Source organism: Leopardus geoffroyi, chromosome B3 (assembly GCF_018350155.1).
Source record: "Leopardus geoffroyi isolate Oge1 chromosome B3, O.geoffroyi_Oge1_pat1.0, whole genome shotgun sequence".
Classification (NCBI taxonomy): domain Eukaryota; kingdom Metazoa; phylum Chordata; class Mammalia; order Carnivora; family Felidae; genus Leopardus; species Leopardus geoffroyi.
The window spans coordinates 116,502,532-116,780,000 of NC_059337.1; the positions used below are offsets into that span (position 1 = coordinate 116,502,532).

At 40.8% G+C, this 277,469-nt stretch overlaps 2 protein-coding genes and 1 long non-coding RNA gene across 12 annotated transcripts in view; all 3 read left to right on the plus strand.

Annotated features, from left to right (window-relative positions):
• Positions 1-30,574: 30,574 nt before the first annotated feature.
• On the plus strand, positions 30,575-34,158 carry LOC123582314. The gene is made up of 2 exons (XR_006704310.1): positions 30,575-30,952; positions 33,796-34,158. It is a non-coding gene; the product is annotated as an uncharacterized LOC123582314 (long non-coding RNA).
• Positions 34,159-36,276: 2,118 nt separating this feature from the next.
• Positions 36,277-202,771, plus strand: PCNX1 (pecanex 1). 8 transcript variants are annotated; one of them, XM_045451397.1, is made up of 37 exons: positions 36,277-36,912; positions 74,628-74,836; positions 85,279-85,384; positions 91,098-91,143; positions 92,411-92,500; positions 100,092-101,801; positions 112,076-112,208; positions 117,750-117,934; positions 130,954-131,044; positions 132,788-132,845; positions 134,969-135,186; positions 141,741-141,894; positions 144,482-144,514; positions 147,630-147,801; positions 148,718-148,828; positions 151,942-152,033; positions 158,888-158,997; positions 159,395-159,500; positions 162,376-162,468; positions 163,114-163,264; positions 168,724-168,865; positions 169,573-169,750; positions 172,346-172,454; positions 173,351-173,480; positions 176,200-176,258; positions 177,845-178,060; positions 184,612-184,865; positions 186,578-186,808; positions 187,447-187,547; positions 188,324-188,474; positions 193,548-193,778; positions 194,580-194,854; positions 196,516-196,721; positions 199,157-199,599; positions 200,006-200,146; positions 200,357-200,393; positions 200,542-202,771. In XM_045451397.1, exons 1-37 carry the CDS (start codon positions 36,760-36,762, stop codon positions 200,826-200,828), a joined length of 7,212 nt encoding a protein of 2,403 aa, XP_045307353.1. In that variant the 5' UTR covers positions 36,277-36,759; the 3' UTR covers positions 200,829-202,771. The 8 variants fall into 8 exon arrangements, with proteins under 8 accessions (XP_045307353.1, XP_045307355.1, XP_045307354.1 ...); XM_045451399.1 differs by having other exon boundaries at positions 36,376-36,912; positions 134,984-135,186; XM_045451398.1 differs by having other exon boundaries at positions 36,376-36,912; positions 112,079-112,208.
• Positions 202,772-252,631: 49,860 nt separating this feature from the next.
• Positions 252,632-277,469, plus strand: part of SIPA1L1 (signal induced proliferation associated 1 like 1) — a 482,475-nt gene continuing 457,637 nt past the window's right edge. For 2 of the 3 annotated variants that reach the window (XM_045451407.1, XM_045451426.1), the window contains exons 1-4: positions 252,658-252,764; positions 253,362-253,862; positions 257,576-257,795; positions 267,437-267,711. The gene's annotated coding sequence lies outside the window, so the exon portion shown is untranslated. Of the gene's footprint in view, positions 252,765-253,357; positions 253,863-257,575; positions 257,796-267,436; positions 267,712-277,469 lie in introns of all 3 variants that reach the window. The other variant, XM_045451411.1, reaches the window with a different exon arrangement.

The window sequence follows — 277,469 nt, forward strand, 5'->3', positions numbered from 1 at the left end:
GAAGCTGGGACATAGCTGCAGATCACCTCAAGTACCCCTAGTTCTTTAGGATCAGCTGCCAGAGATGCGGTATCAGACTCCCGCCTGGGACACGATATCCAATGGGACAAGCTACGATAGTCTCAAGACAAAGCATCAGTTCTCACTCATTCTGAGTGCCTCAGGAGGGAAAGCCAGAGAACCTGCCATGGCTGCCTATGTGACCACAATTGAAAAGGTACATCTTGCACAGCCCTGTGCCATCCTTGTCTCCACCTGTGAATGCACATAACCAACATTTATTGACCTTTCACCCTGTGTCAAGTATTGTTCAAAGCAAGTTACATGCATCTTCCGCGTAATCCTTGTAAGGATTACCTGTAGGTAATATTGGTAGGACTGGGGCTTGAACCTGGAGACTTGAGCTCTGCACCCCACACTCTTCATCAGAGAGAAAATAGTTGTCAGAGTATAAGGGATAGAGGAAGAGGTTGTCTCTTCTCGCACTGGTACACTAGGCCAGAGCTTTAACCTCTGGCTGTTGTCACGGTCTTGCCACACCTCTAAGGGCCCAGCCTCCTGAAGTTTCATCTGTGTGTTTCACACGTACTCACAGTTATTGTTTCCAAAGTTCAGAGTGCCAGGTGACTGGTTCAGGAAAGGTTTCCAGGCTTACACACATTCTGCCCACCACCAGCCTTTCCAACATTACAATCTCAGTGCTGGTGTTGAGCCCAAATTACCATTCCAGATTCCCCTCACTATTGACTTAAGTTGCCCTTTGGGAAGCATTGGTATCCCTTCTTGCCCATTGACCTTAGCTGGAACCATCTGAGGAATCATAAGTGTTGACTAATACTACACCCCAAAGAAATGTAGTCTTTCATTCAAGTAGGGTCTCTGGCCTCTAATGCATATTTCTCCAACTTTTCCCCAATAGTCATCCACATACAAGGGATTAGACCAAGCCCTAGCTGGGAAGCTCACTGTTTGCTTCCTTCCTCGAGGACAATGGGTCACCACTGACTTCGTCTTAGGAAGCCAAAAAGGCAACTCAGACTATTCTTGCAAAACAGGGTCTGCCCCAAGGTCCTTTGTTGTACCCATCCTAGACCTGGATTTCAGCAGGTGCCTCTTTTATTTTTGTTTTTTATTTATTTTGAGAAAAAAGGAGCAAGTAGGGGAGGGGCAGAGAGGGGGAGAGAATCCTAAGCAGGCTCTGTGCTGAGGGCTCAAACTCACAACCGTGAGATCATGACCTGATCCAAGATCAAGAGTCAGATGCTTAACTAACTGAGCCACCCAGGTGCCCTTTAGCAGGTGCCTCTTTTATTTTTATTTGTTTACTTTTTTTTAGTGTTTATTTATTTTTGAGAGAGAAAGAAAGACAGAGCATGAGTGGGGAAGAGGCACAGAGAGACGGAGACAGAATATGAAGCAGGCTCCAGGCTCTGAGCGGTCAGCACAGAGTCTGACACAGGGCTCGAGCCCACGAACCGTGAGATCATGACCTGAGTGTAATGAAGTCAGATGCTTAACCGACTGAGCCACCCAAGTGCCCCAGCAGGTGCCTCTTTTAAAAGGCAGCTTCCCTCTATAATGAAATAATAAAGTTTTTACCTTCCTTGGGCCTTTCTACCCAAGCACTGGCAGTTTAATAGTGTTTTCATTCAACATATATTGAACACCCATTACATGAAGGGCACTGTGCTAAGATTAAGAAGTAGAAATAAGATACAGTCTGTCCTAAATGAGAAGGATAAAAGGCAACATCCATCCCAGGTCTCCTGCCGCAAAGATGACAAAGAAGGACATGGCATGGGGAGACGGGGAGCGGGGATAGACGAGAAGGAAGAGGTAGTAATCAGCAGTCTGAAACTGTCTGCTAGTAAAAACAAACAAACAAACAAACAAACAAACAAACCAGAACAGCCTAACATCAAGACTATTTAAGGACAGACTCAACCGAGAAGTCGTATTAGCCAAAGCTATCAAAATAGACCCCACTTTCTAAATATGTAGCTAAACTTTTTACTCTCTAACAACTACATATAGAAATGTCCTGCAAGAATAATTTTTCTCAACCCTCTGTAATACATAATGATGTTCCTGTTTGAAGAGCAAAACAATTGAGGTGTAGATGGTAGGTGACTTGTCCGCTGTTATGACACAAGACAGGAAAAACACGACACAGTCGTTCTTAGGGGCTTGAGAACTGCCTTAGATTTCACACGGGGCTGGCCCTTAGGTGAGCATTGCAGGCATCTTATTACTGCATAGCAAGCCACCCGAAAACGTAACCACTTACAACAGCCATCTATTTGCTCATGATTCTGCAGCGGGGGCCAGGCTGACCCAGTCTCACCTGGGGTCACTCACGAGCTTGCAATCTTCTGGTAGGTTGACTGAAGCAGGATGATCTAAGATGACCTCACTTATGGGACTGGAGCCTTGATGCAAGCTGTCAGCTGCTCCTGTCCAGCTGATGTCATTCAGTAGTCTAATGCAAGCTTACATGGCTGCAGGGGTGTGCCAGGAGGGCCACCAGGGAGCTGCAAGACCTCTTAGGCCTACGTTCTGGAACTTGTGCAATGTCACTTTTGCCATATCCCATCAGTTAAAGCAGGTCACAAGACCAACCCAAAGTCAAGGAGCAGGGAAAAGACTCCACCTCCTGATGGCAGGAGCTGCAAAGTATTGTGACCGTGCTTTTCACAACGAGAGACGGCTGGGCTTCATTTTTACCAGTCCACACACACATTCTGGCTCTTATTGTCACTTATAGGACCTGGCCAGCATCTACCAGCCCCTGCTGCCTATGGGGGGATAGTAGCAAGAAACATTCACATTGGAGCTTGGGAGCTTGGGGACTTAGCTGTAGCCCTTGGATGATACCCAAGCTCCTGAGATATTATCACAAATACACGCTGAAATGATCAATGAAATTGCAGACTATCAATCATCATGTAGACGTACTCGTGGTAGTTGCTGCCTATGCATCAATACGCAGGTGCACAGATCAGACATCATACATTCCTGGGCATGTGATTTCTCAGGTGATATCCTCGCATCCCCAGGCATGGCCCATCATTTCTCCAAAGACCAGTTAATACTCAGTGATGAGTAAAACCATATTAAATGTATTTAGTAATTTTTTTTTTCAGATTTCAAAATATGCTTTAGAAGAAAATACTTTGCTCCCCTTGATCGTTGTTTGTCTTTATAAACAGACCTCTTACTATTTGGTGGAGCACAAGAAAATCCTGGCTCAGACAAGGCGGCCAGAGAGTGAAAGGAGAGCCAGAAATAGCTCTGTACAGGATATGTAAGAGGGGTCAGCATTGCTACAAATGAATTGAATCTGCCCAAGTGAGGGCTTATGAAATGTAAATTGTTTTGCAGCTTCGATGAGGTATGACCGAAATGGTTAGCCGCACAGATTTCAAGCAAACAAGATGATACTGAAACCATTATCTATGAACTCATCAGTACAATCAGGGTAATGAACATACAACTCCCTAAATGCTCTTGTGCCACTTTGTAATCCCTCCCTCCTGTTCCTCTCGCCTTTCCTCCTCCCCAGATCATCACTAATCTGCTTTCTGTTACTTTGATAACTTTGCATTTCTAAGGTTTTATACAAATAGGATCACCTTGTATATATCCTCTCTTTTGGTCTGGCTTCTCTCACTCTGCATGATGATCTTAAATTTTATCTGTAGTGTTGAGGACATCAATAGTTTATTCCTTTGAGGGCACCGGGGTGGCTCAGTCGGTTGAGTGTCGGACTTAGGCTCGGGTCACGATCTTGCAGTTTGCGAGTTCGAGCCCCACATCAGGCTTGCCTGCTGTCAGCGCACAGCCTGCTTTGGATCCCCTGTCCCCCTCTCTCTGCCCCTGCCCCACTTGTGTGCTCTCTCTCTCTCTCTCTCAAAAATAAATAAACATTTTTTTAAAAGTTTTTTTCTTTGAATTGCTGAATAGTATACCATTGTATGGATATACCATCACTACTTTATCCATTCTTCTGTTGATAGATATTTGGGTTGTGTTATGTACTCACATGTATCTCCCCCTTCTCCCAATTAATATGTTGAGGTCCTAACCCCCAGTGTGACTGTATTTGGAAATAGATCCTTCAGGAAGTAATCAAGGTAAAATGAAGTCATAAGGGTGGGGCCCTGATTGGATGGGATTAGTGTCCTTAGAAGAAGAAATACCAGCTTGCTCGCTTTCGCTCTCTCTCTCTCTCTCTCTCTCCAAGCGCCCTCAGAAGAAAAGCCATATGAGGACAAAGTGGCCATCCATAAGCTAGGAAGAGAGCCCTCGCCAGAACCCAAACTCTATCGGAACCTTGATCTTGGACTTTCCAGCCTCCAGAACTGTGAGAAAATGAATTTCTGTTGTTAAAGCCGTGCAGTCTGTGGTATTTTGTTGTGGCGGGTGGATTAGACTAATATAGGTGGTTTACAGTTTGGGGCAATTGTAAATGAAGCTGCTGTGAATGTTTGTGTATGTCAGTGTGTGGACATCTGCCTTCATTTCTCTTGGGTAAATGCCCAGAAGGGGAACGTCTGGGTCACATGGTATGTGTACCTTTACTCTTTTAAGAAACTGTCAGCACGGTTTTCCACAGTGACCATACCATTTTGCATACCCACCAGAGGCGTATGGGACTTCCGATTGCTTTGTTCTTGCCAATACTTAGTGTGTTTAATTGTTTTAATTTTTAAAAATCTAACTTTTTTGACGGCGATTTAATTTGCCATTCTGGAGAATGTGTGGTGTTATCTCACTGCACGTTTAATTGGCAGCCCCCTCATGGCCAATGATGTAGCTCATCTTTTCGTGTACTTACTTGCCATTCTTGTATCTTCTTTAGTGAAGTATCTGTTCAAATCTTTCACCCTCTTAATCATTGATTGAGAGCTAATGAAACACACACTTGAATAAGCATAAGCATAGAACATCAGATTGTGGATCTTACCGACTATCCAGGTTGGCAGTCTGGGAAAGGAGACCAGAACATCCTAGAAGAGCACATGGCATTGAAACTTGGCAGAGGCTGGTGAGAGCTGAGGATCCATTCTGCCAGCTTCCCAGTTGTTTCTAAGTTTGGCCTTGTGACCTTCCTAACGGTTTTCTCACCATTCGCCCCCGGGGCTTCTGAGAACCCCAATTTCATGAAATTTCTGTGGGAGTCTCTTGTCACAGGAGTGCACCATCTGTGACTTTTGCCTCAAGAAGTTTGCCAAGATTGTAGGCAGAGACAGAGACACCCACAGAAGTACCTAGATAAGATCTGGTCTGGAGTTGAGAACAAAGTAGTGTCTAAAACACATTCCAGGGGCGCCTGGGTGGCGCAGTCGGTTAAGCGTCCGACTTCAGCCAGGTCACGATCTTGTGGTCCATGAGTTCGAGCCCCGCATCAGGCTCTGGGCTGATGGCTCAGAGCCTGGAGCCTGTTTCCGATTCTGTGTCTCCCTCTCTCTCTGCTCCTCCCCCGTTCATGCTCTGTCTCTCTCTGTCCCAAAAATAAATAAAAACGTTGAAAAAAAAAATTTTAAAACACATTCCACTAGAGTGAAGTCCTTGGGAAGGAGGAATGAGGAGAAAGGACCACGGGATGATAGGAACGAGAACAGACGATAATAGTTGGAGCCGTGATCAAGGACACCGTGTTCCGTCATGGCCAACTCCATGCCTGGAAAAGATAAGCGGGGGAGAATCCGGGGAAGAGCAGAGAACATGATTAAAGAATGAAGACTCTGATTTATGAGGCCGACTTCATAGAGCTCACTGAAGCTAGTTCATTTAACGAAATGTAACTGAAGCTAATTTTCCATCAGAGCCTGAAAGGCAATGGAAATGCTCATATAAAAGATTAGGAAAATTGCAAATGTAGGAGTCAGATTGTCTAGCAAACCCATTAAGTAAAATGAAAATAACTTCTGCATTAAGCAGACCAGTTCGTGAACTAAACTTGTCTTCTCTGTGTCCTGACAAGTCCCTCGTTCACATTCTCCCGTTCTCTTCCATCTTTCTCTTTATTCCCTCCCTCTTTGTTTTTTTCTGGGGAAATGTCATAACTGTATACAAAACCCCAGCTCCGCAAGTGCTTTTTTTTTTTTTTTTTTAAGTTTATTTATTTATTTTGAAAGAGAGAGAGAGCATGAGCAGTGTAGGGGCAGAGAGAGAGGAAGAGAGAGAATTGTAAGCAGTCTCCACACTGTCAGTGCAGAGCCAGATGTGGGGGCTCAATCCTATAAACCATGAGACCATGACCTCAGCTGAGATTAAGAGTCAGACACTTAACTGACTGAGCCACCCAGGCGCCCCTGCAAGTGCTTATTTCTTCACCTTTAGGGGAATCCTCCTGGTTGGCTCCTGTCCCTGGGTCCATCTATTCATGGACATATCTGTATTCTTTCGGCTTCATCCAGCTGACCTAGGTTGAGGTTTACCCCCATCCCTTCTCTTATATCTCAATTGCTCTTTGCATCAGTCCTTTCTTCAAGCCAGGAGCTCAAATGACCCTTAATTCCATCATCCTGTTAAAAAGAAATAACAGACCCCAGGGTGCCTGGGTAGCTCAGTTGGTTAAGTATAAGACTTTGGCTCAGGTCACTATCTCACCATTCCTGAGTTTGAGCCGATCATTGGCCTCTGTGCTGACAGCTCAAAGCCTGGAGCCTGTTTCAGATTCTATGTCTCCCCCTACTCACTGCCCCTCCCCAGCTTGCGCTCTGTCTCTCTCTCTCAAAAATAAATAAATAAATAAATAAATAAATAAATAAATAAAATTTAAAGAAAGAAACAACAGGCCCCAAATGGAGTCAAAAACCCCACCAAGACTTAATAACTAACCTAACTACAATTTCAGTAATTCCCAGGAATGGAATTTTAACCCAATAAGTCTGAAATTTCCTGATTAGCACTAGTGAGGTCACCTGCATGTTAAGACCCTCTCTTGTTCCCCCAAGGAAAGGTGACCTTGCCTGAAACAATCCTTTCTTTCTTTTTGCTAATAACCTTGTCTTGCCCCATTTCTGCCTATAAAATATTTCCACTTTTTTCCCCCAAGTCTTTATCTAAATTCCAGTTAGTTAACATACCATGTAATATTAGTTTCAGGTGTAGAATTTAGTGATTCAACATTTCCACACAGCACCCAGTGTTCATCAAAGCAAGTGCCCTCCTTAGTACCCATCACCCATGTAACACATCCCCCCGCCCTGCCCCGAATCTTTCCACTTAGTACAGCTACTGGGAGCTCCCTCCTATTTGCTAGATGAGATGCTGTCCGATTCATTAGCTGTTGAATAAAGCCAATTACATGTTTAAATTTACTCAGTTGTATTTTTGTTCTTCAACAGTTCTAACACAGTTGCTTGTAGGATTTTGCTGTGTTGGCATCCAGAGAGCAAAAAAGCAAAAGGATTGATGCCCCCTTGTTAGATGGACACTTGGAGACTGGCAGCTGAGAGCACTAAGAACCAGAGAGGTGTGGAGAGATTAGTGGAGCCTCCCATCCCCCACCTTCTAGGAAGGGCAGCACCGGGGCAGGAAGTAGGCGCCCAGGAGAAGCTGAAGGGGAATGGTGAAGAGGTCCTTCCTATTCTGTGCCTCTCACCATTCACAACTTCACATGGCTCGGGAGCTCCAACAGCTTCCCCAGAGCTTTATATTCTTATAAGAGAAGCCACCAGATGTAGGTGACATTGTCCTTGACCTTCTCCAAAAGTTCCCCCGTAGTTAACCTCCTTTCATATATAAGGTGTAATTTGTTCTCTTAAAAAATTGTTTTAATGTTTATTTGTTTTTAAGAGAGAGAGAGAGAGTGTGTGTGTGTTGGGGGGGGGGGGGGCGGTCAGAGAGAGAGGGAGACACAGAACCTGAAGCAGGCCCCAGGCTCTGAGCTGTCAGCCCAGAGCTCAACATGGGGCTTGAACTCACAGACTGTGAGATCATGACCTGAGCCGAAGTTGGACGCTTAACTGACTGAGCCACCCAGGTGCCCCTATGGTGTCATTGGATGTGCAATGCACTAACAATCTCTTCAAGCTTATGTAGCTTTTTAAATGATGAGTCATTGAACATTGAGTGAAATCCATTGACACTGAGAGTCACAGAATAAATGTTTCCACTCCATGTTAATAATGCCAAAGTCTTGTTTCAACTGTTAAAGTCTAAGAGCATCTATATTAGAAGATAAGGATGTCATTTCACCATTGTCTTGAGCCAGTAGTGGAAGCCTGATGTAATTTATTCAAATCAACCAGTTATAGCAATGGGTAGAGAAGGATGTGGGCATTTAGAGCTCTGTCCCTGACTGGCTGTGTGACTCCTAAGCCATTTTACTTTGTCAGCTTCAGTTACTTCGTTGAAGAAATTAAAGGATTGTGCCAGAAGATTTCATCAAACCTAACCTGTATTGATTCCCCTGGGCCGCCATCACTAAGCATCATAAAAGTAGGTGGCTAAAACACAGTTCTGGAGGTTAGAAGCCTGAAATCAGGTGTTGACAGGGTTGGGGCTGTGAGGGAGAATCTCTTCTGGATCCTGGTAGCTACAGGCATTCTTTGGCTTGTTCATGGCTATCTTCTCCCTGTATCTTCATTTTGTCTTCCCTTTATATCTGTGTCTCTGTCCAAATTTGCCCTTTTCATGAGGACATGAGGCACATTGGACTCCCTCATCTTAACTTGATCATCTGCCAAGATCCTATTTCCAATAAGATCATAACCATAGATACTTAGGGTTAGGTCTTCCATATATTTTTAGGGTGACACATTCAATCCATAGCACTAGCTATGTAAAAAATCAATAAGGGGGAATATATGTGAACCCAAAAGTATACTGAAATATCTACCAAGAGAAGCTGGAATGAATGCTGGGTGGGTCTCCACAGCTGTCCTCCTAGCCTGATCTTTGCCTAACTTCAAAGGTTTTCACAGGCTCCTTCCATAGAGATTACAGGATCTATAGCAGGGATGGTATCCAGGAGGAAAATACAGTTTCAGAGGCTTCCTCAAACGTACCAGAAATGGCTACATATGAGTGCAAGGTGTATATGGATTTATTTGCCCTATGTATCTTTAGGGCCAATAATACTCAAGCATATAAATCTAGCCTTTAACACTTGATGAGAAGCCAGTATGAGTCTCTTATGTAAATATCATTTGAAAATTTGCCACTGGACTGTTTTGTTTCATTTGTTCATCAACTAGATCCACCTGCCTATATATAAACCCCATCTTTATCTTGCCTATGGGGTAAAAATGGAAGTCTCATCGGCTCACTCCAGCCCTCAAATTCTGAGAAATAAATGGTGACCCTTTCACCAGCCACACATTCAGGCCAGAGCCTAGAGAATGGTTTGTACACTGACCAAAGGTCAGTTATTTTATTGTTATTTTTTCTTTTGCCTCTGTCTTCTTTGCTCCCATCACACGTCATACGTGGATTTCTCTTTCCTTACCCTTGCCACACACTCTCTGTCGAAAGATGCAAAATCTTTGTTGAGTAGCAACCTCTGTAACAATGAGAAAATTCCTCCCCAGATGACTTGGGACAGATTGGAGCCAAACCATTTCCTTCAGTCCCCGAGCACATTGTTTCCCTCCAGTGACTTCTGCAATCCAGAAACAGCTGCAAATTCCAGTAAAACAACATTCTGATCCAATCCCTCAAGCTATCCTTACCCTTTTGTTTTTCTCTCTGGAGGGAGGAAAGAGAAAAATCCTTGAAAAGCTGCCATGGTGCATTATTTCCAAGCATCTGTTAATGGAGGTATGAGCCAGGCAGCTTTTTTATTGGAGGAAAGGAGAGAGCAAAAATGTGAGAAAGAAAGAGTTTTTAAATGATGGAGGAAAATCTGAGTAAATGAAATAAGCTTGCACAATGGGGAAAAAAAAAAAACTGAGTAAACAGTGATTTATGCAACGCAATTGAAATGTGCTCATTCAAGGTTGTCTGGGTGGCTCAGTTAGTTGAGCATCTGACTCTTGATTTTGGCTCAGGTCATGATCCCAGGCGCATGGGATTGAGCCCCATGTTGGACTCTATGCTGAGCAGCAAGGAGCCTGCTTAAGATTCTCTCTCCCTTTGCCCCCTCCCCTGCTTGTGCTCTCCCTCAAAAGGAAGGAAGGAAGGAAGGAAGGAAGGAAGGAAGGAAGGAAGGAAGGAAGGAAGGAAAGAAGTATTCTCATTCAGAAAGCTTAGACTCTTTCATTTTGGGTGAGCCAGGAAGCCAGTTTAGTTCAATATTTAACTTGGGCCATTCTTACTTGAAACTAACCTAATAAGAGAACAACAGGATATATAAAAATGGTACATAAAAGTGTATAAAGAGTACATTACTTCATCAAATAATTTATAGTAATACCCCTGTAAGTAGCAACCTCTGTAAAACACTTAAATGGTATGCCAATTTATAAAATTATCTTTCATTTGCCCTTTCAGATTTGCTCTTTACCCTTTTCCACTCCTTGCTGTGCCTGAGAGACGTGTCTTTATGAATAAAATCAATTCCTGCCCTCTAGCTTGTGGTTGGGGTTGGCTAATGGGAAGCATTACCAGGATCCTGAAGAGTAGAAAGAATGAGGTTGAGATATTTATTACTGTGGCCCCCTCCCTGGTGGATTCCCACGGATTGGCTGCTACTCTCTACTGGAGGTCACAGCTCCTGGGAGAGGAGAGTATCCCTTCCTCCTCATGCAGCTATGCTCTGCTCCTTCCCCTTGCCCTTGGATGTGTAGGGCGTGGGTAACAGAATCCCACTGCTGCTGGTCCCAGGGTACTTCATGTTTCTTTTCTAATTCCCTAAACCTCACCCACACCTTTATAAATATATTAGTTCCTTAAGCTCTCCTTAATTGTACAGTTTGAATGTGTTTTCTGTTTTCAGGAAGTGCCCTGACTCTTACAGTGCATAATTTTTCCCTTCAGCTAGACTGTCTCTTGAATGCAGCCTTATAGGATGTTCTGTGCCTCCTTCAAAACGTCTAGCATGCTCCCGTGCCCCAAGTAAACATTGGTCATTCATGACATTGATGATCTCAGGAAAGTCCTTCACTTATCTGGCCCCTCTTTCACACTGCCAGGTCCATTTAGTGAATCATACAAGATTCTATCTGTTCACACAGAGTCTGCCCATCGTTGCTGCCAAAAGCTTGCATTTAATGGCCTTTTGCTGCGTCTGAGAAGTAGTGTGGTATAATGGAAACAGTAGGTTTTGGGGAGCCTTACTGACTCAGGTTCAATTCCCAGCTCTGCTACTTACTAGTTAAGTAACCTAGGGAAAGCTACTCAAAGTCCCCAAGAACCACTGTCATCATCTATAAATGTGAGATGCGGAATCACCACATCTCTGCCTCCTCCCCTTGCTCCTTCCCCATTTTCACCAGTGTGGCTATGTAGATTTCCTTGTCCCCAATTTGAACACAATGTCTGGTGGTAGGACGAAGCCAGGTTCCTGAGAAAGAAGGGGTAGAAAGGAAAGGAAGAGAAAATGATAGAAATTTTAGGCATATTGACAACACAGACTATACTTATGATCAGTATGTTTTGGGAAGATGTAGAGGAAACTGTGATATCTAAAGAAGCTAAGGAAAAAACATAAAAGGAGGTATAAAAAATGAACAAGGTGGAATATTCTGGTGCTGCCTGTCTGAAGCAATAGTGCTATATAGTAGCAGACTTTTCATTGAGGGCAGAATGAAGAAAAAATGCATCCGATGTAGAAAATAGGACACTGAGTAGAGAACATGTTCAAAAGAGGAACGTAGGAAGTGACCATAATTTTTCCACCCATTAAATGAGTTGGTGTATAGGTAACTGATAAGCTCCGATCAACATGGAATTTTTTTCTTTTCCAACCCTACCAAGAAAGTGAGGACCATAAAACAGAACTCTTGGAACAAGTTGATTTACTCTTACCACTTTTTTTTTTTTTAATAAATAATACCCCAGTTACTTTTATGATGTGGGGGAAGAGGTATCTAAGTACCTCTACAAGGCAGACTTGGTGTGGATTGAACAACATCTCAAGAGAAAAGGACACGCGTGTTTGCATCATATTCTGGGCTTAGAGCGTCTCCCTCATTGGCTACAGCTAAATGTGTTCTTTTGGGCAACGGGCCAAGCCTGCATGCCTGCCTGGCTGTTGTGAAGAATCATAGCGGGGCCACAGGGATTATAATACCTCCTTCAAAGGGTTGCTATGACGCAGTTCAGTGAGAACTACATAAAGAACCTAGCGCCCAGCGCACAGGAGGAACTTCATACGTGCTCTTTATTATGTTTTGTGGGACGATTTAGATAAAAGGCTTTTTTTCGTTTTCTTTTGGAAAATCACGGTGGTTGACATTCTCTTACTGGTCATGCCAACTACGGCGATGCCTCCAAAAGGTTATTTTCAACCTCCTTTACGCCTGTCTCCACGAAAAACAATAGAGAGCATCTGACAACACTGAGGACCAAATGGCACAATGGAGTTTCTTACACAAGCAAACCAAGTTGCCCGAAGTCAACTATATGTTCAATAAAAGAAAATGATACAGATGAATATGTACATATATGTCATTCCCCGCCCCCAACAATATGGCCCTTAAATTCACGCCAACTATTTCATCTGGTGCTTAACCAAAGAAAACAGCCATGGCCATCTGTTCCAACTCTGGGGAAAAACTGGCTGTGTTGAACTTACTGAGAGATGGTACAGAATGCATGGAGCACTCTAATCTATACCGCATGGCTGATTTGAGAGATTTTTGATGGCAATTTTTCCATATATGATTTTAGAACCCAAACCCCAAGCATGGGGCAGCACCACTCATTTCAAGTCATTAGCCCCTAAGTGTATATGAAAAGTGACTCCTAACGATACCCAGTATCACTCCTAGGTTAATCTGGAGACTGTTTAGGCAGTCTCGTAGCTGTGAAGACATCTGCGTGACCATGTTCCCTCCTATACGTTCCTTCTGTCAGTACTGTCATCATTGGTATTTTCAATTATTTATTTTAAAAACACTTACTGAGTACCACCTGCTAGGCCCTGTGATCAGCTCTAGGAATTCAGGAGAGAAAAAACTAAGCTTGGTCTCTGGTCTCATGGAGCTCACATTCTAGGAGAGGAATCAGACACACTGATCAATTAGTCAGTCACACAAATTCATTCAGTCGTTCATTCAACAAATATTCATTAAGAGCCAGGTATGTGCCAGGCATTATACTGGGCACTGGGGATAATATAAGTCAACAAAACAGACCCAAATCTCCTTCAGAGCATTTATGTTCTTTTTTTTTTTTTTTAATTTTTTTTAACGTTTTTTTTATTTATTTTTGAGACAGGGAGAGACAGAGCATGAAAGGGGAGGGTCAGAGAGAGGGAGACACAGAATCCGAAACAGGCTCCAGGCTCTGAGCTGTCAGCACAGAGCCCTACGTGGGGCTCAAACTCACGGACCGCGAGATCATGACCTGAGCCAAAGTCGGCCGCTTAACCGACTGAGCCACCCAGGCGCCCCGAGCATTTATGTTCTTTAGGGAAGGTAGAAGATAAATCAGATAACTATATGAACTATTTGGTGTGGTAGATACTTACTTATAAAGCCCAAGGAGAAAAAAAAATAAAGTAGGGAAGGAGGTTTTTAATGTTGGAGAGTGGTAAATTTCAGATAGAAAGGCTAGACAGCCTCCCTAAGAAGGTGACTTTTGAGTTAAGCCCTAAAAGAAGCGATGTTTCTAGCCCTATGGGTATCCAGAGGAAGAATGTTCCAGGCAGAGGAAACAGTCAGTGGAGAAACATTTGTGGCTGGTGTGGAGAGGAGATGCTAACAGTCTACAGCAGTCTAGTCTAGAGGGATGGGTGACAATTCTCCAAACGGTCTCTGGGCAGAGCTGGGGCATTGAAGGCACGGGACACAGGAGTAATCTTTTCTGTGGGCTGTCAACTGCCGTAGAGTCTATGGTTCAAACTGATTGGTCTTCTATGACCTCTACAATGATGACGGCCTGTGTTCTCCTCGTGTGCAACCATCACACTAAGCCGCCACTGTGGTAGCATGTGCTTTCAGTTGTGGTTGTGTTACTTTGTACCGAGATGATAGATCTGCACTGCTTTAATCAGACCCTTCCGAGGATCATCTTCTGAACAATGGATGTATTTACAGATGGCCGGCCAGAGTCAGGAGAGCAGTCTGCGGCCATAAAATAGATAAAGCAGGGTCTCCACATTCTGGAAGAAAAGCCACAATCTTGGTTTCATCAGAAAGTGCTCTCCCCAGGTGAGCAAACTAGGCCTAGACGAAGCAGAAATGGTCAGCTGGGAGATTCTTACGCAGACTAGAACAGTCGTCTTCTCCTGCTCGCGTATGTAGCACATGTGTTCTTTTCAACTGGTGTCGCACATTTTCATCTTTGCCTTAATTATATGCACATAGCACTCTTTAAATACCCTGATTATAATGAGGAGAAGAGACGGAAATGAAATGGTTCCATTCTACTCCTCCCCAGAAAGTGGATTCTGTAACTCTAACCAACTCTATTTCTGAACCATCTATCGCTCTGGGATATGACAGGGAAGAAGAGGATATAAAATTGTGGCACAATCAAAAGAGAACTAATGAATGAGAAAATGAAAATAGTTGATCTTTATTCCCATTTTCATGTGTATCATCCAAGGAGGTATAATCATTAGGCATGATTTACCAACGAAACACGGAAGCTTAGAGCAATGATGTAAATAGCTAGAAAGTCACAGCTCAGGCTCAAAGTCAGTGTGCCCACCCAGGAAGCCTAACTCCAGATTCTACACTCTTTTTTTTTCTTTAATGTTTATTTATTTTGTGAGACAGAGAGAGACAGAGCATGAATGGGGGAGGGTCAGAGAGAGGGAGACACAGAATCTGAAGCAGGCCCCAGGCTCCAAGCTGTCAGCACAGAGCCTGACATGGGACTCGAACTCACAGACTGTGAGATCATGACCTGAGCTGGAGTCGGACGCTTAACCGACTGAGCCACCCAGGTGTCCCAGATTCTACACTCTTAATCTCTGCTATAGTGCTTTCCTGAAATTAGCAAAGAATTAGAGGAGAAAAGGAGTGACAAGAAAAGGGAGAGTTAAATGAGAGAGGAAAAAGAAAGCAGGAAGGGGCTTCAGTAATTTCTGTGTTCCGGAAGATAAATGAGGAGAATTAATGCTGCTCTTGAGAGAAGACTACTTCCTGGGGCGCCTGAGTGGCTCAGTCGGTTAAGTGACTGACTCTTGATCACGATCTCACGGTTTGTGGCTTTGAGCCCCCCAAGTCCAGCTCTGTGCTGACAGTGTGGAGGCTGCTTGGGATTCCCTCTGTCTCCCTACCTCTCTGCCCACCCCTTCTCACTCTCTCTTTCTCAAAAAGAAATAAACATAAGCATTAGCTGTTCTTACTTCTAAAAGAACAACTTCCTCAGCCCTCATTCCACGTTTTTAAAAAGTCATTGCATTGTCTTCTTTTCTTTTTCTAACTTTGCACAGTGCTTAGAATGACACTATCCAAACAGCATGTGTTCAGTGAACCCTACTGAGTAACGATGGATTTGCACAAGAAGCACTACAGGACTCTTAGGCCAGCAGACACACTCTAAGATCTGAGGCAGTAAGATCTTTTAGATGACACATTGTCCATTGTTTACTGCTTGTCTAAAGCGATAAGGTCGCAAGAACCAACCTTTAATGGGAGTGGCACCCATAAAACTGCTGTGTGATGGGTCTTGTAGTGACTCTCCATTACGGGTCCCACCACAGCTGCAGGGTGGGGGGCCCTCAGTGGTCTGAGCCCCACCCGCATCCCCACTACCAGTGAATGGGCCCGGACTAGGCCGGCCTAGGCCCATTTGGGCCAATGAGTCACCAAATGAGGTTTCTAGGCACTTCTGAAGAACATGCTTTCTTACCCTTACCTCACCCTTCTTTACCCTTCCTTACCCTGCTAACTAGCAGAATATAAAAAGGGAGGCGATTAGCCCAATAACTACTAGAAGACTACCAAAAACCAGGGAAGTTACTTTAGGATAAAGTTTAGGGTGAGGACAGGAGAGTGGAGAAATGGAGAGAGGCTTTGAAGCCGCCAATCCTGATCCCTCCCCTCATCTCTGACTTCCTTTATTCGTTCCAATACATTTACTTACCATGGAAACTAGGGTGAAGTAGAGTTGGGTTTTCTGTTACTCGTATTTTAAATTATCCTACTGGTACAGCCTGGTAAAGATAAAAACAGTGAACGTGCATGGTCTGATGTTACCCCCAGCATGGTTCATCAGTTCGAGTTCTTCCTTTTGCATCACTGTGATGGCCCGCTCCCCTGACAGATACAGCCTTTCTCCTGTCATGACAGCCCAGTGAAAAACCCCAGCCAGAGCCCCAATCCCTGTAATCTCCCATCCATCCATCCATGCATCCATCCACCATCCAGCTGATGGGTCAATAGATTTACAGCAAGCACCCATCAAGCCATTTGGCTAGGCATCGTAAGGCTACCACAAAGAAAAAATTCAGGTGCTCACTGTTCTCAGAGACCCAATAGTCTAAAAGGGGAGAAAAATTATGTGTATACCTGCCTACGGTGAAATGTAGAAAATTATTGTGTCACCAGAGAAGTGCAAATAAAGCCCCACAGCAGATCAACAAGAGGAAGGGATTGTTTGCAGCTGAGGGGATTAGAGCCATTTTTGTGCTAAAGATGAACTTTGAGCTAGATGTTGGACAATACAGAAATGGTGCAAAGGAAAATGAGCATTCCTGGCAGAGAGGAGCAGGAGCAGAGGCCCAGCAGAAAATAACAGAGAATGCACAGGGAACAGTTGTCTGGAATGGTGTTGGTACTTGGAAGGATCATTGAGGCCAGACTGTGAAGGGATATGATTCCAGATCAAGGAGTTATTCTGGGAGCAGTTGGGTAGATGTTGAATCAGGTGTGAACTGGGTAACAGAATGTGGTTTTGAAAGAAAGAAAGAATATTCAAGCCGGAGCAGAAAGGGAGCAGAAAGCAGAACATCAGCAGAGCGGTTTCCCTGTGTTAAATGGTAAACGGAGGGGCGCCTGGGTGGCTCAGTCGGTTAAGCCTCCAACTCTTGCTTTGGGCTCAGGTCATGATCCCGTGGCAGGATCGAGCCCCTGCGTCAGGCTCTGTGCTGACGGCACGGAGCCTGCTTGGGATTCTCTCCCTCCCTCTCTGCCCCTCCCCAACTTGCGTGCATGCACTCTTTCTCTCTCAAAATAAATAAACCTTAAAAAAGGTAAACTGAGGCATATTAATTTTTTTTTTTTTTTTACAAGGGTTTATTTCAAACTGGAAACCAAACCAACGACGGTAAGGAGCACTCCACTGACAGAAGCTAGGGGAAAGGGTTTTATAGAGAGGATGAAGAAACAAAACGAGGATCTTACTTGATTGACTATAGCTTAAGCAGTCGCCTTATTTGGGAGAGTCTGATCGGCTGTTCTCAAGTTTCATTCCCTCAGATTTGAGTGCTTCGACTCTGGCTTCGACTTTGGTTTCCTTACATAGGCTGCCAAGGCATTAGAGCCACCTCGGTCTAATGGCCTCCTTATATAATTGCTTTAACACCTGGAACATCCCGGGAGCACTCTTCTGTAACCATGAGCCGGGCTGGAGGATATGGAAGACATCGCTTGTGAGGTGGGGTCTAGGGGGAGGGACAGTTATCCAGAGTCTAGGAATGTCACCCCAGTCCCTCACGGGGCAAGCCCAGCCAGCACACCTGTGAGCAGCAGGATGCGGAACCCCGTAGATCAGAACTACGTGGACAAGAAGAAATGCGTATGTGCCGTGTCTCTCCAGGGGCCGGACAGGTGAGCGTCTGAGCAGGATCGAGAAGAGGTGCATACCTGGGAAGGACAGGAGAAAGGCAATTCAGGAGCTGACTGGGCAATAGCATCAAAGCCCCAAGGATGGGGTTCAGGCAAAGGGTCAAGAGCCTGTTCAAGGAGCCGGGGCAACAGCTACGTTGTGGAGACCAAGTGAAGAGAGCACAGAGTCCAGCAGACCCAGGTTTGAATCCAAGGGCAGCTACGTATCTGCTGGGTAAACTTAGGCAAGCCATTTAACCTCTCTGAGCCTCTGTTTCCTTGACGGGAAAGAAACATACTAATGTCTTCTTCACAGAGTTGTTATAAAGAGTATGAATAATTCATGAGAAGTGCTTGGCACTGGGTGCACTCAATAAATGAGAGCTATTATTGTTATCAATACCATCCTCATTATTTATATTGAACCACAGAGATTTCTTCAGCTCAGGCTCAGAAGACAAAGCAAGGGAGAGGAGCGTTTGCCAAGAGCAGAGAAACCAGGAGGGGGAGCCGGACCTCTCGGAGCAGATCACAGATGACTTCTCTCCCGTGCTGGCCATTTGTAACTGTTGGTCTGCTCATTTGTCCTTACGCTCGGGGCTGCTGTCATTGTCACCATTTCCTACAGCAGAAATGAAAAGAACCTTAGATTTCTGTCCAACCAGCCCTGTGGCTCGTGCTCTGCTGCTGGCATAGCCATTCATCTTTTCTGTGGCGTGAGCTGTCACCGATACCCAGGGACACCACCTGCTCGGAGGTTTCGGACAACTGTCTCCATGGTTTCTGGCCAGATCTCATTAGCTAAGTGAGGTGGAGCCCAGTGGGGTTCATAGGTTAATGCTGGTAGGGGAGACCTTGGCGGCGGGGGCTAGGAGACACAGGTGGTTACAAGAGATAGTGCTTGTGATAGAAGGGTGTGACTGAGCCAGCTTGGGGCCGGAGGATGCTTACTGGGATAGAAAAGCAAGGTCACGACCTTCTGCAGCCTCCGAGGGGTCTGTGACAACATATTTCATCAGAGGAAGACGTTCACCACAGTGATCCCGCATGTTTCCAGTCGATGAGGTTTGCCCCCTTTATATTCGACTCACTACTTTCTTGGTGCCCAATCCAATGATGGCCGACATTTATTAAGCCATAACTGTGTGTCAGGAGGTACTGGGCTAATACATTTTACATACTGTCCCATTTAATTCTCACCACGACCCTATGAAGTTGGTACAATTGTTTGCTCCGTTTTATAGATAAACAGAGGCTCAGAGAGGTTAAGCAACTTGTCGAAGGCAGCACAGCCCGTAAAACTGTGGAGCCAGTTTGAGAATCCAGCTTTTGCCGATTTCAGATTTCCAGTCCTGAATTAGGATGCTAACCTGTGCCTCTCACACTTTAATATGCATATGAGTCACAGAGGATTTGTTAAAATGAAGATTTTGAGTCAGAAAATCTGGATGGGGCCTGAGATGCTGCATTTCTAACCAGCTCCCAGGCTATGTGTATGTTGTTGGTCCATGGATCACACCTTGAGTAGCAAGGGACTTGCCTGATGGATTTGGTTCACAATGGTTGGTAGGTTTCTCCCCAAAGGAGGTTGTGTTTTGGTCTTGGGTAAAAATCTTTGTTTTTAGAATTTTTTTTAATGTTCATTTATTTTTGAGAGAAAGAGAGAGAGAAAGAGAGAGAGCAAGCAGGAGAGGGGCAGAGAGAGAGGGAGAGCAGAATTCAAAGCAGGCTCCAGGCTCTGAGCTGTCAGCACAGAGCCCGATGCGCGCCTCGAACCCACAAACCACGAGATCATGACCTGAGCAGAAGTCGGCCGCTTAACTGATTGAGCCACCCAGGCGCCCCTTGGAGAAAAACCTTTTAAACCGTTTTGTATTTGTTTTCTGTTATCACAAATTATCACAGATTTAGCACCTTAAAACAACACCCACTATTGCCTCGCAGATTCCATGGGTCAGGTGTCTGGGAACAGCAGGACTTTGCTCAGATTCGCACATGGCTTCATGAAGGCGTCATCCAGGCTGTGTTCTCACCTGGAGCTCAGAGTTCTTGTTCAAGTACGTTTGGGTTGTCCTGAAATTCAGTGTCTTGCGACTAGAGGACTGAGATCCCTGTTTCCCAGCTGGCTGTCAGGCAGGGGCCGGCTCTCAGCACCCCTAGAGACTGTTGCCTTGCTAGCTTCCTGGCCCTGCCATCTTCAAAGCCAGCAATGGAGGGTCTCCCTTTTGTTGAATCCTTCTCGGACTTCAAATATCTTGGACTTTTTCTGTCTCTGACCTCTAGATCCGGATGTAGAGGGCCATGTGATGAGGTCAAGACCACCCAAACAATCTCCCTATCTTGAGGTTAACTGATTTAGGATCTTAATTACATCTACAGAATTTCTTCACAGCAGGGCCTAGGTTAGTGTTTGACCAACCAGCTAGAAGGCTTGAGCATACCAGGCACCAGACGTCTGGGCGACCATGTTAGAATTCTGCCCATAACAAAGTATATTGGTTTTCCTGCTTGAGCTGTGTCGTTGACTGATGAATGTTTGTAGAGTCATGGAAACTGAGGCTGCGTGAACGGCCTCATTTCTGCTTTCATTTCTACTTATTTGTTGTAAGCCCCTTCTTTAGCATGAACATTTACCAACAGTTGTTTCAAAATAATAATGAACTGTCATGAGGGAGATTCCAGCAAATTGAGCTCAGCCCTTTTTCTTGTTTGTTATGTAAACTGAAAGGGCAGGCTGATACATAGATCATTTGGGGTTTTTCACTGACTCATAACCAATGTCCAGGAATAAGACTTCAGATGCAGTGATGTTTACATACAAGCAGCAGCTTCTGCTTAAGGAGGAGTGCTCCATAGATGCCGTGAGCTGAAAAACATTTTTAAGAAAGAGGGTTTGTAATACCCTGACAGCAAAGATCTGACTGAGGTCCCGGGATTCCAGCTCATCCTTTGTGAGTCCTGTCCTGTTTCCCTTCGGTGGCACTGTCCTAGAGTTACGTGGCTCATAAAATGAGCCAGCGTCATTTTCCTTACTTGGGTCTGAAAAGAGAAGTCAAAGTAAGAAGTGGGAAAGAAGCTATAGAAACCTGCAGGGGGAGGGGATTCCTAGGAGTTTTATACAGGGGGGACACTGAGAGTAATGTAACACACACACCCTATGGATTCTGGGTTTGGAGAGTGTGGACAGATTCAGCTCGTTGTCAAGAGGCGGGGCTGGGCAAGGCATGATCCTGGTGATGCTGCTTCCACGGCAATTCTCCTTAGTACCTCCAAAGCTATAGCAAGATCACCATGTAGGAAATACCCCAGGTTTCTTAGCCAGCTTGCAGCATAGAGAACAGTGAGGGAACCGTTGCAGGAAATCTATTGTCCACTGGAACCTCGCAGTGAGGGGGGGTGGGTATTGTAGGGATTGTAGGGACTGTAGGGGGTGGGGATTACTTCCTCTAGAGTGTGAAAGGTTCGACTGAGGTGACTGCCTTTAACTACATTCTTGCCAACACAAAATGCTTTGCATTTTTGGTTTCATGGCATCATTTTTGAAATACGAATCATAAAAGCAGTGCATTTCTGCTGTGTCTGCTGAGACTTACTTTATCACTCTCCTATTTCAGTGTCAATAAAATGATGCTGTCATTCCAGCTGGGAGGTATTTTGATTGTTCCAGACAGAAAGCTGGCTGATCACATTGGGAAAGAGAGAGAGAGAGAAAGAGAGAGAACTTCTGTGTGTCTCCTTTCTGAGGTTGAGAAGAAAATTATCTCATTTTAGCAATGGATAAATGCATTTTGATGGTAACTGATTACCAAGTTGAGACCTCCTATAAAGTCTTCTAGCACCGTGGCGATTTACTAACGGACAAAGAGAATCCCTTGCTAAAGTCATCATTAGCAAAAATCTTATGCCACTGGCTTCTAAATAAGCATAAATGTAGAGTCGTAAAATAGAGACTGGGGATAAAATAAGAGGGTTGGAGTAAATGATCTCCTTTGATTTAAAGAAAATTCCAAGCTGGATGTTGGAAGACTCAGCAATGATGAGAAATGCCTGAAGAGAGAGAGAGTATTCATTTAGGAAGGTAGTGGAAATCTTCTCAAGTGATAAATGAACTTGTGGATATGGGTGTGTGTGTGTGTGTGTGTGTGTGTGTGTGTGTGTGTGTGTGTTTGTCTCCAACTTCAAGGTGAATATTTTTTTAAAGTCTTGGAATGGTGGCTCAGTTGATGGCAGAGTGGAAAGGACTCAGAGACCAGCCAGAAACCTTGGAGCAAGGCAGGCATTTCCAGAAGGTCTTGGCAGAAAGAGTCAGATGGAGAGACGGGCTAGCTGGTTAGTGCCAGGGAGGGTGAGAGAGGAGCCACAGGGGGGTGGGGCACAGCCCACATGGTAGAGAGGTCTGGGCAGTCTGAAACCCCAGTTAGCTGCCCTGGGTAGTGGGTAGGAGGGACTGTGCCTTAGAAAGCATGGTGGTGGGATTTGGGTTCTTGGGGGGATTGACAAAGAAGAGTACACACCCAGTCTAGAACAAATGGGATACAGCAAGGGTCCCAGAAAAGGGCCTTAATCTCCAGGCAGGTGACCAGCTACTAGAATCAGGGGAAAGTCTGGTATAGGCCCAACACAAGGCTGATCTGATGCTATTCTCTTAAGAAACCAGCTTAGGGCTCCTTAAATTCCCCAGACTAGAGACACTCGAGCGCCTCAGATGTCCCCAACTGTACTAACTGCCAAATCCTAGAATCAGGCCCATGATTTCAAGAAGTTTAAGATGTGGTTCTGTCCTCAAGGAGTTTATAATCTATTTGGGAACAAAAGGTCAGCACACATCAGACAGAAGAATATGTCTGTATGTCCATTAACTCTGTTGTGTACTAGTTGTAGGTATTATGAAAAGGGAAAAGTCAAGGACAGATTCATGGGAGAGGTGAGCTTTGGGGGATGGCTTGAATTTTTTCCAAGCAAGGAAGAACAGGTTCTGGGCATTGGGGGCTAGATGCTCATGAGGGTGGACAAAAGAAGGTAAGAACTCTCCTGAAATACCTTCCCCATCCTTCTCCAACCCAGGCAGGAATAGTTAAGCCCCTCATTCCTGTAAGGGAAGCCACTAGGGGAACAGCTAGAAAGTAGAACATAGAGAAAGGAGGTGGAGTTTGCTTGACAAGAGGAGAATGTGATCAGAATGGCTGGGGAGGGAGCTCCCAGCTTCTGTGTGTGGGACTAAGAGTCTGTTTCAGACTCCAAGCTAATTCAGCCTTGACTTGTACTAGTGCCATTCACAAGCCTATAGGGCATTTTCCTACATGCTTCCTGTCTATGCTCCCCACCCTTATCACTCTGACTCCTTATTTCCCTTCTATTAGTTTAGTGACTACAGCAGAATCAAATTTTCCTATTAACTAAAACCCTTGGGATCTTGGAGCCTTCATCCACTTTCCCCCTCGCAGATGACATAATGATACACATTGTGATCCAGAAGCTCTGGATCCCGTGGCTGACAGAGTAGGCCACCTGTTCAGCATCGTCAGGATGAGTATCACCATCAAGATGACTACTCTGTATTGAGGGGTATGAGTCAACTCAGCATCTTTGTCTATCTTTGTGACTTTTACTGTAAAAAAAAATGAGTTTTAACGTATTTCCTTAGCACTGGCAGTTGCCTTTCCCAGCCGGCTACCACTTAAGACATTCCTGATGGCTAATGTCAGATCTCAGGATACTGGCCTATGATGCTGGGAAAGGAGCTGGTGTCAGAGTCTTGGCTCTGAGCTGAGGTTTGACTCTGTGGGAGCAGCCACAAGCAGGAGCTGGGATAATCCTTTTCCTTTAGCAGCTGCTTAAGCAGACCTGACATTTGGGTTGGAAAAGGATCTCAACTCACCCCAAAGTAGAGAAATTGCTTTTTCACCATCAGAAAGTAATGAACGTGCTGCAAGACGGAGGAAGCTTTTCCTGACTGGCAGCAGGAAAAAGCTGGACGCCTACAGGGCTACTGTGCAGGGAGTGGATGGCGACTGACACTTGTTTAGCAATTTACAGCAGATTGTTTTAAACCTCATTTAATCCCCCCAGCAAGCCCGAGATAAAGGGGTCATTTTATCATGTATTCCACAGACGAGGAAACAGATGCACTTTCTTAAGCAACCGTCAGTGAGTTGCAATCCAGAAATGAACCCAGTCTCTTTGAATCCCCTTCCCACATCCTTCCCAATAAATTAGAGGTTCTATTCCACCGTGTGGCAATCAGCTGTAGAACACGTGACTTTTGATCTCAGGGTTGTGAGTTTGAGCCCCATGTCGGGTGTAGAGGTTACTTAAAAATAAAACTTAAAAAATTAGATTTAGTGGTAATAGGCCATTAGATTTAATGGAGTTAGACCATCTGGGATCTGAATCATGGCTCCACCAACGTTTATCCGTGTGATCTTGGGCAAGTTACTTAACCTCTCTGTCTCTTGTTTCCTCACTATTACAAGGGGGAACATAATAGTACCCACCTCATAGCATTGTTGTGTGCATTGAAAAAGGCAATGCAGGGGCGCCTGGGTGGCTCAGTCGGTTAGGGGTCCGAGTTCAGCTCAGGTCATGATCTCGCGGTCCGTGAGTTCGAGCCCCGCATTGGGCTCTGTGCTGACAGCTCGGAGCCTGGGGCTTGTTTCCGATTCTGTGTCTCCCTCTCTCTCTGACCCTCCCCTGTTCACGCTCTGTCTCTCTCTGTCTCAAAAATAAATAAACGTTAAAAAAAAAATTAAAAAAAAAAAAAAAAAAGAAAAAGAAAAAGGCAATGCACCGGGAGTTCTTTAGCTCAATGGCTGACACGTAGCTGTTGGGCGAATGGCAAGTATTGAAGTGTGGGATATATAAGCAGCGAAAGCATGCAATAAACACATTCCTATAGAGAGGGATGAGTGTACTAAGCTATAGGGATTCGAAGGAGACCAAGAATTTCTGCCCTTAAAAAAAACCTCCCGGTCTCCTGGGAAAGATAGAGACATAAACAAATAACTATAATGTGATGTGACAGTGCTACAGCAGAAGTCTGTCTGGATTTGCCAAAGGAATTTTACTCAGCAGTGACCATGACATTCTGTTGCTGTGGATAGATGTTAGTTTTTATTCCACCAGAGAATCACAATGCATATTTCATCCTCCTTGAAGTAGAAGGGAGTTGAGTAAGTGTCCCTGGGTATCGGGGTTTGGCCAACCCCACTGCTAAAATCCATAGCTTAAGAAACGAAGATGTGTCTCCATTCTGTCTTTCCTGCTGAGCTCCCCTGTCCTTGGGTAGCCTGGGAGGGGGTTTCATACCCCGTGTTCTGCCTCTTGATTAAGACTCTGGGGGCTCAGCAGCATCTTATAATGCACCCAGGAGCAAGCTACCTGGCCTAATTCTACAGGAGGTTAATCATGCCACGTCTACAAAGAACCTAAATTAATAAAGAGAACATTAAACGTGTCAGGTTTAAGTGACTGAAATCACTTAAGCTATACTTGGTTGTTTTCAATTGTTTATCCTGTGAGTTCATGTCCTGAGCAAGGACATTTGCAAATAGCCATCTGGATGAATATGCCACAAGCATTATTCCTTGTATGATTTCAAGACCTTTTTACCCCATTGTCTCCCCAACCTCCAACCCATATCATGGCCTAGGGTAAGTTACAGAAACCCTCTGAGTTATTGTTTTGCTAATTAGAGTCAATGAAAACTGAGATGTTTTAAAACATTTACAGAGAATATTGGCAATACTTTCAGTGTCATAAAGCAAGAAGAGACATTATCATGTAACTGCATAAAATTAAAGTCAATCAAATGGGGAAAAAAAGTTGGATTATTCCAGGATAAATTCCAAGTGCACGTAATATTTAAATGTATAAAGATGAAGCCATCTTCTCTCTTAGAAGAAACTAAAACAGAGTTTTTCACCTCGGAATAGGGGAAGGCCTTTTTAATTATGACATGAAACTCAAAACCGTGGAAGAAAAGATTGGTATGTTCAATCCCATAACATTAACGTTTGCTGCAAGGAAAAAAAAACCATAAGCAAAGTCAAAAGGCAAATGACAAATTGGATGGAAACATTTGCAGCTGTATTACAGACCAAAGACTAATTTCCCTTAACGTATGAGCTCCCGCAAATCAGAAAGCGAAAGACTAATGGTGTAATACAAACATGGGCAAAGCATGTGAACTGGCTGGAAGAGGAAGAAGTGGATCCTAGGCACACACAAGTGGCTCGGCATCACTCACGATAGAAGAAATTAGTTTAAATTAAAATCATACTGAGATGACAATTTTCATTCATCAGGTTAGCATAGATCCCTGAAATCTGATAACATGCCCTGTGGATAAGGGTGTTCTGAAACGGGCACTTTGATACTGTGCCTGTGGGGGTATAAATTGGCACAACAGTCGGTAGAGCAATTTGGCATCAGCTCCACTTTTATTTAATTTTTAAATGAAACTTTTTAAATGTTTACTTATGAGACAGAGAGGGGCGCCTGGGTGGCGCAGTCGGTTAAGCGTCCGACTTCAGCCAGGTCACGATCTCGCGGTCCGTGAGTTCGAGCCCCGCGTCGGGCTCTGGGTTGATGGCTCAGAGCCTGGAGCCTGTTTCCCTCTCTCTCTGCCCCTCCCCCGTTCATGCTCTGTCTCTCTCTGTCCCAAAAATAAATAAACGTTGAAAAAAAAATTTATTTATGAGACAGAGAGAGCATGCAAGAGTGGTGGGGGTGGGGGAGCACACAGGGAGGGGGAGACAGAGGATCCGGGGTCAGTAATAGAAAGGATGTTTCACTGTATATACTTTTTGTTTGGTGTTTGATATTTCCTACCTATTGAACTATGTGAAGGTATCACCTATTAAAACTTCAAAAATGAAATACAAAGTAATAATAGGCCAAAGTTTGCTGATGGTAATTAATTAAACACAATAATTTGATTTATAAATTAAATGATTAAATGGCCAAGTTTCTAAACCCATGTGTGATTGTCTACCTGTTCCATCCGTATCCCTTCTCCCTGATTTAAAAAAACATTTTTTTTAATGTGTGTTTATTTTTGAGAGAAAGAGAGAGAGAGACAGAGTGCGAGCAGGGGAGGTACAGGGAGAGAGGGAGACACAGAATCTGAAGCAGGCTCCAGGCTCTGAGCTGTCAGCACAGAGGCGGACAAGGGTCTTGAACCCATGAACCGTTGAGATCATGACCTGAGCCGAAGTTGGACACTTAACTGACTGAGCCACCCAGGCACCCCAGCCTTCTCCCTGATTCTTAACATAATCCAGTTTTATTTAGGCATCTACCACTCCCAACATACCCCCTGTGTCTCAGTCTACATCTGGGACTGGCTGGTCTAAGGGCAAGTCCTTTCCGATGGCCAGTAACTGGTTCAGGAACCATGGCCAAAGTCAGTGTATATCACTGCCCTGAGAACAAGGCTTGACTCAAGAATGCCAGAGGCTCCTGGGAAAGACATGCCCTTGCTCTTAGGTGAACTGCGCCTAAATTGATGGCATTTCTAGGTGGAACCAGTCACCGCCACAGCCATTTTGCCTCCATGTAGGGAGCAGCTTTAGGTGAAAGCCAACCCATTGAGGAGGTCATGTCAGGAGACTGCAGAGAAACAGATCCAGAGCCACTACATTAAACTGCCCTTGAAGCCGCCCTACCTCCTGGGCTTGCAGCGGTATGAAGCAACACTTTTCCTCATCGTTTATGTGAGTTTGAATCCAATTTTCTGTTACTTGAAGCTGTAGGCTAATACCCATGTCACAGAGGAGTATTTCCAAGAATCTATGAAACACATGGGTAAGTCAGAAGGAAAAAATACCTCCTGAAGTTTCTCAGACTTAGCAAACTGCCAAGGCACATGGCATGTGTCGACATAGAAACTTTCCCAATCAGGCTCTGAACTCCGAGTAGAATATGGTACAGAAGTAGCCAGGGGGATGAAGTGGAGAGACAGAAAAGGATTCCAACATTTTCTGTGGTTGTGACTGGGTAAGGGGCCTACTGGGTGAGTTTTAGCTCCCTTTTCTATATTTCCTCTGATAAAAAAAGTTAAAAAAAAATTTTTTTATGATGAAAAACTAAATACCAGCCAAAAAGGCCACTTGGAAGCAGATTGGTCGAGAGGCTGGGCCAGGCAAATCCCAATAAGTTAAGGTCAGGTTTTCAAAGTACAAGCCTGAGGGCTAAATAAATAAATGCTTATAAAAAGCTCTTCATAAATTAGAGATTAGAAGTTTAAGAACTCCTAGTAGCCTGAGGCTATTAGGAGTGAAGGATTTAAAATGAAACCCCAAAAGCAAATATAGATCACAGCTGGAATATTTACAGCAGACCTTACTGTTCTGCTCCCGAGACACTAATTTGCACCAATAATTTGGAGGTGATGTGTTTCTAATCGCCCCTCATATGGACTCGGTTTTCACTTTCTGGTACTTCCCACAGGCTGAGGTCACTACAGGACTCAGGGTCGGAGGCTTTAGCATCCCCTGGAAATGGGTAATAGGACATTTTTTCCCCTTCTTACTCCACTGACAACCTTTGAGGAATGCGAGGAGGACTCCATAGAGGAGACCAAGTCTAGGATAATCAGGGAGGGAGGTGACAGGAAACCAGGAAGAGAGTGCAATGACCCAGGAGCAAAAAGGTTAGATAAGACAGGGACCGAAAAGTGTCTGCTGGACTTGGCAACCAGGAAATCACTGGTGACTTGGGGCAAGAGCAGTGACCAGAGTTAAGTTCAAGGCAGGTGAGGAGCATCCTTCCAGTCTTAAGAAACGTGGCTGGGAGGCAGAGGAGAAGGAGGGTGGACGCTGGAGCAAGCAGAAGGTTTATGGAGGACAGTGCCTGTTGGTAGGCTGAAGGAAAGAATCAGTAGAATGAGAATGCTTTTTGGTGCCCCAGGAGTCAAGGTTAACAGATTGAGTATGGTTCAGAGATTGCGGGAGGGGGATCCAGAGAGCCAGGTGGAGCGAGTTCCTTAGGCAGAACGACTCCTGTTCCACTCAGAGAAGGAAAAAAAAAGAGGGAAGGGAAGATGGATGCATGTGTAGATAAATATAGAAGTAGGAGGGCCGGAAATTGAGAGATGCCAGTCTGATATCCTCTATTTTCTTTGTGCCTACGGGAGCGAGAGGGGTGTAGATGTCTTGAGAACATTGGCAAGCTTTTTTTTTTTTTTAATTTAATTTTTATTTTTTTTTAATATATGAAATTTATTGTCAAATTGGTTTCCATACAACACCCAGTGCTCCTCCCAACAGGTTTGGCAAGCTTTTAAAAGTCATTACGAGGGGTTAAACAGCTAATAACTGGGAACCAAAGAACTGTCAGGAAGAATCCAGGTGGCAGCTGAGATTAGAACCTGGGAGGTTAGCCTGTGTGCTGAAGGTAGAAGAGACAGAGCGTCCTGGGTTGTGGTGTGGTGGATGGTAAGAGTGGGAGGGAAAGGAGTGAAAAAAGCACCGGCCTTGGAATGATTGCATTGCAAACCCTTACACGAGATGAGGAACTGAGGGCAGGAGAGGTGGTGGTGGTGGTGGGAGGGGGGTCAGGAAAAAGAAAAGAAGGAAGGACTTAAAGAAAAAAAAAAAAAAGAACGGTTGGGGACAGTGGTTCTCAATACAGGTTTGCAGGATAGGGCCCTTAACATGCAGATCTCTGGGGCGCGTGTTAGAGATTTCAAGTTAGTGAGACCTAAGTGGAACCTAAGGATCTGCGTTATTTTCCAACTTATTATTTTTTAAAAATGAGTAACATGCATGTGACATGAAATTCATAAAGTACAAAAGACATGCAATGAAAAGTAAGTCTTTCTCTCACCCCTGTGGCAACTCCTGCTGCCATTGTCTCAGATGTTCCGTTAGGGACATTCAATACGTAATCCCATTATAAAATATGCTTTTTTTTCCCTTTATGCAAACAACAGCATGTTATACACACTGTCCTACACTTCTTTTTTTCACTTAACCGTATATCTTAAAGATCAACCCATATCAGTTGTTAAAAGCTCCTTCAATGTTCTATTGACTGCTTGGAATTCTATCTTTTGATAGCAAAAGATGGAAAACAATAGGTGCTCATATTAATTCTCTGCTTCAGGGATTGCCAACACTGGAGGAGTTGGCATCATCTACTGCGTAGAGATGTACTAGAATTTGGAATGTTCTTAATAGATTGTGATTTGGAGGTGCGGGATTCATGGGTTACATGTTGAAAAACACTTGTCACAGGACGTGAGAGCAAAATGAGTTTAAACAATGGAAATACTGAGAGAAAGAGAAAACTGGATGGACTAGGAGCTTTTAGTTTGCATCATGATCTCTACTGATTTAATTGGGAGATTTCATCCTGAAGATATCATTCCCTGGGACATATATACAAAATACACTATTTGTGCATAATTAGAAAATGGTGATGTATATTAACAGCTGCTGAATCCCAGTGACAATAGGCAAAGCAAAAACAAAAATAAAACCCAAAACCAAAAACAAAGCCAAAAGAACAAACAAAATTCATAAGAAATACATTCCCACGTGCTGTCGAGGTTTCCATAAAGAAAGCTATGGAAAATCTCCAAAGGACAGATCTTTTTATTACATCGTTGTTTATTTTTGCTGCTAGAAAAAGTAATTGAGGGGCGTCTGGCCGGCTCAGTCAGTAGAGTCGTGAGTTCAAGCCCCACAATGGGCATGGAGCCTACTTAAAAAAATAATAACGAAAAACTAAAAATAAATAAAAAACTATCAAAACTAAATGCAATGAGTCTGCCACATTGAATTTCCCAGAATTCTTCAATTCTGCTTGGATTTCTTGATTTGGGGCTAGGACAGACTTAGAAAGTAGATGACTCTGAATTGAAACACAGGTTGATCGCACACCCCATAATATTTCCACTACTGGCCACCACTTCCCACCGAGGAATGTTCTTGCCAGAAGAGCCAGACATCCAGCCTCCAGAGGTGACAACTCTCATTTTCTGCGTAACGACAGGCAGGTGTTCTAGATGACACTGACGGCTACCAATCAGGTGAGCTCTTCAGGGAATCACCCAGCAAGATCACTTGGTCCAACAGGTCCCGCCAGCGTTACGCTACTGTGGCTGAAACAGAAAGGTAAGCAAGACCTTTAATATGGAACAAACACATCAGACATCCGTTGAGATAGAAGAATCCTTAAATGTGAAAAGATGGGAAATAATGCATGTGCATATTGTTTCTAATTCAGGGATTACCAGCATCTGGGGAGTTTTACGATATTTTATACACTTCCCCTTTCCTTTCATTGCCCTGCCCTAAAAGTGTTGTGTGTGAGCTTAAGAATAGTGGATTGGGATTTTGAGATATATCAGAAGATCCCCTCAAGATGACACAAAACCTCCTCACCTGGAGTTGATATTTAAAAAAACCCAGTAGCGGGGCACCTGGCTGGTTCAGTTGGAAGATCATGCAACTCTTGATCTCAGGGTCGTGGGTTCGAGCACCATGTTGGGTGTAAAGGTTACTTAAATAAATGAATAAATAAAAATTTTTTAAAAAGTTAAAAAAAAAACACAGTAGATTGAGATTTCCAAGAAGGATGAGGTGCTTTATTTATTTAGCTCTGTACCCAGATATTGATTGGTGTTTTATAATTATATAATGTAGGATTTGGGAAATTCACCTCCCCTGCTTTGACATTTATTTTCCTGATATGATATAAAATGGTATGTAGCATATAACTAAAAAGAGATTCAGGGAAGGATTCTAAGGCACTTCCTTTCTCTTCCAAATTATCCTAACCTTCATTCCATAGTTTTTCTAAGCTGGTGATAATGCCTTTGAATGTTGAAGAGTTACCAGGTGAAACCTAAGACAGGTGAAATCTTTATGAAAAGCCATTGCCTTCTGTAATGCTTTATTTTTTCTTTTTAAAAAAAATTTTTTTTTAAATCTTTATTTATTTTTGACAGAGAGAGAGACAGAGTGCAAGTGGGGGAGGGTCAGAGAGAGAGGGAGACCCAGAATTAGGAGTAGGCTCCAGGCTCTGAGGTGTCAGCACAGAGCCTGATCGATGTGGGGCTCGAACTCACGAACCACGAGATCATGACCTAAGCTGAAGTCTGACGCTTAACCAACTGAGTCACTCAGGCGCCCCTGTGATGCTTTATGTTTTCAACTTACATGGATTGTCAATTGATCATAACAGCTTTCTGCTAGGCATTGTGGGACAGGCTGAGAAGTGCCTTGCCCTCAAGGAACGTACAATTTGGTTGGAGGGATACACAGTAGCACACAGTTCAGCGCTACATGAATGGAACAAAGGAGTGCTTTAGGCTATTCAAAAAACAGATGAATGGATTTGAAGTTAGTCACAGCAGACTTTAGTAGGCAGGTGGAGGAATAAGTTTTTCTAGGTAAGGCAAATGGTCTCAGTAAAAGCATAGAGGCAGGAATTAATAAACGGACGGGCGTGTAGATTAAATTAAATAAATGGATATACTGAAAGGGTTTACGATTGGGAGTAGTGGGAGCTACGTTAGAGAGGATAGTGGGATTCCGTTGTGGGGGACCCTGAAGGCCTGGCTAAGGAGTATACCTTTAGTACTGGAGGCACCAGGAGGGAATTGAAAGCTTCCGAGAAAAGGAGGGGCACAGAAAAAGTGGATTAGGGGCGTTGATTTGTTGGTGGAAGGTAGAATGATTTTGAAGAGAGATTGGAGGTGAGAGAGGCTGTTTGGTACGAGTTGATGAGGGTATCCACCAGGATCGTAGATCGACCTTGCGAAGGAAGGGTGAGGCAGGAGAGAGACGGCAGGAGACTAGACCACGGGGGAGGGTATGTGAGGTTTCAGGTTGGAGTTAGTTGGACAATACCGGTTTCGTGAAGAGAAACACATCAGAAGAAGGGCTGGTTTGGGTTGAGGGAGAAAACATGGGTACCTGCTACATTCAGGTTGCTGGCGGGACACTTGGGCAATAACGTCCCAGGTATGTAATTGTTGCTGCATAAACGGACCAGAGCTGCGGTTTGTTTGCCTCTGCTCCGAGGCGGGCTTGCGTGGGGGTTACTAGAAGGTTTTGCACACTCAGCTTTGTTCCTTTCAGGCAGGAGAGGAGCACACGCTGGCAGAGCATCCCCAGTCCTCAAGGGGCCCATGAAGTCAGGAAGTATGATTTTAATAGAATTAGCTGAAAGATGAGCAAAAGTCAGGTGGTGGTTTGGTAGTATGTCACTGCCGCTAACTTTGACATGCTAAGTGTATCATTGTTAATAGCTTTTGTGCAGGGCTCAGAGGACTAACACTTAGCAAATTAGATTCCTCAGTTTTTGTCCTGCTCTTATAACTTAGGGTATATTACCTTGGGCAAACCATTTAACCTCTCTGTGCCTTGGCTCCCTGTCTATAAAATAGAAAGCTCATTGTGGCAGCATTCATAAACATGTTGAAAGCTACAGATAAAAAGCATTGTAGGGTTCTCTGCTTCCACCCCCACTCCAAAGACTGAGTCAGTCTTTCAAAAAGGTCATCCATTTCATTGAATTCTTTCAATGGCTAACTTAGCTAATAAGCATTTTTCTAAAAGGCGTTTGCCAGTCCAGGGCTGAAAAATGTAGTCTATAACTGCCTTCCCTGCCTTCTGGGCCTGCTTATTCTGCTGGCCCCCTCTCACTCAGTGGCTGGTTGTCAGTCGATTCTCATCTCTAGGCTCCTGGATCAATCCCAGCCATATTGGAAGGGAATGAGAGTTCTGTATTAACATTCTGGGACCTCAGTACAAGGCAACCGTGATCAATGTGAAATTCAGTCTCAGTTCTAGGTATTAAGTTCCTGCTTTGTTTTTATGTCTCCCTTTGCCACATCTAGCCTTTGGATACCTGTCTTATCACCCTGAGCCCAAGTCCTTGCCCTGCAAGCTTGTCTAGTACATTATTTCAAAGACCTGAATTCTATGTGTTTTCATCAATTCCTTATAAGGAGAGGAATCCAGACCTGGAAGACAGCACTGAAGCTGGGGCTTTGCTACAAGCAACATATTTTCTTAACGCCTGCCACAATTTCCCAATTTTTGTCTGCTCCTGGATTTCCCAAGGTTGTGTTCCAGCTGCCCACTGGCTTACAACACTTGCATTCTCTGTGTTGAACCAGCGTCATGCTGGCTGCTTTCCTGGCTGCTGCCTGTGCCCTACCCTTCAGATACTGTCTTCCGGTTGCCTGCTCATCACGCCAGCTGGGTCTGCCTCCAATTCCATGATGTATCTAGGTCTGGTCTCCGCTTCTTCCAGTCTACCTCACCCTTATTACAGTTAATCCTTTTACATTAAACGAAAGCAGATATTCGCTGGTGTGGAAACTGACGTGGTGCTGGAATTTTATCCTTGTTTACATCTTTGTTTGTGTTGGAAGTGCTTGGGATCACTTCCAAAACCTGCTCAGAGAGCTTTCCTGTCTCTTTTAGGAGAAACAAATGAACAGTTGACAATACCTTATGTCTAAAACCAAGCCTCAAGACCACTAGTTTCATTGTCAAATTATATTATTTAAACTTGATTGTGCTTTCAAACATAAACATTTTTATGTTTATTTATTTTTGAGAAAGAGAGAGAGAGAGAGAGGGAGCGGGAGTGGGAGGGAGGGGTGTTGCAGAAAGAGAGAGGGAGAGAGAATCCCAAGCAGGCTCTGTGCTGTCCACATAGAGCCCAATGCAGGGCTTGAACCCACGAGCTGTGAGATCAGGACCTGAGCCAAGACCAAGAGTTGGACACTTAACTGACTGAGCCACCCAGGTGCCCCCAGACATACTAATATATTTTAAAGTATATTTTGGCCAGTGTTCATTTGTGTCTCACAATATGAAGGCATCTTATTGGAACTTGATGGCTGTGTGGTCACAAGGAAATAAACAAATCAAGGCTGGGGACAGTGTTCTACAATGGTAGTTTCAACCTCTAAGGTACATTGTAATCTTTTGGAGGGCTTGTTAAAACAGATTGTTGTGGGACGGGCCAGAGTGGCTCGGTCACTTAAGTTTCCAACCCTTGATCTCAGTTCAGGTCACGACCTCATGGTTTGAGTTCGGGCCCCACACCAGGCTCTGCCATGATGGCGCGGGGACCTGCTTAAGATTGTCTCTCCTTCTCTCTGTCCCTCTCCCACTTGTGCTCTCTCTCTGAAAATAAATAAACAGATTGCTAGGTCCCACACCCAGAGTTTCTCTGGAGCGATGCCTGAGACTTTGCATTTCTAACAAAGTTCTCAGGTGTGGTGACACAATTGGTCCTGAGAATACACTTGAGAACCATTGGTCATATGTTTAAACTGGCCACAGGTAACCAAAAGCTGCCTAGCAGTACTGATCAGTTCAAATTCTTGTCTGAATGGATGAGGTGGAGTGCTGAGAAATAAACTTCTACATTAAATTTCAGTTGCAGCAGTTAGAATGACTGCTGGTTCCGGAGGTCTTCTCAAACCACTATTACTTACGAGGACACAGTTTCTTTACACTTCAGTTTCCTTATGCATAAAATAAGGATAGCTTCTGTGCTGTCCTTCCCCTAGCGTTGTGCAGGTCAGATGAGATGGGAATGAACATATTTGAACCGTAAAGTGGTATGGCCCCCGGAGGTATTGCAATGGTTTTTCAATACCTTTCTTAAAATAGCACCAGTTTCTTTTGGCCCTCTTGCATTTCTGATTAATTCCAGCAGCTTTAATGCAGGCATATAGAGTCCTTTTATTGCTATAATAATTAAACTCAAACTTCAAACTCAAAAAAAATTTCATTCAATGAGATCAGAAATACCTTACAAACGTTCCAAAGAGGCAAGAATGATTCCTAGTCTCTACAGCAGTAAGAGAGCTGTAAGACCCACAGTTTAGATTGGCCTATTAATAAAAATGGCTACAAGTTACAGCACGTGAAAATATAAAATCACCGTGTATAGAATGATAAACCTGTCTACCCTAGACTGTTACGTCTCTTGAAATTTCTATTAATTTATCTGTCTTTGTTAGTAGTAAATCCTCACAATCCTCGCGTGGCTGTTTTTCTCACCCGAGGGCCCCCAGCTCCCTCCAAGGGCCAACACAGTTCTTGCTCAAATTGAGCGCGTTTGTGACTTTTCATTAGTCACCAGCTGTATTGAATTCTGCTTGGCCTTCAACTAAGCATCGCAGATATTAGCCTCACTGTTCCCAGGCGTTAACTAAAATAAGCATGATAAAACGTCAGCCAGGATGCTGACATGGTTCTAAAGACAAGGTTTGGGAGTATGACGGTCCCCTTTTGGGGACTGGTCAACGCACTTGGCAGGGTGGTTTGCCAAGGGCAGAAAGGAGTCTCCCAGAGCCCAGCACCACCCCAACTCCCCCCGCCCCGCCCCAGTCCCGGGCCCGGCCCGCGTCTGCGCGCGCTTCTCCCGGGCACCGCCAGGAGGCGCCCGCCGCAGCCGAGGCGCTGCGCGCACCCGCGGAGAGCCGGCCCGGGGGGCGGAGGGAGAGGAGAGGAGGGGCTGGAGGGGGCGCGGCTTGCTCCCCGTCCCTCTCGGGCGCCGGGCCTCCCTCTCCGCCGGGCCCAGGGCTGGCGGCCGGCGGGGGTCGCGGCGGCGGCGGCGGCGCTGACGGGCCGCGGGCACGGGGGCCTGGCTCCGGCTCCGGGTGTTAGGAGACAAGATGGCGGCGGCGCTGTGGAGGCTGGTCTCCTCCTCTTCTCCGCTCTCCTCCGCCCCGCCGCTCGCCGCCTCCTCGGTCTCCTCCTCCTTCTCGTTCGCTGCCTCCTCCTCCTCCTCCTGCAGCAGCCCTAGCGACCGCCGGAGCGCCGGCCCGCTCTCCCGGAGCTCCGGAGGGGGATAGACGGGGCAGCTGCGGGCTCCGGCGACCGAGGCCGAGCTGGGGCCGGGGCGGGGACGGCGGCGGCGGCGGCGGCGGCGGCGCCGGGTGGGGATGGGGTCGCAGACGCTGCAGATCCTCCGGCAGGGGGTGTGGGCCGCGCTCAGCGGGGGCTGGTACTACGACCCGCACCAGGCCACCTTCGTGAACGCGCTGCACCTCTACCTGTGGCTCTTTCTGCTCGGCCTGCCCTTCACCCTCTACATGGTGAGTGTGGTGGGGGCGGGGAGGAGGGTGGCCCCTTTCCCGCTTCCCCTGGTCGCTGGCCGGGCAGCGCTGGCGTTCCGCAGTCTGGCGGCTGCTCGCGCCTCCCGGGCTCCGGGCCGGGGTCGCGCCTTCTCCTAGCCCCGGCGCGCGCGCGCCCGCCCGCTCGCCGCCCCCTCGGGCCCACTGCCCCGCTGGCTCTAGTGCTCCCCTCCCCCACCCAGCCCCCCCTCTCTGCTCTTTAGGGTGTCCCCTACGTCGGTGATGACAGGAGGGACGGAGCGGTAGCAGCAGCCCCTACCTGCGCCCCCGTGTGCCCCACCCTTTTACGGGGAAGTAGTAGCCTCCGGGGCCCCTTCTCAGGGGTCCTGAACCTGTAGCCCCTCCAGCCCGTTGCACCCGGGGAGGAAAGCCCGACTGGGGCTCCCTGCCCTCCGCGTTTTGTGGCAGGCGCCGAGCACTGTGCTCCTAAGGGACGCCGCATTCATCCTTGGCACGCGTGCTTATTTGCGCTCCGTTCCGCGGGCGCCCGGGCACCCCTTGGGCACTCCCTTCACCCGAGGCGGTTCTCTCTCCGCGCTCCACCTCGCCTCGAATCCGCGTGCGGGGCCCTCGGCGCGGGGGAGGAGTGCGTGCCGCTCGGTGGGGAATGTAATTGCGGGGCGGCCGGGCTCTAACTCGCGACTAGGTGGTGTTTGAAAACCTGGCTCCTGACCTTCCTGCCTCCAAAAATCATTGTGCTGGTTCTTTTCTGTTCAGCTCTGTGGTCAGCGGCTGCTGTGTTTCCAGGCCAGCTTTGGGGGGAGGGAGCGGGGGAGATACGGGGAATCTGGCTGGCATTTCAGATTTGTTTGGATTGGTTCAAGGCCGTTTACTGATAGGAAAAAGGAAGTGCTGCCTGTTGCTGAATTCAGTACGATCAGCCTCTCCGAACGATCTGGGCTTGTTTTTACGCTGTCTTTTCGCTGAAAGTTGTACGCATGTTTTGTTTTGTTTTGTTTTGTTTGTTTGTGTTTTTAAACACATTAGGTTAGGGTGGGGCGTTAGGGTGACTAATGTGGAAGAGAGATGATACTTAAACTTCAGTTAATATTTTTAAGCTTCGGTTAAATTTTTAAAGTAACCGGAAGGGAGGAAAGGATGATAACTTTTTTGTTTTAGGAGCGTTCCTTTTAATGTATTTCTGTTAACTTTGTGGTTCTTTATGGAGCTATATAGTAAAGGCGCTGGGTTGGAAAATCTGGGAGTATGCCTGAGAAGTGCTGTAGTGAGAACACCCGATCCTTTCCTAAGTGAAGCTCCTTTTCACTGATTGGCAGGAAAGTGCCTGCTTGGGGGAAGACGTGCGAAATTTTACATTCCCAAGCAGATTTTAGTTTTACATCAAAATTGTTTTGAAGGGACTTATTGCTGCAGATAAAAAGGACATTTAAAAAAATGCTGATGACTTCTTCTTATTTTATTGTTTTTTTTAGGGGACTTGTTCAGTCTTGTCCCATTCTGAAAATTTGTCGTGAAGTGTTATAATTTTCAATTAATTCTGCCCTAGGGGGTTCTATTTGCACTGCTCTACCTTCCAGGAATATGACATCATTAACGAACAGGTTAATTACTTTGGGTATAAGAATCCTCAGGCTGTCACAGAGCTTTCATGGCAGATTTCTCTTACATCCAAGAGAATTGTGAACTTGAAACTGAAACTGGTACTTCCGATGTAAGGATTAGTTGCTGTGTTGCAGTGTAAGGTTTCCATGTGAGCATGTGAGCTGTGTTAGGGGCTAAGTCGCTGTGTAATCAGCAAACATTACTAAAGGAAATTAGCATAAATAGAGAGCAATACATTGAGTTTACTGTTTCATTTTGGGAGTTTATTCAGTTGAATTTAATTCACAAATATTTGAGCGTCTACTATGTCCTGGGCCATTTGCTAGATTCTGGGAAAACGGCTTCTCTCACTTTCTTGTCTTAGTTAATGGTAATTCTGTTCTTCCTCATCTTTTAAAATCTCTCCTTGATTCATCTTTCTTTTCACATCCAGTTCATCGAATTTTGTGAGTTCTGTTTTGAAAACCTAAAATCCAGCTAGTCCTCATCATCGCCCACCTGGTTCAAGCCACCATTTATGGCTCCTCTGGATAATTGCAGGATTCTAATGAGGTTCACTGCTTCTGTGTTCTCTCTTCTTGTTACAGGAGTCTGAGTGATTCTTTGAAACATAAATCAGATCATGGCACTCTTCTTCCCTCAGAGCCTGCCCTCTGTTATACTCCATCACTTCGCCTTCTTAGAATTTTCCCAGCATAACAACTATGTTCCTGCCTCAGGGCTTTTGCACTTGCTCTTCTCCCTCTCTCTCTGGATGACTCCTGAAGATAATCTGTGTGACTTGCTCCACCTGTTCAGATTTCAGTTATATGTGAGGCTTTCCCTGGTAACCAATGCAACATGGCAACCGAGTAGCTCCTACAGTATTTCTAGTCCTCCTTTTCTCCTTTATTTAATAATGTTTATTACTAATTGATATATATTAGTATCTCTTTTTTTAGTGTTATTTATATATTTTTGAGAGAGAGAGAGAACACGTATGTCAGCAGGGAAGAGGCAGAGAGAGGGAGAGAGAATCCCAAGCAGGCTCCTTGCTGTTAGCCCAGAGCCCGACATGGGGCTGGATCTCAACGATGATGAGATTGTGACCTGAGCCGAAATCAAGAGTCGGCCACTTAACCAACTGAGCCACCCAGGTGCCCCTATATTAATATTTCTTTATCTCTTTGGAGTATATGGTCTGAGGAGGGCAGAGACTATTTTGTTCACTGCTTTGTTGTCAGGACCTAGATCAGTGCAAGACACGTAATAACTGCTCAGGTGTTGAATGATTAGAAATGAACAAGACACAGCTTCTGCCTTCAAGGGACTTAAAGTCTAGCTTGGGGATAATGAACAGTTGACAAACATTAGAACTGTTGTGAAAAGGTAAGTACAGAGTGGCCCTGAGTTTTGAGTCAGGCGATTGATTCTTGTCCAGGGGCAGTCAGCAAAGAGGATTTGCCAGCATTTGAAGAAACATTACTAGTTGTATAGTATTGAGACAGATGGAAGTATATACTTGAAGCAAAATTCAACATTTCACGTAAAAATAAAATCTCTTACGGGGGCACCTGGGTGGCTCAGTCACTTAAGTGTCTGGCTTTGGCTCTGGTCATGATCTCACGGTCCATGGGTTTGAGCCTCGTGTCAGGCTCTGTGCTGACAGCTTGGAGCCTGGAGCCTGCTCCGGATTCTGTATCTCCTTCTCTCTCTGCCCCTTCCCCCATTTATGCTCAGTCTCTCTCTCAAAAATAAATAAACATGAAAAAAAAAAAAAAGAATGGAAAAACATAAAATCTCTAACAGTTATAGATTATTATGGGTATGTTCTCCCAATAATAACTATAAATGATAGTGACTTTTAAGTGTATAGGTTCTTTTTTTTTTATAAATTTTTTTAATGTTTATTTTTGACAGAGAGAGAGCATGAGTGGGGGAGGGGCAGAGAGAGAGGGAGATACAGAATCTGAAGTAGGCTCAAGGCCCCAGGTGTCAGCACAAAGCCTGACATGGGCTTGAACTCACAGACTGGGAGATCATGACCTGAGCTGAAGTCACACGCTCAACCGACTGAGCCACCCAGGCACCCCAAATGTATAGGTTCTTTATCCCAAACACTGTGTTCTCATTTAACTGATGAGGACACTTGACGTTAGTCGTGGATGACCTGTTTTGTGACCTGTTTTGTGACCTTTTGTTTAATCTAGCAATTAAAGGGCTAGATTTATACAGGGCCTTTGTAGCCATTGTATAGGTAGCTTTTTTTTTTTTTTTTTCCTTTAAATTAAAGGCCCAAAGTCTATGAAGAGGTAGTAGGTTAAGTTAGGTAGCGTCTTAGTGCTTTTTGTATAGGAGTAAAACACTTTTGCTATTAGTAGCTTTTGTGGATGCTTTGAAAGGTAAGAGTTTATAGCTTCTGCAATTATAAAACTTTTCAGTAGTGAAAATGAAGAAGTAATTTTTTCCTTCTTACTTTGATTGTCCTTTCTGTTCCTCTTAAGGCACTCACCCCGCTTTGTCTTGTTATACATTTGACCCTTGAACAACATGGGAGTTAAGGCCATCAACCCCTACTCCGTGGAAAATCCACATATATCTTTTGACTCCCCCCAAACTTGCCTGCTAATAGCCTACTGTTGACCGTAAGCCTTATTGGTTATATAAACAGTCAAGTAACGTATTTTTGTATGCTATATGTATTATATACTGTGTTATAAAGTAAGCTAGAGAAAAAATGTTAAGAAAACCATGAGAAAATATTTACAGTACTGCACTGTATTTATCAAGAAAAGTCCACATATTAGTGGACTCATGTACTTCAAACCCTTGTTCAGGGGTCAACTGTAATCATTTTTGCACATGTGACAGATGGTGAATGTTATAGTCATGAGCTTTGTGGCATTTTTGTGTGGTGGAAAGCAGATTGGAATTGGTGTTATCTTGATTTGTGAATTTTGGCTCTTCTTGATTGTGTGTCCTTTGGGAGAGACCCTACCTTTCTGGACCTTGATTTACTCGTGAGCCATTTCTTGTGTATTTTGTAAGGAAATATTTAGGAAATGAAATTATTCACTTTCAGAGTGGCCTTCAGTAAATGTCATTTGAAAGAATGGCTAATTAGAACAGTGTTTCCTCTGTAATGTTGTATGTCTGGAGGAGATGAGATAACTCTCGATTAGTCAAACCATTATTGCTCAACGTATTGTTTTCTTCTGTAAAGAGTTATATCCCTAGGTGATGAACTATAACATCAGAATCTATTTACACAGGTGCTTCTCAGACTCCAGTTGTCACCAGAATCAGTTGAACGTGTTAAAAATGTGCATGTACTCGTCATTCTGATGCATAAGATCTGGAGTGTGGCCCATTTGTTTGTATTTTATGGACATCCAGGTCAGTTTAAAGAACTTGATCGATATGCCCCTAAGTCCCATCCCCTGACCTAAATCCAGCTGCCTACTCATCATATCCTTTTGGCTGTCTTACAGGCATCTCGAAGGTATCCTGTCTAAATGGTTCTTGATTCCCTGCTAAACCTTCCCCTCACCGTCAGGACCAGACTTGTTTTCTTACTCTGTCAGCCTTGTTAATAGCACCATCGTGTGTGCAGTTGTTCATACGGTCTCCCTCCCCCTTGCCTTGTGAGCCAGTCTTACCAATTCTCTTGTCAGAAATCTCAGGCCTTCCTATCCACTTCCTAGTTCGCCTGGTGTTTTGTTTCCTTTTTTTTTTTGTCTGTACTACTACTTTAGCTTCTATTCTTTCTTTTACAACTCCTTTTCTACCAAGTAAAAGACTCTGTGTCATTCTCCCTTTCTAATATTCTTCACTGATTTTCTTTTACACCTAGAATCAAATCCGGCATTCTTACTAAGCCCTCCCTGAAACCAGTTCCACCTTTGTCTGCAGTTTGTGCCATAGTCACACTGGCCTTTCTGTTACTTCAACCTACTGAGCTTGTTCATCATCCCGGGCCTTGGCACATGCTATGACTCCTGAAGGGATACTCTTCTCTCCTGCTCTTTGCAACAAAGCCTGCTGTTGCTTGGTCATCAGGACTTGGGCTTTAATATCACCTCCTCACAGAGATCTGACCTGCTAACCATAAGCAGGTTCTCTCTCTTTTGAACATCATTCCATCCTGTAACTTTTTTTCACAGTTCTGTCCATAAACACATATATTTATCTTTGTTTACTTATTTGCTATCTCTCATTCCCCTCCGTCCCTACCTTGTAAGCTGGGGTCACGTGACTTATTTGTCATTGTACATCCCGTGTCAGTTCTCATGTTTGGCTTATATTAAACTTTGAATAAACATTTGTTGAAGGAATCTTTTATAATATATGTGAACCTTCTTTAGACTTATCAGCATAACTGGTAGAGAATTTGGAGGGATGGGAAATTACTGTGGTAGGTTGTATTATATGGTGGAGTTACAGCGTACGTGGGGGTTAGGTTCAGTGTTTGCGTGCATGACAAAAATAAGATATAGAATTATTGAAAAACTAAATGCAGAATGACTGTTGAAAAACCCTTAAATCATTCAAAGTGTAGCATATATAGTTTTTTTGTATGTGCAACTTCACATATATACACATGATATATAGTAACATATACTGTAAAATCAATAGATTATATTCAGAAACTAAAATATTCATAACATTTATGAAGGTTTTAATTTTTTTCTTCCAGGTGATTTTGTATCTTCTATAGCTGATGTTTATCATCTACAGAATGATAAGTCCTTTATTAGTAAGGATTTCTCTGAGGGCTTCATGTCATTTTCTTTAGCAAAGATTTAAAAATATTTTAGGGGCGCCTGGGTGGCTCAATCAGTTGAGTGTTGGACTTCGGCTCAGGTCATAATCTCACAGTTCATGGGTTTGAGCCCTACTCAGGTTTTGCACTGACAGTAGGGAGCCTGCTTCAGATTCTTTGTTTCCCTCTCCCTCTGCCCCTCCCCCCCTCCCCCATTTGAGGGCACATGCTCTCCTTTCTCTCTCAAAAATAAGCATTAAAAAAAATATTTTAGGGGCGCCTGGGTGGTGGCTCAGTCGGTTAAGCGGCCGACTTCGGCTCAGGTCAAGATCTCGCGGTCCGTGAGTTCGAGCCCCGCGTCAGGCTCTGTGCTGACAGCTCAGAGCCTGGAGCCTGTTTCAGATTCTGTGTCTCCCTCTCTCTGACCCTCCCCCGTTCATGCTCTGCCTCTCTCTGTCTCAAAAATAAATAAACATTAAAAAAAATTAAAAAAAAATATTTTAAAGATCAACGTAAACAAGATTTTGTTACGATGACTGAAAATGAAATTGTCGTAGTTTATAATTTATATTTCCTAAAATGTTTAATTAGGAAAGTTATTGTATTATAAGTTAACAATTAAACATTATTATAAGTTAGCAATTAAACATTATTTTTTCTGTGTCCTTTAGGAAAAGTTTGATGAATAGTTGGTGGTCTGTTTTGACCTAAATCCTGTGTGTTTTCATACCAGTATTTTCAATAGTTAGTATCAAGGTGCATGTAATTGTTTCCATAATTGGTTATGACATAGATATAGCTCTTATCTCTTTATTATGTCATTGTCCACAGATGGTTTACAAATGAAGTTCCCAAAAAGCATCCATATTTGTCAACGTGCAGAAATGCTTGTGACTTTACAGAAATGGCAATTGATTGCTAAAATGTTTTAGTGTCTTTTGTTAAAGATGGGATGTTTTCTGCCATTTGAGAAATTACTCCAAGCTGTAAAATCATTTGGTAATTGAAAAACTAGGAAGGTTTCTTCTATTTCGTTTCCTGCTTTCAAATGCATACATTTAACTAGGTAGTTTGCCTTTGCTAGCTGACTTTATTGAAAGTTAAATTTTTCCAACATTTTTTTAGTGAGAATAAAAAAGTTGGGAGAATTATACCCACCACCTGGTTTCTATAATTTTTTAAATTATATGTCTATGTATCCCTCTAGCTATTAAGACCTTGGTTTTGTTTTGTTTTATTTTATTTATTTTTTTATTTTAGAGAACACAAGTGGGAGAGAGGGGCAGAAGGGGAGAGAGAGAGAGAGAATTATTAACCTTTTTTTTTTTTTTTTTAAGGGGGATGCTTGTGAAGTAACTTGCAGACATCAGTATAGGTCACCCTGAAACATTTCTGCACGCGTACCATCTGCTAGAGTTATGATAGGCACAGATCCTAAGTGAACCGTTGGATGAGTTTGAATGTTGATAAATGCACACACCTGTGTAGTGCAACACCATCGTGTTGTTGAACATTAATGTCACTCCAGGAACTTCCTGCTTGCCCTTCCCAGTCAGCCCTCTCACCCTTATTCTCATTTTTTCCCGTGGTAGAGTAGTTTATCTAATTCTAGAACTTCATTTTAATGAAGTCATGTAGCATATTCTTTGTGTAAGTCTTTCTCACTCAGCATAATGTTTTTGAGATTTATCCATATTGTATATATCAGTAACTTGTTCTCTTTTTTTTTTTTTAAGTTTATTATTTTTGAGAGAGAGAGAGGGAGGGAGAGAGAGAATTCTAAGCAGGCTCTGCACTGACACAGCGCAGAGCCTGACAAGGGGCTTGAACACATGAACCATGAAATCATGACCTGGGCAGAGGAGATCAAGAGTAGGACCCTGGGGCGCCTGGGTGGCGCAGTCGGTTAAGCGTCCGACTTCAGCCAGGTCACGATCTCGCGGTCCGGGAGTTCGAGCCCCGCGTCGGGCTCTGGGCTGATGGCTCAGAGCCTGGAGCCTGTTTCCGATTCTGTGTCTCCCTCTCTCTCTGCCCCTCCCCCGTTCATGCTCTGTCTCTCTCTGTCCCAAAAATAAATAAACGTTGAAAAAAAAAAAAAAGAGTAGGACCCTTAACTGACTAAGCCACCCAGGTGCCCCATTAACTTGCTCCTTTTTATTGATGAACAGTATTCCTTTGTATGAATATATTAAAGTTTGTTCATCTTTATCTAGTCTTCTGTAGATAAGGACCTCTTTTGGCTTTATGTAAAAGGTATCACTCCAGCATGAGGGTAATTTTTATCGGGACTCAGAAGAAATTGGAAAACTTCATTAAATATCAAAAACGTTTTCTCTCCCCAAATAAGAACATATTTTAATTTAAAATACATTAATGATAATTGCATACCTTATTCTCTTAGTTCAGTTTTTGTAGTCTTGTACTTGTATTTGCTTAGTATTTAGATTTTCTCTGAATTCAATAGAATCTTTAATTATGTATATAGATGTTTTTGCTAAATTCAAAATTATATATAACTAAAAAGGAGAAAGTAAAAACCTCTTGTAATCCCATTCACCCAGTCAGTTGAACATTTTAGTAACCAGAGTGTATTTGGAGCTTATAAATATGTATTATGCTTTCTTTAAAAAATGGGCTCATAAAATTTGTACTGTTGTGAAGCCTTCTATTTTTGTTTGACTATAAATTGTGAATGTTTCCATGTAAGGAAAGAAAAGTAACAGTTTTAATAGCTCTGTAGTAGGTCCTAGCATAGATGTGTTACGGTGTATCTAATCGTTTTCCTGCTGTTTTACAGGTTGTATTTTTTAGCTATTTAGAAAACACTAGGGTGAATATTCTCACAGTTAAATCTTTGTGCTAGTCTTTTGTATAAATCCCTAGAAGTAGACTTGGTGAATCAAGGGATATGCATATCTGTGTTTGATAATTGTTCAGTTTATGAGTGAATCCTTACATTGAGAGAGAGCATGAATGAGAGAATGATGGATAATAACGCAAGGTTCCTGAGAAGGCAAGATAACTGTGTGGTCTAAAGAGCACAGGCAGTAAGGGATCATCCTCAGAAAGGAGGGATGTGGGGAGAAGAAGTGATGAACAGTTGGTGGTCAAAGCTGAGGGAGATCTGTTTTTATTTTGATGATAATCTTGAAGTGTGGAGTGTTTTCTGTTGGGAGTGAGGGGAAAGGTCAGGAGGGTATTCAAGGTTTAAGGAGGATTTCCAGAAGGTGAGATGCTGTCCTAAGTTTTAGAGGGTGGGGAAGTGAACTGATGAGCAAGGGATGGTAGGGTTGCCAGGCAACTTTGAGGATGCCTTTGAAGTTGAGGAACATGAGTTCCGAGTGTTGCAGAGGAATGTTCAGGAGAGAAATTTGGGGTAAAATTTATTTAGAAGTTACCGCCTTTGCATAGCTGTCACCTACAGTGGCTAACTCCAAGCCACAAGTAGACAAGATCTGGAGAGAAAGTATAATTCATTAAAAGGAAGGTGGTTCGGACAGAACTCCAAGGCCTAACAGCAGTTAAAATCAGTGAAGGAGACAAGAAGGCAAGAGGGAAATGGGAGAGAGGAACCTGTTACGCAAGCCTAAGAAAGAGAGTGTTTTGAAAAAGGAGAAAATGGTCAAAAATGCCAAATTGCCCTCTTAAAAGGATGTACTAATTTTTCATCAACAGTGTTGAGAGTACCTCCCACCTCCGCTCAGCACTTTCCCAAACAGTGTTACTGTTGTAAATTTCTTATTCGGTGGAATGTCATATAAAACCATTTCAGTAATACTCTGTTTTGATAATTGCTACAGTTTCCCTTGAAGTACTTTTTAATTCAAACTTGGTACAAATTAAGGATGCTTACTGCACTAACATATATCACATAACATCTTTTATCTGATTTTTTCCTGTATTCTCACTTTCATAGCAGGCAGCTGATAAATAAGCAGAAATGCTTCCTTGAGAAGAGATCGGTTGCTTTTTTCTGTTATTTGAGTTACATCAAATGGTTTTCCTGTGTCTCTGCATAACTGGGGAGTTCAGAGAGTTACTGTGTAGGTGGGCTATGATGCCCCGAGATACCCTGGAAGAGTAACAAGAATCGCATTGAGTAATGGAATGGGAAAGGGCAGATTACAACAAATATTTTCCTACTGCTCTTCGTTAATGTAGAGGTGCATTTTGCTAAATCACAGTAAAATTAGTAGTTACTGATTCTGGTTCCTCTGCTTGTTTCCTGAAAAAGTTGGTGAAATGCTTTCTTTGGTAGGATTGTAAAACAGGTCAGACTTTTCTTATCTTCCTTTATCGCTAGAACCCGAGGGGTTGTATCTTTTTTAACTTGCACTGTTGGTGCTAGCTAGTGGAGACTAGCTTTGTGTTATGTTATGTTGCTTTGTGTTATGATAAGAAAGAAAAAACCTAGGGAAAAGCAAGCCATTTCCGTTTGAGGTTTTTAGGGGCAAAAAAAATTTCTATTCCATAGAGCTTTGTACAAACCAAATAGAACCCTGAGTGCCAACTGCACTGAGAATAGGCAGGAAGCTTAGTCACAGATTTGAGAAGCTTGAATTATGTATCTGGGTGTTTTCCTTTTCCTACCCCTCCTCACCCCCTGTGTGTTGTCTAGACATAAACTAAACAGATTTAACCACTAAAGTTATCTTTAAAACTTTATATTTTGAAATAATTTTAGATTTACAGAAAGTTACAAAAACAGCATAGAGTTTTTGTATACCCTTTGCCCAGCTCCCTCTAATATAAAATCTTACATAACCATGGTGCATTTATTAAAACAAAGAAAGTAACATTAATACAGTACTATTAACAAACTCTAGAATTCATTTGGATTTCACTAGTTTTTCCACTAATGTTCCTAATCTGTTTCAGGATCCAATCCAGGATACTTAATTGCATTTAGTATCATCATCTTTAATACGGGTTTTTTACTGTTTTCCCTTACCATGCTGGGAGTCTATTTTTTAAGGAATTTTACAATTCATAACAACTTACCAAATTGTATAAGAACAATTAGTAGAAGATTTTATGTCTGGGATCGATACATTTGAAATGGACAAAAGAGGAGTGTATCCTAAATGATTTTTGAATCTTGCATTGAGCATTAACCTATGTTAGGCTATTTTAAAGTTAAGATGTTTCAAATATGAAAAATTATATGAAATGAAATAATCCTAAAGACGATAAAGATGTCAGATGTCATTCATGCAGAATGGATGACGGTCCATTCCTATATAATGCTGTTTTTCCTAATTTATAAATTAGAACCCATGAGATAAATTCATACCCACGTTACAAGGTATAAGTATGACTAATTCCTTATGTGTCATACAGTGTTCAGGAATTGGAAGGAGGATGCAAATATTTCCTGGAAGGCTTTATGCAAAGGATAATTCTTTATTCAAAACGTTTACAGTATGCTGGGCACTGTGGTAGGTTTTATGGTGGGGGGACCTTTATAAGTTTTGTTATTTGAGTTGGAACAGTGTTTCTCATAATCTTCCCACCAGGCAAATAAATTTTTGTTTGGGGGAAGAAACTGTTCTTTAAAAGAAAATATGTTCTTAAATGTAATGATTTGTTCAGCTACCAAGTACTTTATTATAACATATCCAACATACTAAGTCTTTCTCAGTGAATTATTATTTAAAAAATTTTTTTAATATTTATTTATTTTTGAGAGGTGGGGAGGGGCAGAGAGAAAGAGAGGGAGACACAGAATCCAAAGCAGGCTCTAGGCTCTGAGCTGTCAGCACAGAGCCTGATGTGGGGCTTGCACTCATGAACCATGAAAACATGACCTAGGCCGAAGTTGGAAGCTTAACTGACTGAGCTACCCAGGTGCCCCAGCGAATTACATTTTTAACTTCTCACAGTATCATTTATGCATATTACTGTCTCTCAATAAGTATCTGGAATGGTTAAACGAAAGGATATAAAAAGAAATAAAAACCCAAATGGGGTGCCTGGGTGACTCAGTTGGTTAAGCGTCTGACTCTTGGTTTCAGCTCAGGTCATGATCTCATGGTTCCTGAGTTCAAGCCTTGCATAGGGTTCCATGCTGGAAACCTGCTTGGGATTTTCTCTCTCCCTCTCTCTCTGTGCCACCGCCCCCCCCCCCCGCCCCACTCATGCTCTCTCTCTGAAAATAAATAAACTTAAAAAAAAAAAAAAAAGCAAATAAACCGGTTATCATTTGTACTGTTTCATTTATGCCACACCATACATCGCAGATGAAGCACTGCACATCATTTCCTCAAGCATCACAGACCTTTAAGACAGAACGCTAGTGAACTTTGCAAGGGAGTAAAGAGAGCTTTTGGGTGCATTTTAGTAAGGAAATCCCCAACTTAAAGATTTTTAAAAAGTGAGAATAAATTTAGCCGATCTAAAAATATTATGCTGTGTTATCAAAAAGTCTTACTTTTTTCCAGTCCCTGTGCCACAGGAATATTAAAAGATGCAGTATTGTGCTATGGAAGAGTAAGCCTAATTTTTTAATATGAAGGATTTTCGCATGAACAAGGAAGTTGGAAGAATAATACATGATCTCTGCTTAGATTCGAAGATATGAACCTTTTAAAAGATCATATTTGCTTCAGCTATGTACTAATGTAAGATATATATCTGCACATACATACATCAATGTACACATTCTGTCTTGCACATACACGCACACATGTATATCTGATACATCACGACACCTCACCTCTAAGTGTTTCAGGCTTCACCCTCATAATTGTAACACCTTTATCATGTTGAACATGATTAATAATTCTCTTATATCTCACACCTAGTTTATATTTAAATTTCCCTAGTTATCCCCAAAATATCATTTATAGCTAGTTTTTCCAAGCCAGGGCTCCAGTTAGGGTTTAATCATTTCTCCATCCAATTGATTTTTTAAAAAGTCTAGGCTAATTATAGAATGTTTGCGTTATGGATTTGTCTAATTGTGGTGTCATGTTTTTTTTTCCTGTCTAGTCTCTGTAGTTTCTGTAAAGTACACATTTTTTAATGTTTCTTTACTTTTGAGAGAGTGCGAACGGGGGAGGGGCAGAGAGAGAGGGCCGTACAGAGGATCTGAAGCAGGCTCCCCACTGACAGCACAAAGCCTGATGTGAGTCTCGAACTCACAAACCGCGAGGTCATGACTTGAGCTGAAGTCCGACGCTCAACAGACTGAGTGACCCAGGGTGCCCCTGTAGTTCCTGTAAATTTAAACTTTATTTTATTGTCCCAAGTTAGAGTTTCTAGAATTTAGATATTTCAGCATGATATTTAACATGAGTAGTGTTGTATTGCAAATTTCCCTTTCATTGTTGCTTTGCCTTTGATTTGGGAATCTTTCATATTTACTGACAGATTTTACTGCCATAATTTTTGTTCATATCATTATGCAGTGTCATTGTTACTCAGGCTTTCATTATGTGTCTTTTGGCTTTCTTCCTTATTAAAGACATATCTGTGTGTCTTTAAGGAGTAAGGAAAAGAAGGAAATAAGGAAAGTCAAAGTAATTGTAAAATCAGAATGCACCACATAGTTCTTCCCACTATTTTGGCATCTGGCTTTCAACTAATTATAACTTTATGTATTTTTGCTTACTAATAGGTTGTGGAGAATTAGAATTATCCATTATCAAGCTGTGTCCCCAATACTCTGTTCATTCTGAGTCACTGCTCATCTCTTCTCCTTCTCCTGGAGCAAAAGGCGTATCACAGCATGGGCTAGAGTGAGGCCAACATATCTCTGCCTTTTATTTAATTTTTATAGGAAGTTATTGAGCAGCTTTGGGAGATTATTGGAAAGTCTTTTTGTGTTTCTTAGTGGTATCCGTCGTGATGCTCCACTCAAGAATTGCTGGCCTGGAGCACAGGACACAGGCTTGGGGCAGAGCTGTCACTGCCTTTCTGCAACCCCAAACCCACCGTCTAATAATTGGGAATTAACTTGCTTGAGGTCCTGTTTTGCGTCATATGAATAAATCAGTACCCGGGGGGAGGTTCTGGACATGTGTATTTTGAAAAACAACTTCCCCTAAATGTACCAACAGAAAAGCCCATAGGTGATTCTGTTAGACACCTCAGGCTAACAGACGCTAGCTTGGGAGGTATTAGTCTCTGATTTGTGAATGTCTGAAAATACCTTATTGTTTCCTGACGAGGTTGTTGGTTTAGGTCATCTGCATTTTTCAGCAGTGAATAAATTACTGAATAATTTTGATTCGGGCTATAGTGGGAACTTTTATACTACTGATAATACCAGTAGTAAGTACTGGTATGTAAGATAGCACTTTTTACTCAGTGTGGAATATTCCTCGAGCATTTCACCCTCCAGTTAAAAAAAACACTATTAGACTTTTATCATGAAAATAATATTATCTGTAGAAACTGTATGAGTATCTACAGTCTGTAATAAAAACATGTTCTAAAGTAAAAGACCAGAATAAGAACAAACTGCTGTGGTGCACATTTGTGTATGTAAGATCTTATTTGTGGGAGTATATAGCATGAGTTTCTAGAAAAGAAATTGCTAGGTCAGAGTTTACATATTTAAAATCCACCTAGTTGTTGCCAAACTACACCTCAAAAAAGCGATACCATTTTATGTTTTCCCCTTTGTGAGAGGACGTGTTTGCCTCTGTTCTCACCAACATTGGTTATTACAAATCTTTTTCAGTGTAATAGTGTAAAATGGCATCTTGTTTTAATTTGTGTTTTCTTAATAAGTTCTTTGAGTATTTTTTCTTAAAAAATTTTTTTTAATGTTTATTTATTAAAAAAAAATTTTTTTAACGTTTATTTATTTTTGAGACAGAGAGAGACAGCATGAACGGGGGAGGGTCAGAGAGAGAGGGAGACACAGAATCTGAAACAGGCTCCAGGCTCTGAGCCATCAGCATAGAGCCCGATGCGGGGCTGGAACTCACAGACCGTGAGATCATGACCTGAGCTGAAGTCGAACGCTCAACCGACTGAGCCACCCAGACGCCCCAATGTTTATTTTTGAGAGAGACAGAGAGCATGAGAGGCAGAGGGGCAGAGAGAGGAGACACAGAATCTGAAACGGGCTCCAGGCTCTGAGCTGTCAGCACGGAGCCCAACATGGGGCGCGAACTCACGGAGTGCAGGATCATGACCTGAGCCGAAGTCAGCGGCCCTAACTGAGCCACCCAGGCGCCCCACGAGTATCTTTTCATGTGCTTGGTAGACATTTATATTTTTTAATTGCTTTTTGTATGCTTTATCTTTTTCTGAAAGTCAGTCATGTTGTTGTGCTTAGTGATTTCTGAGAGACTTTTTACGTATAAAAATTAGTTTTGTGGGGCACCTGGGTGGTTCAGTCGGTTGGGTGTCTGACTTCTGCTCAGGTCATGATCTCGTGGTTCATAGATTCAAGCCCCGCGTCGGGTTCTGTGCTGACAGTTCAGATCCTGGAGCCTGCTTCAGATTCTGTCTCCTCCTCTCTCTGCCCCTCCCCTGCTTGTGCTCTGTCTCTCTCTCAAAAATGAATAAACATTAAAAAAAATTTTTTTTTTAATTACTTTGTCATATATTAAATCTGCCTACTTTGTCTTTTAACTTTATGTTTGGGTTTTTGAACATATAAATTTAACATTTTTAGTAGTCATGTTTACTAGTTTTCTTCATGCTTATGAAGATCTTCCCTGTAAAAGGTTTGTTAAAAAAAAAAATCATGTTTTTATTTAACTTTTAAATTGGGAATAAATATGCATAGATTCTCTCTCTCTCTCTCTCTCTCTCTCTCTCTTTCTCTCTCTCTCATACACACACACACACACACACACACTTCTAAAAGCTGATGGGGTGCCTGGGTGGCCCAATTGGTTGAGCGTCCAACTCTTGATTTTGGCTCAGGTCATGATCTCGTGGTTTGTGAGTTCAAACCCCGCATTAGGCTCCATACTGGCATTGTGGAGCCTGCTTGGGGTTCTCTCTCTCCCTATCTCTCTGCCCCTCCTGCACAACCTCTTTCTCTCTCAAAATAAATAAATAAACTTAAAAAAAAAAAAGGTGGTTAAAAAATTGCCCTTTTTTACCTTCCCACCATCTTCCCAGTTTTGTACCTGCACTTCCTGTAAGAAACCACTGTGACTCACCACAACCTACAGATTCAGATTCCTCCACCACAATATTCTATATATTGTTCTTCACACTTAATACATATTAAACATACATGCATCAGTACCAAAAGGGCTTCTTCAGTTTGGGTGTTTTGTTTTGTTTTGAGATATACTTGATATATAGCATATTAGTTTCACGTATAGGACATGGTTCAATATTGGTATATAGTGAGATGATTACAAGTCTAGTTAACATCTGTCACCATGCATAGTTAGATTTGTGTGTGTGTGTGTGTGTGTGTGTGTGTGTGTGATGGAATCTTTTAAGATTTATTCTCCTAGAAACTTCCAGATATCAATACAGTATTATTAACTGTAGTCACCATACTGTATATTATGTCCCCATGACTTAATTATAAATGTTTATTTATTTATTTTGAGAGAGAGAGGGAGTGAGAGAATCCTATGCAGGCTCCACACTGGAAGCTCAGAGCCCATCACGGGGGTTGATTTCACAAACTGTGAGATCATGACCTGAGCCAAAATCAAGAGTTGGGTAACCACCGGAGCCACCCAGGCACCTCCCCCCTCCCCACTTATTTATAATTGGAAGTTTTTACCTTTTGACTCTGTTTCTTCATTTTGTCTGTCACCACCACCACCCCACTCACCTCTGGAAATCACCAGTTTTCTCTGTTTCAAGGTCAGTTGTTTTTTTTCAGTTTCCACACATAAGGGAGATCATATGGTATTTTTTTTTTCCTTCTGTCTAATTTAATTCACTTACCATATATAATGCCCTCAAGGTCCATCCATGTTGTGGCATATAGCAAGATTTCCTTCTTTTTTATAGTTCAATAATACTCGTGTGTGTGTGTGTGTGTGTGTGTGTATACACACAGTATATATCAGTTCATCAATTTCTTTATCCATTCATCCATTGATGGACACTTAGATTGTTTCCATGTCTTGGCTGTTGTAAATAATGCTGCGATGAATGAGGGGTGCCTGTATTTTTCAAAGTAGTGCTTTGTTTCCTTTGGATACCCAGAAGTAGAATTGCTACATTATATGTTCTATTTTTAATTTTTTGAGGAACCTCTGTACTGTTTTCCATAGTGGCTGTACCAGTTTACATTCCCATTAACAGTGCACAAGAGTTCCCTTTTTTCCACATCCTTGCAACACTTGTTATTGCCTGTCTTTTTGAAAATAATTTTAACAGGTATGAGGTGATATCTCCTTGTGGGTTAGATTTGCATTTCCCTGATAGTAATGTTGAGCACCTTTTCATGTACCTATTGGCTATCTTTATGTCTTTGAAAAAATGTCTTATTGAGATCCTCCACCCATTTAAAAAAAATATTTATTTTTAAGAGAGAGAAAGAGGGCCAGAGAGAGAGGGAGACAGAGAATCCAAAGCAGGCTCCAGGCTCTGTGCTGAGCCGTCAGCATAGAGCCAACGCGGGGCTTGAATCCGCAAACCGTGAGATCATGACCTGAGCTGAAGTCGGACACTTAACCAGCTGAGCCACCCAAGCGCCCCACTCCACCCATTTTTCAATTGGATTAGTTTTTTGATATTAAGTTGTAAGAGTTCTCTATATATTTTGGATATTAGCCCCTTATCGAATATAGGATTTGCAAGTATTGTCTCCCATTCGGGAGGTTGCCTTTTCATTTCATTGATGGTTTCCTTTGTTGTACAGAGTTTTTTAGTTTGATGTGGTTTCATTTGTTTATTTTTGCTTTTGTTGCTCTTGCCTTATGGTGTGAACCCCCTAAAAAACCTTGCAAGGACTAATGTCAGGGAGCTTACTTCCTGTGTTTTCTTTTAGGACTTTTATGGTTTCAGGTCTTAGATTTAAGTCTTTAATCCATTTTGAGTTTACTTTTTGTATGGTGTAAGATAGTAGCCAAGTTTGATTCTTTTGCATGTGATTGTCCAGTTTTCTGAAAACCATGTATTGAAGAAACTGTCCTTTTCCCATTATATATTTTGGCTCCTTTGTTGTGAGTTAATTGACCATGTATGTGTCAGTGTATTTCTGGGCTCCTTGTCCTACTGATCTTTGTTTCTGTTTTTATGCCAATACCATACTGTTTTAATTACTACAGCTTTGTAATGTAGTTTGGAACCAGGGAGTGTGATGCCTCCAGCTTTGTTCTTCCTTTTCATGATTGCTTTGGCTTTTTGGAGTCTTTTGTGGTCCCACGCAAATTTTAGGATTGTTGTTAGATTTCTGTGAAAATTACATTGAAATTTTGATAGAGATTGCATTGAGTCTTTAATTGCTTTAGGTAGTATGGACATTTGAACAATATTAACTATTTAAAACATGAGCATTTTATCCATTTATTTGTGGTTTGCCTCCAGTTTCTTTCATCAGTGTTTAATAGTTTTCAGCGTACAGGTCTTTTACGTCCTTGGTTAAATTTCTTCTTAGGTATTTGATTATTTTTGATGCAATTGTAAATGGGATTGTTTTCTTAATTTCTCTGATAGTTTGTTATTGGTGTATAAAAGCACGACAGATTTTTGTATATTGATTTTTAATCCTCAACTTACTGAATTCGTTTATTCATTCCAACAGTTTTTTGGTGTTTTGGCTTAAACTGTCTTTGGGGTTTTCTTTATTATTATTATTTTTTAAGTTTTTAAATTTATTCAAGTGATCTCTGCACCCCACGTGGGACTTGAATGAGATCAAGAGTCACATGCTCTTCCAGCTGAGCCAGCCAGGAGCCCCTGGGTTTTCTAAATATACTATGTCATCTGCAAATGGTGAGTTATACTTCTTCCATTCCAATTTGGATGACTTTTATTTCTTTTTCTTTCTTTTTTTTTAATTTATTTTTTAAATTTATTTTTGAGACAGAGAGCATGAGCAGGGGAGGGGCAGAGAGAGGGAGACACAGAATCCGAAGCAGGCTCCAGGCTCTGAGCTGTCAGCACAGAGCCTGACGCGGGCTCGAACTCACGGATTGTGAGATCATGACCTGAGCTGAAATTGGATGCTCAACCGACTGAGCCACCCAGGTGCCCCATTGCTCTGGCTAGGACTTGAATAAAAGTGGCAAGAGTGGGCATCCTAGCCTTGTTTCTGATCTTAGAGGAGAAGCTTTCAGCTTTTCACTGTTAAGTCTGGTACTAACTGTGGGTTTCTTACATAAGGCCTTTGTTATGTTCAGGTATGTTCCTTCTATACCCACTTTATTGAGAGTTTTATAAACGGATGTTGACTTTGGTCAGATACTCTTTCTGCCTCTATTGAGCTGATCATGTATGATTTTTATCCTTCATTTTGGTAATGGGGTCTGTCACATTGATTTGCAGGTGTTAAACCATTCTCGCATCCCTGGAATAAATCCTACTTGATCATAGTGTTGGATTCTTTTAATGTGATTGAATTTGGTTCGTTAATATCTTGTTAAGGATTTTTACCTGCATTCATCCGGGATATTGGTCTGCAGTTTTCTTGTGGTGTCCTTGTCTGGTTTTGGCAACAGGGTAATGCTGGCCTCATAAAATGAATTTGGAGCTGTTCCTTCTTTTTCTGTTGTTTGGAAGAGTTTGAGAAAGATCGTTATTAATTCTTCTTCAAATGTTTAGTAGAATTCAGTGAAGCAGTCTGGTCTTGGATTTTTGTTTGTTGGGCTCTGTTTTTTTAAATAGTTGCATAGAAGTCCATTGTGTGGTTACCTGTTTCCTGCTGATAGACATTTAATTTGTTTGCCAACTTCTAACACAAACCATACTGGGGTAAATAATTTGCATAAACATCGTCTCCGGTGTGTTCAGGTATAGTAATAAGATAAATTCCTAGAAATGAGATTGCTTGTTCGGAGGATAAATGCTTTTGTAATTCTGAAAGATCTGCCAAATTGTCCTTCCGAGGTGTTGTGTTACTCACTTTACATGTTTGGAAGCAATACATGAGAGTATCTGTGCTCACATGTTTTGCTCCTTTCATAGGTAACAAATAGTATCTTAGAGTGGTTTTGATATGCATATCTCCTGCTTTGAGTGGGATTGAGCAGCTTTTCTTAAGCTTAAGGTGTCTTTTTTTTTTTTTTTTTTTAATTTCTCTGTGAAGAATTCATGTGCTTTATCCATTTTCTCCTAGGTTGTTTCTTACTGATTTCTAAGCACTGTTATATATTAAGGAGATTAGTCCTTTGTAATATAATTGCAGACATCTAATAGTTTTATAGTTTAGCCCATTTGGAATTTATTTTGCTGTAAGCAATGTGTGAGTATCAAGTTAAAAAATTTTTTTAGACAGGCAGTTGTCCCAATCAACCTAATTTATTAAACCATCTCCTATTTTTCTTAGTAGTTTAAATGCCATATTTTTTATTATTTAAGTTCCCACTGGGGTATTTGGTTCTGTTTTATCAGTGCCTACTCTTACACGTATACTAAATTTTGTTGGTAACCCTTGTTTTATATATGTATAGATTTTTCTTTCATAGTAGTAGTCTTGTTAGTCTGTCTTACTAGTTTTTTTATAGCTATTCTTGCATCTTTATCCATTTTGTTCAGTTTCTAAGGGATGTCATTGAGTTTGTGATTGAAAGAAATTGAATTTGTGGGTTATTTCAGGGAAGGAAGTTTGACATCTTTATAATATTGAATTAAGGTGATCTCTCCCTTTATGTCCCTAAAGAGAATTATGTTTTTAAGTTTTGTTTTTTTTTTTAAATGTTAGCCTTGTATATTTTCCCTTAGGATTATTATTCTTAGATTTTAGTTTTTTTTTTTTAATTTTTTTTTTTTAACGTTTATTTATTTTTGAGACAGAGAGAGACAGAGCATGAACGGGGGAGGGTCAGAGAGAGGGAGACACAGAATCTGAAACAGGCTCCAGGCTCTGAGCCGTCAGCGCAGAGCCCGACGCGGGGCTCGAACTCACAGACCGTGAGATCATGACCCGAGCCGAAGTCGGCCGCTCAACCGACTGAGCCACCCAGGCGCCCCTAGATTTTAGTTTTTAACGTAGTGTAAATAGAACCATTTTTTTTTTCACTGTTTCTAACTGGTCATTGCTGCCATGTAAGGAAACTATTGGTTTTTATAAAAAAATAACTTACTTTAGAATAGTTGTAGATTTATAGAAAAGTTACAGAGATGGTGGTACAAGATATCCCACATAACCACTCATTTTCTCCTGTTGATTGCATTTTGGGTTACTGTGGTACATTTGTCACAACCAGTGGACCAATATTTGATATCTCATTATTAACTTAAAGTCCATACTTTATTCAGATTTGTTTAGAGTTTTTACCTAATGTCCTTTTGCTGTTCCAAGATCCCATCTAAAACAATTGATTTTGATTTATTGATTTTGCAGTCACACACTTTATGGGATTAGCTCATTTTTTTCTAATAATTTTTGTTTTAAAAGGATTTTCATATATGCAATCATGTTTATAAAAAGTAATTTGAAGTTCTTTCCAATTCTTATACTTTTTTCTCTTGTATAATTGCCTGCGTGGTACCTTACATATCTGTATTAAATAATGCTGGCAATATAGACAGCCTTCCCTGCTTCCCTACTTTAATGGTCATTCCAGTGTTTTACCATTAAGCACAATATATTTTTTGTTTGAAGTATAGATTCTTTTTTTCTTTACTGTGATACAAATATATTTCTCTATTTAAAAAAATATGTATTTTTTAAAAATTATTTTTGAGAGAGAGAGAGAGACAGCAAGCAGGCAAGGGGCAGAGAGAGAGGGTGACACAGAATCGGAAGCAGGCTCCAGGCTCTGAGTGCTCAGGACAGAGCCCGACGTGGGGCTCGAACTCACAGACCACGAGATCATGACCTGAGCTATAGTCGGCCGCCCAACCAACTGAGCCACCCAGGCGCCCCAATATTTCTCTATATTTTTTAATGACTCTGGTTGTTCACTGTCAGACTAAATATTTACCACCGGGTATTCTGAGATCTCACAAGTCTTATCTAGCTCATCTTTTCTGTAGCTCATCTTTGGTTTCTCTGAACTGTTTCTATTCAGAGGTCTTTCTGTTTGTTTGCTTAGCTTAGTTTTGCCACCACGTTGCTTCAACATGATTAAAAACATCACGTGGTTATTGTGCTATTACCTCATGCCCATGCACCATCCATTTTCAGATTTTCTCACTTAATCTTCATCATAGCCCTGCCCTGTGAAATAAAGACACTGTTATCCCATTTTGCAGTTGAGGAAACTGCTTCAGGGTCATGCGTGTCGCCCTGCCTTTTTTCCCCTTTGACCCCAGGACCACCACCACATCACTGTTCAGCGTCCTCCTCACACAGACGCACAAGATGCTTTTCAGATTAATCCCCTGAAAGCCAACCTGTGATGGATTTGAGACGAGTTTAGTGTCCCCTGATCTTTTTCAGTGCGTATTCTGAATCTGGAGCTGCCCTTCCCATCATCATCTAATTATATCCTTAATCTTGGCTGCTTTTGACCCGCATAGTGTATGACTACAATGGAAGCCCATTATAAAACACAATGTTCTCCTAGGGATTTTGTTATGGTTCTCATCTATACTTAAAGTGAGGTAATTTGTCTCACTCATCATTTTGGTGGGAGGGGTTACTTAGCCTTATTATGTGGCATCTATTATAAATGGATTTTATTAAAATTTAATGTCCTTTCACTTATTGGTCTAATGTGGGGTTCTCTCCCCGCTATGATTATATCAAATACTAGTTCCTTCTTGCCACGGCTGTTGTTACATGTGCTCCTTCATGCCGGCTACAGAGATCCGGCATTTGCAGCTGGCTTATATCCCATCCATTCCAGGTTTTTTGTGAACAAAGTCAGGAGCTGTAATTCTTAAGACTGTGTAAAGAGCGGCAAGAGAAGCAGTTGCCGCCACTTACCTGCATTTCTAGGGCTGGAAGATTTTAACCCAGCTTTGTCACGGTTACCACTTGGTTTCTAGTGGGCAGAGGCCAGGGACGGTGCTAAACAACTTTTAAAGTACAGGGCAGTACCAACAACATGGGATTATCTGGCCCCAAATGCCGGCATTGCTGGGTTAAGAAGCTTTGCTCCAGATCATGCATTCTCAGTAAGAATGAGGTTGCTTGCCCTCAAGGAGGTGAAAATAACTTACTTGATAGGGGAGGGTGGGTGGTGGTGGTGGCAAAGAAATCTTTTTATGTGTAACGTCCACTTGTACCTAGGGGACATACAGATGTAGTGTGTCTGTGGTGGTAAAATTTCATGAGGGGGAGTGTTTTGGAAACCTACATTTCCGTGTGTTTTCGTTTAGTCTCGTGCTGCTTCCCCACTCCTAACATTTCTGATACCAGGTGTGTATGGGTTTTCCCTTAACAAACAATCCTCTGAGTAACCAGCTGAATATCCTACAATTTAACTCAGTTCTGACACTACCTGGAGATAGCTTCAAATCCCACTGGTTAAGGGGCCATTTCCACAAGACTGTCTCCTTCCCCCCAGGTCAGATGCCAGTAACAAGTACAGGTTGTCACCTATGCTTCTGTCCCATTGCCTACAAATTGGAAGTTTCCATGACCCCATTCTCAGGTTCAGTTAATTTGCTAGAGTGGCTCACAGAACTCAGGAAAACAATTTATTTACTGTTCACCAGTTTATCACAGAAGGATGTGATAAAGGATACAGATGAACATCCAGCAAGAAGGGATATGTAAGGCAGATGTGTGGGAAGGGGCACAGAGCTTTCATGTCTTCTCTGGGTGCACCGTTCTCTGGCACCTCCACACGTTCACCAGCCTGGAAGCTCTCCAAACTCCATACTGTTGGGATTTCGTGCACGCTTCATCACGTAGGCGTCATCAATTATTAACTCCATTTCCAGCCCCCTCTCCTCTGGAAATCCCAAGCTTCTAATCATGGCTTGGTCTTTCTGGTAACCAGCCCCCATCCAGGAGCCCACCAACAGTTACCTCATTAGAACAAAGACACTCCTATCACCCAGGAAATTCCAAGGGACTTAGGTGTTATCACTAAGGAATTCCAAGGGTTTTTTAGGAGTTCTGTGCCAGGAACCAGGGACAGAAACCAATGTATATATTTTCTATTATTTCACAGGAGTGATTAGGAAAAAAAATGTCTGGAAAGACTCCTTAGTACGATAATAAAAAAAAAAAGTTGTGAAACACTGCTTTGGGGGGAAGACTGCCTAGTGCTAGTGGTTGGAAACGCAGATTCTTAGGGCACCTGACTGGCTCACTTGGAAGAACATGCAACTCTTGATCTCAGGGTCATGAGTTCAAGCCCCATGTTACACGTAGAGATTACTAAAATAAATAAATAAGCTTAAAAAAACCCTCAGATTCTTACAACTGGACTTAGACTGTTTTTACTGCTTGCTGCCTACAGATGACTTCATTGCCTCAGTTTTCTTATCTGTAAAATGGAGATTATAATAGTATTTTATTCAAAGGATTGTTGTGAGATAATCCATTTAAAGTACCTGGCGCTGGGTTGAACAGGAAATTAGTCATTCTTCTGAGAAACTCCAGAAGAGTAATGATATTGGGGCACCTGGGTGGCTCAGTCAGTTGAGCGTCTGACTTCAGCTCAGGTCATGATCTCACAGCTTGTGAGTTCGAGCCCCCCGTTGGGCTGTGTGCCGATGGCTTGGACCTGGAGCCTGCTTTGGATTCTGTGCCTCCCTCTCTCTCTGCCCCTAACCCACTTGCATTCTGTCTCTGTCTCTCTCAAAAATAAATAGACCTTAAAAAATTAAAAAAAAAAAAAAAAAAGATCTTGTTTATTGCAGTATTATCATTCGTTAGAAGAGTATCTGGGACTTACTAGGTATTTAGTAAATATATGTTGAATGAATGAATAAAGCTCATATTCAATGAGTTAAGTTGTGTCAGAGTTGTCTTTATGGAAACTGAGTAAATGGTGGTATTAAGTATGCTGTATTCACTTCTTAATTCATTTTTTCTGTTAGGCATATTTACCTCACCTTAAATCTAGTGTGTTGATACTTTGCTTGATTTTAGCATTTACTTTATTTATTTATTTATTTATTTATTTATTTAAAGAACTAGGCCATATCTTTTTTTTTTTTTTTTAATTTTTATGTGTTTTTACATTTGAGAGAGAGAGAGACAGAGACAGTGCATGAGCAGGGGAGGGGCAGAGAGACAGAATCCGAAGCAGGCTCCAGGCTCCGAGCTGTCAGCGCGGAGCCCGATGTGGGGCTCGAACTCAAGATCGTGACCTGAGCAGAAGTGGGACGCTACACCGACTGAGCCATCTAGGTGCCTCTAGCGTTTACTTTTAAGGGTAGAGATGGATTATGTGACATGCAGTACCATCTTTCTGCTTCAAGCCAATTCAGCGAGCTAGGCCAAAGTGATATATGGCTTCTGTTAACATTCTTGAGAGCTAATATGCTTTTAATTTATGCATCTTCCTGATTTGCATTATATTAGTATCTCAGCTTGCAGTTTGTGCCACTAAATTTTAGTGAAACAGGAAAGAACACAAATAACTTTCAATAACCTAATTTTTGGTGTGTGTTAATTTTTTATTTAAAAATATTTTTGGGGCACCTGGGTGGCTCAGTTGGTTAAGCGTCCAACTCTAGGTTTCGACTCAGGTCATGATCTCATAGTTTGTGAGTTTGAGCCCCACATCAGGCTCCACGCTGGCAGTGTGGAGCCTGCTTGGGATTCTCTCTGTCTCTTCTCCTCTGCCCCTCCCCAGCTTGCGTGCTCCCTCTGTCTGTCTCTCCATCTCTCTCTCAAAAACAAGTAAATGAACTTAAAAAAAATAAGTAAAATAAAAACATTTACTTTTTCCTTCACAGTTTGATTATTCCTTTTGCTTAATACTTTGGTTATTGACGGAGTTATTTTCATTTTTAAGCCTTATATTTGAACTATTGTATTATTTATTTTGTGCTTGTACAGTGTACTTCATCTATAAGAGTGTAGTAAATCAGTGCAAGAAGAATCCCGTTATTTTATATATATTGGCCTAAAGATAATCCTATTGAATATATCCTCAGCGAGGTAATAACCTAGCTGCTACTTTTCAAAACTGCAAAGTCATGTTGACAGACCTTGTTAATGAATTCTTACTTTCACTTATTATGAATCCTGGCAAAATTGTTTCAGTAAAATATATCAGAAACAAATGGAATAAAGAAATAGGTCAAGCGATTGGTTAAACTGATAAAAGAATGATTTATACACCACAATGTCAAGTTACCAGTTTACAAAAAGAAATACGAATCAAAATTGTTCTCAGCATGAGATATCCTGTTCTCTTTCTGGGATGGTTAGATTTACTCAGAGAAAGGTTTGCAAATCAAAACATTATTGGTGCTTTTCAAGTTACGTTCTTACGTGATGATTCTTTCAGATTTCATTTTGGGAATCTTGGTGAAGAATGGAGTTCAGTCTCTAGATAATACTATCTGGGTAATGTTGAAAGATAAATCTGTGCCAGTCTCTTTCATGTAGAGGCGTAAATATCTCTACCTTTCCATTTTTATTTGCTGTTCTGACATAGTTTAATAGCCAGTTAAAATTTCCAGACGTATCAGTTATTTTTCATTTTAGGTTGGCTGCTATTTGCTGGTTTGGGAATAGGTACCTTAATCTCATTAGAAAGCCATTTCAGGGGTGCCTAGGAAGCTTAGTCTGTTAGGTGTCCGACTCTTGATTTTGGCTCAGGTCATGATCTTAGGGTTGGTCTCCATGTTAACAGCATGGAGCCTGCTTCAGTCCCTGTGCACACTTTCTATCTCTCTCTCTCTCTCTCTCAAGAAATAAATGAATAAATAAATAAATAAAATAAAAAATAGATAAAAACCCATTTCAACACATAGGAGAGGATAAGAGGATGGATTGGTTTTGGAAAGGATTTTTGTGAATCACTAATTACTAATTCCATCTATATAGTTTAGATTATTGGATAATCATATTTGGGAGTATATATTCCCAAATAGTAAATCTAAATATGTTTATTATAATTCTGTATATATTTATACATTGTTATATATACATATATATATTTTTGTGGGGAAAAATGAAAGTATGGGAAAATTCCTATAAAATGTATATGGCTATTGTAGTCCATCATTATGCATCCTTACTTTTGTTTCTCCTTTTCATATCTGTGCCCTATTTTTTCATATGTATTTTAAGCTGCCCATCTCTAGCTCCTAGTACATATATGTTGATGATGAGTTTGTATGTACTATATTACTCTGGTCCCTTTTCATCTGGGTAGTATGCAATGCATTTTGAATGTTACCTCCTTAAGAATAGCATTCAACTGTAGCTAAAAATGTAAATACAAATATAGAGTGACAAATATAAAATACAAATATAAACAGATCTAAAAGATAGTATCTAGTATTTTTAATGATTCTATTCATATTAAAATATTTACAAATAAACCGTAAACTTCTGCAGAAATATGGGTTGGCTCAACTTCTCATTTTTCACTTGTAAGTCAGTTAGTTGCCTTTGGGGAAGGTGTATTCTGGGTTTGTTGCAGAGGTTCCCAGTTGGCCCTCTGAAGTCACTTCGACTTACTGTGTAGTTGGATTTACAGAAAATTCTATTTTTGTGTTTTTTTCTACGGGAAAGTGTGCTTGCCTCTCAGCCCTGGGAGTGCTTGTCCCTTTCCCTCTTCAGCCCTCTCTTCGGAAATGAAATACCTGCCTGGAATGCTTTATTACCTCCATCCCTGAAGGAGGCTGTGGCAAGAGGCCTGAATTCCTAGAGCCATGATTGGGATATGAAGGCCTTTTTAAAGTTCTTTGGGGCAGCCTGTATGTGAAAACTGGAAGGCTTAAAACCATTCATTTCCTCTCTGATCTGACCTCTCTCCTTACCCCTAATGGACCCTCATTTTCTGCTGAGCCCTTCCTTCTTCCTCCCTCGTTGCCAGCATTTTCTCTGTTTGCCAGAAACGAAAGGTGGTACAGATGTGGAACGGTTCTGCACGTTGTAGGAATTAGCTTATCCATTGATACTCTTTTTGTCAGTAAGCCGAAAGGGATTTTCCACCAGAGTACATACGCAGAGGCAGGTTGCCCAGCTTCAGGTCTGTCAGTAGGAAAGCTCGAACCCCGGGCCGAGTGGCTGTCTCATAGAGCTTTACAAAAAGTGGTTCTTGGTTCTTTGTCCCGTTGGTCATTTGGACCCAGCCGAAACAGCTGTGGCACGGACTGATTTGGGGGCAGACTGTGGGAAGAAGGCAGCGCTCCTTATTGTTACAACTCTTTAGTTTTCCTTCTGAAAAAGTGTGAAGAAAAGTTAGTTCAGGTGTTATTGACGGATGGAAGTTACGGTTTAGGACAGGACTAGAACCTGTGGGTTTGGGTTTTGTTTTGTTTTGTTTTTTTTCCTCTCTCCGCCTAGACTGTGAGGCGTACTGCTTTCAAATTATGCCAAACTTTTCATTTGCCAGATATTTTTTCTGTCATTTAATTTTCACTCCCGTTTCTACAGGAGATTGGCAGAGCGGACAACATTCAAGCTAGGAAAGATTTAGGTTCAGTTTTTCTCTAAATATGTCAGTGATTGTCTCTGTTGTAACTTACTAGAAGCACCAGCTACTTTGGTAGTTGGCAACATTCAAAGATCTCAGACCACACAAGCAGAGAAGCATGTATTTAAAAAGAATAATCAGAACGAATGTAATGTTTTGAATTGGGAAACAAAACTGCTACTCAACTTTTTCTTATAGCTGTATATTGAGCTACAGGTATCACAAGGCAGCAAAGAAAGGCCTCAGAGGAATGAGAGTTGTATTTATTAGTTATGAATTTATAGTGAAAAAATTTTGAGGAAAATGTCTAATACAATGTCTTCACATTTATTATTTTCACATTTAATGTGAAATACATACCAAATTAGGAAGCGGTGTAAAGATGTGACCTGTATTTGTATTTTTATTTATTTTTATTTATTTATATTTATTTATTTATTAAATGTAATTTATTGTCAAATTGGTTTCCATACATGTATTTGTATTTTTAAAGACTGACCAAAAAAAATAGTTTTTACTTTCAGTATTCTCTACAGTTAACCTACGTTTTTAGAGAGACAGATATAGTCTTCGTGTTTGTGTCTGTTTAAAATTTTTCTTAAAAAACAAAATTTTCTTCCTTTCTTTCTTTCTTTTTTTTTTTTTAGTGTTTGTTTATATTTGAAAGAGAGAACACAAGCTAGGGAGTGACAGAAAGAGAGGGAGACAGAGGATGCCAAGTAGGCTCTGTGCTAACAGTAGAGCCTGATACAGGACCTGAACTCACAAGTCCTGAGATCATGACCTGAGCTGCAGCTGGATGCTTAATCAACTGAGCCACCCAGGCACCCCTAAAAAGTTTCCTTTATTGTATTGATGGGCCCTTGGCCTCTAGTCGCTAGTGAGTTTTCTGTCACGTAACTTTGTCAAATAGTTATATAAGGCCACTGAAGGTTTTTTCTTTTTAATGTTTATTTATTTTGAGAGAGAGAGAAAACGTGAGCAGCAGAGGGGCAGAGAGAGTGAGAGAGAATTTGAAGTAGGCTCCATGTTGTCAGGTGGAGTCTGATGGTGGGGCTCAATCCCACAAACTGTGAAATCATGACCTGAGCCAAAATCAAGAGTTGGACTCAGCCACCCAGGCACCCCCAAGCTGTTGAAGTTTTAATCATTTTTCCAGTGATTTCTATGGAACTAATGGAATTTTCCCACAATTGCCCCAAACCAGTGTTTTCTGCTACAAATTAATAAATTTTCTCATTGAAGAGAAGATACCAAAAACAGGCATTATTCAGAAATGTCATGTCTTCTAAAAAAACAGGTATACTATATACTTAAAAACGTGTGACCTACTTTTTAACATTAATAATAGTTGTTTTGCTTGGAGAGCAAGGAAGATGAGTGACTTCCAGAATTTTCTTATTAAATGACACTGTTGAATGTGACTTGATTTTGGGGGCCTACATTGTGAAGAACAATTGTTTTCTAGCAGCTACTTTGTTTCACAGTTGGATGAAACTGGTGATGTTGGAGATTATAGGTTCATACTTCTCATATATGAGGGAGAAGTGCATGATGATGTTTTGTTTGGTTTGGTGGTTAAAGGAGAAAAGAGTATTTCATTCAGAACAGATATTAGCAAAATGTGGCCCATGTAGTTTTTGTATGGCTCATCAATTAAGAATTTTTTTTTTTTTACATATTTAGTGGTTGAAAAAAAACAAGAGTAATATTTCATTCTGTGTGAAAATTATATGAAATTCAAGTTTCAGTGTCTATAAATAGTTTTATGGGAAAACACCATGCTCATGTGTTCATATATTGTCTGGAGCTGCTTTCAAGCAGCAGAGTTGAGCAGCTGCGACAGATTCTGTGACCTGTAAAGTATGAAATATTTTTTGTTTGGCTTTAAACAGAAAAAGTTTGCCAACCTTGATTTAGAGGCAGTTAGATGTCATGATTTAGAGCGAGGACCCTGGAGTCAAGCGGCTCCTTGATGTCTCATTTTGAGATCTTGGGCAAATTACTTATCTCTTTGTGTCTCACTTTCTCTGCCTGTAATAGTAGAAGAATAACAGTGCTGACTTCATGAGGTGATCCTAAGGGTTAAATGAGTTAATATACATAAAGTACTTAGAAATGTGCCTGGCCCATGGTCATCACTAGCTATTAGATGTCAGTTGATATCTAAGTATAAAATGTTAGTTGTCATTAAGTGTTATGTAGCTGATAATCACTTTGTAACATGAACTGGAAAATATGCATTGAAATTCTGATTGAAAATAGCTACAAATATATTAAGGAAATACTCGTTTGTTAACCATATGCTTCCAGATCTTGATTCAGTGGTGTTCAATATAGTGAAAATCATGAATCTAACACAAAGCATAGATAGTACATGTCTTTCTTTACATTGCTGCACATAAAGTGAGCATTGTATTAAAGATTGCTTTTCTACCATGCATTGTGCTAGCCATAGGGGAGAATTACTCACTTGAGTTTTTGAAATAAAATGTAAGATAAAATGTAATGTAAGATAAGTTTACTTCATGCCTGAAAATCTAGTATGACTATTTCTGTGATTCCAAGTGGCTTTCTCAAGAGTCCCATCAGAAATATATTTGACATCTTGAATAGCTTGAACCTATCACTTGTGACTGAAATTAATCGTTTTTTTTTATGTTAAGCATCAACTATCAGAATTTAAGGGATTAAACTATGCACTTAACATAAAACTTACCACTTTAACACATTTTGAAAGTATATTTGGTAATGTAAGTATATTCACATTGTTGTGCATTGGATGTTCACAACTTTTTCATACTATGAAACAAAGTCTATACCTATTAAATAACTCCCTCTTTCTTCCTCTTGCTAGTCTTTGGTAACCGCCATTCTGGTTTCTATCTCTAGGAATCTGACTACTTTAGATACCTTATATAAGTGGAATCATCCAGTATTTTGTCTTTTTGTGACTGACTTATTTCACGTGGCTTATTGGCCTCAAGGTTCATCTGTGTTGTAGCCTGTGACAGGATTTCCTTCCTTTTTTTTTTTTTTTTTAATTTTTTTAATGCTTGTTTATTTTTGAGAGAGAGAGAGACAGAGCATGAGCAGGGAGGGGCAGAGAGAGAGAGGGAGACACAGAATCCGAAGCAGGGTCCAGACTCTGAGCTGTCAGCGCAGAGCCTAATGCGGGGCTCAAACTCACAAGCCGTGAGATCATAACCTGAGCCGAAGTTGGACTCTGAACCAACTGAGCCACCCAGGAGCCCCGGATGAATACTATTCCATTATATGCATAGACCACATTTTGTTTATCTGTTCATCCGTGGATGGACATTTGTGTTGCTTTTACCTCTTGGCTATTGTGCATATTGTTGCTGTGAACATGGGTATACAAGTATCTCTTTGAGATCCTGCTTCTAATTCTTTTGGATAAGTACTCAGAAGTAGGATTGCTAGATCAAATATGATAATTATAGTTTTAAAATTTTATTTATTTTGAGAGCGAGGGTGTGCGTGCAGGGGAGGGGCAGAGAGAGAGGGAGAGAGAATCCCAAGCAGGCTCCATGCTGTCAGCGCAGAGCCCAATGTGGGACTCAAACCCATGAACCCTGAGACCATGACCTGAGCCCAAATCAAGAGTTGGCCACTTAACCGACTGAGCCCTCCAGCTGCCCCCGTTGTAGTTTTTGGCATTTTTATCCATCCAGTTTTTAAGAGAGGTGATCTTATTAAAAGTATCTAACACAGTTCTCCGTAGGAGGCTTACCGCAACTTTTGGGTCTGTATTTGATTTGAATATCTAGAGCTATCTGACAGCCATTCATACTTTGTGCCATTATTCGGGATGTGTGATTGAGAGTTAAAATACTTTTTTACAGATAAGGAGTAAGGTAAAAAACTGCCTTGATTGGAACTTGATGTATTACTAAGTCATCCATTATTGAGATGAATATAGATCATGTCTGTGTAAAAGATGAAAGCTAATATATTCTTTTTCTAATATGAAAACTTTTTCACTATTAAAATTTTAGCTCTTCTAATTATAAAAGAAGTATCATTACCAAAAAAATCAGGAAGATATAGCAAAGCACAAGTTTATATTTGGAATATAATACATACTGTATTTGTATAATTAGTGTTGCTGCATTTGGCTGTAGTTTTCATTGTCCTGCTCCACACTGGTAACTAGTCTACAGCTTTCCATTTTCCTCTTGGTTTTCAGTTGAGGTTTTGCTCCATTTTGGGGATAAAAGTCTTCTAGGATTGCATGTACAAGAGTTCATATCAGTTTTATACTTCGGAATTGCTAGATCTTCAGTGATTTATTTTTCAATTTGTATTTCTACCAGTAGTTTACTAGAGGTCTGGTTCTCCATACTTAATTTTTGTCTATACAGATGGATGTTAAATGACATACTGTGGTTTCTTTTTTTCTTTTTTTCTTAAGCTAGCTGTAGTCCCAACATGTGGCTTGAACTCACAACCCTGAGATCAAGAGTCCCATGCTCCACTGACTGAGCAACTGGTGTCCCTAATCTGTGGCTTAAAAATTTTTTTTAATGTTAGTTTATTTTTGAGAGAGAGAGGAAGTGAGATAGAATGTGAGTGGGGGAGGGGCAGAGAGAGAGAAGGAGACACAGAATCCGAGGCAGGCTCCAGGCTCTGGGCTGTCAGCATGGAGCCCCACATGGGGGTTGAACTCATGAACCACAAGATCATGACCTGAGCTGAAGTCGGCCACTTAACTGACTGAGCCACCCAGGTGCCCCCCTATACTGTGGTTTTAAATTCTATTTTGCTTATTACTGATGGAGTTGAACATGTTTTCATGTGTTGTTTTTATCATATCTTTTTCTGTGTTAGGTCTGTCTGTTGTCCTTTATTTTCATTGGTTTGTTTGCCTCTTTGTTACTGATTTTATACATCTTTATTCTTTATATATTACATATGTACTTATACATAAATATACACATATGTATGCCTACATAATAATATATGTTTTAATATATCTTCTAATTTGTAGCTTGTCTTTTCACTCAGTTTATAGTGTCTCTCAAACAGAAGTTCTTAATTTTAATTTATCAGTCCTTTATAGTGTATACTTTGAGAATCATGCTTAAGAAATATCCTAAGGTCATAAAGATTTTCTTTTATATTCTAAAATTTTTAAAGTTTTGCTCTATATGCTAAAATCTTTAATGGGCTTGGTTGCATCAGCATTAACTTGAAGATAACATCTGTGATAAAATAGTCTAACTTAGGACGAAACATGACCTTTGAAAATATTAAAGTATTGTTTGTTATGAAACATAATTAACCTTAAGTCAATAAGTACCTGCCAGGAGTGCCTGGCTGGCTCATTCAGTAGAGCATGTGATTCTTGATCTCAGGGTGGTGAGTTCAAGCCCCATGTTGGGTGTGGAGCCTACTTTAAAAACTAAATAAATAAAGGGGCGCCTGTGTGGCTCAGTCGGTTAAGCATCCGACTTTGGTTCAGGTCACAATATAGTGGTTCTTGAGTTCAAGCCCTACGTCGGGCTCTGTGCTGACAGCTTGGAGCCTGGAGCCTGCTTCGGATTCTGTGTCTCCTTCTGTCTCGGTCCCTCCCCCACTTGTGCTCTATCAAAAATAAATGTAAAAAAAAAATTTAAAAACCTAAATAAATAAAAAATAAAATAAAAAGCAAACTTAAAATATTTAAAAAATATATGATACATTTATGATCATACTGATACTGTCCGCTGGGCTGGAGTCAGCAGAGAGCCCAGTGAAGTAATCTAAGTTAAGTAGAAGAACACGTTTACATAAAGTCACACAACAGCCCAGTGTGCGTCCATGCATTTTTATCCCTCCTGGGAAAAGTGGAACTGATAGAACAGCTGTTCTCTGTCACCTAGAAGCCTCCAGCGTAACCATTGATGGGGCTTAAACATTGAAACCACGGGGTGTAAAATAAATGGATAACTTTTGTAGTTAGAGTAGAAAATACAAGTGTTCATTATCTGATACTGGTTTCTGGTATGAAATGGTCACTTGAATTTTTATTTCACTTTGCCTTTTCACTGTTCAGTGTTTTTTAAAAAGAAATTCTGTCCTTATCCTGTACATTTAGTATGTTTCTTGGCATTCAGTCATGTGCTACTGTTAGCAGTATAATAGTAGGGAGAGAGTTTATTTCAATCTGTTTTAGCAGTCGTAATCTTTGACTCTTTGTAGAGGCAGACACGATAGACCATTCAGCATTAAGGTATCTCTTTTCTCTTTTCCCATTTGGAGGGGCCATTAACATTTCCACTGAATTTACTACTCTGAGTAACAATCGTGAACTTGTTCTCTTTCAATCCACTTAATTAATATAATCAATAATCTTTATCTTAATTTGGGCTATGATGAATAATGATGGAATTCTGACTTACTTTGCATTGACAGTTTACATTTAAAATGGAATTGGAATTGGTGTATACTTAAACATGCAGTGACACAGGCATGAGAAGTCTTGGTTAATTTTGTTACTAAGATGAGTAATCTTGGCTAAGTCTTTCAAAGTTAGTAGGTCTCAATTTTCTGTCTGAAAATGAAGGTGTTAAACTAAATGATTACCAAGAACTATAATTCTTATGTGAACATCTTGTATAGAAACCAGCATTATGCAGAACTTTTGTAAATACTGTAAGTAGTATATGTGTCTGTATGTGTTTCTGTGTTTGAAATTGTTTTGTCAGTTTAAGTATGTGTATCTTCTGCTCAGAAAAGGTTATTCGGGATTTTTTGTTTTTTGTCTTTTTACAAAAATAATTAGATTTATTAAAGTTATAAATTAAAACAGTTTCACACTCAAATTGAACCCATTTTTAACAACTATGTTTGGGAGTTTGGCTTTTTTTTTTTTTTAATACAGCTTAAGACTCCTTTAATTTAAATTGTACTTAATGGGGGCATCTGGATGGCTCAGTAGGTTAAACTCTTGATTTCAACTCAGGTCATGATCTCACTCTTGATTTTGGCTCAGGTCCAATGTTTCTCACTGTGAGATCAAATCCTCAGTCAGGCTCTGTGCTGTCAGCATGGAGCTGGCTTGGGATTTTCTCTCTCCCTGTTTCTCTCTCCCTCTGCCACTTGTACGGGCTCACTGTCTCTAAATAAACAAACAAACATTAAAAATACATTTTTCAACTTAAAATCATAAGCCTAGGGGCGTCTGGGTGGCTCAGTTGGTTAAGTGTCCGATTCTTGGTTTTGGCTCAGGTCATGATCTCGCAGTTTGTGGGATCAAGCCCTGCATCACCCTCTTGGGATTCTCTCTCTCCTTCTCTCTCTGTCCCTCGCCTGCTCTCTTTCTCTCAAAATAAACAAACAAACAAACAAACAAACTTAAAAAAATTATAAGCCTAAATCAGTCATTCAGTGACATTTAAATTGGGATCACAGGTTCAATTTTTTTAGATAGATATGCTAAAATGAAGGCTTTCTTATTCCAAGTTTTAAAAATACCAAACTTATACCTATTATGCCCATTTACAACTCAAAAGTAGTATACTGTGGGCTTGATTTACTTTTATTTTCCTTTCCCAATTACATCCCACACTTTCCTTTTCTCTCCCCACCCCAAATAACTTTTTTTTTTTTTTTAACTTTTATTACGTTTGTATTGTAAACCTACCTGGTTCACCAGGACCTTTTTTAGTTTCACCATCTCAAGCAATTCGAAGTTATCTTTCTAAGCAAGTTTGGAACCATGTTGTCAGATGACTGAGGTTAAACCTTATAAAATCTAGAGCTACAGACACCAGAGTGATTTGTGTTTCATTTAAGTGGGCATAAGTAGAACCTCGTTATATAGTCTCTGCCAGCAGTGACTCTTGAGGCCATGCCTCCCAAGTGGGGTGGCCTCCACACCTGTCACCCCTGGAGACAGATCCACACCAGTGGATCCTCAAGTCTGACAGGTCTGCAGTCTTCATGCCCAGGAAGCATTGGAGTTTTTTCAGTTAATCTGTTTTTTTTTTTTTTTGCTTGATTCTGTTCTGTATTCTTTTATTTGTCAGGCTACAGTTTTTAAGTGTATTAAAAAGAAAACTTGTTTGGATTTTGCACGTCTCCCATGTCTTATCTGTGTTTACAGTCCTAGTTCAAAGGTTTTTCTTCTAACAGTTCTAACTAGAACAGCTTTGTAGAGCCCAAAGAATGTTTATATCCTAAACAAAGTTACAGAGGGCACATAAACAGGGCTTCTATATCTGGACCACATTCCTGTCTTACTCGTGTATTATGTAATGTGATATTTAACTCTCCAATTGTATCATAAGCTTTTTGGCATGGACTTTACACTGCGCTCTCCAGTGGAAATGTAACGCAGGCCACATATGTAATTTAAAATTTTCTAGTAGCCACATTAAAAATAAGTAAAAAGGAACAGATGAAAACAAGTTTAATAATGTACTTTATTTAACCTAGTATAATCTTAACGTTATTTCAACACGTAATCAATGTAAAAATTATTGAGATATTTTACATTCTTTTTTCTCATACTGAATCATTAAAGTCCATTGCTATTTTATTCTTAGTGCCCATCTCAGTTCAGACAAACCATATTTCAAATACTCAGTAGCTGCATGTAGCTGGTGGCTATGGTTTTGGGCAGTGCTGTCTTATAGTTTTGCAACTTAGTTCTAGTAACGTAATTGTTGCTTTGTGTGTGTCATTTTAGTTACAGATTTCTCTAATTGAATAAAATATACAATATTTTTAAATGCCTATCTTTTTTCTTTCTCTTCAAGGCTCTTCCTTCTTCAATGATTATAGTAGCAGTTTATTGTCCTGTGATAGCTGCTGTTTTCATTGTTCTGAAGATGGTCAACTATCGACTCCACAGAGCACTTGATGCCGGAGAAGTTATAGACAGGAGTGCGAATGAGTTCCCAGATCAGCGAGCCAAAGCTGAGCAAGGCAACTGTTCAACCAGGAGAAAAGACAGTAATGGACCGAGGTGAGGAAAACTCCTGCCACTCCGTTTTTACACTACATGTGTACAGTGATGTGATGATTGTGTTGTGCCTCTGCTCTGATATGTGGTTTTAAGGCTGTGTTCGATCTTACCACCAGATCTTCCCGTTATATTAGAGGTATAATGACAGGTACAGATTGTCGCATTAGACCCCAGCAAAGCTAATTGGCATATCTGGGGGATTAAATATGGCCTTATTACTAATAGCATGCTATACCAGTTATAACTTTGAAATATTTTATTCACACCAAAGACCAAAACCAATGAAAAACAGTGTAAGGAAATAATAAAGCATAGCTTGTAAATCTTAGCATTTATATTGAATTTATATATATAAATTAAATGTATACATATCTTAAGCAAATTGTGACATTTTCCTTGACATTTATAATCTGCAATTTTTACTTAATCTATTGTAAAATTTTTCAATGATATATTCTCACCGTGGCAACTTAGCTGTTTCTTCCCTCCATCTTTTCGTAACTGACCTCTTAGGATTCAATTTTGTATAGCTGTCACCTTCTCCTGGGGGTTTTCTTTCTCCATCCCAGTTCAGTATTCCTCCTATGGCTCTCAGTCACATTCTCTTCAATACCTTGGCCTCATCCCCTTTCTCGTGTTGACTGAAGGATTTACTTTATCCACAGTCAAAAGTTTATTGTGACTTCATAGAAATGATAGGTACCACTAATATAGGTCTTCAAAAAACAGTGTATGAACACTTGACATATGTAATAGTCCTCAAAACAATTCTCTGAGGTAGGTGCTCTTATTACTCCTGATTTTTAGATGTAGAAACTAGGGTGTGAAAGATTAAATATTCCAAGGAATCAGATCTGAAGTCCATGTTTTAACCAATCTGTCATGTTTCCACTGAGTATAATATGAAAAGTGAGTACTCGTTTTGTAAGAAAGGCGATGCTTCTCTTTTCCAGTGCATTGAAAGCCTTTGTTTATTCCTTTAAAAAAAAATTTTTTTTAATGTTTATTTTTGAGAGACTGAGAGAGACAGAGCGCAAGCGGGGGAGGGGCAGAGAGAGAGAGGGAGACACAGAATCTGAAGCAGGCTCCACTCTCCGAGCTGTCATCACAGAGCCTGACATGGGCACGAACCCACGAACCATGAGATCATGATCTGAGCGGAAGTCAGATGCTTAACCGACTGAGCCACCCAGGTGCCCCTGTTTATCCCTTTTCAGTTACATTTTCTCTACCCCAACGTGATTATCCTGTGTGTTCATTGAGCAGATATTTTACTTCTGTAATAATTTTGTTCATAGCACCAATCACTATCTGAAATTGCCTTACTTAATCATTTGTTTGCATTTGTAAGCTTCTTGAAGGTAGGGGCCTTGTTTTTCTTATGAACTTCAGGTTCTAAATCAGAGCCTGTCACTGTACTTAGAAAATATTTGAAGTAGTGAAAGCATTTCTTTTGCAATATTTTTAAAAATTTTTTTTAAATGTTTATTTTTGAACAAGAGAGACACAGGGTGAGCAGGGGAGGGGCAGAGAGAGGGAGACACAGAATCTGAAACAGGCTCTAGGGTCTGAGCTGTCAGCACAGAGCCTGGCGTGGGTTCAAACTCACGAGCAGTGAGATCATGACCTGAGCCAAAGTCGGACGCTCAACCGACTGAGCCACCCAGACGCCCCTCCATTTTTAAGTTTTTCATTGTATGTTGTCAAATTCCAAAGATTTTACTTTATACTTACTGTGACCAGCAATTTGAGGGCTGCTTTCTCTGCATTTTTGACAACATTGAGTATTTAGTATTTAGACAAAACTGTGGTAGATACCTCATTGTTTGATTTTAAGTTTTTGGATTACTAGTTAAATGGAGGTATTTTTCCTATGTTATTATTGTCACTTATATTGTGTGACTGGTATACATTTCTATTAGTGGTTAGTTTCTTACTATTGATATGGAGAAAATATTTATGAAGGACATTCTTTACATTTTGTGTAAAATACTTTTTTCAGTTTATAGCATTTTTTTAAATTTATATGTCACAGTTTATTTTTGTGTGTTCTCTTCTGTGAATGTTTATTAGTTCTGCCTTTGATATCAAATTGTGGAACATTTTTTCTTCCTCCATATAACATAAGTGTGTACCTGTGTCTACTTTCAGCATTTTTTGTTTTTAGTTTTTTTAATGTTAATGTTTTATTTATTTATTTTAAGACAGAGAGAAACAGAGCATGAGTAGAGATGGGCCAGAGAGAGAGGGAGACACAGAATCTGAAGCAGGTTCCAGGCTCTGAGCTGTGAGCACAGAGCCCAGCGTGGGGCTCAAACTCACGAACTGTGAGATCATGACCTGAGCCAAAGTCAGATGCTCAACTGACTGAGCCACCTGGGCGCCCCCAGCATTTTTCTTTTTATAATGTTTATTTATTTTTGAGAGAGGCAGAGACAGAGTATGAGCGGGGGAGGGACAGAGAGGGAGACACAGAATCTGAAGCAGACTCCAGGCTCTGAGCTGTCAGCACAGAGCCCGACGTGGGGCTTGAACTCATGAACCGCGAGATCATGATCTGAGCTGAAGTTGGACATGTAAATTGTCTGAGCCACCCAGGTGCCCTTCCTTTCAGCATTTTTATAATTTTATTTTTCATTCTTAAATTGAAGTCAAGCTAAAAAATTCTGGTGGTTTTTTTTTGGTTTTGTTTTTTAGGTTAGTCCCAACACTATTGAGTGAATAATGCATTTTCCCCCCAGTAATTTTAAATGTTTTCCTTTTCATTAGTGTACTTATATATACTTATGTCAGATTCTGGGCTTTGTTTTCTGCCCCATTGCTCTCTTTCTGTTTTGTTTATGCCATAATGCTTTTATGACTTACTAATATGCTTAATATTTAGTGGCATGAATCCCTTTTCAGTATTTTTATTTTTTTAATTTTAATTTTAATTTAATTTATCGTTTTGAGTGGGGAGTGCAGAAAGAGAGAGAGAGAGAGAATGAGAGAATCCCAGAATCCCAAGCAGGCTCTATCTTTAGTGTTATCTTGGTTCTTATGCATATACAGCTGACCCCTGAACAACGAGGGAGTTCAGGCGCTAAACACCCTGCCTCATGTAGTCAAAAATCCATGTATAACTTTTGACGTCCCTTACACCCCCCCTATTCCCCCACCCCCCTGTGAATTTACTACTAATAGCCTACTTTCCCTGGAAGCCTTACCGAGAACATAAACAGTCAACTAAAACATATTCTGTGTATGTGCTATGTACTATAGTCTTACAATAAAGTAAGCTAGAGAAAAATTATTATTAAAGTCATAAGAAAAAATACAATTACAGTACTATAAAATGTAAAAAATCCACATATAGGTGGACCTTCACAGTTCAAACCTGTGAAGTACAGGGTTCACCGGTACTTAGTTTTCTGTGAGATGTCCCTTGTGTGCTTAGCCTCCAGAAAATTCTATTAGAATTTTGTTAAGTGTATTTAATATAGGGAGAAGTCAGCCTTTAAAATATGAAGACTCATCAGGGACATGGTGTATACGTCCAATTTTTCATTTGCCTTTTATGTCTCATATATGAATTTTTTCTTTTGGGGTGTATGTATTTTTTAAGTCTATTCTATTAGGAAGTGCGTAACCTTGTATTATGGATAAACAAACCTGCACTTAACCTGCCAGGGCTTGAATCACTGCATGATTGTATGACCTTGGGGACCGACTTAAGCTTTTTATGCCTTGGCTTTCTCATCTGAATGATGAGGCAAATAACAGTACTGTATCATAGGATTATTATAAAGAATGAATGAAAGATCATATATGTAAAACATTTAGAATCATTCCTGATACAGTTAGCTCCCGATACAGTAATTGTTAGCTCCTATTTTTTCTGGATATATGTTTTTAATTCCTTTTGTTAATGAATTATTTTTCCTTTTTTTTTTTTTAGTTTAAAAAATTTTATTGTGAAATGTATATATTTCTAAACACTTTATCAATCATATTGTTCAATATAATTTAGGGAGTAATAATTAAGTGACTACTTGATTCCCCACCACACTACTTAAGGAATAGGATATTATACAAATACCATACAGGCCTCCATGCAGTTCTTTCCTATTTCGTTCTATTCTTATTCCTTTAAGAGTGACCATTATCTTGAATTTTGTGTTAATAATTCCCTTGACTTTCTTTATCATTGTGTAGTCTTTGTAGATATTATTAAACATATATTTCATCTGCCTTGGGGTATCCTTAAGTGAATAATACTGTATGTCTTTTCTCTGCGAGGGGCTTTTTTGTGCCAAATACTGTGTTTTATAGGCTTATTCATGTGGATGCTTATAGTCGTCATTTATTCCTGCTTGCTTTTGCATACTCTAGTAAACAGGAATAGACTACAATTTGTCCATTTTACTTATCCATGTGTTCTGAAAACACATTGTTGTGTGTGTTTCTTGGTACACATGTATGTATCTAGTGAACATAAGCTGGTTTATAGGGTATTTTCATGTTCAGTTTTAGTAGATAATTCCAGCCTGTTAGCCAAAACGTTTGTACCAGTTTACACTCCCACCATTCGTATGTGAAAGTCCTACTTGTTGCGTGTCCTCATCAATATTCGATATTAGTAAGTTTTAAAACTTTGCCATTCAAGTAAGTGTGAAAGGTGTCTCATTGGGGCTTTCTGATTACTAATGAGGTTGAACATCTTATCATATATACTTGGTCCGGGTAGCTTTTCTGTTCTTTTCCATTGTCCAGTCGCATCTTGTTTCATTTTTCTTTGGAGTTGTCTTTTTCTTATTGAATAATAGGAGCTTTTGAAATATTCATGGTATACTACTTTATTGGTTACATACATTACAGACATCTTCTCCCACTTTGTGGCTTGCTGTTTTGCTTTCCTTAAGGAGTCTTAGGATTATCATATATCCTTTAAGATTTATCATTTTTTTGGTAATCAGCACTTTTGTGTCTTAAGAACTTATTTCCTACGGGAAGATCAGAAATATATTCTCTTATATTCTCCTTTAAAAGTTTACATTTCTTTTGTTTTCTCATTTGAACAAATTATTTTAATTGGTAGTGTCAGGTAGGGATTCAAGACTTATTTATGAATAACTGGTTTAATCAGTATTTGTTAAGCAGACTATCTTTTCCTTGGTGATCTGCAGTACTCTGTCATAAGTTAAATTTCCATATATGGTGGGTATGTTTCTGGCCTCTCTTTTCTGTCCTGTTGATCTGGTTCTCTATGCTGTGCCGTTACCACACTATCCCAGTTACTGTAGCTTCATAATATAACTTTTGATAATTGGTGGGGGGCAGACCTCCTACTTTGTTCTTTTTCAGGACTGACTTTTATTCTTGGCTCTTTGTTTTTGAAATAAAATGTATGGTCTGCTGGGCAAAGTCTACAAGAACTTAAGATTTTTATTCTTTTGCTGAGAATCATTATCTTTACAATAGCAAATCACCATTTATTTAATCTTCTTTAATATCTTTCAATAAAGATTTATCATTGCTCCATTAAAAGGCTTGCATAGCTTTTGTTAAATTTGCCAAATTATTTTACAGCTTTTCTATTATAAAACTCCTTTATAATTACCTTTTAGTTCCCTTTAAATATAGCAGTTTACTTTTTTTTCCCAATGTTTGTTTATTTTTGAGACAGAGCACGAGTGGGGTAAGGGCAGAGAGAGAGGGAGACACAGAATCCTGTGCTGTCAGCACAGAGTGCGATGTGGGGCTCGAACCCATGAACCGTGAGATCTTGACCTGAGCCAAAGTTAAGATGCTCAACCGACTGAGCCACTCCCTATTTAACTTTTTCATTGACTATGATTTCTAACACATTGTTAAAATGAAATAGTATTGGCTTACATCCTTGTCTTTTTCTAACCTTAAATAGTGTTTTTAAAGTTTCACCATTAAATGAGATCTTTGTTGTAGATTTTTGTTCTTGACATGTTTTCCTCACCCTCCCACTTGGGACTTTCACATTCTGTTCTGAAGAGAAGAAATGAACAGGAAAATACTTTATTTCCAGAGCCTGTCACTGTGCTTGATACAGTGTAGTTGTCAATTTGTTGCATGACTGAATGAATATAGTAGGACTACTTGAGCCTTATGGTTTTCGTTGGCTCTGGGATAGCAGTTCAAAATGCTTATTAAATCTTTATCTTAGAAAAAGAGTCAAAGTCATTAATGTTTGTATTACACTTCTAATGTTTCACATTGGATTCCAATACGATTTCAGGACTGGAATGCAAGGATATTGGAGACCATATTTTCTGTTTCTCATGGCCGTAACACTTGAAATATTGTAAATTAAGGATCCATTTAAACTGTAGGTAAATTTTAGGCTAAGGTGTTTGAAGATTTATTTTGTTTAAGGATTTTGTTTTTATTATATTTTTATGAACATCATTGTAATTTAGATTAGATTTGTAAATTTAGTACTGAAATGGTACTGTGAGGTTTTTGATTAAAGCCTGAGCAATTAATGATACTAATAACCAACAAATTAGTTTGTGAAGTCTCCTTTATAATTCAGATTAGACCCCTTCTGCTTTTCTGCCTCTCCGTGTACCTGGTATTTTTTTTTTTTAACAGATGGGGAAATTAAGGCATAAAGGTAGAGATTCCCTGAATTTGGTGTATTGCTTACTGCAGTAGACCACTTTGCCTCTGTGAGAATTGTAAACTACTATACTTTCCAGGTATGTGCTGAAATTGCCATTGCCGAAAATCTGCAAGTCTTGCTAATAAAGAAAACTCTTACTCAGCCGTTTTGTGTGTTTAGCTATATTTAGGACAGCGACAGCTGGCTAAAAGTTCTACTTCTGAATTTGTAGAGAAGAGAGGTATAGTAATTTTGCTAGAGGATTATTTTGTTACAAAAATTGCTGTCCATTTTTTCATTCATCCTTTTTGCTCCATTCAATTCCTGCTTCTCTCTCTGTTTTGGCCATTGGGCATTTGTTCTGGATCAGTGTTTGTCAACTGGGGGCGATTTTACCCTTAAGGAAACATTTGGCAATATTTGGAGACATTTTTGTTTATCACAACTGGGGAAATGCTGCTGGCATTTAGTGGGTAGAGGCCAGGGATGCTGCTAACTGTCCTACAGTGCGCAAGATGGTCCCCCACAATCAAGAACCAAGTGGCCCAAAATGTCAGTAGTGCTGAGATTAAGAAATCTTTCTTTAGACAGTGGTGTTCATTTTTGGCTTTGAACTGGAAAGAGAACTTCAGTGCTTGTTTTTTGAAAGGCAAGTATTGGTGTCTTAGAGTGGACTTCAAAGCTATACAGACAAGATGTTCAGATCTTGTCTTAATTCTCACTGGCCATGAGAACCTACATTAAGGTGTGTGGGGGAAAAAGAACAGATATAACACATTGTAGAGTACTGTGTAAATATTATTTGTATCCTCCTTTTCCACCTGAACTGCATATACCAGTGACTCAGCTTATGTCGTTTACTCCTCTGACAGGTTTTTACACCTTTTGGTTTTCAGTTTTTCATCTGTAAAACGAGGATAATTGTATTTATATTGTAGATTTTAGGAGGATATTCTGTGAGAAAATGCAAATAAAGCATGTGCCCCTGTGACTGGAATGTATTAAGTACTTAGTAAATATTTGCTTTTATTTATTTATAATAACTTTACCTTCAGATTGTAATCATTTGTACCTATCGTCAGAAGTGATATATAAAACTAGGCAATATTGTCTATCAGCTGATGAATGAGGAAACAAAATGTGTCCTGTCCAAACAATGCAGTATTATTAGGCCATAAAAATATGAAGTACTGATAGTTGCTACAACTTGGAATAACCTTGAACACATTATGCTAGGTGAAATAAGCCAGTCACAAAGACCACACGTATTATGATTCCATGTATATAAAATGTGCAAAATAGGCAACTCTAGAAAGACAGAAAACAGATTCCTAGCTATGTAAGGCTGGGGGTGGATGGGAAGGGGGGTGGGGAGGTAACAGTGAAGAGGTTTGTTAATAAGGTGGTACAAATGTTCTAAAATTAATTGTGGTGACAGTTGTATAAGTTGATGAATGTATTAGAAACTATTGATTTGCAGAGTTTAGATGGATGAATTGAATGATAATGTGAATTGTTTAGCGGTACAGTTGATGTATATAAACTGGGCAAGATGAGGGCTCTCCATCCTTTCTCTGGGGTTGAATATTTGATTCCTTAATCCTTACCTTATGATTTCCATCTGCTCTCCATCTTCTGATTTCCGTGGGATGTGACTTAGAGAATGGATTCTGGTGGAGAGAACAGTGACATTGCTGGTTAGTCCTCCCCACTCATTCAGTGTGGTGATAGCGGTCTGTAAACCACTTACGATGTTGCCCAGTTAGCGGTTTCTCCTTCTGGCCTACATGTCTTGTATGGACCGACACCAAACAGCTAACAAAGCTGAGCACGTTTCACTTTTTCCATGTCTGGACGTTTGCGTGCTGAATTGGCTGTCACCTTTGTACCTGCGTTCCAGTATGTTTTATTTCTATGCACGGATAGCAAGTTAGAAAGCTAATTTTCTTTAGTGAACATGATAGTTAGGAACCCATTAAGTAACCAGGGACAGGATGGTTATGAAACCATTAATAAAAATTTTCTAGAGTTTAAACAGCTGTAGTGATAAATACGTATTAAATGAAAGGTATACTGGCTAGTGAATTCTGTTTTGCCTGTATCTTTTGATCGCAGCTGTCAGAATACCTCATTGAAATAGGCTTATGGGGATTTATGGCACACGTTACTGAAAAGTCTACGTGTGAGGGGTGTCTTCAAATTGGCAAGGTGCAGTTTCAGTCATTTCATGACCTGACTTATCTTTACCAGGCTGGGCTCCTTCTGTTCACTTGGTTTCTTAGCGTCTCCCCTTATGGTTATAAAATGGCTGTAGCAGCCCCAGGCCTTAAATCATCTCAGCATTAACACTAGCAGGTATAGAGAAATATCCTCTCTTAACAGTAGAACCCCCCCCACCCCCGGCCTGATTCATATTAGCCTGAGTTGGGTCCTGTGCTTATTCTGGAACTAAGTTCTGTGAGCAAAAGAACGGAACGTGCTGATCGACTTTGGCCAGTGGTGCTCCCCCCCAAACCTGAGAGTATGTGGTTAACATTACCCAAAACCATATGAGAGTTTGGGATGAGGTGGCTCACCAGAAGAATTTTGGGTTGTTTTTTGGTGTTATTGTTAACCAGATGATTGAACTAGATGGTGGATGGCAGGATGGTTTATATCTACTATAATTCTAGCTAATACTAGAACTTTCATCCCTGATAATAATAACTTAAAAGTTTATCGAGTGTTTCCTCTGTATGTACCGAGTAGAATGAGTAAAAAACTTTGGGCAAAAAATAGGATTATGGTAACTTTTAGGCCTGAGTTCTAAAAGTTATGTTCCTAAGGAACCTTATTATAAAACTTTCTAAGTTTTTTGAAATTTGGTGTGATGTTTTTCCCTAATTTCGGGATCCTCTTGTCTTTAAGTACTGTATGTAGACTTCTTCAGTTCTTTGAACTTAGTACTTTTCTCTCTTGTCTAATACCTGTTTTACCACATCACATCATTGTATTTTTATTTACTTATTAGAAAAAAATTTTTTAATGTTTATTTATTTTTGAGAGACTCAGTGACAGAGTGAGAGCAGGGGAGGGGCAGAGAGAGAGGGAGACACAGAATTTGAAGCAAGCTCCAGGCTCTGGGCTATCAGCCCAGAGCCCAACACGGGGCTTGAACCCACAAACTGTGAGATCATGACCTGAGCCGAAGTCAGATGCTTAACCGACTGAGCCACCCAGGTGCCCCATCGTTTTACTTTTTAAACTTAAGCCTTCTAACTCTATACAAAACTTAAAATCTTAGTTTTCTACTTCTGTAAAACAAGTTAGTATTGCAGTTAAATGCTGTTAACTTAAAAACTACAGATAGAGGTAGTTTGACAAGGCTGACTGTTCTTTTGCGTGTTGATCAGTGTCGTGCGGCTCAGTGAGACTGTGCTCTTAGAGATTGGTAGTCTAAGATGTGATTACTTTCTGGGTTTGCCATGGCCGGTTTCTCCTTGCTCTTGGGGAGCAAAAGGCAAATCGTGTCTTTGCTAGAGTGGTTTTATGGCACATGTCATAAAATACGTGCTATATTTAGTGTCCATAATTGTCATTAAGGCTGCTTTCTAATATTGGATTGGGTGAGAGTTTTAAGGATTTTCAAGTAGTGATGTGGTTATAAAATAGTTCAGACTATAAGACTTAGGAATGAAGAATGACCTTTTTTTAAATTGCTATATTCTCTGTTAGAAATTAGTATATTTTAGTTTTATAGAAAAAGGTATAATAACTTAAAAATAATAAAAAACCGTTGCTGGCAGAATAATGACAGTTACTCTCTTTTTCTCAATGTTCCCCACAGCGATCCTGGTGGAGGGATTGAAATGTCTGAGTTCATTCGAGAGGCCACACCCCCAGTTGGTTGCAGTTCAAGAAATTCTTATGCTGGCCTAGATCCAAGTAACCAGGTGGGAACCTGCTGTTTTGTCTTTTTCCCTCCTCTCCTCCTGATGGTGGTCTCAAGCAATTCTGTCTGTAATAGTCCATTGGTGTTGGGGTTTATCTTGCTGATTAATACATTTTTGATTGTTTATTAATATCTTTTGTTAGTATTCTTATTTTTAACTGAATTTTCACATTAATCAAGTCCATGTTTGCTGAGCATGCAGCATGCTCAGCAAAACTACTCAGGCAACGGTAGTTGCCTGCAGTAGTTTTGATCACAACAGTTGTGCTGAGTGCCCTTCGGAAAATCAGGTCCTGGCTTTCACGGTCTCATTTACCTTCACTTTTTTTTTTTTTTTTTTTTTTTTTTGTATCGGAAGGGTATAGATGTCTGGGGCTATTCCTAGCTTAAACATGGCAAAAAAAAAAATAATAATAATAATTAAATTTTTAAAAATCTACACTTACTGTAGTGAGCACTGAGTAACGTATAGAATTGTTGAATCAATGTGTCATACACCTGAAAGAGATAGAATGTATGTTGATTATACTTAATAAAAAAACTTTCTCAAAATCTTGCTGTTCAAGGTGTTAGTGATAGAGTGAGATGTAGAATACAGATCTGCTTTTGCCAGTTTTAATGTCTTTCCATTCTGTAACTTTTAACTTAAAATAGTAACTCTGAAAGTATGCTCTCAAAGGGTGACTGATGCCTGCTGTGCTGTCATTGTGTGTAACCCCGGCTGGGCCTTTGCTGCTGCATTTCTCTCTTTCATCCTAAACATCTCCCACACTAATCCAAGTCCTACTTATTCCTGCCTGCCCTCTCAGCAGACGAGCCTGCTAGCTAGAGTAACACTGCATAAGCATAAGAGGGGAAACTTAGCCAGAAGCTTCGAAGTCTTGTCATAGTAGAGCTTTAAATAACTATGGGTTGTAGTAGGTTATTATTTTATGTCAGCCTTTTCATTATGGAGAAGAGGAGACCACGGATTTGTATTAGGGTCTAGATCTCACATCTTGATTTTCACTTCAGTCTTTCTTCTGTTCTCCTACTCTACTTGTGGGTTGAAATCACTCTTCCTCCTTTCTGCTCCACAGACTTAGGTTTTTGTTTTGTTTGTTTGTTTTTAACTTCCTGGCCTAACTCTAACTTTTGTTAGAGCCATCCCCTGTTTCTCAAGATTTTCAGAGACCTTGTGGTATTGCCTCTCTCTCTTGCATATGGAGCACTTACTGATGTATTTATTTACCACTTGGGATTTGGTGTGTGATCATATGTGGCAGTCTGTAAGCCTCTACAGAGCAGACTGTCTTCTTTCCTCCCCTGACTAATAGACCCGCCTTGTGCAGAGTTGACTTTCAGTGAATAGGTGCTAATTATCTTTATCTACATAGATAGTAGAACTTTAGAGGTAGAATCAGACCTGGCTCTTCATTTAAGAAAGGAACCAGTAGCAGACCTAATTATCCTGACTGCCCCACAGTATTCTGCTGTTCCACATTGTTTAACCCTACATTATCTCAGAACAGTATTAGGAAAAACACCATATTCTGTGAATCAAAATCTTGAATAGGGTCTTGTATAGAAGATTTGCCTCTATTTTAATTGTATTTCATCATTTAAACTTCCAAGTGGGTGAATTTTTGGTTGCAGTTTTAGTTGTGATTGAATGTAGTGTAGTATTGAATTCTTTCCATAACAAGCAGATGGGAAATGTCAGAGTTAAACACACACACAGAACATTATGGAAAAGGACTGTGACATTTTAATTAGGTTCATACCTTTCAAGTTTCGGTTTTTACAATACCAGTTTTAAAGAAAAATGTTGCTATCCTTGACCCTCTTTTGGTTAGCCTGGCTTTCTGTGCCTCTTTACGAAATGAAATGACTTAGCCCTTAAATATGACTGCATGTTTTCTATGCTTAACTAACTCTGGCCTTTGTTCATACTAACACGTGTTGGCAATGTAAGATTACTAGGGAGTGAGCCTGTGTTTTCCCCACAATCTTTTGGAAAGCCAAACTTTTTATCATTTTTTTCAGCAGGACAGTTGAAAGGGTACAGCCGTCTTCAGTAACTCTACCATGTTTTATGCAGGGACTCCCATCCTGAGTGTTATTAAAGCTTGTCTGCACACAAATGCATGGCATGCCTGATTTGGTTTTCCTTAAAATATTAACTCTTGAATAAAAATTGGCAAATATTGGAAGTTATTGTGCTGCATGGATTTTGGTGTTTTAGTATTATCCTAACAAAAGGAATGGCTGGCATAATTATTATTACCGCCTTTTTGTATACTGGTAGCCATATTACCAGAAGACATACTATATTTCTTGTACATATTTTATTATGTAGCATTTATTACACCTGATCTTAGTTATTTGTGTGAATGTCCTCAGTACTAGGTAGTGAACTGGAGTGTAGTGCCTCTATCTCAGTTGTTATTATCATTGTTTCCTTCTTGCCACTTCTACCTTTGTCTCCCTTCCATCTTCTACCCTCTGTTTCCCTTCCCTTTCTTTTTTCTTGTTTTTTTTTTTACTGCTCCCTACCTCCCTCTCCCTCTCTTTCCTTTTGTCACTGGTCTTCCTTCATATATTTTAGTGCCAGATACCTTTCAAGTCAGTTTACTTGAATGGAGTGGGGAGGGGGTCTTACCCTCAGAGACTTGACAGTTTCGTAGTAGATTTGCCATAAATAACCAAAGTCAGAAACATGACATGTGTTACCAAGGAAATACAAATATAAGATACAAAGTAATAATTGTCATAGGAATGGTACAGAAAAGGGGATAATGATTTTAGAGGAGAAAATAATTTGTTTCCAGCTAGAAGAAGGGGCAAAGTCTGCACGGAGGAGGTGGCCTTGCCTGATTGTTCTTTAATTGGAAGAATTTTTTTTCTCAGACACCCATAATCCTTCCTGACCTTTCCTATGGCATTTACAAAAGAGAAGAAACAACCGGACCCTTTTGGTTTGTGCAGACTACTTTTTTTCCCTTAAATTTTTCGTTTTCTAAATGTGTTCATTTTTACAAAAATAGCTAGTGAGGGAAAGCAAACAGAAGAAAATAAAAATCATCCATAATGTCATAATCAAAAACCATTTTTAAAAAAGGTGGGATTATAGTATGCATGCTGTTTGGAACTTGATTTTCTTTATTGACTATATCATGAATATTAATGTCATTAAGTGTTTTTCTACAGTGACATTTTGGGGAATGCATTCTCCTATTTGGATCTATTGTAGTTCATTTTCTCAATCCCCTGTTTCATATGTAAATAGTCCCAATTCTTATATTTTGGGGGGATAAATTTAAATAATGCAGGAAAAGATGAAGAATAAAATATAACCATCCATTCTGTCCATTAAGCCAGCAAGTAATAGAACTCACCTAGTTAAGTGACTTAAATAAGAGTTTATGTTTGTCATCCAGGTATGGAGGGGGCTGTGTGGCATTTGTTCAGCTCAGTGATGTTAGGACTTGGGCTGGCTTTTCCCTCAGGGTTGCAGAATGAGCACAGCAGCTTTAGTTATGACCCTGCTGGAAAGTAAGAAGCAGGGGACACTGTGCGCAGAGTTGTCCTCGATTGTCTCCTCAGACATGCAGAGATCTTTCCCTGAAGCCCTCCCGCAGACTCTTGCCTGTGTTCATTGACCAGGAACCAAGGCGTACCCCTAGACTGGAGACTGGGCCCCCTTCTCAGAGATCAAAAGATGGATACTCAGCATCTGAGCAAAGTGGGAATCTTGTTAAGAAAACAAAAGGGAACACTTCTGTGGTCGTGACCAAATGACTACCATAATCATATTCAAGTTTTGTTTTTTTTAATAGAAAGAGGTGATGTGAACCTTGACTTGGCTTTTTTTTTTTTTTTTTTTTGAGAGAGAGAGAGAGCGAGCGAGCGTGTGCGTGAGTGGGAGAGAGGGGCAGGGGGAAGAGAGAATCCTAAGCAGCCTCCTGACATGGGGCTGGGATCATGATCTGAGCCAAAATCAAGAGTTGGATGCTCAAGGTGACTGAGCCACCAGGTGCCCCCAAAAGTTTTTTTTAAGTTTAAATTTGTAGAAGGGTGTGCATAAAGTGGGGTTTTTGTTTATTACTTGTTTTTCTATCTAAGGAATAATGTGTTTATTATTCTAGTTGAAAATAACATATGAGGGGCGCCTGGGTGGCGCAGTCGGTTAAGCGTCCAACTTCAGCCAGGTCACGATCTTGCGGTCCGTGAGTTCGAGCCCCGCGTCAGGCTCTGGGCTGATGGCTCAGAGCCTGGAGCCTGTTTCCGATTCTGTGTCTCCCTCTCTCTCTGCCCCTCCCCCGTTCATGCTCTGTCTCTCTCTGTCCCAAAAATAAATAAACGTTGAAGAAAAAAAAAAATAAAAAAAAAGAAAAGAACATATAATTCTGTAACTTATCTAGCCGGTGTGGTAAGAATGAAACTTTGTTTTGCAGTAGAATGCTTTTACATCTTTTTCTAACTGCAGAGCTTTTTGTGGCTAATTGAAAACAAAGATAAGGAAAAATCAGACTCAAGCTTAATAAATTGTTTAAAAATGTTGCAAAACTTATTTTTTTTATTGGCCACATCAAGAATTAGTAGTTCTAACCTGTTTGTATTTGTTTTTTTTGTTTGTTTTTTTTTTTTACTTTTTCACTGACATATAACTATTATGCAGCATAGTATACACTTCTTAAGTGTACAGGACAGTGGGTTTTTACATACGTATACACCATTTAATTGCCATCCTCATGCCCTTTCAAACTCAATATTGACTTACATTTTGAGCAAATTTCTTATTTTATACGCCTAGTCAGTTGATTCATTGAAAGGAAAGATTTGGTAAAATGCGAAGTATTATATGAATACTCTTACTTTTATTCTAAAATATTAAATTTGCTTGACTATGTTCTTTTAATATCTCTTAAAAAAAGGTTATAGAAAGTTGCTAGGACTTGCGGATTTAGTAACTTTCATGTTGTTATGTTTGGTTTCCCTAATGTGTTTATGGAATTTTTGGTATTTGTTTATATGATTTTTATGGTAGTGTAATGAATGATGGCTGAGATTTTAGAGGAGTGTTCTATCATCTGGAATATAAGCATTAAAAACTCAATAGATTTTAGTTTTCTGTTTATAACTAGTGCTAAAAAGTCATTTTTCATGGATTCCTTAGTTTTTTTCTTTTTAAAGATGTTAGTAGAAGTCTACAAAGAAGTACTACTTACTTTTTGTCTAGCACTCAGGAAAGTCCATATTGATACACTAACAAGTTGACAAGACTTATGTTGCTCTTTGTAGCATATGTGAATGCTTTGTCCGGAACCTTCCTTTTATATACCCTGATAAGGGCATTTGTTTCAGGTAGACTCAACACCCAGTTTTGCTTTTGTTTATAATATGAACATGTCATGATGCAATATAAAAAATGGTAGTAATTGTATGACATAGATTGCTTGATGTTGGAGGCATCCTGGTCTGTGGGTCCATCAATTCTAAGCATGCAGAGGGATTCAATCAGTGCCCTGGCACATCTGTAATATATATGCAGAATGTGCTACAACAAATAGGTTATGTGGCTCTGATAGAACATGCCCAACGGGGATCTTTTAATATTGATAAAAGTAACTGATAGCATGTTTTAATAATATGAAAGGTTTGCTTGATAATTTGCTAGTCTATATTGATAATGATATATAGCATTTTAATTAGTTTTAATATCATATTTTCAGATTGGATCTGGTTCCTCTCGTCTTGGAACAGCAGCAACTATTAAAGGTAGACATTATCTAAGTTGAAAGTTGCCTGTGACTTTCCATTTCAATTTTGGATGTAATAAAGATAACAGTACTGTGTATTCACATGTAATGAAAAATCATTCTTGAAATTGTTTTGTAGGTACAGTTATGTATCTTGTATTAAAGGTTACTTGATTTAAATTTGGTTCTCCTTTCATCATCCAAATCTCACAAACATATTTGAACATTTGCATTACATGGCATGAATTATAAGTTTTGCTTTATAAGAAACTTCCTTGCCTTGAAGGACAATACTTTCATGGGTTTTGGTGAGGTGTGGAAAACTAAGTAATTTTATGTGAAACCTTTAAATTGGGCACAAATGAGACAGTAAAAAAGAGGGAGAGTCTTTTATATATACCTATTACATACATCTATTTCAGGTAAATTCATATTTTTTCCCTATACTTTTTTTTTTTTTTCAACGTTTATTTATTTTTGGGACAGAGAGAGACAGAGCATGAACGGGGGAGGGGCAGAGAGAGAGGGAGACACAGAATCGGAAACAGGCTCCAGGCTCTGAGCCATCAGCCCAGAGCCCGACACGGGGCTCGAACTCACAGACCGCGAGATCATGACCTGGCTGAAGTCGGACGCCCAACCGACTGCCCCACCCAGGTGCCCCTTTCCCTATACTTTTTTAGGGGACTTTTTATAATTATCTCTGGGGAGGAAATTTATATTGTTTCAAGTTGTTATGACAAACTTTACATTTCTTTTAGAAAATTGCTTTTTATTTAAAAAAAAAATTTTTTTTTTAACGTTTATTTATTTTTGAGACAGAGAGAGACAGAGCATGAACGGGGGAGGGTCAGAGAGAGGGAGACACAGAATCTGAAACAGGCTCCAGGCTCTGAGCAGTCAGCACAGAGCCCGACGTGGGGCTCGAACTCACAGACTGCGAGATCGTGACCTGAGCCGAAGTCGGACGCCCAACCGACTGAGCCACCCAGGCGCCCCGGAAATTGCTTCTTTTCAAAGGAGGTTTTATTGGCAGTGTGAAGGTTTCCTTATTACTTGCCTTATAGTGCTGTGAGAATAAAGATGTGGTTTGATAGTCTGTGATGCTTCCTGTTCAGTGATCTTCCATTATTGTAACCCATACAAACAAAAACTGCTCTAGTAGCTATCGTGTACTAGTACAGTACATAGGAAATTAGTGTAGTTGACATCCTTTCTGGTTATGCCATACCGTACAGCCTTTGCTTTTAATATAATGTGTTTACACGTTTCTCTTAATTTTGTAGGAGACACAGACACCGCTAAGACTTCTGATGATATTAGTTTAAGTCTGGGCCAGAGCTCTAGTCTTTGTAAGGAAGGAAGTGAAGAACAAGGTAAGAACATTATACTTGACACTGATACCATATATTATGGGGTCCAGGATGACTTTGTAGAATATGTTTGATTGATACTAGTATGATTCCATACTAACAGTATGGAAGCCACATAAGGGTAGAATTTTTTGTCTGTTCACTGATTTATTTATGGTACTTAGAATGGTACTCAGAACATGTAATAAGTTTATAACAAATTAATATGATATTTTGAAGAAGAATTAAAATAAAATTCTTAACTTGAATAATAGTAAGACAGTGTTGTAAGTACTTTTATTTTTTTAATTTTTGTAAAGGTTTTTTAAAAAAATCATTTATTTTTTGAGAGAACAAGTGCGCATGCATGCACTGAGGACAGGCAGAGAGAGAAGGAGAGAGAGAGAGAGAGAGAGAGAGAGAGAGATAGAATCCTAAGCAGGTTCTACACAGCGCAGAGCTCGATGAGGGCTCAAACTCACGAACTGTGAGATCATGACCTGGATGCATAATAGACCGAGATCAAGAGTTGGATGCATAACCGACTGAGCCACCCAGGCACCCCTATAAGTACTTTTTGCTTTCTGGAATTCACTGACCCGTGTTCTGCCAAGTAGACATGGAGAGAAAAATTTTCTGAGCATGTGCCCTGGAGTGAGTATGAGATGGGAGATAATCTGCTAGTCTAGTGGGTCAGAGCTTCTTGCCTGGTTTAGTAACCTACTTGTGAAACTGTTGTTTTCCATCTAGTGTGACCCCTAAATGTCAATTGCTTCAGGTCTTGCCTAACAGTATGTTCTGGTAGAGAAATAATTTGCTGTTGGACTTACAGAGAAACTATGTCTGCCTCCAACATGGTGCCTCCTGTAGCAGATTTTTAATAGAAATTTGGGGTTTAAGTGATTTCTCCCTGTCTTTGTTCAATTTCATTATAAATGAGTATTTCGGATTTAATGGAGTTTTTTTTTTTTAAGAACTGCCACATTTTTATGTTTCATTATTAATTTTCAAACATGAAAGGATGGATATGTTATCCTGTTTTCAAATGGAGATTATCCCAAGTTACATAATCAGACACAAACCTGTTTTCCTATTTCCAGCCTTTTGTTTTTATTAGCCTATGAGTGATTTTCAGAAGGCAGGCAAGCTGATAAATTTCCTGTTCTTAATTATGATGGGGCATCTGGGTGGTCAGTTGGTTAAGAGTCTGACTTTAGCTCAGGTCATGATCTTGCAGGTTGCGAGTTTGAGCCCCGTGTTGGGCTCTGTGCTGACAGCCCAGAGCCTGGAGCCTGCTTCGGATTCTGTGTCTCCCTCTCTCTCTGCCCTCCCCTGCTCCTGCTCTGTCTCTCTCTCTCTCTCAAAAATAAATAAACATTAGAAAATACATTTTAAATTATGAAATTTATGTAGCTACAAATTGATCACCAAATTATGACATTTTCCTCTTAATTTAGTGTTTTACCCTGGTCTAGTTCTTACAAGTGTGTTTTGTTCCTGTACTTGGAACATAAGTTTATCATGCTGTCACTCTGCTTTTTGGAATTGTAGTACCTCATCATTTATTTGCTTTTGTGGACTATCCCTCCCAACATACCCCTCCCCTCTAAACTTTCTAAACATACTGTATAATAAAGAAACTATCTTCTTATAAAAGGTGAAGGCGAATTGATCAGTTTGAGAATTACAGTATCCCTTTCTGTGATATGTAATCAGAACGTCTCAAAAATTAGGTAATCATCTCAGAGGGGCTAGTGCTGCTGCATTTATGGGTCATATTTCTTTGTTTTGTATCTGGGAAGTACCATGCATGAGCAAGAATTTTGTAATCTGTTGGGTTGGGAATTACATGCACACAAACCTACTCTGCAGATAACATACTGACATAGATAGTGATGTCTAACGTTCACTGAGCGCACACTATTAATATACGCTAGGAGTCAGCAGACTTCCCGTAAATGGTCAGATAGCTTCATAGGCCATATGGTCTCTCTTGCAACTACTCAACTGCCATTGTAGAGCTCAAGGAGCCATAAACAGCACATAAATGAGTGAGCATGGCTGTATTACACTAAAACCTTGTTCAAAGTAGGCAGAGGGCCAAATTGGCTCCATGGGTCTTAGTTTGTCAACTTCTGGTTTAGGTCTTCTTTTAAGCATTTCATACGCATTCACACAGTTAATCTTCACTGTAAGCGTTCGATGTTAATGGGATTCTCACATTACAGATGGACATATCATGGCTAAAAGAGAAGTTATAAAAAACCTGACCAAAGTCACACAGCTACAAAGTGGCAGTCCTAGAATTGAAATCTAGTTTTGAATCATAGTTTTGTAACGTCTATCGTGTAACATTTTAATATGACAACATTGAAAATTTGACAGATAACACACATAGATAACATTTAACAGATACTGTTCAGTGCCTATTACACGCTCTGAGCACCATTCTAAGTACCGTAAATAAATCAGTGAACAGACAAAAAAATTCTACTCTTATGTGGCTTCCATACTTACTAGTATGGAATCATATTAGTATCAATCAAATATATATGGAGTGGTGGGGGTTGGGGGGATTTAAGTGCAAAAGGAGTGGTCAAAGAAAAGCCTCGCTGAGAGCAAAGACCTGAAGGAGGTGAAGGAGTGAGCTATCAGGATATTCGGGGGGAAATGAGCTGTCTCTATGCAAGAGTAACAGCACAGGCAAAAGTCCTAAAGTAACAACACGCCTGTCAGGTTTGAGAAATAGTGGGGCTGGTGTGAAGTAAGTGAGGCTACAAACTGTATAGTCTTGTAAGATATTTTAAAGATTGTGTTTTAGGGGCACCTGGGTGGCTTAGTTGGTTGAACGTCCTATTTCGGCTCGGGGCATGATCTCACAGCTCCTGAGTTCGAGCCCCGTGTCGGGCTCTGTGCTGACAGCTCGGGGCCTGCTTCAGATTCTGTGTCTCCCTCTCTCTCTGCCCCTCCCCCACTTGCATTCTGTCTCTGTCTCTCTCAAAAATAAACATTAAAAAAAAATTGTGGTTTTAATTCCCAGTGAGATTAGGAACTGCTAAAGGGTATTGAGCAGAGGGAGTGTCATGATCTGAATTACATTTTAACAGAATCACTGTGGCTATGATTAAAAGGGGCAGAGGCTGGAGCAGAAGCTCAGCTACCAGATGATTGCAGTAATCCAAGGCATGGAGCAGGACAGTGAGAAGTAGTCTGATTGGGTGTGTAGAAGATATTAGGGACAGGATATGTTGCTGTTGATGGATTAGGATATATCCTGTAAGAGAAATAGTACTCGTGGATGACTGTAAGGTTTTTGGGTTAAGTGACAGGGAGGATGGAAAGGGAGAAGGCTGAGAAGGAACAGATTTAGGAGTAGGGAGAGCAGGAGGAGGGTAAGATGGGGAGTTCAGTTTTGGGCATATCAGGTATGAGATGCTGTTAGACCTCCAAGTGGCAACAATTAGTAGTTAATTAGGGTAGGTCTGGATTTCAGGTATGAAGTCCGGGTTGAGGTTTTAAATTCATGAGTTTTCAGTGTATAAATTAAAAAAAAAAAAAAGCGGGGGCAGGGGTGTCATGTTAACTGTGGGTTGGGTTATCATGAAGTTCATAAAGTAACTGGCAAGCCTGCATGGAGTTCAGGCTCCCGGATCCAAATTTGTTGGTCATGGCTACGATTTGGCACCACCTAGTGGCAGTTGCTTACTCTGGCTTAATTATCACTTGGGGCTCTTCCAGCTCTCTGGCTGGTTTGGGTTTACAGGACAGCAGCATTTAGTTGGTTAGCAGTTATTGATTAGTTGGCACTCATTTTATGGACGTGACTGAGAGTGAACTAGGATGAGGGGACGTGTGCTCTCATTTTTTGCTTTTAAGAAGGGCTTATCTCCAGTTTCCCTCTCCGGCTGCTCCCATTTTTTCCCTACCCAAGATCAGTACTTTACCCTATTCCCATCTGAATGTGGGCACTGGGTAAAAGATGGAGGAAGCTAGTTACAAGTATTTCTGAATTTTAGTTATCGTGGGACCAGAACACTGGATGAGATGTAGAAAAGAGGGAGTGTATATGGAAAACCGAAAAGTTCCAGGGATTGAGCTTTGAGCCAGTCCGGTGTAATAGTTGCAGGAGACCCTGTAGGAACAGCGGGTGAGGTGCAAGGAAGGCCTAGAGTGCTGTATCCCGGATTTTCAAGGAGACTGGAGTGCTCAGCTTTGTCCAACAGTGCCCATGGGTCAGGTGATACAAGGCTGAGACTTGGCCATTGGATTGTTGGTGACCTTGATAAGCACATTCATGGAGGGGGGTCAGAGTTACCTGTAGGAGAGAATTAGAGGAGGAGAACTGAAAAGAGTGAATACAGACTACTCTTGGTGAATTTGTGTAAAGGGGATCAGTGACTCAGGGTGAAAGCCAGCAGGGGAAGGTGAGGATAAAGGAGAGATTTGGATTTTCTAAGGACATGTAAGAGAAATAACAGCTTGTTTCTTATAACTGATGGAGATGATCCAGAAGAAAGGAGGAAAATGTGGTTTTTGTTTATAAAAGTGACATATGTTAATTTTAGAAAAGACAGTTAATATGAAGAAAATAATTCACATTTTTGGCACTGACCTAACTTTATTTTTTGGTGTATCACTTTTTAAAATTATTTTTGTATTGTAATATAATGCATGTACTTTAAAATTCACTCTTCTAAAGTGTACAATTCAGTGAGTTTTAGTATTTAGTAGTTAGTGTGCACTTATCACCACTGTCCAATTCTAGAACATTCTTGTCACCCCACAAAAAAAAAAACCCATACCCACGATACTCCCATTTCTTCCTTCAACCAGCCCCTGGCAACCACTGATCTATTTTCTGCCTCTATTGCCTCTTCTGGACATTCATATAAATGGAATTATATAATAGGTGGCTTTTTGTGTCTGGCTTCCTTGACTTAGCATGTTGTAGCATATATCAGGACTTTATTCCTTTTTATGGCTAAATATGGTATATTACTTTTAATATTCCTACACATATATGCAAATATACTCTTAATATTCTTTTTAACTCTTACAGATTGGAACCATACTTTTTATATAGTGCCATCATTTTCACTCAAGTATTTTCTCACTTTATTATGTCATCTTTGAAAACATTTTTAGTGCCTGTGTGATGTTTTAATAGACAGTCCAATTTATTTGACCTTTTTTATTGGACATTTTCATACTTTTTATGTTTTAAGAAGTTTTGTAACAACCTGAAATGAACAATTTTTTGCTAAAACCTTATATACATAGGTGGTTTTATCCTTTGGCAGCAATTTCTAGAAATAGATTACTGATCATGGGTGGGTATGTACACTCTCGTGAGGCTTTTGGCCACATTGCTAGATTGTTTTATAGAAGATTATGCCAGTGCATCCCCATGAGCAGTATGTGGGTGTGCCTTTCTTATCCTAAATGCCACTGGTAGCAATTATTGGTAAAAAGGTTGATTAGATGAAAAATAGTACCTCTTTGTGTTGATTTGAGCCTGTCTTAGACCATATTGCTACCAGTGAGAAAAATATCTAAGAAAGCGTATTTACTTGAAAGTCTCCTAAAACCACCTAAGATTTCCTGACAAGGTTTGATTTTTTTATGGTATATTTAGCAACATTGGAAAAAGTACACATAAAGTACTTTTAAAGTAAGTTTGCGTGTGTCTTTTTAAATGAAAAATATGTTTCTGGTTTGTTAATGTCTTGGAATTGGTTTTGATAGCATTTTTTAAGTCTTTTCTCATATTTTAGAGTTAGTGATTTTCAGTTACTTGTTAAGTTTTCGTTCTATAAAATTCATAACTTTGAAATGTGAATATCCTATTTCATAATCACTTATTATAGAGTTTTTAGAAATAACTTTACAATTTAATACTACAAAAAAGTAAATACAATGCTAACTTTTAAATTTTGATATTTAGAGATATCAGAACCCCAAATACAGTGACAGCTGTTTTGGACAAATGATAAAGAACATGAATTTTATACTTATGTTGAAGAGTTTAAAACATAAGATAAAGCCTAATAGGTCATTTATAAATCAATTTATATGGTAGATTCTAGAGGCTGTTTCTAAGTTTTTAATTTAAATCTAGTCTAGATTTAGATTTCTAAAAAAAAAATTTTTTTTAATGTTTATTTTTGAGAGAGCGAGCATGAGCGGGGGAGGGGCAAAGAGAGAGGGAGACACAGAGTCCAAAGCAGGCTCCAGGCTCTGAGCTGTCAGCACCGAGCCCGATATGGGGCTGGAACCCATGAGCTGTGAGATCATGACCCAAAGTTGGATGCTTAACCGAATGAGCCACCGAGGCACCCCTAGCTTTAGATTTTTTAAAAGTACATACACATTTCTAGTAATTCATTTTTATTTTATATTAATCTTAGGGGGGAAGGTATGCTTTTATTATTGAGATTGCCTGGGAAGAGTGTGAGTCAACTATAGAATCTACTAATTGTATTTTTTCTATGCGGTTAGAACAAATAAGATAGTTTTTCTTTTTATTGAGCTAATAGCAGATTCAGTCATCCTTGTCTGTCAAAAAGTATATAAAAAGTCAGCTATTGTACTGTTCAATTGCCAAACTGTATTTCAAGATAAATTACAGTGTAGGTGGGTAGGTGGATTTATTTATATCTGTATACATAGTACATATGGTAATTCCAGTCACTAATCACTGCCCTGAGTGTTAAAGGAATGGTCTTCCAGATATACAGGGACATGTAGTTTTTCATGAGGCATTTTGTGATTGTTGCATGAATGATGAAAGAGAAAATGCAGTATTTTGTTCTACAACTGTTGTTTTAATTTTTTTGGTCATTGTGAACAGCAAGACATCTTACATCATTATATTGCATCTTCTTTATGGATTGGTCGGCCTTTTGATTTTTTGGTTTCAAAATACTCTAGGTTTTTTTTGATTTGTAAGATAATCACATTGGTTTTTCAAAAATTTTTTGTACTGTGTTAGGTAAAATAATGATAGCTGCAGTTCATTGTGCCAGGCATTATGCTAAGAAATGCTTGTGCTAAGCACATTAACTCCATTATTTCATGGTACTACTTAGTGAGATCTCATTTTATAGATGAGGAAACCAGGGCCCTGGAAACCAGAGCTATCCAGTTAGTAAGCTAGAGACTGACTTCACATAAAAGTCCAGGGCCGTTTTATGGGGTATCTGGCTGGTTCAGTCAGTATAGTATGTGACTCTTGATCTTTGGGTGGTAAGTTCAAGCCCCATGTTGGGTGTAGAGATTACTTCAAATAAAATGTTAAAAAAAAAAAAAAAATCCAGGGCTGTTTTAAATATAATCCTATGTTGCCCCTTATTGTTGATAGTGTATGGAACCTTTTCTCAGGCCATTCGAGGATTTGGAAGTTCAGTTCATTCTGTAAATAGAATGCTTTCTTTGTCCAGCTGTGAAATAAAAACCAACTCTTTGGGATGACTTGCCAACTTGTTGTATTCAGTGAACTACTTGGGAAATTGTTTTTCCTCAAGTTACTGTATGTTGTGAGTTCTTTCCATTGTTAAACAGTATATAAGCAGATCATAGATTCGTGTTAACATTTCCAAATATGTGTTTGAAACAGATTTGGCAACTGATCGGAAGCTCTTCCGTCTGGTCTCCAATGATTCCTTCATCTCCATTCAGCCTTCCTTATCCTCCTGTGGACAGGACTTACCAAGGGACTTTAGTGACAAAGTGAGCTTGCCGAGTCATGGCCACCACCACCACATCGATCAGTCTCTGTCCAACACCTGTGACACAGAAGTGGCTTCTCTCGTCCCTTTACATTCACACTCTTATAGGAAAGATCACCGGCCACGAGGGGTACCACGGACTTCTAGCTCTGCTGTGGCTTTTCCAGACACTTCACTGAACGACTTCCCTCTCTATCAGCAAAGACGGGGGTTAGATCCGGTTAGCGAGTTAGAATCTTCCAAGCCTCATTCTGGATCCAAAGAATCCTTGGTGGAAAATTCTTGTTTATCTGGGGAATTTCAGCTCGTTGGTGAGCTGAAAAACAGTAATTCTCAGCCACCTCCAAAAAGTGGGAGGAGCAAACCTTTGAAAGCAGACAAAAGCGTGGACAGCCTGAGGAGCCTGAGCACGCGGAGCAGTGGGTCGACAGAGAGCTACTGCAGTGGAACGGACCGTGACACCAACAGTACCGTCAGCAGCTACAAAAGTGAGCAGACCAGCTCGACTCACATAGAGAGCATCTTGTCGGAGCATGAGGAGTCCCCTCAAGTAGGAAAGAAAAGCGGTAGGAAGAAAGAGGAGTGCTGTGCTGACCCAGAGGACCAGAGTAGCTGTACCAGTGACAAAAGGACTAACAGTGAGAAGACTGCCTTGGAAGTGAGTACAAACAGTGGGGTTCAAGAGGCCAAGGATCCCAGTACCTCTGATGATATGCACAATCAGAAAGGCCTCAGCACCTCTGCATCTGAAGAAGCCAACAAGAATCCCCACGCAAACGAATTTACTTCGCAGGGGGACAGACCGCTTGGGAAAACCGCTGACCCCAAAGACGAGCAGAGTGAAAAGTCAGCTGTCTCAGCGGACTCGAAAGTTGGTAAAGACGGTGGTGGAAAGCAAAAGGAAGGGGATGTACGACCTAAATCCTCTAGCTTGATCCACCGGACAGCCTCTGCCCATAAGTCAGGCCGGAGACGGACAGGAAAAAAACGGGCCAGCAGTTTTGATTCAAGTCGGCATAGGGACTATGTGTCCTTCCGCGGTGTTGCTGGCACAAAGCCACATAGTGCTATATTCTGTCACGACGAGGACTCTAGCGACCAAAGTGACTTGAGCAGAGCATCAAGTGTGCAGTCTGCTCACCAGGTCAGCAGCGATAGCTCTTCCAGCACCACTTCTCATTCATGTCAGTCTCCGGAGGGCAGATGCAGTGCTCTGAAGACCAAACACATCCCGAAAGAAAGGGGCACTGACTCCGAGCACACACACAAAGCCCATCCGGGTCCCGAAGGAACTTGCAAAAAGCGGACGACACGTCGGACTTCCAGCACAAATAGTGCCAAGACGCGGGCCCGAGTGTTGAGCCTGGACAGTGGCACAGTAGCGTGTTTGAATGACTCCAATAGGCTGATGGCACCCGAAAGTATAAAACCCTTAACCACTTCAAAATCTGATCTCGAGGCCAAAGAGGGAGAGGTGCTAGATGAGCTATCTTTATTGGGCCGGGCTTCCCAGTTAGAGACGGTCACTCGGTCTAGGAATAGCTTGCCAAGCCAGGTTGCGTTTCCTGAAGGCGAAGAGCAAGATGCGGGCAGTGGAGGTAAGTAAATGACTGGAGGAGAGTTCCCTGAGAGTCACTGCGGTCGTGGGTACTATCGATTAGAGTGGTATTTACTAAAATATATAGAATAGGCTTTGTGTTACTGTCCCTCCTTCCGCTGTGTTGGTAAACTTTCTTCTGTGTAGGAGATGCTTATGTCAGAAAAGGTTTCAATTTTTTCTTGGCCTTGGGTTTTTCAAAGTCAGTTGCCACCTCTTAATGTTTTACCAGGACTGACCAAAATTGGTTGTCTTCTTTCATTGTACAATAGTAGCAACAACAAAATGTAGAAATTTATTAGATCACAAACCATTTTTAATCATCTCCTATACAGTGTGTGCCACTGAGCTTTCAGAGTTAGATACCTCAACCAGTAAGATTTTGCCAAATATTACTTTATCTCTGACTATGTACTGTGAAAACTTGTGCCTCGTTTGTCTCTTTGGTTTTACTTCTCCCTTACTCAAGTTTCAGGCATTAACCATTTTTTTTCCGTTAGCTTCACACTTCAAATTTATTAAATCAAGGTAGTTTATATTGGCATTTAGTATCCATTAGTGGATACGTGATGCTCCCTATGATAACACTGATGGTGTTTGATTAAAGTGATAGCTTATTTACTTTAGACTTATGGTATATTGTGCAGAATTCAGTGGGTGATTTTATATTCCCAGTGTGTTTTGGACGTTTTATTTCTTTCGGAGGTGTTTCTTCCCGTTTCCTCCTACCCAGAATAGTCAGTTCATTCTGTTGCGGATTTTATGGAATCTGGTTCTTGAGCAGGATCGGAAGAATCCTGACGTCTTCTGTTGCTGGAACCATAGCTTTTTCATCCTCCACTCCCATCCCCTGTATTCAGGCTGGTATCTTGTAAAACATTCTCTTATTTCCTTTGATACCATTTCTGATAAAGACTAATTTCTAATAAGAATGCAAAAAAATGATCTTTAGTACCTAAAGAAGAAAACAGTCTATCAAACTTAAGTATTGAGAACTAATTATATCTGAAGTGATTATAACCATTTGGTGACAGCATAGTAATTAAATTCCCTTAAGCCTTTGGTGTGGGTATCATTCTGTTTTTTATAAAAAGTCTTTTGAAATGCTTTTAGGGATTTCTCACACAAAGCATGTCAGATATGTTCATGACCTACAAGAAACCATTGGGTTTAAAAATAGAGCTTAATTTTTCAAGGTGTCATTAAATAAATTTTAAGAGTGAGCATGCTATGATAGAAAAATACTGCTGTTCTAAATACTGTTGAAATGTAAATACTAAAAAATATGTACAAGAGCTATGGTAAGTCTCTATGTCTTTGCATTTAAAATGCCATTTCTTTTACACAGGGAATATGAGGTGTTCCAATTTTTAGGAAAAGTTACCTGAAAGGTTTTATTTGCTTTTCGGTGCAGATCTTTGACTGCTATGAGCTCATGCTTTTCCAGATTCCAGGTTTTGTCTTCTTTTGTTTGTGTTCTTATTTTTAAAAAACAAGTCATTGAAAGTTAATAAGAAGCAGGTAATGAACTAAAAATTTCCATGTACTTTGACGTGACGGGCTGTTAAAAAACATTTTTTTGCCAAAGGAAGAACATTGTAGGGGCTGTTTTTATTTGAGTCTCATTTATGTTTAGAATAAAATAAGAGTAAAACTAAATGTGTGAAGGGTTTGTGTTTCATTGGTTTGATCACATTTCATTAGGATTTTGTTTGGGCTTTTTGGAAGATTGGAGGTAGTGAGAGAGGGGATATGTTTTGGTTCTCATTTAAAAATTGTATAAAATCTCAAATAATTGTTAAAGATTTATTTATATCGACATTAATTGTTACAGTCCTTTTTAGCAGTTTAGAAGACAGTTTTCTGGGCTATCTCTTCCTACATACTACACTCCTGAAATGTGTCAACAAAACAGGACACTGCTTGACCATTCATGTGGCCGTACGTAAGCCACAAATAGATTTTATTCTAATGAACTTGGAGGTGTTGATGAGTTCTCCAATGATTTTGTTTTCTTTTTAAGCGTAGTCAGTGGAGTTGGCAGTGTGGAAGGACAAGATCTAGAAAATGTACTCTAAAGTACTAAAGTGAAATACTCTTAACATAGGAGGTGACTTAACATAATGACATGATGTTGGACACCCGTGCTGGCACACGGGCTCCGCTGTGGGAAAGCTGTCTATCTTCTTGTAGCCTCAGCCTCCTCCTCTCACAGGGCTGCTGTGAGGAATTCATAGATGTCAGATGCTTAGAACACTGCCTGGCCCACACGAAATGCTTAATAGTGCTACTGTTTTGATTATACAGACCGCTGTTCTGCTACTCAAATGTGTCCTTTCCTTAAAGTGGAAGAAAATGATGAAATATAGAAATATATTAGAGATTTCTAATCGTGCCATTGTGAGACTCAGCAATAGTAAAAGTAAGACTTTTTACATAATACCTGATTTCTTACATAATACCAGCAGAAAAACATGAACATGTAATCTAGTAATATGGATTTTATCTTATTTTGGCCATAATATATCCTATAACTTCTCTCTTGGTATTCGGTTACATAGCAAATGATTGTTTTCATAGGACTTTTCACCATTAATCAAGTACTTTGGTTAAAATTGGATTTCATCAGTTTTTCTGCTTAGGTGGGAGAAGAGTTTTAGATGCAAGCTAAGGCCTTTTGTGTTGATCTCTTTTGCATTTAATTCTTCTTTTATAATGATAAAGCATGTCTTTAATAACTGATGGTGAATATTTAAAGGAAAAAGTACAATTAAGTTCTATATGATAGAAGTGTCGTTTGGTACCTGCATTACTTTTAAAAACCATTTTCTTTTGCGTCCCTTAATTTACTGCATGATTCAACAGATTATAAAGAACAACCAGAATGGAAAGGTTTATATTTGCTCTATTATACTTCGTAATATTTTTCTGAATTTCTTAACCTCTGTTTTTCTGTTTGAGAAAATTATTTCAAATGTAATGTTTGAGCCCCTACTCTATAAGCATGAAATAGGATCCTATTATATTTCTTTTGGAAACCAAAAGTAATCTTTTGTTAAGGAAATATCACTTTACTCAAAGAAAAACCAAATCTCCATAAATAATTTATGAGAGTTTGTGCCATCTGTGTAAATTGGAGGTCAGTTATTTTGAATCCAAATATCATTGAATCTTAGAAAGACCCCTGAATAGACAAGAACATGAGAATTAAAGCTTTTGTACCTTACTAAACAGAGGGACTCAATTCCAATACATTAAATTTCTCATCTGTCACTCCATGTGGCAAGTGAGAAGAAGCAAAGTAGTAGAAGGGAATTGGTGCTTGGAGAAGCTAAAGTAATGACAACAACAGAAATGCGCCACCAGCACGAAAGGAGAAGCTGGAATGACCACACAAACCCAAGCAGAACACAGCGGGTGGGTCATTAAATGCAGGGGTAAACTGTCTTTGGAATTTGATAGTGTTGAAGGACATTGTGGGATCCTAACTTTACACTGTATTGTAGTAGGCGCAGTGATAAGTGTTCATGTGACTGGTCCTGCTTAAGGGAAAGGCTCTATCAGTCTATGTGGAGAAGAAAGCTTAGACATCAAACCACAGAGAAAGATGCTCATTCAGTGTAGTGAACAGATTTGGATGCTTCATGTGCTTGGAAAAGTTGTCTACTCTTAAAGCGGTATGAAGAAGAGGTATTTTATTGATGAGGCAAGTAAGGGTTAGTGTATAGAATTCCCTGAACCAGCCCATGCCTGATTTTGTGTGGTAGGGGCAGACATTACACTATATATATGTATTTTTTCTGGTAGCAGTGAAGTTCTGGATGAGGAATCAGTTACATTTTAACACCTCTAATTATTAACTGGATACTCTTGGCAAGTCATTAAATCTGTGCCTCAGTTTTCTCAGGTGTAAAACAGGAATAACTGTTTAGGTCTGTCTCAGCATTAACTATCAGATTCTAGTGAGCTTAGATTTGTAAAAGTGCTCTGTAAATTACAGGTTTAGTGTGAGAACTTAGACACTGATGCCTATTAGTCATTTGTAAGGAAGTTTCCCTTTTCAAATCTATGTCACTTCAAATAGATATTCTTCACTAATGACCCCTTCTTAGGTGAATCTCAGAAAACATATGCAAAATAGTTTGATTGCAGTTTTCTGGAAGAGAGTCTATATGTCTCATCCCACTTGCAAAGGATTAAAAAAACATTTGGAGCCACCTCTGAGATAAGGAATCCTGAAACTCTTTTAGGAACTGTTGTGTGTGAATCATGACTCCAGTGTATCATCTAATTTCTTGAAAGCATTTTGTCTGCCCATCTGTATTTGTTTGGCTGTCTGGGATTGTGGAAAATACCAGTAGGACATGGAGATTTTCTCTCACTCAAGACACAGCTAATCCTTTGTCGTTGGTTGCTGTTGTGTGCTGGTTTACTTATCAAAAAGTACATTAGTCCTTTGAAATATGTTCGCAGCTTGAAATTGTTTAATGTGGAATGAATGCTTTGAGGTTGTGCCATAGATTCTCGGTGTGCTTTGGCCTCCCAGAAGATAACACTGATGAGTATTCGTTTTATTTTAGAACAAAACCTTGGCACGCCGGTGTTGGCATCATCCTTGGCTGACATGGGAAGTAAGAGGGGGAGAGACGTTTAGATCAAATGGCAGTGTATTTCAGGATGTCTGCTTATATCTTTTATTTTTCTGAGATGTACATATACTTGTGTGTATTTTCGCCTTTCTTTCATGTCTCATTTCCTACTAGCATTTGTTGCTTTTCTGTTTGAGGTACCAAAACACAACTTTTTATTTGCAGTCTTCTCATATTTACTTTTTCCTCTAATAAACACTCCCCACTGAAAATAACACCTTTCTTGAGCAGTTTTTTTTCTGTCTAAATTTTTATTTATTTAATAGCAATCGAGCCATCACAAGACGTCAGCCACAACTGTGCATAGGGACTAGAAAGTCACTTATCACCTATGAATCCTCTTACTAAGCAATCAGCGGCATGACTGACATGTTTTTGTGGCGTCTTTTTCTGTACATACTGATGCTTACAACTTTCCAATATTTGAGATAGAATATGGATAACCTTCACCTCCTACCTTGACATGTGTTGCTCTTTTATACCTCCCTGCCATTGTTGTTTTTTTAAATATGAAATTTATCGTCAAATTGGTTTCCATACAACACCCAGTGCTCATCCCAACAGGTGCCCTCCTCAATGCCCATCACCTACTTTCCCCCTCTCTCCCACCCCCCATCAACCCTCAGTTTATTTTCAGTTTTTAAAAGTCTCTTATGGTTTGGCTCCCTTCCTCTCTTTTTTTTTTCCTTCCCCTCCCTCATGGTCTTCTGTTAAGTTTCTCAGGATCCACATAAGAGTGAAAACATATGGTATCTGGTCTTTCTCTGTATGATTTATTTCACTTAGCATAACACTCTCCAGTTCCATCCACGTTGCTACAAAAGGCCATATTTCATTCTTTCTCATTGCCAAGTAGTATTCCATTGTGTATATAAACCATAATTTCTTGATCCATTCATCCATTGATGGACATTTAGGCTCTTTCCATAGTTTGGCTATTGTTGAAAATGTTGCTATAAACATTGGGGTGCAAGTACCCCTATGCATCAGCACTCCTGTATCCCTTGGGTAAATTCCTAGCAGTGCTATTGCTGGGCCATAGAGTGGATCTTTTTTTTTTTTTTTTTTTTTGGGTAGATCTATTTTTAATTTTTTGAGGAACTTCCACACTGTTTTCCAGAGCGGCTGCAATATACCTCCCTGCCATTGTGAAACTACTCATTGCCTTTAATGCTTTTCCTCTTTTCATTCACAGAGTAAAACAAACTGATAGTCTATTTCAGTATCCTCACTATAAAAATAAATAATCGTACTAAAACAATTCAATATAGGATTTAGAGAATTTTCCTTAACTCATTTAGGTAACTGAGAAGTAACTCCTGAGGTGGGAGGTATATGTATTGTGGATTTTGTTTTTTATTTGATCTTTAAGAATAGATCATACCACAGCTGTCTAAAATGTCTTAGGCTATCTGTGCCTTGTACAAGAATTGCCCTTAGGTACCCTGTAAATGTTTAAACTTACTTGAGTGATTGTATTACTACCTCAAAAGTAAAGAGCTACATGATCCAAGGTTCTTAAACTTGCTGGGCTTTTAATTCAGTCTGTTGAAGTTTGCTAACACAAAGAAATGATTAAAAAGTCAAGACTTGGTAATTTTAAAAATATACATTAAAAAATTCACAATTGTCTAAGTATATGTCCTTGAAAGTATTTTTAAATCTTTCTTGTTATTCATGGTTTTTGAGTCCATTGAATGTTTTTCCCCCTCCTATACCTATACATGCTTTAAATTTGGTTGTACCTAGAGTGTTAAATTTTTCTTACTTGTGTTTTATGCTCTTATTCTAGTTAATTTCATTTTTTTTTTTTTTTTTGCCAGAAGATACTGAGTTTTAAGCAGTGTCACAATTCAAAAGCAGTGTCAACTTCAAAACCAGGTTTTGTTTATTTATTTATTCATTTTTGTGAGAGAGAGCATGAGCAGGGAAGGGGGGGGGCGACAAAGGATCCCAAGGGGGCTCTGCGCTGACAGCAGTGAGCCTGATGCAGGGCTCGAACTCATAGAATTGTGAGGTCATGACCTAAGCTGAAGTCGGATGCTCAACTGACTGAGCCACCCACGTGCCCCCCAAACCAGGTTTTAAAGTGTTTTCTCCCTCCTGTTTGGTTCCTTAGTTCAAAGATTTTTGTGTGTGTGCGCTTTGTTTCTTTCTCTTACAAAGTTAAAAGATTCAAAAAATTCATTATAATTGGGTTGTAGAAGTGAATTTTCAGCAAGTGTAGCTATAACTAATGTGATTGAATATGCTTGTGGCAAATTATTTTAAGCTTTTTTAAAGACACTTTGCTTTCCTTGGCGCTAATAGAACTGGGCCCCCTTTGGACCCTATTCCAAATAGAGATGTTTTGATTTAGTAGTACGTTTTTCAGGGGGCATGGTTTAGTTTTATTTGTTGTGACCATAAATTATGGCATAGTGTTTTCAGTTGAATGTGTGATCCTAGCTATTGTTAAAGTAATTGTTACAATAAACATTGAAAATTCTTTTAGCATTAGATATTTACACCCTGAATATTACAAGGACACTGTAGGCAGTAATCATAACTGCACTTTAATACATTGTTCAGAGGGTGTCTAAACTTTCATCTTAGGGTGTTTCTAAAACTTTTTTTTTTTTTTTAATTTTTTTTTTCAACGTTTATTTATTTTTGGGACAGAGAGAGACAGAGCATGAACGGGGGAGGGGCAGAGAGAGAGGGAGACTAAAACTATTTTATTAAGAGAGTAGTATTATGTAGTTCTTTTGCAGAGGACAAAATATGAATAGTGCAATAATAGCAAAAAAAAAAAAAAAGTTTTCTGAAGAAGCCAAAGGACATTGTGACTATAAATGGACACTAATAGTTGTGTTTTCTTTTTAGTATTATGCAATAACTAGCTTTTACTTAAAATTAACACCATTAAGTCTTCAGTAGAAGGAAGATAATAAAGAAAATGTTTCCTATTTCCCTTCTTTCTATTTATTCTCAGTCTTTAATGATTACATTTTGCTTTTATCCACATCCTTCAGAATAATTTTAGTACATTTTATGGATTGAATTATTCTCCTTAAATTATATCTGGGTAAATTTTACTCTTATTCTGGTTATCTAAAACTAGAGAGAATGTTTGAAAGTTTCTTAATGAAGTGAATTGACCTGTAAATTGAGTAGTAGTTTGTGACAGTAAAATGGAAATCTTCAATATAAGTTCACAAAGTGTCTTGAGTTGAGTTTTAGAAGTGGTTTTAAATTCCATAACCTTAGTTAACATTGCTGATGTCTGAGAGCCATTAACAGTCACTCATGTAAGTGTTCATTTCTTCCTGCAAGTGGCTTGTTTTATCCTTTATCTAGTGACTGCCTGCCAGTACGGTTTCTCCTTTGTGACAGTGCTGGTTGCAGTTTCCTACTACTGAAATCATAGTTGTCAGGAATAGGCAGAGCATACAGTAGGCTTTGTAGATGGTGGTGACAGAAAGGTGTCCTTGAATTTCTAGATCAGCACTGTCCAGTACAACTTTCTGTGACGATGGAAATGTTCTCAATATTGGTAGCCACTAGGCACATGTAGTTCTTGAGCACTTGCAATGTGGTTTATGGATCTGATAAACTCAATTTTTAATTTTATTTAATTTTAAGTAGCCACATATGGCTAGTGGCTACCGTGTTGGGGACAGCACAGTTCTAGATGACCAGGTTTAATGATCATTTGTTCTCACAGGTCACATGTAATTTTTGTGTACATGAGCTTTTATATCACAAGTAACAGCTTTTTCACATTTAAAGGATTTTTCATTATATCTCAGTGAAACTGTAGGGAAAAAAAGAAAAGAAATATTAGGAGTCCAGTCTGATTTGGAGCCAAAGCCGCAAAACCTAACTTCTTATTTAGTCGCCTAACTTAGAATATCACTGTAGTATGTGAGCTGAAAAATAAGTAGGCGTTCTGTCATTTGTGACTTCTACTTTTTACTGGCGGCAGCTTGCCAGATGGGTGAAATAGTTGTGTTTGTCATTCCTGCAGTAGAAGAAAGTGGCTGCATAGAGACAGTTGTCCTTTTGAAGGTAGTGCATATATTCCTAATCTAACACCCACCAGTGCAGTCTGAGGAAGGGGTACAGAATGTAAACATTAAAAAGAATACTTTATTAAAATCAACATCCAGATTGATGGAAATGGCTGTTGCTAAGCAGAATTATTTGAGAATTAGTAATGTTTTTAAAATGTCAAGAAAACTTGCAATAGAACTAAAATCTGAATGCAACATTCTTGAATTTGTAATCTTTTTCATAATACTTAATAGAAAAAAAGTGTTTTGAAAGAATGTTTCTGTACTACATTTTGTGTTTATTTATATTTAGTATGAAGATACCCTTTGTCAAAGTCAAAATCATCCCTAAAATATTTAGATCACTAGAAAACCATTGTTTTAAATTCACATAGATAAAGCATCATTTTGCATTTTGTTCTAGAAACTGAAATCAGTCAATTAGAATGGTTTTATAAAATTTTATGTGACTCTATTAAGCCATGGTTGTGTATTTGTCATTGTTGCATATTTGGTTTTAGTTTGTACTTTATCGCTTTTGGATTAAACTATGAATTTCTATACTTGCCATCTTGCTGATACTTGCTTCCTAATGTTGAGGGGACCTGTGCTGCTGGCGTAGAGTTGAATAAAGTTTCATGGCAGCTCACTGCTTCACAGTTAAGATATGTCCATGCTGTCTTGAATTAAACATTTAAAAAGCTGCCAAAGTTATGCCACAGTGCAGCGTGGGATGAATAGCTTCCTTACCTCTGGCATCAAAAATGAAGTATTATCAGTCAGCTAAGCGTCTGACTCTTGTTTTCGGCCCAAGCCATGGACTCTCGGTCACGGGATTGAGCCCCGTGCTGGCATCTGCACTGACAACGTGGAGCCTGCTTGGGATTCTCTTTCTCTCTCCCTCTGTCTGCCCTTCCCCCCACTCGTGTTTTCTTTCTCTCTGCCTCAAAATAAATATTTAAAAAAATGCAGTATTATTGTTTGCTTCTACTGTCCTCTTGACAGTAGGAAAATAATGCCCTATTCCTGTTAGTTGGAACTAACAAATATTGCACTTGTGAAGTTGACTTAATTCAAGAGTGTGTGATTTATTTGTATTTTTTTTTCAAAGTTCTTTTTTTAATTTATTTTTTCAAAATTTTTTTATTCATTTATTTTGGGGGGAGAGAGAATCTCAAGCAGGCTCTGCACTGACAGCTTGGAGCCGGACATGGGGGGCTCAAGCTTACCAACCGTGAGAGCATGACCAAAATCAAGTCCGAGCTTAACCATCTGAGCTGCCCAGGAGCCCCTAGATGAAGGTTTAAACCAATGGAGATATTAAAATAGGAAATTGAGTTTGATGAGAAGATGGTGAGGCCAGATATATCAAAAACATTATTTTTACAGAACCAATTATCTTTAAATAAACAATGTGTATGTCTTGTGTATTCTTTGATGCGCCATATTAACAGTGTATGTATGAAAGCCCTTGGGCTCAAGCAGATAGCTTCCCTTTACGTTTGAGGGTGGGAAGACGGGAGAGGCAGGCTCAGCTGCTATTTACATCTCTGACCTAGGCTCCTATTTGACCTAAGTCTATCTTGATACAGCAGCACAGGCCAGCGAGGAGGCAGTGTCATTTCGCCGTGAACGCAGCACATTTAGGCGCCAGGCAGTACGGCGCCGGCACAATGCAGGGAGTAACCCTACCCCTCCTACATTGCTCATCGGATCACCCCTCAGGTATGGTATTTTAAAATTCCACCAAGCTTAGCATGCATGTAAAAGACCTTCTAACCTGTTCTGTCAGTGCCAGGAAAGCATTCAAATTGCTTTTTCTTTTCCCTCCAGTTTCTCCTATAGTTGTAAGCTCTTTGGGCTTTCTCTGCATGTGACCACGAGCCTGCTGCATTCTGCATGCCTTGCGTTGCACTGTTTAGACAAAATGATCAGATTGGGTTAGTCCATTTTAAATAGAAAAATTACTTTAGGGCAGCTCTATAAATGTAAATAGAGGCCTTAAGTCAGCTTTTCATTTTTTTCTACTCCCTATTAATATTATTGCAGCATCTTTTCCCCAACATCTTGATCAGTTTAATAGGAACAGTTATGGGCTGAGTGGTAAGCTTGTTGAGGAATACAGATAACTGACCTCAGCTTGATAAGCCAGTTTATTTTATTTCACTAAAATATATATTTTGTATTGCTTAAAAATTTGTATCTTTTATTTCATAATCAGTAGAACCTGGTAAATGACATGGGGCGAAAATACTCTATGGCAAAGTACGGTCAATTGGATATATATGTATATATTTGTATATATCTGTGTTGAATTTCTCCACTTTTACTAGTGCTGAAGAAAAACATTTTTTGCATTTCCCAATATTCCTAATTAAGAAAACATCTATTTATAATATTGGGAATAGTTTTCCATTAAACTTTTAGTGTTTTATTCTCAAGTATGTCTTACACATCAAAACATTTATGCCTATGCTTTAATACAAATATGGACAAAAATGCTTTACATGTGCTTGCTTAGGCAGTGCACATAAAATACCATATACTCTCATTAATCTCTGTGTTGAAAATCACCATTACCAAATTATTTTCCTACATTTTAATCTGGAATTCAAAAAGAACACTTAGTGAAACAACTCCTGTTGAATACATGGTAGATCAGAAGAGCTGACCCCCTTCCCTTGTTAAAATCCTGTTCTTGAGAGTAACAAAATCTTTCTCTTTACATTTCCCTGGAATTTAAGGCTTGCTTATTTTTTCTGGGTTTTACATTACAATCAGGAGCTTCATCTTTTGTGGGTCATGTTCCTAATTAATCCTGCAGTAATACATAATTCTGTAAGAAGGAGTATGGATTAAGTTAAACCAACATTGAAAATATAAAAATGGGAAGGCACCAGTTAAAAAAACATTTGGTCTAGAAACCTTTTTCTGAGCACCTTTGCCTTTTATGAACCCTCCCCTTCTGCTCCCTGAATTAACTTCTTTCTGCTGATGGATTTGGGGTCTAGCCCCAACCTGCAGAAAGAGCTCAGCATTTCATTTTACTTTTTGTTTTGTTTTTTCTAACCTTTTCATTTTGCCCCTTTAATAACACTTGCCATAGACCTGTTTGCTTTCTTACTCCATGGTGCTGTTTATTAATCCCTTTTTTTATTTTAACCTTCTTTTTTTGGTCTTTGCAAACCCTTTCATTCTTTGCCACAAATAAGCCTGCTGGATCCCACTTACCCAACAAACGCAGACAAATTACTTTTTTCTTTGCCTGGTGGAATATTAAAGAACTGTGTGCTAACTCCAGCCAATCATGTAGAATTCTGTAGGGTTTTAAATACATCACCGTTCAAATGAGGATAATGGCGTGAATCTTACTTGTAAAGCACTCACTTTAGAATTTTTGGCAGGTAATCTTCTAGTAGTCAGTGTGCAAATTTTGTTAAGATTCTAGGATATTTCCAGCATAAACTTTACATGTATCTTAAATAGGTGACTTCATCATGGATGAAATAAGATACAATTTAGCTTAGAGAAATTAAAAACACCAATGGATAAAATCTTTTTTAAATTGCAAAAATATTCAGGTAGAAAATATTGGTGTTAATTCTGTTTGAATTACATAATAATACTCTCATCTTTAAGTAAATATAGGATTGCATGGTCATTGAAAACTTGAAAAACTTGTTTGTCAAAAGGAAATGGAATAGGAGTGACAGTACTTTAATTACAATTACTATATAAGTACCAGTAAAATGTACTAACTTATTTTAAACTTTAATAAATAGTTCAAGTAATTGACAGTCAAAAGCAACTTGGTAAATTGTATGTTTTCAAGGATTGTGAGTGAATCATAAATTTCTTCCTGAAGGGAAAATGCAGATTTTTAAAATAATTGTTAGAATGTCTTGTTTCAGAATTATTTTTAAGTGCCCTTTTCATTAAGTTAGTCTCGTAGGTAGCTTTGATAGGCCCTTGCCAGTTCTCAGTTACTAGAGAGAAAAGCAAAGATTAATATTTAAAAATTTTATAGTACTAGTATTAAGAGTTCCATATTTATCTATTTTTATCAACCCAAATATGGTATCTTTTAGAACTCTGGTTAATGGACTGGAATGAAAAATTAGTTGCATTTGGGGAGGGGACAAAAGCTTTATCTTATTCTTAGATCTTTTTTTTTTTTTTTTTAAAGTGTTAGAAGATTGAAAGATCTGTAATCAAATAAGGTCATAGTAGTAACAGAATACATGATTAGAAATTCATAGGGATCATTTTGTGGTACTCAGGAAAATCCACCAAATATTTGTTGTTTGTGTACTGTGTTCAAGGCATTCCTTTGAGTATTCTCTGGAATCTGCAGATTCGTAAGAATAATGTGATGATACTCTTAGAGTTTACTTTTTCATCATGGAGACACAAATAAAAATAACCAACGATATAAGGCAGAAGGTGCCAAATTCTAAATAAGTGGTACAGAGGAAAGAAAGACCAAGACCAACTATATTTTTCTGCTATTCCTTATTATTTTTTAAACTTTATTTTTGTATTTTTGAGAGACTGGGCAAGAGAGCACTAGTGGGGTAGGGGCAAGAGAGAGAATTCCAAGCAGGCTCTGTGTTGACAGATGTGGGGGCTTGAACTCACTAACTGTGACCTGAGCTGACATAAAGAGTCAACCCACTGAGCCACCCAGAGGCCCCTGTTTTTCTGCCATTTAAATTGGAAATGTTAATGGGTAAGATTGCGTGTCAGTGATGCTATTGATAGCCAATAGTTAGACCTAAATTTCTATCTTTCCTTTTACTATGTTGTAAAATAGTTGCTACCTTTTCTCAAACTGGTAGTTTTGATAGATAATTGGTACTCTAAAAAATATTAGCTCCTGTCGGTTATTAGTTAGGTAAAGTACAAACATCCAGGAATGGTTTTCCTACCAACTTCTGTAAAAATGAGAGGTTTTTTTTGTTGTTGAAGGATTTTCAAAACAGGAATTCAAGGGACATAAGCATTTATGATTAGCTTTTGATGTTCAAAACCTTGACAGCCACATAGATTTTCACTAGTTTCTTTTGTTTCTTTATTCTGGAATCGATTTTCATGCATTGCCTAATACTTTGGAAACCTTTTTGTATATATGGGTATGTTGAGGATTATTGTATTCTCAAATGTGTTCACATTAAAATACACCTAACTGCCATATAGCACCTTTGTTTTTGACTTTAAGTAAAAACAAAAAAGGACAGAAAGATTTGTTGAGTATATATTGTATAAAATTCTTCTGTCTTCCAATTCAGAATCGGAAGGGACATAGTACTTGAACTACTTAAAACACCTTTTTTGTCAGAATTTTCTCCCTTGTAAGATTTGGTCATTTTTGTAAGCTTTGTAAATAACTTTGGATTTTGAGGAAGAGTAACAGACTTATTATATATGTATGGAAAATACAACGATATTTGATTCCATTAATTCCCAAGATCATCTCTTGATTTATGTCAGTTGTGCAAATATCTACTCCAAAGGAGTTATTAAACGAATACCTTTATAGTTACAGCTTAAAAAAATAATGCAAGTAAGCATCAACAAGTCAACATTGTGTGGACTTGGTTTTTTCATGTGTTCCACACATTTCTCTGCTCTATTTAGAGTGTATACTTTTTGTTGGCTCTAAAAGAAGCCTGAACTATGAATGTTCCAGGCAGTAATGGTTAGTAGGACTTTCTGTGGTGGTAGAAAGATCTATATAATTAACACTGTCCAGTGTGGTGGACACTAACTACTAGCTTTTGCCCACTCCGGTAGCTCTTCACTACGGCAGCCACTAGCTACTTGGTGTGGCTCTTGAGCACTTGCAATGAGCTGGGTGGAACTGTGGAACTAAAATTTTAGTGTAGATAGTCACATGTGGTTACTTTATCAGACAGTGTGATTCCAAAGTGTATTCTGTTGCCATAACCACAGGCTTCAGCAACATAAGCAGTGTTTTCTACTTAGTCTTTTATTACATGGTTACTTTAAATTGCAGCTTTCTTCACTGTCCATAAGGATGAGTTTATTTTATAGGCATCAGAGAAATCATTGCATTGAATTCAGAACGTTAGAAAGAAGTTGGTACTCAAAAAAATGATAAAATAACTGAATAAGGCCATCCTATGCAGCAGTCTTGTTGTTGTTTACTCAAAGGTCTAATATAATAGCAATGCAGTTACTTTGAACATCATGTAGAGAATGACATATAATAATTATACTCAAAATATTTTCATGAGTTTCATTGATTTAAATTTGAGCATTAAGCACATTAAAATTCATAGTATTTTAAACATCTAAAATATAAAATGAGTTAAGAATATAAGAGTTTCTTAATTATAGATAATGTTTAGATATTTAGATTTGATAGTTTTAATAAATGGCAAGTCTATAACAAAATACTAATAATGTATTAACAGAATTCTGTAAGGTTTAAAAAAGACTGTAATATCCCTTGAGAAATTACAGGTTTCCAAAATATTTTTAAGATTTTCTAAAATGATGGGCTCTTGTTAATGAAATGATGAAATGGGTTGGAGAAGGTAATAACATGTATACAGAGCCTGTGTGGCTTTATTTAAAAAATATGCAGGCTTTTCATAGAAAAAATACTTTATAAATTAATCATACTTGCAGCATCCCAGCTGTCATTTGTATTTCACTCGGTTGAGTCGATGTTTGTTATTCCATTTCTCTTGCACTAGTTTGTGATTTTCTTTTGCTTGAAAATTGTCACCTTGGTAGCATTTGATAAGGATTCTTTGGTTTTCAGGTGCATAGAAACTTTGTTTTATTGTGAATTCGAGATGCCAGAATATTTGAAAGAACAATTCTAGAATTATAAAGGTTATAAAGAAAAGTGCATATTTAAACTGACAAAGAGGATTTATCTCTTGGGGACCAGCTACAACCCCCATATATAGTTAATGTGCTTGTTTTTCTTTGCTGCTTTCTTTTTCCTTACACTAGAATTTTGTTGGCTTGGGGTGGGGAAAAGTCACAGATTGGTTAGTTTACATATACATTAAATGTTTGCTGTGTTCATCACAATGACTCAGTTTTCTAAGGACCAGAAGATTTAAGACAGCAGTGTAATCTGTATATGTTACAAAGTTTGTTAGCTTTCTTAGGTTACATTGAAAAAATCAGGTTACATTTTGAAATCCATTTTCTATATTGACTTCATTCTAGCTGTTGTTTTTTTCTTTTCTTCCCTGTAATGTCTCCCCAATCCATGTTTTTTCCTAGCCTTCAAGATGGTCAGCAAGGCCAGCAGTCCACAGCCCAGGTCAAAGTCCAGTCCCGCCCCCCTTCCCAGGCTGCAGTGCTCAGTGCTAGTGCCTCCTTGCTGGTGAGAAATGGGAGTGTCCACTTAGAAGCATCACATGACAATGCATCTGCTGTAGGCGGCAGCAGTTTGCACGATGAACTTGGTATGCAGGCCTTATGTAATCTTGGTGATACAAAACTGTAATACAGCAGATGATGGGTAACAATGATTGCAATTTCTGTGAGACAGCTTCATTTGGAACTATGCATAAGAGCACTTTTTTATAGGATCTGTCCTATGTGTGAGGAAAATTTGACTTGCTTTCCCTTTTCGGTTTCTCTCAACTTTTACTGTTTTGTTTTGTTTTGTTGTTTTTAGCATATTATTGGTAGGTAGTTAAAAGTATTAATGTTCATGCTTTAGTGTTCTCTTAAAATGATTCGGGCAGTCCTGTTACTCGTTGGCACTTGTACTGTGTGGGGAAATGCTGATTTTTTGAAAAATGATTTTGATTAAATCTTAAATTCTTTGAATTTGCTGAATGTGCTGCAGGAAGGGCAAAAATACTTTCTGATGGTCTGTTGCTATGGAATCTTTCTTTTGGGTATTCTATATTTCATTTCAGTGTCTGTCACCTGAGATAGACTTACGTAATCCTAAATGCAGTACTCTGAGGACACCATGGCTCTATACTAATATCAATAAGTTCATTAAGTTTTTTCTTTTTCCTGTTAATATACCTATAAATATTAATATAAGTTATTAAGTAGTTTATTCTCAGAGGGGTGGTGTAGTTTAAAACCTCAGTAATGCATAGCCACTCAGATACCTCTTTTGTACCTTACAGACAGTATTTTATATTATACTTTGTATGTAAAATATATACAAAGTATATAAAATATAGAGTATTTTATTCTTTGGTTTCTATTTCTCTGTATAATCCATCTTGTGTTCAGAATGCAGATTAATAACAAGAAAATGAAAAATGAAGAGAATTTTGTTATTAAAAAATACACAGTTGAAAGCACCACATTTGCTCCCAGTGATTTTGTTTTGTTATAGCTGTGTTTCATTTATAGAGATGATAATCCACTTGGCACTTTGGCTAGAAGGATGTGTGGTATAAGGTGCCCGAATTAGATATAATAACGTTTCATATGCCATTTGTTGACATTTCCCATTTTGTAAAAATCCTTAGTTATAGAAAGTTAACAAGTAGACAAGCATATTGATGAAAATACTTATCCTTAGCAAATCTTACAGAAACCTGAAAATGGTCATCTAAGATATTTATGACATTGGCATATATAGTGATTTCTAAATAAAAAGAGAAGGCAATAAAACATTTTAATTTCAAAGTGCTTTTGCTTTTGAGTTTACAATTTGAAGAAGCAAGGGAGTTTATTAGGAGGGTCCTCAATTTGGTTACTTGCTTTGAATTAGAATGGTGATACTTTTTTAGTTACAAATAATATTCAGTTGATATCTTTTTATCGCTATTTCTCTCAGGTTCACTCAAAGTCCTTTGAACAGAGGATTTGTCAATTTGTGCATATGAAATTACAGTGGCCATCACCGTGGCCCATTCGGTTTGTGGTAGAAGCTTTGTGAAAATAAAAGGCTTAATTTTGACCCATTTTGGATTTTTAGACTTTTGCCAAATCAAACATAAAATGATGCGGTAGATGACTTTTCTCTGTAAAACCTAATTTGCCCAAAAACTTGCTAAGAAAGCCTTAATGGTAAAATCCCATTCTGAATCCACTTGCAGATTATTGAAAATATGTACATATGAACTCACCGGACAGTTCTAAAGGTAAAGTCTGGAGCGACTTTGGCATCTGTGGGTGAATATTCAGGATGTTGTCTTGAAATTTGGATTTTTTTTTCTTACCTGCCTTCTAATAGCTAGTTACTGGCCTGTGGGACCTGGCTGTGGCCAAATTGAATGTATTGTGATAATTAACACAAAACAAGCAATCAGTGGACAGTGTATACCTGTTCCATAGCATATAAAGTTGGCCAAAAAATATCCTGAAAATGAGCTACAGTTGAACTTAAAGGTATTGGTGGAGATACTGATTTTTATAATATATTCCACTAGAATATTTTTGTTACATAGTTTAATTTTCTTCATGATTATAATTAACAGTGGTAAGATAACTTTGGGTAAATGAATTTGGGTCCTGTATACTCAAATATGTTAAAGTGAGTGATGATATTCCCTAAAAACATGAAATATTTAGAAAGGATCGTTTCCTTCCAAATTTAGCTTCTTCGGTTGAAAAATTTTTAATGTACGATATTTACATATGAAAATGTGTACACATAATGCATTTATATAAAACACTCATACAAGCATACATATACATTCATACATATGTATGTTTGAGTGCATATAAATGTTTGCATATGTACACATATATACGTAATACTTGGTTGTTTACTTTAAACAGAGGAACAGCCTTTTTGGATTAAAGGAAACTTGCAGTCAGGCATTGTTTAATTCTAAGCCTGGGTACTTTTCCTTAACTGTTTTCTACATCTTTACTTTGTGGTATCATACTAGATAACCACAACTATAAACGACAGCCGTAAACCCATAAACCCATTATTTCTCTGTTGAATTTTAACTAGCGTGTCAGGGTTACCAGGTAACATTAGACATGGTGGAAAAATTCACCGAAGGTGGTATTTTAAGGATTTTATTAGTGGCTTTTTCAGCAGAAGAAAATGTATTTTCATCATAGGTACTCAGCAGGCATAATTGTTAATCATATTTAATTTCAAAGGCTGAATTTTAAGTATATAATTTAGAACCTAGTTGGAAAAATTTGTATGGTTTTCTTTCTTATTTATAGACTTCACCTCCATGCAAATTTAGTTAAAAAAAAAAAAAAAGATTCCAATGATGTGACAGATAAGTTTTAAAGTTAGCATCTTTGAAAAGGCAGTTAGTGTCTAAGAATTTCTCAAATCCTTCAGTGTAACATACCACTTTTTTTTTTTTTTAACCACATCTTAAGGGTTAAATTACCTCCTCACCAGTCTTCTAGGGGACTCCTTTCTTTGCAGTTGGTTTCCTACTATATTCTGAATTAAATTGCAGTTACACTAAATAAAATAAGCTGTGCTTAGTACCCAGATAAGTCACACGAGGGACTCTGAATTCACATAGCCTTAAAGTTCTATTTTTTTTTTAATCTATCAAGCTTTTTCTATAAAACTTGGCAATCACTTCTCAGTTTTATGCTAAACTCAGCTTTCTCTTGTAAATTTAGACTAATAAATTGATGTAATGATGCCTTTATAGTTGATAGTTAAATGCTTAATATGTGGCACATCTCAGAGGAAACATTCTAGATAAGGCCTGGTAAAACAGGAAAATTTACGTGTGTTTTTTTTCTGTGTATGAAATTAGTGGTGGTCGTTGGTGGAGATATGCTTTGAAAAATTATATGTACATAAAAAATAGTACATAAAACTTTCATGTAAAAAATAAACAAGAAATGAGGAAAAGTTTGTATCTATGTTTAAAATGTAAATATGAAATATATAAAAATCATAGGTGATATTCCTCTGACAGATATGTCTTCTTAATTTCATTAATGCATTCAAGGTTTAAAAAGTGATGACTGAACTTACTTTTCTGAGGCTTTCTTTTATTTCATTGCTATGCAAGGATTGACAAAGAAGGTATTCTTTGAGATAATCTGCTTTACTACAGAATTTATTAACTTGAAAGTGTGGTCAGCTCTAGAAAAAGACTTAAATCTGCTCGTACCCCACCCTCCCTATTGGCCTTTTTATTAAGTGGCTTATAGCAGCTATGCGTTGTTAAGCAGAAATATGATTTGGAGGCTTTAAAATTTTTTACTTTAAAAAGCGGGGCTCAGATGATCTATAATACTTTCATGATTTTTATTAGAGTTAGTCTTGGTGTTTAAAAAGGGTTATATGTATTATGCATTTTGTTATGTTATATGTCTTATGTTGTATGCCTTAACATTTTGTGCTACATTACAGATACTTTTTCTTACTATACAGAGATCAGAGGGCTATGGGACCTTGGAGTTTATACGTCAGTGCCCTATGTTATGGCAGATCATTTTCATTCATCTAAACAAAAAGTTATGTTCTTTTTGCAGCGGCCTCGATCTTTTATTGATATTTTCGAATACAAAAAAAGCTGCATTTTTTATTGAGGGGAGTGCGACAGAAAATATATACAAATGAAAGCAAAATGTTTATTTTTATTGAAGCAATAAAGATCCTTTATTATTATCTAAAAGGAAGAAGTGTGAAGTTTGGGGATATTTTCTTCATTTTGATAAATTAGAATGTATTTTTCTCATTCTTGTAACAAATACAAGTTTAGAACTATTAGAAACTATAATGAAAATTAAGTGATCTATAATTTTATCACTTAGAGATACTCAATTTTGAAATTTATAATTTTTTCCTCCCTGTCTTTTTTAATGCACACATTTTGTGTACTTTCCTGAAACGGAATTGGGATCATGGTGGGTGACTTGGTGCTACTGTATGAGTTTTGTATCTTGCTTTTTTCACTTAGCATGTATGTTATTTATCCATATTATTAATTGTTCTTTAACTTGTTTGTAAGTGATGGCATAATATCTTATCTCTGAAATCTCCATGAAAGGGAGTAGGATGTAGTGGACTCCGTAGTCAGACTTCATGTCTTCCAGTCCACACTCTACTGCTTATGAGCTGTGTGGCCTTGGGCAAGTTATTTTCTCCCTGTGCGTCAGTTCCCTAATTTATCAAATTAATAACAGTATCTACTTCATAGGTCTATAATGAGGATCGTATCTATTAAAATGTGCAAAGCAATTAAAACAGTGCCTGGCAATAATAAGTCAATTACATAAATAATCATTGCTATCATCATTATTAACATTATTATGTAATTATAGTTTATTTAAACTAAGTTTAAGTTAAACTAAGTTTAAGTTAAACTTGATTAATATATGCATTAGCTGAAATACAGGTTGGGTTCTTCAATGGAGGACAACCCTCCTCCCCCAGCCCCTCACCAATCAGTGACTAAAATAAAAGAGAAGTTTACCTGTCTCTCTAACAGTCTCACAGGAGCTGTCCCTAGCAGGGGGGTTGGTTCTGTTATCTTCCATGTGTGGCTTCCCTGCTGGTCCATACTGGCTGCTCCACTTGTTGTCAACAAATGTCATTTGTCTGAAAAGCAGGAAGGGGGGGGGGTGTTGCTAAAAAGTAAGGACAGTTAGTCTTTATCTTTCAGATTGCAACTTGAGAAATGTGCCTGTCACTTTCTCCCACTTCCCTTGGGCCCATACATAGTCACATGGCAACTTCTAGCTGCAAGAGAGGTTAGGAAATGTCTCTAATTAGGTGAACATAGGCCCAGCTGAAATTCAATGAGGGGAAGGTCCTATTAATACAAGGAATAAGGAAAGGATGAATACTGGAGGTCAGTCTTCAGTCTTTGCTACATTAAGCACTTCACATCAATAAGATAAAGATTAGTAACTAGAAAAGTTGAAATACTAGTTGAAATACAGTCACAGACAAACAGTTCAAGTTTACTCATAATTTTTTCAAATTTATGTATCTATTTTATTTTATTTTTTAATAATTTTTTTAATGTTTATTTATTTTTGAGACAGAGGGAGACAGAGTGTTAGTGGGGGAGGGGCAGAGAGAGAGGGAGACACAGAATCTGAAACAGGCTCCAGGCTCTGAGCTGTCAGCACAGAGCCCGATGTGGGGCTCGAACCCACAAACTGTGAGATCATGACCTGAGCCAAAGTCAGGCACTCAATAGACTGAGCCACCCAGGCGCCTGTACTCATAATTTTTTAAATTGCAGATTAAAAACAAGGTGAGATCTTTTTCATCTTTGTGTAATGTATCTATTATTGGAAAAAGTCTGAAGATTGAATGTTTTTAGAGAGCAGTTTAGAACTGTAGACCAGGGGCGCCTGGGTGGCGCAGTCGGTTAAGCGTCCGACTTCAGCCAGGTCACGATCTCGCGGTCCGTGAGTTCGAGCCCCACGTCGGGCTCTGTGCTGGCAGCTCAGAGCCTGGAGCCTGCTTCCGATTCTGTGTCTCCCTCTCTCTGACCCTCCCCCGTTCATGCTCTATCTCTCTCTGTCCCAAAAATAAATAAACGTTGAAAAAAAAAATTAAAAAAAAAAAAGAACTGTAGACCAAAAATGCCTATAGCTTTTAGTACTCAAAATTTGCGAACTTGAAAAGATATATGTACGTGGATATTCATTATAACATTGTTTGTAATTTTGACAAACTTTAAACAGTCTAAATCTCTTGTTATTAGAGAACCTCTAAAAGAAACGATAGTACATAAACAGTATAATATTTAGAACTTGATGCATCTTTATTGTTTTCAAAAATTTTTAATGTTTATTTATTTTTGAGAGAGAGAGAGAGTGTGTGTGTAAATGGATGAGAGGCAGAGAGAAAGGGAGACACAGAATCCGAAGCAGGCTCCAGGCTTTGAGCTATCAACACAGAACGCGATATGGGGCTCGAACCCACAAACTGTGAGATCATGACCTGAGCTGAATTCAGAGGGTTAATGGACAGGGCCACCAAGGCAACGTATGCATCTTTATTATTGACATGAAAAGTTAAACTAGTTAGTAAGCAAAAGAAGTAAATTTTAGAATGTGTATGAGGATAGTGATCCAATTGTCTTAGGACAAATGTACATAAAAATTGTTCAGAAGAACACAGTGGCTGTCTCTGGGAGAGTAGGGAACTTTTCTTCATTTTATGTACTACTTTTGAATCTGATGTGTAGTATTTTTTTTAAATGAACCACAAAAAGAAAACAACAAATATCACTCACTCTTGATTTATATTTTGTAGAAATTCCACTGATTACATGCTGTCTCACGTTCCTCCATCTACTTAGACTCTTAACCTGACTAGTCTTTTTTTTCTTCTTTGTTTTAAAATCAACTTTTTGATATATAATTTAGGTATGATAAATTGCATCCATTTAACATGTACAGTTGGTTGAGTTGTAACAGATGTGCACACCTGTGAAATGCTACAATCCAGATACAGAACATTTCATTGTCTTTAAAAGATTCTTTGTTGCCCCCATTGCAGCCCATCCTTCCCCCGCCCCTGGCCACAGGCAGCCACTGCATATTCTATGTCATCATGGTTCTCCCTCTTCTAGAAGTTCATATACATGCAGTTGTAATGTGGCCTTTTGCACTTAGTAATGTTTTTAGTTCATCACGTTGCATGGGTTAGTTTATTCTTGTTTTGTGCTGAATATTATTCCATTGCGCAAGTGTGTGTATATTGTGTATCCATTCATCTGATAGATGTTTGTGTTATTTCCAGGTTTTGGCCTTGTTAGTAAAACTTTTCAAAAGTGGTTTTACATTCACACCAGCAGTGTATGTGAGTTGCGCTCATTCCCATTCTTGTCCCCATTTGCTATTGCTGGCCTTTAAAATTTTAACCCTAACGGTTGTATCTCATTGTGGTTTTAAATTTACATTTTCTCTTATGACTATTGATCTTTTTTTTTTTTTTTTGTGATGTGTGTCCAAATAATTTGATCACTTTTAAAATTGGGTTGGTTGTATTATTTTTGAGGTGTAAGAGTTTTTGTGATATTTTAGACATAACTAATTTGTCAGATACAAATCACAAATATTTTCTCCCATTCTGTGGCTTGCCTTTTTGTTTATTACCTTGTCATTTGTAATGTCATCAGTATCACTGTCCTGTTGTAGATTTTACCAAGATGAGGTTGTCCCTTTGAAAGAAAATGTGAGCAGATAATGAAATCATAGCAGAATATGAACTTGCGCATTCACTTTTGGAAGGTTCACCTGATCTGGGGATTAGGCAGTAAGAGTGAAACTTAATGAATGAAGGCATGTGGTGTTAAGTCAGTACTAGAGGACATTGGCCACGTCAGTAAAAGAGACCAGTATGTACACCTATTTTATTGTTGCCGAGCAGTAGAGACATTGGTCTTTTCGTACCAGTTCTCAAAACCTCTCTTCTAAACCAACTTTTCTTCTCATACCTGTTCTTTTCTGTACTCTCTTGTTTAAAAAAACAAAAACAAAAACAAACTAGCACAGTGGTGAACATTCCAGGAAGAAGGATTGGTTCTCAGTATTGAAACATTTATTTTTATTTTTTATTTTTTAAGTCTATTTTTAATATTTATTTAGAGAGAGAGTGAGCAGGGGATGTGCACAGGGAGAGGGAGACAGAATCCCAAGCAGGCTCTGTGTTGTCAGTGTGACATGGGGCTTGATCTCCCGAACCATGACCTGAGCCAAGATCAAGAGTTGGAAGCTTAACCGGCTGAGCCACCCTAGCACCCCTCAGTATTGAAACTTTTAATTACAAATAGCATAGTGCCTTGATTACCATTCTAGTACATTTTTTTGGTCCAGGAGAGGAGTTGGCAAACTATGGCCTGTGGGGGAAATCCATCCAGCTTGATGCTTGTTGATATAAATAAAGTAAAATAAATACATATTTATGTTACATGTTTTCTGTGGCTGCTTTCATGCTACAGTGGTAGTCTTTTTTTTTTTTTAATTTTTTTTTAACGTTTATTTATTTTTGAGACAGAGAGAGACAGAGCATGAACAGAGGAGGGTCAGAGAGAGAGGGAGACACAGAATCTGAAACAGGCTCCAGGCTCTGAGCTGTCAGCACAGAGCTCTATGCGGGGCTCGAACTCACTGACCGTGAGATTATGACCTGAGCCGAAGTCGGATGTTTAACCGACCGAGCCACCCAGGCGCCCCTACAGTGGTAGTCTTGAATTGTTGTAACTATCTGACCCACAAAGCCTAAAATACTTATTTTCTGGCCTTGTATAGAAAAAGTTTGCCCACCCTGTACTATATGCAGAAATAAAATGAGTCACTTCTGCCTGGCGAAAACTCAACGTTTTCTCGGAGACTCATAGGTACCACTCGTGACAATAAGGGTGGCACCATCCAAGACACTGGCGCTAGTCTTAAAAGTCTTTCTCTACCACATTCATTGAGATAGCATTGTGAACACAGTATTCATCACATCAGAAATAAGCACTTTCTGTAGAGTACTTAACTTACCCATGTGGATGCATGTGGTCCTCCAAGAGCCTTCTAAAAAAGCACTTTATAAAGCTGCTTCCCTTGTGTCTGGCTTTGCTCTCATAGCCCTTGCCTGCCCTAAGAGTTAATACTTGAGAAGAGAGACCTCAATTAACAGTGTACCAGAATTAGGCCTAGTGGGAGAAGGGTCCACAGAAGGAAATCAAGATTAATTTCCAAGGCCTCTGTTGTTGGTACTGGGAGGATTAGAAGAATCCTACAGAAGATCTGTCCTAGTAACTACCTCTTGCCAAGGTACATGAGTAAAATGAGTAGCATCAAGAATGCAACAGGAGTTTTTTAGTCGAGTGAACAATCTTTATACACTTTGTGCTGTGTAGCAAGGACTTAGGAGTTAGAGAATACCATTAATTTCTCATGTCTTTTATCAGGGTCTTGCCCCTGTCTATTTTGAGTTTATCTGCTGCACCATTCATGGCTTCAGGGAAGTGTTTGAAGGGTCCTTTTCTTTAAATCAGTATCTCGTTTTATTCATCTTCCTGTTATTCATCACTTATTTATTGATTTTTGGTTATTTGAAATTCTCCTACCTAAAAAAAATGGTTTTGTGTAATAAAATGTAATTTTTATAGGCAATAGCAATCAATTCAATGTTCAAAACTGAGAAATACCAGGTACGTTAACTTTTTCCCCCCTTAATCTCTAGATGCTATCTCATGGCCAATATCATTAAGCCTGAAATTCCAGCCGCCAGTCTTATTTTGTCAGAAAGTAATTGTTTTCTTTTAAAATCATGACAGAGCCATTCTGTTAGATATAACTAATTATTACCTGGGAGTTGAATATGTTGAGATGACTTAGTTTTTAATCATAATTCATGTGAGAAGGACACATTTCATTGTTGTTCTTCTCAATTTATATTGATCAGAAAAAGTCAATACTTATAGTATTTTTCTTGATACAGGATAATATAAAAATAGGATTATTAATAAGGGCACATTTTACTTTGGACCTAAAGGGTAACTACATCATGGTTTTGATTTTAAATGAGATATATATAAATTTGATATGTATGCTGAGGATCTTCGTACAGATTTAGGATATTCTTAATCTTTATTTAACCAATAGTAATATATACTTATTTCTGTTTTGGTTATTTTTGAAGATGCTTTTAGTAGACTATTGTACCTTAAAATATTACGAAGTTTTTCACCAAGACCTTAAGCTAAACGGTTTCTAGTATAATTTTTCCTGAGTTGTTTATCCTCTGAATAAAATTTGTTTCTTTTCAAGGGCTAACTAGTTGCCAGGCCCAAAGGTATAAGAGGAGACCTAGAATCTGTTATTTTGGTGGAGTTACATTAGGAAAATACCAGGAAGCCTTAATACACTGTCAGCCTTTTCTGACCTGAACATGTTTTTTTTTTTTTTTTTGACCTGAACGTGTTCTTAAAATTAGTATGTAGACAAAGCCTCTTAGGGGGGAAATAAATCAAAGTTGAAGTCATTGCACATTTGTTAAAATTATAGCCTCCTTTCTCATAGACATGTTTTATGCTTTGCTAAATTTCTAAAATTTATAACTTGTTAGTCATTGGTTTGTAAAGAAGCATTCAGAGTTCTTGATTTATATAGTAATAAAACTACTCAATTTTTCCAGCCTTCTTTGTGTAAAGAGCTTTTTGAAGGGCGTGCTTTCTTTTTACGTTTCTATTTATTTAATGTGCAGCTATTTACATTTTATAACAGACATCTATACATAAAGGAGAGTATAGTTGTATAATGACTTAAGGTTCTTTGTTCCATTTGATAATTACAAAGAATAAGATCTTTAGTTGATTTCAGTTGCATATAAATGTCATATTCAGTATTCCCAAAACAGAACTTGTATTATTAAAAATTCCACGGAATGCTTAAATATATTCAGAATATATTCCAATAATTTAAATTCTATTGAATATAATATTATTTGTAAAATACACATTATATGACATAAAATGTCATATTCAGTATTCCCAAAACAGAACTTGTATTATTAAAAATTCCACGGAATGCTTAAATATATTCAGAATATATTCCAATAATTTAAATTCTATTGAGTATAATATTATTTGTAAAATACACATTATATGACATAAATACTTATGTTTATCCATTCCATTCTTACTGGATTTCACACATAGCTTCCAAGCCCTCCTAGCTCTTTGTTACTCTGTGATTTACTCACTTGCATGGGTTTATAATTATTCTGCATTTATGCCATGTGTAATTTTGATCTGATGTTTCTTTTTTCTATTAATGTAAGCTATTTATAGTAGCACAGCCAATTTTTCATTTGCCATGATAAATGAGGAAAGAGCACAACGTAAAAAATTACAATTTAAAAATAATTTTGAGATCTCGGTCAAGCCAGTATTTTTGTTTAGGTTTTTTCTTCGCTAACAATTTCTGCAGCCACTGTACCACTTCAAAAAGTATTTCAGCAATACACCTAAGAAGAAGCCAGATGGACAGCTTGTATTATTTCATTTTAGTTGATGAATCTGGTTTGTGTTAGAAGTGCTGAGTGAATGATTCATGACTAGAAGATGAGGGTGGCACGTGGAGGTGACAAAAAGCAGAGTTTTAGATAATCCACATGCTGAATAATCCTCCCTTGAGAAACAGCAAATGAAATAAACATTTCACAGAATGCTTTTTTTCTCACTTGTCATAAGAATATATTTTTCTGAGAAAAATGCTACTACAGAAAACACCATAATAAAATACATATTCTGTATGATCCATAGAAAGCACTCAACTAATCCTACTTAATAAAGAACTTCTCAGATTCTGATCCTTTTAAAGTATGAAGTGATTGTTGAGATGTTTTGCGAACCCTTAGTTATAGTATTAGTACATCCTGGGGTCTTTTATTGTTACTTTTCAGGCATTTCACGTATATAAAAATGGTCATACCATGTTTACATTGTAGTCATGGGAGAGAAATCGTTTAGCCCTGCCATCTAGTTGAAATTGCCCTGAAGATTCCTCCTATTCATAAACAATCAAGATGCAGCCTGGACTAAGTCCCAAATGGTTGCAGAGTTCTGTACCTCATTTCATTGTCCTACTGGAAATTTATATTCATTTATTTCTGCTCCCTACCCACTACTGAGAGGGCTAACATAGGTTGTCAAGGTGAGGAATGCATTTCAGACAGTCTCCAGATTTTTAAAATTTCAAAATCAGAAATCATTTTATCTTATAGAGTTCATTTTAAGAGTTCTTTAAACCTGCATTCCTTTGCAACCAATATCATTTCCAAACCTTTTATTGGCTTTGTGGAGATATTTGGCTACAGCTAATGGTGTTCTTAAATTTTTTCAGAGAGTTCTTGTAGACTCATGCAACCAGTAATGTTCATTAAATACTGTGATTTAATTATTACCAACATTATACTTCATTCATTGAACTTCTTAGATCCATTTGGACACTTCATTTTTTCTTAAAAAACGCAACATGATGGGTATTAAGGAGGGGACTCGTGATGAGCACTGGGTGTTGTATGTAAGTGATGAATAACTAAATTCTATACCTGAAACTAATATTACATTGTATGTGGAGTTAAAAAAAACCCAAAACAAGAAACGAACCCAAAACTCTGTGAAGGTAATCTCAGAAATTTGCCGTCTTGCAGTTTGAGTGATCTTAAAACTTCAGCGGCTTTCCAAATGGCCACTCACCACTTGCAAAGTGGTCAGGTGACTTTTAAACAACGTTAAATTCATTCATGTGATTACTTCAATTGAGAATGCCCTGAGAGGAGAAAAGAGGAAACTGGATTGCAAAGCTGACTTAAATCCCTTACTGTTAAAACCTGATTATGTATGTTGACATTTTGCCCCACTGTTCAGCATTCCTTTTCAGTTCACATCATGCTGAATTCCATGCAGATCATTGTTTTTAGAATATTTTGGAAAAAGGTTACAGTACATTTTCTTAAATTGTAACAAGTTTGAAATTTAGTGTTTTATGATGGAAAATTTTTGAGTATTCTAATGGCTTTTTAAAAAAATCATTTATTTGCTAGGTAAGTTCTCTTCTACGCTTTATGAGACTGGTGGCTGTGATATGTCACTTGTGAATTTTGAACCGGCAGCAAGAAGAGCATCTAATATCTGGTATGTGTGAAGTCCTATTAGGAGAGCGTATGTACTTGCATATATTTGCCATGTTTAAAGCTTTGAAGCCTTGCGATGGAAAAGTGCTTTTGAAAATATTTGTTCATATTGGCTTAAATAATTTTGTCATTGTGTATTTGTCTCCAAAGATGTAAGGTAGAATTTATTGCTCTGGAAAAAAAGAAAGCATTATTCTTAAAATGAAAGCTGTTCTGTATTTTAAATAATTAAGTAAGAATTCCCTGTGGATCTTACAGTGGGATAGTGGTTTCCCACAATTTCAAGTTTAACTCTAGATTTCATGCTACACACACACACACACACACACACACACACTGCATGATGTATAAAAAAGCTTCTTAAAGCTTATTAGGAAAATAATTATACTACTAACTTCAAACTCATCAGGTCTCTTTGTAATTGAAAAATTTTATTTCTTCATAAGGGTTTTTTGATCGTGTCTTTTTACATGATCATCTTTCCTTGTGTTTTGAAATTTATTTATCACCAATAAGAAAGAGGAATTTCATAAAACATGGGTCATCTGTTATATTTAGTTTCTTTTCTCTCCTTCCCTTAGGAAGAAATTACACTGTAAGATAAGGGAGAAATTAGGAGAAAAGCAAATAAGAACTAGAAATCTTGATGGCATAATCAGTTCTAATGTAGAGTGTATTAGATTTTTTTCTTAAATTCTAATATTATTCATCTATTCAGGTTGCTGTCTTGAGGTCCATTAGTGACTGATTAGCTCATTTTTTTCACAGGGGTCATTTTATTTGATTCCTATTTTAGGGCTTGTTTAATAATGGGACACACCTATTTAAATATTACACATGTATGTATGGGCAGTTCACTTAGTTTTTTAAAGTTCTTAGGGGCCATTAATTTTTTTTTTATTAATGCTTATTTATATTTGAGAGAGAATGTGCGAGTGGGGGAGGGGCAGAGAGAGTTGGAGACAGAATCTGAACCTGGCTCCAGGTTCTGAGCTGTCAGCACAGAGCCCAACGCGGGGCTCAAACCCACGAACTGTGAGATTATGACCTGAACCAAAGTCGGCTGCTTAACCAACTGAGCCACCCAGGTGCCCCATAGGGGTCTTTTAAAGCAATAGGATCTTGTAGTCACTTAGCTTAATCCACTGAAAAGATAGAACATGTAGAAAACTATACTCACCCAGCTCCTTTAGTCCAGTTTTGGAACTGATCCTGTTGAGAATGACCAGCTTGGAGTGTTAGGTGATTTTGTAATAGTAGAAACAATAGAAAGAGGGAGCAATGGAAACAATTATGTTTAATATAATTTAAGAATGATTCCTTACAGCATCAATGTGGTAAGGTCTCAAGTTTCAAAAATGAAACTTGACTGTGGAAACAGATTTGTCACATTCTAGGCTGTTATATTATAGCTTAAATATGTTAATTGCTTTCTTAAACACTCTCCATAAGAACTTTGTGACAGAGGCATTATTCTCCTGTGTTAGTGATGCGGAAACTGAGGGGTTTAAAAGGCTGGATAACTTGTCCAAGATCTCATTTAGCTGATGAAGAGATTTGAATATAGATACTCTGGCCCAGAGGCTGTGCTCCTAATTACATCTGTAGGAAAATGCTATTTCGCATTTGGAAGTACAAGGAACAGTGAAGAATATAAATGTCATCTCATTGTTAAAAGATGTATTTTTCCTTCTATTCCTTGACAAGCTGTTTATTTCCTGAAGTTTTTTTCATTTTATTTTAGTGACACGGATTCTCATGTATCCAGTTCTACCTCAGTTCGATTTTATCCACATGATGTGGTAGGTTTTCCTTTACTTTTAGAAAACGATGTGTATTCAGATTTAGTTACACAAATCAGAAAAATTGAAGTTATAAAATGCCAATTTGGTTGTAAACTATGGCACAGTCACCTTTGCTGTCTCCTCGTGGATCTTTTCCTGTAAGTCCCTTGTTAGTAAACAAACCTAAAACACCGTGAAATGTAATTAGCTATGTATGAATCAGTAATTACACTTTTGAGGTTATATAAAGGTTCGTTTACTGACCAATGTTATAATCTGTGCCATTTTAAAACTTCATTTTGAAAATTATGATTTTGAATATCATCTGACGTAACTGTTAGTTATTCACATGCCAGTATGTGTGTAGCAAGCTTAGTGATGGTATCACTGTGTAAAAAAATATGCCGTGTGAGATACAGTGGGGATATTTTAAAAAGATAACACTGCTTTTGTCTTCAAGATGTTTATATTGAACTTAGAAAAGACAAAACAGATGAAATTCTTATGTGGAACGCATGAGAGATACATATAAATAAATGTGCCAAAGGGATTAATTATTAGTGGCTTCCTGGAGATGATTAGTTGTGAGCTGGGTTTTAAGACCATAGATGTGAGTTGGCATAGAGCAGTGGTTTTGAACATTTGGCAATGTCTGGAAACACTTCCGTTTGTCACAGCTAGGAGAAATGCTACTGGCATCTGCTGGATAGAAGCCAGGGCTACTATAAAACATCCCACAGTGGACAGCACAGCCCCTAAAACAAAGAATTATCTGGCTGAAAATACCTGTAGTGCCAAGGTTGAGAAACCCTGGCATAGAGGATAAGAAAGAAAGTGTTTGGGGAGGTATTTGCCAGTGTTTAGAGATAAAAATGGCTACGTTATTTATAGGAAGAAAATTTTCTTTACTGTTTCCCACATATGTGTTTGAAAAGTAAAGGTTGTCTCTGCTTTTTTGCTGGAGTGTATTCCAGAAAACTTCATAGGAAAGTAAAGAATAGGGAAATGATTATTTTTTTTTGTCTGTTTTTCACCGTTAAATAGTATGGGATCTTTGGGATAGTGAAATGCTGACTAGGGCTGTGCTACATTTGGGAAATTTTAGACTCTTTCATTTTTATTTTTATTTATGTTATTATTTTTAACATTTTTTAATGTTTATTTTTGAGAGAGAGAGAGAGAGAGAGAGAGAGAGAGAGTGAGCAGGGGAGGAGCAGACAGAGACGGAGTCACAGAATCCGAAGCAGGCTCCAGGGGCTCGAACGTGGGGCTCGAACTCATGAGCCATGAGATCATTACCTGAGCCCAAGTCAGACACTAAACTGACTGAGCCACCTAGGCACCCCTCAATTTAATTAAAAAAAATTTTTTTTAATGTTTATTTATTTTTGGGAGAGACAGAGAATGAGCACGCACGAACAAGGGGCGGAGAGAGAAGGAGAGAGAGAATCCCAAGCAGATTCTTCACTGTGAGTGCAGAGCACGTTGTGGGAGGCCCAGTCCCATGAACTGTGAGACCATGACCTGAGCTGAAATCAAGAGTCAGACACTGAACCAATTGAGCCACCCAGGGACCCCCTAGACTCTTTCAGAGGAAGGGAAAACTGGTGAACTGTTGAATGGACGAGTTAAAGCTAAGAGATGTAATGTGGTAATTTCCTGTATAGCATCAGGTGAGCAGCCTGCCAAAACAAAACAAAAGTGAAGGAGATGTAGGAGGGATTTGAAAACTACAGTGATAGAGACTGTAGGAAGAAATGAGAATTGAAAGCATTGAATCCAGTTCAGAGGAGCTTAGATTTAGTATAGCTTAATGAGACAAGGCCACAAACGTGACAGGGAGAAGGGAAGCCACTGATGATACACTGTAAGTGATTTTTATAGATTTGCTGGCTATACAGTCATAACATGTAAAGATTCTGAATATTTTTCCCAGTACAACTTTTCTAAAAACCTATTGATTAGTTTGCTTTAAGTATATGTCCTATTATCACCTTCTGTAGTTTTTAATGATCATAAAATATCCATAAGGAGTGTAGAGAATTGAGGGGGCTTAGATAATCCGCAAGCTGATTAAGTAGCCCTTGAATCATGACTTGAGTAAAGATGTTTTAAGCCTTTCAGTGCTGACTTTCTTTTAGCTCTCTCTTCCACAGATTCGGTTGAACAGGCTATTGACGATCGATACAGATTTGTTGGAGCAGCAAGACATTGACCTCAGCCCTGACTTGGCAGCGACTTATGGTCCAACCGAAGAAGCTGCTCAAAAGGTTAAACACTATTACCGCTTTTGGATCTTACCCCAGCTGTGGATCGGCATTAACTTTGACAGACTCACACTTTTGGCCCTGTTTGATAGGTGAGAATGTGGTGTGATATTAAAGATATATGTAGATTTTATTTTTAAATTGAAATGTCCCCAATTATCCATTGAAGTTTTTACTTGGTTACCAAGTTGGAAAATGTTTTCTGTTTTGGTCCTTTTTGAGATAAAATTTAACTTAATAGGGCTCGCAAACATTGACTCTCTTGAATTCATTAAAAATTTTTTTGTGGCAATTTTAATATGTTTATATCAAGAAATCTTTTTTATTGTCAATAAGAATCATGGAACTCTACTTAAAAGCCAGAGAATTTGAGGTGTTAGTGATCACAAGGTTATAGGTAATATGACTCTAAATATAAAAGGTATTAGAGCACTCTTTGTATTTCCCTATTTCGTAGCACTAGTCTTAATAATGAACAATATTAGTCTATTAAAACTTGGTGCTTCCTGTTGACGGAAGTAAAAAAGATTGGGTTTACTCTCCTATCTGAAACAATGGAAGAGAAGAAAAATGCACAAAACCTTGGTTTTCAAGGCATCGGAGGTACAACAAAAAGGACAGTGATTCCCAAGAGATGAAACACGTTATGTGAGCCCTACAATTGCCCCAGCTTCCTGCCTTAAGGGAGTTTCCAGGCTTCGTCGCTGGCTGCAACACGGGGAGGAGGTACTGAAATAGAGCCCAGCAGACTTCCTGAGTCGAGGAAATGGAGCCATGAGTCCAGGGAGACCAAGGCAGCCAGCTCAGAATGTCAAAAAGAGGACTGCTGTTCACAGGGAGAACCTCTGAGTTCCACAGCAGGTCTCCACAGCTGTCAGCAGAGCACTGATACGTGAGTGTATGTGAGGAAACTACCTGAGGCCAGGGGAGAAGCATGTGAAAGAAACAGAGGAACAGTGTCTGACACACAGGGATAGGAATAGTGTCTGTTCCCACCTGTCTGAATGAAAAAACTCTTAATTCAAGTTTTATGGCGCATTGTGTAGAGTCTTGCCTGAAAAGGGGGCAGTAATTAGCCCTAGCAGGAGCACTGCTCCAGACCCACCAAACGAGTCATAAAAGCAAGACCTAAAATGATCAAACTGTTTCCAAGTAGCATAACAAAGTTCAAGAAGACTTAACAGAAATCTAAAAATTGTTAACCATCTAAAACTTTTCACAGCGGCATCCAACCAAAGATAACAAAGCATGCAAAGAAGCAGTAAAACATGATTTATAATGAGGGCAATAATGAATCTATTGAAACCAACCTATAATTATCACAGATGTTAGAATTAGCTGTCGAAGACATTAAAAAAAGTATAATTGGGGATGCCCGGGTGGCTCAGTTGGTTAAGCATTTGACTCTTGATGTAAGCACAGGTCATGATCTCACAGTGCCTGAGATCAAGCCGCATGGGGCTCTGTTGTGATAACACAGAACCTGTTTGGGATTCCCTTTCTCTCTCCCTGTCTCTTTTCTGGTCTCACACAAGCACTTCCTCTCCCTCTCTCCCTCCCTCTCTCCTTCCCTCTCTCCCTCTCTATGTCTCACTCTCTCCCTTTCTCTCTCTCTCTGTCTCTCTGTCTCTCAAATAAACTTGAAAAAAAATTAAAACAAGGGGCACCTGGGTAGTGGGTTGAATGTCTGATCTCACAGTTTGTGGGGTTGAGCCCCACATCAGACTTTGCTCTGACAGCGTGGAGTCTGCTTCAGATTCTCTGTCTCCCTCTTTCTTTGCCCCTCCCCCCTTGCACTCTTTCAAAAATAAATAAATATTAAAAATAAATAAGTAAAAAATAAGTATTAATTGTACTCTGTGTTAAAAAAGTTGAGACATGAGGGGCGCCTGGGTGGCACAGTCGGTTAAGCGTCCGACTTCAGCCAGGTCACGATCTCGCGGTCCGTGAGTTCGAGCCCCGCGTCGGGCTCTGGGCTGATGGCTCAGAGCCTGGAGCCTCTTTCCGATTCTGTGTCTCCCTCTCTCTCTGACCCTCCCCCATTCATGTTCTGTCTCTCTCTGTCCCAAAAATAAATAAACGTTAAAAAAAAAAATTTTTTTTTTTTTTTTTAAAAAAGTTGAGACATGAGAGATATTTTTAAAGATCCAAAACAAACTTATTGAAATAGTTCTTTTATAGAGATGAAACTACAATGTCTGAGAGATGAAAAATAAAACAGATGGGATTAATGGTAGATTAGATATCACAGAAGAAAATATTAGTGAACTTGAAAGCATAGCAATAGAAACTATCCAAAATGAAACAGAGAAAAGAGTCCTCTCCCACTCCTGTCCCCCAGTGAAAAGAGCATATAAATAAAATGAAAGTAAGCTGTGAGACAACTTCAAGAGATAGGAAGAGAGAAAAAAATTGGAAGAAGAGTTGGAAAACTTTCCAAATTTGATGAAAATGCTAAACATACACATTCAAAAATGTTCATGAACCCCAAGCACACGAAACATGAAGAAAACTACACCAGAGCACGTAATTGCTCAAAACTTGTGGTAAAAATCTTTAAAAACTGCAAGAGGATAAAAAGACTGTTGTACAGAGGAATAAGGATAAGGAAGACATTAGATTTATTGTTGGAAATAATGCAAGTAAGAAGAAAGTGGATCAACATTTTTTAAGTACTGAAAGGAAAAAAACCCACAAAACTGTCAACCTAGAATTCTTTACTCAGAAAAAGTATCTTTTAAAAGTGAAGATGAAATAAAGACATTTTCAGACTGCAAAAAACAGAGAATTTTTGCAGGCAGACCCACATTACAGAATGTTGAAGGATATATTTCAGGCAGAAGGAAAATAATACCAAATGGAAATACAGACCTACCCAAAGGAACAAGGATCACTGGTAATGGTAAGTTAACTACATGGCTAATATATGATATTTTTTTTCTTGCTAATTCAGTCCCTCTAATAATTGGATATTTTAAAAAAACAATAACAATGTATTGTGTGATTTATGACAAGTAAAAGTAAAGTGCATGACAGTACCATAAGGCTGGGAAGGGACATATAAAAGCATACTACTGTTAAGTTTCTTATGTGAGTATATGAACTGGTATAACATCACTTGTAGCAAACTGCCATAAAATGTATATTATAATCCTAATAAACCAACCACTAAAATGTAAGAGTTCCAGCTAGGAAGTTAAAAAGGGAGATAAAATGGATTCATAAAAATTACTCTTTTAACCTAAAAGAAGGCAGAAAAAGAAGGAAAAGAGATCAAGAACATATCGACAGATAGAAAATAAATGACAAGATAGAAAAAGTCAAAAATTGAATTGGGGGAAAAAAGCAAGACCCAACTTTGTTGTCTGTAAGAAATTTCTGCCTTTAAATATAAAGGCAGAAATAGGTTAAAAGTAAAAGAATTGAGAAAGATATACCATGCTGATACTAATCCAAGTAAAGCTGGAATAGCAGTATTATTGTCAGACACAGATTTTAGAACAAAGAATATTACTAAGGATAAAGAAAGTCATTTTTATAAAGATAAGGGGTCAGCTCATTCATAGGATTCAATCATCCTATATGTTTTTACACTTAAAGCAGAGCTTCAAAATAAAAGCTAATAGAAATAGAAACGGGCACCTGGATGGCGTAGTCGGTTGAGCATCTGACTCTTGGTTTCAGCTCAGGTCATGATCTCATGGTTTATGAGTTCGAGCCCCATGTCAGGCCCTGCCCTGACAGCGTGGAGCCTGACTGTGATTCTCTCTGCTCCTCTCTGGTGCGCGTGCGCGCGCTCTCTCTCTCTCTTTCTCAAAATAGATAAATTAAAAAAAAAAAAAGACAAATAGGAGAAATAGACAAATTCACATTATAGTGTAATTCAATACCCCTCTCTGAATAATTGGTTAGAATAAATATGTAGAAGATCAGCAAAGACATCGCAGACTTGAACAATACCAGCAGCCAACCTAAGTTGAGTGACAATTATGGTACTCCACTCAGAACAATGAAATACACATTCTTTTTTTTTTTTTTTTAAGTTTATACATTTTTGAGAGAGACAGAGCACAGGTGGGGAAGGGGCACAGAGAGAGGGAGACACAGGCTCCAAAGCAGGCTCCAGGCTCTGAGCTGTCAGCACAGAGCCTGACACGGGGTTCGAACTCCCGAGCAGTGAGATCATGACCTGGGCCGAAGTCGGACGCTCAACTGAGCCACCCAGGTGCCCCAAAATGTATATTCTTTTAAGTGCAGCTGGAACATTTACCAAGATAAACCATATTCTGGTCCATAAAATAAGGGTCAAATTTAAAAGGATTCATGTCATACTTTGTGTGTTCTTTGTAGTGGAATTAATGATAAGTTAAAAACAAAAAAGAACCTTGGAAAGTCCCTAAATATTTGGAAGCTAAATAATACTTCAGAATAACTCATGGATCAAAGAAGAAATTAGGAGGGAAATTAGAAGGTATTTTGAACTGAATAAAAATGAACACAACATGTCACAGTATTGGGGCTGACAGTAACACATTACTCAGAAGAATTTATAGCCCTAAGTAAGAAGAAAGGCCAATTCAGTGACTTTACCTTCCATCTTAAGAAACTAGAGAAAGAAGAATACACTAAGCCCAAGTAAGCAGAAGAAAGAGAATAGTAAAGAACAAAGCAGAAATCCGCTAGAAAACAAAAGCGCAATAGAGAAAAATGGAGGAAACCAAATACTCAATTAAATTGATAAACCTTTAGCAAGGCTGATTAGGGAAAAAAAGAGAAGAGAAAAGTGCAAATTGCCAGCAACAGGAATAAGATATCACTACAGATTCTACAGGTGTTAAATGGATAATAGAATATTATGATCAGCTGTATGTGAATAAACTTGACAATGTACAAATTTCTTGACAGATATAAATCATCATAGTTCATTCTGAATGGTACATTACCTTAATGGTACTATATCTATTAAATAGAAATTGTAGATAAACACCTGCCCACAAAAAAAACTCCAGGCCTAAATGGCATCAAAATAATATCCCAAATCAGTTAAGTGGAGAGATGGTAGGCTTTTCAACAAATGGTGCTGTAACCATTGGATTTTCATATGAAAAAAACCCTTTTACACTTACATTGTACCGTATTATAAAATTATAAAAATTAACTCAAAATGGATCCTAGGTCTAAATGTATACTCTAAAGCAATGACATTCCTAGAAAGAAAACATAGTAGAAGAAAAATTTTTGTGACCTTGAATTAGGCAAAATTTTGTACATGTGACACCAAAAACAGTAAAAGAGTAAGTTGGTAAATTGGATTCATCAAAATTTAAAACTAGCAGAGACTGAAGGGGAGCACACGTTGAGTGACAGGAACTATAAACAGTATGTAATGTAGTGGAAGGGCCAAGTATCATTGGATTTGACAAATCTAGAATTCCACAACTGCCATATAAGAACAAATGAAAATACTAGTGTTTATTGATTTGAAAATACTATTGAACTTGTTTTAATCTGAGAGAACTATGAAACAAACCTAGTACAGAGATACTTGTTAATTTTTTTAGGTCAGTTGATTATAAATATGGCATTGACTTAATAAAAACAATAAAATTTTTTTTTGATTATAAAGATATTTCTTTACCCATTCTAGAAAATGAAATATGCAGGAAGATTTTAAGACAACAAGGGCAAACCATAATCCTTCCACCCAGAGAAGACCATTGTTAGTAGTGTCATTTTGATATATCATCTTTTTTAACCCATATGTGTATTCTTTTAAATAACAGCGTACATCTTCCTATACATATAGTTTTGTGTCCTGCTTTCTTTGCACAGTAAATGTACTGAGCGTGTTCCCATGTCAGTAAATGATTCTTAAAAATAAGACTTTTAGTAAATATTTAACATTTTGTGAATATAATTTCCCCAAGAAGTAATTGAGATAGATTCTTCTTTTTTGCTGTGACATATAAAAATCCTCTCCATTGCTATATATAGTATCTGGGTCATCATACTGTTTCTTTGCAGCATCGGTTTAATAAAATCTGGAACTGTCTCAGCAGGTTTGATAGAGGCAGCATTGGTGGTTTTTATTACTGTCTTCATTCTCAATATATGTAATAGCTTGTATAGAAGTAATTCTAGTAAATTAGTTTTGAGATTATTTCAGATGATTTCGAGATGTGGAAAATGAAATCACTTGGTGTCAAAATTTGGTTACAAACTTTGTCCTATAAAACGACTTTTCAACTTAACTTTCTAGAGACTGTTTTGAGATTTTGTTTTTCGAACTTGTTTGTGTGTCTCCTTTTATTTGCTATTCAGGTTGGTTAGTTATTTGGCAACAAATGTAGCAGAAAATGTGACAGATGTTACGGGTAAACTTTTAAAATAGAAATTAAAATTATGCATTATGATTAGAACTTCACAATTTACTGTAGCATGCTTTATTTGCACATAAGATTTTGTGTTAATTTTCCACACAAACTGGTTTCTTTTTCAGTATGATCCAAAACTTTATTCAAAACCAGCACCAAAAAAACATGTTAGCAAGGACAGTATCAACTTGTTATTGAGGTCTTCCCTTTTTTCGCTCTAGTTACTTTCTTACATTGATGATGTACTTACTTGTATATTTTTCTGTCCACAGAAATCGTGAGATTCTGGAAAATGTGTTAGCTGTCATCCTGGCTATTCTTGTGGCTTTTTTGGGATCTGTTCTTCTCATACAAGGCTTCTTCAGAGATATCTGGGTCTTCCAGTTCTGCCTAGTGATAGCCAGCTGTCAATACTCGCTACTTAAGGTACCAGCATCTCTCTTATTTTCCAACTAGGGAGTGATATTTGTGATAAAAGGCGGAGGTTTTGTATCATTCATGCATTATAGTAAGATATTAATTGTTAAATTTATTTTCCCTAGATGTTTACATCAGATAGGGAACCAAAGGACATACGAACTTTAAAAAATAATGATATGTAAATGAAGCATCCTTGAACTATTTTTTTGGCAAGGGTATTAAAATATTTGGGTATTTGTTAAAAATAAGAATTAGCATTCTTGAAATTCATTTTAAAAACACCACCTCTCCTAATATTTTAAGTCTCCTGTAGGTGAAATTTATTAAAATCCATCGTCGGTTAGATAGAGAAATGTCAAGACTAGTATATATATTCTTTGGGACACTGAAAGCAGAAGATTGGTATCCCTTTGCTATTTAAACAGTAGGTCTAAAGTGCCAAATGTTACTAATTTTAAGTTTTCTAAAAATGGAAGCCTCAAACACCTAATGTTTCACCTTCCATGCAAAATCAGTGTGGATTGTCAATGCGGACTGTTTGCTTTTTTTCTGAGCTAGGAAAAACCCTTGCTTGTATTGGTTATTTGCCCAATAGATGCTAACAGGCAGAACTTCTCCCCCGTCCTGAAAACTGTTTGTTTGGCTCTGTCTATACCGTCAGCTGTACTTCCTGTTTATAGACAGACATCTAGAATAAGCTGCCTGTGTCAACTGCTCCATTTCTTCAAGACCCATCCACACTTTTTTTCCTCATGGCACTACTGAAATTATTAGAGTGTGTATGAGTTAATAATCTCTAATTGCCAAATTTATGTCCTTTCTCGTTCTTCATTCTTTGTGAGTGCTGTATCATTTAGTACCTTGTGAATAATATCTTCCATTTTTATATTATCCTCATTGTTGATCTGTGATTTTATGCTACTCTGATGATCATCATACTTTGCAGATAACTTTACCTTTGTTGATGCTTCTTTGGTCTTTGGACTACTTCTTAGTCTATGAGAATTTTTTAGGGTTTTATTTGGCCCTCTTTTCAGCCTGCAACTCCTTGCCCGTGAAGCCACACTTTTTTATTACCTTGTTACCCCTTTGAATGGATTAGGTCTAGATTTATGTGTCACAGTCTTCATCCTTCTCACAAGCGTTAGTTCGGCATACTAAGAGGCGTTTGGGCACATTAAGAGAAAAATTTTTTTTTCAGTGTTTATTTTTTTGAGAGAGAGGGAGAGAGGGAGAGACAGACAGGGCATGAGTCATGGAGGGGCAGAGAGAGAGGGATACACAGAATCCAAAGCAGGCTCCAGGCTCTGAGCTGTCAGCACAGAGCCTGATGCGGGGCTCGAACTCATGGACCATAAGATCGTGACCTGAGCTGAAGTTGGCCCCTTAACTGACTGAGCCACCCAAGCACCCCAAGAGCACATTTTAAAAGTAGCACATCATCATCTTCTGATAAATGTTTTTCTTTCCCAGCTCCTATGCTTTTGACAATAGTGTACTGACTCCAAATCCCAAAGCCTCTATCCCTTACTCCTCAGTCTGTAATAACAAGTAACCAAGTCCCTTTGATTAAATTTGGTGATTCTCTGTCAAAATTTCTGGCCTTTATTCTTCTCATTCTAACCATTATAATCCATCCCTTTTTGCCTTAAACTATTTAAATTCCTGCTTCAGTGTCTCTTGTCCCGCATTAACTTTGTTCACTGTTCTCAGGTAAATCTGGTTAGATATGGAAAGGTAAAAGATGACTGAGATTTTACAAGTGTTTTAGATTTTAAAAGTCTGTTGACTAGAAGCATAGTAATATCATAAACAGAAGGACTGGAACAGAGACTTTTAGAGGCCAGATGTTGGAATTGAAAGAGTTTAGAGCTTACCTGGTGTCCTGTCCAACCAAGGGCCACATGGCAAACTCAGTGAGCTTGGTCCATTGTAGAGTTGTAGGGTGGTAAGAGATCATCCTAGTGAAATTGTTTGGCATGCTATTGGAAATGAACTGGAACTTGGGAGAAAAGCCATGATTTGGGAAGTAGCTGCAAAATACCTTTTGAACATTTTTATGGAAAGTTGATAAAATCTCTTATAGGGAGACAGCTTAACTTGATGATTTTGAAAATGAAAATGATTTTGAAAATGCAGATAATATACTTAATACAAATACTATGGAATTATTTAGTAAGCTTGGAACTTGTGGACAGAACTAGAATTCTTATAAGAATTCTTATTTCCTGAATGGAGTGGTGTCATATAAGAAAGCATTGTACCTTAACTATACTTAAGTGTGGTAATGAGCCAAGGAGTAAGATGGACCTATCTACCATATGCCATCTCAGTAATGTTAAGCTCGATGCAAATTATTAATGAACCACAATAAGCTTAAGAGTCTGGAAAGATTTGAGATCTCTTCTGACACCACAGTGACACCAGTATCTGGAGCTGATATTTCATCTGCTGTTGATATTTCAACAGAATTAATATAGGTCATTTCTTACCTGTGGAATATTTTACTTGAAATTATTTCAGACATTTTGAAAGTTGCTTATAAAGTTATCAGGACCTCAGTACTCTAATCTGTCTTTTGTTTCATTTTTAGAGTGTTCAACCAGATTCTTCTTCTCCCAGACATGTAAGTCATTCTAATATGCCTGTCATTTGTAATTTCCTAACATTTATAAAAGCCCCCCCCCCCCTTTTTGGTTATATGTCAGATTGAATTAAGATTTATGTTATTATTTTCTCATCTAAGTTTTGACATTCTACTAGAAATACAGGTGATGTATTAGCATGAAGTAAAATGGCGTTGTAATTGTGGACTCTGAATCTAGTTTGAAAATGAGCATAATAATTCATTTTCTGACAGCCTGTTTCAGGAGGAGATAATCAGGTAGACATGGTTCATAAAACTCTTAGTTATTTCATAACTTGCATTTAGTAAATTTTGAAGAATAAATCATGAGTAAGTATTAAAAAATAGGATTTTGAAGAAGGGGGAACTGTACATTATTTTGCTTAGGTAGCCATTAGGAGGAAGAAGAAAGAAGTAATACGTTGATCTGGTAATCTGTGGACTCTGAGGAGATTAAAAACCTTATTATTCACTTTGTGACTTTAGAAAAATAGTATTAGCTGATACAGTATTTTTTGTGAAGTATGATCCAATTTTAGAACTCACCATAGAGTATTTATTTAATACTTAGAAAGTCCAAAGGGCATTCTCTTTAAAGTAGTTCAAAAACAGACTCCAAGAACAGTTTATGATGATGCTTCTTTCTTGAATATTATTTCTACCCATACACTGGAATACTTAATAGAGTGTAGGTGAACAAAACAAGGAGGCAAATGATTTCCTTTCAACTGATTGTTTAATATTTTGTAAGAATGCTTTTGAAGTGTATTGATATATGGCAGCATTGTTTTTAATTTCAAATTTTGACGTAATTTGAAATTTAGGGAAAAGTTGTAAGGATTATGCAAAGAATTCCTGATGCCATTTATCCAGATCCCTGTGTGAACATTTTCCCATATTTACTTACTCTCTTTCTAGTTCTTCTCTATCCCTTCCCCACCCCCCTGGCTCCACACACACTCCTGAGAGTGAATTGTAGACACACGTCCCTTTACCTCTAAATACTGCCGTGTATGTTTCCTAGAAACAAAGGCATTGCTTTGTATTATTAATTCAATATAATTATTAAAATCAGGACATTAAACATTGATAGAATACTATGTACGAATCTACAGATGTTACTCTGGTGTTTCCTGTGGACTCGGTTGGCAATAGAAAATGCCTGATTTTGCATTTGTTCTTTTTAGCCTCTTTTAATCTGGAGCAGTTCTTTAGTATGTGTTTGTCTTTCACGATATTGACACTTTTGATGAGTACATGCTAGTTATTTTGTAGACCGTCCCTTAATTTGAGTTCGTCCGATGTTTCTTCTTGATTAGATATAGGACTTGCTTTTTTTGAAAGGAAAATTATGAAAATGATACGTTCTTCTCAGTGTCTTGTATCAGGAAGCACATGATGTTCATTTATCCTTTTACTAGTGATGTTAGCACTAGTGTGCTTTCATATTTTGGCGAAGGGTAGTATCTGCAGGGTTTTTCAAACTCTGCAGTATTAACATTTGGGGCTGGATAATTCTTTGTTGAGAATTGGTGGGAGGGAGGGGTGTTGTCTTGTGCATTATCGGATATACAGCATTATCTCTGACCTCTACCCATTAGATGCCAGTAGCATACTCCGCACCTGTGACAACCAGAATGTTTCCAGACATTGCCAAATGTCCTCTAGGGACAAATTTTGCCTCTGAAGGACAAAATTTTCTCCCACTCCCTTGAGAACCGCTTCTTCTTATAATGTTACTGTTTTTCTTCTATAGTTAATATATGTCTCATAGAGAGACTTTATATATGTCTCCTTGCCCTGGAAACTTCCACCTACTTGTTTTCAGTAAAAATCTTACTGATATTTCTTGTCTGAATCAGTTATCATTTGATGGTTGCCAAGTAGTAGTTTTCTAATTCCATCATTCCTTCCACATTAGTGGACTTCTTACTGTAAGAACTTTCCTTTCTGTCTTTACTTACTTGTATTGGTATGGAATCATGGATTCATATTTTATTCAGTGGACAATAATGTTAGTAACATTATTTATTTTGACGCACAAATTGTTCCTCATCTGGCCGTTGGGAGCTCACCAACCTGCCCTTTCTGTCCCCTTGACATATCTTTATCACTCTTTAAGTACTTCCTTTCTTTTCACAATAATATGTTCCAGGCTTATCTTATAATTTCCCTAACCCTAGCCCAAAATCAGCCTTTTCTCTGTGAAGGCCTGGTTTTTTGTTTTTGTTTTTTAACAAATAATGTTATCTCTGAACTAAGATTTTGGGTGCCTGGGTGGCTCAGTTGATTAAGCATCCAACTTCAGCTCAGGTCATGATCTCACAGTTTGTAAGTTCAGGCCCCACATTGGGCTCTGTGCTGACAGCTCAGAACTTGGAGCCTGCTTCAGATTCTGTGACTCCCTCTCTCTCTCTGCCCCTCCCCTGCTCACGCTGTCTCTGTCTCTGTCTCTCTCTCAAAAATAAAAATAAGCATTAATTTTTTTTTTTTTTAACTAAGATCTTGATGCCAGTAATTTTTATTTCTTGAATGCCATTGCTTTTAGGTCCTCTCTGGATAAAGCTAGGAAATATATTTATGTATATACATATGTGCATGCATACATGTATACAGACATCTTATATCTTAGTTATGTGTGTATTAAAAATAATAACTTCAGGGACATCTGGTTGGCTCATTGGTTAAGTCCGACTTCAGCTCTGGTCATGACCTCACGGTTTGTGAGTTTGAGGCTCACATTGGACTCTGTGCTGACAGCTCGGAGCCTGGAGCCTGCTTTGGATTCTGTGTCTCATCTCTCTCGATCCTCCCCTGCTCGCACTCTGTCTCTCTGTCTCTCAAAATAAATAAACGTTAAAAAAATAAATAAATACTATTAAATTAAAAAATAATAATAAGTTCATACTGATACCTCGAATTTCAGCCCAGTATCACAGGGTTCGTTTGATTCTTCTTCCTTCCCATGTTTGTAATTCCCTTCTGCCACAGTCAGAAACTTGGCTTCCATATGGATGCATTTTGAATCCTTAGAATATAAGCCATCACAGATCTCACTAGCTGATTGTGATTCTTAAAATCAATTAACTTGACTTTGTTTTTGTATCATTTTCAGGGCCATAATCGTATCATTGCCTACAGTAGACCAGTTTATTTCTGTTTGTGTTGTGGTCTTATTTGGCTCTTGGATTATGGTAGCCGAAACCTTACTACAACCAAGTTCAAATTATATGGAATAACTTTCACTAATCCACTGGTGCTGATATCAGCCAGGGATTTAGTTATAGGTGAGTCATCTTTATTTCAGATCTTAACACTAATTTATTTGTATACAAACAGTTCCCTGATGAATAGGTAAAATGGTTTTAATAAGCTTACTTTTTGCTGTTTATTATAATTTTCTCAGTGAGGAACAAAACTGTAGGGCTATTATGAATGAAAAAAATTAATGATGAACACATAGTAATTCTTTTGTTCTTGAAACAGATGCAATGGAAGGTTTCCTTTGGATTCTGTATTGCAGGTTACTATTATATGAACAAGGTTGAAATAACTTTAAAAGCTGTTCTTTGCCATTGAAAAATTAAGGGTGCCTCAGTGGCTCACTTGGTTAAGGGTGTGACTCTTGATTTCAGCTCAAGTCATGACCTCCTGGTTCATGGGTTCGAGCCCTGTGTTAGCTTCTGCACTGGCAGTGTACAATGCAGAGCCTGCTTGGGGGTTTTCTCTCTCTCTCTCTCTCTCTCTCTCTCTCTCTCTCTCTCTCAAGCAAACATTTAAATAAAAAAAAGAAAAAAATTATTTAAAATCCAAGAAGTTATGCAGAGAGAAATAACTTAAAATGGTATCATTTTAAAAATTGCTTTGGGGCGCCTGGGTGGCGCAGTCGGTTAAGCGTCCGACTTCAGCCAGGTCACGATCTCGCAGTCCGTGAGTTCGAGCCCCGCGTCGGGCTCTGGGCTGATGGCTCAGAGCCTGGAGCCTGCTTCCCATTCTGTGTCCCCCTCTCTCTCTGCCCCTCCCCTGTTCATGCTCTGTCTCTCTCTGTCCCAAAAATAAATAAACGTTGGAAAAAAAAATTTTTTTTTAATTGCTTAGTAGTTTATATTCATTTTGGATTTTTTAAATCATTTTATGATTTTAAAATGAACAGAAGGATGGATGTGTATACTGTTTTTAATATGCTTTTCTTTTCTTCTGTAGTGTTTACACTCTGTTTCCCAATAGTGTTTTTCATTGGTCTCCTGCCTCAGGTGAATACGTTTGTTATGTACCTTTGTGAACAATTGGATATTCATATCTTTGGTGGTAATGGTGAGTACTTCCTTTTAAACACAACAGGTTACAGTATTACTTTTACAGGTCATTAAGTAATAAACTGAACATTAAAATACTTTTCCAGTTTTCATTTTAGGATTTCAATTAGAAAGAAAAAAGGCATTTATTTGATAAAGACTGAGCAGGAATTAATTTGTAGATAGAAAAAAGTAAAGTCTGCCACTTTATTGAAAGATCCAGGAATAGTGGAGTTACTTTGTAAGAAGTGATGGCGTTCTATTGTCAAAAACTAGAAGCTGTAGTGAGTTTAGGTAGAATCTGTATAGATGTATGAAATATTTAAAAGTTATCTATCCCAAATGGATTGACCCCTGACACATGCCAATGTATTTGGATTTTGAACTAGTGTATATATTTGGTATGTCTCTGAATATGGTTTCAGAGCTTTATTATTTCTTTAGAATGCGAACATCAAAACCAGCTGCTTTTAGTAAAAGTATTTAACTAGATAAGATTTTTAGAAGTATCTGTTTTTAGAGTAGAATATGTGGCTGTGAACTGATATACTTAGAAATTTATTCCCCTCTTACATTTGTATTTTATTTTGAAAATGAGAAAGACCATGCCAGTATTACTCTGAAATAGGTAATGGTTTGCAGAACTTGAAAATAATTTTATTGGCAGACACTGTGGTTAAAATACATTGTTATTTATTTTAACCATTTAAAATTTTACTTGAAAGATGAGTGGACAACTAGGGAAAACATATTGAAAGGGTAAGAAATTACTGTAACTTTTATGGTCCATTTCTCTTCAGACTTCTTTATGTTGATAAAATGTTGTTGTGGCTTAAATTTTAAATAGAAACTAAGCATTTCCTATGTTGATATGTATCTAGGGCATTTTTTAAATTTTCGAAAAATTTTTGAAGGAGTGTGAATTTCAGCAGAACTTAATGGGTGGAAGACAGTTTCAGTATTTAGGGTATGGAGAGGGCTTCGAGTAGGTAATTTATAGTAGTCATTATATGGTCGGTTACAAACTTGTGCAAGGTGTTAGTTTTTTAAATATCTCCTAAAGAAAAGTTTTTCCTGTAGGTGTTTTAAAAATGTTTACTATGTAAAATCACTATTAACAAAAATCTATATTTTATCTATATTTTAAAAATAAAAGATAGCTATCTTAGCCATTCCCTAGTCCTTATTATTAGTAATTCCATTGGACCTATTTTTTCCACTTGTAAGAACAGAATTAAAAAAAAATTTTTCAATCTTTTATTGAAGCATTGTTGTATGTTGACATAGAATATTATATTACTTTCAGGTGCACCACACAGTGATGTAACAATTATGTACGTTGAGAAATGCTTACCACCATAAACGCAGTTGCCATCTGTCACTCTACAAAGTTATTACAATATTATTGACTATATTCCCTATGTTGTGCTTTTCATCCCTGTGATTTATTTATTTTCTAGCTGGAAGTTTGTTTCTTTATCCCTTTTACCTATTTTGCACATTCCCCCAATTTGGCAACCACCAGTTTCTTATGTGTTTGCGAGTCTGTTTCTGTGTTTTGTTTGTTTTGTTTTTTAGGTTCTATATGCGAGTGAAATCCTATGGTATTTGTCTTTTTTCTGACTTATTTCACTTAGGATAATATCTTGTAGACCCATCCAAGTTGTTGGAAACAGCAGTATTTCATTCTTCTTTGTGGCTGAATAATACTCCATAGTATACATACACACCTCTTCTTTATCCATTCATCTGTCAGTGCACATTTAGATTGCTTCCATATCTTGACTATTGTAAAGAATGCTGCAGTAAACATAAGGGTGAATATATCTTTTTGAATTAGTGTTTTCATTTTCTTTGCGTAAATACCCAGAAGTGGAATTACTGGATCCCATGGTATTTTTCATTTCTTAAAGGACCTCCATACTGTTTTCCTTAGCGACTGCACCAATTTATAGCCCATCAGTAGTTGCACGAGGGTTCTCTTTTCTTCACATCCTCACTGACACTGGTTCTTTTCTTTTCTTTTCGATACTAGTCACTCTGCCTGGTGTGAGGTGATACCCGATTGTGGTTTTGATTTGTATTTCCCTGATGGTTAGTGATGTTGAATGCCTTTTCATGAGTCTGTTGGCCATCTGTATATCTTCTTTGGAAAAATGTCTCTTCAGGTTCTCTGTCCACTTTTTAATTGAATTATTTTCTTTTTTTTCTCCCATTTTGTGCTTTGTTGTATAAGTTCCTCATATATTTTGGATAATGACCCTTTATCGAATATGTCCTTTGCAGGTATCTTCTCCCAGTCAGTAGGTTGTCTTTTTGTTTTGTTGTTAGTTTCCTGCACTCTGCAAAAGCTTTTTTAGTTTAATGTAGTCCCAATTGTTTATTTTTGCTTCTGTTATTTTTGTTTGAGGAGACAGAGCCAAGAAAATATTGCTAACACTGATGTCCAAGAGACTACTGTCTATGTTTTCTTTTATAGTTTTAAGGTTTCGTGTCTTAACATTTAGGTCTTTAATCCATTTTGAGCTTATTTCTGTGTATGGTGTGAGAGAGTGGTGCAGTTTCATTCTTTTGCACTTAGTTCAGTTTTCCCAGCACCACTTATTGAGGAGGTGGATCTATTTGTTGTTGTTGTTGTTGTTGTTGTTGTTGTTGTTGTTAGTAATTAGTCATATCTGTACTTTTTTGTGAGAATTAACACATGAGAATATAAATTTACTTCTTTGGGTAATGCACATTCTGTTTACAGAGACTAATAGTTTTAGTGAATACCTAATATATCACCAGTTCCTTTTTAGGCCCCTGCAAGCTTCATTTTCCCATACTTCTGTAAATAATAAGGTACATTCTTGAAGCATAATATAGGTCCAATTTCTTCTGCCATGTGTAAATTTTCATTACTTACAAGGTGAATATATTTTGTCTTGTATCAAAAATTGTGGATAGTACATCTTTGTCGTTTCAAAATCTCTGGAAAGGATAGGATGACATAGCTGAATTTTTAAAAGTGAAATGAGTAGATATTTCATTGTGGTCAATATTATACCATTGTAAATATTTTTCAGTGACCTTTTCAGATGTGTTTTCCATAAATGTTTATAAAATACTAAATCTTTTTCCCTTCCCCTCTAGCCACTACAAGCTTGCTTGCAGCCCTTTACAGTTTTATCTGTAGCATTGTGGCGGTAGCCTTACTGTATGGATTGTGTTATGGGGCTTTAAAGGTGAGTGGTACATTGTAGTATGGTTTTGTCTTTAAGGCTATTTTTCTTTATGGAGATTGTTTTAAATTGACTAATAATGATTTAAGCCTCCCTCTCCCCATGCTCCCTCAGACCACTTTAGCATTAATTTCCATGATCTTCACGTGTTGAATATTATTCTCATTCTCATTTACTTTGAATTCAAAAGCAGTTTCATAGTTACCCATTATTAAAAGTAAATCTTTTGGGGGCGCCTAGGTGGCTCAGTCATTTGAATATCTGACTTCAGCTCATATCATGATCTCATGGATCATGAGTTCGAGCCCTGCATCAGACTCACTGCTGTCTGCGCAGAGCCTACTTCAGAGCCTCTGTCCCCCTCTCTCTCTGCCCCTCACCAACTCATGCTTTCTCTCTCAAAAATGAATAAACATTTATTTAAAAAAAAAAAAAAAAGTAAATCCTTTTCCACACGGTAATTATAGGTCAAAATTCGAAACATTATTAGAACTAGGTTGGTCTGGGGTAGAGGTGGGCATGGTAATAACAAAATACAAAATGTAACTACTGTTCATATCAAGATTTCTTAAAATGTGTAGGCACAAGCATGAGGACTGCAATTTAAGATAATTCCAGTAAAAATTTATGCAGCGAAATTTAATGTCATTATTGGTTTAGAAGGATCTGGATGAGCCTTAATTAGCTCCATCAGGGGCACCTGGGTGGCTCAGTCAGTTGCGCATTGGACTCTTTTTTTTTTTTTTTTTTTTTTTTTTTTTTTTGGGACAGAGAGAGACAGAGCATGAACGGGGGAGGGGCAGAGAGAGAGGGAGACACAGAATCGGAAACAGGCTCCAGGCTCTGAGCCATCAGCCCAGAGCCCGACGCGGGGCTCGAACTCACAGACCGCGAGATCGTGACCTGGCTGAAGTCGGACGCTTAACCGACTGCGCCACCCAGGCGCCCCTTGGACTCTTGATTTCAGCTCAGGTCATGATCTCATGGTTTGTGAGATCCAGCCCCGCATCAGGTTCAGCATTGACACTGAGGAGCCTACTTGGGATTCTCTCTCTCTCCCTCTCTTTCTGCTGTTGCCTTGCTTGTGTACTCATGCTCTCTCTTTCTCTCTCTCTCGAAATAAAATTAAATGAAGATTATCACCAAGTTGTAAACATAAAAAATTTAAATTTCTTGTAAACAACTCCTAAAATTTTTTTTAAAGTTTGTTTATTTATTTTGAGGTGGGGGGAGGGGCAGTGAGGGAGGGGGAGAGAGAGAATCCCAAGCAGGCTCCGCACTGTCAGCACAGAGCCCAATGTGGGGCTCAAATCCACGAACTGTGAGATCATGACCTGAGCTGAAATCGAGAGTCTGATGCTTAACTGACTGAGCCACCCAGGTGCCCCAGATTTCTTGTACACAACTCGTAACCCATGGCATTGTTATTTTTTTTGTTTTTTTATAATTAATGCAAGATAATCAGAGAATGATAGGGTTGCAAGGACTAAGAAAAGTGCCTCATGGTATCCTTTCTTCCATCATTTATTCATTTGCATTTAGGGAGTATTTACCGTGTGCCCAGTACTGTGCTAAACACCATTTCCTGCTTTTAAGTTGCTTATATGTTAGCTATGATTAATGAGTCAGCCAGCACTTTCAGTAGAGGATGAGGAAGGCTATGAAAACAGAGTGGTACAGGCACAGAAGTTAAGATACTACCTCATTCAGTCAAAAGGGATTAAAGATAATTTTCCAAAGACAGACAAATAGAAATTAGCTAATAATTTGACAGGCAAATAGAAATTTGTTAGTTGAGACAAGGGATGAAGAGCCATGGAGTTGTAAAGAAAGTATGTTATGTACAGGAAACAGCAAATAATTTGGAATTGCTGGAGGTTTGGGTACATGTGGAAAGATGGCTTTTGGTAAGGCTGGAAAGGAAAGCAATGGCTGCATTATGAAATATCTTTTATCCTGAACATTTTGGGGTGGAAATGAAAGGCCATCCGAATATTCAAGGTAAGGTAAAGAGATAATCAGTGTTGCATTTCAGAGAGATTACTTGGTCTCTGGTGTGAAGGAGATTGAAATATAAGCAGGAAGGATCAGAAGTGGGTCAGTTGTATTGCAATCTTGAAATTAAGAGGGACCTAACTAAAATTGGATTTAGTGAATATATTTAGGGACTCTATGGATAATGAGAAAAAAGAAGAGGGTCCAGTATGACTTCTGGGTAGGGTCTGGCTTGAACAAATGGTTAGATAGAGATACTTGTGCCTAAGATTACAAATCTTTGAGTTTAGCAAGGAAGGTGGTTGTTCACGTATATGGACACATTTATTTGTTGATATTTATGGGGTATCTAGAGATGCGTAGTAGGAAGTGATATGTAGAGAGGTTTGAGGTAATGGTTAAAAGATTTAGAATTCATTAAAGTGTAAGTAAAAGACTGCTAACCTGGATTGATACGAGGAAATGGATGCAAATAGAACCCTGGGAAATGCCGGTATTTAAGTGATGGATAGAACAGAATCCCACAAAGGAAACTTCAGGGGCAATATTGTCTGAAAAAAAGCTTTTATTGCATTTGGCAGTTAATAGGTGATGGGTGACTTCAATAAAACAGCTTCTTTGGTGTTTTGGCTGAGGAAGCTAGATTAATATAAGCTTGAGTTTGCAAAATATTAAGGATTAAGGTAAGATACTTTTTTAAGAGCTTAAAAAAAATTTTTTTTCGAGAGAGAGAATGTGTGCACATGTGAGCTGGGGAGGGGCAAAGAGAGAATCCCAAGCAGGCTTCCTGCTTTCAGCACAGAGCCCAAAGTGAGGCTCGATCCCACAGACTGAGATCAATGAAGTGAGCTGAAATCAAGAGTTGGATACTCAGCCGACTGAGCTACCCAGGTGCCCTGTAAGATACTCTTTCTAAAATATAGTTGGGAAATTTTTACATAGTGGAGGTTGTTTCCAAGTTTTTATATTTATTTATTTATATATATTAATGTTTATTTTTGAGGGACAGACAGAGCACAAGCATGGGGAGGGTCAGAGAGAGAAGGAGACACAGAATCTGAAGCAGGCTCCAGGCTCTGAGCTGTCAGCACAGAGCCTGATGCAGGGCTTCAACCCACCAGCTGTGAGATCATGACCTGAGCCGAAGTCAGATGCTTAAGTGACTGAGCCACCCAGGCACCCCTCAAGTTTTTATTTTTTAGAAAGATCTAAGACTTGATTACATTTATAAGGGGAGAGGGAAAACCCAGTAGAGAGGGAAATACTTGATGGGGCTAACGCCAGGAAGCAACTAGAGGCAAGGAAATCCAAATGCAGGCTTCTCTACTGTCTGTAAACCATCGTGGCGTAAAGGTTTTAGATCTGTGCTTTGAGTCCTGTTTTGGAAACTGAGTCGTTATTTAGAAGTTGCAGTCACAGCAGTGCGATAACTTTTCTAGCCCAGTGCACAAAGGGCTGTTTAACTATAATTATCTAGCAATTAGAAAACTGCAAACCAGAACCTTGTATCCTAAAGGCAGGCAGGAAGATAAATTATTTTCCTTCATTATTGGATGTGGTGTTTCCATTAGACATTTTACTTTTAGGTGTCACCCATTACAATAAACCTGCAGATTTAAAACAGAGTTTTAGGTGCTAATATGGAATGATTTTCAAGAGAAACCATTTGGTTTTTTTCAAGATTTATTGAAGTATAATTGACAAAATTGTAAGCTACTAAAAGTGTATGTGATATTTGATACACATACACACTATGAAAGGATTTCTCTCATCAAGTTAATTAATACATTTATCACCTCGTACCTTTTTTGTGTGTGAGAGCATTTAAGTTCTACTCTCAGCAAATTTCAATTATATAATACAGTGTTATCAGGTCTAGTCCTGTTACACAGTAGAGCCTTAGACCTTATCCTTTTTAAAAAATGATTTTATTTTTATTTAGTTTTTTAATTGAGGTATAATTGACATATATCATTATATTAGTTTCCAGTGTATATTTGATATTTGTATGTATTGTGAAATGATCACCACAGTTAGTCAAGTTAACATCTTTCAGCACACAGTTACAAAGGTTTTTTTAATGTATATCCTGATGAGAACTTTTAAGACCTTCTCTCCTAGCAACTTTCAAACACACAATGCTGTGTTATTAAATGTAGTTACCACAGGGGTGCCTGGGTGGCTCAGTTGGTTAAGCATCCAACTTCAGCTCAGGTCATAATCTCATGGTTTGTGGGTTTGAGCCCCACGTCGGGCTCTGTGCTGACAGCTCAGAGCCTGGAGCCTGCTTCAAATTCTGTGTCTCCCTCTTTCTGTGCCCCTCCCTCACTCATGTTCTCTCTCGCTCTCAAAAATGAACATTAAAAAAAATTAAATACAGTCACCATGGTTTATATTACATTTTCATGACTTACCCTATAACTGGAAGTGTTTATACCTTTTTACCTTCACTCATTTCTGGCACCCTCCATCTAGACCTTTATTGAAAGTTTGTACTCTTTTACCAACCTGTCCCTATTTCCCCCACATCCCAATCCCTGGCAGCCACTTTTGTATTATGTTTCTATAAATTCCACTTTTTGTTAAAAAAAAAAAAAAAAAATACACACACACACACACACACACCATGCAGTGTTTGCCTTTCTCTGTCTGGCTTATTTCAGTTATTATAATGCCATCCACTTTCATCCATATTGTTGCAAATGAAAAGATTTTCCTCCTTTTTAAGGTTGAATATGTGTGTGTTTTCAATAAAAAGGAAGGTAATGTATTTCTTTTAATCAGAAGGAAGGTATATGCCCCAAAATGGATGTTTCCTTTGTGCTTTAAAAACACACACAAACACACACAGGCGCCTGGGTGGCTCAGTCAGTTGGTGTCCAACTTCGGCTCAGGTAATAATCTCACAGTTCACAAGTTTGAGCCCCGCGTTAGGCTCTATCCTGACAGCTTAGAGCCTGGAGCCTGTTTCGGATTCTGTGTCTCCCTCTCTTGCTGCCCCTCCCCCGCTTGTGCTCTGTTTCTCAGAAATAAACATTAAAAAATATTACACACCAATGACTTGTATGTATAGACATAGAGTAATTATGGAAGAATATACAAGAAATTGACAACAGTAGTTGCTTCTAGGCAGTTAGACACATTGGGAGACATCACTGCATGCCTTTAGAAATGGTTTTCCTTTTTATCTATTCATTCATATGGACTTTTACATTATTATTTTCTGATTTCTGCTTCCTTGTGTTACTCTTCCATTTTTCCTTGAACTTTTTAGCTCATTAAAAGCTAAATTTGGGGGTGCCTGGGTCAGACGCTCAACCGACTGAGCCACCCAGGCACCCCTAGTTTTAATGTTTAGTAAAGTTTTTCTTGTATATATTTCAAAGAGTCAGGTATTTCTACAAGACTTATCGCTAGGAACAAAAATCTCCTACCTGTTTATCCCTGCCTCAGAGTTACCACTTTCAGTTCTTTGAGCTGATTCTTTTGGTATTTACCTCCCTATGTTTAATTAACTAACTCACACTTCTTATATTTTGTCAAATTTTAGGTATTACCCATGGACTGTGCTTTATGGCCATTGTAGGCTTAACTTATCTTTCACTTCTCACCCCACATCTCTACCTTATGGTCTTCCTTATCTCTTTTGTACACCTCATATGTTTCCCTTATTATCACTGTGCAAATGCTATTCCTACATACATTTTGTTTTCTCTTTTTCTTTTTTTCCTTATGTATTTATCTCTCTTTCATTCTCAAACTCTTCTATATTGTTTAACTTCCTTCTCAGCAAATCCAGAATCTGGAGGTTCAGTTCCTGGCTCTACCACTTAACAAATTACTTGTATCCTCTAGAAGTGCCTAAGTTTCTCACCTATGAATTGGGGAGCAATAGAACATATCTTCAAGGATGGTAGTGAGATTTGTTTAAGAAATACTTAGCATAGATCTAAGAATGGGGCTTGACACATAATGTTCAATATGATGATAATGATATTTTGATGTGGCCATTAAAAAAAGGTCTGTATATTATGATATGTAATAATTTTCAAGACTGTTATTAAATGGGGTGGGGGGAAGCAAGTTGTATAATAAAATACAATTTGGATTTCCACTCCTACCATTCTCCCTTCTTGAATCCCCAGAGAAAGAAGAAGGAATAGAGTGCTGTTTGCGTCATAGGCCATACTTAAGAACTTCTAACTATTCCTTTTATCAGTATTATCTACTGTCTGCCAATTCCCATGCCAGTAGACTCCAGAGATAATTGTAGTGAGCAGACATGACATGACATATCCACATCCACGTTTGGTTGGCTTTAGAAGCTAGCCTTTGCATTATTTATTATGGGGAATATGGAGTTCATTATTCAAGAGCACTGAATGCCTACTCAACTTTCTGGAAGATATAATGGCATATTATGAGCAAAGGTAACAGGACAAAAGCACACCAGTGTGAATATTCTTTTGTACCTAATGTGTTGTACCATCTGTTGCCTTTTCCCTGATTTATTATTATATATAATCAAACATGTGGTGTACCAAGTTCCTTGGTATTTCTAAAGGGAGAACATAGCTTACCATAAGCTTAATACCACTTAAAATATGAAAGAATTGGACAGCAGGACATATCAGAAGCAAATGTATTATTTCTATCTGAAGGTGATCTAGTTAGCTAAATTCTAGCTCATTAAAAAATAATAAATCTAAATTTATGTGGAATAAAATGCAATTAATAATATAGCTGGCAAGTTTCTGTTGAATTTAATTATCTTCCTCCAAAATACTGACAAAAAAGGACTGTATGATAGATGATAAGTGAGAAGCAGATTTTTCTGTGAAACTTTTTTTTTCCCCCAACAGGATTCTTGGGATGGCCAGCATATTCCAGTACTTTTCTCCATTTTTTGTGGTTTATTAGTGGCAATATCCTATCATCTCAGTCGACAAAGCAGTGATCCCTCTGTACTTTTGTAAGTAAAATCAATTGTTATCGAATTAAAGAAATATAAGTTCACATTTCTTTCAAGTTTAACTTTCCCACTGCCTTGTCAAAGTACCGTTCACTTAATCTATATTAAGTTTCAAATATATTAACTTTGGAACATTCTAGCCAATTTGGCTGAGAATATTTGTTATTAGCGTTTTCTTTCCTAAAAAGTATTAAAACTATATTTTAATAAAAATATTCTCATTGTATGCTTATTTATAACATCTTAAATTTTTTAGGCATTTTCATTTGCTAATGACTAAATGTACTTGAAACACTTCATTTTTTATCATAAGTTTAAGTACTGGTTTTCATTTAAGTACTGGTTTTCAGGTTATGAATGTATTTTTTATTATTTTTTCATTTTTTAAAATTTCAAGCTCTTTGGTGCAATCTAAGATTTTTCCAAAAACAGAAGAGAAAAATCCAGAAGATCCTCTGTCTGAAGTAAAAGATCCACTGCCTGAAAAACTTAGAAATTCTGTTGTAAGTCTTAACTTTTTACAATCACCTGAAATATGTAAAGTTTAGACAGTTCATCATGTTGTCTCATGAAGGCCTTTTGTAACTGGGAGAAAATGTTTGTATAGTTGTATGTTGTTGATTACCTTTATGTCAGATTTTAACCTGTTAATGAAATGCTCATTCCTCCACGTTTGTTTCTATGTAATTAAAGCAGTGTGCTAAACATTCATTTTCAGATTAGCTGAAATGAAGTAATTTCATTGTTTATAGAATTCTTAATCCTATTCAGGTTAAACTGGGATTTGAAAGATGAGTATTAAAATAAATCAGATTTTGTGTTGTTCTTGTTGTTAAAAACTATGCCCTTGTAAATCATCTGCTAGTCATTTAGTGTATTTTCTTTCTCAAGAACAACCTGAAAAGTGTGTGTGTGTGTGTGTGTGTGTGTGTGTGTGTTTATTTTTCAGATTGAAGGGGAGAGCAATTATCTGTACTAATTAAATATATTTAAGAAAATATGGTAATTTAAAATTTTTCTAATTTAGTGAATTTATGTATTAGTAATTATCAGCTTTATGGAGATAGCATAAAACATTCTTTTTCTAAGTTATTTTAGATTATTTCCATTTGTGAAAAACTGTATTTATATCAGTCATGAGTTATACTACTTACCTTTACTGAACTTGAGCTGTTAACACATTCTTCAGAAAACTTTAGAAGTACAAAACTGCCTCACAATAGAATTCAGTTTTTTCTGGCTTTAGTTTCCATGTTGTCAAAGGACATTTCATGTTAAATATAGTAGGATATTTCTGAATCTCTGACAGGTGTGAGGTGGTATCTCATTGTGGTTTTGATTTGTATTTCCCTGATGATGAGTGATGTTAAGCATTTTTTCATGTGTCGGTTAGCCATCTGGATGTCTTCCTTGGAGAAGTGTCTATTCATGTCTTTTGCCCATTTCTTAACTGGATTATTTGTTTTTTGGGTGTTGAGTTTGAAAAGTTCTTTATAGATTTTGGATCCTAACCCTTTATCTGATACGTTGTTTGCAAAGATCTTCTCCCATTCTGTTGGTTGCCTTTTAGTTTTGCTGATTGTTTCCTTCGCTGTGCAGAAGCTTTTTTTTTTTTTTGATGAGATCCCAATAGTTCATTTTTGCTTTTGTTTCCCTTGCCTCTGAAGACATGTTGAGTAAGAAGTTGCTGCGGCCAAGATCACAGAGGTTTTTGCCTGCTTTCTCCTCGAGGATTTTGATGGCTTCCTGTCTTACGTTTAGGTCTTTCATCCATTTTGAGTTTATTTTTGTGTATGGTGTAAGAAAGTGGTCCAGGTTCATTTTTCTGCATGTCACTGTCCCGTTTTCCCAGCACCACTTGCTGAAGAGACTGTCTTTATTCCATTGGATATTCTTTCCTGCTTTGTCAAAGACTAGTTGGCCATACACTTGTGGGTCCATTTCTGGGTTCTCTGTTCTGTTCCATTGATCTGAGTGTGTCTGTTTTTGTGCCAGTACCATACTGTTTTGATGATTACAGCTTTTGTAGTACAGCTTGAAGTCCAGGATTGTGATGCCTCCTGCTTTGGTTTTCTTTTTCAAGATTGCCTTAGCTATTCAGGGTCTTTTCTGGTTCCATACAAATTTTAGGATTATTTGTCCTAGCTCTGTGAAGAATGCTGTTGTTATTTTGATAGGTATTGTATTGAATATGTAGATTGCTTTGAGTAGTATTGACATTTTAACACTGTTTGTTCTTCTTATACTGGTGCATGGAATATTTTTCCCTTTTTTTTTTTTATATGTCTTCAATTTCTTTCATAAGCTTTCTATAGTTTGCAGTGTATAGGTTTTTTACCTCTTTGGTTAGATTCATTCCTAGGTATTTTATGGTTTTTGGTGCAATTGTAAATGGGATTGATTCCTTGATTTCACTTCCTCTTCGTTGTTGGTGTATAGGAATGCAACCCGTTTCTGTGTATTGATTTTATACCCTGCAACTTTGCTGAATTTATGAATCAGTTGTAGCAGTTTTTTTGGTGGAATCTTTTGGGTTTTCCATATAGAGTATCATGTCATGTGCAAAGAGTGAAAGTTTGACCTCCTCCTGGCCGATTTGGGTGCCTTTTATTTCTTTGTGTTGTTTGATTGCAGCGGCTAAGACTTCCAATACTATGTTGAATAACAGTGGCAAGAGTGGACATCCCTGTCTTGCTCCTGACCTTAGGGGGAAAGCTCTCAGTTTTCCCCCATTGAGGAAGATATTAGCGTTGGGTCTTTCGTATATGGCTTTTATGATCTTGAGGTGTGATCCTTCTATCCCTACTTTTTTGAGGGTTTTTAATAAGAAAGGATGCTGTATTTTGTCCAATGCTTTCTCTGCATCTATGGAGAAGATCATATAGTTCTTGTCCTTTCTTTTATTGATGTGATGTATCACGTTGATTATTTTGTGGATATTGAACCAGACCTGCGCCCCAGGTATAAACCACTTGGTCGTGGTGAATAATTTTTTTAATGTATTGTTGGATACGGTTGGCTAATATCTTGTTGAGGATTTTTGCATCCATGTTCATCAGGGAAATTGGTCTATAATTCTCCTTTTTAGTGTGGTCTCTGTCAGGTTTTGGAATCAAGGTAATGTTGGCCTCATAGAAAGAGTTTGGAAGTTTTCCTTCCATGTGTGGAACTAGCTTAATTTCCTTGGTATTGCAGTATTAAACCAAGATATCAGGAAATTGAAGAAGAAAAGACTTATAGCCAATTGTTATGTATAAGAGCTATCTAGAAGAATAGGGTCAATGAAAAATTATTTCTTATATTTTGCCAGTTGGGAATAAAAAATACATATTTTTAAAATTTTATGTAATTGTTGGCTAATTCTGTTTTCTTCCACAGAGTGAGCGTTTACAATCTGACCTAGTAGTATGCATTGTAATTGGTGTGCTGTATTTTGCTATTCATGTAAGCACGGTGTTCACAGTGTTGCAGGTAAGGAATCATTTTGATCTTTTGATTGGGGGAAAATAGTTTTGTTTAGGCTAATTTTTTGATTATAATATTTGTCCATAATGCTGAAATATATGATGTTTTGTTTGGTTTTAATAACAAATACTTGTTTTCTCATGGTTTCTCTGAGTCGTGAATCTGATTATAATTGTAGCTCAGCTAGATGGTCCTAGTTCGGATATGTTATGATGCTGCAGTCATTTGGGGCTGCCATCAACTGAGGCTGTTAGTAGGACTTAGTTCTTTACTGACCATTGGCCAGAGATCTAAGGTCCTTTCCATGTGCCCTTACCATTAGCTGCTTGAGTATCCACACAGAAGGGCAGCTGGTTTTCCCCAGAGCCAGTGATCCTAGAGAGAGAAAGCCCAAGACATCATTTAGTAATTGATGTCGGATGTGACATACCACCACTTTTCTCTGTATTGGTTGATCGTATGGGGCAACGCTGGTACAAGTTTCAGAAAAACTACACAATAAAACAGTGTAAAATGTTGACAGATTTTAGTTCTTACCTTCTCAAATTGACTTTGCTATTTTCTGTTAATAAGTGAAATTGGACTGACACATTAGGAGTTCTATGGTTCTCAAAATCACTTTTAATTTTCTCAATTTTATTCTTCTTTTAGCCTGCTCTCAAGTATGTGTTATATGCATTGGTCGGCTTTGTAGGTTTTGTAACCCATTATGTGCTGCCTCAAGTTAGAAAACAGCTACCATGGCACTGTTTTTCTCACCCTCTGCTGAAGACAGTGGAGTATAATCAATACGAAGTTCGGAGTAAGTATTTCACTAATACTCCTCTGTTTAATATTGTGGATTTTTTTTTTTTTTTTTTTTTTTTTTACACTTTAACGGAGACTATTAAATAAGTATCGTTAAGTAACACTGTGGCTTGTGTTTGTTATACTTAGATTTGAAGCTGTGATGAGTCAAACCTTTTTCAGGATGCTTTAATTTCAGTTGAAGTATAAATGTCAATGCTACAATCCTGGCTTCCACAGAATAAAATTTACTTCCTCTCTGTATTGTTCTTCATAGACCTCTCATTGACAAATCCTTCTGTGCATGTTTGTGGCTTCTCTTTCCAGTCCTTACCCTTTCCTTAAATCTTTTCTATGTATAGGCAACCCAGTCCTCCTTAAGATTTCTATTTGAAATATTTTTAGCTCAAAGCATAGGGGGAATAGAGAGAATTTTGTTCCTCTTTCCACCAGAGACACTATGTCCTACCAGAGAAAGGTAGGAAAGAGTTGATGAGATGAAAAGAAATTTAAAACATTTGTAATTGTTCTTACTTGTTCAGATTTTGGGGTAGAGCATAAAATGACTCAGAAAGAGGTAGAAGGCCAGTCCACTTTAAATCCTGACTTGTCTTTCCTATTGTAAGTATTTGGTCTTTCTTCATTGGCCCCATGACTTGCAATATCCCATACTTGCTCGTTTTAGGGAAATAATAAAAGTTCATAACTATGTCATCATTCATTATATATCAATGATTAAACAAACCAGTGGTTTTTCCTCAAACCTTTTTTTCAGTTAATGAATTACTGTAAAGAGTAAATTCCTCAATTGTTTGAAGATACATTAACTTGTTTAGAGAACTCTGAAGCCTTTGAAAGTTTTCTGTTACAAACTTGACTTTGCATTTTCAAAGCAAATTTCTCGGGCCTTTTATTTATTTATTTTTTTTTTGTTTTGTTTTTTTAACGTTTATTTATTTTTGAGACAGAGAGAGACAGAGCATGAACAGGGGAGGGCCAGAGAGAGAGGGAGACACAGAATCTGAAACAGACTCCAGGCTCTGAGCTGTCAGCACAGAGTCCGATGCGGGGCTCGAACTCACAGACCGCGAGATCATGACCTGAGCCGAAGTCGGAGGCTTAACCGACTGAGCTACCCAGGCGCCCCTCTCGGGCCTTTTAGTAAAATTGCTTAGAGCATCATGGGACTGAAACCTTGGTCACCAGTTTGATCCTGAAGAGATAATGAAACATTAACCTGTAGGTTGCAGTAATGGCATTGTGCATACTTCTTATGTGTTCTTTTAATAAGGGAAAATGACATGGGGCACCTGGGTGGCTCAGTCGGTTGAGTGTCTGACTCTTAATTTCGGTTCAGGTTATAATCTCACGATTGATGGGCTCAAACCCCGCGTCAGGCTCTGTGCTGACAGTGCAGGGCCTGCTTGGGATTCTCTCTCTCCCTCTCCCTCCGTGTGTGTCTGTCTGTCTGTCTCTCTCTCTCTCTCTCCCCCTTCCTTTCCCTTCCTCCTTCCTTGTCCCTCCTCTTCTCTCTCTCTCAAAATAAATAAACAAAAATTTTAAAAATTAAGAGAAAATGACATAAAGCTGTATGACGATCTGTACTGGTTCTTTCATACAGTCAGGAAAAGAACTTAGTAGAATGATGTATTATTTTGATAGTGAACTGTTAGTATTGCTTTCATATATAAAAAATAGCAAGTGTATCCAATTTGTTTTGAAGAGCAGTTTTCCTTACAGTAAGTCATTGATCATAATTATTTCTTTTTTGATCTTAACAAAATATTTAGTCTAAAGTTTTGTAAATTTTGAATCAGTATAACATGTTTGACTTATTGAAAGCACTAGGTATTAGCAAAGTTTATTTCTTTTCCCTTCTATTGACTTTAGCAATGGAAAGAAAAAGATTATTCATTAGAGCATTTCCTGAAGCCAGCTATGTTTTCAGATAGCTAGAGAACCTTATTTTAAATCTTTCAGTTTATCCTAGATACTTTCCCCAATGAAATAAGGTGAAAGTATTATAAAAAACATTACTGACAGTGCAATGACTTCTATGAAGTGTGTGAATCTAAAACATATCATACTTTCATATATGTTCCGAGATGTACATAAGATACACACATACATATGCCCGTACACACACATGTACCTTAAGATTTTAAAAACAGATAATTTTAATAGGTCATTTATTTCTTTTTGGGAAAAAGGGCAGTCTCATAATCTTACTAACTTTTCTCCAGAAGTTATAGGCATAAATGAGAAAAAGTTATGGTTAAAAACTGAGGTTTCAAGAATTAAAATTTATTTTTTTTTTAATTTTTTTTTTTTTAATGTTTATTTATTTTTGAGACAGAGAGACACAGCATGAGCAGGGAAGGGGCAGTGAGAGAGGGAGACACAGAATGTGAAGCAGGCTCCAGGCTCTGAGCTGTCAGCACAGAGCCCGATGCGGGGCTCGAACCCACGAACTGTGAGATCATGACCTGAGCCGAAGTCGGACGCTTAACCGACTGAGCCACCCAGGCGCCCCAAGAATTAAAATTTAAAAGGAAATTCGTCTAAAAATTTTTTAAGTTTATTTAGAGAGGGAGAATGAGCGGGGGAGGGGCTAAGAGAAAGGGAATTCATATCATTCCAAGCAGGCTATCTGATGACAGCGCAGAGCCCGATGCAGGGCTCAAACTCACAAAGTGATCATGACCTGAGCTGAGATCAGAGCCACCTAGCGCCCTTCATCTAAATTTAAGTCACATCTAAGTTGCAAAACTGAACATGTATCAGAATTCATAGAAGTTGACAACTGATTGAAATACTGGATTTCTTACATTATTTATTTATAGCAGAGACAAGTTTGTGCTGTAAGATTTTCCTTTCACATCACTTTGCCAAACTATCGGCATACCTGGAAGATATTGCTGGTTTGGTTGTGGACCACTGCAATAAAGTGAATATCACAATAAAGCAAGACAAGTCAATTTTTTGGTGTCCGAATGCATATAAAAGCTATGTTTACCCTGTAGTCTAATTAGTGTGCCAAGAGCATTATGTCTAAAAAGACAGTGCACATACCTTTTTAAAAAAATTCTCTTGCCAAAAAATGGTGACCGTCATCTGAGCTTCCAGCGAGTTGTAATCCTTTTGCTAGTGGAGGCCCCTCACCTCAGTGTTGATGGCTGCTGACTGATCAGGATGGTGGTTGCCAAAGGTTGGGGTGGCTGTGGCAATTTCTTAGAATAAGACAACAATGATGTCTGCTACATCAGTTGACTCCTTTTACGAGTGATTTCTCTGTAGCATGCTATTTGATATCATTTTACCCACAGTGTAAGTAACTTCCTTCAAAATTGGAGTCGTTCTCCAAAATCCTACACTGCTTTATCAACTATGTTTATGTAATATTCTAAACCCTTTGTTGTCATTTCAACAGTCTTCACAGCATCTTTACCAGGAGTAGATTCCATCTCATGAAACCACTTTCTTTGTTCATCCGTGGGAAGCAGCTCCTCATCCATTCAAGTTTTATCCTGGGACTGCAGCAGTTCGGTCCCATTTTCAGGCTCCACTGCTAATTCTAGGTCTCTTGCTATTTCTACCACATCTTCAGTGACTTTCTCCACTGCAGTCTTGAATCCTCAGCATCATCCAGGAGTGTTGGAATCAACTTCCAAACTTCTGTTAATATTGATGTTTTGACCTCTTTCCACGAATTGCAAATGTCCTTAATGGCATCTAGAATAGTGAATTCTTTCTGAAGGTTTTTCAGTTTGCTTTGCCCAGATCCATCAGAGGAATCAATGTCTATGGCAGCTATAGCCTTACAAAATGTGTTTCTTAAATAAGACTTGAAAGTCAAAATTATTCCTTGAATCCCCATGGGCTACAGAATAGATTTTGTTTGCAGACACTGTCAATGAGCAGTAGTATTTTTTTTTAATTTTTTAAATTTATTTTTTTGAGAGAGACACAGCAAGCTGGGAAGGGGCAGAGAGAGAGAGGGAGACAGAATCCGAAGCAGGCTCCAGGCTCCAGGCTCCAAGCTATCAGTACAGAGCCTGACATGGGGCTCGAACTCACGAACTGTGAGATCATAACCTGAGCCTAAGTTGGACACTTAACTGACTGAGCTGCCCAGGTGTACCCCAACGAGCAGTAGTATTTTTGAAAGGAATCTCTTTTTCTGAGCAGTAGGCCTCAACATTAGACTTAAAATATTCAGTAGATTATGTCATGAATAAATGTGTCATCCAGGCTTTGTTGTTTCACTTGGAGAGCACAGGTAGAGTAGATTTAGCATCATTCTGAAGGGCCCTAGGATTTTCACAATGGTCAGTGAGCATTGGCGTCAACTTAGAGTCATCAGCTGTGTTAGCCCCTAACAAGAGAGTTTTGAGGCTTTGTAGCCAGGCGTTGACTTCTCTCTAGCTATGAAAGCCCTGGATGGCATCTTCTTCCAATAAAAGGCTATTTCATCCACACTGAAAATCTGTTGGTTACTGGAGCCATCTTCATGAATTATCTTAGCTGGATCTTCTGGAGAACTTGCTGCAGCTTCTACATATGCACTTGCCGTCTCACCTTGCACTTTCATGTTGTGGAGATGGCTTCTTTCCTTAAACTTCATGAACCGACCTCTGCTGGCTTCAGACTTTTCTTCTGCAGCTTCATCACCTCTCAGCCTTCCCAGAATTGCAGAGCGTTAGGACCTTGCTCTGGATTAAGTTTTGGCTTAAGGGAATGCTGTGGCTAGTTTGATCTTCTATGCAGACCACGCAGACTTTCTCCATGTCAGCAATAAGGCTGTACTTTCTTATCATTCGTACGTTCACTGGAGCAGCACTTTTAATTTGCTCCAAGAACTTTTCCTTTGCAGTCACAACTTGGCTAATGCTTGGCACAAGAGGCCTAGCTTTTGGCCTGTCTTGGCTTTCAACACGCCTTCCTCATGAAACTTAATAATTTCTAGCCTGTGGTTTAAAATGAGAGATGTGTGATTCTTCCTTTCACTTGAACATTTAAAGAGCATTGTAGAGTTATTGGCCTAATTTTAATCGTAAGGAATAGAGAGGCCCGAAAGGAGGGAGAGAGGTGGGGGAACAGTGGATCAGTGGAGCAGTCAGAGCACACACATTTATTGGTTACGTTTGCCATCTTACATTGGTCCAGTTTTTGTTATCCCCAAATACAACAATAGCATCAAAGGTCACTGATCATAGATCACTGTAACAAATACAATTATAATGAAAAAGTTTTAAATATTGCAAGAATTACCAAAATGTGACAGATGCTGTTGGAAAAGGGTGCTGATAGACGTGCTCAGTGCAGAGTTGCCACAGACCTTCAATTTGTAAACAAAGAAAAAAACCAAGAAGAACCCCAGTATCTGCCAAGTGTTGTAAAGTAAAGCTCAATAAAATGAGGTATGCCTGTATTTTGTACACTAGATGATGTGATCTTCTTACATTGCCTTGTTAGATGCAGCCACTATGATGTGGTTTGAGAAACTTCATGTGTGGCTTCTTTTTGTGGAGAAGAATATCATCTACCCATTGATTGTTCTTAATGAACTTAGTAGCAGTGCAGAGACCATTGCTAGTCCAAAAAAACTGGATACAGAGTAAGTACAGTACTCCTCTCGTCTATGTTTCACCACTAGCGGCTGTCATAGGCAGTGTCTTCAGACATTGATCAAGTAACAAATAATTGAGTGTCTCATTAGTGCAGTGCACTGTAAGATAAAAAAGTGAGGTGAAATTCCTGAACATCTGTTCCTGCTCTTGTATATCACTAGACATCTTATTGTCAACTAATATTTTATGAGAGAACATTTATTGAATAAGGTTCATTTCTGTTATTAGATGGTCAATTTGAGAGATGTCTGTTTTTGTGTACTGTGTAAACCAGACTGTGTAGGTGGTCACTCGCCTATACGGTCATCGTATAGGCCTACGCACTAGACTAGGTACGTGTTGTTGGGTAAGCGTTAATACATGTTTTTTATGTGCTAAACGGTATTACTATTAAAGCAATACAAATATTAAGAAACTGGAGAACCATATATTAGAAATGCAATGCTGTTATTTATTTGTTTAAGTGTGCTTATTTATATAAAGAAATAAGAATCATAATACATATTGTTAAAAGGGAATATAAGAGTTTATTTTAGGATGTGATTTGCTTGGTGTATAAATCATTTTTAGAAGTTCACTTTGGATGTAAATGTATCGTAAGCACAGTAAATGAAATAGTGATTTTTCTGAAGTTAGTAGATTTTCTGAAGTTTTCAGCCATTGATTGATGAGTTGTGCTTTCTTTATCTTATAGATTAGGTGCTTTAATGATCACCATTGCTGGTCTGAAGTTGCTACGATCCTCTTTCAGCAGCCCTACATATCAGTATGTCACAGTCCTCTTCACTGTGCTCTTTTTCAAAATCGACTATGAAGCGTTTTCAGAGACCATGTTGTTGGATCTCTTCTTCATGTCTATACTCTTCAACAAGGTAATTTGTCACTGAAAGGAATATCCCTATCGGTAAAAAGTAGCTCCCTAAGTAATATAGCATTTAGTGAGGATTCTGCTTGCATTCCATTTGCTTCACTGTCTTTTAAGTAATATCTTTTTTCAATCAACCAGTCATTTAGAAGCATAGTAGAATCCCTAACCAATGTTACTCACTATGATCCATAAAAGACGTGTTTCTTGCTATATAGCTAGGAAGATAAGATTAAGTTATATAGAAAGTTTAGAGAAACACCACTAGCTGTGTATTTTTAAATCCATAGGATCTTCCAAAAGTGGATGTGGTTTTGAATAATCCTAGAAATAGATGTGGTAATAATTGCACTGGGCTCTGGGCTGCTAGATAGATGGAGGGAGGAAATAACCTGATAGCTGAATGAAGATGGTAAATACTGAAGGCAGTGAGGCCGTGTGGGAGGAATCAGAAATTAGTTTCATGGTGACATTTGCAGAATACTCTGAAAATTACAAAATGCTTCTGAGATTTATTATCCACCCATAAGAGAGGTACTTTTAGTCCTTTTACAAATGAGATGACAAAATCTGGGTCTTCTGCCTCCCATTCCAAGAATCTTTTTGCTGAACCATACTACCTTTCTCAATGAAATAAGTTGTGCAATCAGATTATTTATAAATTAAATAGAGTTTAGATTTCATGTTAACGCTGACCACATACAAAGGACTTTGACATATATTATCCCATTTGATAGGTAACAGAGAGCTGAAGCATATGAGCAGCTACAAAACACAATGAAAGCCCAATTTTAGGCAAGTTAGCCTGGTCAGCTACATTGGGATGACTTGGGGAAGAGAGAACCCAAAGGTATGGAGAACAGTTTAAGAGACTGTGACAGTAATTGAGATGTGATAGAGGTCTAACCTAGGATGGGAATAGTATAAGTGGAAAACGTTAATCTAAGCAGGTTTTAGTGATAGTCCATTTCAAAATATTGTGCTAAATGTTGTACTAAGTAGCTTCTAGAATATTGCAGTATTATGTTTGCTCGGTCACTAATTTGTATGCATTTTTATCATTTATTTCCTCTTCTAGTGAGCATGGTTAACCAAAGGAGGAAGCCAGAAAGTTAATCAAAGAATTGTTTGTATAAAGAAGCATGTGGTTTCTCACAAATTTAAATATTTAGACTGGAAATTGTAGGGCAATTTAGTATACTGTTGGGGGAAAAAGTGAAAGTTGCAATAAAATAGAAATAGTCTTAACTTGAATTAGTTTGGATTTTCTTAATACTTTCATTTGTTAAGCAAATTGCTCTTGAGAGCATACAGTGTTCCACAGCTGTTCTAGATGCTGAGGCTACATCAGTGAACAAAATAGAGAAAGCTCTGCCCTTAACGGGTTTGCATCAGTAAGGTTAGTTGATAGAATTTAACAATGATAGTAAGCAAGTAATTTTTAAGAGATTTCTAGATATAGTTTTTAAGATATCATTGTAAGATGCACCATCAATTTAATCTTACAAGAGAAAAATTACTATGAATGTATACAGAAATTTTTATCCACTACCCCACTTATCCATGTAATTGCATATCATTTTTTCCTCAGTGTTACAGTCAAAATTTGAGTTCAGTCTGTTTCATATTTAGAATCTGAAGTTTTCTGAATCACTGCTTTTAGACCATGAATAATGGCATCTTGATAATACACACACTGCTTTTACTTCCTGACATCCTGATCACGTTAGTATCAAGGATTACCGGCATAAATTTGAGTCACGGAGAAGAATGCAGGAGTTCATCTGCTTTTTCTAATTGGTTGAAGTTGAGGTTTCTTTGTTTTTAATTGGGAGTTAAACAGGTTCATTTGCAAATTAACTGAAATCGTTCAGTTAATTGAGGTGCTTGATCATGGCACCAAGTTAGTCTGAACCTCTTGTTTTTAAGATTCTGTGTCTGTTTTGTGAATTGGACCTTGCATTGCCTGCCATGCAGAGGCAACTTTGGACAAACACAGTAATTCTGTTTCAGTGTTGAAGACGTGTTCAACAACAAAACAAATACTAATTTACATAAAATTAAAACGTGTGCTGTGTTTCCATTGACCGTACCAATTGAGGTTATGATCAGATGCCTAATATGCACTACTAAATCCTTAGGCGAATAGGCAGTGACAACTGTACTACAACTTTATTTCCTGCCTGGCTGGTTTCAAATTTCTTCTGACATTGCATTTAACACATACTCTGTTTCCAAAGCACTACAATTTGAGGAGAATGTGTCTTAGGGATAAAAATATGTATGAATTACTTAAGCTTTGCAAACATCTAAATGTCCTACCTTTTTTTAATTTTGCTTGTAGTAGTAGTAGTAATATAATCAATAGAGGGCATAGAATTTTTTTAACAGATGAAACACAAATCCATAAATCAGCTAGCTGTCTTTACTTAAGTATATATTCAGTGTTTTGGCAGTTGATTTATCTTTTCCTTTTATGCAAATGGCAAATATTTTCAGTGCCATTTTCTTATAGGAAAAAAATATATTTTAAAGGTCTTTCATTTTCTAATTCAAATATCTGATAAGTTTTTTACTGATTGTTTTTCTTTTCCTCCTACAGCTTTGGGAACTCCTTTATAAATTGCAGTTTGTGTACACTTACATTGCCCCATGGCAAATTACATGGGGTTCTGCTTTCCATGCTTTTGCTCAGCCCTTTGCAGTACCCCGTATCCTTCCAATAAAAGTTGTATAAGAAAGGGCGGTCATATCCTTATTGTGAATGTTGGTTTATAGACATTTAAATTACTAGGTGATAAATTATCAAATATTCTCAGTGCTTTGGGTGCACCCACAGATCATCTGAACATGAGGACAGTATTAAAGTTTTATAATTAATACTGATTTAAAATTTTATGTTTACAGATATGAGTACTTTTAATAAATACAAGACGTTTAGAAATATTTTTTAAATACTTATTTGAGAGAGAGAGAGAGAGAGAGAGAGAGAGGGAGATAAAATATATCCCAAGCACGCTCCTCACTGTCAGTACAAAGCCTCATGCGGGACTTGAACCCACAAACTGTGAGATCATTACCTGAACCAAAACTAACAGCAGACGCTTAACTGACTGAGCCACCCAGGCACCCCTAGAAATATTTTTAAATGAAGATTACAAACATTTTTCATAATCATGATTGTAATTTAACTATGTCTAAAATTTTCTAATCTCATCATTTCTTAAAAGTACTTTCTAAATAAAAGTAAAGGTTAGTGACTACGTGGATAGAAATACAGATTTTCTGTTTGTGTAAATTTTAGTTTTATCTTGTGGAAAATTAAAACCAGCATCTTTATCCCAGGGTAATATATGGACTTTTCCCAAATACATATTAGCAGATGTTTATTTGATTCCCTTCAAAGCATCATGCCAGGCTGTACTATCCTGACTTGTCTTCGTACTTGTACCCCCTTATATTGTCCAGTGACACCCTCTTCTGTATTCCTGTGACAAACTTCACATTGTTTTCATTGCGGTAATGGCAGTGTGTTTGTGAGATGTATTTGTGTGTGTGTGCGTGCTCACTCAAATGAATGTTAAAGTCCTTAACCAGCTTTTTATAGATTCAGCCATGTTGTTTGTTCAGGCTGCTGTATCGGCCTTTTTTTCTACTCCACTAAATCCCTTTCTAGGAAGTGCAATATTCATCACTTCGTATGTTCGACCTGTCAAATTCTGGGAGAGAGACTATAAGTGAGTACAATAAAGCATTTGGAAGCCAATTTTATCTATTTTTTACTAGGAAAAACTATCAACAGCATTATCATAAATATTTCATGGTTAATAATTTTTGTGTTGAAATATTTTGCTAAAACTTTATGTAAATACTCTTGAAGGTTCAAAATCACATAAAATTAGAAGAGTCAGAGTAACTGTTCTATATTTTCTCTGCCATTTTTCCTGAGATTTTTTTAAAAACCTAGTTCTTGGTGAATATATTCCTTTTTCTGTCTTTTTTCTTTTAATGCTATTTCTTAGAGTTCCACATTAATACAGCTTTGAAGCTTTATGCTATACAATGTTATGTCATTATAGCAGTCAAAACTAGTTATCTCATAGTTTCCTGAGAAATATCTATTTGTAGAGCTAAATTTTCTATAGATTACATCTGGTTTCTCATGAGCAGAACTTTTTAATGACCATCGCTGTGCATAAAGTGTTTTCTCCATTTAGATTTAGTTTCTTTGGCTAGCTGTTTCATCTGATGCCTGCTAACTATCCTTATATGTAATCTCTCCAAACTTACTTTCTTTCTTCCTTTCTTTCTTTCTTCCTTCCCTCCCCTCCCCTCCCCTCCCCTCCCCTTCCTTTTGGAAAGATTATCCAAAAGGGGAATTACTGAGTCACGGAACCTAAACATTTTAAAGGCGTTTAACATGTATTGACATTGATTCAAAAAGAGCTTATACTAATTTGTAATTCTATGGGCCATCTCCATGACTGCCTCTTTTCTCTCTACACTTTCACACATCAGTGCACCTAATAGGTGAAAATAGTGGTCTCACCTTTTAAACAGTGGAATAGCTTGTGGATTGGAAGCTTTTGCTCTGGTCTTTTATCTAAAACCACATTTGGTGTTTCTCTTTTTGATGAATTTCTGTGTTACTAATGTTCTCAGGTAATTTAATTTTGGTCCAAAATATTGTCTGTGGCAGCAGTTTTGGTCTCAGAACCCCTTTACTCTCTTCACGGTTATTGAAATGTCAGGAGTTTTTGTTGACACAGGATTTATCTACAGATACTTACTGTGTTAGAAATCAAAACTCAGAAAAATTCAAATGTTTATTAATTAGTTTAAAAATAGCAACAATAAACCCATTATGTGTTAATATAAATAACAGTTTTTAATGAAAATTACTGTAATTTCTATACCAGCAAAAAAATCAGTGAGAAGAGTGTCACTGTTTTTGTAGTTTTATAAATCTCTTTAATGTCTGGCTCAGTAAAAGACAGCTGGATTCTCATAACTGCTTCTGCAACCAATCTGTTGTTGCAATATGTTGTTTTGGTTGAATTATATGGAGAAAATCTGGCCTCGCACAGACACATAGCTGGAAAAGAAAGAAGTATTTTAATAGCCCTTTTAAACAATTGTGGATATTTCTCTTTGATCTTTCACTAGAAGTCGACACATGGTAGTTTCCTAAAGATTAGTTGCAATATGGAGTCTTAAAACCATATCTGTTGTTGGGGAAGAAGAATTTCCTCTACCCTTCAAGATCCTTCTAGCTCAACTAAGAATCAAATTGACATGAGACAGATGAACAGGAGAAAATCAAATTTAATAGTGTGCATATGTGGAATCCACACAGATGTGGAAATTCCAGAGACATGTAACGTGATACTTACATGAGCTAAGGAGAGAGGTAAGGGTCTTAGGATACAAAGGGGAGAAGATCATTAATAAGAAGGTGAAAGGAGGTGTAAGGAATGTGTTTGTTGGTAAGCTCTCAAACTCATTATAGTAAATATACATTTTCCCAAATTCTGATTTTTGCTAAAAAACTTGAATTTTGTTATTGGCAACAGGACAGACTCACTTTCTTCATTTTTGAGAAATGTCTATCAAGTATGCAAGTCTGAATAATCACAGTAAAAGTGATGTTCCATGAAAAAAAAAAAAAAGTACCAAGTGCAGCTTGCAATTCAAACAGTGGCACAAATGCAATCCCTTGAGACAACCATCACACAATATGAAAAAGACCTATACTGAGGAGGTGTGATTTAATAAAACTAATTTTTTTTATTGCTTCATTAAAGACATTTTCAATTGAAATGTGAATTTTTGTTTTATTGTCTTTTCTTGTGCATGTGTGGCAGTAAAAAATACAGTTTGATACCACTGCTTTGATTCAAGTTGAAGTGCTGGTAGTCATACCCAGCGTTACTTTCGCACCATCAATGCACTTGTCGACATGGTGAAAAAAGTCAGTAACAGCTCAAGATTGTTATGAAAATCATTTTGATCTGGAAAACTGCCTGAAAGGGTCTTGAGGCCCCTGCTTCCAGTTCTGTGGACCACATTTTAGGAACGACTGTTCTAAAGAACACTGTACCATTGGACATTAATAGATGTACCTTCCCTTGCAAAAATGTTTCATGCACTGTATATCTTTAAGAACTATATATGGTACACATTTTTAATCAATTTTTTTTTTTTTTTGCATTAAACTCATTAATGTCTTTCTACCCACTGTTCAGTTTAACATGTTAGGAGATAACTGCTGTGTTTATGTATAATGAAGGTGAGAGAGTAAAAAATCTTACCCCTAAACTACACTACTGAGGAGTTTTAGCAATATGCCAATCATAGATTTTTCTCAGAGATATACATAAAGTGATAATACTTCAATTATATGGTTTTCTCCTTTTTAATTAAGGCTTAGTAAAAATGTTGTTTTGCCCTCTTCAGCACAAAACGAGTGGATCATTCGAATACCAGATTGGCTTCCCAGCTTGATAGAAATCCAGGTAAAAGTTCCATTTGTGAGTAAAGAAGCAAGTCTAAGAAATGTGTTATTTATATATATTTCGCTTCCTAACTGATTGGGAATCCTCTGTCAGTTCCAAATAGTCATTTTTCAAAGACTATACAGTAAAACCTTGGTGTGTGAGCATAATTCATTCCAGAAACATGCTTGTGATCCAAAGCACTTGTATATCAGAGTGAATTTCAAGAACCATTGGCTCAGTTGTGATCATGTGACATTTGGCATCATGTACTGCTTATATCGTAAGACATCTCTCGTTTATCAAGTTAAAATTTATTAGAAATGTTTGCTCGTCTGGTGGACTACTCGCAGAATAAGTTGCTCATGGTCCAAGGTTTTACTGTCTATCCTTTGCTTTTTGTTCTGCTTTAGCAAAGTATATGTGAATTCGAGTATCTACAATGTATATACCCATCTATTATAAAGTGCACTTTAAGAATGCTCAGAGGAATTAAAAATGCCATTGAAAGATACTGTCTTTCAGAGGTTAAAAATTAGAACAGTTAAAGTAAAACTGGTCAAGTGTATCAAAGAATATGCAATCTGACCAATAGGTATATTTATTAATATATTTGCTTCCCCTGCTTCCCTGAATATTTAGGTAAATATTCACTTAATTTCATTTAGTTTATTGTGTATAAAGATGTCATGTGAGGGAACCATTCAAGACAGAGCTTTAGTATGTGGTATTTGGGTGGTGGTACCATTATCTAAAGTCTGGCTCCTTAGTTTTGTCATTGGGGAAACATCCTTTTGTCAGCCCACCTGTTAGTAATTGGACACATAGAGGGTGAATCTCACTAATCCAACTGTAAGAAATTAACCAGAATTCCAATGTATTAATAAAAGAAATCTAACTCAAAGGTAGACTGAAGTGTTTGTATCCATTTGACTCTCAGATTCCTTCAAATACTCTGTCTACTTGAGAAACCTAATTAATAATCAAATGGTTTTTGTAACTCTAAAATTGGATTACGTAGGACTAGTTACTTGATAATAACGACTGTTGTCACCACATGCTGGTAGATAAAATAGCCATCTCAGCTGTATGTGCTTGGAATACGTCCTTGTGTAAGGGGCTTGGAATTCTCATGATGCAAATGATGCCATTGTGTATGTTAAAAAAGGCCAAATCCTGAATTAATATGCATGCTTTTTTTTTTTAACTTTAAAAAAATGTTTTAAAGATTTTATATTATTTTTAAAGTTTATTTATTTATTTTGAAAGAGACAGAGCACGAGCAGGGGAGGGGCAGAGAGAGTGAGTCCCAAGCAGGCTCCATGCTCAGTGAGGAGCCCCAATGCAGGGCTCAGTCCCACCTGAGGTGATGTCAAGAATTTGGGGCTCAGCTGACTGAGCCACCCAGGTACCCCTCTAACTCTAAATTCTGAACCTCTTCTCATTACCCTGTTTCATTTTTAAATAGAAATTGTTAGGGTATTAATATTATTTTTCTTGTCAAAAAAAATTTCCCTAACTAGAAATTAGCTTTAGTATTTTTAACAATCTTGTTGACGTGACAGAGATGTAGGGTAAAGTGTAACATTTTTAATCCCTTCTTACAGGATCAGATGACAACAATCTGAATTCCATCTTTTATGAACATTTAACCAGATCCCTACAACACAGTCTCTGTGGTGATTTGCTCCTAGGACGGTGGGGAAACTACAGTACGGGGGACTGTTTCATTCTTGCCTCTGACTACCTCAATGCATTAGTACACCTTATAGAGATAGGCAACGGGCTAGTCACTTTCCAGCTGCGGGGACTTGAATTCAGAGGTAAGACATTCACCTCTTATTTCTATTGAGTTTTATGTGTTTACATCTCAGATCAAAAATCAGCATAAAATTAGATCCTTAGTCTTTGGAATTGTGGAATGAAAAGAGTTGTTAAAAGAACAATTTTTAGATACTCTTCCAAATTTCACATTTAGAGAAGAATCTTTTTTTTAAGTTTATTTATTTTGAGAGAGAAAGAGAGATGCATATAAGCACAAGTAGGGGAGAGGCAGAGAGAGAATCCTAAGCAGGCTCCACTCTGTCAGTGGAGAACCCCAATGCAGGACTCGAACTCATGAACCATGAGATCATGCCCTAAGCCAAAATCGAGAGTTAGATGCTTAACCAACTGAGCCACCTGGGTGCCCCAGAGAAGAATCATTTTTGTGGTATGCCAAAATATGTAAAGGTAGCATCATTTGTGTATAACTATGTTCCTGGTGATGTTGAGTTTCTGTTGCTTTCTGCTTGCTGTCTTGTCATTTTCTTTGTGAGAAGTTGCATATATTTGTTAGATGGCTAGCAGCATCTAGAATGCTGTATTGTGTGAGGCATAGAGTAGCCAACCAGGTACTTTCAGGTAGACACCATGCCTTTGTCCTCAACAAATGTTTGTTTTGAAGTGAAGCTCCCATAACATCAAAACAGTTATAAAGGGAACAAGTCAATGGCATTTAGTGCATTCACAGTGTTGTACAACTATTAGAGTAGGCAGTTGGTTAGGTTCAAGCAGGATGCCTGGAGGTCAGTAAAGAAGAAGCCAGGGCTGGCTGTCTGGAAAGTCAGAGGCCTGTCCTGGCAGGATCTCAAAACAAAGCCACAAGAAGCCCGAACAAACCATATAGGCCCAAGATGACTGACAAAATAGGCCAGTGACCCCTGACCAAATATGAAAAAGAAGTGTGAAACCTTGCTTTCAAGAAAACCCCACCTCAAGTAATGAATATTCCTCCCCCAAGTTAACACCTGTCATTAAGTGATAGAAACCCAACCCCCTGCAGGTGCAGGTCTCTTGCTCGTTCTCTCTCTGTCTCTCTCTCTTGCGTTTGCCCACTCAAATCTCATGAGTGTACTTCTGCTTTAATGAACTTTCTTGTGTTGCTCATCTGCTGTGTTGTGCCTGTCCTCGAATTCTTTGTGGTGACAAGACCAAGAGCCTTCAGCCACATCTTTGGGACATGTTGGGTTGAGGCCTCAGGACCTGGAGTCTCCCCGTTTCATCCATCTACACAACCATCACCTCTGTCTTGTTCAAAGCATTGTCATCACCACAAATAAAACCTCACACCCATTAAGCGGTTACTCCCTATTCCCCTGCCAGCCCTCAACAATTTTGTATAACGACACATGAAGCTGTTTCTACACAGAAAATCATGTGTTCAGAAACATACCAACTTGATGTTATCAACTGCTATAAGTTGAATATTTTGTAAACATGAATAGAAACTTGTTTTATAGGAATTATTAATGTGTAGCTTTTCAATCTAGGGAACATTTGAACTTGAGAGTTTTTAGGAGAACATCCAAGCTGTGTTTTGATCTACTCTAAGAAGTGCCTTGCATGCTTTTGACTTGAAATGGGAAATAAGAAAGCATTTGACTAGATAGAGGATCAAATCAGGTTTATACCCTATAGCTTTATTTCCACCCTGGTATTGAATCAGAAGGTTTGGACCTTTGTTGGGTAATATCTTTGCTAATGGAGTAAGTGCTTTTCTAAAATTATTCCATTCACTGAAAGTAAGATTGTACTTGTGTGACACTCTAATTAAGGCACTAAATGTTGATGTTTGTTATTCATTTATGATGCTTGTCATCCAATCTCTCTCTTTCAAAATGTCCTATTCTTGTTTTATGATTTGTTTCTGCCTCTCCAACAGAGCCCAAGACCTTAATTCCATCTCTCTAGAGTCTTATCTAATGTTCAGAACTAACCCAACTAGACTCATCCAAAAGTCAGCACCCTCTCACCACGACACCTACTACTGCCGTGACCTTAACTTTTTAAAAAGAATTCACCTTTCTTTTTTAACTTTGTTTTTTTAAACAAATGTGTGTGGGGAAGATATTTTATCTAGCATTTCTGTATGTGTGAGTCAGAAGGGGGTCCTTCTTAGGATCTGCTAATTTCACCATAGTGGTCAGAAACTCTCCAAATCAGAAATTGATCCAAATTCTCACTCTTCCAACTTTCACTCTCTGGTACCAAGTAGATTCAAATAAACTTTTGGACAGATTTTTTTACCATTCAGACTCTCACTATTTGCCAAACAAAACTCAAACTTATGTGGGAACATAGTATGTCTTACTATCTGAATTTGTGCTGGATTTGGATAGCAAGAGATACCTATAATTCTTTACTCAGCCATAGTGATTTTTTAAAAATGCTTGTTTATTTGGGGGGAGGGAAGAGAGAGAGAGGGAGAGAGAGAATCCCAAGCAGGCTTCACGCTGGCAGACACAGGGCTCGATACCATGAACTGTGAGATCATGACCTGGGCCGGTATCAGGAGTCGGACACTCAACTGACCGAGTCACCTAGGTGCCCCAGTGATTTTTTCTTTACAGGCAAATTTGATCATATCCCTTTCAGACCTAAAATTTTCAGCGGCTTTCCATCGCATTTAAAATAGAGTTCATGGGGCGCCTGGGTGGCGCAGTCGGTTAGGCGTCCGACTTCAGCCAGGTCACAATCTCGCGGTCCGTGAGTTCGAGCCCCACGTCGGGCTCTGGGCTGATGGCTCAGAGCCTGGAGCCTGTTTCCGATTCTGTGTCTCCCTCTCTCTCTGCCCCTCCCCCGTTCATGCTCTGTCTCTCTCTGTCCCAAAAATAAAAAAATAATAATAATAAAAAAAATAAAAAAATAAAATAAAATAGAGTTCATATCCTTAGCATGCCCTTCCACACTGTTTGTTATCTGGCTTTGCCAGTTTCTCCAACCCCACTTTATCCCACCGTCCTCACTCACTCTAGTCACACTGGCCTTGCCTTCAGGGTCTTAACTGTGCTGTTCTTTACTAAGGACTTTTTACTGCCTTTCCTTTTGCCCAAAACGTACCAGCCATCCCCCCTCCTCCCACCAGTCTTCCACCTGGCTAATTCCTTAATTATCTTTAAGCATTAACCTAAATATCGCTTTCTCAGAGAAGCCTTCTCTAAATACCTAGCCCACATGATTATCTCATGTTGCCATTTATACCTCCTTAGCACTCAGCATAATTATAATTTCATATTTATTTGTGTTTGTTTGAGGTTTATTTCTCCTTTAGCCCAGAGTGGCAAACTTTTCTGTAAAAAGCCAGATAGTAAATAGTTTGGGCTTTTGGAAGCATGCACATTTTCTGTTGCATATTTTTATTTGATTTTTTTTTTTTTTTTTAAACAATGCTTGAAAAACAAAAACCATTCTTAGTTTGGATTTGGCCCTGGGCTGTATTTTGCAAACCTTTGCAGTAGGTTGTAAGCTCCTCAAGAGCAGGAATCTTGTCTGCTGTATCCATTACTGTGTATCCAGTACGTACTTCAGCAGTTAGCATATGATACATAATTAGTTTTGTAGAATGATTAAGTAAGTATATAGCTGTTTCTCCTTTCTTTTTATTCCAGAATCCTCATGAGGTCTGTTTATGTTCTTGCCTATATCTTGTGATCTTTGGTTATTTTCTTTCCTTCACAGTGTTATCCCCTGTCCCAACTACCTACTGCCTCTCAAAATACTAATCAAGAGTGTCAGTATTTTGCCAAAAAGATATTTGGATCTGCTGAGCATTTTGATGTATCTTCTGGGTATAGTCCATTAAGCCAATTTAATTCCTTGATTTTACTGTGTCTCGTAGTGGATTCTAAATATTAAGTGACATTTAACTAAACAGATTTCTTGATCAGTTTGCTATACATCTTGGTTAAATCCCTTTATATTTCTTTCATTTCCATTTTTATTTTACTGATATTCTTAATATTCTTTTCCATGTAAATTTTATGTCAAAGATTTATCAATCATTTTTTTGTCTACCAAAATTTTATTATTATAACTTCTACAGTGTTAACTTTTTATTTGTAAATGTTACTTCTGCCAAGCACAGTTTTCCAGGTCAAACTTTATAGGTCAAAAATGTATTATGCTAATGGGATTCCTCTCGGTTTTTGCTCAAATTACTTTCGACATGTCTGTTTTTCATAATTGCCAGTTTAATTTCATCAGTAATATTCACTATGAAGTGACTGAAAGACATAGCTAATCCAGGAAATAATTGGTAATGGGTTCCTTATAACGTATTCTGGAATCCCTTTCCAGGTCTCAGCGTTCTTTTTTTCAGTTGCTAGTATTAATTCCTATGCTTTTTAATGACTTTATTTTCTAAGCCAAATGTATTACTAGGGTATGTTGGGGTAGGAACTGTTCTTGGGATTTGTATGGCAGAGTAAAAACACCCCCCATTGATGTAGTTACTCAGTTCACTTTATTCTGCTGCCCTGAACAAGGGTCTCATTCTGTCTTCTCAATAAATGTCAGCATCTCCAAGTTCCCTCTTGCCATGTGTCTTTTCTATATACTGCTCACAAAGTGATCTGCACAGAGTAGAGCTGTCTTTCATCGTGTCTCTCCTTTACTTAAAAACCTTTGGTCTAGTCAGACCTTCCAGAAAGATGACAAAATGAATAAAATGAAGTAATAACATAAAATCTAAGGAACAGACCCAGCTTCATGCCACACTTTTAAAATGCCGGTCTCAGGATGTTTCTTCTAGAAACTGAATAATTCTTTGTCCTCTCTAGCCTATTCTGGTGCATGGAAAAAGGAGAATTTCTCCAGGCTTGTTACAAAGCCAGTGTAATACTGATAACAAAATACAGCTAAACTGACTAAAAAAGTAACTAGTTTAACCCACATGTGGCCATAGATGCCAAATTTTTCAGAACCCAGAATCAGCAGAAACCAGGAGTTCCTTTTTTCAGGTTCCTTTTCCTAGTTGAGTCATTTTCATTTTTTAAATTAAGTATTAGAAAGCAAATTAATAGAATTCATCTTTTAATAGGTTATAGGAGAAGACAATAAAATACGATGTTCCAGAAGATGCTAGGAGACTTTTGATTGAATTTCATTTCCTTTATTGGTCTGAAAAATACTTCCTAAAATCACACACATCCTTATTCTGAAAAGGAAAAAAAAAAAAGTTTGTGAATATAGATCTGTAGTCATGAGCGTGTGTGGTGGTCAGCTGCAGCAGACGTTCCTGTTAATGTCAGGTTCAAGCCAGGGTTTTTCTTTTTACCACGGTGTGACATTATTCTGGAAGTACTCAGCAATGTACTTGAGTAAGAAATTAAACAGCAGAGCCGTTCAGAGTTCTAGAGTGATAAACAACATGGCTCTTGAGCCCTGTCCCAGCCTACCTCTTCAGCCTTATCGTTCACACCACCACCAACACCAACAAAAACCACCACCACCACCCGGGTTGGTTTTCATGGCATCTTTTTCTCTCAGAGCAGTGTTTTTCAAACCTGGATGGTGTATATGTTCTCTTTAAAGAAAAAAATTATTGTAAAGTCTCATATAAGTTATTTAGCTTAAATATGTGCCTTTATAAAATTACGTGTAATCCCCTTATAATCATTATATAAGGAATTGACTAATTAAGTGGAAGCAAGACCACAGAACAAGATAAGATAAAAATTAACATCAGTGTGATAGGTGATATCTTACTGGCACTAGATTGCTGTGGGTGTAATTGTGTATTCCAATTTTGTATTTTCCCTTCAGTAACACTAATGCAGGAAATGCCTGTTTGGTATCTTGTATAAAAGAATGTAACTTCAAAGAATTGTTTGCTAGTGCTAAATAATCAGATCTCATAACTAATTAAATTTTATCAGCAGATAAGCTTCAAATGCCAATAATATAATTTTAACCAATTATTGTTGGAAATGGCAGCAGAAAAATTATGTATTTAAGATTAAATTATCATGAACCTTTACAGTTTATATATCCAAAAAAGCAGGATGTACATAATATTCCTGCTTGCAGTACGGACATGATACTGATAAACAAAGCTCAGATTCTTTTGAGTTCTGCATGTCTGGCTATATTGTGTGCCCTGTGACGATTTACTTCTAATTCAGTCCTTCCCTTATTGAATTAACTCAAACCTTCATGAGATGTCCCTTTACTCATTGGCCTTCATTTGACATAAATGCTATTGTAAACCCAAATTTGAAAAGTTTGGGATCAGTGAATCAAAATTAAGAAGGTTACTGCACAAATTTTCAGAACCTTCAATGCACTAATGCATGTTGTGATTCTTCAGGAAATGAATATATAATATGTCTACTTTCTGGAGCTTCCTGCAGTTTGTTAATGAACATTCCAGGGCAAATCAGTCACATACTTTCAATTACTATAAAAGGTGTCTTTTTTCTAAATTTCTTGTGTCTTTGAAGCATTTATTTTTCTACTTCATATTTTTTTTTTCTCCTTTGTATTCACTCGTGTCTTTCTCTCTCTCTCTCTCTCTCTCTCTCTCTCTCTCTCTCTCTCTCTCGTTCTCTTTAAGGTACTTACTGTCAACAACGGGAAGTAGAGGCCATTACTGAAGGCGTTGAAGAAGATGAAGGATTTTGCTGTTGTGAACCTGGTCATATTCCTCATGTGCTTTCATTTAATGCTGCATTTAGCCAGCGCTGGCTAGCTTGGGAAGTGATAGTCACTAAGTATATTCTGGAGGGGTATAGCATCACTGACAATAGTGCTGCTTCTATGCTTCAAGTCTTTGATCTTCGGAAAGTACTCACCACTTACTATGTCAAGGTAAGGGAATGTGCCTCATTAGATCTTCTGATGGTTGGAAGTTTTTCTTGGGAAAGACTTATGTATATTTTTTGTACCTGTGCTTTGCTTCTAAGTAGTGATTTAAATTCTCTAGTATCCAGTAAGTCAGTAAAGTATACCTATGAAGGTCTTGCTGTTTCTTTTTTTAGTTGAACTTACTCCATTTGTTTATTAATAATAATAGCTATTATTTGTAGTTCGTGTGTTTTAGGCACCGGGCTAAGGAATATGCATATATACAAATATATGTATCTTACCCAATTTCCTAAGGGAGTATCACATCTCTGTTTTACAAGTAAACAAAAATCAGATGTTACCTGTCCCAAGTCCTCTAACTAGCAAATGGAGTTACGGATTTAAAACATAGGCTTGTCTGACTCCTGAGCCCTTGCTGTTGACCACTGCTTTGCACTGTTTTCAATAAACTGAATAAAAGTATTGCAAGATTTGGGAGTTCCCCAAGACCACCCTCACTTGTGACACCAGCTGCAGGGGCCACTCTCAGATTCAGTAATTTGCCAGAAGGACTCACAGAACTCAGCAAGGCCATTATACTCTTGATTAGGATTTATAACGGTGGAAGGATACAGATTAAAATCAGCCATGCAAATAGGCATATAGGGCAGGGTCCAGAAACACCAAGGCATGAGCTTCCAGTCGTCTTCTCCCGGTGTAGTTGTGCACACAATGCCCATTTCTCCCGGCAGCAAATGTGTGACAGTATTCACAGAGTATTGTCAACTAAGGAAGCTTGCTTCAGCCACGGTATATAGAGTTTTTATTGGAGTGCAGTCACTTAAATGTGGCTGACCACCCACACGGCCAGCCTTAGTTTCCAGCTCCTCCAGAGGTCATGGCTGTAAGCCCCAAGTGAACAAAGAGTCTTAATCAGCCAAGGCATTCCAAGGGAGTAGAAGTTATTTCCCAGGACCCAAGGGCAGATACCAAACCTCTCTTTGGGCAAGGCTAGTTCTTTACTACACCGGTATTCTGTTTTTGCTGAAGATTTTACAAGATTACAGCACAGCTATGATTTGGCGGCCTGCAGACAAAGCCAATATTTTCAAGAGGGAAATGTGTGCTAAATTTCGGTGACCCATGTCTGGATTTCCCATATCTGTTTTACTTCCTCTATGTATCACCCTATTTGTGCTGATTGGGATGAATGTTAAATCTTATATTTAATGTTTGGTTAAACCCAACCTCAGGGAGATAGATTTTATAGTTTTTACATGCTGTGCGTCTGCATGTGTATATGGGATTTTCCAATGCTGATTCTAAATATAATTCTGTCGCTTTATTATTATAATTCTATAACTTGACCTAGTATCACAAGCTGATTTAATAACTTTCTATGAGCAATTTCTCAAATCCATCACAGTAAAGTTTTTCTGCCTCTCTTAAAATACCCTAAACTCAAAAGTTCTAAAATCAATAGAATTATTTTGAATTTGCCTTGCTGAATTTATGGTTGTGATTTTTAAAGTATTAAATTAACTGTTCATCCAGAAAGACCTGAGGTACATTTTTTACAGCATTTCTAAAATGTATTCTTACAGTATTGAGCTAGAATAAAATATTAAGTTATACAATCAGTATAAACTGTTGGCATTTATTTAGTGAGAAATTGGAGTTAATCCAAATTATAATTTAACCTGGATTTTTTTTTTTTTAAATCTTTTCCCCATTAGGGTATCATTTATTATGTTACAACTTCTTCTAAGCTAGAGGAGTGGCTAGCTAATGAGACAATGCAGGAGGGACTGCGTTTGTGTGCAGATCGAAATTATGTTGATGTAGACCCAACATTTAATCCAAACATTGATGAAGACTATGACCATCGACTAGCTGGCATATCCAGGGAGAGTTTCTGTGTGATTTACCTCAACTGGATAGAGTATTGCTCTTCCCGAAGAGCAAAGGTAGAGGTTATTTCATTTATAACTGTTTGAGCCTATTTTTTCAGAGATGGGAAGACTATCCCTGTTTGTTATTATGAGGTCAGTTTTTCCAGATCTTCCTCTTCCTGATCATCTGAGTAAGAGAATCTGCAGTTGTTAAAAAAAAAAAAACAAAAACAAAAACTCAGAGGTTGAGGGGAAGCAATATTCTCCAGATAGCAATTTGATTTTCTTTACTATAGTTATAGTCACTGGGAGGGTAATACAGCCATCACTAATAGCCAGCTTATGTCCAGAAATAACTAATTAATAGATAGAATATTGTATTTTCAGGAGAGGACATTATCAGTAATGGTGTATACCAGTAAATACTTTGAGATGTTTTGCTAAGATCCTTATACTTTATAAAACAGCCAGTTTTTTAAGTTTGTTCTGCTATTATAAAGTATTAGATTTTACTTAAAGGTTTCAAAGAGCCTCCTCATACATATTGATACTTCATTTTATACTGATTTGCTAAGCTTCTTCTCATTAGAACTATTTGAAGACATGGAAATTGTATGCTAGTTGAGTTCTTCATTCTGATTTGTTAAATATCTTCTGATTTGTTAAAATACCTTTATACCTTTCTGATAACTAATGTTCTTTGTTTTTTAAAGCCACTGGATGTAGACAAAGATTCATCCCTGGTGACTCTTTGTTATGGACTTTGTGTCCTGGGACGGAGAGCTTTGGGGACTGCATCCCACCATATGTCCAGGCAAGGAAGGCATTTCTGTTTTCAGGAAAAGAGTAGGGGGAGTTATATAACATAAATCTGAAAAATCTGAAATAGCTTTTCAGAATGCTTATTCTATGCTAATTTATTGCAAAAGTCTCTTCTGATACTGGTTTTTTATAGATCTTTGAACATAGTTGAGTTCTCTCAAGTGGTTAATAGCTGCCTTTTAAAATTCACACGTGTGGGTAACTACTGGTAACAAGAAATTAATGGAGTTAAGGCATTTTTAATAATCACCCCATAAAGTTTATTGGTCTCCCCCTGTTTTATATCTGTTTTTCTAATGATTTACCTCTTTTTATTTTTCCATATATCCATGTAGTTTTTGTCCAAAGCATTTATGCTTTTAATATGGCTAATCTAGTACAGTAGATTTAGGGAGTATAAATATAAACTGAATTTCTTGACATACGCATCTTAATGAGTTAGAATTAAGAAATATTACCTGGTTTAGATTCTTTTGTGATTACTGTATGTTTTCCAATAGGCCCCCCTTAAGTTTTTGTAGCTTATATACTCTTCGTTGTTGATTTTCATGGACTCACTGTTATAGTGGTTACTAATCAAGGATCCCAGCTCAAACAGGCCCTATATCCCTTGTGATTCTGATTGAGGGGTTCTGGCATTAGTACAGTCTTTGGAATCTGTATTTGCAAAACACTCCCAGATGATTCTGATGTACAACCACATGTAAGAATCAGTGTGATGGTAGATCTTTGTCAAAATGTGTAAACTTTTATTTCCAACCCTAACAGTAATTTAGAGTCATTCCTCTATGGACTGCATGCCCTATTTAAAGGAGATTTCCGTATTTCTTCAATTCGAGATGAATGGATCTTTGCTGACATGGAATTACTAAGGAAAGTAGTAGTCCCGGGGATCCGCATGTCCATTAAACTTCATCAGGTAAGAAAAGGAAAACTATAATGTATTACTGGTGTTTAATGGTGCTTGTGCACTTCCAAATTATGTTCCTGGGGAACTTTTTGAGAAACATTTCATTTGAAAAACAGAAAAACATGACTTATGGCAAGATATTAAATCATAGAAGGCTGAACGTATGTTTCTAAGAGTAAATTTGAATATTAATATTAAAGAGTAAATGATCTGGGCGCGAACTTGAGGCAAACTGTAAGCAGTGACAAACTGGAAATAAAGGTCCCTCACCCTTAGAATTCTTGTTTTGACCTCACATTTCACACGTGATTCAAGCCTTTTCCGTAGCTGAATGTTAGCTAACTCCCAGTGCAGTGGAGTAGCATCTCGGCGGAGTTGTAAGTGCTGCTATTACTGAACTCTGTGTTTAGTGTAGCAAGTTATATAGAACGATAGATGGTCAGGACAGATTTAGCCTTAGTTAAATAATCCTAATAGGGTAATAAAAATTAAAATGTAACCCCCAAATACGTTTCCAAAGCCCTGGATCATTTCAAGACTGTATTATGAGATTAAGAACTGGTGCTCGCTGCCCTAATCATTCCATTTGGCAATAGTCATCAGATCTGGTGACAAAGACTGCCTGATAAGCCTCATTAAAATGCATCTTTTATACTCAAATCTGTTTGAATATTTTTCCCCCCACACAAAGGGTGAATTACTCTGCAAGTGATATTACTATAATCTAAGACTGCTGGAATAAAGTCAATGTCCCATATTATTTACGAGATTACTGATCAGGGATATATTATTTGAAAGTCTCTGTGGAAAATGGAATAGTATTTTGAGGATCATGGAGAAAATATACATTTGGGAACAAAGAGTTGTCCATCTTCAGACTGGCTTTCTGGTTTTGAGACAATTCAGTGTCCTTAAAAGAAAAAATAATGACTTTAGGTTAAAGTGTTTTTTAAAACTTCAGAATTTCTCAAAAGGCACTGATTAATATATCTGCTCTGTAAGAAATACTCTTTTACATAACATGATTATCTAACAACTCCAAATAGATCGTCAGTTAATTCTAAAAGTTATGACAAGTATTTTATCTCCATTTGTCAGAGAAGAAACTGAGGCACAGGGTATCTGTATTTTCTGATACCGTAGGTCTTTGCCCCCATCTCTCCCTACAGGTGCTCTTACCTGTTGCTGCCACGTTCATTTCCTTACATGTTCCTTTGGCGGTGGCATTATTGCCTGTGACAGTATTTTTCTACCTTACATGATGGCCCAACACAGTTGGGTAAACTCACTCTCATTAGCCGTGACTGACAACAACAGTGACAAGCAGGGGATAAGGGGTTGGAATCAGGAACCCAGGAGCCACGGAAGGCTGGTGAGGGGAAGGTAGGGAACACAAGTGCCCCTGGAGAAATTCCATAATTCTGACACACCTTTGAGAAGGCTGAGGTGGACCCATTCAGTGGTAAGAAACAACCATTTATGAGCATCATTTTGAGACAGAATTTGGGTTGCCCATGAGGGACTCTCAGGCCAAGAAAAGATAGATCCAAGGTTTGTATGTTGTATACTCCTGAAAACTCCCAAAAGCAAAAAATGGGCAATGTTAAGCGAACAATATTAAAAGAGAGGATATGCATACACATTCCATAGAACCCAGAAATAATTACCTAAGAGAATGAAAGTTTATGCCTGTACAAAGAACACACATGTGTGCATAGGAGTCTTAATTGTAATTGCCTCAAACTGGAAACAACTCAACTGTCCATCAACAGACGAACAAACTATGGTATATCTACATGATAGAATATTACCTAGCAATAAAAAGGAATGGACTACTGTTAGACTCCACAACATGAATGAATCTCAAACATTATGCAGAGTAGAAGCCAGACCTAAAAAGAGTACATATTGTATAATTTTATTTATATAAAATCTAAAGCCAAACTAGTCTGTAGCCACAGAGAGCAGATTAGTGATCCCTTGGGATGTGGAGATTGATTGAATGCCAAAAGACAGGAAGGAGTGTTTGGGGATGAGGGAGAACTTTTATATCTAGAATGTAGCAGTGATTACATGGGTGTGCATATTTGTCAAAATGCTTCTAACTGCATGGTTAAAATGGTATCGTTTGTTATATGTAACTTATACTTCAAACTTAAAAAAAGGTTTTTTTTCCCAGAAAGCTAGAAATATAAAGTTTCTCTTAACCCTTGCCTCTCAGTCTTTGCCAATGTGTGTTTAGTACTTGGTAGGTGTTTTTAATTTTTGCTTTTTCCTTTACAGTTTTATTTTGATTTTTTAATTCTCTAATCTAATGTATTATGTTTTTACTTTATAAATTAGAATTTATAATCTGTGTAGTATTTATAATTTTACACTGTTGTACAGCATATTAGTGCTCTTATATACATGATGTCTCCACAACCCAGAAAATTATCATTATTATTATTATTATTTTTTAGTGAACTGGGGGGGAAACCCCATTTATTTATTTAATTTTTGAGAGACAGAGACAGAAGGTGAGTGGGGGAGGGGCAGAGAGAGAGAGGAAGGTACAGAATCTGAAACAGGCTCCAGGCTCTGAGCTGTCAGCACAGAGCCCCACACAGGGCTCGAACAACCATGAAATCACCACCTGAGCCGAAGTCTGATCCTTAACTGACTGAGCTACCCAGGCACTCCAACCCAGAAAATCATTTAAATCCCAATTTGGTAGGTGAAGACTAAGAACTCAGAGAAATTAAGCAAATTGCCTTTTTTATGTGTTCTCTTGTTCATGTGTTTTCTTCTCTATTTAATCATTTTGTAAAACACTTTACCTCCTTGTTTTACCATTTTCATTAGTCTCAACATCCAGTTTGGCTTATAAGTGGCATGATGAAAATCTTACAGTCAGTCTGTGATTGAGGACAAAGATGTTTTGTTTTGAGAGTGTGTGCGTGAGAGAAAGCAGGGGAGGAGCAGAAGGAGAAAGAGAAAGAATCTGCAGCAGGCTCCCTGCTCAGCAGAGAGCCTGACATGGGGATCAGTCTCACAACCCTGAGATTATGACCTGGGCCAAAATCAAGAGTCAGATGTTCAACTGACCGAGTCACCCAGGTGCCCCATATTTCTTATTCGTCTTTACATCATCATTGCTTAGCACAATGCTTGGCCGCCAATGAATGCTAAATGAATCAGTTTCATTATCTTCAAAAAATATATCTTGTGCATTGGCTTATAACTTCTCAAGTGTATTTTTTAAAACACCTTTGAAAAACTTTTGCCAGAACTGGGAACATTTGCTCTTTTTATCTGAAACATAATGAAAAAGATCACCCAAGAGTATCTTCCCATCACCCCATACCATTGTACAGCCCTTCCAAGAAGCAGCCACTGCCAATAATTTGATGTATATCTTTTCTGATTTCCCTAAGTTCATAGACATTTCCATCTATATGTATAAATATTTGCCTTTTTAAAAATATAATTGTGCTACATAAAATGATCTGTGGCATATGCTTTCCCCCCTGTTTAATATAACATGGATGGGGTATCTGGGTGGCTCATTTGGTTAAGTGTCCAACTCTTGATTTTGGCTCAGGTCATGATCTCACAGTTCGTAAGATCAAGGCCTGTATTGGGCTCTGTGCAGACATCAAGGAGCCTGCTGAGGATTCTCTCTCTCTCTCTCTCTCTCTCTCTCTCTCTCTCTGCCCCTCCCCTGCTCAGTGCACATATGTGTGTGCTCTCTATTTCTCTCTCAAAATAAATAAACTTAAAAAATACATATAACATGAATAGCCAGCACATACAGAGGCACATCACATTTTTAACAGCTCTGTAGTATTTCAGGGTATGATTTTTAACTACAGTTTATTTAGCAATTTCTGTATTCATGGGCATTCTGCTTGTTTCAAATACTTTGCCTCCAAAGCAATATTCATTCAGCCCAATGAGAAGAAATATTTGAACAAGATTAAACATACTCCATTTTGACATGCCTAATATTTTCCAACTTTGTCCATTTTATTAAGAACATAATTATTGCCTAGGTCTTCACTTTTATTTTCCATTCAAAAATTATACCAACACTACCATACAAAGGAACTGTTCCTTCCCTAGAGGAACTATTTGCTACAAGAGAGTGCATTATATGAAATCTGGTTATCTGCTGATATGAGAACGTGAGCTTAATATTTAAAGGAAAGATTAGGAGGGTTGGTGTACAGAGGTATTGTTAATTTGTAAACGTGGCTTAAGCCACGTTCTCTAGAAACAGAGTCAGAGTCCAGGACTCCTGTGCAAGAGATTGACAGGGTGCCCTCCGGGGAATTTGTAAGGAAGGGAGAGAAGCAAGGAAGAAGCTAAACAAAACTTGTATTTCAGCTGAATTCTAGCTTCCGCTGAATTCTAGAGTGAGTTCTAGGGTGTCAGTGTCACCAAGAGTTATATTAGAGGGAACTTTTATGTATATTAGAGTTGTATGTAAGAGGGAATTTTTATGTAGTTTAGCCTTCCTTAACTGATACCAGTGAGACAGTTCTTGAACAGAAAAAATTATGTGTGAATGAAGACATGTAAAACCCAGCTTGAATGAGAAAAAGAAAATACATAAAAATGGGAAAAGTATCTATTTATTTAAAACTTAGAGGATAGGGTTGGATTGAAGAATTTACAAAAGTAGTACGGCAGTAATGAGCTAATCCCTAATCTGATTGAATTTAAGAATCTCTGATTTATCTCTAATAATAATAATATGTATGGATATGAAACATTCATATTAAACCAGTTTTTAAGAATTTTCATTTAGTAACTGAGTAGTAACTATAGAAGCTTTTATCAGTACACTGGAAGTCCTTCACTTCCTATAAACCATATTTTGGGGGCACTTGGATTGCTTAGTTAAGCATCCAACTTCGTCTCAGGTCATGATCTCACAGTTCGTGAGTTTGAGCCCCACGTGGGGCTCTGCACTGACTGTGGAGTCTGCGTGGGATTCTCTGTCTCTCTCTCTCTCTCTCTCTCTCTGCCCTGTTAGTGCTCTGTCTCTCAAAATAAATAAACTTTAAAAAAAAAACCACATTTTTTATTTCTGTTTAGGATCATTTCACTTCTCCAGATGAGTATGATGACCCTACTGTGCTCTATGAAGCCATAGTGTCTCATGAAAAGAACCTCGTAATAGCTCATGAAGGGGACCCTGCGTGGCGGAGCGCGGTTCTTGCCAATTCTCCCTCCCTGCTTGCTCTGCGGCATGTCATGGATGATGGCACCAATGAATATAAGATCATAATGCTGAATAGACGATACCTGAGCTTCAGAGTCATTAAGGTAAGTTTTTGAGGCGTTTGTGTCTGAAAAAAGAAGAAAGGAACACTTTAAAAAGTCATTGAAACTCTTTTTATAGACAAAAAAAATGACCATACTACATTAGCATTATTTATGAGCACTTAATTTGATTTATTTTAATGTAATTTATTCTGTCCTCTGAAATTTTCTCAAGTACGATAGAGTCTTATAATGTTTGCTTATTTTCTTTCTGTGGCAGTCTTATCTATTATATATGCTATCTCTTCTTAGAATATCAGCATCTCTTCTTAGAATATCAGCACCATATTGCTAATCTGATTCCTAGGTTGCAAAATAATACCATAGTTTGTACTTTTCATTGTTTTTTGTTTACTTTTTGATTTTTTAAACATCTCATGGCTTTAGGTAGCTTAATTTCTGAGATTTTATTTTAATAGTTTATAATGATTTGCTTTTTATCTACTTCATTTAATCAACCTGCAAAGTCACAAACATCCTTTTAACTCTAAATATTTGTTACTGCTCATTTCTATCAAAAATATCTTATTACCCCGATTGCAAAATGCAACACTTTATCAATTTGGTAAACTTGGTATTTTTGTAAGGCAGACCAGGGAAGAGAGTACCGTGGCTGCTTATTATTTAACAGCCTACGAATGACAATGGAAAATTGAAGAGCTCCTATTCAAATGTGAAGTACTTGTGTTTCTTGCTTTTCACTGTTATCATAGGTCTTTTGTATCTCTCCCATTTATACTCTTCTGTTTATATGAGTTTCATTCTTGGCCCCTTAACCTAATTCCCATGTGTTCTGGTTTTCAGGTTAATAAGGAATGTGTCCGAGGTCTTTGGGCAGGACAACAGCAAGAGCTTGTGTTTCTACGTAACCGTAATCCAGAGAGAGGGAGCATCCAGAATGCAAAACAAGCTCTGAGAAACATGATAAACTCATCTTGTGATCAACCTATTGGCTACCCAATCTTTGTCTCCCCCCTGACAACTTCTTACTCTGACAGCCACGAACAGCTTAAAGAAATCCTTGGGGGACCCATCAGCTTGGGCAATATCAGAAACTTCATAGTGTCAACCTGGCACAGGTGAGCCATGGGGTTGCATATTTCAGTGATGGTGTGTCCTGACCATCTTCATCCAAGCAGTTTTCATGAACATCACCTGGAAAGCTTCTAGAAAAAAATACAGATGCCATGGCACAATCTAAACCTATTCTATCAGGAACTTCGGGAAGTAGTCTATTTCAAACTCTTATTCAGTACATCAATGTACAACTCTGGTCAATAACCACTGCTCCAGGGGCACCTGGGTGGCTTAGTCAGTTGAGTGTCTGACTCCTGATTTTGGCTCAGGTCATGATCTCCTTGTTCATGGGATTGAGCCCCACATCAGGTTCTGTGCCTGCTTGAGATTCTCTCCCTGGCGCTCTGCTCCTTCTTTGCTTGTGCTCTCAATCAATCTCTCTCTCTCTCTCTCTCTCTCTCTCTCTCTCTCAAAATAAATAAACTTTAAAAAAAAAAAAAAAGAACCATTCCTCCAGCATTTGGTAGAATTTGAATAGTTCCCTTTTCTTTAGCTTTTCTTACTCTATATTGCAGCATAGTGCCACTAATAGGATGTGTGAGCCAACAAACGGCAAATTAGAGAAAAACGTAGGAAACCTTAACAAGCTGATTACTTTTGTTTTATTCCATTCTAGCAGTAGGGGGCGCACACTGTATTTGCTGAAACTCCTGCTTGTGCGATGCGGAGATACTACTGCCATTTTAACAATCCAGTCATCACTCAGATCTCGAATCTGTGGTGTCTTCAAGTGTGCACATGAATTTTTTCTCTTCCTTTGTCTAGTAAATTACGGTGCTTTGTATAGGAACATCATAGTTTGGTGACTGGTGAAGAAAAGTCACGGAGTATCTTCAATTTCTTACAAGCTTTTGTTCAGATCGTTAAATAACAGAACTTAAAAACAGGATGTGGAATTGGGGTGGCAAACTCTCAAATAGACATCTTCTTCTAGGCATATTCAGAAAAAAAAAAAAAGTTTCACCATTTTAGTATAAGAAAGAAGAAATAAACCAGAGTGGCGTTCGAAGAAATTTCTTTCCAAAACTATCCGTTGTGCTGGAATTGCCTTGAAGAGGTTGAGTTCTCTTCCCCCGAGAGAAATGGTATAGAGATTAGAGTGCCTAACTGCCCTGGTTTGCCCAGCACTGAGAGGTCTCCTGGGAAGCAAGACGTTCAGTGCCAGACTGAGACAATTAATTGTAGGCTATCCAGGATAGTTGGTCACCCCACATTAAAAAGGCAGGGGTGGGGCAGTGATTACAGCAGTGCTCATCCAAGTGTGCTACAGCAGAAATGAGGTCTTCAGGGGTGCACACTTCAGAGGTGCTGAACAGACACTGCCAAGAATTCTGTTTCCATCTGTGATCTTAATGGTGCAGTTTTGTTATGTGCAGTTTATTATGGTTCAGGAAAGATGGCAAGATCAGAAAAGATGATAGAGTATATAAAAGTGAAGGTAGATTGGAAAGAATTGAGGCAGTGAGTATAACAGGGATAGTTCTTAGGCCATCCTTTGAAAACATAACTGACCTTTTTTTGTTTCTAATATTGACTATGTTGTAAAAACTTTGAAAGGTGAATGTTAGTAGCATTAAACATTCTGAATAGCTGGAAATAGAATAAAACCCCTATCTTGAGGTGATTGTGGGATAATGCTGCTTACTTTGGTGTTTGTTCCCAGGTTAAGGAAAGGGTGCGGGGCTGGCTGTAACAGTGGTGGCAATATTGAAGATTCCGACACTGGAGGTGGAATTTCCTGCACTAGTAACAATGCAACAAGTGCCAGTGACCCCCATAGCAATGTGTCCCAGGGAAGCACTGCAAATCCAGGGCAAGGGTCGGGAGCAGGACCCCATCCACCTGTCACATCTTATCCTCCAACACTAGGTAATGTGAAAACAAACTTACGTGTCTAAGCCTCTTAGCTCTGGGGCTCAGTTAGTATGCATGTCTAAAGAGAATTCTAGATTACCTACTTGGAAATATGTAAAAATATTTTGTTTGATTCCTGGTTGGATGTTATCCTATTTATATTTATCCCTTTATATATACGTAAAATTTGAAATGTCATGTCTTTGAAAGTATAATTTTTAAAGGCTAATAATAATCTAGTTTATAATGTGATTAACTTCTCTTTCATTGGTCAATGATTTGGTTTCTTCGAATGTTACAAATAAACTTTGTGACTGCTGTTTTCTTGGGCTAGAGACTTTAAAAATGCAATCACTAAATCAAAGTTTATGGGAATATTTAATATTCATGACACATAAGGCCAAAAGTCTTTCCAGGAAGCTTTTGTTTTTGTTTTTTTAACCAGTTGGTACTCTCACCAGTTATACAAAGGAATGCCCATCCTGTAAACTTTGACCCGGAGTATTATCGGTTCCCTGCTTGCTCAGAACAGGAGAAGGGGTGGTCTTTAATTTCATTGTTTTAATTTGCATTGCTCTGATACCCAAGATTGAAAGGTTTTAAATTGAGTTTATCACCTGTTTCTCTCTTTGAAGTACCTGTTAAATCTCTTGCCCATTTTTCTATTTGGTCTGTTTATTTTATTTGTATGTTCTGTATTCAAGTTCTTTGTCAGTTTTCTGTACTACAAATGTCTTTTCCCATTCTATCCCTTGACTTTAGATTCTCTTTCTGTGAAGAGTGCCTCCCCTTCTTTTATTTATATATATATATATATATAATTAATTATATATTATATAAATATATTGTATAAATTAATTTATATGTGATTATTATTATATATTATGTTATATAAATATATATATAATTAATTTTTTAAGTTTATTTATTTTGAGAGACAGAATCCCGGGCAGGCTCCGTGCTGTCAGCACCGAGCCCGATGCAGGGCTCGAACTCAAGAACTGTGAGATCGTGACCTGAGCTGAAACGAAGAATCAGATGCTTAACCCGCTGAGCCACCCAGGCACCCCGAGTAGCTTCTCTTTTGACAAGAAGTTCTTGGTTTTAGTGTGGAGCAATTTGCTGATCTTTTCCTTTCTGATTAGTACTTTTTGTATCCTACTTAAGAAATTTTTTCCTATCCCAAGGCACCGATGGTATTTTTTTTTTTTGTTTTACTGATTTTCCTTTTACATGATATCTGCAATCCACATGGTATGCAGTAGGAATCAGATTTAATCTGTTTTCATATGGCTGATTCGTTGATTCAGTACTGTCTCCCCCCCCCCCCCGCTTTATATGAACGAGATGAAGTCTTAAGACATTTACTTATGTTTAAAAAAAATCCAATAGCATTGTAATCAAGACTAAATAGGTATATTATCAACATCTTGTGGTTCTTTTTTAACTTCTGAGTGAAAAGTTAAAACTTTCAGTGTGCTTTTTTACATGCTCTTACTTTGATCAGCTCTTTGTGTTTTCAGATAGAAAGTACATGGAGGAATTTTTTCATTAGAGTTAAAACTTACTTTCTAATTCTCACATTACTGTTAGGAGTCAGGAAAAAGACAAACCTGAGGAATTCTATCAAGCAATTTGAAAAAGGACACAGAAGAACCTGCTATTCAGTATCACTGATAATTCATGTATAGTAGCAATCCTGTAATGGATACGAAGATTGCAATGTAGTATCATCATCTCTCTATAGACCGTGTAGTGTGTCATTGGAACGGATTGAAAGGCCACTAATTCTATACCTTGAGAAATAGTTATGGATCTTGCCACATGAATCCTTAGTAAATATTTCTCATGGTCTCGTTTCCATGACATACTTAATTTCTGAAGTAATAAAGAGTTATTCTTGTTATTCTGAAATATTTCTGTGGAAGATATTTTAGGATTTATCCCAGCATTAAATCCAGATACTTGCTGAAATTATTTGTGTCTTTCTTTTACTCCAGAATTTTAATTTTTAAAAAGCTTTAGCAAATTGGGTGGCAATTTGGGCAAATTGGGCAGCAAACTGACTGAATGCCTCAGTCAGTTAAGTGACTGACTCTTGGTCTTGGCTCTCAGGTCATGATCTTACAGTTTGTGACCTGCATTGACAGTGTGGACCCTACTTGGGGTTCTCTCTCTCTCCCTCCCCCATTCACTCTCAAATAAATAAACTTTAAAAAAAAATTGACAAGCTTTAGCAAATTAAAATTATATTATCAAAACCACACAAGAAAACCGATCTCAAATATTTATTTATTTTTGATAACTTAAAAAGTTTTGAATATAAGCGTTAAATTCAGTACATTCAAGTCATTTTGCTTAAGGGATGAAGATTTAGGGGAAAAAAAAAGAAAAGAACCGCGTTTGAATCACGCCATCTGGAACAAGTGCTGTTGTTTCTCCCTCGCTAGGCACTAGCCACAGCTCCCACTCTGTCCAGTCGAGCCTGGTCAGACAGTCCCCTGCTCGGGCCTCAGTGGCCAGCCAGTCGTCTTACTGCTACAGCAGCCGGCACTCGTCTCTCCGGATGTCCACCACGGGGTTCGTGCCCTGTCGGCGCTCGTCCACCAGTCAGATATCGCTCCGGAACTTGCCGTCCTCCATCCAGTCCCGCCTCTCCATGGTGAACCAGATGGAGCCCTCCGGTCAGAGCGGTGTGGGCTGTGTGCAGCATGGCCTCCCCTCTTCCAGCAGCTCCAGCCAGAGCATCCCGGCCTGCAAACATCACACTCTCGTGGGCTTTCTTGGGACAGAGGGAGGTCAGAGCAGTGCCGCCGACGCCCAGCCGGGCAACCCCTTAAGTCCTGCCAATAATTCACACGCCAAAAGGGGGGAAGTGATTTACAGAGTCCAAGTGAGTAAGCCCACAGTTCTGGCACTGTCTCACCTGTTTGTGTTTATTTCTCGTTTGTCGAGTGGAGGATGCTGGTGAAAACACACCTCATATTACTTAGTCTGAAGATTAGGATGTTTTTGAGTGTTGAAAAAGGTTTCTGCCAGCCTGAAAACTGGAGGCAAGTAGTTTCTCAGTGGTGATTGTTGTTCCACACTCAGCTGTTGTCATGTGGCCCTGGCAGTAAGGTCTGCTGTAGGCTAAAAGGAATTCAGGAGGTGGCCTTTCAGATTGTTTTTTGTCCAGTTATAGGCCATGGAGAACTTGAGACTGAGTCTGGGAAAGAGATTTTACTTGAGATTATATAATCTGTCATCATCAAGAAAAAAATTGAATTAGAAATGACCCATATTTATTTACAATACAGATCGTGGATCCCAGTCAAGTTCTGGATGGGATCAACCTATCAAAAAGGAAAGAGCTGCAGTGGCCTGATGAGGGTGTCCGGTTAAAAGCTGGGAGAAACAGCTGGAAAGACTGGAGTCCTCAGGAGGGCATGGAAGGCCATGTGAGTCCTCTTACGAAGCTGACCCCTGCTCTCACTTTTTGTGTAGCCTGACCCGACTTGTGTGCACGTTTTTAGCTAATTGATGCTCATGCTTTTTTAAATGCACCTTTTGCTGAATTATCAAACAGAATGACTGTCTCTAATTTTAAGTGAAGTTTGCAAATACATTCAAGGTCCCTGCCACTAATTTATTTTATTCTGAATCATTAGGTGATTCACCGATGGGTGCCTTGCAGCAGAGATCCAGGTACTAGATCCCACATCGACAAGACAGTACTTCTGGTCCAGATTGATGATAAATATGTGACTGTCATTGAAACCGGGGTACTAGAACTTGGGGCTGAAGTGTGAGCCAGTGTTTTATAACTACATTTCTCTTCCCTCTCCATTCCGAGACGTTGGAAAAAGAGAGGAGAGCGCAGAAGACGCCTGCAGGTTTTCCTCTGCTCCTGTGTGGGAGATACTTGGATGTAGAGTGGGCTCGGCCAAGCGCCTCTCCTTCGCCCTTCACCCTGACTCCTGTCACTGTCTCCATCCCCAAATAAAGCTGAACTATTTTTTTAAGTTAGCTGCCGACAAAACATTTTGCATGAAGGATAAAGTTCTGTTAAATTACGTCCTTACAAAAATTTTTTTCCTATGCATTGCCTATGCTTTAAATCAACCAACTCTTCATTTCTAAACTACAATCTCATATTTTTCTAATTTCTTTGCCAAAAATAATTGCCATGTTTTGTCATAGAACATGAAATCCATTTACCTTGATTTTTAAAAACAGACCAGTGTAGAAACCTTCACTTTGACGTTTAGCAGTATGAAAGTTTCATGTACAGTGAAAGAGACTATGAACAGACATAGATTTATCTTATTCCTTGAGCGCTAAAAACTTTAATGAGAAAACTGCACTAATTTTTTACAACAATGCACTAAAGTCTGAGATTTCTCAGAACATTTATTTATATATAAAAATAAAATACCATTATTTAAATTGCCTTTGGGATTAACCCCTGCCCTTTCCTTAAACATACATAGCAGGAACTGTGCTGCTCATTTTTTTGTCAGTAACCTATACTCCATGCCAGTACATTGGGTGTTTTCTCTAAAATGAACGTTAAGGATCAAGAGGTACATAGCTTCATCGTTGGAGATAGCGGTCAGTGCGTCGGTCCTGTGAACACCACTGCCAGCTCCTGTGTCCACACATCGGAGGCGCTCCAGCACCGGTGTGCCCCAGCTCCTCTTGGGGCAAGCTCTGCTGGGGTCAGTTCTGGGAAGAAAATATTTTTATTTTTCAAAGAAGAAGATGAGCATCCAGGAACTTAAAAAAAGGATCGATTGCTTTTCTATTGAGAGTCATTAGCTCTTGAAGTTACTCACATGCAGTTCAGTTAATCAAGTAAAATTTTTTCAAACGAAATTATCCAGATGGTGCAGTTCTTGTTATGTCCCTCTTCAATAACCTCGCCTCTTCTTTTGCTCCTCTCTTCTTTTTCTATTACTTGAATTTTATTTCCTGTAATTTATAGTGTGTAGGTGTAATTTGAAGTATTTATAACTGTGAAATTGACTTAATATGTTGTCTCATAACTTAAATTTTATTGTTTTTTTTTTTTTAATACGTGTGTATTCAGGGAAATATATAATTCAGATTTACAATTGGGCTAGGTGGAAACTGTGGTTTAGATTTAATTTTCAACTTCCGGCATTTTTTAAATCCTTCCGAAAACTTTCCCCTTTTGTGTGAAACTCCAAAGAATATATATATATATCTCCTGAGCATTTAGGAGCAGCCATCTTTCCACCCCACTGCAAACGGGAAGTAGAAAGCAGGTGTGAAGTTAATCTTCAATGTGTATTTTATTTAGTCTGATACATCCAGAGTGTTACTCTTTCCCCATGTGGCGCTAGCCACATTTCAGGTACTCACCGGCCACATGTGCCTGGTGGCTCCTGTATTGGACGGCACAGGTGTAAAGTATCTTTTGATGAGGTGACAGGAGAGAGAAGCTGTTTCCGCACTAACCCCTACTGTCGCTCTCACAGTATAGCATAACACTTCCGTAGATGGAATGAAAACTAACATCCGACTACATTTCCATTCCACAGTGTGGTTATTTTGCCCTTTTCTAATTTACAGTTTTCGTAGTTATTCAGGATCCAGTGTACCTCGTGCTGACATTTCCAGACTTCGCGCTTTGCCAAATGTACTTTTTAAAAACATTTGTCAAGTGATTTACTGAACCTTTACACAAAGGTACCCTTTCTAAATTGACCAACTAAAACGTATTTTCCTGATACTGTTGTTACATTCTGTATTTGCCGCATTTTGGCAAATCTACAGTATGTCATTAAGGTCCAAGGCTTTTATGTTTCTCTTCTGAAACCGAATATATGATCTATCTAACCATCTATATTTATTTAAAATCTTCTCAAAGGAATTATGATTCCTGCTGCCTGTTCTCTTTCTGAAGTGAATATGATCTTTTCATGGTCATTACCTAGATGGGAAGATAAGTGGAATCCTTTCAGTCCTAAATGGAAGATAATTCATTTTCCTACACAGAAAAAAAAAAAAAATCTGAGCTTCAGATGATTCAGTCAGAAGGGCTATTCCTAGCCTCACACCCCCTACCCCCAATTGTTAAATACATTACACGCTCTAAAAATGTAAGACTAGATTTTATATGGAACATATATATTGGGTCTTGATTTGGCATGATAACTGTGGACATTCTTCTCAAAGCAAGTTGAATTTTGTTATCAGATAACCCTTGAGGGAATTTATGGAATAGAAACCCTAACAGGAGCCCTGTTTTTATTTTTTAGTCTAAACCTGATGGTCTTTTAAAAGTCAGAATACTTTTCTAATAATTACGGCAGAGGAAGCAGTGATAATTGAAGACTCCTGTCTTAACAACTGGACCTAAATTATTATGTGGAAATATACATGCTTTCATTGAGTAAATTGATCATACATGTCTTATTCTGCCTTTCCCAGCCCCCCTTGGAGGATAGTGAACTGCTTATTTAGATTCCCTGCTTAACTGTCTTCATTAGTGTACAAGACTCCGACATACACACACTAGTGTCTTCAGTTCACATTTGCCAAAACTTTCAGAGTTCCATAATTTGAAAGTAAGAATGTGTCATTAAAACACTAGCTTTTTATGCATTTCCCTTCAACAGAGTCTCATTGATACCTTTCTGGTCTTTGTCTTGTTTGAGTTTGTTTTTTCCCTTCTTTTGAGAGAGAGTCCTGGAGTGAATTATAAATTGTTACTTTCTTTTCTCATTTCCTCTCATTCAGTGGCAAAAATCATTTTACAACTCAAAATTAAGTTTTTGGTTAATCTTCGAGCTTATAACTTGGTGTGAGCCCTCTTTTTTACATCATTTTCAGTACTTGATAGAAATTTAAATGTTCATTTTTTTCTAAAGAAATCTAAATTTTCCAAGAGTATAGATTAATGTAAGATGTTGGTATTTAAGGGACTTGGGAGAGTAGGTGGTGAGGCTGTCTATTTTTACGATAAGAGGAGATTAATTACCTTTCAGGAAATTAATGAACAATCTTCACCAGTGTTCTGCCTTCTTTGAGTTTCTATTATTGGAAGGTGAGCTTCCCTTAGATTTGAAGTCGTTTTAAAAATATGTCAAGTGTAACTGAGATACTTCTACTAGTCCTTGAAACAGAAGTAGACAGATAGTATTTCTATCCTGAGTGAGGTATGGAAAATTATTCTGTGTACCGAATGTCAGGCCATAGAAGTTTTTATATAGAAACTAAGTTTATAAGGAAGATGGGTTTTTCTTCTTGGGTTGGTTTATTTTTCTGTCTTCTATCAAAATATAAAAAACAGCCTCAAACCTAAGCAAGAGTAGTTAACTTAGCCTTAATAAATTCCACTTTGCTTCCATGCAACGTCCTTCTGCCTCTGCTTAGAAATTCATTTGGTGGATTGCTGCATCGGTCCAGAAGTAGATGTCTTTTAAACTTACGATTTGCCCAGAGTCTAAAATTATCTTTTTCTTTTAGTTAACTTTCAAAAATCTTTCCTTCTAAATATATGACTTGAGAAAAAGATACCTTAGTAATTTTGCATCAGAATTCTTTGAATTTATGTTCACTAGCTATTAAACTATAAACTGCTACCCAGATTAATTACTTTTGTGTTTATCTTCCTTATTCTTTCATTAATATAGACAATCCCTTCCCTTTTTTTTTTTTTTTTTTTTTTAAAGTCCTCAGTATTCATTCTTGTTCTCTTTTGTAGTGTAATATAATCATACAGAATTACTTTGCCTGGACACAGACCCAGTGCATTTTTTCCCTTTGATGTGATAAATTGTTCGGGTGAAGTATAAAACATGAGTTTTTATTCTAGAGGCTTTTCCTTTAATTCTAAAATGAGTGGAAAGAATAATGTCAATCAAGGCTAAAATGATACTTGGAACCTGTCAAGGGACTTTGAACTTTCTGTTTTAGTCTTCTGACCATGCATTTGTGCAGCATAAGTTTTAATAATACATTGGAAATCTGCAGGGTTTTTTTTTTTTTTTAAATTAAGTTTTTTAAAACCAACCTCTCTTCATTTTTCTTTTTTAAAAATCTGGTTGATATATACCTAGGCCTTCTCGTTTTTGACTTGCGAAATGTTGAGGTAAGAATTGTGACTGGAAAGAAAGGAATTATTATACAAATAGATCTGGTAGGTATGTGAGTAGAGTGTTAATTTTGCTTGAAACAGAAGTATATTTTCTGTTTTGCATCTCCTCACCAGAGTCCTCTGTCAAGAACTATGTATGATAAGAATTTCTCTTTATTGCCTATCAGCCCACATATTCTTTCTGAAGTAGAGTAAATAAGTTCTATTTGTGAGCTGAACTTTATCATCTGCCATTTTATGGAAGCAACACAGCATTCTTTGGGGGAAGCAGAACTGATTGTCCTCGCAAGGTTACGTGACGACTCTGCTCTAAGACTTACACCTGTTGTATAGGGTTATACCTTTTTTCTTACGCCTCAGCTCTGCACCTGACAATTTATGGTTCCGTGGAGCCAAGCTAGAAGGAACAAAGGTCATGTGAGAGTGGCGAGGATGGATTCCTGGGTGTTACTTGTGCAGGTGAAGGGGCATCCTGGAATTCTAACCAGAGTAGTTGTCGGAAGTGAGATGGCTGCTCCAGATGACTCCTGGGTTTAGTGTAACTGTGGTTGAACAAGATTTTTTTTATGTATGAAGCTTGATTCCACAACCAAAATAACAGAAACGTGGGGAAAATCCTGTCTGCTTATGCTTTTTAAAGCTTACGGTTTAAGTGAAAATAAATTGTAAAAACTGATTACCTTAACCCTATACAATGAGCTCTGCATGAGGAAATGGAAGGAAGAATACTACAAGTGATTCAGGAAGGTATATGTGAGGAAGGAAAATGGGTTTCCCTTTTCTGATCATGGGCTCTGAAAGTATTCATTGCCTTTACCAGCATTCAGTATAAACCAGAGATAAGAATATATGTACTCGCGTGGGTCTGTGAGTGTGTGTGCGTCTGAGTGTTTGTTATTCTAAATAGCTTGTAAATATTGTAGTTGTTTAAAATGGAAAATAAAAGCTGAGATTGTTTTTTCTTTGCAAATATATCGCATCAAAAATACAGTATTGACAGTGGATAAAACACTGAGGAAATAAATTTTTTTTCATTTTGCCTTCTGTCCATTTTTGTCAAGAAAAAATAGAGTACATCATATAAAGCTCTGCATAGCATATTTTAAAACATGTACTTGGTTCTGAAATAATCATTTTAATCAGAAGCTTTGGCCTATAAACATGATTCAGCTTATAAGAGAAATGTACATATTTCATATTAAAAAGACATCTTTTCATACTTGGTAGAAAGGTTGTACTTTATGTCTTTTGAATTTATCTGAATATGTTATAGTAATGATACAACATTAGATGGAAAACCTAGGGTAATAAATGTGTGTATGTGTTCACTGTATTACACTAAGTTACAATATAGAAAAAGGAGTGCACATTTGGATCATGGTCATCGAAATCAGACAAACTAACCTATTGTTTACATGTGTAATACTTAAGAGAAAATGCAAGCTGAGAATGAGAATAGATATACTCTTTTTTTTTTTTTTTTTTTTTTTTGAGTTTATGTATTTTGAGAGCTCATGAGCTCAAGTCAGGGAGGGGCAGAGAGAGAATCCCAAGTAGGCTCCACACTGTCAGCACAGAGCCTGATGCAGGGCTTGAGCTCACGCACTGTGAGATCATGACCTGAGCCAAAGTCAAATGCTTAACTGACTGAGCCACCCAGGCGGCCCGAGAATAGATATACTCTTGATTAAAACCCTTATTGAGCCATTAGTGAGTCATTTTAACTATTAGTAACAGTCAAAACCATCAGGATGCTGATTATGTGCCGTCTATATCAGAGTCCCAGACAGTTTTCTGTCTTCCTGTCCAGGATCACAATGGCACAACTGGGGACGTAGTAGTATTTAGTCTTAAAGGACATTATGTTTTCTAGTGACAAGAAACCTGGAGGTTAAATGAGACACATCTTCAAAGAAAACAGGCTGGGTAAGTGAGCTGCATCAGCCTTACAGCCAGAGATTGAAAGGGCGGAAGACATGAAATTTGAGTCCCATAAAAGTTCTTCATTGTTCTTAAAGCGCAGTTTACTTAGGATTTTTCCTACTAAAGAAAGCATCCCAAAGTTTTGCCGACCTGTAGCCACTAAATCTCACTAGGTAGATGCATTTTCCTGTGGGGAAGGCAAAAAGCACCTTGTGAAGTAAGGGCATGACCCAAATGGTGGTTTCTTATGTATTCAGTCAGCACTTGTTACACACAATATTTGTTTTATTCCCCCCTTCCTAGGTACTTATTAAAGGAAATTAGGTATAACTAAACTTCATACTTGGGAAAATGTAATTTGGTACAAGAGGATCCCTAGATTGCTTTGTAACTTCATAGCATACACAGTAACAGCAAATGGCTAGAGATGAATCCATCTTGTCTGGTAGCCTTTTAAAACTATTCAGTGTCAATATGCAGTAAACTGTGCCAAAAGGGAAAAGTCATCCTTTAGTCTAGGGCTCCCTTTTTTTCCCCAGAACATTGCATGAATACATATTAATTGGCCCATATAAGAATACTTCAGGTCTTGGGGCACCTGGGTGGTTCAGTCAGTTAAGCAGCCAACTCTTGATTTTGGCCCAGGTCATGATCTCAGTTCCTGAGATCAAGCCCCATGTTGGGCTCTCCACTGGCAGCATGGAACTGCTTGGAATTCTCTCTCTCCCTCTTTGTGCCCCTCCACTGCTCGCTCATTCATTCTCCCTCCCTCCCTCCCTCCCTCTCTCTCCCTCCCTCTCCCTCTCTCCCTCCCCTTCTCTCCTTAATAATGAATAAACATTAAAAGAAGAGAATACTTCAGGCCTCCATTCCAATTCTGAAGCACACAGTCTTGACCTGTCTTTATCAGGGAAAATCAACATCCCAAGATAACATTGAATTTAAGCAGATACCAAGTAGCACCTCTGTGTTCATAATACTCTTAATGGGTTTGCTCTCACACACCACCCACAACTTCTTGGTTTTCTATCAATTAATAACATGTACCACAAATGTTCCACAGTGTAGTCCAAATGGAAGGTGTACCTTTCTTTAGACAGAATGCAGGTTCGTCTAGCTTATACATTTGGGAGTGACTCCTCGTACAATTGCAATATGAAACAGTATTCATTTAAATAGTTTCAAAATACAAATTTACTTGGAATGCTTATAGTTGCAAGAAAGAACCCATTTCAAAGTTGCTGAATACAGGAAACTGGTTCACTACAAAATTTAGGGTAGACTGGGCTTTCAGGGTTGTTTTGTTCATGTTACTCTAACTCTGTATATCTGTGATTTTCTCTACTCCATATGCATGCTATGTATCCTTCCTTTTCAGACTAGAGCTAGCTAGCTGTAGTTCTGGACCCCATTCCATACACATCATCAAACAGAAATAACACTTCCAGTTACCTCTCACATGGGGAAATTTCCCAGAAGCCTCGGTGTATTTCTCCTTGCATCCCTTTAAGATTTGATGTAGGCAAGATCCTTAACCTGTCCCTATGTCCTGATTTTCTAAACCAGTCATGGACAAGAGAAACGAAATTACCATGACTGATTGGCTCAGACAAATCAGAGCTAGCCTTGAACCTGGAGTCCAGTCCCCAAACTGTAAGGTTGCTACATAGTGCATATAAAAGTGTTGACTAAAATGTCCACGGCAGATGTGTATATAGCTCTCCAGAGTATTGTTTTCAAGAAACAGAGACCCAGACCACCTAAGAATTAAGGTGTTTCTTTTAAGCTGCATCTGTAGCAGATTTAGAGCAGAAAGTTAGCAGAAGCTTAGGCAGACACAGGTCCAGATGTTTGCTTTTCTTTTCTTAGGGGCTGCCTTACATCTCATGACATTCTTGCTGTTCTCCGTCTAAATTGTTTCCTTACTTAGATTGGCGGCGGGGGGTGGGGGGTGGAATTCACCAGTGAAGCCAACTGGACCTGGATTGATCTTTAGAGAAAAGCTTTCAATTAGGGATTTGGATTTTCTGTTTATTAGTTTTGGTAGGTTGGGTTTTCTAGAACTGCAGTTCTCAAACTTTTGGGTCTTGGAATACTCAGAAAAAAATTACTGAGGATTCCTCCCTCCCCCATCCCAAAGATCTTTTGTTTTTATAGTTTATACAATATTTACTGCATTCGAAATTAAAACACATTTTAAAGTTATTTCTAAACGAATTAATAAATTCATTACCTGTTAACATTCTTATTTAAAATTATGCTTCCAACTTTAAAAAAATGTATCAAGACATTTGAACTGTGTGCTTCTACATACTTTGTATTTATTGCCTTATATTATTTTGGTTGAAGCATATGAGGAAAGCCTGGCCTCATAAATGCTTCACTAAAATTAGACAAGTGGTAGTTTCTTAAAGGTTAGCTGCAGTGTGGAATCCCATTTGTACTGGATTATTTTAAAATCCATTGCCGTACCTTACTTGGAATGGATCTTTTACCTGTGTGTGGGATTATAACATCATTTATTTAGAAAAATAATGGTTCCCGAGTTATGCAGATCTTCCAAATGTTAACACATTTCATTATGCATTATTAAAAAGTCACTTTTGTTTATGTCAGCATCAGTCTAGTTAGATACACCTTTATTGGGAAGCTAGAAAGCTCGTAGTGGCAGATACAAGCGTTCTAAAATTTTTTTAATGAGAGCTTAAGCTTTATCCTCGGGAACAAATATTGTCAGTTGTTAACTTTGAAGCAACAGTCTCATTTCAGTTGTGAGAAAATATCTGTCAAGTACTGAAGCCTGAATAAGTATAGTTTGTCTCTTAGTCTTTCTTTTTTCTTTTTTTTTTTTTTTTCAACGTTTATTTATTTTTGGGACAGAGAGAGACAGAGCATCAACGGGGGAGGGGCAGAGAGAGAGGGAGACACAGAATCGGAAACAGGCTCCAGGCTCTGAGCCATCAGCCCAGAGCCCGACGCGGGGCTCGAACTCACAGACCGCGAGATCGTGACCTGGCTGAAGTCGGACGCTTAACCGACTGCGCCACCCAGGCGCCCCTCTTAGTCTTTCTTTCAAGTCAAAATGGCATTCCATGGGAGAGAAAAAAAAAAAGTGACTTAGCTCATAACTCAATCACAAAAGGGCTATTCTTTGAGAAAACTGTATTTGGGTATGCTGAAGAAGTACTTTGTGAATACTTCCCATTTTCCCACATCGAATTCTCAAAAGATGTGTTTTGAAGGAATGAGATGTAATAAACTTAACAATTTGTTTTGCTTCCTCAAGGGTATTCTTAAGTGAAATTGACTTTCCCCTGTGAGTACATGATAGTATAGAATGCAGTGGCCAGTGGTACACTTTGGTGCCATTGCCTTGATTCCTGCTTGAGGTGTCTGTAGTTTTACTCCCCACATCTTCTGCACAATCAATTTCCATTATTTCTTTTATCCATGGGTTACTTAGACTCATTTTGGTTAACTTTCAAATATTTGGGACTTTCTACCTAACATTTTGTAGTTATTGCTTAATAACCATGTCAAAGCAACTGTCCTGTTAATCCTTTGAGATTTGTTTAGCCTTCCTTTGTGGCTCTGTATATTTTCAATTTTCGTAAATGTCCCAGTGGGCATTTGGGGGGAAAGCATGTATTTTACAGTTAGGACAACCTTCTTTCTATCCTATACTATATATATATATATATATCTCAAGTCAACTTTGTTATTTTTATTGAGATCCTGTACATTTTTACTGATTTTTTTTTCGCTGGGGGGGGTCTATAGTTGTGGATTCATTTCTCCTTTTAGTTCTATCAAATTTTGGTTTATATATTTTGAGCCTATATTTTTAGGTGTATAAAGTTGGAAGATTTGCTTTGACCAATTGATTCCCTTAATCATTATGAAATGTCCTTTCCATGTCTAGTAATACCTCTTGCTCTAAAATTTAGTTTATCTGATGTTAGTATAAAGTTTGTGTATTTTAACTGTATCTGTCCTTTTAGTTTCAACCTTTCTATCTCTTATTTTTAAAGTGTACTCTTATAAACCACTATGTACTTGGGATTTTTTATTCAGTTTGACCGTCTTTGATTTTAAAGGGAGTATTTAGTCCATTTACATTTAAGATAATTTACTGATTTGGGGTGGGCGGGGAGCTTAAATTTACCATCTTTTTGTTCCTTTTTGTCTTACCTTTCCCATATATCTTTTCTCTTTTCTTGCCGCATTTTGGAATAAGTCATTTGAATTGTTATACCCCTCCTCTTGATTATTACCTACATATCTTTTTAATTATCCTCTTAGTGATTATTGAAATTAAAGCTTACCTACCTACTTGGTACCTTACCACCTCTTGGGACTGACTCTATTTCTGCCTTTGTGTCTTTTATGCTGTTTTGTCATGCATTTTCAGTTATGTATTTTACCTTTTTTTTTTTTTTTCTTTTTGAAAGAGAACATGAGCAGGGGACAGTGGAGGGGAGGAGGAGAGAGAGGGAGAGGGAGGGAGAGAGAAAATCTCAAGGAGGCTCCATACTCAGCCCAGAGTCCAACACAGGGCTTGATCTCACCACTGTGAGGTTGTGACCTGAGCCAAAATCAAGAGTCAGTCATTTAACTGACTGAGCCACCCAGACGACCCAGAACTCTGTATGTATTTTAAATTTCAAGGGCATAATTATTTGGTATAATTTATATTAATTTAGATTTATCCACATATTTACTCTTTTCATTGTTCTTTGTTGCTTCTTACATTTTCATGATTTGGGATAATATTTCTTCTGTCTGAAGGACTCCCTTTACAGTTTCTTGGTCTGCTACTAACAAATCCCGTGAGTTTTTATTTTTCTTGTATGAAAATGTTTGTCTTCAGTTTTTTTTCAGGGGGGACATAGAGTACTGAATTGGCAGTTTCTTTCTGCCCTTCAAAAGTATTACCCACAGTTTTCTGATTTCCATGGTTTCTTCTAGTCTTAACTGCTCTTTTCAGAGGCAGTACCTTTTTATGCCTTTGGTTATTTTTAAGATTTCATTTTCATCTGTGGTTTTTAGTCGTTTTCCATATGTAGCCTCTGTGTCGTTTTCTTCGTATTTGTCTTGCCAAAGTTTTCTTACTGTCCCTTGAATCGTGGCCATTGTCTCTTCAGACATTCCTTTTGACAGATTGTCTTTCTCTCCTCACATTGCAGTGACAAAATATATTAAACCTAAAAGTTTTGCTGTGTTTTTATCCCTTATATTTTCTTTTGCATTTCCTGTCTTTAGTCTTTTCATGTTTCAGAGTTATTTTCCTCTATCTACCCTCATTTATTCCTTTCTTCCTTCACCTGTATCTAATCTTCTGTTAAACTGACCTATTGAGTTCTCAAGTTTTGTAACTGTATTCTTCAGTTCCCATTTTTAATATAGTTTTCAGTAAACTCTTGACATATTCTCTTATTTAATTTACTAAACATGTGAACTACCGTTATTTTAAAGTTGGTGTCTAACGATTTTAATATCTGGATCTCTTGAACATGTTTCCTTTGTTCTCTTCTCAGTTTTTATCTTCTTGTACATGTTCATTTCTGGTGTGGACTTGTATATGAAAATGTATAGATAATTGAGGCTCTAGATATTACCTTCCTCAAGAAGATTTACTTTTACTTTTGGCAAACCAGGTAGGAAATTAGAGAATGAGCTTTTGGAAAATGGACTTCAGTCTCCTGAGGGCTAGTCTGTTGTTTCTAGTTCACCTTTACCCCTGTGCCACAGCCCTTCAGATATCCAAACCTAAAAGTCTGGGGTTTCACCCATGGGGTGTTCTGAATTGCAATTATCGACACCCCAGCCTTGTGAGAGTCCAGAAGCTCTCTGTTCAGCTTCTCAGCCTCTCAGCCACTGCTTTCAAATTGGCAGATGTGGCACCAAATATCAGTCATACCTCTCTGGGCTTCCTTTGTGGGGTCTTAGCCTATAAAGTTTTGGTAGTAGCTCCCAGTGCCTTCAAATATACTTTATATTTTGTACAGTCCTTTGCATTGTTTTTCATTGAAGATTTGGTCTGCAACTTATTTGCCATTATTGGCGGGGTTGGGGGGGGGGGTGGATCTCCTCTGTCAAATTTTAATCCTCCTTATGATCAGCCAGCATACTCACCTCTTTATATCCTAGCATTATGTTACTTCACTTTGGCTAGCCTTTACCTTGATTTTGCCTGTGGTGGCATTTCAAGGTCAGCCGGGTCTTACGTTGCTAGCAGATGTATCCACCTACGGTAGAGAGGGTTGGAGGTGGTGACTGGAGTGCCCATGGTCTCATGGTATAAACCGAGTCCACGGAGATAGCAGGACCTGAGAGAAAACAGGATCGGTGGCCTCAGAATGTGCGAGTGTGGCAGCTCTTCTGAAGTTTGTGTCCCATCTAGTACAAAGTGTATCCTAAAGGTAAACCAGACACCTCAGATAAAACAGCGTCTCATTAACATCTTGCATGCTTGCAGGCTCTGATTAAATACTAGGTCACATTATTTTTTATTTAGAAATCAGTGTTTTCTCTCCATCACGGCACAGTGGGGTTTTCCATGTTCTCTTTTCTAGGCAATTGCTTTCCTGGCCTGAGGTCCTTATTGACCCTCCTGTATCAGAAGTGACACACTGGGGTGATAGCAGCAGTAATAGCAGGGACAACAGATAGCCAAAGTCCTTTTCCAGCCCTGACTTTAACTTTTCAATTCATTCTAAACGGAACAACATCTCCATTGGTAGCCTAAGCACTAAAATGTGTTTTCAGGCCAAAATTAAAGAAACTTCATCTGTCTTTTTTCTGAGCAGGGTGGGATGAGTGTTTGGAGAAATCAAGTGGTTTAATTACTGAAAACCACTCCATCTAGAGGCTTATGGTTCATTTTGTGTGACCTTAGACTAGAAATATGGGGCCAGAGAACATGAGGCAAAAAATAATAGCTCCACTTGAATATTAACTTTTCCTTTCTGGAAACCAGAAAACTCTCCACTTCCACAAGTTCTGACACGTCCCTAGTTAACAGCTCTATTTTGCAATGCATATTAGGTCACCCTCTGGAAATGCAGGTCAGAAAGGAAACTGCACCGGTGATCTGGGCCATGGGTGAGAGGGCCAAAGAAATGACAAGTACTGAAACTGGGAGAGCGTCTGTGTCTCCCGTAATTAGATGGTATGGCATAGCTACCAAGCCACACACACTGGCTCATCTGCCCATGGCCAGCACAGCAAGCCTCATGGAAATTGGGCATTGGGACTAAAAAAATGCAAGATCCTCAGCCCCACGTTTCTAGATAACGTGGAGAATGAAGTCAAATTTAGGATACATTTGTTTTCTTATTTATTTAATTTTATTTTTTATTTATTTTTTAAAGTTCATTTATTGTATATAATTTATTGTCAGGTTAGCTAACATACATTGTATACAGTGTGTTCTTGGCTTCAGGAATAGATTCCCATGATTTCTCACTTACATACAACACCCAGTTCTCATTCCAACAAGTGGCGCTCCTCAGTGCCCATCACCCATTTTCCCTGCCCCCCCCCCCATTAACCCTCAGTTTGTTCTCTGTATTTAAGAGTCTCTTATGGTTTGCCTCCCTCTCTGTAACTATTTCTTTTCTTTCCCTTCCCCTGTGGTCTTCTGTTTAATTTCTCAACTTCCACATATGAGTGAAAACGTATGATACCTGTCTTTCTCTGACTTATTTCATGAGAAGATACTCAACATCACTCATCATCAGGGAAATACAAATCAAAGCCACATTGAGATACCACCTCACATCAGTCAGAGTGGCTAAAATTAACAGCTTAGGAAACAACACATATTGGCGAGGATGTGGAGAATGGGGAACCCTTTTGCACTGTTGATGGGAATGCAAACCGGTGCAGCCACTCTGGAAAACTGTGGAGGTTCCTCAAAATATTAACAATAGAATTACCCTATGAGCCAGCAATAACACTACTAGGAATTTATCCAAAGGATACTGGAGTGCTGATTCATTGGGGGCACATGTACCCCAATGTTTATAGCAGCGCTATCAACAATAGCCAAAGTATGAAAGGAGCTCAAATGTCCATCAACTGATGAATGGATAAAGAAGATTTATGATGGAATACGACTTGGCAATGAAAAAGAATGAAATCTTGCCATTTGCAACAACATAGATGGAACCAGAGGGGATTATGCAAAGGATGCATTTGTTTTCATAGTGAAATTGTCATCAGCATCACTTTGTAGATAAAGTTACACAAAGTGTGTTTTTGTTAAGGGAGTAAGATTGGCAGAAGAGCTAGAATTTAGAGATGTTCTAGGGAGGGGTAAATTGGCTATCCAAATAGTGTTGGCTTTACAGTTTGTTAGGAGTTAGTACATAAATTTGGTTTTGTCACAACCTAAGTTTGTGGAAACCGTGTTCTTTCCAGAACCTGACTTCAGAACTAACTAATGGTAATGAACATCAGAAGATAAATATGTTGATCAAAATGCCAATTTATTAACTTACAGTTCTAAAAAAAAATAGGGCACTCCCAGCTTCATCAGAAGATAGATGATAGGCCACATTGACCATCAGAAATTAGTCTATGGCCATAGAGTTAAAGCACAAGGAAGCTAAACATCATTTGTTTTCTTCCTGGCTTAGAAAATGTGCTTTGTAATTTTTCTACTTTTCTAGTGATATTTATGTTTGTTAGTTTTAGTTTTTTTATTCTGTGGTGGGAAATACTATCGAATTTTGGGTTTGCTTTTTCCAGACTCCCAAGCAGACCACATTTCTCCTATTGTCATATTCTTCAGCTATGTGAATACGACTGTATTAGGCTCCAGCTTTCTCGCACATTCCGACTCCACTTCTGCCTGGACACTTTAACTGGATCACTGCAACGCCTTGCCCTTGAGGAGGATTGGTCTTAACTACAGGTGTGAATTTTATCATTTAAGTTTGGGAAATCTTTATATTGTAGTTCAGATGACATAAATTTACTAGAACTGCTACCTTATTAGATTTCTAACCAAGAAGAATTTAATTACTGTCTCCAAATGCACCATGAATTTGGGGGAGAGGAAGGACTTTTTCAAAGAATGTCTCATTCATAACATTAAGAGCAAATACATGTCTTAAGAGATTAAAAGTAAAGTGTGTTTTTAAAAAGGAAGTTTAAAATGGGTATGCATTTAGCCTGAAAAGGATTGTTGTAAATACATTGATCTTGGAAATATCCCATATTCAAGAACAGAAAATAAATTACAATGGTAGGCTGATTGGACCAATAGATCTGTCAGTGAAAAGAAAAGCCTGGCATGTCTATGGCAAAGGACTGATATATGATAACTCTTGCCAGAGTGAAGATTCTGGAAAATAACATTCCATTTCCACTGCAAGTTACAGTGAAAGGACTCTCTATAATGCTATAATGATTTTCTTTGAAAAGGGTTGATTGCAATAAGATGTGAGTCCCTACTGTGTACAGATAATTCACAACAAACCTGCCAGGTGTCTTTACTGTTATCTTACATATGTTGAAATTAAGGGTTAAAAGGTAACTTTCAGGAAAGGATAAAATCATGACTCCTAGGTCTAAAAATGTACACATGTTCAAGACTTTATCTGATGCCTTAATCTGGAGAACTAACCACATGTTATAATAGGTTCAAAGTTAAGTTTTCTAAAAAAGCACAGTTACAGGGAGTAAAGGAACATTGAAATGAATTGTAAATTGGAGATCAATTTTTTGTTTTAGAGAGAGGGAGTCATTTGAACCTCTTAGAAGGGACAGAATTTATGTCTTACCAGTTACCAACAGCTTATAAAGTTATAAAATAACTCCCACAGAATCAGAATCTAAGACAGAAGGGTGTGCTGTAGACTATGCATATAGTTTTCCATGAACATCCAAGTGTTTTCTACCTGATGTTCAGTAATTCACCTGAGATAATACATGTAATAGTGGCATGGTGGAGGCAAATTCCTCGCCTTCCCCCCCCCCCTCCCCCAAGCAGTGTACAGGACGTTTGAATTGCAAGGGAAGTCTTGAGGAGGTCATTGGAGGTTATTGTGGTAATTCAGTCTTGAGGCAGTTGGCCTGGACCAAGTTGGTGGCCGTAGTGAGTTAGCTTCTGTGGAAGCGGACTCTGAGCCTGCTTTTTGCAAGGAAGTGTATTGGGTCATGCTCTTGGGAACAGTACACGTGAGGGAGCACAAGAAGCTGGATTGAACAGAGGAAGAAATTGAACCGTGATGCAGTCAGAGCAACAGCTTTAATCGAAGTCCATGGGTGAGATCTGGAGCTGGGTGGCCCTTCTGAGATATTCTCAATCAAAACAAGACACTGAGGGCACACTTCCTGGGGAGGACAACACTCCTGGCAGGTTGGGGGTAAGATGACCCCCATCCTGAAGTGGAATCTGGGCAGAACACCACAGCATCCACTACCCTTCTTGTACTGCTCATATCCACAGATCTCTTCTTCTGCCCTTTGGAGATTTTCTCTTGACTAGCACCTCTCCTAGTCTAGTTGCTTACCTGCTCTTACCCCTAGGTTTACCAGTTGGGGTGACCCAGACTCCCTCATCTTTGAGAGCTGTAAGCCCCTGGTCCGCCGTGCTCTTCTGAAGCAGTGACTGCTATACTTGACTCTTTTCCATTTGAATTGGGTAAAGGACTACCAGGAGGAACCCTAGTGTATCACCTGGATTGTGGGTGTGTTCTCTCCTGCCCCTGTTGTGTGACAGCTGCCCTGCATCTTGATGGTCTGGGTCAATTACCTCCAGTGTGGTGGTGACTTCTTTCTTAGCCCACTGGTCTCTTAGCACAAAGAAGCCAAAGTGAATAGGTGACAGACAGAGCCTAAAATTGAATGAGATTCTTGCTGTATCCCCTGGTGGAAGTTTCCCCCACTTTGGAAACCAGATTCTTTAGACCCAGAGCCTACAGCTACGGGAGTAGGAAGCACAAATTCCCAAAGTGGGTCATTGATGAAGATGGTAAATGGAGCCATTCCCATTTCTACCTGTTGGTTCCCAGTCTCATGTATTGTTGGGGTCTCAGGACCACTAAAATGGCCATTGATTGAGGATATATCCTGCATCCTGAAAGATGGTGTCCCACCCTCACAGGATATAATTTCCAAGCTGACACCTCAGCTGCACCTTTAAAAGCCCATTGAATTGTTTGATCTGACCAGCAGCTTCTACCATATGTGAGACAACCAAGGATCCCATGGCCACATGCCCCCTGTTCTACCCTCTTTGCTGTAAAGTCCCTTTGTTTGATTCAGTGCTACATGGGCCCTGTTTTGATGGGTCTAACACTGTAAACCCTCATATGATCATAGTGCTGAAGCCCAACAAACAGGAAAGGCAAGAACCATACCTAGAACATATGTCAGTATGTCAACTTGCCATCAAATGGATGCTTATTCTCCCTGAGGGATGGGTATTGTATCAAGGGCTCAGCAGTGATCTCTGTAACACTCGGGTTAAAGGTTTAGCAGCATCATGAGCTACGTCAGGCTTGGTAAATGGAATCCCATTGCATAGCTTCCATTGCTGCCACAATGGCCACTCCTTTTATGCACGCATTTTGCCTGCACAGGAGTGGCTGATGAAGAAATGGCTGATATCAACTGGCTGAATCATTTGGACTATTTGGTTGGCTGGTGCCTCTTTCATAGTAGATGCAGTCTGGTGACGATGAACGTGCATTCAAAGATCCTTATACTCCACATCCACTCCCATCCATCCATCCATCCATCCATCCATGTGCCTCTACCCTTGTCCCTCACCCTCTTTCTCCTTCTAGGCTCCTGGCCAACCAGCCAAGCCATTTGCCACTTCCATGAGTTTATGTTTTATTTCTGGCCTCAGGCTTATTCTGTTTCTACAGAAGGTGAGTGACTGGATGTGGCCCATCTGTGAACCAAACGTGGCTTGTTTTCCTCTCTTCTGTAAGCTGGTTATCGGGGGCATATCCCCACTGCCTTGGTCATAGGTGTTGTGTGGTATTGCAGGGTACTTCCTTCTGAGGGCCTAGCTTTCCCTTCGAGTCACTGAGTTCCAGGTTCAGGAATTAGGGAACAGATTCTGATTTTTTTTTTTTAATTGGGATACTTGCCTCCTGCTCCTTGATTTCTTTTGATTGTATAGATTGCATGGGTACCCTTGTTGGCTGCTCTTCAGAATGCCCTGTTCTATTAGCCATTTCTGTGTTCTCTCTGTGCTCGGCTATTATAGCTGACTTTGCTCCTTATAACAATAATTGCATCCACCTTGCTTCTGCTGCCGTATGCTTCTCAGCCTCTATCAGTTTGAGACTCTATCATCCCTTCGCCATCAGGGAAGCTAGTTCTGTGACGGTATCTCCTTGTCTCAGCGCTGGCCCACAGAGGACAGCTGCCACAGAGCTGCTTCAGTAGTATTCGTGCCACCATCACCAACACGTTTCTTATCGTTTTGCTAAACAAAGCTTCTTTCTGGCCCTCCCTCCCATGGAACATAGTTGGTGGGTTTTCTTTTGGGGGGGGGGGTGTTCTGACCTTAGGTGATATACCCATTTTAACATACCCACTTCTCCGGACCTTGGGTTCCTTTCTCCACCACTTACCATGGCGATTCTGGCATTTCTGGTGTGCTTAGTATGGACTATTGCCTCTTCCAAGCTCTTAGGAAACAACCTAACAGCATATCTCCATACTTTTGAGGGTCTTTGCCAGGGTATCAGTTTTCTATCATAGGAGAGCGTTCTCATAGTGATAAACTCTCTTATCCAACTTTATATTCTGTTTCTCTCAACTCAGCACCCTCCAGATCCAGTCTCTCATCTATTCTCCTTGCTTCTGCCAGTACACACTGATGGGCTCTTAGAGCTCCTTCAACACGAAGCCTCTTTCCTCCCTAGCAGACCCGGCACTTGGCCAGGTGGGGGTGTGGCTTGACCAGCTGTTGGCCAGGTAGTGAGGAGAGGAGGTGGGAGCAGACTGAAGGGGATGAGCAGCCTTTGAGTGGTCCTCAAGAAGCTGGGAGTGGGTCATGTCGATCTGGAGGCCAGTGGATGGGTTCCAAGGAGCCCTCGACCATGGACTGTTGCGAGTCCCATGGCAGGAGCAGGGTGGGCGCTCCATCCGAAGTGAGGCCCTGTCAAGGGGCAGTATGTGCCGAGGAGCGGCTTTTCCTCCTGCTCATAAATGAAATGAGAGCTGAGTCCAGAAAGCTTCCAATCTGCAAATAAAAGCCTAACCAGGGGGGAGCAGTGCCTTTGCCTGTCTGGTGTCCCTCATAAAAACTGCCACAAGATGGCAGCAGGAGCTCAGCCTGTGCGGGGAGGTTGGGGGTTGGTATCGGGGTGGAGCTGGTACCCCTGACAGACACAAGTTCCAGAAGAGGTGTGAGGAACAAAAAACTGAGTGACACGACTCTTGGAACCTATTAAAATCGGGGTTTACACACAGGTAGATCCCCTGGCCACGTGCTGCTTCTTATACCCTCCCAAGAGTCACACGTATTGCTTGTCTCCTGTCCTTATTTACATTGGCCCCTTTGAGTTCTTTCCACTGGCTAAATGTGGGCCCTGCAATCATAAACCTTAATATCAAGGCTGCCCCCAGGGCTCTTGAGTGGCTCAGTCGGTTAATCATCCAACTCTGGATTTCGGCTCAGGTCTCGATCTCACAGATCCTGAGATCAAGCCCTGCGTGGGGCTTTGTTTTTTTGTTTTGTTAAATTTTTTAAATTTAACGTCTATTTATTTTGACAGCGAAAAAGAGCGCGAGCAGGGGAGGGGCAGAGAGAGGGAGACACAGAATCTGAGCTGTCAGCACAGAGCCCAACGCAGAGCTTGAACCCACAGCCGTGAGGTCATGACCTGAGCCGAAGTCCGACGCTCAACCGCCTGAGCCACCCAGGCGCCCCACCCCCCACGTGGGGCTTTGCACAACAGCACAGAACTTGCTTAGGATTCTCTCTCTCTCTCTCTCTCTCTCTCTCTGTCCCTCCCTCACATGCACACATGCTCTCCCTCTCTCTCTGTCACAAAATGAACTTTAAAAAAAAAAAAAAAAAAAAAAAAGACTGCCTCTTAAAACATCTGGGTGTTGTGCAAAGCGCTTTGCATCCATCGTTACATTGCCCCTCTCGAGAGATGTCACCTGGGGCTGTAAGGCTGGTGCTTCTCACGGGACCGCAGAGGAACACTGTGGTCTGCAGGCCATCAGCCTTTCAGGGGAGAGCAAGTTCTGCAGGCCAAACAGCAAACTGCCTTGCTGCACCTTGACAGTCCGGACAGGTGACAGCGACGAGTTGAACGTGCTGACGCGAAGGAAGCCCACCATCTGGTGGTCTTCTAACAGCTCCAAAACGATCATTCTGGGCCTGGGCGGTTGGGACGACAGCACAGTCCACACATCAGTGCTCTGCGTGTGCTGGATGGGGACCGTGCAGGCATGCCCGCCACACACACACACACACACACACACACACACACACCGCTTCAGGACAGCAGCTAGAAACCTCACTGGACAGGTTCACAGAGACTGTAATCGGGGGCGTTGCAGATGAGAGCAGGAGAGGGAGCCCCCGAGGAACAGGACGGTCCCCGGACCAGGAGCAAAGGGAAGAGGTGGGCGCTCTCAGAACCCGCTGGGCTGGAGGAAGGGCCTGGCTCAGCTGCAACTCCAGCTCTGAGCACCACCCCCGCACCCCTGCAGCTGCGGGGACCCCTGGGCATGTGCCCGTGCTGGGAGGGGGGAACCCGCTGAAGAAAGGCCGCCTGCAAAAGGGCTTTGGGGGAGCGAGGCTGAAAAGTCAGGCGCTGTGCCTCCCTGTCCTCCTCCCTTCCACGCCCCCTCGGGCCCTTCTTGTCCAGCCAGCTGACAAAGGAGGAAGGTACCAAGGGCTGTGTGGGAGGGCATCTGGGAGCCGAAAGGACAGACCAGTCCCTGGCCAGGCAGCTGTGCCCTGAGCCGCCTCCAGGTAGGCCCACGCTGAAGGCCGGATTGCCACCCAGCTTGTGACCGAATTCTGCTCAGAGAGGCCAGAGCCGTGAGGACGATGACCTCATGAGGGGTGGGGAGGCTGGGACCCCAACCCTGGGACTCCTGATCACAGCTTCCCAGGCAGCAGAGAGGCAGAAACAGCACCTTGGGCCTTCCGGGGGCCGCTGCGGCCAGCCCGGGGCAGCCTGCAGGCCAGAGGAGCTCCTTGGAAGCCTGGCCCTGTCTCTGCCCAGGGTGGGTGCAGCGGGAGGCACCGGTAAGGACAGGCTGAATTTGCCACCTGCCCAGAGGGAGAACGGTTTACGGTCCAAATTAATGTGCTTTAAAGAAAATAAAGTAATATAAAATCAATAACCCGAATTTGTGGAGAAAGACCTTTCTGGTTCAACTGATGACCACAGACTGCCGTGTGCCCTTGGACACTCAGGCCTCACCCTCAAGCCCTGTTTGTCACCGGTGGCCCAACTGGGTGCTTCCGCATCAGTTAACGGTCTCCTTTGGAGCAGGCACATGATAAATTCATGCAAACTAAATAAAAATCGCAGCAGCTGATTACTGATAGCTACCTTGTGCCGGAACTTTATTACTAGGGCTCCTCCTACCTGTTGACATTCTGGCCTGAGAGGTCGTTGTTGAAGGCAGAGAGAAGGGGGCACCGTGGTAGAGAACCTCTGATCTACTACAGAATGCATTAAGTGCATTCCCATTGTGCAGCCATCACCACCAACCATCTGTAGAATTCTTTTCATCTTGCAAAAGTGAAACTCTGCACCCATTCAACACCCACTCCCCATTCCCTCCTCCCCCAGCCCCTGGAAGCCGCCATTCTGCTTTCTGTCTCTATGAAGCTGACTACTCTAGGTACCGCATGTGTATGGAATCAGACAGGATTTGTCTTTTCACTTCGCATGATGTCCTCAGTGATCATCCGTGTGGTAGCATGTGTCAGAATTCCCTTCTTTGTTAAGGCTGAATGATATTCCACTGTGTGGATGTGCCGTATCTTGTTTATCCATCCATCTGATGATGGACATTCGAGTTGCTTCCCCCTTTTGGCTCTCATGAGTAATGCTGCCATATGACCTCTTTTGACTGAGGCGAAAACTGAGGCACGAGGGTGAGGGAACTTGCCACAGGTCCCACTGCTAGCCAGCAGCAGAACTGGGGTTCCAGCTGAGCAGTCGGCGTCAAAGATGGCCACAGGTGGAGTGACCACCGTGAGCCCTTCTCACGGCATGCAAGCAGGCACCAGGAAAGATGCCCCCTTCCTTCGCCAATCTAATCAGCTCAGACCCGTTACTGCTTTGCTGGGAGCTGAGTCAGACTGAAAATTTGGAGAGACGGGGAGGAGTCTTGGGAATCAGAAAATGATCACTTTTTTGTTTCCCCATCAAACCCGGAGTCTTACTGTATCTCTGGCGCACCTGGGTCAAGTTAGGAGTTAGAGAGATTTCTTCAAAGATGGGTCCTCGCCTGGAGACTCCCTCTGTCTCTGTCCTGCCCCCATCAGTAGCCGCAGCATTCCCACCCAGTTGGCTGACTGGGGTTGAGGACTGGAGCTCACCTGCTTCCATGTGCAAAAAAGAACAGCGACTTTGCGTTCCTGGAAGGGCTTCCATTCGAAAATCCCTAAATAGACTCATTAACACATTCTTCCTTGCAAGCGGACTACCAGGGGATGGGCACATTATAAAAGATACATGTGAGTCACTGTGGGGTGGAGAAAGAAACCAGAAATCCCATTGTTTCACACAGTGCTTAACAAAAAAATGTATCTAACGAAGTCTACAAAATTTAGATGAGAAACATTTGGGGTTTGGGGCTTTCTGTGAAGGTCCATCACACCTAATGAATCGGCTCTGCCTGGAGAGCTCTTGTGTATCAGATTTTCATTAGAAGACCCTGACTCTTCAGGTCTGCAGGTTTGCAAATATCAGATTTCTAAAACACAGAATGACCCACAGTTTCACTGCTTACCCTGGTGTTCGTGCGTTTTCTTCTGTCGGACTGAGCCCTTAACCTGTGGTGTCTGTGTTAACTCCAGCTTGGCAGGCAGTGTCCAAATTGAGCTAAATCGCCGGGCGCCCAGTTGATTGTCAGAGAATTGGTTGTCCGTGTGTAGAAACTCCATAGATTTGGTGTCAGAAAAAAGGTACTGTTTTCTGGCCAAATAGTGGAATCATCAAATTATATAGCCTATTTCTGCTATCCGTGTTCCCCCCTCTTGCGATTCCACTTTTCCTGGAGGTTTGAATGATTAGCCTCGATGGTAACCTACCCCCACTGACAGCGAACCAAGCTGCCATCTTGGGCATGACAGGTCTTTGTTGCGGGGGCTTCTAATAATGCGTTGTACCATATTTAGCAACACCCTTGATCTCGGCCCACTAGATGCCAGCAGCACCAACCTCCAAGTTCCTGCCTGCCTGAACAAGGTGTGATAATTCCCCTGTGATGAAAGCTAGACCTTAAAAAAAAAAAGCATAGTAGAGTCATGAGGGCAGACTTGGGGTCTGGTCCTGCCTCTGTCCCAAACTCCCTCTCTGACTTTGGGCACAGCTTAGGCTCCTGGTGCCCTCAACTACAAAACAAGAGGGTCAGAACAGATCAACCCTGGTTTTTTTCAACAACAAAATGCTCTCTTGCTAGGCCTGTTTTACCTAAGTGCGCATCGCGCTCGTTGAAGGTAGTAACTCAGGCTCTACCCTGTATCTTGTTTAGTCAAGGCCTGAAGTCCCATCTGTCTGAATGGTTTGACCCCAGTCTCCTAGGTCACATAGGGAGGCCTGCAGGGTCCTTGCTGGGGACAGGTGCTGCTGACAGCCTGGAAGAATGTCTACCCTGTGACTCTGGAGGTGACTGAATCTCATGGGCTGAGTGAGGGCACCTTCCCCACTGGAGCCTTCACTGAGAGCCTCAGGCCGGGGAGGGTATTGTGTGTGTGTGTGTGTGTGTGTGTGTGTGTGTAGGGGGGCAGGGTGGGAGTCCAGAGGGTCCATCAGGCAGACACCAGGCAGGGATGTGAAGCCTGGCCCAGCTGCCTGCTTGGTCCCTCCAGGGTGCCTGGAGTCTGGCCTGAACTGGGCTGAACACGTGCTGGAGGCAGCAGTTACCAGCCACTGACCCTGCCAGGCTCTGTCCTTCAAAGAGAGAGGCCTCGGGGCGCCTGGGTGGCTCAGTCGGTTAAGCGTCTGACTTCGGCTCAGGTCATGATCTCGAGGTCCGTGAGTTCGAGCCCCGCGTCGGGCTCTGTGCTGACAGCTCAGAGCCTGGAGCCTGTTTCAGATTCTGTGTCTCCCTCTCTCTGACCCTCCCCCGTTCATGCTCTGTCTCTCTCTGTCTCAAAGACAAAGAGAGAGGCCTCTATCCTTCTCAGAGATGGAAACCTGTGCTCGGCAGGCAAGAGCAGCAGTGGGGAAGTCCCATTCTCTCACGTAACACAGAAACTAGAAGGAGTTAGAGTCCACTGAAATGGTGCCTGTATCACCAGTGATGACGGCCACAACGATGCTAACCTGCTGAGGAGGTTGCTAGGTGCTCTGAACCAGGCTCAGCCCTTTATAAGAAGTATTTCTGTTAATTCAGGAGACAGGTGGAGCTAGTGGTAATTTTTACGCCCGTTTTGCAGACTGGGAAACAAGTCATAGAGTTATTTTTCTTTCCAGAACGGACAAGCCCTAATGATTTCATCTCGGAAGCGCTGGCCCTGGGGAGACCAGCCCCTCCACCTGCAAATTCTCTTGTTCCCTGAAGTGTCAGTTGGAAGAATTTGGGACATCTTACGTTAGCGAGTGTGGCCTGTTTTCTTGAAGCACTTCAGATTCCTGGGAAAGGAGAAGCTGTGAATAGAAGGCCCAAGTCACTGACTAGGAGGTGATGGGAGGGTGGTCTCGCTCATGATACCATTTCACACTAGAATTGTTCACATTCGGTTCGTCCATCTCCAGCCATTTGTTAACTCAATCAGTGCAAAGTTAATAATAATCCAATGTATGTCATGTGTTGTGCTGAAGGCTAGGGATCCAAAAAAGAGTCCTACTCCATCCCTGTCCCAAAGGATGCCCAGTTGATTGGACCAGCACCCCTGGTCCAGTGCTGTTGGCTGGAGGTTGAGGTCAAAGCCCCGTGAACGCGCTCCTCTCTGGCCCCGACTCCTTCCCCAGATCCTGGAAATCTACCTGGGTTCACATCGGGCAAAACCATCACAACTTGATAATTTGTTGTCAGACTGCAGTTCCCTAGACTCTTCCGTCTTTGTACTGAATTGGCTTCTGATCTGGACATGCCAGGCAGACACGTGGCCCACCCGTGGTGGGCCTATGGTTGGGGGCAGGGGCCCTGGGAACAATCTTTCCCCTGCTTCTCTTCTCCCAGGACATGATCTGTGGGAAACAGCTCCCCAAACACAAAGTACTAACAGGGCAGATGTGTCCGGCCTAAACTGAGTCTGGAGAAAACAGCTAAGGGATCTGTTTGCCGCCTTGTCACCTTTGAGGTCTTACGGCCCAATGGCGGGGCAGACTGCTGCTCTCCTCCCACCGCACGACCCCCATCTTCCTCCTCTTCCTCCTCTTCCATGCAGCCCTGACCAGGGGCTGCAGGGGGTGCTTCATCCCACAGCCTTTGTGGCCAGAGGGACCTGTGAGGTCTCCCCTCTGACTCAGAGTGGGGAGTCCGAAGTCTTCCAAAAGGCAGATGTCCTCCCTGTTTCTACGAGGTTTCCTGGCTCCCTGGTCGCTATGGTACCAGCCCTTCTGTCCCGTCTTTGAGGCCACAACCCAAAGAATCTGGACACCATTGCGGAAGTCTTCTCTCTAGTCCTCTTGACCCAGGAGTTCATCATGCGTTCCTAGAGTGGGGAGACACCTGCGCCATTGCCCCCCTCCCCGCTGCAGCCTTGTGCCCTCACGCTCATTCAGTGTTGGCCTCCACTTCCCTGAGGACTCCAGGACCATTCGGCCGGGCCCTGGGCCGCAGACCTTCTCGCCGGGCCTACAGCACAGTGGGCTCCCGGGTCTGCACCTGCGGGCCCTCTCTTCCTCTCTCCCCACCCCTGGGAGGTGAGCTCCTTCTGCAGCAGGCTCACGTCGGGAGCGTGAAGGAGCCCCGTGCCCCGCAGTTTCGGCCCTTCCATCCCCAGTCTTGGTTCATCCTGAACTAGAAGACTAGACCAGACCAGACCAAGGCCCAGGTACCCCGGTGAGTCAGACACATCCCTGCGCTCGGGGAGCTCCCAGTGCTGGTGGTGGGGTTGTGTGGGCTTAGTGAATACCTGCAGCAGAGCCAGGAATGGAGAAGACGGAGGGGAGGAGGCCACAAGGAGAAGGTGAGGCCAGAACTAGGCCCAGAAGGGAAGGTGATTGGGACATTCTCCATGGCAAGGGGCATCTGAGGGCAGCAGTTTGAGAATGGTGATGAGCCTGCCCCGGTCAGAGGAAGCAGAAGGCATCCACTCAGACAGACCATCACCTCCCCCTCTTCCTACCTCTGGGGTGGGGGTGCCGCTCACTACAACCTCTGAACTCAGACTCCCCAAGCTGAGGAGTGGGGTTCCCGGCCTCAGGGCTGAGGCTGCGATCAGGTGCGTCGGCACAAGGAAAGGACAGAGTATATTAATCCTCTTGTCGGTGCCTGAAGATGTCAACACGGAGCCACGGATGCTTTCTGGAGGAATAAATGCATGAGGCTGGAAAAAGAGGGCGACTGTAACTACACTGCCCAGGTGTGTGAGCTGCAAGGATGTGTGGAAGGGAGCGGAGCCCTAATAATAAAACAGTACAATGTATGGGGCGCCTGGGTGGCTCAGTCAGTTCAGCGTCCGACTTCGGCCCAGGTCACGATCTCACGTTTTGTGAGTTCGAGCCCCGCATCGGGCTCTGTGCTGACAGCTCGGAGCCTGGAGCCTGCTTTGGATGTTGTATCTCCCTCTCTCTCTGCCCCTACCTTGCTCACGCTCTGTCTCTCTCTCTCAAAAATAAACATTAAAAAGAATTTTAATGGTGCAACTTATGCACTTTCTACTATATGCAAAGCACTTTACAGTTATTACTTCTCCTCTCCTCTCTCTCTCTCTCTCTCTCTCTCTCTCTCACACACACACACACACACACACACTCACACACACACCCCACCAGTGATAAAAAGCTATAATTATTCTCTATATAAAGATGAAAAAACTGAGCTGAAAAGCTGCCTCTCCTTCTGGTCAGGAGGCTCTTCTCTTTGCCTAGAATGTCAGCTGTTGACCTGCGGCTACAACCTTTGCTCGGAAAGATCATTTTCTCCATCAGCACAATACATGGTAAACAAAACCTCAGGTAAAAACTTTTTTTTTTTTTTAATTTTTTTTTTCAACGTTTATTTATTTTTGGGACAGAGAGAGACAGAGCATGAACGGGGGAGGGGCAGAGAGAGAGAGAGACACAGAATCGGAAACAGGCTCCAGGCTCTGAGCCATCAGCCCAGAGCCTGACGCGGGGCTCGAACTCACGGACCGCGAGATCGTGACCTGGCTGAAGTCGGACGCCCAACCAACTGCGCCACCCAGGCGCCCCAGGTAAAAACTTTTTGAAGATGCTTTTGAGGTGGTCAAGTCTGGTGATCTTCCGGCTTGAAGGGAAAGGCAGAAGAAGACCGCACAGCTACCTTTGTCTTACGCAGGAGTTCACGAGTCCCAGCCACTGTAGGTCAGAGCTGACGGTACCGTTTTACAGGCCCCCCGTGGGCCCAGTCGGACCTGGCCGTGGAGTCCAGTTTGTCTTTCTGGGCCGAAAGGTCATGTTCAGTCAATGTACAGGTGGTCGGGGGGGGAGGGGGCTGGCAGCCATGGCGATGCCAATGGTGGGCTTGGGAAAAGAGCTCTGGTCTCTGGGCTGGAGCGAATCCAACCCGGATTCTAAGCTGGCTTCATCACTTATTGGCTGTGAGATCTGGACAAGTGACTTAACATTTTAGAGGGAAACTATAAATGGGGGTAATAACAACACGCTATAGAAGTGCAAGAAAGATCGAAGATAATGTGTAAAAAGGGTAATGAACATAGCAAAGGCTGTGACTTTCCATCATCATTTAATGAATGCAAATTTTAAAGTTACGAGATATTTTTCCATTCCTGGGCAAACATTTTCACTCCAGTAATGGACAACATTGGCAAGGCTGTGGTAAAGCAGGCCCTTCGCATGCTGTTGGTGGGGGTACGAATTAGTATAATAGCTGTGAAAGGTGATTTGGCATTAAAGACCAATTTGTTAAATGCATATAATTTTTGATGTACCAATTCCACTGCTCTGAGTTTGTCTTGTGAATATATTAATTTTAATTAGGATATTGGATTGATTTCTCCAATACCCAAACTAACGGTGCCTGAAACACATTAGAGATATATTTCCTTCTGGAACATAACAGCCCAGCTTGATTAATCTAGGGCTGGGGTGGGGTGTGTGTGTGTGTGTGTGTGTGTGTGTGTGTGTGTGTGTGTGCGTGTGTTAGTGGGGGGATGACTCCATGGCATCGGGGGCATACATTCCATTTTTGTTACTCCTCTATCCCAGAATGCTTTCACTTCCTCACGTGGTGGAAGGCAGCTCCCTACCGTAGCCACATTCCAGCCAAAACCAATCAGGAAAGGGCTGGGGGGGCACATCTCTTTCTTTTAAGGCCACAGTCCCAGAGTTGCACGCATCCTGCTATTATATCCCATTGACTAGACCTCAGTCATATGCCCATACCTAAACGCAGGGATGCCGGGAAATACAGTCTCTATTCTGGGCAGCCATGTGTCTACTAAAATTCAGGGGCTGTATGACCAAAGAAAGCAGAGGGGTTTGGTTAACAGAGACCATTGAGCAATTGCCAGTAACACCCAGATACATAGGTATGGTGTAGGCAGAAGGGTGTTCGCTGCAGCATTTTTTATAATTGGTAAAACCCTAGTAATGATCCGAATGACATCTACAAATATGAGACTGACTAAACAGCGAATAAAACATTTGTTCAGTGGAGTACTGTGCAGTAGTCAAAATGAACGTGGTAGATGTTTATCTGCTAATAAGACGCTTGCCTGCTTGGCAGGCTAAAAAGAGGTAGACACACGGGAGGTGGGCTTCCAAAGGCCATCAGCCTCTTCTCTGGGCAGACTGAATGATTGGCCCCAATCCTTTATCCCTCCCTGCATCCAGACCCTTGTCTTGGCCTTAACACAGGCAAAGGGCATTTCCCTAAATATTGACTTTGGTCAAGGATGCGGATTGAAGTGATGCCTTCGGATGCCTCTACTTGTCCTCTTGCATAGCTAACTCCCGCCTCTTCAGCCTGGGCCCCCTCCTGAAGACAGGGTGGAGCAGAGTAGCCCATAAAAGCTCAGTGAGGACCAAAGTCATGCCAGCTGAGCTCAGCCCAGATCACCAGCGGCGTCTGGCCAACCCACAGATCCGTGATAACGAGCGATTGCTATTTTATGCCAGTGAGCGTGAACTAGTTTGTCCTGTGGCAAACTGATACATCATCCCATCCTAGCCTCCGTGGTCTGCTCTGTAGAATGATCCAAGAGACTACTGGAGGACTCCCATGCTCTGTGAGGCTTTCCTTCCCTCCCTGCAGAACAGACTTTTCCAATGTTTCCTTTTTTCCAGCGATGGATTTGGATTTTAAAGAAAATTGCTTACATATCCTCATGTGTATATGATTGTTGAGTCTCAGTTTACCAGTTTGGGGTACAAATATATATATCACTCACATGCCTCCCTGTAGGAAGTCTAACACCTTCCTCTTGAGGCCTTGAATTGTCCTTTGGACTGAGAGCTCAATCCAAAGGGCTAACCTCCTTCCAAATGTCAGGCAGAGGGAGACCAGGGTGGGGTGTCTTGTCAGCCTCTAGCAGGACTGAGGTCTTCGTTTTCATTGCTTCTGTTGTTGCCACATGGCATCTTGATGAAAACTGGTCCCATAAAGCCCAATGTGACCCGGTCCCTGCCCTGATGGGATGACACTCAACCTGGTCCATGTCCTAGGCTGACTGTTGTGCCCATGTTTGCAAGTCTTGAGGGGGCTTCTAGCCCATGCTACACTTCATGAGAGAAACAATCCCAACCTCATGGAGGAACAGACCGAACTCCCCTGCTGAGCTCTTCCTTCTGATGCGTTTCCTCTCAGGGTCTCTGGTTCCTTTTGTTGACATTGGACCTTGGTACGGAGCATCTTAGCCTATCAGGAAGTTCTAGTAATATTAGCAGGATCCATTCACACTCTTTTGTCTCTCATCATTCATAGAACCCGGGCATCATTCTAACAACCAGGCAAGTATAATGTTCGAAAGTTAAAAGCCTGACTTTCTTACAAATAGAACGGACACATGTAAAAAACATTAACTCATTCATTAATGAGGGAAACAATAAATGGTAAGGCTGGTTCAGAGAGCATTGATGGCCACACAATCCTATTAAAGAAAGAATATTGGATGCATAGGTTAAGATACAAAGCTGCTTAATGTCCTGCAGGGCAATTAACCCTAAACTTTGAGGTTATCTTTTCTACTGGACAGGAATCATTGGCATCTACACAGCTCTACAAGCTAACAGCCAACTTTCACAAACCCTGAGCCCTTAACTAATCGTCAATAGTGTAGCCAAACCAGCATACGTTCTCCCAGAATGTGAATAATCCTTGGGTGGGCCTGGTGAGCAATATTTCAGCATGGCCTTGAAAGGACACGCAGATATCCTCGCGGCCTTGTTTCCAGGTTCTGGATAGTTTTTCTTAGCACTTGTCAGGTAAGCCTTTCAGCCAAAGCAGCTGGTCAAGGGCATGGCCTCGCAGCCGTGGGGCCCTGGACAGATCCTTCACTGTCAGGCAGGGGAGGGAGGAGTTGCTGACAGTGGACGTAGAATGCCAACGAGAAATGGCCAAACTTTCCCCTTCTGTCAACAGCTCCAGAGCTTTGAGCAGGAGGTCAGGCCCTGGTTAATTGGCTAGTCCTCCTGCCTGTCCATTTCCTGTGCACCCACAGTTGTCCAAAGACAGGGCGCAGAAGAATAGGTCCCTTCTCTGAACCCCTGCACTATTCTGTGCTTTCCTCGTGGCCTCTCTGCCAGTGACTTCTGTATATTTTAGAAAGCACGAATGTGCTAGCATTTGAAACATAGTTGCTTTCTTGTGGCTTCCTGCAGCCCCTACAGCATCTACAAAGTGTCCGTCACATAGTCAACGCTTTATAGACACCATTAGCCACACATCTCTCTGCCTCATCATATGCGGTCAGAGGTATCAAGGCTCGGACCCCAGATATTTTGCTCCAAGCTTCCGCCTTCGGCCTCCCCCTACCCAAGGCTGTACCCCCACCTGTCACCACCCCACCCAGCCTTTGAGACTCAGTTCTGTTTCCACGTCCTTCGTCGGGGGGGGGGGGGGGAAGGGGAGTCTTCTCCCTACTTGCAATGATTCCCTCTTTCCCAAGCGGCTTTTCCGGGGGCACCTCATCCTGCTGTGTCTCACGGGTCATTCACATTTCACACTGCCCCAGGGTAAGGGGCTTCCAGAGACCAGGTATTAATCACCTTGATGTTCCCCGGGCAGGGCTTTGCACCTAGTGATGCTAACAAGTGCTGTCTGACTCAGAGAATAGCAGTGAGTTCAGGGCTGGCTGTTTCTAGTTTTGTAAGCAAGTTCTTTCTTGTTTGCTGTGGGCAGTGCAGGATTCGGGCCTCCAAGGTGCTGAGCAGGAGACACATGGCGCCTGTCCTTTCCCACAGTAGGAGTCCATGGCAACCAGCTGATAACTGGAGCACGACCTTTCATGCTTAATCAACAGCTCTTTGTTTCTGTACTGGGGGACCAGGGGGGAGGCGGCTGCTTGCTGCCTTTGCTATTGTCCTAGTCCGCAACAAACCCAGGACACGGAGCCGGGCCTGATACAGAGGCAAGCGCCCCTCGGTGAACACCCAGAGAGCCCAGTGGCTCCTGTGAGCTTCTGCCAGAAAAAGGCCTCGCCTTCCTTTGCAGCTGGATGCTACAGGGGAAGCAGTCGAGGCTTTGCAGCTCAGGCGGTGAAGTTCTAGAAGCAAGCTACTCCCCGTGCGGTGCATGGACCAGCAGCCCCGCATTACCTGGAGCTGAGGAGAGCTGCAGAGTCTGGGGCGCTACCCGCGCCTTCTGCGTCCGAACCTGCATTCGGGGAGATCCCCTGAGCCACGCGTGCACGCAGTAAGTGCGAAAAGCGAGGCTCTAGTTAATCCCAGGCTCATCAGTAGGCGATCAGCCCCACCGGTGCGGACCCAGGGTCTGAACTTGGAACCCCTGCAATGGAACGTCCTGATCCGTCAACCAGGAATGTCCTAAGGCGGTATCACTGGGGGCCCGGCTGGAGACCAGAAGTGCCCAGACGCAGTCGGATTTGTTACACCCGCGAGAGTGACAAGCACAGAATAGGAATCATAGCTGAGCTGTGACCCAGTAACGTCTTTACAGTCTTTGCAGAACTGAGGCGAAAACTGGCTAGGAGGCCAGCGCCCGAGTCCCTCACCCGGCTCCTGACTCAGGGTCTCAGGCTGCACAGAAAAATGAAGCTGCGGGCAGAGCTGAATGCCAAGGCCCACGAGGGCTGACCCTGAGCCCGCGTGCCCTCTGGGCCACCCAGAGCCATGGCAGAGACTGTGCAGGACTTTAAACAGGTGACAGCTGGGATTCCATGAGCTCCCCTGCACCGGAGGGAGGGTGTGGTGGAAGACAGCCAGCGTCACAGGCCGTTAACGACAGCAGACCCTGTGGCAGAGTCCCCGGTGGCCCTCTTGTCCCTACCTGCTCAAGTGTCCACAAAAACTTTCTTTGAGATACGTTCACTCTTTTAAAACTGCTTTATTGGGGTATAATTTACATACCATACACCCCACCCATTTTAAGTGCACCATTCAATGACTGTTAGTGCGTTTACAGTCGCGTCAAATCCCCAGTCTAATTTCAGAACATGCCCATCACCCCAAAAAGGAACCTCTGTGCCCCTTTGCAGTCGCTCCCCGTTCCCACCCCCACCCCCTGGCAGCCACGAGTCTACTTCCTGTCCCTCTAGTTTATTTTCCTAAGTGTCCAGAAAACTGAGTTCGAGCACTTTCCTGACCCAGATTTCCCAATTACCCTTACAGGGCTCACCCGCTGCTGCTTTCTCCTGCCAGGGGAAGAAATGGTGTAGAAATGCACACAGTAGGCATATAATAAGTCTTTTAGAAGGAAAACAAATGTGCTCCCATTTTCAGTGCATTTGCATTTTGTAAGAGGAAGGGGAGTGACCTCAAAGGAACGAAACTTTAACGGGGATATTTGGGACCCTGGGGCCCTCACAAAGTCACCCCACGGGTGAGCTGCCGTGCTCCTTCAAAATCAGGATGTGGTGTCTTTCAGAAGCACATGCTCCCTGTTTGCCAGTCTGGGCCTCAGAGCAGACGTTCCAGCCAGCACTTGATCTTGGACTCTAGGCAGGGGGAATGGAAGGAGCTCCCGTCCTGCACTTTAACCCCCCCGTGTCACCTGGCTCTTACCCTAGTTTCCCGTTCCCCCGTGTTTTCACAGCTGAGTGCCTGTCCCATCTCTCCAGCCTCCAGGCCCTCGGCTGTGGACATTTATTGTGCCATTTGCCTGGCATCTCCTCCGGCCCCTTTTCCGGAACCAGAACCCTCCCTCCTTTGGGGAACACTCACCTCCTTAGGATACTTCCTGTCTTTCTGTTTCAGACTTACCCTTCTACACCCTGCTCAGGGTGCTGGGGCTGGGACTCCATAGACACATTTCTGCTTTGCTACTGCAAAGCTTGCTCGCTCAAGACACATTTCTACTTTGCTACTGCAAAGCTTGCTCGCTCAGGTCTGCAGAGAGGGGACTTTTGGGGGGGGGGGGTGTCGCTGAGACGCAGGAGGAGGGCGGGAGGGCGGAGGAACTTGCTGCTGCTTACGGTCTTCTGGCTCCAGTAGCTGCTTTCCACACAGCCCCCAGCTTTATGGAGATGTGATTGACGTGTTGTGTAAATTTAAGGTATAGGACGTGTTGATTTGATACACTTACCTTCTGCGGACTGAGTACCACCCGAGGGGTAGAGAGCCCCTGCATCCTACTATTTTTCTTGAGATGTAATTTACAAACGAGGGAATTCACTCTTAGCAGTTGCGCTTCCAGCACTACAGTCTTCTCTTACAACATTGTCATCAGCCCAGAAAGAAACCCCGTGAGCAGTCACTACCCCAACCCCCGCCCCAGGCAACCACCAATCTCCTTTCCATCTCTATAAATCTGCCTTTTCTGGATGTCTCCTAAAAATAGAAGCATCTAATCTGTCCTCTTGTGTCTGGCTTCTTTCCACGAAATGTCGCCGAGATTGATTCATCACTATTTGACCCCTTTTCACTGTCAAATGGTACGCCATTGTGTGGACGCACCACGTTCTGTTGCCCCATCAGCAGTGAGACACATGGGTCTGCCATTGCAGCCCTCCAACCCAGCTCCACTGCGTCCCCCCCAGAGATGGGGTGCCCTCCTCAAAAGGCTGGTGGGTCTCAGCGCCCAGGGTCCTTCTCCACATTCCTAAGCATGAATAATTCCAGCATCTTCCTCCTGTCCCCAGCCCTAGGGTTAGTCGCTGTTCCAGGCAGTAGGTAGCTCCGTGATCCAACTGAATTCTCTTTTTACCTTTCCAGTTATCCATTGAACAACTTTACACGTAATTAGAAGTTCTTTATAGAGGGGCGCCTGTGTGGCTCAGTCGGTTAAGTGTCCGACTCTGGCTCAGGTCATGATCTTGCCGTCTGTAGGTTGGAGCTCCACCTCAGGCTCTGTGCTGACAGCTCAGAGCCTGGAGCCTGCTTCAGATTCTGTGCCTCCCCCTCTCTCTACTCCTCCCCCACTCATGCTCTGTCTCTCTCTTTCAAAAATAAATAGTAAACATTAAAAAAATTTTTTTTTAAATTTTTTATAGAACTGTCTCTGTTCAAATAACAGATGTGGTTTTTGTCTCTTGACTGTGGTGATTCCCATATGTGGTCTAAATGGACCTCTGAGGGCCCCGCCTCCTCGGTTCCTGCCATTTGGGGGTAGCATGTCCGTCCAGGTGAACTAGACAGTGTCCTTCCCTGTGAACTTTGTAACTGAAGCATGGCTAGAGGAGGAAGGTGAGAGGTGACTTTCTCCTCTCCGTGGTAAAGTACAGTGACGGTGGGACTGGGGGCTGCCTGTGGCTGGAGAAAGTAGGCCTGAGAGCACAAGCAGCAAGCAGGAGGGGGAGGGGTGGTGGAAAGTGCCTCCACACGGCACTGGGGTCCTGGTTCCAGCAGGTGATCTGGGGAGCGGCCCTCATTCCGCTAATCCAGGCCCAACTGTGTGAGCTAATTTCTATCTTTCTACTGAATGTCATGTCCTTTCCTGGCACCCCTAACCTAGCTGAGTTCGGTGTCCCGTTCTTGCAACCCCAAGTATGCAAGGTTACACCCTGACTGTTGGGTTTCTTCCCTCTGGGTTTCTTCCTCCAAGACCTGGATTTCTGCAGTGTCCATCGACTACCCTCTAGAACCTTCCCTGATCTTTCTGGTCTATGCCTGGCCGATAACAGTACTTTGGGGGCAAGGACTGAGCCAAAGCTGCAAAGGTTGAAGTCCTAGGGTGACCCATGTTACCCAGCTGGTGTGGACAACCTCCCCGCATGCAGGTGGCTGGCACAGCATGGTGGCTGGCGTGACGGATGCCTTTGTTCGCAAAGTATCGAAGTAGAGCACAAAACCCAGAGGCTCTGCCCAGTCTCCATTTTTTTTTTTTTTTTTTTATCTATTTATTTTGAGAAACAGAGAGGGTGAGAGGGGCAGAGAGAGGGAGAGGGATGGAATCCCAAGCAGGCTCTGCACTCTCAGCGCGGAGCCCAACACGGGGCTCGAACCCACGAACTGTGAGCTCATGACCTGAGCCGAAGTCAAGCTTAACCAACTGAGCCCCCCCAGGAGCCTCCCCCGCCCCAGTCTCCATTTTTAATCAAGAGGCAGTGTGCACCCCACAAGGGGAGCCAGTGCCATCCAGCTCTGGAAGTTGTGTAGGGGGATCTCCTCTCTCTGGGGGTGTTGATATTCACACCCTCGTTCTGACTTTGCGCAAATCAGCAGGCCTGAGGATACGTGGATCCTGGCTGTGATTCGAGCATCAGCAGACACAGCTACCCCCACCTGTCCCCTGAGCTACTGCTTTTCATAGCGGTGCAGATTCGGCCACCATAGTGTGCTGAGATGGGATGGCCCTTTTCGGGAGGCAGGCCGCTCTCCAGAGTTGCTGCTAAGGTGCCGTGGCCAGCACTGGGAATTAAGAGTCATAATTCACATATTCATGCAGTCTCCGGTGTGTTTCTTCCTCTGGTTTCTCTCCTCCCTGGTACCTAATAATAACCCAGCTGCCATCTGTTGAGCACTTACCATATCTGCCAGGAGCTGTGCTAAGTACTTTCCATGCACTATCATAGTTATCCTCACAACGCTGCGAGGTAGGTAATACTTTTTAAATAAACTTTTTAATTTTATAACAGTTTTAGACTGACAGCAAAATGACAAAGAAAATTCACAGCCTTCTTGTATATGCCACGGCTAGTTTCCGCTATTATTAACGCCTTACGTTAGTATGCTACGTTGGTCACAATGAATAATTCAATATGGATACATAATATTAACAAAAGTTGGAACTTTGTTCAGATTTTCCCGGTGTTTATATAATGTCCTTTTTCTGTTTAAGGATCCCATCTCGAATGTCACATCACATTTAGGTTCCTCTTGGCTGTGATAGCTTCACAGAATTCTCTTGTTTTTTTAATGACCTTGACGCTTTTGAGGAGTGCTGTTCAGAAATTGTGTAGACTATCTCACTACTGTAATTCGATGTTCTTCTTGTGATTAGACCAGTCTTACTGTGTTTGGGGAGGAAGACCACAGATGTGCCTTTCTAATCCTATCAAATCAAGGGCACATGCTGCTAATATGACATATTGCTGTTGGTGTTAGTCTTGGTCACTCAGCCTCAGGTAGGACTTGTCAGTTTTCTCCACTGTGGTTACACTTTTCTCCCTCTTTCTGTTTGGCCCTCTTTGGAAAGAATTTCCCAGTGCACATCCCACACCTCCTTCCGGGCAGCACATCTCTATGAATTATTTGGAATTCTTCTGCATGGAAAATGTGTCTCTTCTTGCCCATTTATTTATTGATCCAATCATTTCTCTATATCAGTATGGACTCATGGAAATTGATGTGGCACTTTGGGCTATAATCTGATGTTACTTTCTCTCTTTTGTTGCTCAGATTGTTACAGCTTTAGTCACTGGGAGTTCTTTTGCTTGCCCCCTGTGTCCCTTTGACAGACCGCCCCCTTGCCCCATCTTTGTGGGCTGCGGGGGGGGGGGCGGTGGGGGCGAGCGGGGTTCTGTTTTGTCTTTTCAGCACTTCCTTACTTCGTGGCACTATGTGATAGTCCAGGCTCCGGGTGTATTTCCTGCCCCAGCTCCGGAACCAGCCGTTTCTCCCAGGAACCCTGGTTCCTTTTGTTGGAAAATATCAAGGAGACCACATTTTATCCCTCTCTTACAGAGAAGGAAACTGCTGCTTGGAGAAGTTAAATAATTTGCCCAGAGTTACTTGGCTATGTTACTCCTTCCTGACTGTTCTCGTTTCATGAGAAAGCACCGTCTGATTCCCAAGCTTTGTAGACTATAAAGTATCGCATCTGTACGAGTTCTGGTTATTGTTATTACTGCCTCGTGGTTGGTTTGGTTGGTTGGTTTGGTTTTTGTTTTTTTCACAAACCTCTGTGATTGGCACGTGCCATGTACAGCGAGCAGCCAACTCAAATGGGGATTCTTCCAGCCTTCCTTGTGTCCGTCCCCGACTAGGCCCAAGGCGCGCACAAGAGCTGAGTCAGGAGGTTCTTGGAGAGCGTCCGCCAGGCCCAGTGGCCCTGGAGAGAGAGTGGGTCAGCATTGCTACCTTTCTCATCCACCTGGGCTGCCATCAGCAACTATCTGCCGGGGATGGGAGGTGGAACTAACGTTGGAAATTGCCAGAACTCTGTCTGAGGCCCCTCACGAAGGGAGACAGAAGACCTGAGAAATGAGAGGTAGAGCCAGCCAGAGGGAGAATTGCAGGCACCCCCGGTAGGGCTTGGGTTTGGGCACCCCTGTACATGTGCGCTGCGGGGGGGGATCACCCCAGTAGAGGCAGCTGGGACAGACCTGGTGCAGCTAAGCTGACCCTGAGCCGTCCAGTCCCCAGTGGGGCCCCTCCCCCGGTAATCAGCTCCTTTCCATCTAGTACTTTCCTTTGCCTGCTATGTTCCCCTTTGCATAGGGGGTGGGGTGGGGGGATGGGGGAGATGAGCCCTGCAGCCTTTGTAGAAGTCCTCAGACTTGGACCAGCTCTCCCCATCCACCCTAGCCCAGGCCTGGCCCCCAGCCTGGAACAGGGGCTGGGTTTTTTGATGCAACAGTGGAGGGCGTGGGGGTGGGCAGTGATGTGCAGAGCCCAGGGCCCTGGGCTGGCTGTGGAGACCAAACACATGGAGGACGAGGGCGGTATTGGGTTGGTGGCAGTGTGGGGGGTCTTGTCCTCTCTCTAGTCCTCAAACTGTCTGTAGAACGGTACCATCTATATCTTCACGCCGCCGAGGGGAAAACCCAACAAAGCATGGATTCACCACCTGCAGAGACAGATGAATTTTCAGCGAAGTTTAGACAAGAAGAGGGGGCCTCGGGGGCCAGTGGGAAGCAGCAGCTGCAGAAGCCTCTCTCCAGGGCAGTATGCCGAACGGTTCACTCCCTCCCCAAGCGGGAGGCCCCAACCCCAAGTAACAGCACAGTTGGGCTCAGCGGATCCGGCTGGGCAACACCTCTCCCCACTCCCACGTCCTTGATACTCTCCAGGAAGGACTGGGCAGGACTTGTGTTCTTCCATCCATTAAGGCCTTCCTTCGGCAAACGTTTGCTAAGAGCTAGGTGCGAATGCTTCTTCCTTTCCAAATTACACGGGAATGCAGCTCGCTGACTAAAATAAGTGGTTCCCAGGGGTGTTTGGAATAGGCTTCCCCATCCTTGAGTTTTGGCTTCCACGGTAGTCCCTGGCCCTCCCGCCCCAGCTCTCGTTATGTCGCGTTGCTCCGAGGATTGATTTTTCCGTCCTAGTGTTTAAGCAGCAGCAGAGAGTCTGCCGAGACCAGAAGGCAGCATGCGTGGGGCTGGGGATGACAGAGCCACGCAGCTCTATTCTCGAGCACAGTGGGGTGCCAGCTGCCACCCTCCTTGTACCCTGGATCAGCGTGCCACTTGGATGCAGCTGAGACAGTGAGGAGGTGTCTCGAGGACAGAGACTGGAACGAAATCCAAGCTAGACGAGGCGTAGGTTGGGATGGGAATGGGATGTGTAGGTTCCTTAGATGTCCGAGCAGGAGTGGCCAGGTCACCTGCCGTCTCAAAGCTGGTCAGCAGTGCGGTGGGACCCGGGCCCGGTGAGGGCCTTCTTGGCAGGGGGAAGCTCACACACAAACAAGCCAGTGCACAAGCATCCGGGGACATAATAAATCCTTGCCTGGAACCCTCTTCTGTCCACACTGCTCACCTCCTCAAGCGTCACCTCCTCAGAGAAGGTGTCTCAAAGCTCGCAGCCTGTCATTCCTGTTGTCACACAATTTCAGAGATCACTCCATACTCCTCTCCTCCATGGAACTGGTGAGTTTTAAGTTGCAAATGTTTAGTGTGATTATTTGACAGTATTTGATAACCAGAGCTAAGAGAGGGGACTGTATCTGTGTTTGCTCAGCACTGCATATGGTATGTGCAGAGGTAGGACTTCTCGGCGGTTAATAAAACTCGGGCTCGGGACGCTCCCCTGCGCAGCCCCATTAAGGGCTGGTAGTCATTCTAGAATGTTCTAGTGTGGCAGGCTGCAATGAGGGAAGCATTTCTATATTGGCATGGTGGGCCATTTGCCCCAAAAGACCTCAGAATAAGGACCCAAATGCCCAAGACACTAATACTATGTTGTGACTTCTCTTTCCACATTTTGAAGGCCTGTCACGAAGAGAATACCCATGACGTGACATGCTTGCCAACATTGCCCACCGTTGTTTTCTGATTGTTGACGGTTTGGGGGATTTCAAATTCTTTCCGCAGAATGCCATTGTAGTGAAAACTTCCAGAATCGGCTTATACTTTTGGTTTTGTTATTCCTGATAACACACTCCTAGTAGAGTGTCACCCTTCTCATCTTCCGAACACCCTTCCCATTCTTCCTGAACACACACCCCCAGCTCAGGTGGAGGCGGCCAGCCCTCTGGAAGCCGGTGCTCAGGGATCAGCCCAACACGTCTCCAGGGAGATAGTTTTTCCGAGAACAGCCGTTCCAACCAGTCAACATTTATTGAGTGTCCTCAGCCCGTGGAAGACTCCAGTTAACCAGTGTCGAGCTGGCTGTGTCTGGAGGAGGCCGGGCGTCCCGGGAAGCAGGGAGGTGCTCATGATGGGGGCTGGGCTGGCCAAGACAAGCAGGGTCTGGGAGATGCTTGGTTGGAGAGACAGAGGTGAGGAAAGTGAAGTTCAAAGACGGGAATATGGCCACAAATACAGGCAGGAAATTACTTCCCAGGACACATGGGCTGTTGCAGAGAATGATAATGATAATGCGAGGCTATAGTTTCTTGAGAGCTTACTGTTTGCCACACATTTTTGTATGTATTTGAAGGATATTATTTTATTTCTCACGGCAACTCCAGGAGATGTACACTCTTTGTATCCCCTGAGAAAATGAGGCCCTGAGAGGTAGAATAACTTTCCTAATGTCGCCCAGCGCGTAAGGGGTGGCTGCAGGGCTTACACCGTGGCGGTCTGAGCTTGTGGTCACCGTGCCCCCCAAAGCACAGAAGCCACCATTAGGGTTTCTCTGTGGCAAGTGTAACAGGCAGATCCCCGAGGACTTTGCCATCACGGACACCTCACGGGGAAGGCGCAATACAAAAGTGCTCTTGGACATCTATGAAGAAAGTGCTAAGCGGGGCATCCCAGGGAGTCAAGGAGGTCCTGGAAGAAGGTGGCATTTGAGAAAGTGGAGAAGGGGGCGAGGAGATTCCAACAGGCAGAAAAGGTGGCAAGGATGTGCCTGTCCACTCATCTGTGGCCTGGGAGGAGTGTGAGGAAAGCCGGAGGCCTCTGACTGCTCCCGTGGAGGGTGCTCGGTGGGGGGGGGACCTTTTGACCAGACGCTGCTTCCTGCCATCGGTGGCCTGGATCTGAGCCATGACTCATGGAGTCCGCCCTTGGGAGCGGTGACGAGCTAAGCTATCTGTCTCGAAGCTGCTGGCACACAACTGGACGGAAAGGCAATCCCTGTGAAGCCCTTATGAAGGGAGATGGGCCTTATGAAATCTGTCCCACCTGCAGATGACCAGGCTGACTGCTCCCACGCAGTGGGTTTATGGAAAAACGGTCCTTGCCACAGCCACAGACAATTCTTTTATCAGGACTAATCCTTCAACTGTCAGGCTGGGGGTTTTTTTGGTTTTTGTTTTTTTTTTTTAGGTTTATTTTTATTAAAAGCTAGGTGGATCAGCCTGGGGCAGCACTGTCCAGTAGAACTTCCGGTGATGATGGTATAATCTGGTCTGTTGAGGGTGACAGCCATTAGTCACCTGTAACTATCGAGTGCCCAAAATGTGACCAATGTGACTGAGAAACTCAATTTTTCATTTCACTTAATTTCAATTCATTAAAATTTCATTGGCCCCCAATGAAATTGGCTAGTAGCTGCTGTATTGGACAGTGCAGGGCTGGGGGATCGTGGATCAAAATGAAGGACCACACAAATCTGGGAACACAAAAACAGTCCTCCAAATCTTATGTGACATTAGGTCTTATAGGTCTTATAGGTCTCATAAGACCTTATAGGTCTTATAGGACCCCGGTCATATAGAGCGGCTAAATCTTATACAATGTGTTTGTTTGTTTATCTTAATTTTTTTACTGTTTATTTATTTTTGAGAGAGAGAGCGAGAAAGAGAGAGAGAGAGAGCACACACACGCAGGGGAGGGGGTGAGAGGAGGCACAGAGGATCCGAAACAGGCTCTGCCCTGACGGCAGAGAGCTGGATGTGGGGCTCGAACCCACCAATTGTGAGCTCATGACCTGAGTTGAGGTTGGTTAAGGACCGACTGAGCCACCCAGGCGTCCCTACGATGTTTTCAAAGGGGACAAGCACATGTGTTCCCCTCTCCAACTAACAGTGAGGTTTTCTGTAAACCCTGCTGATTGTCAGAGTCTGGTTTGCAACCCTCTCAGGAGCTTCCTGGGTGTGTGATCTGAAATGAATCCCTATACTCAGAGGACAGAGAGAGACCCAAGAGAGGGGCAGGCCATTCCGGGTTAGTAGGTGGACATTTTGTCTGTTTGTCTTTAAATTTTTTTAATGTTTATTTTTGAGAGAGAGAGAGAGAGAGAGGCAGAGCAGGGGAGAGGCAGAGAGAGAGGGAGACACAGAATCCGAAGCAGGCTCCAGGCTCTGAGCTGTCAGCACAGAGCCCAACGTGGGGCTCGAACTCAAGAACTGTGAGATCATGACCTGAGTCGAAGTTGGACGCATAACCAACTGAGCCACCCAGGTATCCCTCTTTGTTTGTTTTTAAAGTTTGTTTATTCTTTTTGAGAGAGTGCACACATAAGCAGGGAAGGGGCAGAGAGAGAGAATCCCAAGCAGGCTCCGTGCTGTCAGAACACAGCCTGATGCAGGGCTTGATCCCACAAACTGTGAGATCATGACCTGAGCTGGAATCAAAAGTCAGCCTCTTAACCAGCTGAGCCACCCAGGCACCACTAGGGGGCCATTTTAATAAGCAAAAGGAACTTACATATGAGGCTTATCTTAGGCTGCAGTAAGAGGAGTAGATCCCTGCACCCCCCAAATCTTAAAAGCTTATATAGAGACCTTAACTGGATTCAGTCATGTGCACCATGCAGGTGTTCTCAGCACATCAGCATCTCAAGGCCATGTTCTTGGAGCAGCCGCTGGGAGCAGGGAAGGCAAGTGGAGTCCACATTCAAAGGACAGGGGACAGGTCTCTGAGTGCCCAGGTTCAGCACAGGTCAACTGTGGTCATGTCCTCACAATGACCTTCCCCAACACAGATGCAGGGATGACCCATCAGTTTGAGGGTAGAAAGTATAGAATGGAAAAAAATTGAATATTCCTGAGACCAGGACCAAGATGTTTGCTCTTGATAATTTTTTATTGGCAACCTTTTCTTCCCTTGAGTCACAGACCATCATTTTCTTTTGTGTTTCTTCCCCCCCTTTTTTTTTTAGGAATAAAAATTCTTTGAGTGCCTACTATGTGTCATAACATCTTTCGTATGTTGTCTTTTATCCTCACATCAACACTCCAAGTTGGGTATGACTGAGGGATTGCATTTGAGGAAACTGAAGCTAAGAGAAATTGGGTAATCTTAGGAGTGTAGAGTTCCAAGTTCTGAGCCCACTGTGTAGAACACAAGAAAGCGATGCCCCAGACAGCTGAGGGGACAGAAGAGAGCTTGACCTGGACTCCATGTAAGGATCACAGGATCGTCAATTATCAGAGTTGGAAGGGGACTCAGAGAACCCCCGTCCAAATACCCATTTTACTGATGAGCCTCTGAAGTCAGTGCGAACTATTTGCCCTGATTAATAGGAAGTCAGTACTGGGGGAAGGAGATGGGGTGCGGCAGTTACGTGTAATAATTTATATTAAATCCACCATTTGGTTGAGTTCTGGGGTGGAGTCCCAGTCAACTGTCCGACCCAACGTAATTCCAAAATACTCAAGATATTTACTTGTATTTTTCTAACCCGGTAAAGCTGTGGTTCTCAGATTCTATGGTCTTTCTTCAAAATCCTTGGGAAACTTTCTCAACCACCTCCAGACCTTCCTAATTCTACTCCTGTTCTTTTTATCCCCCCCCCCCATCCTATCAGACTTTTATGAGGTACACTGACATGCTTTCCCAGTAAATTTTTCCTTGCCTCCCCCATGTCTTTAATTCACTCCCTTTTGCCCATTATAAGTGGTCTTCCTTGCCCAAGAATACCATTTTGTCTGGGCAGTTTCTTTCTTTGGAGGGCTGGGGGCAGGAGAAGGAGAAGGAATGAAAGCTCTGGCTGACAGCCTGCTGGAGTGTGCCGAGTCGGGCACACCCTAGGAACATCCACGTTAACGATTCCCATCCCATCTCATTACAAAGTGCAAACACAACGTGTGACCAGGAAAGTCTGCACAAAGTCAGCTGCACCTTGCTGCGGCAGGCAGGCAGTGGCCAACCCAATGTCCATTCCTTCACCCCCTTCCCCTGCTAATATAACCCTGATTTGATTTAACAAGTTGAACAGATTCAGGTGATAAAACATGATTCGTCTAAGCCAGCCATGACTCTCCTGCTCCCTTTTACAGGCTAATTGATATATCAATCTCCCTTGGTGGCCAATGAGATCTATTTGGCCAAGGACATTGTGGTGTGGTGCAGAATAATGACCTCCCAAAGATGTCCACGCCCCAGTGTTTGGAACCTGAGAATATGTTAGATTACATGGCAAAGAGGAGTTAAGGTTGTAGATGGAATGAAGGCTGCTAATCAGCGGACCTATAGGGAGAGTATCCCGGGTTATCCAGATGCACCCAATGAAGTCGGAAGGGTCCTTAAATGCGGAAGAGGGAAGCAGAGTCAGCGTCAGTGTGATGCAGCATGAGAAAGCCTTGGCCAGGTGTTGCCGGATTGGACATGGTAGCTTGCCACGAGTCAAGGAATGGGGGTAGCTTCTAGAAGCTGGAAAAGGCAAGGAAATGAATTCTCTCCTGGAGCCTCCAGAAGGAAGGTAATCCTGCCAGCACCTTTATTTTAGCCTGGTGAGACCCATTTCAGATTTGTGACTTCCAGAACTGGAAGAGAATAAATGTGTTCTTTTAAGCCACTACGTTGGTGGTAATAGTTGTTAGCAGCAATAGGAAACTAATACAGACACATGCGGGACACTCTGCTGTGGGGCTTCTGCCAAAGCTCTTGGTTTTCCAACAGAAGGAAAAACATGTCTGGTCCTACCCTGTCCTTCACTCTTCCTGCCTTGAAAACAGACACCATAGCAGGACCTGTGGTAGTCTTCCTGTGACTATTAGGTCACAGCATGCAGATGAAAAGCCACCTGTCAAGGATAATTGAGAGCGAGAAACAACGAACCTGGGAACTTCATTATATCGTGGAGTTACTAAAGTAACTGTAGAACTGTGAGCTTTCAGACTGTTATGTGAGACCACGAGTCCTGTGTGTTAAGCTTGTGGGTTGGGTCTCCTGTTAATTGCACGCCCATCAGAGTTCTTCCTGAACGGCAGATGAGCAAAAGCCCTCAAGAGTGAAACTGTCATTTCCCAAGTACCTACTATTTATACGTTAAGCATTATAGAAAGTATGGTACCTGCTTATCTCACTTATGTCCAGTAAGAAGAGCAGGTGGTTTAACTGGGAAGGGAGACAAGGGGGCAGAGGATATGGGCCATAAAGAGCCCATTTGCAGCCCCCAAGCCTTAAGAAAAAGGGAAGCTGGCTCCTGCTCTTAGCCCCACCCCCTGGGAAAGCCTAATCCCTGTATTTGGAGTCTGGAAAGGAAGGAGGGCTTTTGGGCAATTCTCCCACCTGAGAAAGTGGCAGACTTCCCTGGGCAGATGCTGAAATGTGGACTTCAGCCACCGGGCCACAGCTGGAGGCCATGGACTGAGTTATGGGGGACCTCCTGACACCCACCCACAGCCTCTTAAAATTTAGAGAAATAGGACTAGTATTTCTCTTTCAGCTTCTCCGAAGAATGGAAGGCAGGGAAGGAAAGAGAGAGGGAGGTCTTGTTCCCTCCAGGCTGGGTATGGAGCTGGGGTTCAGGATAGGGTCGGGGTGACAGAGGATTGCAGCTCCCAAGGCTGCCTCTGCAGTCGCTACCCTGTCACTTGGGTAGATGCCCAAGGGGAGCCCATTCACCCTTGTGTCCCTGGAGGGGGCCGGAAATTGCATGCAGAGACTGCCCCAGCACTAATGCTGGCCAGCAGCACCCTGAGTAATAGCAAACCACTCATTCTCCCTTGAGCCACTGCCAGCTGTGGGCACGGCTAACGGTCCCCAGTGTCCCTTCCTGCAAAGTGGAGTGAGTGTGGGCAGGAGAGGAATTGGACGATAAACTGAAAGTCCATTTAGTTAATACTGCGATATAGTGATTTATAACAAGAAACACATATTTGGTCTTTGTCTCCATTTCTGGCACAAGAGCTTCTAACCCTTGGAATGTGCTATAATGAGAGCGATAAAGATTTCTCTTGCTATGCTAATGAAGTAACTTTTGGACCACACCCAAAGATGGGAGCGGTTGCCTGGAGAACTAATCACGTAATTGAAAGGTTGAATCTTTCGGTCCCAGCCCCTTGACCTGGGGAGGGGAGGAGGGAGAGACTAGAGGTTGAATCCATTATCAAAGGCCAACGATTTAATCAATCGTGCCTTTGTGATGAAGCCTTCATAAAAAATCAAGTGGAAGTGGGGCGCCTCGGTGGCTCAGTCCCTTAAGGGTCCGACTTCCTCTCAGGTCATGAGCTCACGGTTCATGGGTTTGAGCCCCGCATCCGGCTCTGTGCTGACAGCTCAGAGCCTGGAGCCTGCTTCAGATTCTGTGTCTTCCTGTCTCTCTTCCCCTCGCCTGCTCATACTGTCTCTCTCTCTTTCAAAAATAAACATTAAAATAATTTTAAATGCTTGAAATGGTAAGTTTTACGTTCTATTTTACCACAATTTTTCTTAAAGCATTGCACACTTCAGACACAAGCAGGTCTCCCGGTGGCGGCTTCCAACTGCTGTCCGATGCCCAAAGCTTGTGGGAATTTGTGGCCACAGCTGTCTGTGGCCTCCTGAAGGAAAATAATGGAGAGAAACGAGGTGCTGGGCGCAAAAATCTGTGAAGCAAAGTGCATCCCCCAATTCCTTCCAAACTGCTGCGTTCTAATCCAGCAACGAGCACAAACTGAGCACCTACCACATATTCAGCCCTAGGCCTCTTCCCAGAACTCTCATGCTTGTTCGTTCATTCACTGAGCCGATATGTACGAGTCCCAGCTCTCTTCCACACACTATACATCAGTGAATGAAAGAGAAAGGAAAAAAAAAATACCTCCCCTCATGAAGCTTGCATTGCAGTGGGAGATAGACGAGAATCAAAAAATAAGTTGCAAAAAAAAAAAAAAAAAGAAAATTGCATAGTGTGTTAGAAGGTATTAAGCGTTGGAAAAAAATAGAGCAGGCCCTGGAGACTCTCAAGATGCTAGTTTAGGAGGCTTGCAATCCAGTGGTCGGGACAGGCCCGCTGAGAAGGTGACTTTTTTGGGTAACAGCTTTATTGAGATATAATCCACATAGCACACACCCATTTAACATGCATGCTCTGGAAACTAGTTGTATATAGACTCATGCACCCAAGGACCTCAATCGATTTTCCAACATTTCATCATTCCAGAAAAAAACCCTGTACCCATGAGCTGTCATTCCCAATTCCTCTCTTCCTCCAGCCCTAGGCAACCAATCTACTTTCTGTCTCTGTAGAGTTGGACATTCTGAACATTTCCTATAAATGGAACCACCCTCTATGTGGTCGTTTGTGTCTGGCCTCTTTCATAATGTTTTTGAGGTTCATTCATATTGTAATGTGTATCGACACTTCATTCCTCTTGATGGCTCAAGAACATTCCATTGTATGGACATACCACCTTTTGTTTATCCATTCATCTGTTGATGGACGCTGGGGTTGGTTTCACCTTTTGGCGGCTGTGAACAGTGCTGCCATGAGCATTCGTGTCTGAGTTTTTGCATGAAGGAGGTGACTTAAGCTAAGATGCGAAGGAAATGAGGAAATTTAGCCATGCACAAAAACGTAGGGGCCCTACGGTGTAACCTGTGTGGTGTGTTTGAGGAAAAGCGAGGAGGCCTGTGGGAGGCAGAGAGTGGAAAGAGATAAGGTCTGAGGGAAATGGGTGGTCAACTCACGTGAGGCATTGCAAGCCACTGTAAAGATTTGGGCTTTTACTTGAGTAACACGAGAGCCATTGGAGGGTTTTGAGGCCAAAAGGGGCATGACCTGACTCGGTATGAATCCTCTATTTTACCTGGAAGGGTTCTTGGAGGTGATGAAGAAGAGGAAACACTGGCTAGGATAGGAGACATGGGGGAGCCCCTCAGAGGCCAGGAACACTGAATGAGCAGAGGAGGGGCCGCGATGCCTGAGACCCATTAGGCACTGGAGGGTTGACCTTGGGAGAGCAAGAGGCAGACTGAGCAGGATGGACAGGCTTCCACGTTTCCGTCCTCCTCTGACAAACACTGATTGTTCTTATCCAGAGCACTCCTCTGAGAGGCACGTCCCTCCCCTGTCCTGAGGTGGGCAGGTGCTGTCACAGGCCAGGTGCTCCCCATCCTCTGTCATCTGCTCTCCCGCCCTCCAACGCCCACCCCCTCAGCTCGCAGTAACTCGGCCTTCCCCCAGTGACTCTACTCAAACAGCTGTTTTGGTTACCAGAGATCTTCTCAATTGCCTAAATGCCCCCTCTGGGGCTACCAAATCTCCTTGTCTACACTGTGGAGAGCTTTGCTAGTGAAGTTGGCACGTTGCCGGCCACGAGCAGCATCGACCTCAACCGGGAGCAGGTTAGAAATGCAGAATTCCAGGCCCAGCCCCAGCCCCACGGCATCAGTCGGCACCTTAGCAAGGGGCCCGGCTTTGAGAAGTACTGTTGTGGTTGTTTTGTTTTGTTTTTTTTTTTTCCTGTCCATCTTTAGAAGCTTCTTCTTCCACTTTGTCAAAGTAAGGAGTGGGAGCTGCCATCCTGTACATGATTTTACTCCCACGCCTCCGTGACTGGTAAGCAGCAGGCACAATTTGAACCCCAACCCTGGGTTTCCCTTCTCTGGTCTTGGGCTGGTAAGGCCACGTCCCAGTGGCGAAGAAGTCAGGATGGAAGAAAAAGAGCCCAAACACAGAGGGTAGATGTGGATGCTTATGGCTGATCTATCAGTTAGGATTTCTCAGTTGCAAGCAGCCTAGGTTTTCTGGCCAAAGAGAACTTATGTGAAGGATACCAGATTTTTACAGAATTGATGGAAGGTCTGAAGAGCCATGCCTGGAAATAGATGGGAGGCTGGGCCACTCCAAGGCCTCAGACGCAGGATAGGCAAGGATGGCCTTGTGGTGGAACAGTTTACTCAGAATGCACGAGAGGTGGGAATCCTACTCTCTGCCTTTTTTGTTTCATTCTCTTCGAGATTCAGGTTCCAGGGAGGGCTTGTAGCTTGGCCCAGCTAGAGGCACAGACCTGCTCCTTAGGGATGGGCCTGGCGGACTATATATATCATGGAAGAGTAAATGCCCCCAGAGGGAACCTGCGTGCTGGGAGGAAGGAGGCAGACTGGTAGACGCTCACAGAACAACCAAGGTCCCTTCAGTGGTATCACTACCAAGCACTGTTTGATTACGGAGCTCATCTTCCTGTTGTCCTTTCGTCTCTACAACCTCTGCTCTAGCAATTCTCTCCGACACCTCTTGCCAAATTGTCATTTTTGCCTTGAGGTTCCCTACATTGCTGCTGCTAATCAGCCAGATCAAGATAGTCTCAAAACCAGCCAATGGCTGCCCCCTGCCTGCAGAACAAAGTCCAAATTTCTTGGTGCGCGTTAAGCGCGGGCCTTACCTGGCTTCCCATCCTTGCTTTTCATTTTGACTCCTCACCCTCTCCAAATACACCCACATGAGACCTGACAGCATTTCTGGACCCTGCCTTCCCACCCTGGGCCTGCCGTCTCACCGTGGCCATTGCTGGAATTTCATTCCGCCCACCACCTCCCGGCCCATCACCTATGATCTCCGCGTCCTGAAATCCTCCCCGCTGTCAGCACTTCACCTGGTGCTTTCGGTCAGTAGGCTCATCCCAGGCGCCCCAAATCCCTGTGAAACTGAGCCATATAGGTAGGCCAGGGATCCATGGCTCACCTGGAAGGCTCAAGTACTCTGGGCTATTTGTAAGTGGATTCTACCCTTACCTGGTCTGCACTCTAGGCTCAGGGACACTGACCTGAGCCTCACACCCTGGTCCCACCGGGCTGGGGATCTGTATGTGCTCCTGCAGCACGGTGGTCCTGTGGGCCTCTGTTTGCCCTCCCCTCTGACTCAGCCTCCTAGTGTCCCTGCCTCCTGCCAGGATCTCAAATAAGAACTCTCTGCCTTGGCCCAGATGGAACTGTCACTATGCATGGCATCCGTGCAGACCACTTGGCTCATCCTTGGTTCCTACTTCCGGGAAGTCTTCCTTGGTTTCTCCAGTGCTAACTAATCTCGGGCTCTGCTCACTTAGCGGTTGGCACAAGCCTCTGCTATGGTTCTTACTGCATTTGCCTCCTGGGAACCTCTGCCTGATCCATTGCACCCCAAGGTCTTCCCAGGCAAGGCCTCTGTCTTCCAAAACCTTGACACTGATCATCTTATAGAGGAGTCACTCCACTGGTATTTGCATGATGTCCTAGAATCTTTGCTGCAACTCCAGCAAGTTCAGTGGCCAACCAGACCCCAAAGGGCCCTAGCCGTATACTTCACAACCTTCATCTTCCTCGTGCGGGAACCGAGACCCCACCTCAGGGCTGGGGCACCGTGTTTCTCAGCCTGATTCCTCACGATAATATTTAAAGAAGCACATTTTCAGAAAAATAGGGGAAATTCTTCATCACGTGACCTTGCCTGATGCCCTTCTAGAGCATTCCACTTGGAATAAGAATTCATCCCTCTATTTCCTTTTTTTTTCAAAGTGCCTTCATGCATGTCAGATTACAGCCGGCCTTGAAGAAGGTGGAGCAGACCAGGCTTTAACTTCACGTGGAAGATGAAATAATGAAGGTTCCGAGAGGTGCAGTGATTTCCCAAGGCCACACAGCTATTAGTGGCAAAGACAGGACCAGTGCCTAGATCTTTTATCTCTCACCTGTCTGAAATTCCATAGCCCACGATCACTTAGGAATTTTCATCTCCTTTGGAACTGTCTTTCATTAGATCCGTACTGGGAGTCCCGGAGTCCAACACTAGCCCTTCAACCTGATGACAGCCAGAGATTAGAGCCAAAGGTGGCTGTCACAGAGGTGACAGTTCTCCTTCCCTGCCCCTCCGCCACAGGAAACCAAGCTTGGCAAATCTTGACTTCTCCGTAGTGCCGTTTAGGTTACCAAATCTCTGCACATTCTACTTCTGAGGATCGGAGTGGATGTCTTAGCTCAGGCTGCTATAACAAAATACCATGGCCAAGGCGGCTTATAAACAACAGCCATTAATCTCTTTCAATTCTGGAGGCTGGGAAGTCCAAGATCAAGGTGCTGGCAAATTTGGCTCCTGGTTGAGGACCCAGTCCTGGCTTGCAGACAACTGGATGCCTTGCTGGGTCCTTACATGGTAGCAAGAGAAAGCTCTGGTCTGTCTGCTTCTTTGGGCACTAATCCCATGATGGGGTCTCTACCCTCAGGACTTCGTCTCAACCTAATTACCTCCCGAAGGCCACGCCTTCTAATACCACCACATTAAGGCTTAGGGCTTCCGCTTATGAATTTGGGTGGTGGAGGACAGATTTGGTCCATAACAGGAGATGTCAGCTCTTGCATCCATAAGCTGCAGAGTGTAGAGCCTGGGTCTCTGTGCCTAAAGGATTTGGTGGAGTAAATGCTGCCATCCAAGGGACAGAAAGTGAAGCCTGAAGTGCTGAGTGCTAATGCTGACGGCAGACACTGAAATAGGAGCACGGTGCCTTTAAGAAGGATGAGGGCACATCTCTGGGGTGGAGCCCGGCCCAGTTACCCAAGCGCTTGGAAGCTGCTAGGACCTGCCCTTGTGGAGACCAGGCCTTGCGGTTCTGGTTTGCAGTCCGGGCACCGCTCAGGGCCCCGCTCCCCTGCTTCCCGGCTGCCACACGACTCAGCGTTGGCACCGGTGAGAGCCCTCCCACCCACACACCCACGAGCTCTCTGTGCCGTCTTTCCAAGCCCAGCGCTGACGGCTGTCATTTCCAAACTCTTCTCCAGGCCTTTCTTCTTCCTTTCAAGTTCAGGCCCTTCTCTTTGTTTAAGATCAGCTTCCCCACATTTTCCCTTTCCTGCCGGTGCTGGGGGGAGGAGCTGAAAGTAAGGAAGAAAGCTGGTTTTCCAGGCTGACCTCCCCTGATGAAGATGAGCCCCCCAGGCTGCTGGCTGAGCGCATGCTTTGAAGTGTGTGTGTGTGTGTGTGTGTGTCCTGAGCTGGAATCGATGGCTCTCTGGAAAGGAGCAAGGTGTCCAATGCCTGCAGTATTCCGGGTGCACACAGTAAGTGCTCAGCACAGCACCGACTGGCAAGGATTAAGAAACGCAGAGTAAAAGGGGCTCCTGGGGGCCTCAGCTGGTTGAGCATCCTACTCTTGGTTTCAGCTCATGTCACGATCTCACGGTTGTGACCCTGAGCCCCATGTCGGGCTTTGTGCTGAGCGTGGAGCCTTCTTAAAATTCTCTCTTTCTCTCCCTTGTTCGCATGCTCTCACTCTCTGAAAGGAAGACAAGAAAAAAGAAAGAAAAGAGAAGAAAAGCAGAGTAATGGAAGGAGGAGGACTGGCCTGGGGAGTGGAGACACCTGGCTTCTCTCTCCAACTCCACCGGTAGCTTGTTCACAGCCCCTCGGTGTCGCTAAGCAGCCTCACTCTGTAAGAGGCAAACAACCCCATCTCACCTCCTCCAGCTGCCACAAGACCAAGTGAGAGGCGTGATGAGACCTGTTCTTCCAAGGACCAGGGGGCAGAATCAAGATGGGTGCAAGTTACAAGGAGGCAGATTTCAGATCACAATCAGGAAGACATTTCCATTTACCAAAGTCCTTTCTACAGATTCCTAATCACCCAGAAAGCCTTCTCCTCTGGGAACTAGTCGAGCAGCAGACTGGTCATCTGGCAGTGATCCTGCACGAGAGGGACTGAACCCTGAGCCATAAGGCCCCTTTGAAATGGGACAGTCTGCATGTTGGTTTATGTGGAAGGGCTTTGGGAAGAATCAATGTGAGGCTGTAAGTATGTCGATTTTTCCGTGCCGTTTCCAGAAGGCTGGCCAAGTCTTGGGAGTTGGGTACTAAAAGCCAGGGGAGAGCAAACTGGAAGCCTGGGTTCTGACGTCACAGAAATGCCCTGCCGTTTTCAGCGGCACCTTTTGAGTCGAGAGCTTCTGTGTCTGCAAAGCACATTGATGGAAGGCACAGGCTCTTCCTGCCTAGGGTCCCAGCGGGCTGACTCCAGTGGGAGTCACCTCCCCGCCCCGCAGAGCCCAGGGCTTCCCTGGCTGTGCCCAGAGTCGCACAGGGAGGAGGGCGATGGTGGGGAGGGCCACTCAACGTGGTGCACCCTCAAACATGAAATCTGACTCTGCGAAGCTGGTAAGAGATCAGTCTGCCCTGCCCTCCTGGTGCTTCTTAGACTGTGATCAAAGGAAACATTTTCTCCTACCTCTTTCAAAGCCTACCCTTCAGCTCCGACACTGAGAACGTGTTCCACTCTGTAGTGGTCCCTTTGGTAGGATTCTGCTCCAATGCGTAAGAATCGACCAAGTGCAGAAGGCCAATTTTGGCGGTGGGCTTCTGCCGCCAGTGCCCCCCTCAGGAGCCCCTGCTCTACTCCCCACCGTCCACACCCTCCGGTGTCTGCCTGCCTGTCTCCCATGCAGGGGAGACCATCTCCTTTGACTTGGGGAGGATAAAATGTTTTTGGTAGGGAAAACCAAAGATGAAGGGGATATCAGACACCCTTTTTTTTTTTTTTTTTTTTTTTAAGTTGGTCCTATAGACTGGTGGAGAACCCAGCTTGGGGGCAGGGGTGGGGAGGAAGGGCAGAGCCTTGGGGCTCAAGGAGATGGGTCAGGAAACCTGAACACAAGTGTAACTGCTCTTTGGGGCTCAAAAGAAGATGCATGGCTGGGGGGGGGTGGGTAGGGTGAAAGGGCCCCAGCCCCCTCTGGTGCCCTGAGGTCCAGACAGATTAGGGACATCTGAGCCCCCCACCACCCCCCCCCCCCCCCGCCCCGGCCACTGATATGCCCACTGGGGATACCGGCAGGGGAGCGGGGCACCACAGAAAAACATTGGGAGCCCTTGGGAGGTAGGGGAGGGGAGAGGAAAAGCCCAGGCTGGTTTGAGAAGCAGTTAAGGAAGGAGAGTAACCAGAGTGGAACACAGATTTGGTTTCATTAGGGTTTTGTTGTTGTTGTTGGGTTTTTTTATGTGAGAGTGACAGAAACGTGTTTACAGGCTGAGGAGGAACTCACAGAAAGGCAGAAGTTGAGCGATCAGGACAAGGGAGATCATTGATGGATCAAAGATACAGGGAGGGCAGGAAAACAGGAGGTGGGAGGGGAAAGGCAGGAGAGAGGTGGGGGCCCAGCGCTGGCCTTTATTGCACTACGATCTGGAAGGGAAGGTTGCTCACAGCCCCGTCTGCGGCCAGGGTCTTGGGGAAGTGGGAAATGGTCGCTTTGTGAGGCTGAGGGGCCTCTGGGCCCCCCGCCCCGGTGTAAGCCTCAGCTGGGAACAGGGGACACGAGGGGAGATGGCCAGAGAATCACAGGTGGGCCTGGAGAGTGTAGACATTCACCTACCCAGGTGGAGGGGGTGGGGGAGGCTGGTCTAAAGACCCAGGACGCCCTGCTCTGGCTCTGTGCCTAAGGCTGTAATGATAGGACATTGGGCACACTGGAAACTTCGGATTTCCACTGACTGCTTGGTGGAGCCAGTGGAAACTCATTTGCCTGGCTGAGGAGCTGATGAAGGTGGGGAAAGCTGGCTAGAGACTCACCGCTGTTCTTGGGAAAAGCAGAGCCTGTTATCAATGGCACTACCCTCTGCCTGGAAGAGCAGATATTCAAGGCAAAGCAAATTGCCCACTGCCCATCAGATTGTTCCCTGGGGAGGCAGTGGCCAGTGGAAACGATGAGAATCCGGTGTTCAGGAGCCCAGCCTCACTGTGCCTCTGACAGCTGTGGGACTTTGTTGAGGTCATTGCAACCTCTGGCCTCGGTTTCCCCTTCTTCTCGGGGGTATAATTCTGGCCAGCTGGGAGGGAGGGCAGCTCCACGTCATCTAGCGAGGGAGCAGCTTCAGAGGAGTTAGACCTTTCCAGAAAGTTCAGGAAGAGCGTCAAGAGCGAGGTTCTCCCCTCCTCTCCCCACCCCACTGGAAGCACAGATATCCCAGTCTGTGTCCCCATCACACGCAGCCTCCCGTCTGCCCCTCGTCGCATGCCCCAGCGCTTGCACAAGCTTCTGTTGCTGCTGTCCCCAGCCCCGGCTCCCAGGGCCGCTCCGAGCAGGCTGTGCTCGCTGGTGCGGTGGCTGCACCCAGCACAGAACCAGAGCAGCCCCGACTCACTGGCTGCAGGCAGCTTGTTCTCTGCCCCCTACGGAGACTGGGATTGATTTAGCCTGTTTCCGTGACAGCACCAGCTGCATCTGCTTCCCCAGGAGGCTGAGTGAGTCACGGCCACCCACGCTAACCCTTGGCACAGCACAGCCCCGCCAGGAGCACGGATAGTAAGTCAGCAAGAAGATGGCAGGGCACTTTGCACCGTCTGGTGGCTTCCTGCGCTGGGTCCCAGGTCTGGTGCAGATAGTGCACTGGGCGCAGGGCCCTGGGCGGGGCTCACCCACCCAGAAACCTGGCAGGTCTGCCCATGAGAGAAGTTAGAGAGCGGCTTCAACTGACTCCAGAGGGGCCCATCTTGGCGGCGGCCAGCAGCTGCAAGGCCTTATGGGAGAGCACTGCAAGTTTTCGGACTCTCAGTCCAGGGCTCTTTCCACTACCCAATGACCCGCTCTCAAACATGTTTTTCACGGCCACCTCTGCACCCAGATCGGCCCCAGGTTCCTTCTGGCTCCCATCCGGGGGCCTGCCTTGATGACACACATCTGCCCTTCCCTCTGGTCAGCAGCCCTCAGCCCGGACTCAGGCAAATTCTCAGCCCCCACCCCGGATGTACTGCAGCAGAAACTCCGGAGGTGAGGGCTGACAGTCTGTGTTCGCACCGGCCCTCCAGTGGTGCAGATGCCCGCCGAGTTTGATCACCCCTGGTCTAAGGAATGGGTCTGAAGCAGTGTCTTCCTGACCCCGGGAGGAAGGGAGCGTTTTGGTCCCTGTCTCTGTCCTCAGAGCACAGCTGCAAGGGTCTCTCGGTTTTGGGTGAGCCACACCGGGGGGCTTGGGTAGGCGAAGACCCCAATGGCTCCAACTCTGGGGTCCTAGAGTTTTCCTAAATCATGTCCTTCCTCTAGATGGTTTGTGTCCCATGGTGAGAAACTGGTGCTTTTTTTCCTTTGTGGAAAAGGGCAGCACTACCTTCCTCACCGGGCAGAGGACCTCGCGGGGAGAAGGGAACCCACCCATTGGAAATGAACAACGCTGCCATGGTGGCCAGGCCCAGGACCCGCAGAAGTACTTTCCCGAAGAGCTGAGGGATTCCAGCTGAGGCAAAAGCCCAAAATACTTACCGATGTGCATTACTTTTTGGTCTATCAGCCGCCCCCCCCCCCTTTTTTTTTTTTAACGATTTCTGATCACCTCTGTGCCGGACCCAATAAAGGACCCAGTGGCCTGAACTTCGAAGAGCTTACAGGAGGGTGGGAGCATTAGAATAGTTTAGGCCATGCCCAGGGAGCAAAAACCCCCAAAGTCTCAGTGTCTTAACATAACAAAAGCTTATCCTGCAAATGACTCCTACGAAGGTCTGCTCTGCTCCACAGAATCGCTCAGGGGCTCGGACTTCTGGCTACCTTGGTCACTGCAGCAGGAGGAGAAAAAGCTGGAGGGGGGGTCAAGCACCCGCCCAGAAGTGAATCCCGGCACTTCTGGCATCTCACCGAACAGAATTAGTCACGTGGCCCTGCCTAACCTCAAGGAGGTGCATGCAGGAAGCATATGCAGAAAGGAGAGAAAAATGGATCGAGTCTGACATTATGAGACGTAAGTACATGGAGAAAGACCGCTCATTTATTCATTTGCTTACTCTTCAATCAATCTTGACAGACTGTTTACCACACATCAGGCATCTGGCCAGACCCTGGGGATAGCGTGTCCCCAGGGCAGCTGGTCTCCCGCAATCCAGGGAGTGCCATTAACATTGTATTCTGCAGGAATAGCTACCCCCCCCCCCCCGCAGTGGTGTGACGCAGGACCCCTGCTTTGATTCTCTTTGTTTATGTTCTGTCATTATTATCTGTCTTCCACACCAGAAAGAAAACTCTGAGAGCAGGGATTTTTATCTGAGTTGCTCGCTGCTCCATTTCTAGAGCTGAACACAGTGCCTAGGGGGGCTTGGTCAGTACTCGTTAAGTGAATGATTCAACATGGATCATTATTAACTGTTTCCCACCAATCCCTGCCTTCGAGGAGCTTACGATCTGTGTCAAGAGTGGTATAAACAATTGACTAAAGTATAAAAAGAAGTTTCAGGGCAGATCGAGTGAAACACGTGTCAGGTAAAAGCTGGGCTATACAGCTTGGGGACACAGAGAGGCAAAAGGTCATTTGCAGCACAGGTGAGGTCGGGGAAGCTGGCAGATGAAAAAGGTGCAGGGAGGTCAAGGGGCCCAACAGAGGGTGGGATGCAAAGCGGGTGGGAGGACCCTGCCATACCTCTTGGTCTGGGGTTTTCTCTTCTCCCCACATTAGTAACTGGAATCTTTATGCAGCAGTTCGGTTTTCCAATAGCCCCGTGTGGAACCACAGCTTCTCTGGAAGGCTCCAAGCCCCCCAGGCTCAGAACTTGGTTCGCTTTCGGAGTTTCCTGCCCATCTGGCAGGAGAGGGGGGCTCATCTAGCCCTCCCCGCCCTGCTCTGCCTCAAAGCACTTTCCCCCACGCCTGCTGCCCAGACAGCCTCCCAGAGGCAGTAGCCAGCCAGAGGGGCATCTGCGGAGAGGCTGGGAAGCCTCCACCTCAGCAAGGCTGGCCAGAGGATGGTTGAGCCAGAACCTTCCGTGCAGGCGAGAATGGGGTTCATTGTTTTCACTTAAGCTCGCAGTGAAAACAGTGACAGAAGCTTCCCATCTGGCTTCCAAAGCGCTTTTGAAACCATTCTACCTACAGCAAGGCCATTAATTTTACAGGGGCTCTAAAGACAGGGCACTTTCCGCCATTCAGGCTTTGTCACTCCATCCCCACGGCTGCCTCCCTCCTGCTTCTCTGCCCTTTCCTCTCTCGCCTGCCCTCCTTCCCTCCTGCAAACCTCTCCCTGACCAGCAGGCAAACATTGCCCGAGGGCCTGCTCTCCATCAGGCCCCTGCTTGGTGTTGGAGATTCCTGGAGGAGCAGGACAGAGGCAGAACGTCAGGGGAACTTCCTGTGAAATGGCTGTGGCCCAACCACCACACCTGCCCGTGATGCCTGCTTTCACCTGTTCCACCTTCTGCCCGCTCCCTCTCACAGAACACCTGCCTTCCTCGGACTCCCCACGTGCACCACGCAGTGAGCCAAGAGTTCGCGTGCACGCTTTCCTTTCATTTTTCACATCAGGGAGATTCTATTCGTGTGGCCATTTCCTAGATAGGGAGATTAAGGCTCAAAAGGTTATAGAAACTGTCCAAGGTCCCACAGCTAAGAAATGCCCAGCTGGGGTCCCTCCCAGTTTCTTACTGTGCCGCGCTGTCTCCACCAAAACTCGGCAGTTGACCGTCTACCCTCAGAACAGAGAAATGGCTAGAACTTTAGCACTATCGCTACCACCCCTTCCTTTTGAGAGTTAGCTTAAAAAAAAAAAAAAAAAAGTCTAGTGGGTTTTTTTTTCCCCCCTAAAGACCAGGGATTAGAGATCAATGTCTCCTCATATCCCTGGCATTTTAAAACCTGGATGTTTTGACCATTTCTCTACCCCCTAGACAGTAGGAGAAGCCTTTCTGACCCTGCCACTTTAGCTTTCTGGTCCGACACAAGGGCTGTGGCCTCTGCCTCAGAACTCATTCCTGGAGTTCCAGAAACTGCACGGGGCCTGGGCTGTCTTTTCACATCTTCGGGGGAGGGGGGGGGCGGTTGGATGGTCTGAGAAGTGACTGGCACTGCTGGTCTACTGGCAGGCTTCACTCGTGTCCTCTTTTCACCCCATCGTCCCCTAGGAAGGGCAGGAAGTGGCAAAGACCCCGTGAAGGTTTCTGAAGGGTCGCCTCTGGGAAAACGGGAAACCCTGGAGGGCCGACTACGGGTTGCCGTGTGATTTGTACGTTGCATGTGGTCTTCAAGCATTCCCATAAACTAGCCAAATATCTACAGCTGGATCCACAGCAAGATTTAGTTATTGTGGTGTTTGAGGCTGTCAAGTCTTGATTTGATTTTGGGGGTCATGTTTCACCACGCTCACCCGCTCCAGCCAGCTCCAAGTCCCTACCCCAGAAGTATGGGGAGAAGAGGAAGTTGGTGGGGGGGGGGAGGGGGGAGTAACGACCCCCCAGGTGGTCTTTTCGTGTCACCCAGCTCTCCCAGACAGTTTTGGTGCTGACTGCCTCCGGGAACACTGACTCTGCCCGCTTTCTTCTCATTTCACTCCTCCATCAGTACTCTGCAAAGCCTTCACACTGAGCTTTGTCTCGAAGATAGCCTTCGGAGCAGTAATCAGGCCTCCATTAACTACAGCAGGAAGGGGGACAGCTGTGAAACTAAAGGCATGCATCTGGGGATTCAGGAAGCATTGGGGAACCCACCAGCACCTGGTAAAGCTTGGGACCCAGACCAGGTACAGGGTAAGGACCCCAGCACCTAAGGAGTCCGGTTCTAGAAAGACTGAGTTACTGAGGCAGGCTACCAAAGCGGAGACTCATGTGGTACAGGGTGAAGAACATTACCCAGCTTTAGCAGTCCGGGCAGGGATTTGTTATCACATCCATGGCTTGTTTTCTAGAGCTGAGGCTTAATAATATCTGAGTCCCAGAAGCAAGAGTAACTCTATGCTAAGTGGCAGGAAATTAAAGTTGAGCCATTGACGTCTCTCCAGCTAAAGTCAGGCATACCAGACCCATAATTTTGTCCGCCCATCTCCCCCCATCCCATCCCACCCCCAGGTGGTGAACCCTCTGCCCAGTTACATTCCCCCCCCCCCCGACCCCACCTAAGCATGGCTTCTACAGAATCATCAACTGTTTTGTATAACATAACCTTTCCCCCTTGGCCCCAGTTAACCAGTCCAAGGGGAACATCTGACCAAAGATAGGCCGACGAGGGCCCTTCCTCGAGATATTTAACTTGGGAAGCATGGTGACTTCAGTAGACCCCATCAATGCCCAGTACATATACCCTCACCTTTACTCTCTGTTCTGACTTCATATGATGAATTTTCTTTAATGGATTCTCTTCTGCAATCCATTGGCCAAAAGATTCTCCGAATGGGTAATGTGCCATTGGTAATCTGATGTGCTGCTTTTTCACTTAGGCCAAAAAGCCAAAAGATCAAGAATTTTGTCGTTTTCTTCATTGGGTTTCACACAGCTTCTTTTGGAGCGGTCAAAAGATCCTTGCTTCATTTTGAAGCCAAAGGGTTCCTTCCAACACTACAGCTCTCTCCCCAGCCTCCAGAATCTTTCCCGAATCCAGAACCGCTGAGTGGCCCTTTTTATATCAGATACTAGGCCAAACCTTCCCTGATTTCAGTTAAACTCCTTAAGCTAGGAATTAGGTGAACATAGAGTAAGCTGTCTTTTTAAAGAAACAGACTGATTCTGACCTAGAACCATATTTAGCTATTTTTGTACTGTGTGCTTATTTCATTTAGTAGATTGTAAACTTCTGTTACTATTTTGTTAGTTTGAGAGAGAGAGTGCGTGCAAGTTGGGGAGACGGGTAGAATGAGAGAGAATCTTAAGCAGGCTCCATGCTCAGTGAAGATCCCTGGGATCATGACCTGAGCTGAAATCAAGAGTTGGATGCTCAATCGACTGAGCCACCCAGGCATCCCTGTAAACTTTTGGAGAAGTGTTGGATATCTTTGTTTCCCTTGGCTCCTAACACTTAGTCAATATTCAATCAATCTGAGTTCAATACATAAATGAATCATTCAATCACATTCCTTATGTTAAATATAAAATTCATGATTCAAGTATCATTAATCAAATAGATAATCCCATAGGATACATTTTAAAGTGTACTGTTATATACTAGAGTGGTTTTAAAATAGACTCCAGGGGCGCCTGGGTGGCTCAGTCGGTTAAGCATCCGACTTCAGCTCAGGTCACGATCTCGTGGTCCGTGGGTTCGAGCCCGCGTCGGGCTCTGGGCTGATGGCTCGGAGCCTGGAGCCTGCTTCCGGTTCTGTGTCTCCCTCTCTCTCTGCCCCTCCCTCGTTCATGCTCTGTCTCTCTCTGTCTCAAAAATAAATAAACGTTAAAAAAATTAAAAAAAAAAAATAGACTCCAATATTGGGGCGCCTGGATGCTTCCGTCGGTTAAGCGTCTGACTCTTGATCTCAGCTCAGGTCATGGTCTCACAGTTTGTGGGTTTGAGTCCCCGTGAGGCTCTGCACTGAGAGCGTGGAGTCTGCTTGGAATTCTCTCTCTCTCTCTCTCTCTCTCTCTCTCTCTCTCCCCCCCCCCCCCCCCAGCTCCTGTGCATGCACTCTTGCTTGAAAATAAATATTGGAAGAAATAAAAATTAAATAGACCCCAATGTTAATAAAATTGAGCAAAACAAATTGGTACTTTTACATATAGCACAGGGGCACAGAAATTCCTACCGCCTTGAAGGTGAGAGGAAATTGGAGGGCCCAGGCGAGAAAAAATATGCTATACATTTATACCTTTGAGGGGCACCTGGGTCGCTCAGTCGTTTAAGCCTCCGACTCGATTTCGGTTCAGGTCATGATCTCACAGTCATGAGATCGAGCCCCGCATCAGGTTCCAAGCTGAGCATGGACATAGAGCCTGCTTAAGATTCTCTCTCTCCCTCACCCTCTGCCCCTTCTCTGCTTGTGCTCTCTCATTAATTCATTAATACCTTGATTCTACTTGTAGGCTGGTGACCTGGGTGAGGTGCATGCACACATATGGATGAACACATAGGATTCTGGGCAGCTCAGTGGAAGCACAGAGGTGGGGAGAGACCCTTTGCTCCTGACTGCCTCTCCTCGCCTCAAGTGTTCCCAACTGTACCCTTTAGAATAGGTCAGACTGCTAGAGGATACCGTTTTTCTGGCCCGCCCATCACCTATTCCCCCCCTCTTCTGGTAACAGCACCCTGATTTTCTGCTGGGGAGCCATTCTTCCTCTACTGTCCATGCTGGTGACCTCATACTCCTGCTCTGGAAGTGGACACATGTCCCTGTCCTGGCCAAACGGTGGGTTCCATCTCCCTGGCCACAGTGTTGACTTAAAAGGAACCCTACCAGTCAGCTCAGGCTAGGTGGCTGGAATAGAGCAAAGAGGGACTCTTTTCCACGGGCTGAACCCAGAGATTTGAGGTGAAGTGGGGAGAGGAGGGGCACTGAATGGGGAGTTGGTGCCTGAGAATAAAACCGACCCGGGTTGGTCAGTTTAAACGGCTCAAATTCTACTCAGTTGAGCGCCCAAGCCGAGAACCTCCCTATTCTCAAGCCAGATTGAGTGGGTTCTTAATGCAACAGAGAATCCCATGGATGAATACGACTGCTGATGGTCCTGGCAATCAGAGCGGGGAACGAAGGGAGAGAGGGCCCTGCCAGAGTCACGTCACTGTGGTGCCAACCTGGACGGGCTCCACTTCCGTGCCTTCCCCATTCTCTCCCCTGACGGCATCTCACACACAGGCAATAGTCCTTGAGAGGCTGCCTGCAAATCCCAACAGCCCCGAGGGCCCCTGGCTTCCCTCTCCCCTTCCTGCAAAGGCACCAGTGTAGCCGGCGGGGAAGGGGTGAGTTTCCTGTGAGGGCACTTAAATGCGTTCAGAGCCATTTTTAGACTTTTTATTCTATAGACCAGAAAATTGCTGAAATTAGGAGACATTTGAAGTGGCTGTTCATCAAGCCCAGAAGCGATTTCTGCTGCCGCTATATTTAAAAGCCCAGCAGCAGGTTGTTTGGGCTTATGTCTTGCTGTTATGTAATAAACATAATGTTAAGCTTTGGAAGCCCCACGCGATGGCTGAGAAGAAGGAAAACAGCAGCCTCACAGCAATGCGTGCCCTGGAAATGCTTTGTAGAGGCTGGGGAGAAGGCAATAGAGCTTTCCGTGTTAAATAGTGTTAAAAATAACAGCGTGTGCACCGCAGATCTTAATTACTATGTAAATTCCCAAAGGAAACAGTAGAAAAGAAAAGAAAATGGAAAGGAAGTGGTGTATGAATGTAAGGGGGAAATGTAATCAACAACCAAATAGCTGTTTTTAACAGGACAAAGGAACTCAGGTGTGGGCTGATCTGTTGTAGGAAAGGAGATTGTATTAGTTTTCTCTGCTGTGTAACAAATGACGATTGGCCTCATGGGCTTGAGACAGTGCAGCTTTATTATCACACAGGTCCGTAGGCCAGACCTCCAGCCATGGAGTGGCCGTGTTCTCTACTCAGGGTCTCGGGAGGCTGAAATCAAGATGGCGGAGGAGCCACATCTGAAGCCTGGAGTCCTCTTTGGAGCTCATGTGGCTTTGGACAGAATTTAGGTGCCTTTGGTTGTAGGACTGAGGCTCCCATTTTCTTGTTGGTTGTCGCTGGGCACTGCCCTCAGCTCCCAGAAGCCTCCCACATCTCCTCACCATGTGGCCCCTTCTACACACAACATCACAACATCAGCTGTTAGCTACTTCAAGGCCCCAGCAAAACCACTCTCATGCTTCCAGTCTCTCTGACTTCTTCCATCTCTGACCTCTACACTGTCTTTTAAGGGGCTCACCTGATTAGGTCAGGCCCACCCATCTCCAGGAAGGAGCTACACAGGATGTACACCCTGAGGGGGCAGGAATCTGGGGGGCTATCATAGAATTCTACCTCAGTGATCAAACTTTTGCACAAAAGCAGAGCCACAAAACATGTAATCTTAATACACTTCTGTCATGGACTGAAAGTTTATGTCCCACCAACATGTAGTTTTGTGCCCCCATTGTGATGGTATTTGGAACAGGGGGCTTTCAGGAGGTGATTAGGTCTAGACAAGGTCATGAGGGTGAGGCCCCCACAGTGGGAATGGCATCCTTATAAGAAGAGGTGGAGAAGCCAGAGTTCTCTCCTTCCACCATGCAAAGACAGGGAGAAGACAGTCATCTTCAAGCCAGGAAGAGAGCTCTCACAAGGAACTGAATTAGCCAGCACCTTGATCTTGGACTTCCAACCTCCAGAATCGTGAGACATAGCTGTCAGTCTGTGGTATTTTGTTATAGCAGTCTGAATTTGACTAAGACAACTACAATAGTGAAGGTCCCATTAATTTACCTCAATATGAGCCTTCTAGAAAACAAGTTCTTCAGAGGCTGTGAAAACATCCAATATCTGGGGTTTTCCAATGAATGCGTCCTTCCCTGTACACCTCATGTGTTTATTCATTCAACACGTGAGCTCCTATTCTCTTGGCATTGTGCTTGACCCCAGGACTGGGCTTCTTCTTCCCTCCCACCCACAGCATAGGGCTGAACCACTCACTAAAATCTGATTTGCCATCTTGTAGGTTGTTTAGAATTCCTCTCATCTGGCTAAGAAGCTCCTGGCTCTATTCCGGGCTCTGGTGGGGGGGCGGGGCTTGACTCAAAGGAGGATTGAACCCAGCGATCTCAGCCCTAGAACAGAGCCCAGGAAAAGAGACCACCCCCCAAGACCTCTTGCTCAGGGTCTTTCAGTCTCTTTTAGGCTCTTGTGATGAACCTTTCTCCACTCACTGTTCTCCACTTCCCTGCCGAGGGGGAAAACGAGCCCCATGTGAAAGCAGTTTTGGGACTGGGAGTCCCGCCATATCCTTGTTCAGGTTAAATTCACTTAAGTAACTGAGAACAGACAGAGTTAGATTTCCTAGGGCATTTCTTTATGCTGAGTGCTTAACCAGGAAGAATGTTAAACAGGCTACTGAGCTGAGGGCAAATAGGTGTGACCAGTTCCCCAACCTCAGTCACAGAAGGGACTTGAGGGATTGGCCCTTGGGGGTCCCATGTGTCTCCACAACCTAGATTTGCATCTTCTAGAATTCTTTGCACAATAGCAGACCTATTGTGAAGACTTCCCTGATCCCCACCCTCATGCCCCAAGCCAGTAAGATGTTTACTTCCAGCACCAGAAGAAGGAGGGGTGTGGCAGAAATGGGAGACATGCTAACCATAACTAACCTAAGTCAGATTGCCGGGCTGGCCACTAACCAGAGCTCTGCCTTGCCCTCTGGGGACAACATAAACACAAGGCTGGATCTCCACACAGTAGTCTGAAGGGTTAGAGCTCTGATTCAAAGTTAGCCATGCCCCCTCTGATGCTATTTTCTATTCCTCCCTTTGCAGAAGTGGTGCCTTGGTATAGACAACAAAAAGACCTCTCTACCACCTGTCAGAACTGAAGGGGGTAGCTTAATTTCTCTCAACTTCCACTTCCTCATCTGAAAACATAGGGGTAATTATACCTGGTTTACAGGATCGTTTTTGAGAATTAGAAATTATATACCTGGCATTGTGCTTGGAAACCTACCACCCCTTTAAGAAAGGGTTACTCCTGCTGTTACTGTTATCTCTGGCTCTGGGTATATAGTTTTTATGGCTCTGCCTCCTCACCTAGGCTGTGAGTTTGAGATCAAAGATGACATCTTTACTGCTGCTGACAATTATAGTACCTGACAAAGAGGAGGTGCTCAGTCGGGGAATAAGTGTTGAGACTCTGGAATTTGAGCAAGGGGCAGCAGCCACTAGCAGCTAAGAGTCTCCTGCAGACAATAGGTCTGCAATTTTACTCTATTTTCTGGGTCAACGGTTCTCAAATTCTTTGTATTCAGGACACAGCCAAAGAAACAGACATATTCAGACACTTGTGAGTCAGCAATAATTGTAACTCTCTCTTTACTACTGAAGAACAATGTCTCTCAATATCTGTGAAAGCGATCGTGTGGTCCCACCATTTATTGGGATGCCTCTGATTGACCCTGTGGTTGGGTAGCTTACTTCCCTGACCTCCCTCACTAATGTGCGCAAGAATTCTCACATGGTCAATTAACCACCATATTTCTTGGTCACTGGCTTGACAACACAACTTCCACTTTTTCACAGCACTGTAGGCGGTAGCTATGGTGGATTGGCCTGCCAGTCTCAGGCAGGCGCTTCGCCATTGTCCTTGGAATTTGGGGGATTGAAGTTCACAATTTTTATTTGTCAACAATCCTGGAGGTCCTTGACATGTAACCATTTGTAAATCATTTCGCTAAGATGCCAATTTTTAAAAATTAGTTTATTATACAACTAACACATGAGTATATAAACACATATATACACCGCAGAATGCTCTTACAATAGAGAAATACACAGAGGAAAAACCTGTAGATGTCTTCCTCTTTTTGTATCAGAAGAAGTCATGTTATACTACAGTAACAAACACTCCCAAATCTCAGTGGCCTTGTAGCCACAAATGTTTATTTCTTGTTCACATTACGCAATTTTTAGGAGTCTGCTACAGCTGTGTCTCTTGCCCTCCTCACTCCAGAACCAAAGCTGATGGAAAAACCTAACCCTGTCTGGAGCATTGTCAATCTCATGCCAGAAAGAAAAAGACAAGGCCAACGGTGCCCTGACTTCCAGAACTGTACAAAAGTGACCAACGTCACTTCTTTGACTAAAGCAAGTCGTATGGCCATTCCAGAGGTCAATAGCATGGGGATACCCTTACAGAGAGGAGCATGACAAAGGAAGAAACTGGAACTTTTGGTGAATGAGAACCTGTCTCCACCACCTCCTCCTAGGATGACTTCTTTCCCAGAGGTAACTGCTCTCAACTGTTCAATCCCTTTTCTTACGTATTTGAATTTCTATTTATTTATACTTATATAGAGAGAGGCATACACGTTAACATAGTACCCATATTGCTCTGAAACTTTCTCTGTTCACTTAATATGTCTCAGATACCTTTCCATTTCTGCACCTAAAATCTACCCCACTCTTTCTAACAACTGTATGGCATTTCATGCCGTAGTATCTTTACATTCTTGGTGTACTTTTGGATATTTTCAAAATTGTTTGCTATTATAAAGCCGCGATAATTATCCTTATACATGTACATATATTTGTGCACACGTGTGTTTCTGAATAACAGGTTTCTAGAACTAAATTGTTAACATAGAGCGTGTGTGCATTACAACTTTAGTATTGCCAGTTTGCCTTGAAAAATGCCTTCATCAACACACACAGCCGTCAGCAATGTAAAAGTTCCTGATTTTCTGAATCCTCAGCGACTCAATATTATCAAACTTTTTGTTGATCTGATGAATTGTAAAAGTGGTAGTTCCTTATTTTCCGGTGTTTAATGCATTTCTCTCTTTATCGATGAGGTTGGGTATTGCTTGCATTTACCATCTGATTTCACATTTTTTCTGTTGTGAATTATCTGTTTCCATTCTTTGCCTGTTCTCTAGTGGTTGTTTTTTCCTTCACATTTGAAAGAGCTATTTGATATATTTTCTCAATAGTAATCCTTTGTCTGTACCACTGGTTGTAAATACAAACATCTCTTATTTACCAGCAGGAACTTTCTTAAAAACCAGACACTGATGTTAAATGTTAAATGTAAAATGTAAAAGCAGACCCTCTCCTATCAATTCATCACTACTAACCAGTTTCCTACAACACAGAAAAATGTCAATATGTGTAATATATCAGCATGTCAGTTGCACGAAACCAAACATTGCTTCCTGATGACCAAATGGTGAATATGACTTTTAAGGGATATTTACATGTATATAGTCACATGGCCTGAGTATCGTCAATATCTGACTCAATCCCTTTGTTGACATTGGGCACTTTCCACAATATTTGCATGTGATTCTGACATTCTTTCCGAATGGAAAGTTACTAGAGAACTCCCCCCTTCCAACACCACTTTGTTTAAAATGTTATATTGAGGGCACCTAGATGGCTCAGTTGGCTAAGCATCTGACTCTTGATTTCAGCTCAGGTCATGATCTCACTGTCGTGAATTGAGCCCCATGTCAGGCTCCAAGCTGAGCATGGAGACTGCTTAAGATTCTCTCTCCTTCTCTCTCTACCCCTTCCCCACTTGTGCACATGCTCTCTCTCTCTCTCAAAACTTAAGTTCAAATTTTAAAATGTTCTATTGAATTTAGGGGATGTACAAATAAAACTTTCTGTATAAACCTTGCTCCAAAGCACGATGTATTGGAGAGCGACATTATGCTCTGTGAAGTCTGAGTGTCACAGCTAGGGGGGTTCTTCTGAGGAAAACTTTCCTGGGAGATTCTTCTCATGACTAGAAGTTGACCACCCTCTACCCATTTCTTTCCCTGTCCCTAGCAACCACCATTCTACTGTCTGTTTCTGTGAGTTCAGCTTTTTAGATTCCACATACAAGTGAGATCATATAGTGTTGGTCTTTCTATGTCTGGCCTGTTTCACTTAGTGTAACGCCCTTAAGGTCTATCCATGGTGTCACAAATGGCAGGATTTCCTTCTTTTTATGACTGAATAATATTCCAGCGTGTGTGTACACCACATCTTCTCTATTCATTCATCTGTCTACGGACATTTAGGTTGATTCCATGGCTTGACTATTATCAATAATGCTGCAGTAAACACAGGGGTGCATATATCTTTTCAAACTAGTATTTTCATAGTCTTTGCATAAATACCCAGTAGTGGAATTACTGAGTCCTATGGTAGTTCTATTTTTAATTTTTTTGGGAACCTCCATACTGTTTTCCACAGTGGCTGCACCATTGTTTATCATTTTGTTCACGGCATCTTTTGTCGTTGCGCGATTTGCCATTTTCCTGTCCTCAAATTTGTCATTTATTTTGTTTAAGGTTGCTGGGTTTGGAGTCTTGCTTTAAGTGACTTTCCTTATCTCCCAGTGTTATTTTTTTAAGTCCCCTACATATACATATATTTTAAGATTGTTAATTTTGTTTTACGCCTGGCTCTTTAGTCACAAGGAATTAATTATTGGGGAAGATGGGAGGTGAAGGAGGTCCACCTTTCCTCTGTCCCCAAAGCAGGCAGCATATCGGCCCAATACCTTTCTCCCACTGGTTTGAAATACACCATAAATTAAATTCTCAGCATTTAAAAAAGTGTATTCTGTATCTTCAGGCATCAAATTTTACAATGCAGCCTGTGTGTAGGAGTGCAAATGTTGGGGAGCATTTACTCTACTAATCTACTCTACTACTAATCACCAGCATCTGTGCATCAACACAGGCGTTCTCTGCTCATCGTACTCACTGTCACACAGGTAATAACTTTTTTATGTGACAAACTATTCTGAGAGCAAGACAACTGCTAATGATGCATGGCAAGGTATCTAAGTGAAATACCATTGCAAATAATGAGTCCTGTCGTAATAAGATCACGGAAGTTGCTAAGGGGTCATTTTCAGAATGCATTTTACTTAGGACCTTTATTGATATGATGCTGTTGAAGAATTCAAGGATTTAATAGCTCTGGGCTGAGTCCCTGGAAACATTCAGGTTCTACTGTGTTGGGAGCTTCCTTGGTCCCGGAGATTCTCCTGCAGCCGTTACCACCTCAGGGCTGGTCGGGGTTGAGACTTCTCCAGGTGTTTCCATCCCACATGCTTCGTGATGGGGAAGGCTGCCCTCTCTTGCCTTCATCGCTTTCTGTCCCCATCAGTCGCTCCTCATCCCAGGGCAGTCTGAGTGCCCCTTCTCCACGCCTCCAAAATGCCTCCTACAAATCTAGTCTAAGAAGTTTGAAGACGCGGAGTCGGGGTAGAGGAGCACAGGAGTGTTCAGATGATGGCTGACATTATGGCCGCTGCCTTTGAGCCCACTGTGTCCAGGGGGATGGACTTAAAACACATAACTAGCAGACGAGTTGACAGTTGCTCAGAGAGAGGGATGAACAGAGTAGAGTAGGAAAAGGGAGTGATCCAGAAGTGTGTTTCCTCTCCTCTTCTCCTCTCTCTCTCTCTCTCTCTCTGTCTCTCTCTCCCTCCCTCTCTCTTTCACTCGCTCTCTCTCTCTCTCTCACACACACACACACACACACACACACACACACACACACTGAGTGAAGATTAGATGACAATTTAGAACAAGAGGGGCTGTCTGGGCTGAGAAGACCATCTGAAAGCTGCGTCAAGAATTTTGAGAAAGCCGTGGCCAGTTGGTGGTGGCCAATCTGGGCCAGGCACCTCCTGGCCATGGGCTGCCCTCCAGCCAGCCCATAGGTACCCTTCTCATTCCTTCAGAGGGTTTCACCCCCAGAGACCAAGCCCTTGTGCCCCAGCCAGGGCCACTCAAACGTCCTGCTCAGCCACACCAAGCTACTTGAAGCCGCATCCCTGAACCCTGAAGGGTTCCCACCCTTCCAGGCCAAGGGGAGACCTCTCTGCTGTCCCCAGCTTTATCTTTTTTTTTTTTTTTTAATTTTTTTTTTTTTTCAACGTTTATTTATTTTTGGGACAGAGAGAGACAGAGCATGAACGGGGGAGGGGCAGAGAGAGAGGGAGACACAGAATCAGAAACAGGCTCCAGGCTCTGAGCCATCTGCCCAGAGCCTGACGCGGGGCTCGAACTCACAGACCGCGAGATCGTGACCTGGCTGAAGTCGGACGCTTAACCGACTGCGCCACCCAGGCGCCCCCCCAGCTTTATCTTTAAAACTGAAGCCAGGTTTGTGCTGCTGATCATGTATCTGTGCTTGTTTTGATGTAAACATTATGTTTTCAATTTCATGCCTAGCCCACCCTCCCCCCTCTCACGAGGTCCCAGTATAAAATCCAGTACTGCTCTGTGCTTCCCGGTACTCATTACAAGTGTAATTAATTCGTGTTTGCCCAGTCATTTAGCTGCTGTCCTTCCCACAGGACCGTCAGCTCCTACAGGGCAGCCGCTGTGTCTTTCTTGCTCACCACATTCTCACTGGCTCACCAGTGACTGTTGAGGGTGTGACTTTTACCCTCCGGGGTTATAAGAGCCTTCTTATAATAAGGCTGACATGGAAATTCCAGTCTCATGCAGATCAAGTGTCCCTGCGTCCTTTTACAAGCAGAAATATCTGGACAGGTGGCTCACGAAGAGGTCATCGTTCCCCAAGGGACCAGGTGAGAGGTGCTATCACTGCTCAGGGCCCTGTCAATACTCTTGGCGCTCCCCATTGACCATGAGACTATGATGTCACCTGCAAATACATACAAAAGGTGCCTATTCTGTAAAGCTCTCTAAGGAGAATTACTTTAGGCTTGTTCTTGCTGTATTAAGTACATAACATCATAACTCACAGTTTCCCAGATTCAGTTCAAGGGCAGAGATGATTTGGTAGTTATTTGATTTATAGAAGTTTTCTCAAGTTGGAGAAGAAATTGAAGCATGTTTTGCTGAGGGTAGGAAAACAACTCCATTTGGAAGAGGAGCTAATATCTCAAAAAAGTAATTGTAAATTATATCAGTTGCGCTCACCTTTGGGTCTAATTTTCCCATTTCCTACACGGTTTCGGTGACAAGCCTTATCCTTACCATTGTTGATATTCACAGAGCACTATTCAGAAGATTTATTGGTTAAAAAATGCAAATTCCTTAAAACAACCAAGTGCTGTCTCCAAGTTCCATGCAAAGATGTGGTTAGACAAACTAGTCAGAATTTGAAGACGATGCTAGAGAAAAATAGTAAGAAATCAGAACTGTGGAATAATTACCAAAATTGCTTGCATTTACTGAATGGCTGTTATATAGCAGGTACTGGGCTGAGTTCTTTATATGGATTAGCTTGTTTAATGGCAACCATTGGAGGTAGGGAGAATGATTATTCCCATTTCCTAGATGAGAAAACTTATATGTGGAAAATGTATAACTTTCCCGAGATCTTGCCTAGTGGAAAACAAAGTCTGAGCTTTGAGGCTGGTTTACATCATTTTCTGGTCCCAGAATTCCCACTGGTCATGAATAAGCAATCAACACTGGTGTTTGAGAAAGGAAGAAACTTCCATCACGCCAAGTATAAGTGCTGGTGAGTTTGTATTATTCAACCCAGGGCCTAACAGATTTGTTTCAATGAACAAATACATAAAGATCCTTTGTAAGTGGCTCATTTATTGACTCTTAGGTGACTGAAAATCTGTTGTTCCCTGAAAACGTTAAGCATTGTCTCTCCCATCCAAACCCATTACAATCTAACAAATAACATTTTCGTGAGTTTGGTCCGTTTCAAAATTCCAGCAAGACACAAATTTCTGTTTGGCCAGCCATCAAACAGAAAGTCCTGACTAGTGCTCTTTTGAACAGCGTGTTGACACCCACAGTCTCTGTTTAACTTCTTTCTCCGATAGCAGCAGCCCTGGGGTTTCCTTTGGTCACTGGAGTTGGTTGGAGTTCATAGATGTTGCATGCTGCATTAATGGAGGACTCACTGCAGGCCCATTTGGGGATGGTATGACCCTTGCCCTATAGCCATTGGTCTTCCTGTCCAACCTGGTCCACAACCATTCTCCACTTTGGAAAACATTTTCAGTTCCATTTTGTTCAATGCAACTGGGGTAGGTTGAACAGACACCATCGGCCCAGTGTTGTGCTTCTCCAAGTCAGGGGCAGGGGACTCTATGTAAAATATCAACGATAGCTGGTATTTATTGACTGCTTCTGTCAAGCATGACTTCATTTTATCCCTCACAGTCACCTTCCTGGTCCCGTCTTTCAGAGTGGTAGAGCCCCAGGTCACTGAGGAGGTAGGTTGATTGTAGATCTGACATCACAGTCTGAGCTTTTAACCTCGACTCTTTGGTACCATTTCTGTGAGTGCCAGGAAGGCTGAAGACAAGGGCTGGAGGAAGAATCAAGGAAGGAGTGGAAATTGAGCTGGATTTAAGGATTGCATTGGAAAGACAAGGATTGCACTGGGAAAGAGGCAGGGCAGAAAAGCAGAGAGGCTCTCTTGCTTCTGTTCTCACCATAGAGCAGTGGAGAAGGTGAATTAGACTATTTTGTGGTTGGCATAACCAATTAAGTTTAAATGCAACACCTGTCTTGCCGTTTGAACTCAATCTTATTATACCAGATCTCTTTGCATTTCTTTTGTTTGTGCAGATTTTACACACAGGGGTTTTAAGTCAATCAAAGAGCATCTGTGCTGAAAGGAATTATTTTTGTGTGTGTTAAAATAATTGGCCCAGTTCTTCTCTCAACTAACAAGTAAAACCTCTCTAATTCCTGTCTTAGAGGGAAGGTAATACAGTATAGGGAAAAAAGCATTCACCTAACTACACCTTTTATTTCTAGAACATGGTATGATGTCCAAGAAAATGAATTTACACTGTCTGGAGGAAGAGCTGAGATCAGCATATCTATCCTGAACTTAGCATAGACACCGTGTCCTTGACAGCCATGCTTAATTTGCACGATAAGTGAGCAAAGTATGCTAATAACAGAGAGGGAACATACTGAGAAACAGATTTGAACTTAAGTATCCTGCACATGACATCAGAATATACCACTGCCCTCTTCTTCTGCTTTGTACCATACCACCATAAAAGTGCCTCAGATAAAATATTCTTTCTGAAATATCTGGACTTTGTTTCCAAGTCATTTAATTTTCCCCTGGGTGTTGACTCTGTGTCCTTGTTTTCAAATCATCTATCACTTTCACAGTTTCAATCTTCTTGTCTTTTTTGCAGAAAGTAATTTTTCCAAAGACATATTTCAATGCATATAAGGGAGAAATTACCTGACTTTTATTTAGTGCCTCCAAAAGAGCTTAATTCTGTTTCAGAGAACACCAGAGTCAGGTGACTTCCTTCTCTATATCTGGGCAATCCAAATCTGTCCCTTTATGGAAATAAGCACCATCGGTGGCAGCCACGTGGTATGTATGGGACCAAGCCTTCCTTCAGCTCCAGCAGATAGCCCTGATTGGTCTAGACCCATGGCAATTCAATTGTGGTGGCCACAGAATTTGATGTTGGGATGAGCCAATCAGCACGAAGTTCACTGTGGGAGACAACCTCTCCTGTTTCATGGGAGTAAGGCAGGATGGGGACCTCACTGCAGCCAGGCCTCCTGCAATCACCAGGGAGTTAGCCCTAGAAGGCAACCAACAGTAGGTGTGAAAGAGAGGGAAGGGAAAAAGAAACTGAGTCCTCATGTCATTGTAGCAATCAGTGACATTCACTGTACCTCTGGACTCCCAGTTAGCCAATAAATCCCTCCTTGTTTATGAGTTTTAATTCAGTCTTCTGTTACTTGCAGCCAAAAGCATTTTATCTGATACACCCAATGACTAGGCCGTTGAACTAAAACATAATTCCACTTCTCAGAATGCAACCTATGCATTCCAACTAACAATAGCAATAGCATATTGGGTAATTAAGTTGCATCCGTTGATGGTATATGAGCTAGGACAGACTATGGTACAAACCTTTTCCTCTCTCCTTCGGCTAAAACCCAGTCATGTGGCCACATCTAACTGCAAAGGAGCCCAGGAAGAAAAAGTGGATTTTTGGTAACTGATTTGTAGTCTTGCCCAGGAAGAATATTCTAGAAGATTATTACATTACATGGGGAAAAAGCTCAAGAACAGTGTGCATAATATCAGCCCAAGTTTCCAAATGCCAATATCTGTAAGGGCAGAAGCCATGGCTTTTTCTGTTTCCACATTTGTTCTTGGTTCCTCTGCAGCCATGTTCTACTTCTGGCACATTCATGGTGACCCCATTTGCAAATACACTCCACCACTCTCTGGTGAGCAATACAGATTTTATTGAGGATCTTGTATTAGAAACAGACATGTAATCAAATCCCTCTATGGACATCTGTTCTTTCCTCCAAAATTCTCATCCCTTGTCAGTGGTCTGTCCTCACTGTCACTCTTCTCTGGCCACATGCTTCCCTTCCACAATCACCAGCCCCTGAAAGTCTCCTGACTGCCGGAGCAATTTGCCCCCTGCCCTTTGTTATATGTCCTCTCTGCAAAACAAAAAGCTGGTAATAAACTCAAAACCAAGGATATATTTTTTTCCTCCAGCGTACCCCTCAAGGAACTTAGCAAACAACTCACTGAACAGAAAAAGCCGCCTTCTTGGGGTGGGGAGCTGTTAAGTAAGAAAATAAAGTTAGGGGGCACCTGGGTGGCTCAGTCGGTTGAGCATCTGACTCTTGATTTCGGCTCAGGTCATGATCCCAGGACATGGGATCGAGCCCTGCATTTGGCTTGGTGCTGAGCATGGAATTTGCTTAGGATTATTTCTGTCTCTCTCTCTCTCTCTCTCTCTCTCTCTCTCTCTCTCTGTGTGTGTGTGTGTGCCCCTCTCCCACTCATGTATTCTCTCTCTCCCTCTCTCAAAAAAAAATGAATTTTTGCCATAACATTTCATTTACATAGGAAAAAAGACTGGAAGGATATTCCCAAAATGTTAACAGTGTTTATCTCTAGGAAACTAGCAGCATTATTCACAATAGCCAAGAGATGAAAGCAACTCAGATGTCTCCCAGGGGATGAATGTATGAACGACACGTAGCATACACATATGGTGAAACGTGATTCTGCCTTGAAAGGAAGGAAATTCTGACCCACGCACATGGATAAAGCTTGAAGACATTATGCTGGGTGAAATAAGGCAGTCACAAAAAGACAAATATTGTATGATCCACTCATATGAGGTACCTAGAGTAGTCAAATTCATAGAGACAGAAAGTAATATGGTGCTTGCCGGGGCTGGAGGAACGGGGAGTGGGGAGTTAGTGTTGAATGGGTAAGATGATGAAAGATGAGAATGTTCTGGAGATGGATGGTGGTGATGGCTGCACAATAGTATGAATGTACATACTGCCTCTGAACTAAATACTTTAAAATGGTTATTTAAAGTGGTAAATTTTATGGTATGGGTATTTTACCATAATCTGTTTTAAAAGAAATGTATCTTTCCAGAGGCGACTTTATGAGAATTTTTGACTTGGATAGCTTGTGATCTCTTTGGAAAGCCAGATATTTCTATACTTTGGGCTTCCCCACTAGTTAGTATTACTTTTAAAATGAATTTGTAGGGGTGCCTGTGTGTCTCAGTCGGTTAAGCTTTCGACTCTTTTATTTCGGCTCAGGTCATGATCGCATGGTGCGTGAGATCAAGCCCCATGTTGGGTTCTGTGCTGACACAGTGGAGCCTGCTTGGGATTCTCTTTCACTTGCTCCCTCTCTGCCCTTCCCCTGTTCTCATGTGCATACACTCTCCCTCTCTCTCTCTCAAAATAAATAAACTTTAAAAAATGAATTTGTAAGAGACGTAAGGAAAAATATTTCTACCCAAATTACACAAGGCTCAGGGATTGATAAGCTATGGCTTCTCTTCCCCAAGGATTTACTATCTAGTAAATGAGAAAGACAGGTAAGCAATTAACTGCAGTCCACAGGGAAATGGAATAGTGGCCTGATGTAGAGACGCAGGCAGTGAATTCTGCCTGGGTGCTTAGCGGGGCTTCCCAGAGAAAGAAATGCTTAAACCGGACCGTGTGGAACACTTAGGAGCTTACTAATAGAGAGGAAGGGGTGCACATTGGAAAGTG

Coding starts and splice junctions, on each gene's coding strand:
- PCNX1 (XM_045451397.1), top strand. CDS start 36,760: ATGGGGTCGCAGACGCTGCAGATCCTCCGGCAGGGGGTGTGGGCCGCG. Junction 173,481..176,199: donor TTCTGGGAGAGAGACTATAA/GTGAGTACAATA, acceptor TGCCCTCTTCAG/CACAAAACGAGTGGATCATT. Junction 187,548..188,323: donor GCATCCCACCATATGTCCAG/GCAAGGAAGGCA, acceptor CAACCCTAACAG/TAATTTAGAGTCATTCCTCT.